At 41.9% G+C, this 288,358-nt stretch overlaps 1 protein-coding gene across 2 annotated transcripts; it reads right to left on the reverse strand.

Annotated features, from left to right (window-relative positions):
* Positions 1–12,154: 12,154 nt before the first annotated feature.
* On the reverse strand, positions 12,155–202,901 carry LOC126354829 (proton-coupled amino acid transporter-like protein CG1139). Of its 2 annotated transcripts, none has more exons than XM_050004773.1 (10): positions 110,990–111,063; positions 101,542–101,627; positions 87,650–87,781; positions 53,913–54,063; positions 39,989–40,110; positions 39,625–39,709; positions 37,002–37,283; positions 36,080–36,258; positions 22,392–22,558; positions 12,155–13,625 (listed from the first exon to the last, which is right to left on the reverse strand). In XM_050004773.1, the coding sequence occupies exons 2-10, from the start codon at positions 101,625–101,627 to the stop codon at positions 13,384–13,386; spliced, it is 1,446 nt and encodes a 481-aa protein (XP_049860730.1). In that variant the 5' UTR covers positions 110,990–111,063; the 3' UTR covers positions 12,155–13,383. The 2 variants fall into 2 exon arrangements, with proteins under 2 accessions (XP_049860730.1, XP_049860729.1); XM_050004772.1 differs by lacking the exon at positions 110,990–111,063 and adding an exon at positions 202,868–202,901 and having other exon boundaries at positions 12,161–13,625.
* Positions 202,902–288,358: the final 85,457 nt, after the last annotated feature.

Genomic DNA, 288,358 nt, shown 5'->3' on the forward strand with positions numbered 1-288,358 from the left:
GGGAGGGAACCTCCATGTTATACAGTCACTGTAAAGAAACTTCTAAAGAAACAGAGACTACCTCATAATAGGAGTAGGGCTATGGGTACGGAGAAGCTGAAGAAATATGTTTGGTTGTCAAGAGAGCAATGCATGATGCCTTCAATGACTACTGTAGCAGAATATTGTCAAATGACATTTCACAAAATTGAAAGAAATTGTGGTCATATGTGGCACCAAAGTTAGTGTCCAGTCCCTAATGAACGAGGTAGGAACTGATGTTGAGGGTAGTAAAACAAAACCTGAAATGTTTAACTTCATTTACAAATGTCCCTTTAAAAAGGAAAACCCAGGAGAGTTGCTCCAGTTTAATACTCGTACCGCTGAAAAGATGAGTGAAATAAGTATTAGTGTCAGTGGTGCTGAGAAACAGTTGAAATCATTAAAATTGAACAAAGCTCCAGGCCCCAATGGAATCACTTTGAGATTCTACATTGAATTTGCAGCTAAGTTAGCCCCTCTTCTCCCTATAATCTATCATAGACCCCTTTAAAAAAATGCCAAGTTCTTAGAAAAGGTCACAGGTCACATCAGTTCACAAGAAAAGTAGTAGAAGTGATCCACAAAATTATCATCTAGTATTCTTGACATCAATTTGTTGTAGAATCTTAGAACATATTCTAATCTCAAACGTAATGAGGTATCTTGAACACAGTGTCAACCAGCATGGTTTTCAAAAACACGTTTCTTGATTTCAGAAAAGCATTTGGTTCAGTACCACACTAAGACTTGCTGTGAAAAGCATGATTGTATGGGGTATCAAATGAAATTTGTAATTGGATTGAGGACTTTTTCATAGGGAGGGCACAGCATGTTATCTTGGATGGAGAGTCATCGTCACATGTAAAAATAACTTCATATGTGCCCCAGGGAATCTTGTTTGGACCTTTGCTGGTCATGTTGTATATTAATGATCTTGCAGACAATATTAATAGTAAAATCAGGCATTTTGCAGATGATCCAGTTATCTATAATGGAGTACTATCTAAGGGAACTGCATAAGTATTCAGTCAGATCTTGACAAGACTTCAGTATGGTGCAGATATTGGTAACTTGCTCCAAATGTTCAGAAACGCAAAATTGTGCACTTCACAAAATGAAAAAAACTTAGTATCCTATGACTATAATATCAATGAGTCGCTGTTGGAATCAGTCAACTCATACAAATACCTGGGTGTGACACTTTGTGTGGATATGAAATGGAACAATCACATAGGTTCATTGCGGGTACAGCAGGTGGTGGACTTTGGTTTATTGGTAGAGTGCTGGGAAGTGAAATCAGTCTACAAAAGACATCACTTACAAATCCATCCTAGAATATTGCTCAAGTGTGTGGGACCTGTACCAGATAGGACTAACAGAGAATATTGAATGTATATGGAGAAGGGCTGCACAAATGGTCACAGGTTTGTTTAATCCTTGGGAGAGTGTCACAAAGATACTGAAGGAACTGCAACTGCAGGCTCTTGAAGGCAGATGTAAACTATAACTTATACCAAGAAAGTCTATTAACAAAGTTTCATTTTGTGAAGTGCACAGATTTAGATTTCTGAACATTTAAAGCAAGTTATCAATTTTTGCACCACTTTGAAATCTTATCAATATCTGACCGAATGTTTGTGCAGCTTCTTTTAACCAGTACTTCATTATAGATAACTGCATCATCTGCAAAATGTCTGACATTACTGTTAGTATTGTCCTCAAGGTCATTAACGTACAATATGACTAGCAAGATTTCCAACACATGTCCCTGGGGCACACCCAAAGTTACTTTGACCTCTGTTGATGACTCTCCATCCATAACTACTTGCTGTGTTCCCCCTACCAAAAAAATCCTCAATCCAGTCACAAATTTCATTTGATACCCCATATGATTGTGCTTGTATAAAAAGCTTAGATGTGGCACTGAGTATTCAGTGTATTATGTGCTTCATCAGAAACCAAGTATTGAATGTTACAAAACTAAAAAGGTTCATCAGAAACCAAGTATTGAATGTTACAAAACTAAAAAGGTTTCAAATAATTCACATCCAAGTGTGGTACTGATCTGTTTATTATGGTAAACAAGTTAGCCCTGGTACTTAACAGGTTGTAGATACTCAGTGTTACCCATGTGAAGCTCTGGCAGGTCGCTGGTTAACCACAAATACCATCAAGGAATATATGTATTGGCAGGTAATTGTAAGCTTCTGCAAGATATTCATTTACAGCTTTAAACAATATTCTTACTGCAAGCTTCTATGGAGTAATAACTTGTTTAACCATAGCTACAGGGATTCATAAAATTATGCCATGGGACTGGGGTGAGTGCAAGTTTGTTCAGTATCTTAGGAATCTCATCCGCTGGTCAACACAGTGGAAAATTTCTAATGTATAACACACAGAACTGAGCTGTTTGGTTAACTTGTCAATGTGCAGATGCCACTTCGTACATTATCTGTCTGGATACCAAGGAACTTCACACATGGAGCTTCATTCAGTGTGAGTCTCTGTAAGATTAAGATTAAAATTGCTTACCGCGAACCAGTTGTAAATCAGCTCCATTATTATTCTGCCTATATCTGATATGAATGTATTCAGACCCCCTATCATTGTACTTGAGTTATCAGTAAAAATCAATGTTTTTAAAGGTCTCTCCGGTGTCCCTGGTAAAACAATAGTGTAGGTAACAAGAGTGAGCAAAACACTAAGTTTTGTGGGGCATTATATTTAATGTTCCCTGAATTTAGTGATTTCCCTGTGGTATCACATATTAATGGTGTATTTGTCTATTTTCAAGATACAGCTCCAGCCATGAAATGAGGATGCTGTCAATACTCTACCATTGTAATTCCTCTAGTAGAATTTTATCATCTTCAAAACTAAAGACTTCATTTAGATTGCAGAAAGTAACCATAGGGTAATTTTTCTTGTTTAGTTCTACTAGAAGTGAGTTTATGAGATCATTTTTTTACTTTCCCTGCAGAGAAGTCTTTCAAGAAGCCAAACTGAGGTGCACTTAAAAAGTTTTTGTTGGAAAGGTGATTCAACATTCTGTTGTAAGCTAGCTTTTCAAATATTTTTGAGAATACATTATAAAGTTACTTTATTTATTTATTTATTTATTGAGCAGCTGTTGTGATGTAATAAGTTGATACATGTTGTATCTTTACATATAAGCATTGTCAGGTCTTATATACTGAAATTGAGAGTACAATAAAATTTCATATATAGTTACAAATTAACATACAGTTAAAAATTAATACTATTATACAGATTAATAATCATACATGTTAAAGTCACACAGGTTTATTACCATGTTAGGCTATAATCATAAGAGTTTATAATCATACATTCATTTATTCATAATTTTGCTTTGATCAAAAAATGCTTGCATTGAGTAAAACGGATTTCATTTTTTAAGTTCATTTATGTTCTCTATTTACATAATGACATTTGGAAGACAGTTATAGAGGCACATTCCTGTGTATGTAATCCCTTTCTCATATTGGCTGGTTCAATGCTGAACTGCTCTTAGTTTCCAGCAATTCCTGGTTTCATATTGGTGTACCTGTTCATTTGTTTTTCTGTTGTGTGTGTTAGAATTCTGCAGATGTAGATATTTACACTATTATGATGTTCACTTTGAATTTTGGTCTTTAAGTGGTATGCCTCTTTTGCCTTGTCACTACGTGGATGGCATTTTTCTGTATAATAAGGATCTTGTTCATATTTAATGCACCCACAAAGCTCTGTCCCATAGGACATAATGGAATAAAATTGTGCATAGCAATATTTTATCAGGGTTTCCATGTTGACAATTTCACTTAACTTCCTGATAACAAAATAAACCGTGTTGAACATATGACATACAGCACTGATGTCATTTTGACATCTATGCAGAGACTTAAAAATTTTGCAATTTTCACTTTCTCAAGGCTGATGTCATTTTTAATTTCAACGCATTTTGTTTGCTCTTGCTTTTTTTTAAAACAGTTATATTGGTTTTCCTGTAACCATACACTAATCTATTATTGCAAAGTCATTTATCAAGATAACAAAGAACACCTTCAGCATTTCACAATATTGGTATCATCAGCATTAAGGATGGTCTGACTTTGGATGCAACTGGGAAGATCACTTACATAAATCAAGAAGAGTAATGGCCAAAGCACACTTCCTTGTGGTACACCATGTATAATTTTCTTTACACTTGAGTAAAATTTATTTCCTTTTCCATCTGATATTTCCACTTTCTGACACCTGTTTGTCAAATATGATCTTGACAAGTCAAGCACAGTACCTCTGAACCCATAGAATTCTAATTTCGCCAGAAGTAATTCATTATTTACTAGGTCAAATGCTTTAGATAAGTCTTAAAATATTCCTGTTCTAGTTTCTTCCTTGTCAAAAGCATCTAGCACATAGTCAGTGAGATCTTGTGCAACAGTAGTGGTGGACTTATTTTTCTGGTAACCATGTTGACTTCTGGATAATATTTTGTGTATTGTGAAAAACCTCATCAACCTGTTGCGCAGAATACATTCAAGGATTTTTGCTATTGTTGGTAAAATACTCACATGTCTGTAATTTTCCGGTTCTCTTGCATCACCATTTTAGAATAAAGGTATTAACCTTGCAATTTTTAGGCTTTCTGGAAACACCCTCTCTGGCATTGACTCTTTGAAGACTTTGGCCAGTGGCTTAGCTATAAAGATAGAAGACAGTGTCATGAGCATAATTGATTTCCCATAAACATCGATGTCTTAGTGTTGTTCAGGTTGCCATAAATGGGAGATTTGTGATTTGATATCTCCTTTGCCTTATCTTTCCAGTCCCCTACCGCCTCCCAAAGTCCTACCGTCTGGCCACAGAGGAGCATTCCACTTGTAACTCACTACCACCAAGAACTGGAGCAATTGAGTTACATTCTTCACCTGGGTTTCAACTACCTCTCATTGTGACCTGAAATGACACTGTCCACTATCCTTCCCACTCCTCCAAAAGTGGTATTCCATTGTCCACCGAACCTACACAATATACTTGTCCATGCTTACACAACCCCTGCTTCCAACTCCTACCTCATGGCTCACATCCCTGTAATAGGCCTAGATGCAAGACCTGTCCCATACATCCTTCCACCACCACCTATTCCAGTCTGGTCACAATCGTCACCTATCCCATCAAAGGCAAAGGGGTACATGTGAAACCAGTCATGTGATCTACAAGCTAGGCTGCGACCACTGTGCTGCATTCTATGTGGGCATGATAATCGATGAGCTGTCTGTCCGCATGAAAGGCCACTGACAAACTGTGGCCAAGAAACAAGCGGACCACCCTGTTGCTGAGCACGATGCCAAACATGACATCCTTCATTTCAGTGACTGCTTCACAGCCTGTGCCATAGGGATCATTCCCACCAACACCAGCTTTTCTGAATTGCACAGGTGGGAACTTTCCCTGCAATACATCCTATTTTCCTGTAACACTCCTGGCCTCAACTTTCGTTAGTCACTGTCCTCAACTATCCAGCCCATTCCCTGTTCCCATTCCAGTACTACACAGCTGTCATTCCATCACACCCAGTCCTTTTACTTCTTACCTTTTCTTCTCCCCCCACCCACTCCCCAATTTTACCCTCCTCGCCGTCTAACCTGCAGCGGTTCTCTGTCCACCACCCCTACCATACTATCCCTTGCTCTCCCCACCCCAGTCTCCTCCTTACTGCCACCCAGTTGCTGCTCCCATCATGCACTTGTGCTGCTGCTCGCAATGTGGTTTCAGTTACCTCAGTCTGCAGTCATGTGTGAGAGTTGTATTTGCATGTGTGTGTGTGTATTGTGAGTACCAACTTTCTTTTTTCATAATTAGTTGCTAAGATTATGGAATTGTTTGTCATATGTTTTCAGATATTTACGACGTAGTTATTGAAGACATTTGCTATTGATTCGGCGCTTTTTATTAAGGTGTTATTTCTTCTAATTTCTTTGGAACAATCCATTTTATTCCTTTTATGACCTCGTTCTTCATTTAACAATTGCCATGCTGCCCTAACCTTGTTTTCTGACTAAGGCTTTTGCTGAAAGGCTGATAGACATCTCAACATTATTTTTCTTAGCACATTTTATGACTTTGTTATATTTTTCCTTATACCTAGTATAATACATCTAGATATTTGATCATTTTGTTCTGCACTCAGCTAAACTATGCAGCTCTTTGAGCCTACCACTGGATGCTACAATGCCCCTACTTATCCAATTATTTTAATTTGTTTTACTACAGACACATTTGTTTTTGGAAGGGAAGCCTCGTTGATGTATTCACAATATTTAGTTATATGGCACTAAAATTTTTACTGTTTTCAAACAACTTATGGGAATTCAGCCAGGTAATATTTGCAGAAACCACCAGTATTTTGGTGGGAGCTCACCCAGCCATTTTCAAGGCACAAACTGCAATGGACAGGCGATGTAAAGGCAAATTTAAAACCTCAGTTCTTGAAGTAATTCAGGAAAGATAACACACACACACACACACACACACACACACACACACACACACACACACACACACACACACACACACACACACTGAGCACTAGTGCCACCAAAGATAACCAAAGTCAGAGGTATTGATAGTGGAAGATTACGAACTAGCAAGTGGGGTAACATTGACTCTGTCCCTTTGTTTTTTTACATGACAGTCCATCCCTGTTTACAAGGTAGCTTGCTAATTTAATCTCAACAGCCTTAATAATAACACTGTCCCAAAAGCTGTTTGTGCACGGAAATATCTCGGTATTGTTATATAACATAGGGTGACCAGTATCCAAACAATTTTCAGCAATAGCAGATCTACTTGGCTGCTGTAATTTTTTGTGCCATTTACGCTCAGTACATCGGTCCCCCACAGTCCTGATAGTCTGGCCAATATATGCCATGCCACACTACAAGGAATGTAATATATACCCACCTTACACAAACCAAAAATCATTCTTAACAGATCCCAAGGCACACTTATTTTAGATGGAGATTGGGAAAAAAATTTCTCATCTTATTTCCATAAATTATGACTGATCTTGTTGGAAGTGCTTCCATGTAAGGGCAAACAGGTGGTAGACTTAGGTGTCGACTCCGTATTATCAATCAGCCAATGCACAGTCGGTCGATAGCACAACGTACATTCAATCTGTCTTTCACTATAACCATTTTGATGAAATATAGCTTCAGGATGGGCCAGCTCAGCTGGCAAAGTCTCAGTGTCAGAATTGACATGTTCCCTATGTACCAAGGTACGAAGTACCCCTTCAAGCTGAGCCAGATGGTGACAACTATCATCCTGTAAATACAAGTCAGTGTGAGTACGTTTCTGGTAAACTGCATCTCCCTATGGTCCATCAACCTTCCTCCTAATCAAAATGTCGAGAAAGGGAAGGCAACCATCCTCTTCCACCTCCGTCGTAAAATGAATGTTTGGGTGGATTGAGTTCAGATGTTCTAAAAAGGCATTGAAATTCTTCCTATCATGAGGCCAAACAACAAAAGTATCATCAACATATATGAAGAAACAGGCAGGTTTCAAAGGCACCAACTCCAATGCACATTCCTTGAAGTCTTCCATAAACAAATTTCCAATCACAGGAGACAACGGACTATCCATCTCAGCTCCATCTGTCTGCTCGCAATACTGTCCATTGAATATAAAGTAAGACGATGTCAACATATGCTGAAAGAGATTAGTTAATTCAACACCAAACCTAACCTCAATTAACTGCAATGGATCAGACAGAGGAACATGAGTGAAGAGAGAGATCACATCAAAACTTACTAAAATGTCATAGTCATTTAATCGCATTCCCTCCAAACAACATAAGAAATCAGCTGAGTTCCTGATATGATGATCACACTGACCAACTTGTGGACTTAACAGAAAAGCAAGGTGCTTGGCTACACAATATGTCGGAGCACCAAAATTGCTCACTATAGGATGGAAAGGAACCACTTCCTTGTGTACCTTAGGAAGGCCATATAACCTATGGGGAACAGCACTATAGGTGTTAAGACTCTTGATAGTATCCTGTGACAAACCACTTTTCTTCAAGAGGCTGTTGGTCTTTCTCTCAACACTTTTCATGGGAGCAGCATGGATTCTGCGATACGCTGAGTCAAATAATAAGCATTGCATCTTTTGTACATAATCCTGTTTGTTTAAAACAACAGTGGCATTGCCTTTGTCTGCAGGTAAAATAACAATATCAGTATTAACTTTGAGAGAGTGTAAAGCAGCCCTCTCTGCTGCTGTTACATTACTCTTGGGTGGACGAGCCCTAGTCGACAAACGGCTTGCATCCCTCCTAACCTCCTCTGCAGTGTCAGGAGGTAGTTTGCAAACTGCCTGTTCAATTGAATTAATAAAATCGCCTACTGGCTAACTCTCAGGTGTGTGTAGAAAAATTTAAACCCTTCCCTAGCACGGATAAGGCTGCACGTTCAAAAGATTGCTCTGTGAGATTTATCACAGAATGTCAAGATATAAAATCAGACTCTGAGTGATGGAAATGTTCAAATTTTGCCAGATGCTGAGCAGTAACAGAATTGTATTCCCAATCAGCTTGAATCCATGGGCACTGTCCAACCAATCCAAAGCGAAATTTCAAAGCAACTATTAAATGGAAACAAAACAATTCTTTGGAAACAGAACCCAAATGCCAATGACTAATATGAATCCTTTCACACACAAGAGCCAAGCCACCACACTGCTTGATGTGATTGGTGGCAGGAGAATTAATATGGTGCACAACCTTGGCAAATGTTGGCAAATTTTTGTGACAGTATAATCAATTGCAGTGACACTGTTTACATAAACTCTAGTAGGGACCGTGATTGTATTGTGCATGTTCAAAAAAGTGAATATTGATTGAAGTTCTTGTTTTTGTTTAGAATTCTTGAGATAATCAATGTTGAAGTGCCCACAGAGAATTAAGTTGCATTTAGATTTAATAGCCTTGTTTAATACTTTATCTAAGCTATTGAGAAATGTTATTAATTTACTGTCAGGTGGTCTATCGACATTAATGATTACATATCATAGACATGTTACTTGGCCTCATTAGCCTTGTGAACATCCATCTTCATCAATATCTTATGCTACCTGATTGGTTGTTTCATAGCAAATAATGAGCTACTATCACAACACAGTCAAATTCATTTGTTTTGTTTCATTGCATTTTTTGCTTTAAACTTAAATTATCAATTTGTATGGAACAATTTTAACTGTTAATATATCACAAGTTTGCACTTCATGTCGTCTATGAGTGGTTTAACAGAATCAATCAATGGAAACTCTAGCTGGAATATCAACAGTATAAGCAAAAGATAGATTGCTAGTAACTGTAAAGATGACACATTAAGTTCCAGACAAGATCAATGGAAATACCCTTACACATCTGCTTTCAGCAAAAGCCTTCAGCAGAAAAGGAAACACACACAGTTGTTCATTCATACAAGCAAGCACACCTAATGCACACATGACCACCATCTACAGTAGCTTGGACCAGTAGTAGGAAGGGGCAGAGAAGGAAAAATAGTAGATGAATGTGAACTGGGGGAAAGGAATGAAAGAGGAAGTCACCTTCTAGAAATTTGCACAAAGCATAATTTGCTAACATTTGGCTTATGAATCATGAAAGAAGGTTATATACATGTAAGAGACCTGGAGACACTGGAAAGTTTCAGACTGATTATATAACAGTAAGACAGAGATTTTGGAACCAGATTTTGAACTGTAAGAGATTTTCAGGAGCAAATGTGGACACTGACCACAATTTATTAACTATGGACCTTAGATTAAGCCTTAAAAAATTGCAAAAAGGTAATAAATTAAGAATACAGGACTTGGATAATTTGAAAGAACCAGAGGTTGTTGACACTTTCAGAGGCAATATTAGACAAAAACTAACTGAAACAAGTGAAAGGAATACTGTAGAAGACAAATGGAGATATGGAACATTGAGAGCAGTAGAGGATCAAATAGGTTAAAAAAGGCAAAGCCTAGTAGAAATCCTTAGATGTCACAGGATATACTTAGTTTGATTGATGAAAGGAGCAAATGAAGCAGGTGAAAATGAACGCAAATGATTAAAAAATGAGATTGACAGGAAACACAAAATGACAAACTGGAATGGCAAGGGGAAAAATGTAAGCATATGGAAATTTATATTACTTGGTGAAAGACAGCTAATCCCTATAGGAAAATTAAGGTGGCATTTAGATGAAAGAGAAGCAGCTGTATGAATACAGGCAACGGCCTTGCCGCAATGGATACACCAGTTCCCATGAGATCACCGAAGTTAAGTGCCGTCAGGCATGGCTGGCACTGGGGTGGGTGACAATCTGGGTCGCCACATGCTGTTGCCATTTTTCGGGATGCACTCAGCCTTATGATACCAATTGAGGAGCTACTCGACTGAATAGGAGCAGCTCTGGTCAAATAAAACCATCACAATGACCTGGAGAGCAGTGTGCTGACCACATACACCTCCTACCCACATCTTCAGCTGAGGATGACATGGCAGTCGGATGGTCCTGATAGGATACTTGTGGCCTGAAGATGGAATGCTTTGTATGAATACAGGTATCAAGAGCTCAGATGAAAAACCAGTACGAAACAAATAAAGGAACACTGAAAGGTGGAGTTGTATGTAGAGGGACCATACAAAAGAAATGAACTTGAAGCAATATTATAGAAAGGGAAGAGGACATAGATGCAGTTGGGATAGGAGATACAATATTGTGAGAAGATTGTGACAGAGCACTGAAAGATGTAAGTTGAAACAAGGCCCCTAGAGTAGGTAACATTCCACCAGAACTGAAATACCCACAGACTTAAGGAAGAACATGATAGTTCAAATTTCAAAGAAAGCAGGTATTAGTGGGTATAAGTATCACTGAACTATCAGTTTAATAAGTCATGGTTTCAAAATACTGACATGAATTATTTACAGAAGAAAGGGCAAAGGGCCAGAAGCCAACATCTCGGAAGATCATTTTGTGTGAGGCATTACTGACCCTCTGATTTATATCAGGAGATAGGTTAAAGAAAGGTAAACCTATGTTCGCATCTTTTGTAGACTCAGAAAAGCTTATGACAATTCTGGCTGGAATGAATTCTTATTCTGAAGGTCATGAATAAAATAAAGGGAGGAACATTTTACAAACAGCTGGTACAGAAACCAGATGGCAGTTATAAGGGGGTGAATGGGAAACAATGGTTGAGAAGGGAGTGAGTCAGTGTTGTAGTCTATTCCCAATGTTATTTAACCAATACACTGAGCAAGCAGTAATGGAACCAAAAGAAAAATTTGGGAAAGGAATGAAAGTTCAGGGAGAAGAAATAAAAGCTTCAAGGTTTTTCAACAACATTTTAATGGTGCCAGAGAAAGCAAAGGTGTCTTGAAAGATGTCTTGAAAGGAGGATATAAGACAACATTAATAAAAACAAAACATGGGCAATGAAATATGCTTAAATGAAATCAGGCGATGCTGAGAGAATTATATTAGGAAATGGGATAGTAATAGTATTAGCTAAATGTTGCTATTTAGGCAGTAAAATAACTGATGACAGTTGAAGTGTAGAGGGTACAAAATGTAGAACGACAATGGCAAGAAAATTACTTGTGAAGAAGAGGGATTTAGTAACACTGAGTATGGAAATAAGTGTTAGGAAGTCTTTTCTAAAATTGTGTGTCTGGAGTGCAGTCATATATGGAAGGGAAACATGAACGATAAACAGTTTAGACACGATGAGAATAGAGGCTTTTAAAATGTGGTGATACAGAAGAATGCTGAAAATGAGATGGGTAGATTCCATAACTAATGAAGAGGTACTGACTAACTAAAAGAAGGGTTGGTTGTTAGGACAAATTCTGAGTCATGAAGAGATCACTAGCTTAGTACTGGAGGGAAGTGAAGGGGGTAACAATTGTAAAGGGAGACCAAGAGATAAATACAGCAAACAGGCTCTAGATTGGAGTAGTTATTCAGATGAATGGGCATACACGGGATGGAGCAGCATGGAGAGCTGCATCAAACCAGTCTTCAGACTGAAGACTACAATAACAGCAACACCAACACACCAATTTTTAAAAGAATGAATGAATTATATTTTTCACAATTACAGAGAATCTCACTGTGAAGCTCATGAAACAAATAAATAACATTTTACTTTACATTATACACATATTACATGATCAAATACATTTTCTGTAAGCTCTTCATTTAAGTTAATGACTGACATGACACATTTCAACAAATAATGTGCATTTTCATCCTTCAGGCAATAATCACGTATAATCACGATCACATTAACAGTAGGTTAAAAGCAAACCACGTTAATTGTGGATGTCTTGCTGTATCAGTTGGTGATACAGTCACTGATAACTTTATGCAGTTTACAAATTTTACAACATATCCTTACAGTATGGAAAAATTTTTACTGGACATGATTCAGCGCTCAACTGTTTCTTTCATGAAAGTGGAAAATATGTCTAGTCAGATATCTGCTACACAAGAACACTCCTCATATTTGCATGAAAGCTACAACTGAATGATAAGAATACAGTAACTAAGAGCAAAATTTTTCTTATGTTATGGTATTATTACATTAACAGAATTTAGCTCTTAGGTAGCAATAGAAGACGAAAACAGCAAGTTTAGTGTTCAATTTCTAATACACAGACAATATTTTTATGTGTACAGTCCATCTCAGTGCTGTTTGATACATGTGAGAAATAAACTGTATATGTTTCTTAAGTATTTTAATCACATATTAGGAACTCCTGGCTTATTCACAATAACTAACACAGTTTTTGTTACTTATGAAATTGTGTCACCAATTATAGCCAACAGAAAGTTGTTCAGGCAGTTGCCATTCTTAACCAGATTTAAGGCTGCAGAGATTTTTATCATATGATCACAATGATGCACAAACTGTGAGAATGTTACAGTTATGCTTGTGCCTCTCACAAATGACATAGCAGTAAACGTTATGATGATAAACATTGCACACTAGTGCATATTTAAGATAAGACGTGACCAACCAATGTTATACTGGCTGGTAGCCGTATTAATGTATTATGTTCCATCCAGCTTTTGTTGGAACTCACTGCCACATAATCATGCATCGAAAATAAATTCATACTACATGTGGGCCATTTTAACATAAGTGTTTTATAGTTGCCACCTTGTGTAACAAAGAATATCTGTATCTGTATTCTTTTTTCTGAGATTACTCTTCCAAAATTTTACAGATATATGCAGAGTGCATGAGCAGACACCCTGAAAACTCTTTTCTCAATGTCTCATTAGTTTATGTTTGTTCAATAATCTCTCTCAAACTTGACCAGGTGCCAGTTGCAAAGCCAAGCACACCAAACATAATAATTAAAATATTTTTCCAGAGGTGCCAGTAACAAGTACCAAGACCAGGTGAATCCCAGAATGTAGCCAGTTCAATAATTGCAGGGAATATGATGCCCATAGTAGACAAACTGACAGCTCCAACTAGTGAGATGAAAGGTCCTATGTTTGGCACTGCAGCTGCCACGCCCACTGCAAACATAGTAAATGTAAAAGATTTTTATTTTATTTTAGTATATTATAGAAATATTTGTTTTAGGTACCATTAATATTAATAATGATTTGAATGTAAATCTCCTTTACTAACATAGGACAAATTATTTTCCCTCATGAAACTCCTGCAAATTTTCTCTAAGAGGATAAATCTTGATTAATGTTCACCCCTACATAAAATAAATCAATCAGGTAAAAAAACCTATAACCAAATAAACATCTACTTATAAGTTGGTGCAGACATATATAGAAAAAAAAATAATAAAAACGTGAACACTTCCTTTCAAAATCTGGAAAAAGGCAATAGCAAATGACAGAAAAGCCAACCAGGATGTTAGACTAGGAGAAAGACAGCAAGACAGGACAATAGGGAAACTATAATCGTCTCCTTTGATCAAATATCCCGAATGACTTTTCTATTTAAATTAAGCAATACACCATTTTTAACTCTTTTTCAGACAAAGTAAGAGCTTTTTCAGGGAGTCACTGGTTCCAACACTGATATGTGGAGAGCCTTTCACTTTACTGCCACCTAGGAAACAGATGTTTTCTTTTTTTTCTAGTTGTAAACTGTTCAAGCACAATATATTTGGCAGTGTGACTTCATATAAATGTGGCAAAATACTTGTTTGCCAAAATAGAAGCTTTTTATTCCCAGTATTGTGTTTAATGGTAGTCAAATACACTGCCAGAAAAAAGAATAGTACACCTTGAAAGATGAACTTGATTTTGATCTGATGATGGCATATGCCACCTGGAAGATAGTAGGCATACAGATAATGGTTTCAGCATTGTCTGCCATCAGACAGAGTAGTGGCATAGCTACCAAAGCACCATCTACCCTTCAATAGGAAATGCTCACAGCCAGAAGACTCAGTGTGATGCTAAAGTGTAAAGCAAGTAGGCAACCATGCCATGGAGATGCACTAATGCTTCCTACAGCCAAATGAGTGAATTTGAAAGGGGCCAAACTGTGGCCTTTTGAGTGGTGGATTGGTACTTTTACAGAATTTTCACACAAGTTGGATGAGCTGTATCAGTCATGCAATCATGCTGGTATTAGTGGTCACATAAACGTTCTCACACTTGTAGGTGAGGTTCTGGGCATTGATGCAGCACAGCTGCCTGCCAGGATTGTTGTTGTCAGGGCAGCAGTGGCAGACTGTACAGCCACACAGCACAGATGAGAGGGCTTGTGAGTCCTGATTTGTCAACATGAACTGTTGTGAACCACTTATTAACAGTGGAACTACAGACACACACACCTCTAGCCTGTCTTCCACTCATGTCACAGCATCGACATTCACAGCTCAGCTTTTGCTGTCAGGGGATTACTTGGAAGAAGGAATGGTGTGCCATGGTTTTCAATGATGAAAGCAAATTCTGCCTGCATGCAAGTGATGATTGTTGCACAATGATGTAGACAGGGTGAGTGTTGTCTTGCAGAGTGTATTTGTCCTTATCGTCTGAGGTGTGACAAACTACAACTCTTATTCACCTCTCATTTTTCTGGAGGGTTCACTAACCAGTGCTTGGTATGTGCAGAATGTTGTCAGATGCATTGTTTTGCCATTCTTGCAACAGCAAGGTGATGTGGTGTTCCAACAGGATAATACGCACTGCTCATGAAAATCAATATGCTCTGCGAGATGTGCAGCAACTTCCCTGGATAATAAAACCTCCAGATTTGTCTCCAATCAAGCACATGTGGGATTCCATAGAGCCTGCATTGCCACCCATGGAGGTCTACACCATGTACCAATATGGATGTTTCAGTGAGGGTTGACACCTTGTACCTCAGCACTGCATGTGCTTTTAATTTGTAAATGTAATCAATCCATGTACTCCACAAAAAACTGTTGCAAGAGTAGATCATGAGTGAATTGGAAACCTCTAAAAGGGTGTTCTAATTTTTTTCTGGCAGTGTATTTGGAATGATTCGTCACAAGAATTCAGTTTTCCTGTAAACATTATTCAATCATTCATCATTAACTGATTAATTCATTCATTAATCCACAAATTGTGTTCCACAAATTTCATAATGAAGGGAAGTCTTGTGGGGTGTAGAATGAGTCAAGCTGGCTTAATACAGTTTGGTTTTTGCAAGTTCCATGGATCAGTACTGCATTCTCTCATTGTTTTGTTTTTCAGTTGTGATTAATTGTTGACAACAGACATCATAAGGGAATAAATACAGTGGGTGGCTGTTCCCAGCAAACCCAACTGCTTGAAGAATTGTTTACGAGAGGTTCTAGTGTGGACACCACATATTATCCTGTGCAACACATAACTATCTTCCTCAGTGATAGACTACCCCAAAATATGAAGCCATAAGACATAGGAAAGGTATGTCAGCTTTAACATTTTCAGTTTCAAAATCTGATATTAAGTATCAGGAAAAAGTTGTGAAGTTTACATGTTTAACAATATTTGTACCACAAGACTTAGGGTCCACTTTCTTATCAATATTGTTGAGCCTGGTAAAAAAACATAAATGAGTATCTGTACTCTTGTTGAACATACTGTGAGACACAATCTTTTGTATGGTCTGTTATATATATGTTTGCCTTTGCTTGTGCCATGCACATAACTATTTGTTGTATATCATTGAAATGTGTGAGGCCCTTCCCACATGGAGTGTTGTAATAAAGTGTTAAATAATATGTTTATTAGTGTTTTCAATGCAACTAAACAGTGGCAGAATCCTCAATATGTGAGAGAACTCTCAACAAATATAAACACCTTATAATTTGGAATATTCTGTTTCATTCATTCATTCATTTACAGTCATGTGGTTCTTACAATGACGAGTGGTCTAGCCATATGTAGTAGAGAAATGGATATATTATGTTTCATCTCAGTTCAGTAAAGCTCAAACATAACAATAACAACACTCTCTCTGGTACACCTGTAGTGATTATTTCCCTATACTGAAGATATTGTTTTGTTGTGCATATGACCTAAGTTCCTTAATACTACACTCTACATCCATTAAGTAATTTGTATAAAATCTAATCATCAGCAAGCTCCCTGATATAATAATATTTCAGCTGCTCTAGGAGAATACCGTTAATTGTGTAATAAAATGCTTTTAAAAATTCACACAGTATTTTGTCACTTAAAATTAATATGATATGATTTACCAATTTCAAAATAGCATATTCTATGACACAATCCTTTTTTAATTAATTTGGTGAATTATTAACTGTGTTTTATTCATCTCATGACATACATTTGCAGTCCATATGGAGACATTTCAAAAATTTGTAATACAGTTACAATCATGTTTACATTAATAAATAATAGCACGACAATAAATAATAACACTATAAGGATATTTTTTGGAATATATAACACATTTTATCCAGTTCAAATATCCAGTTTGTCCTGCATGAATTCATCCATTGAGTAATAACACTTCAATGTCAGTACCTGATACAGCTTTCTTTTAAGTGAACCTAAATCCATCTGCATCAACTTCTTCCCTTTTAACTTATTACAAATTTTCATTCCCATGTATTGAGGTCCCTGGGCATACAGTCTGAGGTGGAGGGTGGCGAACATAAAATTTTCTTTGTTTCTAGTACCATGTAAATGGATAAAAGGTTTCCCTCAAATAATTCACGTCTGTTGTACAAAAATATCATAATCTCATATATGTATAAGGATGGCGGAGTTAATTTAAGTTTTCTAAATGATGGTCGACATGGTTCTTTGTGATATTCAGTGCAATAATTTGAATGATTTTTTTTCTGTATTTTTAGTATCCGCACTATACCTAATAATAGATTCAAAGTAACTTGTATATGCTATTTTTCATATGTCCATGTCAGTTGTAGTTGATAATATTTGCATTGCAAATGCAAAGCTGCTCAGTTTGTTTGGTAGGTATTCAATGTGTGCCTGCCAGCTCAAATTTTTACCCACATTTAAACTGAGGAATTTGATGAGTCAACCTCTTCTATACTTGGTTGTTGTGTACAATCTTAATCTGCTCACATTTTAACTGTTTGGTTTTGAACTGCATCATGTGAATCTTAGATATGTTTAGATTCAACTCATTTGGCTGAAAACAAGTTTCTAAGGTACTGAGGGCTCTGATCACAGATTTGGGAATTGTTTCTGAATTCTGATCTTCAACTAAGACAGAAGTATCATCTGCAAACAGAACTGATGGGGAGCTGATATTTAATGGTAAGTTGTTAACATAGAAGAGAAATAGGACTGGGCCTAATATGGAGCCTTGCAGAACACCCTGAGACCTTCCCCCCCCCCCCCCCCCCCCCCCTCAGGCAGAAAAATAATATGCGCCATTTGAATAGATGCTAACTCTTTACTTTCTGTTCGATAAGTAGGATTTAAGCCATTATAGGGCACTGCTGCTAATGCCATACTTTTCAAATTTGTAAACAAACAATGCATGGTTTACAGAATTTCTCAGTGAAACTGCTTACTGCATCTGTGGTGTTTTTTCCCCTGCTGAAAACCAAATTGATTGTTTAGAATAACAGAATATTTTTCAATGAAGTTTTGGATTTGTGCAACAGCAATTTTTTCAAATTTTAGTTAGGACTGGGAGAGTCGAGATAGGACAAGAATTTCCATGCTCTCTCTTGATCCCTTCTTGAAGAGTGGTTTGACTTCAGAATATTTCAGTACCTCTGGGAAACGGCCCTCTTCAAAACATTGATTTATTATTTGAGCTAGTGGGTTTACAATTCTGTTGTGTACCACTTTACTAACTTTGGTGGGTATTCCATCCCAACATGCAGATTTTTTGTTTCTTAATATTAGCATAGCATTTTGTACATCCTTCACAGAAAATTTTAAGAATTTTGTAAAGTTTTCAGAGTTTTCACCTAGGCCAAAGGGATTTACTTTGTTGTGATAATCTGTTACTTCTATGTCAGACTTTGCTACATTTATAAAGAATTCATTAAAGTACTCTAGTATTTGAGTTGGACTTACAATAGTTCCTTCAATGTCAATTTGACAAAGAAGAAGAAGGAGAGAGAGAGAAAGAGAGAGAGAGAGAGAGAGCAGCTTTACATATTATATGACATCATTTCTATAAACTCTTTGTAAGTTCAAATAGAGTCAAACTAATTATCTCATTTTGATATAGATGTGTTATGGTTCTTATACATTATCTGGTAAAAATAGCCACTGCAGGCTACTTCCACAAAGGGTATTAACAACTAATGTTAATGTATTAATGATGATTATGTGATCTATGTTCACCTATATTGGGAGAAAAATGTTTACTTTGATACAAGCCACTGGTATTTCTCTTCTGCTATTACTCAGCTTATATTTTTATCTAATACTTCAAACAAAGCATCTGTGTAATTTTACACGGCTGTCTACATACTGACAAAGTCATGATCTAGTTAATAAAAACGTTGGAGATATGCAAAATTTATCTGCTTGTGTCAATATATTACAATAAATTCAAGGATCAGCTAAAGAGATATTGTTTTTTAACATCCTGATGTTTTTAATTCCATGCCTAATGTCTGTGTCTAATCTGTTAACTAGTTTGGGTCATGTGTGGCCCATACTCCTTTGACAGTGCTATTGCTGTCTGCCATTTCTTGTGTTCTTGGTAAAGCTTAGTGACTGCTTTCTTGTTAATACCTTCAGCATTTCTGTTTGCTCAATAGTCTTTTTGTTCCCCCTCCTGAGCTCTGTCTTGCATTCCTCAGATAATTTCCTTATATCATTGTGGTTAACTTCTGTAAAGGATGTTAAGAACAGTCTGGTTTCATAGCTAAATGATAGTTACCCCTCATAATTATTATGTCTTGCCTAATATGAAATTCTGGAAGGTTTTTCTCTGTTTGCTTGATCCACAGGGACACAGATGCTTTAACCGTTTTGTCTACTTTGAAGATCTGATAGGACAGCTTATAAGGGTCCATTCTGTACAGTTGGCCATAGAACACTGGTTGTCTTCTTCTGATTGCATTGGTGAAGTTATGTTCTTGATTTAGGCAGAGTTCACAATTAGGTTTGTGTCATTGTCTCCCATCCTCTAGGATCCTTGGTGCCACTAAGTTCCCTTCTAGTAATTTGAGGAATCTTATTGAGGTCTTGTTATTTAGTGATAAACATTCTGCTTGTTAGAGGACTAAAGCTCTGACTACTGTGTTATGATGTCTTAGTTTTATATTGATCAGCAGCTATTTCAAGGTGAACATTTTTCTGCTAGCATAGATGCTCTACGTAGTTTCATTTTCCTTTGTTCAAAGGCTACCATCTCACTGGGATCATCTGAAATCCATTCCTCGAGATGCTTTATGGTTGGATCTCTTGATATACTTATTAGTGTTGCCTCTATTTGTTATCGGGCCATCTTAAATATTGGTAAAGGTTTTGGTCTTTTTCATGTTAATCAACAGGCCTGTCCCCTGTGCTATTAAATGCAGTGCCTGGAGTTGCAAAGAAGACTCTCACATGGCATTTGCCAGCAAGATCAGGTCATCAGCAAAATCCAGGTATGGAATCTTTTGACTGTCTGCTTTGATCCCTGTCCTTGTCCCAGTGTTTGCTGGGAGAGATTTGGTCCATTCCCTGATGACATTTTTTCCATGACATAGTTAAATAATACACACTACCAGGAAAAAACTAGTACACCCTTTTAGAGGTCTCCAGGTTGCACAAAATTTACTGTTGCAGCAGTGTGTGTTGAGTGCATGAGATGATTACATTTACAGATCTATAGCACAAGCAGCTCTCAGGTACCAGTGTTGATCCACCCCGAAACACGCATACTAGTACATGGTGTAGCTTTCATGGGCAGCAATGTGGACACTAGCTCTGGCATCTAGTTGATCATACAGATGGCAAATGCTGTCCTGGAACACATTATGCCACACCTGCTTCATCTGCTCACATTGTTCTGTCAGAGTTGTCGGCTGACGAGTCCCATCATATCCCACATGTGCTCAATTTGAGACATGTCCAGAGACCACGATGGCCAGAGCTGTTGCTGCAGATCTTGCAGAGTAAATTGATTTTCACAGCCACTGTGTGGGTAAGGATTATTCTGTTGGAATTACACATCAGCTTCAAGCATGGCAAGAAAATAGGTCTAACTATATTTTGCACATACCAAGCACTGGTTAGTGTCCCCTCAAGAAACATGAAAGGTGAACAAGAGTTGTAGTTTGTCACACCCCCAACCTTAAGGACTGGGGTGGGGCAGTGTGTCTTAGACAAATACACTCTACAAGACAGCACTCACCCTGTTCAAATGATCATCACTTGCAGGCAGAATCTGCCTCCATCATTAAATGCCATGGTGCACCATTCCATCTTCCTAGTGATCCTCTGACAGCAACAGTTGAGCCATGAACATCAAATTATCTCATGTGAGTGGAGGACGACCTAGAGGTGTGTGTGTTTGTAGTAGTCCCACTGTTAATAACCAGTTCATGACAGTTCATTTTGATTCATCTTGACTCACAAGCCCTCTTATCTATTCTGTGATAGCTGTAAGATCTGCCACTGCCATCCTGACAACACGACAATCCTGATGGGCATCTGAACTGGATGTCCAGAATCTCATCTATGGGTGTGAGAATGTTCACATGACCACTATACCAGAATCATTTCACAACTGATGAATCATATCCAGCTCATGTGGAAATTCTGTGAAGGGACCATACCACTATTCAGAAGGCCACTATTTGGCCCCTTTCAAACTCACTCAGTTGGCTGTAGGAAGCATGAGTGTGTCTGCATAACATGGTCACCTACTTGCTTCACACATTTGCTCCACAATGAGTCTTTTTCCTGTTACCATTCCCTATTACAGGGTGGGTACAGATGGCACCCTGGTAGCTATGCCACTACCCTATCTGTTGATCTGTTAGCAGTTGATGTTGAAACCATTGTCAGTACATCTACTATACCCCAAGTGGCATAAGCCATCATTGCATCAAAATTGAGGTCATCTTTCCAGGTGTACTAATTTTTTTCTGGTAATGTACATGAAATGCTGTCTGATTGCCTTACCCCTATATTGATCATGAAACTCCTTGACAGCTGTCCTCTACACTCTACATTGGATCTGATGTTTTAGAGCATGGTCTCATGTGTCTTTATGGAGTGTCCATAGCTAAACTATGAAAACTGAAGGTTATCAATTTATTAATAATCTAGATGTAATTACTGTAAATATTGGTGTGAACAGAATAACACTAGTAATAATTTTATGTTAGTATACTTTACAGAAGTAGCCTGCATGTTTATTCTGCCTATTAATGTACAGATTGACTCATTTTATATCCCTGTATGTACTCCTTCATTGTGGCATCTGTGAAACACAGTGCATGAATGAATGAATGAATGAATCACTTGTGAGATCATATACGTTTCTGTTACAGAGAACCCTTCCTGAAAGCAAGTCTCTCTAGTAGTTAACAAGCACTTTCAAAAATTTGGTCTGTGTATATTTAATTCTGACAGGAAACACACTTTGAGTCAGTCAATAACCACTAAAATATCTCATCAAGTTATCACAGGATTTAAATAATTTCTACAAACATTTTCAGACCCGTAGGGGTTAAACCCACCCGAAAATGTTCTCTGACTGGACAGTGTATAAATTATACCTGTCATTTGATCAAATACGTCAATATGATGAATATGTTAATTTTCATTCTGGAATAGAACATTGCACAAATGGGTACTTAAATAAGCAACATTATGAAATAGTTAATGAAGTTATAAACCTCTTACCTGTGCATAAAACAAGAACTGTCCTTAAGGCATACTCAGCTAACAATCTGTGCGAGCCAAAATAGTGTTTTGATGCATTCCAGATGACTTCAAAGGGAACATAGAACTGCAGTGCATATGTGAAGAAGATTGCCACTGCAATCTTGATCTTAACTAACTGGGCCAATCTGTAAAAATATACAGTTGTTATGGGTGTGCTTAATTTGGACTGTTCACACTTTTTAAATAAGCTCTCTCTCTCTCTCTCTCTCTCTCTCTCTCTCTCTCTCTCTCTCTCTCTCCTCTCTCTCTCTCTACTACAGAGTGAGGTGGTGGAATCAGCAGGATGATGGTTCAGAATCACCCAGATTTTGACTTTCCATGATTTCTCTAAAATTTTCTTAAATCACTTCAGGCAAATGCCAGTATGGTTCCTTTGAAAGGGCACAACCAGTTTCGGTTCCCATTCTTCCCTAATCCGCACTTGTGCTCCAATTCTAATGACCTCTTTAAACAGTAATCTCCTCCTCCTCCTCCTTCTACTCTACCATCTCCCTCCTCCCCTTCCCCTCCTTCTCCCTTCCCCTCTCTCCAGTGTAACTGATACATGGAATGTTTTCATATCTGTATATCTTTGTTGACAGTTTCAATTTGGAACACATTATTTTGCATTGCCCACTTGTCTTGATGAGCTCCTTTCATCAATTGTGTGGTCACTGCATGTTCTCATACATGTATAGCTGTATTGGTGGGATAGGTGGGAGGAGGCTGCCATTACAACACTTAAGGAGAAGAACAAGGGATGTAAGCGGCACGCACATCTGAAGCAGCCAAGCAAATTATCTGTCAACAATCACCGCACAAAGTACAACCATGGAATGAAATAGAATTATATCTGCCTAATGGTACAGATTACAGGTTTCTGGACTAACATATTAAAGGTATCAGTTGAAATAGAGATTTCATGTAATATATCATACAGTTATAGAGTTGTCAATTTTACCAATACATGAGCTCTGATGTTCAGTTTATTAAGAGTTAACTAGCCACTTCATTTTTAAACTCAAGAAAAATCCTGGGAGACAGCAAATTCTGTAGACTGAAGATGCTAGAAAACACATGTGCATCAAAGAACATAGTTGATACTGGGAATCAAACTCAGGCATAAATAGGTTGTTGTTGTTGTTTCTGGAAGGAGATCAGACAGCGAGGTCATCGGTCTCATCGGATTAGGGAAGGATGGGGAAGGAAGTCGACCATGCCCTTTTAAAGGAACCATCCTGGCATTTGCCTGGAGTGATTCAGGGAAATCACGGAAAACCTAAATCAGGATGGCCGGACGTGGGATTGAACCGTCGTCCTCCCGAATGCATAAATAGGTGCTTGACACTTTAATTCTAGTAGACTCCTATGGGAGCACTGTGTCGACTGCATTATACCCTACCAACAGAGTAGAAAGGTCTACTTTGTACTTTTAAAGATAGTCTAGGTATCCATAAACTAGGCGTGTGCCACATTCAATCCAGTGGGGTTCTGACAGGAAATACAGCTTGAGTCACTTAATGACTGCTAACGAAGCTCATCAAGTTAGCAAAAGACTAAAATGGTTTCTATAAATGCTTTCACATTCAGAGGGATTATGCCTATCTACTACTGTTCTCTGACTGGACAGTATATAAATTATAGCTGTCATTTGATTTAACAGATTAAGATGACAAATGGGTAAATTGGTTTGGTAGGACAGATAAGGAGAAGTGCCAAGAGCATAAGCAGCAGTCCTAACTGAAGCAGCCAAGCAAATGGACAATTGCCACGCATTGCCCTAATTAAAATCATAAAATTAGATGCAACAAACCAGGATTGAGAGAGGAAGACAGTGTTATTAAGAGTGACAGGATACACATTGCAGAGTATGTGAGTACTCACCATCATATATTCAGTGCTGAGGATGAAGATGTGGAGCACAAGTAGATAAATTTCAAACATTTCATTCAATATGCCTTAGACACATATTTTCTGAGCAAGGTCTTAATGGATGGGAAAGTCCCACTGTAGTTTAAAAAGGCATATTATGAAATTGCTGTGTAAACGAAGAGAGTCAAAACCTAGCTGACAGAAGCTGAATGAAGCAAAAATAAATGTAAGAAGATCAATGAGAAAAGTGTTCAATGACTTTGAAAGTAAAATTTTGTCAATTGATCTAAGTAGAAACCATAAGAGGTTTTGATCTCACTTGAAATATGTAAGTGGTTGAAAATGCACTGTTCATTCACTCAGTGACCATACTGGTACTGACACAGTAGATAACAGAGAGAAGGCTGAAATACTGCGTTTCGTTTTCTCAGATTATTTCATCATGGAAGACTGTAATGTGGTCCCTTCATTCAAGCATCATATGAACTATAAAATGGTAGATATTGAGATAACTGATATTGAATAGAACTGTAACTACAGTTGCTAAGTAATGGAAAGGTATCAGGACCAGATGGGATACCTATAAGATTCTACAAACATAATGTGAAAGAAATCACTCCCCTTCTAGATGCAGTTGATCATTCAATATGAATGCTGAAGTAACTAAGGATATCTATCGATTAGAAAAAAGTGCAGGTCATTCTCATTTTGATGAAATATCATTGGAAAGACACACACACACACACACACACACACACACACACACAATATTGACAACATTCTATTGTAGAATTATGGATTATGTTTTATGTCCAAGCCTTAAGACATTCTTGAAGAACAGAAAGGTCCTCAATGAAAATCAACAGGGATTCCACAAATAGAGATCTTGTGAAACTCAACTGACTCTGTTCCTCCATCAGACCCATAGTGCTGTAGGCAAATATCACTCATGTTTGTTGACTTCAGGAAAGCATTTGACAGCGTCTCACACTGGCATTTAGTGAAGAATATATGAGTTTACTGAGTATTATACCATATTTGTGACTGGATTCAAGACTTCCTTGTAAATAGAAGTCAACACATTACTCTCAATGGATCAAAATCAACAGATGTAAAGGTAATTCCTGGAGTACCCCAAACAAGTGTGATAGGACCATTACTGTTCATGTTTATAAATAATATAGTAGAAAGCACTGGAAGCTCCTTAAGACTGTTCACAATGACGTGTCTGTCTATAGCTAAGCACCACGCCAGAATGCAGTATTAATTTGGAGAATGGTCTTCATTCAGGGTATTCCATAGGTTTTGCCATGAAGGAAATTCTTCAGGCATGTGAAATGAGTCAAGGTATACATTAAATAAGTGGAACATAGCTAAATAAGCTGTATTTGGCTCTCAAAAGCATTATAACTGAAGCCTTCAGTGACTACCATATAAAGGCTGTTTGAGGCACCAAAGTTGACATCTAGATGGATGATATAGGAAATCAAATGACTGAAAGCAAGCAAAAGTAGAATGGCTGAATTATGTTTTCAAAGGGGGAACTAGTAGTTCTGCCCAAGTTTAAATCTTGTACCACTGCTCAGATGAATGATATAGATATTAATATCAGTGGAATTGAGAAACAACTGCATTTGCTAATACTGAAAAAGGCCCAATGGAACCTTTATCAGATTCAAGATACACATCAAAAAAGGTTCTAATTACAACATGTACAGAGGCATTTAAGCATTCTTTCTTCTCATGTCCCATATGTGAATGGAATGGAAAGAAATCCTAGAACATAGTAATGTGGAGGCCTCCTCTGTCATTGACATCACAGTGGTTTTCAGTGTGTGTTAGGAGTGTGAATATAACTAATTCTGCACATTGTATAAATGATTAACAATTGTGTAGGAATATTGAAAATGTAGGGAAAGATCGAATGCTACTTACCGTAAAGAAGATATGTCAAATTGCAGACAGGTACAATTAAAAGACACTCACATGTTGCTATTGGGCCAGAGCCTTAATCAGTAAACACACACACACGCACGCATGCACGCACACACACACACACACACACACACACACACACACACACACATACACACACACACACACACACACAGCTCATGCACACATCACCACCAACTACAGCATCTCAGGCCAGAATGCAACATCATGTGGGATGCAAGCAGCAATGTGGATGGGATGGTAAAAGGGAAGGGACAGTAGTGTTGAGAGAGACAAATGCTGTCTAGTGGAGTGTGCAGGGACTAGATTCCAACAGGCATAGTGTCAGGAGATTGTGGTGCAGGGAGGTAGTGAAAAAAGCAAATAAATAAATAAATATATAAGAAGAACAGGAAAGATGGGTGGATGCAATGGCAGACAGCTGCAAATAAAGAGGGTGTGAGGCAAGAATGGGGAGGAGATGACAGGAAATGGAAACTGTTGGTGGATGGTGTGGGAGCAATATGTTACCATAGGTTGAGGCCAGGATATTTATGGGAGTGGAAAATATGTCGTAAGGATGACTCTCATCTGTGCATTTCAGAGAAGATCGTGTTGGAAGGAAGGATCCATATGGCTCGGGTAGTGAAGCAGCCATTGAAGTCAAATGTGTTATGTTCAGCTGCATGTTGTGCCTCAGGGTGGTCTCCTTTGCTCTTGGCCACAGTTTGGCAGTGGCCTTTCATCCTGGTAGACAACTGGTTGGTATTCATACCAATGTAAAAAGCTGTACAATGATTGCAGCAAAGCTGGTAAATGAAATGGCTGCTTTCACAGTTGGCTTGGCCCCTTGTGGGGTAGGATAAACCTGTGACAAGACTGGAATAGGAAGTGCTGGGTGGCTGGACTGGACAGGTTTTGCACTTATGTCTTCCACGTTAGTATGATCCTTGTGGCAAAGAATCAGAAGTGCTGGGTGGCTGGACTGAACAGGTTTTGCACCTAGGTCTTCCATATTAGTGTGATACTTGTGGCGAGGGGTCGGGATTGGGAGTGGCATAGGGATGGACTAGGATGTGAAAGTTGGGTGCCTGATGGAACACCACCTGGAGGGGTGAGAAATATCTCAGGTTGGATGTATATTATGTAGATAGCTTTTTTTTCAGATAATTTTTTGCAGTCAATAAGTGTTTCAAAAATCTGATGACACTAAAATGCATTAACTATTTCATTAATACTATTAGTATCATCAATATCATCCATAATCCATCATCTGGTATGAAAATCACGTAAAAAAACACTTCATTTTTCAAGAATATTTAAACACAAAGCATTGAATATTTTAATCAACATGAAACACAAAAAACTCATTCTTACAAGCACAGCAATCATTCATTTCATATGACATGGCACCACAAAGCAGCGAATATTTTAATCTACATTAAACACATAGTAAAACACTCATTCTTAGCATTTACAAGGACGATTGCTACTTTTGTAAGTGAAGAATGAGTGTTTTGTTAGTGTTTCATATGGATTAAAATATTCAATGCTTTTTCTTTCACTATTCATGACAAATGAAATGTTCCAAGTGATTTTGGTACCAGATGATGGCTTACAGCCAAAGCCAGAAGTACTAATAAAACCCAGTTATTGCAGTTCAGTGTCATAAGTTTTTTGAAACATAATATGTAGAAATTGAATGGCTTGTCATTCCACACACATCCAAGAGAATAGTGAAACATAATTGGTAACAGGTTGACGATAAACACCTTCATACTCAAGTTTACAAAAACTCATACTGTGGTATTCCAAATAAATAATGTATCAGAAGTAGATATCAGTGGGTACACATAAATGAAGGTCTGTGTGTCAAATTTTCTGGTCTGCAGCTGGATAACAAACTGAGTTGACACCACTATAAGAATAAGTTACGCACTATTCTTAGTTGTATATCTTTGAATTTAAAAACTTCAGTCACTGTATTGACCTGCAGAAAAGATTCATAGCATCCTGGGCATATTTTCACACTATACTGTCCTATAAAAAATCTTTCAGACTGGTGTAGTTAGGACCATGAACATACTTGTTCTTCATAAGTGTGCAGTTTGAGTGCTAAGTACTGATTCTGAAAATTTGGAGAAGCTTTGTTCAGGTTCCCAGCAATTCCTACACTCATGCACCATTACATTTACTCCCTAATGGTGTTATGGCTAATTATAAGAATGAAATTAGGATAAACTATAAATAACATGACTAAAGTAGTAAAAGAAAAAATAATTTTGATTTAGAATGTGCAATCCAGTCTACATTTCATAATAACTGAGTTCTGTATTCTGGTGAGAAAGTCTTTAGCAGGTTACTGGCAGACATCAGGCACGAAATTGGAAACCCCAAGATATTCTAAACAAAATCAATAAAACAACATTTCATTGCATGGGGACAAAAGTTTTGGTTAACTTCAATGTTCACAGTAAACATGTTTCAATCTTCCTAGTAGATAAACAGCTTTCAGTATTATCTGAAATCAGTAAATTTATGGAAATGTTTACTATGAAGTAGTTGGTTGAAACAGCAGCTGGGTAAAGCAACAAGAAATTCAGTGGCTTTTTTTTGAAAATAACAGCTTTCTCTACTAATCTAGAAGCAATTCCCATAGCTAACAAGAGTATATTAGTATTAGTTGTAATTGGTTGTTGGTATGCTTCACAGGATTAGCATGTAGAGACTGCTTCTGCATCTTAATGTAGTACTCAACCATTTGCACATCCCTGAAGCCTCTTCTTCATGGTAGCTATTGCCCTTCATGATGTGTGGATGAATGGATGAAATAAACCTCTACATACTATTTACACTAATAGTAAAAAGCTAGAAAGCAGCAGGACAGCAATTATTTTTTTAAAAATGATCCTGCTTCCAAAGTGTTTTAATTTTGGACACAATAAGAAACGTGGTTGTGAGAAACCAACAACATGGCAGTATAACATAGGCAGTCCAATACAGTTTCTAGAATGTACAACAGTGGCTGGCAGAAGCCAGTACATGAAAATATAAAGGGCTTTTGTCCAACAGAAGCCACTGGGTTTCTGCTGCAGGTAATGATGGTGCCGTCCGCAGTTGGCAGCCTCTGGTGGGTTGCCTGGAGCTGCTGAACAGCATGCTGCTCAAACATGATGCTCACCGTGACAGCAGTGGTAGTAGGTGTGGTAACGTGCACGTTAGTAAATGAAGTTACACCAAGTGAATTTGATGATGAAGGTGAGTTTTGTAGGATGACTCTAGATATAAATTACTACAGAGACACAGTGTGTGTTTCTGTATTTAAAATTAACATATTGTTAATTACTTCATCTTCTTCATGAAGAGCTTAGTGAGAATATCACCATGAAGGAGAGCCTTTGGGGATGTAGAATGAGTTAAGTTATGTATTAACAGGAAGAGGCAGACACTGCATGGACCTCTCTAGAGTAAACATGGAACAAGCAATGACTAGTGACAATCTACTCAAACTGATAAAAAATGGGATTTACTTCTAGAGCAACCTGTGTTAAATATGAGCATATATTTTATTAATAAACAGCTACTTTGATGGTGGTGATTTAGGGGAAGGGACCAAACAATGAGGTCATCGGTCACATCAGATTAGCAAAGGATGGGGAAGGAAGCCAGCCATACAATTTAGGGAAATTATGGAAAGATTAAATCAGGATGCCTAGATGTGTGCCACGTTGCTCAGTAGCTACTCAAAAAAGGTAGTTCTTCTCGCTTCACTTCCTAGCTTCTGTCAACACAAAGCATTTATGTGACATAAAACAGAATACTATGAAGTGTCTGTAAAAGCACCAATGGCCTAGGGGTATGTCTTTGACCAGTAATCAAAATGTCACAGGTCCTGCCATTGCTTGCATTTGGAATAAAAATCAGCAATGCTGGCCAAAGACTTCCAGCCTAAGAAGTTACCCTCAACCTTGTCAAAGAGGGCAGAGGAATAGACAGAAGTTCAGAGTACACTCTTGCCCTTGGTGTGAGAACTACCCATAGAAGGTGGAAGAATCAGCATTGATCAACAGTGTGAAAGCAATGGAAACCACTGCATTAAAGACACATGAGGTGTATCCACAAGTAAGGGGACAGCAAGGAGGGAAAAAAGAAAGATAACCAAGAGACAAAGATTGAATAAGCAACAAAAGGATAACATTCTGTGAGTTTGGGTTTCTAATGTCAGAAGTATGAATATGGTGGAGAAACTAGAAAATCTGAAAATGGATATACTAAGGCTCAATCTAGATCTAGTGGGTGTCAGTGAAGTGGAATGGAAAGAAGAGAAGGATTTCTGGGTAGACATGAATAGGGTAATATTAACAGCAGCAGAAAATGATATAATATGAGTAGGATTCATTATGAATAAGAATGTAGGGTAGAGAGGGAGTTACTGTGAACATTTCAGTGACAGTGTTGTTCTCATTAGAATTAACAGCAAACCAACACTGACAACAATAGTTTGGGTATATATGCAGACATTGCAAGCAAATGATGAAGAGACAGAGAAAGAATATGAGGATATTTAAAGCGTAATTCAGTATGTAAAGGGAGATGAAAATCTAAAAGTCATGGAGACTGGAATGTAGTTCTAGGAGAAGGAGTAGAAGAAGGGGCTACAGAAGAAAATGGGATTGGTAGTAGGAATGAGAGAAGGAAGGACTAATTGAGTTTTGCAATAAATTTCAACTAGCAATAATGAACACTGCCCAAGAACCATAAGAGGTGGAGGTATACTATGAAAAGGTGAGGGGATATGGGACAGTTCCAGTTACATTACATCATGGTCAGGCAGAGATTCTGAAATCAGATATTGGTTTGCAAGGTGTACCCAGGAGCAGGTACAGACTCAGATCACAATTTTGCTATGATGAAGTGTATGCTTAAGTTTAAGAGGCTAGTCAGGAAAAATCATTGTGCAGAGGAGTAGGGTACAAAAGTACTAAGAAATGAAGAGTATGCTTGAAGTTCTCTGATGCTAATGGTACTGAAATAATGAATAGCTCTGTAGGTAGTTCAATTGAAGAGGACTCGACATCTCTAAGAAATGCAGTCCCAAAGCTGGAAAGAAAAACATAGGTACAAGGAAGGTAATTGATGGAAACCATGGATAACAGAAATCAACAAAGAAGAGATGAGGGTTCCAATATTAGAGTCAATATTTAAAAGAGCTTTGGATGACTTAAGATCAAATAAGGCAGAAGTGATTGATAACATTTCATCAGAATTTCTAAAACCACTGGGGAAGTGGCAACAAAATAACTATTTCAGTTGGTGTGGAAAATGTATGAGACTTGTGATATACCATCAGAATTCTGGAAAACCTAACCTTCATCCACAGAGTTCCAAAGGTAACAGGAGACAAGAAGTGTGAGAATTAAAGCACAATCAGCTTTACAGATAATGGATCTAAATTGTTGGCAAGAATGATATACAGAAGAATGGAAAAGAAAACTGAGGCTTTGTTACATGATGATCAGTTTGGCTTTAGGAAAGTTAAATGCATGAGACAGGCAGTTCTGATGTTGCAGTTGATTGTGGAAGCAAGACAGAAGAAAAATCACAACAGATTCATAGAATTTGTCAACCTGGAAACAGAGTCTGACAATGTAAATTGGTGCAAGATGTTTAAAATTCTGATAAAAACATGGGTAAGCTAAAGATGGGTAATATACAGTATGAACAAGAACCAAACGGGAATAATAAAACTGCAAGGCCAAGAACAAAATGCTCAGATTATAAAGGGCATAATACTGGGATGTAGTCTTTTGCCTCCACTTTTCAATCTACCCATGGGAGTAGCAACGGCAAAAATACAATAAAAGTTTACGAGTAGACTAAAATTGAAGGTGAAAGGATATCATTGATTTACTGATGACATTGGCATCCTCAGTGAAAGTGCAGAAGAATTACTGGATGTGTTGAATGAAATGAAGAGTCTTATGAACACAAAATATGGCTTGATAGTAAATTGAAGAAATATGAAAGTAATGAGAAGTAGCAGAAATGAAAACAGAAACTTAACATCATAACTGGGAATCACAAAGTAGATGAAATTAAGGAATCCTGGTATTGAGGCAGAAAAATAACCCATGATGGATAGAGCAAGGGGACATAAAAAGCAAACTAGCCCTGACAGAGAGAATTCTTGGCTAAGAGAAGTCTGCTAGTACAAACATGGGCTTCAATTTGAGGAAGAAATTTCTGATACTGTATGTTTGGAGCACAGAATTGCACTGTAATGAAATGTGGGCTGTGGGAAAACCGGAGCAGAAGAGAACTGAAGCATTTGAGATATATTACTACAAAAGAATGTTGAACATTATGTGGTCTTCTAAGGAAACAAATGAGGAGGTTCTCTGCAGAATTGGTGAGGAAAGGAATATATGGAAAACACTGACAAGAAGAAGGGACAGGGTGATAGGACACCTGTTACGATATCAGGAAGTAACTTCAGTGGAACTAGAGGGAGCTATAGAGGCTAAAAACTGTAGATGAAGGCATCCAGGAAATAACTGAGTACATGATAAAATTTTAGAAAGGATGTTTGTGAAAATATGGGGATTTTCAGTTTCCTGCTTGATGTCTACCAACAACATTTATGGACTTTTTCACTGGATTATGAAACTCCTTTCTGAAACATAGGTAGTGATGCATAGTCTTTATGACAATTGTTTTTATTTCTGGCATTGTGATTGTAAATTTCACAGTTCATCCTAAATTCACTCCTTTTATTAATCACAAATGACATTAGGCTGTAAATTAATTGTCATGTAAAAACCTTGAATGCTTGGTGCTCTGCAGCTTTCAGATAGTTATTAAAAGACAACCTCTATACACCATGAGCTGCACTAGAACTATTTTATTTGCTTACACTTGTATTTGGGTTTATAACTCATAATCAATGGTATCTGATACAGAGGAATAAACAATTGTATGTGCATCAATTTTTACAAAATGATAACTTTTACATGTATAGCAGTAACATAAGTCTCCTTACATTAAGCACTTCTGCAGAAATGACATGCTTGTCAGTTAATATTACAGGATCTGAAATAAGTCCTATAAGATACTACACAGTTTGTTATGTATGTTACTGCTGTCAAACTTTAGGCTGTGACAGTGCCTAATAATGTTCAACATAACTGTTATATAGAGTAAACACAGAACTGACAGGTCAAGGAATTTGCATTATCTGTCTTCTGTTATTTCTAAGATCATATTTATATAAGATATCTGAGTGGTGCAAAAACTGACAGTTGACACTAAGTAATGAAAAGTTAAGTTAAACTTTTTTTACAAGATAAATCGCACTAATCTAAAGGCTGTAAATTCAACTGAATATCCATCAAGTACAATTATTAACACTTAAATTGGAAGTTACACATGGAAAATGTTGTTGAGAAGGGCAACCCAAGACTGTGATTTATTGGCAGAACACTTAGAAGATGTAACAAATCTACTAAAGAGACTGCCTACACCATGCTTGTCTGTCCTCTTTTGGAGTACTGCTGCATGGTAAGGGATCCTTATCAGGCAGAATTAAAAGAGTACATTGAGAAAATTCAAAGAAGAGCAGCATGTTTTATATTATCAAAAAACAGGGGACGGAGTGTCATGGACATGATACAGGATTTGGCATGAACACCATTAAAGAAAAAGGTATTTCTCATTGCTGTAAAATGTTCTCGCAAAATTTCAATCACCAACTTTCTCCTCTGACACTAACTTACATGGGGAGAAATGATCATCAGAAGAAAATAATAGAAATCAGACATATGTCTCCACTCCCGGGATTGGAATGACTCCTTACCTTCTCCCTTAAAACCCACATCCTTTCGTCTTTCCCTCTCCTTACCTCTTTCATGATGAAGCAACCGTGGGTTGCGAAAGCTTGGATTTTGTGCATGTGTTTGTGTTTGTTTGTGTCCCTATAAACATACCGACACTTTTGTTTGGTAAGTTACATCATCTTTGTTTTTAGATATATTTTTCTTACGTGGAATGTTTCCCTATATATATATATATATATATATATATATATATATATATATATATATATATATATATATATAAGAGAGGGAAACATATCATCTAAAAACAAAGATGATGTGACTTACCAAACAAAAGCGCTGGCAGGTCATTTGTGTGTCTATCGAACTGCCAGCGGTTTGTTTGGTAAGTCACATCATAGAGGGAAACATTCCACGTAAGAAAAATATATCTAAAAACAAAGATGATGTAACTTACCAAACAGAAGTGTCAGTAAGTTGATAGGGACACAAACAAACACAAACACATGCATATGCGTGTGTGTGTGTGTGTGTGTGTGTGTGTGTGTGTGTGTGTGTGTGTATGTGTGTGTGTGTGTGTGTGTGTGTGAGCGCGAGCATATACCTATACTTTTCCCCCCCTAAGGTAAGTCTTTCCGCTCCCGGGATTGGAATGACTCCTTACCCTCTCCCTTAAAACCCACATCCTTTCATCTTTCCTTTTCCTTCCCTCTTTCCTGAAGAAGCAGCCGCCAGTTGCGAAAGCTCAAATTCTGTGTGTGTGTTTGTTTTTTATTCATTGTGCCTATCTACCGGCGCTTTCCCGCTTGGTAAGTCTTGGAATCTTTGTTTTTAATATATTTTTCCCATGTGGAAGTTTCTTTCTATTTTGACTTACCAAGAGGGAAAGCGCCGGTAGGTAGGCACAATAAATAAAACACACAGACACACACACAGAATTTCTAGCTTTCGCAACCGACGGTTGCTTCTTCAGGAAAGAGGGAAGGAGAGGGAAAGATGAAAGGATGTGGGTTTTAAGGGAGAGGGTAAGGAGTCATTTCAATCCCGGGAGCGGAAAGACCTACCTTAGGGGGAAAAAAGGACAGGTGTACACTCACACACACACACACACACACACATATCCATCCGCACATTTATTTATTGTGCCTGTCTACCGGCGCTTTCCCGCTTGGTAAGTCTTGGAATCTTTGAACACATTCCACGTGGGAAAAATATATCTAAAAACAAAGTTGATGTGATATAAACATTCCACGTGGGAAAAGTATATCTAAAAACAAAGTTGATGTGACTTACCAAACAAAAGCGCTGGCAGGTCGATAGATACACAAACATACACACATAATTCAAGCTTTTGCAACCAATGGTTGCTTCTTCAGGAAAACGGGAATGAGAGGGAAAGACGAAAGGATGTGGGTTTTAAGGGACAGTCAAGGTATTTGTGACAACAGTGAGGATGAGAATGGTATCAGTTTTGGTGCAAATAATTCATTGCCCCTCTTCTCACCTCTCATTAGTTACACAAAAGTATCATCCCATTGGCTATGTGGAGCAGATGCCTTGCCATCCTATTAACAATAAAAAACACTGCTGTGGCTAGTGGTAGCCCAGATCTAAACTTTAGTCAAAGGCAGTGATATTCCAAACAACTGGCTTAGATAACAGGCAAAAAAGGAAGTGAAGATAAAAATTAATGTTAAATATTTCATTTTGTTTCTTTTATTTCTCCCTGTATTATCAGGTTGCATATAATCAATAAATAAGGTACTTTGATAACTTTTTAGGTAGGTACTTTATATCAGTGGAACATTTTGTAAGTATGATTAATCTCAAATATTAAAAATAAAATTATCTCAAGGAGCTTAAAAAAAGGGGATGTCATATTTGAGATCACCTTACACTCAGGTAAATATGTTACACTGAGCAATAAGTAACAAGAATGAAACTGATGAATAGCATATTAAATGAATCAAGAATCATTAAAAATGTTAATACTACAATCACACAATATTCAACCATTTTAATACCTACACTTCTGTTGTTGGTAGGTTCAGTGTAATATTGGCTTCTGTTGTACTACCATACTTTAGGTAACCAAAGAAACCTACACTCACATACAGAGCAACCACAATTGTCATACCAATGTTCAGCACTCCTGGACAACCAACAAAATGTGCTGGTGTCTTCATTTTATTAGCCAATGGCATTACCTACAGAAACAAAATAAAAGTTTACTTAAATTTCCAAGATGTCCCACTAATAAAACTTTTATTATTTATTTATAAAAATTTTTGCACTCAATGCAAGGAAGAAAGTAGTTCATCAATTTCTCTATAATACTAGCAAGAATAAAATTTTTGGTCTTTGTAATGGATACACAAAGTTGATTATATTTAGTTGCTAAAAGTGATCATATCTAATTTAAAATACATAAATGTTTTGCAGATACAGTGATTCCATTTCCTGGTAAAATACAGAGAGAAATGTTGATGGAATTGGGATTTTTCAATCATTATACATGCATACCAGTATCATTGAAGATCCTAAGTAAAAGGAGGCATAAAAGGTTAAGATAAATTCAGAATTACTAACAGCTAAAAATCTGAGAAACTGGATTTTACACGGAATAAAATCAACAAGCCAGAGGTACAGAATTTATTATTTCATAAGTAATGCATGGATGCCAATCCTTTTCTCTAACTCCAAAAGAATGGCATGTTCCAATCATTAGCCTTTAAATATTTGTTACACTAGATCGCGTGTTAGCTGCGTCATCAAAATAATAACACTAATAAGAATAATAATAATAATAATAATAAGAGAAACTGATTTTTGATAACATAAAGCAGTTTTCACAATATTTCAAAGGCTAGTTGTTTCCACAACTTTTTATTTATGAGTGTAAGGTGTGTGGAATAGGAAGTGGGGAAGTCATTTAGCAGATGTAACTTACCACTCCAATGCCTTCTAGTGCAAATATGGCAGTTCCAAAAAACAGTGGTAATTGTTCCCAAGAAGAAAACTGTGGCAAACCACTGTGAATAATGGGTGGCAAATCACTAAAAATGTAGTAGAAGGTGAATCCTAGTCCCACAGTCAACAATATGTTTGCCAGCAGAGAGAAGATAGCAAGATACTTCAGATCTCGGACCCAATTGATTAAGATCAATAAGGGTGCCATGATTAGCAAATAATACTGAAATTGCCAGTCTTTTACTGTGTAAAACTCAACAACCTGAAAATGAAAACAATGGGCATTACTGACAATTTCTAAACACAACAACATAGATTTTGTACTGTGTTATATACTACGTGGCAAAAATGTCCATAGGTGTATAGTGTGTGGCAAAACTACCCTACAGCCTTGGTATACATTTCAAAGAGACAAGTCATGCAACTAATAATATATTAGAACTTTTTAACTGTTATTGCAGTGTTTGGCTAATGCATTTGGCGAACTTTCCTCTCAATTCTGATATATTGCAGACAGAATGTCTTCCATTCTCTGTGAATTATGGTGAATAATTGTTGATGTGATTTTTGAGGAAATTGGCCTCAACCACAGCTAACGCTCTAACACATCAGGTATTGCCAAGCAATTTATCCCTGTTCAGGTGCCAATATAAAATAACTTTTATCTTAATAATTTGAATATTTATATATGTGTTTGGAGAGAGAGAGACTGATTTTTGTTTCAGACTTTACTTTGAGTTGTAACTGGCACCTGAATTTTGGTTGCTGCCTCCTTAAATGATCAGCTTCTGCACCAGTTGGTGACTTATTATAATTTGGAGGAAGTTATAGTTCTTTAAGATTTAAAATACGACTCTGTTGATTACTTGACCGTATTGCGGATAGCTTTGAGCCCAGGTTATGATAGCTTTTCATACCTAAGGGTCCACTGTTGTAAGTAAATAAGACCAAACAGCAATCTGCTTTTTGTGAAAGAAATAGATTGCTTGGCACACAAACTTCCTTCAAACGACACTTCCTGTTGTATCAAAATTGGTCAGTGGAGTTCAGCACTATACTATTATACAATAACATAATCCAATTAAGAAATTGTGAGAGGTTGTTACATATTGAATGAAAATTATAGAGAATGCATTTCCTTTCCTGTATTTTAGTGAACTTTGTACACTTACAATTCTGTCGATTGATGGCCCGCAACGACAATGAAGTTCACCTCCTTTTCCAAAAACAAGATATTTCTATTCTTCGCTTCCAGAAAATTTGTATACTTAAATGTTTGGCAATTATTACACCTACTTTACTCAGTTTTATCACTGAAATAGCAATTTTCATTAAATGTAACAATATGTTCTGAGCGATGACCTAGTAACATGTCTTTTTTTTTTTTTTGTTAAGTCTATACTCAAAGATTTACAACTACTATCATTGCAGGGATTGTGTGCTAAAGAGTTTCTTGCTGTCCAGCTGCACTGTACTACACTTCAAGTACTTTTTTAATCAAATTTACATTTACGGTATTTACATACATTACTGAATTTCTTAGAATAAAATCAGGCACAGATTAGTTTAAAAAAAGGGCAGTGAGGTTCACATAACATTGCAACCTGTAACATTATGAGTAACCAAACAAAAATAAGGAACACCAAGTTATCACACCACACCTATTGAATTGAACAGTATATTCCATTAGTGAGAGCTCTGACAGGTCCACTCATTCTCTAGTGCATTGTGTAGATCTACTCTGACAAAATACTCGATAAACATTACCCACTACTCCATATACCAATAACAGCATGTTTTGCACAGTTGTAAGTGATATTATACATTTATTTTCATAGTAAGTGGCATCTGGACAGTAAAAAACTGCATTCTACCACCTTTTTTTGAATATTTCTGCCACTATTTTGCAGTGCACATCCTCTGCAATAATTCTTAAGGATGTCTAGTAACTGAGTGGTTTAAATTTTGCTTCAGTCTCAGCTTATTTTACCAATATGATGTAGTGCTTCCCTAATGAATACATTACATAACAACAGGGTTAACAGTGAATTCAAGCACATGAGATTAATTTCAAATGCTGTTGATATAATGTGTGAATTCTTGTACCCCTCTTATAGTGTCACATTAGAAAAACAAAATTCAATCCAACACAATTCACATTATAAGGTTCCATCAGATACACAGAGACTTTGACGTGTGTGTATGTGTGGGTGTGTGTGTGTGTGTGTGAGAGAGAGAGAGAGAGAGAGAGAGAGAGAGAGAGAGAGAGAGAGAGAGAGAGAGAAAGAGAGAGAAGAGAGAGAGAGAGAGAGAGAGAGAGAGAGAGAGAGAGAGAGAGAGAGAGAGAGAGAGCAGCAAATTGGGAGTGGGGGTTAAATGCTAGAAATCTGATACCACTATTGTAGTGGATCAAAAAAGATTTGTTTCTATTATGTCTAAATGTCAATAAAAAAGTGATTTAACAATACCAAACTAAAAATGAAAATATTTTAGCTTCTCAGTATGGGATTAATGAAAATCTGCAATTTCTTCTTCTGAATGTTACCCACATTCTTTAATACAATGATTTACATTTAGTGACTTACATTTCAGCTACTGTTTACCTGTTGTATATTTCTTGCAACGAATACATTGTAGACACAGCAGCAGCCCAGTAAGTCAATAACCAACAAAGTATTTATACAGCCTCTGAAAGTGAAGGCACCACTTCCATTATCATAATCAAAATTTTTCATTTATGGTAGTGAATTTATGCTACCTAGTCTGTAGGTGATGTGACCAAATAAAATTAAACAGAATACAGAAAGTCTTATGAAAGAAATTAAGTTTTGATAACCTGTGAGACACAATAGCTCTCTATGGCAAATCTGTTAAATTATTAAATTGTTTAAATGAGGCTAATGATTTCAGCTAGATGTACTCAGCTAAAACCAAATGAGTATTTCATAAGTTTTTATGCATACTTACGCAGCAAATCCAGAAAATTTGTGTAAAATTGATGGGCCCATGAGAAATGCAGTTTTTGCTGTTTCAGAGAAACTCAGTGTCGGGACCTTGGATCTTTTGCAGAGGATATAGGAACACTTCACCTACAAAAATGAATGTTGTTTTAATTATTCTAGAAAATTATAGCAATTACACTAATAAATTTTCTAAAACACTTACATTCTGTACAACAAATGTTGGAAGGGGCTGGGAGGTAATCGTAATTTTAGCTCCTAATAACTGATTGATTTTCAATCGATGTCATCAACATCTTTGAAGAATGCAATCAGGTCATGGCAGCCAATTGTTGTTGTTGTGGTCTTCAGTTCTGACACTGGTTTGATGCAGCTCTCCATGCTACTCTTATCCTGTGCTAGCTTCTTCATCTCCCAGCACCTACTGCAACCTACATCCTTTTGAATCTGCTTAGTGTATTCATCTCTTGGTCTCTCTCTACGATTTTTACCCTCCACGCTGCCCTCCAATGCTAAATTTGTGATCCCTTGATGCCTTAGAATATGTCCTACCAACCGGTCCCTTCTTTTTGTCAAGCTGTGCCACAAACTCGTCTTCTCCCCAATTCTATTCAATACCTCCTCATTAGTTATGTGATCTACCCATCTAATCTTCAGCATTCTTTTGTAGCACCACATTTCAAAAGCTTCTATGCTCTTCTTGTCCAAACTATTTATCGTCCATGTTTCACTTCCATACATAGCTACACTCCATACAAATACTTTCAGAAACGACTTCCTGACACTTAAATCTATACTCAATGTTAACAATTTCTCTTCTTCTGAAACGCTTTCCTTCCCATTGCCAGTCTACATTTCATATCGTCTCTACTTCGACCATCATCAGTTATTTTGCTCCCTAAATAGCAAAATTCCTTTACTACTTTAAGTGTCTCATTTCCTGATCTAATTCCCTTCAGCATCACCCGACTTCATTCGACTACATTCCATTATCCTCGTTTTGCTTTTGTTGATGTTCATCTTATATCCTCTTTTCAAGACACTGTCCATTCTGTTCAACTGCTCTTCCAAGTTCTTTACTGTCTCTGACAGAATTACAGTGTCATCGGCGAACCTCGAAGTTTAAGATAAGTCTTAAAGTTAGTATTGCCTCACGTGTTCCAACATTTCTATGGCATCCAAACTGATCTTCCCCGAGGTCTGCTTCTACCAGTTTCTCCATTCGTCTGTAAATAATTCGCGTTAGTATTTTGCAGCTGTAGCTTATTAACTGATAGTTCGGTAATTTTCACATCTTTCAACACCTGCTTTCTTTGGGACTGGAATTATTATATTCTTCTTGCAGTCTGAGGGTATTTCGCCTGTCTCATACATCTTGCTCACCAGATGGTAGAGTTTTGTCATGACTGGCTGTCCCAAGGCTGGCAGTAGTTCTAATGGAATGTTGTCTACTCCCGGGGCCTTGTTTCGACTCAGGTCTTTCAGTGCTCTGTCAAACTCTTCACGCAGTATCTTATCTCCCATTTCGTCTTCATCTACACCCTCTTCCATTTCCATAATATTGTCCTCAAGTACATCGCCCTCGTATAGACCCTCTATATACTCCTTCCACCTTTCTGCCTTCCCTTCTTTGCATAGAACTGGGTTTCTGTGTGAGCTCTTGATATTCATACAAGTGGTTCTCTTCTCTCCAAAGGCAGCCAATTAATGTTTTGCAATTACATTTACTGTTGTATGTGCCAGATTGCAACATAATATTGTTATGTTTATGCATAATTAAGACACACAAACATGATTTGATTCGATATTATTTACATTCTGTGTACTTTATTCCCCCTCGGCAGTGACATATCATTATGCAAAATGATCAGAGAAGGTTATTTGTTACAGATTTCATAGAATATAATGTGTATATGGAAGGTGGGGGGGAGGGGGAAGTTGAGGGGGGGGGGCAGGTTCATATGCTAATGGAAACATGGTTCAGTCATTAAAAATCATTAATAATCTCAGATTAATGATTAATAATAAGGTATAAAAAATCATTGCTGCCCAATGCAGGCAAAACAATAGTGTTACATTTTTTATATTTAAATACATAATCATCGTCATTAGCTACCAGTATCTGACATCCAGTGCAAAATAAAGATGTTTGTAGGATCTTGTTTTTTATCTCTCCTGGAAATCCCTGGTATGCACGTCTCATTTATTTGCCAAAGGGACTAATTTAGAACCATAATATCATTGTTTTACACTTTTTCATTGAGATTTAGCTCTCTCTTCAACCAGCAAGAGCATTTGCAAATAAATGATACTGGTAAATTATTGTAAACTGGGGAGCAAAATCTATGTATATGTAATATACTGCTCTGCTTAAGACAAGAGAACACCACCAAAAGTGACTAATATGATTTATTATCAAATAAATCACATAAAATAATCACATACAATGGTTTTCACTATAATAATTGACTCATATTACGCCAAAATTTCAAATCTCATATCTGCGATTGTAAATAAAGATGCAACAAAATTAAAAGAGCGCAAACATTCTGCATTCCACGCCAGTGGAACAACACATGCTGAGAAGAAGTATAGTATGAAGTGAAGCATTATGTATGGAGTTTCAGAATACTGGCATTTTTTACACTTAATATACCACTTTCATTTGTTCATCAAGTGCTGAATTCATTGTATAGTGGCAGACAATTGCATCTCATTCTCTTGTAACACCTGTGATACATCAGAATGGATCTTGCTACACAGTTGCCTGGGCAGCAGCCTGATCCAAATTGACACTGACCAGAAGTGAAGGCTAACTTATATAGCCTTGGGACAGGATTCCCTTGTTATGGCATGGCTGCTTTAATACAGCAACATTATTTTAGATATCCCTAGACTGCACAATAAAAATATTCAATAGTTGGTGAGGTTTGAAATATTGGATGATCAAGATGCTACTGCTGTGGTAAGTCCTCTACTTTGTTGCAAACAGAAGAAAAAAAAAAAAAAGGTGGATGAAAAATAGGTGTAAGGAGCATCAAAGATTCATACACAGTTATTTGTTAAGGGAATAGAGGTTATATGAAGCAAACGGCCATCAGAAATTTTGAACATTTTACTTGCTCAACACTTATGTATAACTGAAACAGGTTTGCCTCTATGATCAAAAAACAAAACATTCTCTCTGAGCCTCTAAGTGTTTTAGCTTCTTTCCTCAAGTTTGTTCTTATAGAATTAAATTTTTCAGAGTCTTCTGCATTCTATATTTAGTGAGAAACAAGCAGTAAGAATCATTCTTAACTTTCTGCTTTTATATTTGTCCTAACGTCTCATAATACAGACAATGATTTGTACATTTCAGCACACTAATATGTTTTGAACTCGTTTTTGTATATAATTAGATCAATAAACACAAAGAAGCCTAGAGACTGTACTTCAGTGGAGTTTATGAGCTACTGGGGAGGGCATTGTCAATAATGCCCACAGATGGTAGCTCCATATATGTTTCACAAGTTTTGATATGCTCAGTATTAATACATAACCTCAATCTCACACATTCAATTTTATTACCCAGAAACATTAAGCAATAGTATTGACAATATAGGGATCACTTTTCTAGGTAGGGAGAAGTTTATCCTTTGCTACAGTGGCAAAGTAGTACAAGTGCACCAGCTTCTTCAGAACTATATGTACCATGAGACCAAGAGACTGAACAAGGAAGAGGGCATGGCATCAAAAATAGTATGATAGTTTCCTTATCTGACAACTGTCAGCAGCACTGAAGGTAGCAACGCCAGTGTAGCCATCATGACAGGATATCATTTTCTGATTACAATGGTTATTGTCTTTCGGTTCTCCAGCAAGAAAGTCAGAGGTAAAGCCTTCACATGTTAGTTCATATACATCATCTGTAGAATTTTGCTATGCCTTTTGAATACTGACGAACATCGCCACAGGTGCACAGACAGTGTCAAGATACAACATTATCAAACTACATGAGTATAACTCAAATATGATAGTAATTTAATACCACAAGACATATGTAACTTATAAATTAGATTACAATAATATCACAACAATAAAACAGATACAAGAATAAAATGAAAATAAATATAACGATTGCTGTTGAAGTCATGGCTAGCCCAACCAGAAACAGAATGCTACAGAAACATTGAATATTTAGAAATGGTGAATGTATGGTGTAGAGAAACTACTACCCATGGTGGTGTGGCTGTGTATGTAAATAGTAAACTCAGTGCCAGTAAAATTGACTTCAGTAAATTTTGTGTAGGTCTAGACATTGAATTAGCTGCTTTGGGACTGTCAGATGCCAACTTTATTGTTCTTTCTGTGCACTGTTCCCAGATTTAAATTTTGAAAATTTCCTCAACCAGCTGGAAAGCTGTCTCTGTCACCTAGTGCACTTGGGGACAAAAATTGCTTTATGTGAAGACTTCAACATTCATATTGGAGAAGGTAATGATAAAGAAAGAGCTTTCATGAACTTAGTAAGCAGCTAAGGGCTATTCGTAGGAAACTCTCTACCAACAAGAGGAGCTATTTGTCTTGACACAATTGTGACAACCTTAAATAGTTGGGACTACAAAGTAAGTGTGGTGGACCTTATACTAGCAGATCACCATGCAGTAATCATGAAGTTATGGACAAACTCAGTAAGTACACAACAAATTCCCAGCATTCAAATTATGTATTCAGAAATAGAGTTATTACAAAGGAAAGCTTAGATGATTTCAAAACTACAGTGTCTTCTACAGAATGACACCAAATAACTGATGAATTGCCACCAAATTCTGCATTCTTAAAGTGAAATTTAATGAAAATTTTCCATTAAACCCAAGAGATATTGAAATGCTAAATCCAAATGTAGACAAAAAACTAGCAAAGTAAAGAAGTGATATACTGCTAGCCCAGCCAAAATAAAATGTATTGTCCAAATACTAAATGACAAGGTTGAAGCTGCTAAAGATATAGATATTAAGGATAGACTGTACTCTAGTTATTTACAGACCAAAAGGGTCTACAGAAAGGAAGTAGAAAAAGCAAAGGAGGAAAGCAATGCCAGATTTATTGAAGAAGCTCACGATCCTTGTAAAGCAGCATGGGATCTGGTTAATGAGTACAGGAAAAAGTCCACCTCTTGCTCTAATTTTTGTAGTCCAGATGAGATTAATGACTATTTTATAAAGATAGTGGAAAACTCAGTAGATGAAATTCCTGACTTTCGAATAGATCCTGCAGCTGCTGTGAAATTTGAGAATAAATGCAGCATGATAATGTGGAAGAGAGTGTATCCAAAAGAAATAATAAAAACTGTAAAATGCTGCAAATCTTAAGGGAGCCCTGATATTTATGGCATGTCCTGTACTATGTTAAAAACTATAATCAGTGGAATTGCACAGTCATTAACAGTAGTAACAAAAGAAAGCCTCCGTGCAGGGGAATTTCCAGACTTCCCGAAAGTAGCACACACAGTGCCTGTTTACAAAAAAGGCAGCCGTCATGAAGTGTCTAGCTACAGGCCCATATCTATAATACCAGTACCAGCGAAGGTGATGGAGTTGATAATGAAAGAACAACTATTGAGTTACTTTGAAGGAAATAGTCTCTTTTATGATGCGCAACATGGCTTTCAGAAGGGCAGGTCAACAACAACAGCTGTACTTGACTTAGTTACAAATATAAGTCAGGGTTTTGAAGACAAAGAGACTATAGAACTAGTACTCTGTGACCTTAGTAAGGCATTTGACTGCATCCCTCATAAGGCCCTGCTCAGAAAGCTAAAAACATATGGTATAGGGGGATCTGTACTGCAAACTCTTGAATCCTACCTGAGAAACAGATGACAGATTGTCTCCGTGCAAGGAGAGGATTCAGGTGAGAAGAAGCTACAGCATGGTGTGCCACAGGCATCGGGAATAGGGCCCCTGCTGTTCCTTATCTTTGTAAATGACATAGGCTCTGATGAGCACAGTTTGCAGATGATACAACGTTGTTCTCAAAAGAGAGAATGTTGTACAGGCAGTCCAACAAGCAGAAGTCTTGTTCAATGAAGCTAAGGCCTGGTTTATCATGAACAAAATGAAAGTTAATGAAAAAACTCAGAGGATTATATGCAGCCTAAGCAATACTGGAGCACTGGGTAACGCAGCAGATGTTAAACTTCTGGGCTTTCTCACTGATTCCAAATTAACCTGGCAACAGCACACCAAACATGTATGTTCCAAACTTTCATGGGTCCTGTGCCTCTTGAGGAAACTGAAAAGTATAGAACCAGAACAATACCTGCTAACTGTGTACTAATCAATATTCAACAGCCACATCAGTTTGGGCTGTTGTTTTGGAGCCATTCTGCAGGCTGCAAGAATGGGTTTTTACTGCAAAAGAAAGCAATGAGGATCATTACTTCAAGGGGAAAAAAATAAACCACTGTAAACCAGTATACACCAGGTTAGGAGTTCTGGCTGTTTACAGCCAGTATATATTGAACTGCCTCTTCCACATAAAGAGAAACCGTGATATCTACAGAAAAAGAAAAGAAGTTCACAAATGGTTCTGAGCACTATGGGACTTAACATCTGAGGTCATCAGTCACTTAGAACTACTTAAACCTAACTAACCTAAGGACATCACACACATCCATGCCTCAGGCAGGATTCGAACCTGCGACCGTAGCGGTCGCGTGGTTCCAGACTGAAGCGCCTAGAACCGCTCGGCCACTTCGGCCGGCGAAGTTCACAAATACTGCACTCGCAACAAAGACAGTGTTGCTATGCCAAGGTGTCGATTAGCAAAGACACAAAACAGCTTCCCAATGGTCGTACTAAAATTGTTTAATGCTCTACCTGATGACATTCAGTTTTTAGTGTGGGAGCAGTTTAAAACTACTATTTTGTGGAAACTAAAAGAGCAACCCTTTTACAATATTGATGAATTCTTCTCTAGTAATAGCAAAGCAAATACCTCTGATACTGCTGGCAACCTTTTGCACTTCATGTTAGCAAATTAGTAACAGCTGCCATATTCTTTCAACTAGACAGTAGAGTGGACCCTGAATCTAGACAGTGCAGAGGACAAACACACAGTGAGTAGAAGAATGGAACATAATGGTTACACATTAGCTTGAATGGCTGAACTGAGTAATTTGCTGGGAAAAGGACTGAACTACCAGTACCTGAGGTTTTTGCCAGAGAATACTGAACATAATTTTGTAGAATAGGTGCTATAAAGTGAGTTCATGTTTGACAGGCATCTCCCAGCGTTTGTAAGCTTTAAAAATATACCAAGAATTATTATTCCTTAGTTCAACATGTGCTGACTAAAAATTATGTCTCCAGTTAAGTTATTTGCAAATCACAGAACATTTCCCATCATGCTTCAGTTGTATCATTCCTTACCCAAAAGAATTTTCCTTCTGTGTTTCTAATATCAGGCATTGGAGAAATGATGAGTAGATGTGACATCTTTTCTCTAATTTGATCAAATTATGAAAGTGTATAGGAGTGATAAAATTAAGGCACTGAGAGCAATGTTGATGCCAGAGTTGAGAAATATTTTCAGGAGAGTTAAAGGTAAATGAGTCAGGTCAGTATATAGATTAGAATAGATATGGGGTCTCCCACATCTCATCTGTGGCGAGAGAAAGCCAACCTGTTTCTGACTACCACCAACCTGATTAATGGAAAAAACAAATACAGAGTGAAGAATGCCTTCTAGCTGGAAGATTCATAACAGTTACAAGTGAGGAGGCTAGAAAAGTAATGGAGATCAGTTGTATCAACAATACTGAAACAAGGTAAAGGAAATAATAAGATCGCTAAGCAAGTGGTCCCCAGGTGTCTACATGTGAATGAGGCTGCCTACATCCATCCCAGTCCCAACCTGTTACTCTCAAAGTGTTAAAGAGAGAAACAGCACCCACTATTAATGAGGATGCTGCACCTAAAATGGAAAGTAGGTGTGACAGAAAAATGTGGCCAACCGCATATAACTCCTAATATGCCATTCCACCATGAAAGTAATTGAAAACATTACATCTGAGAATAACAACCACTTTCAATGAGAAAACAGAGAACCTGTTCAGGTGTCTGTCAATAATTCGTCAATATTAGAGGTAAAGAATTCAGATTAGCATGCTTAGACAGAGTGCCAGAAGGAGGGGACACTTCATCAGGACGTGAGCTACTGCCTGTACAGCTTTACATCTTCAATGTGGGGGCGGCTTGTTACATAAAATAAACCAGTTGTTTAATCTGGTATGACTGATGCAGAGATCACACTGGGTGGTGGATTTATTCCAGGAGGAGTGGTAATATGAGTGCAGTGGAGCGGTAGTTTCCTTGATAGCACAGAGTGAATTGGAGGGAGCCACTCCTGCAGATGTAGATACATCTTTGAGCAAAGAGAGGTCTTATGTGTATCAGCAAATCTGTACCTGGGGTTACGAAATCAAATGTTGGGTGTGTATCACTTTTATAGGCAAACAGTCAACCAGTTCATTGGGATACCAACAGGTTGGAAGTAGTATGATGATAGAAATGCATGACTCTTATGTTTGTGAGAGATAATTGGAAGCTATGGGAAAGGGTCCAGCAGAAGCCCTTTGGAAGGCAACTTGGAGCTTGAGTTCAGCCAAGGTTACAAATTGGGAGCTATTTCAAATGTCAACATGTAGGACTGGGGTGACCAGCCACTGGTCTGATGTAGTTGGCTGGTTTGTTGCTTTGGGGGTGGGGACCAAACAGCGAGGTCATTAATTTCATTGGATTAGGGAAGGATGGGGAAGAAAGTCGGCCATGCCCTTTCAAAGGAACCATCCCGGTATTTTCCTGAAACGATTTAGGGAAATCACAGAAAACCTAAATCAGGATGGCCAGACGTGGGTTTGAACCTTTGTCCTCCCAAATGCGAGTCCAGTGTACTAACCACTGCACCATATCGCTCGTTTTTGGCGGGGGTCTAGAGTCCACTGTTGGTGGTGAGGAAGAGTGTAACACTCCGCATGGAGCCCTGCAGGTCGCTGTTCTGTTGGATCACTGGGAAGCTGAGAGATGTACCAACTCCAACCAGAAACGACCCGTGGGATGAAAACTGAAATAAAAATCGATAGGGAGCCTCTGCAGACACAGTAAAATGTGCTGGCGCCAAGCGGTGTTGTATTCCTTACATAAGTTAAGAAAGATTATAATGAGGTATTGGCATTCATAAAATGACTGTCGGATTGCTGTTACAATTTAACAAGACGGCCAGTTGTGAATCATCCCTCCTAAAAACCATACTAGTGTAGGAACAAAAGGTGTCATTATATGAGAACCAAATATAATTGTTGGGAAACAACCCATTCGAAAGCAGTTTGCAGAGCTTGTTCATGAGGCTAATCGGTCGTAGTTGTCGACTGGTGTTAGGGTTTTGCCGGTTTCATGACTGGAACGATGTGAAGGGAAAGCACCTTCTAGCCAAAAATAGCAAATAGTTGAAGACTCTGAGTAGATAGTCTTTGAGATGCATGCAGTTGTTAGATCATCTAACATTAAATCTAATCAGGGCCTGGAGTTGTATCATGTGGCGACTCAAGAGCCTGAAGCATTTTCCATTTGGTGAGAGGTTCATTATATAATTCGGCATGACAAGGGGTTAAGAACAGGGAGGATGTCTTCAACTTTCTTAATATCTAACTGAAAGGTATCGAGGTAAGAAGAGGATGCAGACGCAGACACAAAGTGCATCGCAAGGTATTGAGCAAGAACCAGGACACATTTACAAAGACTACCATCACGAAGGAAGAGATCCAGAACAGTTGTTCACCTTTGGCGGCCAAGAATACTTTGGAGTATGACAAACACCCGGAATGAAGAGGCATACATTCCCAAAGAGGAGACATAGAGCTTCTAGAATTCTTTGTTGTTGCATTTAATTAGATAGTAAAATTTAGTAGCGTGAAGCAGCTGCAAACCGAGGAGGGTGCTCTGTGGAGGATGTTTCTTGAGAGACTGCAGAGCTTTTGACGATCCTGAGTGGCTGTTGCAAAGTCTTTGGTCCACAACAGCACCGGCTGGTCGGGGAAGGGGCCTGTAGAAAGAGGAAAGCAGTTTCAACAGCGCAGTTCCTCTCATCAGAGTCACCTCACACACCCTAGTCAATGCAGTCTGACACGGAGAGGGGGATGACAACAGAAATTTAAAATTGGCACTTGGCTCTTTGAAAAGTCCAACGTGGTAGTCAGACATTCGGGTAGAGATGTGGAAGTGAGAGGATCACCAGAAGGTGGTCATTGCCACAAAGGTCGTTGTGTTTGTGTAGCGACCATTACAGCAAAGACATGAGACTGCGAGAAGAGATCGTAAGATCGATATATAAAAATGTACTGCGGGTGGCACTGCAGAGCATAAGGGTACCTATCATTAAGGAGACACAAATTAAGATCGGAAATATGCTGATCAATCAGGGGGCCCTTACTAGACAAAATGGTACTTTCCCACTGTGCACTGAAATCCAAAAGTAGGAGAAAAGGTGGAGAGGGTTGTTAGATGAAAGTGATCATTTCAAAGTAAAGTGCCTTGTCTGGGGGTAAATCAATGCTACAAATGGCGATTGCTTGGGTTGTTTGCATGCACACTGCTACTGTTTACAAAATGGCGAAGAGGGAAATCTGTGTGAGCCAATGTGCAGACCCTTTTTCAAGGCCCGTACAGTTCTGAAAGAGTGCATGGAGCATAGTCATCACTGAAGTGAGTTTGTTGGAGAGCAACACAGATAGCAGTTCTGGCAGGCGACAGTACTATCCATTGCAGTTCATCAGGTTGACGGTGTCCTGGTTAGACGAGACGAGAACAAGAGGGCAGGTGATGGATCAGGATCAGTGCTTGTCACCAATAACGGTGTACCAGCATCAAAAAATATTTGTTAGGAGTCTGGTGGTGTGGTGGGATCAGGCGCCTCTTTAGTTACCAGAATTGCCTTCTCCCGAGACTTTACTTTCTCCTAATTCGCATCTCTTACCTATCGGGATTCTTGTGAAGGCTTATCCGCTGTGGGTGCACGAATGGGAGTAGAGTGGAAGCCATAGAAGCCACAGTCTGAGGTTCCTAAAGTCACTGGCTGACGTAATATCTCTGATCAGTGGATTTCTGGGGAGAGGGTCCCCGTGAGGGACCCCTGCCACTTTTAGACACCAGAGGAGATCGCTGCTTCTCTGGATGGGTGCAGGGAGTGGTTCCTGGAGATGGTGCTGCAGGTTGTCTATCGCCCTTGTCAGGTTTATTAGCACGACTACCAAATGTGTATATCGAGAGAGTAAATACACAAGATACTGCTGACTACGTGGCCACAGTAGTGCCAAATATCTATAGCAATGAGACTGGGCACAAACGATCATATTTTCCTCTGCTTCAAAACACTAGAGGAGACCTATGACCTTCAGTTTCTGGATTTTGTATTATTTGATTAGGTTAGCACATTTCAAGGATCAAGGAGGTTGGTCATGCCCCCAATTGACATAGACATGCTGTAACACACATTGTGAATTTTCGTGAAGTGTTGGTCACAGTCTCCACAAACTGGTTCATACATACAACAGGAAGTCACACGCTTGACGCTCTAGCACTTAAAATACCACACCGAGTGTGGAAAATATGGCTTCACATCGTAGCCGTAACAAATGATTGTAACCTTTTCTGGAAGCGAACTACCCTCAGAAGTGGAATGAATGCGCCATGGCTTATCTTGATCTCTTCTGAGCGTCGACATACACGATCTTCCATGCCTCTTCCAGTGCACACATAGGTCTTCATCCGCCTGCAGCGCTAAGTCCTTTTGAAAAATTAATCCCTGCACCATGTTGAGGCTCTAATGGGATGGGATGGTAACAGGTTGTTTACAAGAAAGTAATGCTTGGTGCTGGCTAGGATTTCCTATATTAATTAATATGGAAGCAATTCGTAATTTTCAAAGGGAAGAGAGTTTGGTAAATACATTTTCAGTGTTGTCCACAAGAAAAAAGAACATAGGTGTAGTAGAGAGGAAGTCCTTACATCTGTTTGGGAGCAAACCAGGAATAATTGTCTACGAGTCACTTGCTTTTGTTTTTTTATCATACTATGTAATCAAGGAGCGAAAGTCCTTAGGGTTGTAACTCTGTCTGGAGACATTACTGGGCCCTCACGGCCCTTGGCTGATAACTTTGGTCGTTTCATGACGCCAAATATCCACTATGATGCCACCTACTCCGAGCGATGACCCTTCCCTCGAGCACCACCCTGCCAGAGCAAAGGCCACAATACATAATGGACAGTGCCCAGAGTCCCCATTGTGCCCAGGTGGCACGTACTCCTTGGCATGTGAGAGGAAGTTACAGATCGTGCATCAGTAATGTGAGCCCTTTGTGGTCATGGAGCTATCAGGTAACCAATAGGCACATTTTATATGTGTGTCTGGAACTGCGGTAATGCTGTATCGTATAAACACTCATTGCCTTTGTTTTTACGGGTAAATGTATGTTTTCGTTATCTGTCGGAGAGATTCCATGTGGGTGTAACGTGTTGCAACAAAAACGGCTCTCCACAAATAATTAACACCTGTTTCTCATCACTTCTTTAAAACGTCGTTAACTGAGGAGTTACTAGAATTGGGAAAGCAGATATTAACAAACGGAAAATCGGTGTGATATCAACAGGGGTTGGACACACTGCAAAACATGCATGCAGTTGCCAGCGAGGCTTGCGTTGTTGTACCCCACCACGATGGGACCTGTGCAATGTTCTTACTATGTTGCAAGTGTCTTTCGTGATCAGAACAGCATTCTGTGTAGTTGTGAGTGAACTATGTCGGAGTTAAGTGAATTCGAAAGTGGCCAAGCTGTTGGTGCTCGTTTGGTGGGTGATTCCATAACGAAGGGTACCGAAGTGTTTGGTGTTTTAAGAGGCACCATACAAAAAATTTATACCACACAGGAAAGCGAAAACATCATCCACGAAGTCACAACGGAGACAAAAGTGTGTGTTGAGTCGTCGTGATGGACAGTCATTTAAGAGATCCGTGATGGAAAAGAAGAGGACAACAGCTACAATAGTTGCGGCAGAAGTAAATGTTCTACTAGCGAACCCTGTCAGCACAAAGTGAGCTCCATAAGCAGGGAATTGCAGAGCGATCTGGAATTCCGAAACTACACATCAGTGATGAAAATGCCGATAACTCGAAAACGTGGTGTCGAAGACATAAAACCTGGACCATAGAGGAATGAAATAAAGTCGTTGGGTCAGATGAGTCTTGTTTCACACTGGCCGAGTTAAAGTCTCAAGAGTGAAATGTGGCAGGGGATCGGCAATAACTTCGGCAGTCAAATCGTGGTTTTCCAAGGCCCCATGGTTGTCCTGCAAGGTTGTATTAATGGCAAGGATTCTGTGACCATTTTGGCTGGTCAGGGCCATCCAATTGCACAGTTTGTTCCCCAATGGTTATGTTGTGTTCCAAACATCAGCGTCACTATTCACATATAGTCCATGACTGGTTTTGTGACCATAAAGTCTCTCCCCATCCCCCATCCCCTTGGGCACCAGATCACAATAGTACTGAGTCTTTGTGATCTACCTTGGAGATCTCCATCATCGTTATCTCCACTTGTCACTGTTTTGCAGGAATGGTATAAGATACCCTCGAAAGCCACACATGGCCTGTATTTATCAACTCCAAGATGACTGTAAGCTGTTTTGAATACCAATGGTTTTACTACACCGCATCAGGCATGGTATGTTTTTGGTGTGTGGATATTTTTGTCCAACCGCCGTCCATGTGTCCATAGTACTAACTTCCAGTGAACTATTGGCGGATGATGACAGCACAGTCTATCGTCACAGAGCGTCATCCATAATACCAGATCGAGTTTTCATCGAACTTTCTTTACGATGAGATAAACTTACCAATGTCTGCACACAATATGTGCAGATAACGCCAACAACACACGTGGCGATTAGACCACACAGCAAGCCTGCGTTGAGGAAAGCCAGCGGCATGGACAGTATACCGGATCCGAGGCTTCCCTTCATTAAGTGCACCAGTGTTTCAAAGTCTCTGAAAAGAAGCCGCACAATAAATATGTTGATCACAAACACCGATTACTCAAGTCAAATATTAAACACTCGCTTTTGCAGGTAGTGCACAGACAGCTTATTATATAAGCGCAATGAAAATAAGGATCCGCGTTTGTACTGAAACAGAGCTAGACGACCCATTGATTAACACAAGGGACTTACCAATCGGGAGCAGTGACTATCTAATTCCCGTCCGGTTATAGAAATTTAGGTTTTTCCGTTATTTCTCGGAATCGGTCAAGATGAATGGTGGAACTAGTAACGGCTCTTGAGTAGCCCATATACATTTTGGGTTTTAACAGATTTTTACATTCAGATAAACGAAAGTGCGAAATAGCATGTGTTGTATAACATTTATGATTTGAGCAATTTTATACAACCGCAGTCGCTGCCAGTAACAACACTAATAGTAGTATGGTCATAATAATAATGAGCATAACATGTTTAACGCGAGACATAATTGTTTTTGTAGAATATTGTTGTTTTGTATCTTAAGTAAGTACAGTTTAGGACAAGAACGACATAAATTTAAAACTCTCCATTTAGTCAGCCGAATATTAATACTTTAATAATAAAGTATTGACACTCACCAAGTCTCATTTTATGAAGCAGAAAAATACCATAATTTCTTCTAATGAAATTACCTGGCTTTCCATATGATGATGATGAGGTCCCTTAGTCCTTGACAGAGCGTAGGGAACGATGCGGGAGACACGCAACACCGTACTAGGCAAGGTCCTAGCGGAGGTGGTTTGCCATTGCCTTCTTCCGACCGTAATGGGGATGAATGATAACGATGAGGCGGCACAACACCTTGTCATCTCGAGGCAGGTGAAAATCCCTGACCCCGCCGTGAACCGAACACGGGACCCCGTTGTCGGGAAGCGAGAACTCTACCGCGAGACCACGAGCTACGTATTATCATATTACACTTCACTGCAAGTACACTTTAAAACAGAGAACACAACACGGCAGCATGACTGACATTGCCAATTTAAAAAGAAAAGCCTAGCGCCTGTTTTTAAATTGTGCAAATGCCTCGATCACGCTGTGACTGAATCTTTAGTATAATTCACAACCTTATTCTCAGTTGCAAGCACTGTCAGTGCCGAATGCATATTCTCCGTCACTGCGTTTCGAAGAAAGGTTTTTATACTGTTCATTGTTGAGAAACAACGGGACAACTGTGTGTTAAAATTCAAGACTCATATCGAGGGTAGGCAATGAGAACCTTGTAACTACGTTTTCTTTTTTTTTCCAAATTTTGTGGGTGAAGCAAAAACGATTTCTTAAAAAATAATGTAAAGTGATACAGAAAGTTTCTTCATGTGGAATTGTGTATTAGAAGCCCAGTTATTGGCAGATTAGAGAAATCCATGCAGTTTCAAATCTCTCTTTGATTGTGGAGTTACTGGTTACCGGAATTACGAGTTATCGCCGACAAAGGAGTTTACGAGGTTTTCATTGCCTACCACTGATATACTATACCACACTCAGAAACCAGCAAAACAGGTTTTGGTTTTTGTATCAGTGTAACAAATACTCATGACCAATCTATTTGTACTATGTAATGAGTGAATTAGCATATGTGAGGAATGTGCTATTATCTAGTGGGATTTACGCCAAGCGAACAGGGGATAAACGTCTACCGCAGTGCTACCACCAAGTGGCATCGACGTAAACATGTATCGAGTGGTAAGTGGTAGCTGTGCAGCCCATGAATAGTGCACATTATTTATCAGATCCTTATGTATTTGACCCACGAGGCAATTACGTCATGCCATTTGCGCTTGCGCCAAGTCTCCTTAACATGTGCACAATCGAAGATGCGCTGGCGAACCATGATGCCAAGTCTTATGGAGTCTGCAGGATTAGCAATGTAGCCCAGCATGATAGATTTAAGCGCCATATGTTTCAGGTTATCACATCTATCTTACGTTTAACAGCATTCAAAGAAAAATAACCAATAAATCTGCAAGTTGTAGACAGTTAGGGCGTTCACGTGTATTTGTGCTCTTACACAGCATCTGCCACTGGGTAGAATGGTTCCTATGAAAGGGACATCGCTGATTTCCTTCCCCATGCTTGCTAGACCAAGCATGCTGCTTATCTAACGGACCGTTCTCAAAAATATTACTCTATTTTTGCACTTATCTTAATAGAAGAGAGCTGGCTGTTCCTGTTCCTCAGTCTTTAGTTTACAAATAAAAACGAATAAAAAACAAATAGTAAGCTGAAAAGTAATGTTACAGGCTTTGAGGTCGTGCTTCAACAACTTCGCATGCGAGAGCTTTGATAGGTTAGAAATAACAGCTAAATAGTTGCAAAATGCAGGTTTATTAAACATTGACCACAATTTCACCGGTTTTAAAACCGCCTTCTTCAGAGACTTTTTTTACTATCTGTTGAGACCGCCAGGGATCATCATTCATGCTATTATCAGCCAGAAGAAGTGGTGGATTGCTACTGGGACTATTGATATTTTTAAAAATATCTGGAATCCGATAAATCCATATTTAAAAAGTATTATTATCGGCCCTCGACATATCGAAAAAAGTTATGATATACGGATGGAAAAGATTTCGATGTACCGGCCTATAAAAAATAGGCTACACATTGTAGATGTACCACAGGCCTTAGAGCTACACAGTTTAGTATAGATTCGTTAAAAGATATTCTATACATCAACAATCTAGCAGTCTGCTTATTCCCCTTAGAGTAAGAATTGAAAGGAAAACGATGCAAGTTCATGTTTGGCGATAACCACTTTGCTAGAAATGGTGAGTGCATGCAAGTTGCACCATAAATGGTGTCCAATGAGTCCATCGTTCGGTTTAGTTACATATCGGATTTCTCCGGAACACATCATGTCGACTTCACAGGTTTTTCACATCTGCAAACGCCAGCGACCCAGAAACTGTAGTGTCAAAACTGCGGGGTGAAGGTAAACGTTACAGTTTGTTAGAAACGCCGATTACGTTAGTATTTTCCCTCACACGTCACCGCTCACCGTAACGGCCAATCTTGTCATTTAGATTTTTACTCATTATTTTCAGCAACTGTTCTTGAAGAATGCCGATATGAAGAAATAACACAGTTTTTAACGCAACTGGTGTGCTAGTTCTCCACATCGGAAATCTTGTTATTCCATTCACACCGCCATCTCACGCCTCCCTCCACTGCAATTGGACTTCTTTTGTGCCACCTATACTTACTTCACACAGTCAAAGAGAAAGACTGGACACGATGAAAGCTCACAAAATAGTAAGATTCCTTCTCACAATGAAATTAAAATCGTGTTCTACTAACTTTAAAATAAGTGTCAAATATTTACCGAAAATTGTGAAAAAAATATGATATAAGATAAAAATATCGACACCCAATATTGACATATCGATGTCGATATACCGGTGAAAAAAATATACAGCCGATATATAACGATTTTTTTTTTTTGGAAAATGCACAAATTGCTGCTACCATGATCGTGTAATGATTCAAGACTCGGGTGCCCTAGCACGAATGCTTCGTCATATACTGACAGTGTCGATGATCTCAAAGAAATTGGCGCAGCGAAACTGAGTTTGTCCTGGAGTTCTAACCCCTTTTTTCAAAGTGCTTTTCTAACAGTAGATGTGACCTATAATGTTTTTTAAATGTCGCCGCCTTTATTTTTGTTATCATATGTGACGAAACGAAGAGCGTAAGGTCGCTGGTCTTTTTACCTTTCCTGTAATCACTATTTGAGACTTAGAAAATAGACGTTAAGGAACCATTATTAAGACAGTGGATTAAAAACGCAACAATGGAAACGGTGTGAGTAAGAAGTTTAAAAATACATTACTAATTAATTTATCGTATCAAATTTCAATATAACAAAGGATATTGTACTGAAAGGTTGGAAAATATGAAATCACCTTTGATGTAATGGTTGCACTTACTCTGACAATAGCTCGAAGCGTAGTTTAATGTCAGCCACTGTTGTTCCCATGGCACTCTTAATGTCATGGAGATCTGAATTACGTTTTGATATAGTGGCCATTAATGTTGAAAAAGACTGACAACACCAAAACGTGGTAGCAAATGCCAGAAAAGATGCCACTGTTAAAACAAAAGGTGCTAGAAATTCTACCTTAACAACTTGCCCAAAACCGTTCAAGTACACATATCAAAAAAATCTTTGCATCATCTCGGTTCCGAGAGTTCCGGAAACGGTACAGAAAATTGGAATAGAGATTAACGCAAACGCCATTTCCGCCTTTTTTTACTGCTCACGAAAACCACACTTTGCATGTTTTACCACCATAGAGCGAGCCCTGAGGATATGGTGTTCCAGATTGCTGTACACACAGGTACCTCTGATACCCAGTAGCACGTCCTATTGCATAGATGCATGCCTGTATTCGTCGCGACATACTATCCACAAGTTCATCAAGACACTGTTGGTCCAGATTGTCCCACTCCTCAACGGCGATTCGGCGTAGATCCCTCTGAGTAGTTGGTGGGTCACTACGTCGATAGAAAACCCTTTCAATCTCTGCCAGGCATGTTCGATAGAGTTCATGTCTGGAGAACATGCTGGTCACTCTAGTCAAGCGATGTCGTTATCCTGACGGAAGTCATTCACAAGATGTACACGATGGGTGCGCGAATTGTCGTCCATGAAGAGGAATGCCTCGCCAATATGTTGCCGATATGGTTGCTCTATCGGTCGGAGGATGGCATTCACGTATCGTACAGCCATTACGGCATCTTCCGTGACCACCAGCGGCATACGTCGGCCCCACATAACGCCATTCCAAAACAGCAGGGACCTTCACCTTGCTGCACTAGCTGGGCAGTGTGTCTAAGGTCTTCAGCCTGACCGAGTTGCCTCCAAACGCGTCCCCGACGATTGTCTGTTTGAAGGCATATGTGGCACTCATCAGCGAAGAGAACGTGATGCCAATCCTGAACGGTCCATTCGGCATGTTGTTGGTCCCATCTGTACCGCGCTGCATGGTGTCGTCGTTGCAAAGATGGACCTCGCCATGGTCGTCGGGAGTGACGTTGCCCATCATGCTGCCTATCGCGCACAGTTTGAGTCGTAACACGACGTCCTGCAGTTGCACGAAAAGCATTATTCAACATGGTTGCGTTGCTGTCAGGGTTCCTCAGAGCCATAATCCGCAGGTAGCGGTCATCCACTGCAGTAGCAGCCCTTGGGCAGCCTGAGCGAGTCATGTCATCGACAGTTCCTGTCTCTCTGTATCTCCTCCATGTCCGAACAACATCGCTTTGGTTCACTCCGAGACGCCTGGACACTTCCCTTGTTGAGAGCCCTTCCAGGCACAAAGTAACACTGCGGACGCATCGGACCGCGGTATTGACCATCTAGACATGGTTGAACTACAGACAACATGAGCCGTGTACCTCATTCGTTGTGGAAGGACTGGAAGTGATCGGCTGTAGAACCCCCTCCCTCTAATAGGCGCTGCTCATGCACAGGAGTTTACATCTTTGGGCGGGTTTAGTGAAATCTGTGAACAGTCGAGGGGCGGTGTCTGTGATACAATATCCACAGTCAAAGTCTTACCTTCAGGTGTTCTGGGAACCGGGGTGATGCAAAACTTTTTTTGATGTGTATATTTTCTTGAAAATTTAAGTTTTTTGCATGAGTCCCATGACAATTTTTGCAAATTTTTCCTAAGACTTTAACGAGACCTGTTTCACAGGTTACATGACTGTGACAAAAGGAATGCGAATCAAAACCAACTGTCTGTTTTGGGTTCTGGTACAAACCTACTTACTAAAAGTTATTTACCTAACACATCAAATGATCAGTTATGATATGGTTAATCAAACCGGAATGAAACCTATTATCGGCAATAAAATCGCCTATAAATGAATATTTCAAATGAGTTATTCTTCACCTTATGCTTCCAAAAGTTTAACTTCTTCATTAAATCCGATTTTTAAGTTTTCTTGCACAGATATTATAGTTCTTCCACAAGAAAGAAATATTTGGATCATTGAGTTTCTCTGATGTATCTGACAGCATAATTTGGAAAGCAAATTTCCACTGTGGAAGAAATTGACATATTCAGACTTATTTTGAGACAAAAAAGTAACAAAGAACCCCTTCAACGACGGGTTTAGACAGACTTCGCACTTCTGTTTGCAATAAAAATGTGCTGAAATTCAATTCCATTTCATCATATAATTTTATATAAAGGGGTGGCTGCTAGGTGCACGACCTTTAATCAAATTGATAACTTTAATTACATTTTGTATTACAACATTCAGATTTGCAGAAATTTTATAAGTCACTAAAGTCTCTCAAATAATCAAGTAGTGAATAAAACTACTGTGACCATTGTTTGCAGATTTAACTTGAACATTGAATCCAGCTATTGCTCTGTCAATCCCGGGCACCGTCAGTACATGATTCAATACTAATATTTAGATCCAAGCCTATTTACTAGAAATATTCGTTCACTTAAAAATTTGCCGCTAATGCCCCGCTAAATACCGACTAAATTGTAAAGCTTCTGCACACTGTCAGCATAATTATATCTGATATATGGGAAAAGATTATTTGAAATGTTTGTAGTTCTTTCAATTTTTGCAAGAAGTTGCTCACTCTGGTCATCGTTAATTTAAAAAATACATATGCCTACTAATTTGACACAGGATTTGAAAAAGTAGAAATGCAAATTTTTGGCCTAGAAAAATTTCATCCAATGTTTTAGATGATTAAAGAAGAATTAATACTAAATAATGTACAACAATTTGTTTCAGGTAAAACAACCGAAAACATGGCTTCATTCTTCATCATGACCATGCCAGTACATAAAACAAATGATTAATTAACGGGATGAAATATTGAATTAATGTCTCATTGCCCATATTCACCCGTATTTATTGCCTCATTCCCTTATGTCACACAAAAATGCGTGGACAACGATTTTTGTTGCTTCAAGAAGCATCTGAATTCTTCGAAAACTACACTTCTGAACTAGGTACCGAGAGCTTACCCAAGATCTTAGCTGTAGTTGAGTCAGTGTAAGTTGACCCCTGACTGTTGCAGTGGGCTGGGCGTGGCAGTTTCACGGTCGTATCTCAGCCGTAACATAACGCGATTTTGTAAATGGCTCTGTGGCAACGCCGAAGTGTTGTCACAGCTCTGTAGATGACTACTGTTTTCCCTGCAGCCGTTAGCGCCATGTAGTTGGAAGTTGACAACAGCGTTTCGAGTTTTCAGGGATCTTCTTACATCGTCTCAACTACAGCATGGAAGGCAGGATTGGGATGGGCTGGGGGAGGTGGGAGTGGTTGAGGGAGGGGGGGGGGGCGGAGAACTTTTACGACAGGTGACGCTGGGTATACTAACTTGCTACTTATTGCTACTGGGCAGCCTCCATGACATGTTCTGACTTTCTTCAAACTGGTAATGAACTGAAACGTCAGTGTTCCTGATGGGACAAGGATGTGAGTTCAGTTTGCGAAGACTTTTTTTCCCCCTAGGGTGGTGGGGGAGGGACGGTGTGGGGGATAGTGTCCTCCGCTGCCTCTCGCTGAGTACACCCTCTAGTGGAGTTGGCGAAAGAAGAACTATGACAGATGCAGGAGGCTTGGCGTGCCTGCTACGTGCGTCTTTTCAACTAGTCACATAACATAATCTTGTATGCGTCAGCTCCTCAGTTCTGTCGCAGCTCTATAGATGACTTGCCTCCACCTGCAGCCGTTTGAGCTGCAAAACTGTAAGCTGGTAACAACACTGCCAGCTGTTAGGGGTCTTCTTTCGCCCTAATGTAGGTAACCACAAATCAGAGTGTAAGATATGAATCCAGCATGCATACACATACGTATAAATTTTAGAAGCAAATGTTTAGATAAACAAAAATTGTTGATGTCAGGAAACAAATTGTTGTTGACTAAACATTCACATCATGCACATGAAACACCCATATATGAGTAGACAAGCCGAGCGTGTTTCACATAAAGCGTCAGAAAAGGAGGAAAGATTATGGTTTAACGCCTCATCGACGACGATATAGTGATATATCAGAACCTGAACCTATACATGTATGGGGAAGAAAATCAGGCCTTTTCAATGGAGCCATCCATGCATTCGCCTGAATTAATTTATGGTAAGCCCTGAAAGGCTACATGTGGGTTTCTGGAGGTGCATTTGAAGCATATCAAACACGAGCCTGTGGAATAACCACTGCGTCCCTCATCCGTTAAAAGCTTACGCTGATAAAGAGAAACGGACTGTAATAATTGATTCGGTTTTACTTCAAATTTTCAGCAGCTGGCACAGTGAGTATCTATATTTTACAGCTATAGAAAATAAAAGTCTGTTCCCATAATGATGACTGCTCTAAGCAATGAAACCAGAGGCTTGCCCATTGTCTCAGGTCGTACGTACGTTGTATGTAACTACACGATAATAAAAGGAAATTCTTTTTTGTTTGTTTGTGAGTTATGACTGGTACACTGTAGGCTGTACATCTGAATTATATACTGTAGCACTGGAAGGGTAATACGTGAAGGGAATCAAATGTAGGCTATTTTTCATCAAATATGTAATAAAATAAGGGAGAAACTACTTACTTTTACACAACAAGATAAATGACTCAGCAGTATCATAAATATGGTTGTAGATTTGCCTCATATGAGCCTATATTCCAAAAATCTGCAAACTTGCAGTGTGTCATATGGCTAAGCTGAAGGATACATTCCAAGTTCTCCTTGTCAACAGGCAAAGGAGAATAAAATAAAACTTCGAAAGGTGTGTTTTTGTTAAAGACATAATTAAGAATGGAAGGTTAACCTTTATTAAGGAGATAAGAAAAGAGACTGATGGGCAGTATTGGAAAACGGCATTGCTTGCTGATAAGATATTAATCGGAAAGATATTAATCGGAATGGAGATAATAAAAACATATTAGCTTAAGGGTTATCTACATCAGGAGTTGAGGATGATCGGTAGTATGGAACACATAATCTTGTTCGAAATTGTAATATTTATTGAAGGTTTTACTGAAATGTTCTTCATACTAAGTAACACTATGATACGTTTCTTAATAGAATTATAAACTCTGTGTAATAAGAGTATACATTCGTTGACTTGTTTAATATTTTTATACTCTTTGTATTTTAGTCGTTTAAAGTTTTGGCAGACTGTGGCAGTGACCATATCATGCTGTATATGAAAATGAAGATAAAACTAAAAGTGACAAACGAAAAGAGTAATGAAGATTCGTCTGAGAGATAAAACTAGTCTCAAAGAATTTGGAGAAAGAATCAGACGCCTACTCCAAAAATTAACCAAGGAAGGAGTAACTCCCAAAATATGCGACAAAATGAAAGAAAAGATCAGCTCATCTCTCCCTGAACAGGTTACTAAGACCACTCAAGCGAAGAATCCCTGGATTTCGAACAAGACTCTATTACTCATCGAAGAACGGAGCACCCTAAAGAAACGTGGCATACAAACCACTCAAAATGAAGAAGCGTACAAAGAACTTAGCGGCAAAATACAGCGTAGCTGCCGAATTGACAGGACACAGTATCTCACCACTATTTGTGATGGTATAGAACAACATCAAAAACAAAATCGAACGCATGACCTATTCAAGAAAACCACGCGCATGGGTGGTAGAGGATATAGATGGCACTGTTATTAGTGTCAAGAAATTAGTAATAGCTGGGTGGAAACAACACTGTGAAACACTGATTTGCAAAGGAAACAACATCGAAGAAGAGAACATTTGTATGGAATCAAATAAAGAACCTGATATTTTGTACAATGAAATCGATAATGCCATGAAGAATTTGAGAAACAACGAATTCCCAGGTATATGAGGGGCGTTTGAAAAGTCCGTGCAAAAATAAAAACTAGTACGTGTTTGGGGTAAACCTTTTTTATTTTTCGACATAGTCTCCTTTCAGGCTTATACACTTCGTTCCAGGCTGTTCCGATTTGTTGTTCCCTTACGAATAATCGGAATTGTCCAAGTCTGGAAAATAGCTATTAGCTGCTGCAATCATCTCCTCGTTTGAATAAAACCTTTGTACTGCCAGCCATTTCTTCAGATTTGGGAACAAACAATAGTCCGAGGGAGTGAAGTCTGGAGAACAGGGGGGGGGGGGATGAAACGAGTTGGAATCCTATTTCCAATAATTTTGCGACGACAACTATTGAAGTGTGTGCTGGTTCATTGTCGTGATGGAAAATGACTTTTTTGCGGTCTAATCGCCGACGGTTTTCTTGCAGCTCGATTTTCAAAGGGTCCAATAACGATGAACAATATGCACCTGTAATAGTTTTACCCTTTTCCAGATAGTCGATGAGGATTATCCCTTGGGTATCCCAAAAGGCAGTCGCCATAACTTTTCCGGCCGAAGGAATGGTCTTCACCTTTTTTGGTGCAGATTCTCCCTTGGTAACCCATCGTTTAGATTGTTGTTTGGTCTCAGGAGTATAGTAATGTATCCATGTTTCATCCACAGTGACGAAACGACGCTGAAAGTCCAGCGGATTCTTCCAGAACAGCTCCAAACCATCCTTGCAATACTTCACACGATTCTGTTTCTGGTCAAGTGTGAGTAATTGCAGAACCCATCTTGTGGATAGCTTTCTCATGTTTAAATGTTTATGGAAAATATTATGTTCCCGTTCATTCGAGATGCCCACAGCACTAGCAATCTCACGCACCTTAACTCGTCTGTCATCCATCCCCATATCATGGATTTTATCAATGATTTCTGAAGTTGTAACCTCCACAGGGCGTCCTGAACGTTCAGCATTACTTGTGCCCATATGGCCACTACGAAAATTTTGAAACCAGTTATAAACTGTTCTAATCGAAGGTGCAGAGTCATCGTAATGTTTATTAAGCTTCTCTTTAGTCTCCTGAGGCGTTTTGCCTTTCATAAATTAATGTTTAATCACTACACTAAATTCCTTTTCGTTCATTTTTTGACGATCACTCGACTTCGTTGATTCACACGAACGCCAAACACAAAGAAATAGACCAATTTGGCTGAAACTTGGTGTGAGTTCTTTCCAAAGATGCTACTAAGTAAACAAGATCTCGGTATGCGCCGGTGGTGCCATCTCTCGGACTTCGCACGGACTTTTCAAATGCCCCTCGTAGATGGTATTTCCAGAGAAATGCTGACTGCTATGGGAGAGGAAGGCATTCATGATAATATGTAATAAGGGGTGGAAAACGGGTGAATGGCCTAAAGACTGGAATACATCTGTCCTAATTCCTATGCACAAAACAGGATCGGTTAGGGACTGCTCCAACTGTAGGACTATAGCATTAAATATCACATGCTAGTAAAGTGCTCCTGCATATAATAAATCAACGCCTAAAAATTTTTCTGCAGTTTCAGATTTCCTCAGAACAAGCGGGCTTCGTGTCAGGTGAAGATACTCGAGAGGCAGTCTTGAATTTAAGACAGATAATTGAAAAATGTTATGAGTTCTGCGTCCCTGCCTACATCAGTTTCTTAGATTATAAAAAGCTCTTCGATTGTGTCATTTGGGACAAGTTGTGGCATGTGCTCAACGAGTCTGGGGTTCCAAAACACCTGGTATCCTTACTAAAAGGTCTTTATAATAGCCATACCGTAACTATAACAGTATATGGTGAATACCCGGAATTTTTCGATGTGACATATGGCTTCAGACAAGGTTGCATACTGTCATCTCGGCTCTACAATATTTATGCAGAGTGTGCGATCATGTAAGCTCTGGATGGCTGGGACGTTGGGATTTCAAGTGGCGGTAGGAAAATCAACCATTTACGCTTAGCAGATGATACTACACTCAAAGCAGGAAGTGAGGAAGAACTTGGTAATCTGTTCTCAAGAGTGAAAGATATCAGTGTAAACCTTGGCCTAGAGATAAATATGACAAAAACCAAACCAATGCTTAGAAATCGCCTTTTCTCAATAGTGAAAGATATTAGTCTAAACCTTGGCCTAGAGATAAACATGACAAAAACCAAACCAATGGTTATAAATCGCCAAGACATCGATCAAAACCATCTTACAGGATGCTTAAGTAATCTGGAGATAGTGAGTGATTATGTATATCCAGGCTCTCTGATAAATTGCACAAGAAAGTGTGATAAAGAGATAAGATGACGAATCATTCCCTGCCGAGCCGCAATGGTCAAAATAAGATATGGCAGAATCGGGCAACATCCAAGACAACGAAGATGCGCTTGGTAGAGCCACTGGTGTTTCCTGTATTCTTATACGGATGCGAGACCTGGACCGTGAAACGTAGTGATAAGAGCCGCATTGCTGCCTTCGAGATGTGGTGTTGGCGGAGGATGCTACGTGTACCGAGGACACAAAAAAGAACAAATGTTTCAATAATAGAAGAACTTAAAATCATAAGATTGTTATCTTCTCGTGTCAGCCAAAGATACCTTCAGTTCCTTGGGCACATCTTGAGAAGGAAAGGGGATAATTTAGAGAAGATCATTCTGCAGAGAAAAACTGAGATCAGAGGATCACGTGGGAGAGCAGCAATCAGATGGTTGGATTAAGCGAAGAAGATTACCAACCCGCCTCTTCATATCATATTAAGAAAGGCCGGAGATCGCTGTGGATGGAGAAGTCTGTCTGAAGTTTCTATTACGTAAGAAAGAATGAGGTCACGACACTCAGCAATGAGTAAAACGACTAATGAGGTCGAAAGTTTTGGATGGTTGGAACGTACATGGAATTATACTGTATAAAAAAGTCGTTTATATTACAAAACAGTTTTAATTGGATAGTAAATGATCATAAACTTCAATTTTCCATCAGCTAACCCTGTTTGTAAGAGAATCTGTCAACTTGTTCCTTGCTGAAACTTGTGCCCGTTGCATATTCATGGATTCTTCTGCCCTCAGCCGTACGTCTTTGTCTTTTCACAGAATCATAGAAAAAATCTTCAACCGCTTTGTTGTTGAACCGAAGTTTTATTTTCAGTTGTTCTGCTTATTTGTACGCTAGGTTCAATAGATCATCTTTAGCCTACTAAAAAGCATAAACTGGCTATCTACATTTATAACGTGATGATACAATACTGTTTCCTGTTGTGGTAGATCAATATTCCCTTTGTTGCTAGTTGAGCCAGACATTGTCACAGCCCGCATTGTGGAGAATAATAACAGCTGTACTAAAGTTTTACAGCTGTACTAAAGTTTTACTAGGCTTAGTTGCCAACTTTAACTGGAGCCAAAACTGGACAACTTAAAAATGTGTTATTATTATTATTATTATTATTATTATTATTATTATTATTATTCAAAACACATTACAGAATATATAATTATAGCTGTTATAACAGGAAGCATGCATTTATTTAAAACAATATTCATTGTTAAATATTGCTGATACAGTCATTTGTGCGAGCCTCTAGTTTCTTTGCTAGTTATATTTTCAAGCTACATTTCTCACTTTACACCTGCAACAAGTTCTTTCCCATTGTTGGATTTCTCAAATTTAGGAAATTCAACACATCTCATACGGTAGTAAAGTTCCAAAACAGTTCAGCTTTTGCCATTTCCACTTTCAGTCTGTTTCTTCCATTGCTCCAGCTATCTAGCATCACACTGAAAACCTGCTCTACAAACGCAGTGGACGGTGGTATTGGTAGCAAATGTTGACCAACCTTCAGCAGATTCCGTGCTTTGCATCTCTTTAAAAAAATGTCACCCCTTTTTGAAATGTTTGAGTCTGGCAAGCCTTAATGAATGGCAATACGTCATTCAGTGGACATATTTCAGGAAATTGTTCGTCAATCTTTATATTTATATGAAATAACGTATAAATTTCATTTTGTTCTCCATTTTAAGAGGCTCTTCAAGATTTAACTGAGAGCTAATCTTGAAAACTGAATCTTCACTGAAGTCAAACAATGTTTCTGTATATTGCAGAATCCTAATATTGACTTTCTGAGCTTCTCTCACAGATTTTGCTTCTTCATATTGCAGACATTTCTTCAGCTCTCATATCTTGAATTCGAAGAAATTATTTCTTTGTCTCTTAGTAATTTCTGTACACAACTTCAGGAATACAGAATACATTTAAGTTATCTTACATAATTACTTTCCACGTGTTTTAGGGTCGTATGAAATAAATGCATAACATTGTGGACAAAATAAATGTAAATCTCTTGGAGAGTCATCGTCCACTTCACTGTCATTTTCGTGCGCTGTGAATGTCCAAATAAGTTTGGTAGCATTGTCTTCATCCTGCCATAGGAAATAGATCTTCAACAATGGCCAGTTCTGGAGCAATCTACGAGGATCGCTCCAAAAGGTAGGCACACTATTTTTTAAAATCCATTTTTTATTGTACATGTTTGAAAGTTTTACAGTGTGTAGATACATCCTTTAGGAACAATATTTTCATTTCTCCACATAATTTCCATCCCTCTCAACTGCCATCTTGGAACCAGCGCCTGTATACCTACATGGTAAAATTCTGGGCCAACTTGTTGGAGCCACTGTTTGGCAGCGTACACAAGGGAGTCATCATCTTAAAACCTTGTTCCACGAAGAGAGTCTTTCAGTTTCCCAAAAGGATGGTAGTCACATGGAGCCAGATCAGGACTGTAAGGCGGGTATTTCAGTGTTGTCCATCCGAGTTTTGTGATCGCTTCCACGGTTTTCTGACTGACGTGTGGCCTTGCATTGTCGTGTGACAGCAAAACATCCTGCTTTTGCCGATGTGGTCGAACACGACTCAGTCAAGCTTGAAATTTCTTCAGTGTCATTACATATGCATCAGCTTTTATGGTGGTTCCACTTGGCATGATGTCCACAAGCAAGAGTCCTTCGGAATCGAAAAACACTGTAGCCATAACTTTTCCTGCAGAAGGCGTGTTTTTTATTTTTTATTTTTTTTCCCTTGGGTGAATTTGCATGATGCCTCTCCATTGATTGCCTTTTCGTCTCTGGTGAAAAATGATGGAGCCATGTTTCATCACCTGTCACAATTCGTCCAAGAAATTCATCTCCACCATTCTCGAACAGTTCCAAAAGTTTGCTACATACCGTTTTACTTGTTTCTTTGTGAGCCACTGACAACATCCTGGGAACCCACCTGGCGCAAACCTTTTTTAACGCCAACACTTTCAATATTCTGCGAACACTTCCTTACCCTACCCCAACGTAGCGTGACAATTCGTTCACTGTAATGAGTCGGTCAGCAGTCACCAATTCGTTAACTCGCTGCACATTGTCTGGAGTGTGTACAGTAAGAGGCCTGCTAGTGCGAGGACAATCCTCAATATTGCCGTGCCCGCTTTCATCACGTAACCTGCTTGCCCACCAACTAACTGTACTGCGATCGACAGCAGCATCTCCATACACATTTTTCAACCTCTTGTGGATGTTTCCCACTGTCTCTTTTTCACAGTGCAGGAATTCTATGACAGCACGTTGCTTCTGACGAACGTCAGGTTTAGCAGCCATCTTGAAGACATGCTGTGACCGCGCCACTCACGGGAACAGGTTGAACTAAGTAGGCAACCCTGTCGTGCTCATTGTCGCCCACCAATTGTCATCTTCATTTTCTTTTTTTTTTTCCCTCTGGAAGCTGTTGCAACTACGTTCTGTATTGTTGGTACGAAAGGCGTCGCGACTTTCTTAAAACGGGTGAAGTAAATATCTAAGCATGATTCCATCTTCAAGAAAGAATTGCAACAGTGGAGGCGTAAGTGTCTACCTGTCCATCTAAGGAAACACGGACATTTTTACAAAGACGTTTCCTGGCGTTTCCACACCAGAAAAGGGGAGTATACACGATTTGGTGACGAAGTGGCATAATACAGGGTTAGTTGCAAACACAAAAAAAGAATCGATCCCCGTTCGTTCGCACACTTGCTGTGATGGCAGATATTCGAACACAAATGTTCTGGAGTCCAAAGAAGTCAACACGTAAATTGTCGCAACAAGTGAAACTTTCGCGTAGGTCCTGTCAACGTGTTTTACATCATATGGGGATGAAGTCTTACAAAATGACAAGTATCCGAGAACTGAAGGAGGAAGACAAGGTAAAACGTGTGAAGTGCCGCACGTGGCTATGTCAAACAACTGAGAGTGGAATGTTGGATCCGCTGCTGTATTGCATGAGTGACGAAGCGTGCTTTCAGCTGGCAGGACATTTGAACTCTCAGAATGCCAGATATTGGTCTACAAAAAACCCCTAGATGATAAATGGGGAACTTCTTCATGGTGAAAAAGTCGGAGTGTAATTGGCTGTGTCAGTAAGTCGGATAGTGGGTCCATATTTTTTGAAACTATAGTAAACACTAGTGTGTATGTGCGAATCTTTCAGAAATTTTTCGTACAATCACCCATGAATATAATATGCTTTCTTTCAACAGGATAAGACAAACTGTCACACTTCACGCCAGCCAATCTCAGGAATTTATGAAAGATTCACAGAAGAAATGATTGTCAGCATAGGACTGTGGCCGCTGCGTTCGCTGGACCTAGCCACTTGTGACTATTATGTGTGGAGCAGTGTAAAGGGAAAAAAAGTACGCACATAACCCGATAACCTTAGAAGACTTCAAGGATAATATTCGTAATGAAGGGTATCGTAGCCGCCCCCCACCCACCCCTAATCCTTTGAAGGAAAAATTTTAACTGAAATAAATGGTTCTGACTCCGTCATAAGTTGCATTAAGAAGTATCTTCTTTTTATTTCTTGATGGTGACTAGTTTCGGACACCTATGTCTATTTTCACACCATCCTACAAAGAAAATTACAGAGCGCAGTACAGTTTTATACAAACGAGGCATACGTACTTGCAGTACAATAATATTACACTAATATACACGTGAGGTATACAAATTTCAAATGATTATTTAGTTTTATGAATTGCCTTACTATTTATTTACAGCATTGTTAAGTGTGACAACACCGGCTAAAGCCTGTGTATAAAAACTGCTCCTGCAGTGATGGAAGACTCAATAACAGTAAATAGGCCACGTAGGATGGACGTTGGAGAGCTGGTCTGCAGACACACGGTGGTTACCAGCTAAAACCCTAGAGACCACTGGCAGTGGTACGAGTCGAAGATAAAATATTTACTGATTAAACGATATATTCTTTTTCTTTCATTAACTTAATATAGTCTTAAAAACTCCTCCAATGCCAAAAACTTTTTTTGCTAAGACCAGTCATTGGTCTCCAGTGGTTCGAATTACACCAAAGTGCTATGCTTTACGTTACGACATTACGTCACCTCCAGAAGACGCTACAGTCGCATGAGTTACGCTCAGTAGTTACACTGTTATGCGTTTTATAAAATTTACTACAACTCAAAACCAAAACGTGCGACAGCCCCCGCTTCAAAAATAAATTAACCTGTCGATTTGAAAGAGCACAGCCCCTAAGAATATCGTCCCAATAGTAATACTTAAGTTTATATTAAGTCCTCTAAAAGAGAAATGTCTTAATTTCATATAAAACATAGTAAAACAGTTTTACATACCAAAAATTACATTTGATTAAAATAACCTAAAGCCATAATATGCGGCATTACGCACAAAGACTAAAAAGTAGAAACAAGCAACTAGCATGCAGTAAAACCACCCACAGACAAGCAGTTTATGACAGATTCACGTAGTTTTACATACTATGCTCTAAAAAGCAAAAATTACATTTCTGTTTGGTTTTGAGTTGTAGTAAAGAAACGTAATTTCTTAGAGACTGGACATAAATTATGTGTAATGCATAAAAGTATGACTTTTGAGTGTAGCTCATGCAGCTGTACCCTCTTCTGCAGATGACGTCATGTCGTAACGCAAAGCATAGCACTTTATTGTAATTCGAACCACTGGAGACCAATGAGCTGTCTCAGCAAAATAATTTTTTGGCATTGCAGGGGTATAACTCAATATAGAGCTAAATCATTAACTCAATATAGAGCTAAAATGAGAGAAAATGAATGTATCGCTTAGTCAGCAAACCTTTTATCGTCGACGCGTGGCGCTGTCAGCTACCTCTAGAGTTTTACCGGGCAACCACTGGTGTCTCTGCACACCAGTCCTCGAATCTTCTATCTGGTATGTTTACTGTTGCTAAGTCACTGTTGCCACTTTCATCATCACTTTTACTTGTATTGTCACACTTATGATATTATACCCAAGTAATAAGGCAACTCATAAATTTAAATAACTATGATAGATTTGTATATCTTACGTGTATATTTGTTGAATATAATTGTATTGCAAATATGTATGCCTCGTTTGTATAAAACTGTCATGGCAACTGTAATTTTCTTCGCAGGATGGTTTGAAAATGGACATAGGTGTCACAATAATAGATAACTGTAAGTAGAAAATTTACCAGAGACATTTGCCGTGAAATCTCAGAACTATCTCGTCATTTTAACACTTCAGCTCTCACTAACTAATGAGCCAATCTTTTTGAGTATTAATAATGACTTGTAGGATGCATAAAAATATATTGACTCGGGGAAAGTAACACCTCGAGGCATTTATAGTATACGGTATTTAATGCTCGTATTCACAAAATATCGTGAAATCACCAACCCAAAATGCGAAGGTTCTTATAAAAATAAATAAATAAACAAGTTCCGCTATGTTAAAATGCGATTTAATTTTGAGACCAATGCAAACTGCTTCGATATTTAAGATCTACCAAGGACCAAGTAAGTATCTAGCAGGTGTTCGTTCTTTGCGGATGGAGAGTTAGCGCTACGTACAGTCAAAGAGGAGGTCATGAGAGTCGGGCGAACTGCGAAAAGCGAGTGGCGAGCGAGACGGCCTCTATCCAACCACTTCCGCATGGGAATACATTTACTTTCATACCGGCCTTCAGCCTTCATGGTAGGAAACGACATGTTGTCAAGGCATGCAAAGAAACTCCTCTAGACGACATTCAGAGGATGTGTGCTTCAGAGCCACAACGTGTACAAGGACGGTATTCATGCACTTCGGGTAACATCTCATACCGATGCTGATGATCGTAACCAACTCTGAAGAGAATTAAAGTTTATGTTTGATAACTGTTTAGAGATGAGCATCTCAACCAAGTGTGAGAAATATCGCAACGGTATAAATCTCCCATTTCATTCAGTGTACTGCATATCTGGCCATCGCGGTATGGTACTGAGCAAATGCGCCAATATCTTGTTCTTTACGCGCCCTGTGTGCCACTGTCACATCAGTCAACCAATACAAGAGCTATCTTAAGCATCAGTCAGTATGCTCCTACATAAGATTTTGGACTTAAAATTCCACATTTTTTTACTATTTTAATTTTCGGCTGTGTGATAGTGTTATATATTCCACGTAAAATCGTGACCAGAAACTACGGAATTTTGAGCCAGTTCCTGTGAATATTGCTTGGGGAAGTATAATTGGCAACTATTGTGTATGACTTCGACACAGTGGTAAGGAGAGGTGGACTGCAGAATGGTGTGGCAGCGGTCGTCATAGGAAAGTTGGACAGGAGCGGAAATGATTAGTGAACTAGGTACACAGGAGACAAAGATTTACTGAACTTGTATTTCTCCAAATGTACGAAGACTCGTTGTAAACGTTGCAACAAGAAAGAGATGCCAGCTACGACATCAACAACAATGGTGATTGAGTCACAACAAAGTGTCTATGTAGCTTCGTAACACCATAGCTCTAATGCTCTACTGATTTATTTTGCCTTTTGTTTTATTTAATGTTACTTCGTTGAGCTTCTGTAAATGTGTTTGATTGAATCGATAACACAAATTGTATACTCCTTCCTTTGTAAAAAACTTTGATGTCTTTTAGAGTGTAGGAAGTATAATCTCTGTAATATGTACAATATGAGCAAATTATATGTTTTTTCTTTGTCATATATTCTCTTTGGTTATCTTTAAAATTAAATAATTTTATTTAAATAATTTTGTGTAGAACTACCAATATGTGCAAATGTTCTGTTTTATTTAATATGTTTGTTTGCTGTTATGTGAACTGCTGACCTTCACTTAGGGTTCTTAGTTATGTCGCATGTAAAAGTTGTTGTGGTTCCCCTCGGGAAAGGAACTGTGTAGCGCGCGGAACATGTGGTTGGCATGGATAGAAAGGTGGAACAAAGAGTCAGTTGGGGACGAGCTACCAAACTATCAACTGCTCGTTGTGTATTGTGCTGGATCTGAGAGAGGCTTTTCCTGACGCTTTCCAGTGCCTCGGATGTATGGAAAAAGAGCTGGAACTATACTGAAATTGGTATCCATCATCGCCACAAAGAAATGAAAGAGTCCAGTAATTCTACCTGCACATCCACCTACCAACATGCAATCGCCACTAACATTGCGCTATCACTGTAATGGAACACTATAGTAATGTACATGAAGGATCAGCTCATAGGATATTATAGTGTACCAAAATATAAGGTAAAATTTTATTGAACTCTTGTACCTGCCGTGATTTATCCTCAGTCACATATCCGCTTAGGGTCCCTCCCACGTTAAAGTGTTTACCGAGTGTCCTTTATTGAAGGCATATTAAAATTAATATGGCATTAGATTGTGCTAAAATTAATATTATTTGTTAAAAGGATCTTGCAAATATATCATATTTGTGTTTCACTGCAATAAAAGTTCAGAACTGCAACTGTTGAGAGTTATATGTTCATGCTTGCTAAGTACTTGTTTCTCTAGTCTATTGAAAGTGTGTTTAGTTTGCTCTGCTACAGTGGTCAAGATTAAGGGCTTCCCCTCCATTGAAAGCAGTTCAAATGCACAAAGTTACTTAATTACAGAAAGTTTTAATTACTCTTGCTATTCAAGTCAAATTCTGTACAATATTGGGTTCCTCTTGTGTATTGAAAGTGCATAATAACAGTGTAATAGGAGCCACAGTTTATCCTTTATGCTCATGATAAATAACAATTAATAGGAAGATCACTATCTATGAAACAGTAACTTCTTTTATTCAAAATTCAGTGAAAAATTGATTTTTAGTTAAATACATTTAACTTTCATTCTACATAGCAAAGTATTTAGCTGAGAGAGACTTAACCTATGACAAGTTCATAATAAAGCAGTGAACTACACTGACAAGTTTTGTCAGGTAGGAAAATGTTTGAAAAGCAACACTGAACCTATGTCCACTTTATGATTCTACAGTGAATACTGATAGTAACGTTCTAAAGATCATTCAGTTTGAATAAGCCCTGAAAGTAATAGTGTATATGGTTATCTGTTATATTTATGTAAATAGTTTGTTCTGCTCTGTCAGATCCAACCTTACCGTGAACATATGCAGGGGTCAGAGTATTGCAATCTCGAGTGACAAATGTATAGGCTGTGTTTGCCCATTGAAGTTACTTATTTTCAGTTCTTGAATAAGAATTTTACTCATTCTCTTGCCTAATTAGGGAGGCGACCGTTTTCTTTATTCTTTGAACAGTGTAGATAGGTAAAACATTGTTTGTTACTGTTTAAATATTTACGTAATTTCAACTTTCACTTCCGATAAGCGACCTCCTTTAGGTACAACACGGTCAACACAACAGAATTCCTCTCAGAGGGTAACACTGCTCTGCTTCTTTATACTATAATTGCTTGAACAAAAATAATTTCATTATGCAAACTGCCTCCAGCTTTGAGGTTATAGTATAGCAGTAGGCGACGGAAGTGCTATAGCTTCCCGTAGCGAATTAGCTCCGAGCGTGGATGGGCTGATTCACTGGCGCCGTCAGTCTTATATTGTGACAGCAGAGGGCGATCGAACTACAGGGCTGTTGAAGGCGTGGTTCAACGGGCGTGCACGATTGTGTCCGCCAGATCCTACGCCACTGCTATTGGCGTCAGGTGGAAACTTGCAGTTCTGTTACTATGACGCCCGTGGAGTGGTATTACACAGGGTGAGTCATGAACTATTGCCACCAAAAATAATTTCTAAAGTGTGATAGGAGCTGAAAAGTTTATGGGACAAAAGTTGCATGGGACAACGGGGGCCATAATATGATATTCGTTTTTTGTTGCTAGGTGGGGTCGCTTCAGAGATTTGAAGGTCAACTTTTTTTTTAAAGTTTGATGCTAAAGTTTGGCACTTGTTTTCTGATAGCGGCTATCGTGACGAATCCAATGATGTGTAACAATAAGGTCTTTGAACGTCAACGAAGATCAAAAAGGTGGCATGAACGTCCATTTACAGAAGGTGTTCGAAGTGATGACCGTTGGTATCAATGCATTGCTGCAATCTTTTTATCATGGACTTAGTGGTATTCCTTATCACTTCGGAACTTATCGAAGCACATTCTCTAACAAATCTCTCACGTATATCGTGCAAATAGTAAGCATTGGCCGACAACGGAGTATCCATCCAACGTGCCAAGTTCTAGGGAACTGATGACCTGAGAAGTTAAGTCCCATAGTGCTCAGAGCCATTTGAACCATTTTGAAACGGAAACTGGTACTCATGCCACTGTGATTCGAGATCCTTGTGTTAGTTCGCGTCCAATCGCAAGGGAATCTGGCATGAGCCAGAGTAATGTTGTTCGTGTTCTGCATCACTATAAATACGTCACTTGGAACTTAAATAGTGGCAACACTCATGTGGAGACACTATTCAATGGAATCTGCTATTGTCGCTGATAGTACACGTTGTTGACATTCCTACCTTACCTCCGAGCAAATGGACTCGCCCACCCCACGTCACCGGCGTGCGCACAATCGAGGGAAACAGTCACTTGTGACCGAACGGTCTAACGTAACAGTGTCACAACGGAGTTCAATCAGAGTGTGACAGAGGTCGTACAGCGCGACAGTGTCATCAAGGTCTGCAAGAGGCGTGCGAGGAATCGGCATTCCCGTGCTTTGAGAAAGAAGCGGCGACACTTCCTGCGCAACCCACCCATAATTTTGCACGCGGGCGCCTATAGCGCAAGCTGCGGCTGCTCTGTTCGGTCGATGAGACTGGGAAGTGCTGTACCATCCACCATACTCCCCGGACTTAAGTCCTTGTGACTTTGATTTGATTCCGAAGATAAAGGATTCACTTCATTGAATTCGCTTCAGAACTGTTCCAGAATTCGAAAGGCAGTAGACCACTCCATCCGCACCGTCAACAGAACAGGCTCTGCTAACGTTATACTATGCCTTCCACATCGCTGACAACGGGTTCTAAACAACGCTAGTGACTACTGTGAAGGACGGTGCCAACAAGTAACTCTTGTATCATTGTGAATAAATAGTTGTCACTCTTTAAGTTCCAACCCTCGTATCATCCTTAACATATCAGTCTCCACCAAGAGTTAACTGGTGTGAATTGTAAGCTTCGCACTGAATTCCGCCGATGGGCTCAAAGTCAGATTCAGAGGGATGACACATATATTAATTTGATTTTATTTACTGACGAGGCTACTTTCACGAACCATGGAAGTGTTAATTTGCATAACATGCATTATTGGGCAACTAAAAATCCATGTTGACTCCGGCAAGTTGCGCAACAAAATACGTGGTCGGTGAATGAATTGTGTGGGATTCTGGAGAACAGAATTGTAGGCTACTATTTCATCGAAGGAAATCTTAGCGGTAGGAAGTACATCACATTCCTGCAAGAGACATTAGGTCTCTTATTGGAAGAAATACCTTTACGACCAAGGAACAGAATGTGTTGTCAACATGATGGGTGTCCAGCACATTTTTCGCTGATGGCTAGATGAGTTGCAGATACAATTCCCAAGTCGTTGAATTGGACGCGGAGGTGATGTGTCGTGGTCGGCTCGTTCGCCACACTTGACGCCTCTGGATTTTTTCTTGTGGGGATTCGTAAAAGACAATGTTTATAAAGACGTTCCAAGTACACCTGAAGATATGCGCAAGAGAATTGTCAGAGCACGTGCTTAGATAAGTGCCGATGTGATAAGGAGTACCACTCAAGCCATGATAAGAAGAACCACAGTGGCATGAGTACCAGTTTCCGTTTCAAAATGGTTCAAATTGCTCTGAGCACTATGGGTCTTAACTTCTCAGGTCATCAGTCCCCTAGAACTTGGCACGTTGGATGGATACTCCGTTGTCGGCCAATGCTTACTATTTGCACGATATACGAGAGAGATTTGTTAGAGCACGTGCTTCGATAAGTTCCGAAGTGATAAGGAATACCACTAAGTCCATGATAAGAAGATTGCAGCAGTGCATTGATACCAATGGCCATCACTTCGAACACCTTCTGTAACGTTCATGTCACCTTTTTGACCTTTTCTGACCTTAAAAGACCTTACTGTTACACACCATTGGATTCGTCTCAGTAGCCGCTATCAGAAAATAAGTACCAAACCATCGCATCCTATAAGAAAAAAAAAAACAAAGTTGAACTTCATATCTCTGACGCTATACCACCTAGCAACAAAAAACCTACATCAGATTATGGTCCCCGTTGTCCCATGCAACATTTGTCCCACAAACTGTTCAGCTACTGTCATATTTTTAGAGTTATGCTAGGTGGCAATAGTTAGTGACTCACCCTGTATATGATTCCACAGGAAATTATTGATGTACAAGGTGTCGAAAATACAACGATCCCAAAAGGAGTTTCTGGCTTGAGTGGACAACTAATCTTAACAGCACAGAGCAAGTGGTTTAGAGATCTGTAGATATTAGCAATGGAAACTCCCCATCGCAGCACCCTCAAATTTTGTGGTAAGATGGACCAGTTGGTAACCCGTCATAAGCTGAACAAAGATCAAGCATGAAAACATGAAGAAGGTGTATTGAATTGTGAAAACAAAGAAAAATAGGAACAATGAACGGCCGAAGCTCAAAAAGTTCAATATTGAGGAAAAATGCACAGAAGTGGTGTCGTGGTTATGTGATCACGGAGTTTGCCTGTAAAGCGGATGGGCTGTGTTCAGAACTCACTGGAGCTAGTTTTATTTATTTTTTCTCAACGTTATGAATTGTGCGTCCGGCATTTCAAATGTTTGTTCTCTTTCTGCAGTCTTGGCAGTTGTCATACTATTCACTAAGTGATCAAAAGTATCCGGACACGTGGCTGAAAATGACTTACAAGTTCATGGCGCCCTCCCATCGCTAACGCTGGAATTCTATATGGTGTTGGCCCACGTTTAGCCTTGATGACGGTTTCCACTCTCGCAGGCATACGTTCTATCAGGTGCTGGAAGGTTTCTTGGGGAATGGCAGCCCATTCTTCACGGAGTGTTGCAATGAGGTGAGATATATATGTCGGTCGGTGAGGCCTGGCACCAGGTCGGCGTTCCATAGCATCCCAAACGTGTTCTACACGATTCAGGTCAGTACTCTGTGCAGGCCAGTCCATTACAGGGATGTTATTGTCGTGTAACCACTCCGCCAAGGGCCATGCAATATGAACCGATCGTGTTGAAAGATGCAATCGCAATCACCGAACTGTTCTTCAACGGGGGGAAACAAGAAGGAGGTTAAAGCAACAATGCAGGCCTGTGCTGTGGTAGTGCAACGCATGACAACAAGGAGTGCAAGCCCCCTCCATGAAAAACACGGCCACACCATAACACCAATGCCTCAGAATTTTATTGTTGGCACTGCAGACGCTGGCGGATGACGCTCTCGGGGGATTTGCAATACCCACACCCTGCCATCGGTTCGCCACATTGTGTACCGTGATACGTCACTGCACACAACTTTTGCCACTGTTCAATCGTCCATTGTTTACACTCCTTACACCAAGCGATGCATCGTTTGGCATTTACCGGCGTTATGTGTGGCTTAAGAGCAGCCACTAGACCACGAAATCCAAGTTTTCTCACCTCCCGCCTGTCATAGTACTTGCAGTGGATCCTGATGCAGTTTGGAATTCCTGTGTGTTGGTCTGGATAGTTATCTGTCCATTACACATTACGACCCTCTTTTAACTGTCAGCGGTCTCTGTTAGACAACAGACGAGGTCGGCCTGTACGCTTTTGTGCTGTACGTGTCCCTTAACGTTGCCACCTCACTATCACATCGGAAACAGTGGACCTAGGGATGTTTAGGACTGTGGAAATCTCGCGTACAGACGTATGAGACAAGTGACAGCCAATCACATGACCACGTTTGAAGGCCGCGAGTTTCGCGGAGCGCCCCATTCTGCTCTCTCATTAGGTGTAATGACTACTGAGGTCGCTGATATGGGAGTACTTGGCAGTAGGTGGCAGCAGAACGCACCTAATACGACAAGCGTATGTTTTTTGAGGTGTCCGGGCAGTTTTGATCACGTAGTTTTCATTGATTATAGAATGTGGGTCATGTGGTAAGAATATTTTACTGTCGCAAGTAAATGAGATAAATAGTGAGAGGAAGCGAAATGCCACATACACGTCTCACAAAAATGAAAACAGTAAAGAAACGGGTGTGAAGTACGGTACAACAAAGGAATTCAAGAGTCACAACTCCAAAAACAGAAAGCATCTTCAAAAACGTTAAAAACATATGTTTTGACAGAGCGCAGAGAAACCGTGTGGTTGTGAAACTGTTGCCTATCTGACAAACTATGTTTTCGTCATTTCCTTGGGAGTGGTCACATTCTCATTCATACGAACACCTAAATCAGCTAAGGAGGCACATCTCATTCACTTTAGCAGGTGTACAAACTAGGTGCGTTCGTACTGTCACTAATGCCGTGTTGTGACACACAGGATGTGTTTTCAGCTGCAGGTTTCGGATGACTTGTCGCTTTGGCACCAAACGTTTGCGGTTCCGAATCGAAAGCCACTTCCTTTCGGCGGCTAATAGAGTAGTTGTGCAGCATGAGTTGTCATTATGGATCCCTCCCTTATACCTCACTGTTTCAAACGGACGCTACACCGGGACACAGACACAAATTTGAATACGGCGAAAAGCGAAAAATAAAATTTAAAAAAATATTGACGGGAAGTAGGTTTAAACACAGCTCGCGCGCTTGGTAGTTCAACACCATGACCTTTTTTTTTGTTTTTTTAATCTAAGTTTGTTCGTTGTGTCTCGTTGTATTTTTCGTGGCGGACATCCCATGACATCCATTAACTTTCGTCGTTGATCCGTTCACTCAATTTTTTTTTATGACGGAGGGCCTCTAACCCTCGGTCCGAACACAGTGAGCTACCGTGCTGGCACCAATCAACCACGACGCCATTGCTTTCTCTATACTGCACTTCTTCTCCTCGGACCGTTCACTGTTTCTATTTTGCTTTTTTTTTCTCACGGTTCAATACACCCTCTTTCTGTTTTCGTGCTTGACCTGTGTTCAGTTTTTGACGGGATGTCCACTGTACCCTTTTGCAACTAAATCTGAGAGAGGTGCGTAGGGAAGTTGCCATTGTAGGTAAGTTTTTCATGTCTTCATTTGAAGCCATTTTTGGTCTACCTGTAAAATGTATCAGAAAATGCTCGTACTACAGTCTGAAACAGTTTTGACTTTGCCTCCCTGTTTCCATTATTACAGTTTAGCGAATCGTTATAATCATGCAATCAGTAATGAAATACGTTTGACGTTTAAAATGGGCTGTATGGCTATCGTCGCAAACGATTTTGCCGTTTTCAGTAAGACAACGTTGGGGTCCTTCCTTAAACGGGAGAAATTTTTTCATCATGTTGTGCTTAAATAATTAATGGGCGCTAAAAACTGTAGGTTTCTCAGAGAGCAATGTGGATATAGATGTTGGGGATTGTTAGTAGGAGACAAGAAACCAAACAAATAGGTCTAAAAACGAACTCGAGTGGAAAAAGTAGCTAACGAAAGTATTAATTCGGGCCAAAGGAATGACGCCGATGGTACCTGGGGATGTAGTAGTGCCTCATGTGATTTATTTCCTGATCTATATAAATGACCTGGGTGAGCAGTTCTCTTAGACTGTTCGCAGATGATGCTGTAATTTACCATCTAGTAAGGTCATCCGAAGACCAGTATCAGTTGCAAAGCGATTTAGAAAAGATTGCTGTATGGTGTGTCAGGTGGCAGTTGACGCTAAATAACGAAAAGTGTGAGATGATCCATATGAGTTCCAAAAGAAATCCGTTGGAATTCGATTACTCGATAAATAGTACAATTCTCAAGGCTGTCAATTCAACTAAGTACCTGGGTGTTAAAATTACGAACAACTTCAGTTGGAAGGACCACATAGATAATATTGTCGGGAAGGCGAGCCAAAGGTTGCGTTTCATTGGCAGGACACTTAGAAGATGCAACAAGTCCACTAAAGAGACAGCTTACACTACACTCGTTCGTCCTCTGTTAGAATATTGCTGCGCGGTGTGGGATCCTTACCAGGTGGGATTGACGGAGGACATCGAAAGGGTGCAAAAAAGGGCAGCTCGTTTTGTATTATCACGTTATAGGGGAGAGAGTGTGGCAGATATGATACACGAGTTGGGATGGAAGTCATTACAGCAAAGACGTTTTTCGTCGCTGCGAGACCTTTTTACGAAATTTCAGTCACCAACTTTCTCTTCCGAATGCGAAAATATTTTGTTGAGCCCTACCTACATAGGTAGGAATGATCATCAAAATAAAATAAGAGAAATCAGAGCTCGAACAGAAAGGTTTAGGTGTTCGTTTTTCCCGCTCGCTGTTCGGGAGTGGAATAGTAGAGAGATAGTATGATTGTGGTTCGATGAACCCTCTGCCAAGCACTTAAATGTGAATTGCAGAGTAGTCATGTAGATGTAGATGTAGATGTAGATGTACGAACTAATGTCATAAACCAACAGAAGTAGTGCAGCCTGAGGTCTAGGTTAGGTTGGAACGTGACAGTTTGCTCGCTGACTCGCAGCACGCACATTTAACATGAACGGTTCAAAATCGTTCTGGGGCATGTTTAGAATATTACAGTTTTCGGGTTGTTTGTTATGTAGGAGCCTAAGTGTTTATGGAATCCTCCTTTTTGTACGCAGCGTTCTGCACAACTACATTCTACTGACCCGTATTTTCATGTAGTCGACATCACGGTAACATTCATCGAACGCTGTTCCCTCGTGGTTCCGCCATCGTGTCTAATGAGTCAACACCTTTCATTGCCAACTGATTTTCGGTGTACTAAAATATTATTTTCACTACACTGTATGGATTTTTTTAAAATTTATGTATATAGATGTGCTCCTCGCCCACATTTAAGCAACTCACGAACGATTTTAATACGTACTAGTCTCTTTCAGTTGGCTCTGGATTTATTTGTAAGTTTTACCGGATGACACAGTCGTAACTGTAATGAAACACAGATGGGTAGGACCTGTAGCCAAGTGAATGGATGGCTGATGTATCAAGGAAGTTGTTTGCTGGGCCTGAAGAGAAAAGAATACGAAAGTATGTAAAAAGAGCCAAAGAAACTGGTATATCTGCCTAATGTCGCGAGCACGCAGTAGTGCCCCAACACGACGAGGCATAGGCTCGACTATTGTCTGATGTAGAGCTGGGAGAAGTGACACCGTGGATCCTTCAGGGGGGTCCATAAATTCGTTAGAGTATCAGAGGTGGAGATCTCTTCTGAACAGCACGTTCCGAGGCATGCCAGATATGCTCAATAATGTTCATGTCTGGGGAGTTTGGTCGCCAGCGGAAGTGTTCCTGGAGTACCACTGTAGCAATTTTGGACGTGTGGGATGTCGTATTGTCCTACTGGAATTGCCCAGGTACCTCGGAATGCATGGTGGACATGAATGGATGCAGGTGATCAGGTAGGATGCTCACGTAGGTGCCGCCCGTCAGAGTCGTATCTAGATGTATCAGGAATTCCATTATCATTCCAACTACACACGCCCCACGCCATTGTAGAGCCTACAACAGCTTGAAAAATCCCGTGTTGACATGCAGGCCCCATTGATTCAGAAGGTTGTCTCTATACCCGTACACATCCATCCGCTCGACACAATTTTAAACGAAACTCGTCCGACCAGGCAACATGTTTCCAGTCATCAACAGACCAATGTCTCTGCTGACGGGCCCAGGCGAAGTGTAAAGCTTTGTGTCGTGCAGTCATCAAGGGTACACGAGAGGGCCTTCGGCTTCGAAAGCCCATATCGATGATGTTTTGTTGAATGGTTCGCAGGCTGACACTTCTTGGTTGCAGAGCATTGAAATCTGTAGCAATTTGCGTAAGGGTTGCGCTTCTGTCACGTTGAACGATTCTGTTTAGTCGTCGTTGTTCCCGTTCTCGAAGGATCTTTTTCCGGCCGCAACGGTGTCGGAGATTTGATGTTTTACCTGGTTCCTGATATTCACAGTGCACTCGTGAAATGGTCGTGCGGGAAAATCCCACAACTCATCGCTACCTCGGAGATGCTGTGTCCCATCGCCGACTATAACACCACGTTGAAACTCACTTAAATCTTGATAACCTGCCACTGTAGCAGCAGTAACCGATCCAACAACTGTGTCAGACACTTGTTGCCTTACATAGACGCTCCCGACCGTAACGCCGTATTTTACCTGATTACACATGTCTGTGTTTGAATACCCATGCCTATACAAGTTTCTTTGGCGCTTCAGTGTAACATGGATACAGCAAGGTATTTAACATTCATATTACCTATATATAAAACGTCGCAAAACATGTAACTTGTAAATCAGTCAACCATCCCACACGTCGAGGTGCTCATAAACAATATCGGGATACATATCAAATAGGATCATAACGTTAATATGCTTACAGGAGAACAATGTACAATTTAAGTACTCAGTGAAGAACGACCCACTGACAAAACACATTATTTCATGCACCAAGATCAAATTTATTCTAATGGTTTGTCGACACGCAGACGAAAGTACAAAATAGCTGTACGTATAGGAAAGATATTACAGACGGATTTTAGCACACTACAAGTTTCTGTCGAGACTGTATGCCTCACACATGGCATGTAATAAACGTACCTCTTTTTCACAAGGCAGGGAACGGGAATAATTACGTGCTTTATTGTTACACATTTTTGACGATCAGCACCTGTATGAAGTATTATTTCAAATCATTCGCTGAGTGCGAACTTCAAATTACAGGCTGCAATGTGTATAGATGTATTACGCAGTTGTGACATAATAAATGGGTCAGGCTGCGAAGCGAACACAGTTAGCCACAATGATTAAGGCGACTGCTCGCTCCCAATCTGGCACATATTTTTATGTCTCACTTTTATTACATCTATACGTACTGTAGCTGATTCACGAAATTCGCAGTCAGCAAATAATTTGGAACAATATCTCCTACAGCTGCTGATCAGCTAATCATATATAAATTTCATCAGCCATGACGTGGAATACGACAGTAAAAATAGTCTCGTTTCTTTGTGATCTATCATTCTCACTAAGTGGAAATCAAGTAATGTTGCGAGCTAAAATTTGGATGTTTGTGGTAAGTTCCTGTGGGACCAATCTGCTGAGGTCATCGGTCCCTAGGCTTACGCACTACTTAATCTCACTGAAACTAACTTACGTTAAGGACAACACAAACAGCCATGCCCGAGGGAGGATTCGAACCTCCGACGCAGGGAGCCGTACACAACGTGGCAAGACGCCCCAGACCGCGCGGCTCGAGCCGCACATACAGACGATATAATACGGACAGTGACGTATGGAGGTTTGTGTCAGCCGGGAAAAGTCCATGGATAGCTAAAATGGTTAAAGCGGCTGCTCGCTGTAAGTAGGAAATCGAGGTTCAAGTCCTGGTCCAACACAAATTTTCATATGTCAGAACGGGTAATACGCCTATATCCAGTGCAGCCGATATCATGAAATTCACATTCAGCAAATACTTCATAGTACTGTATTTAAGAAAGGAAGTATGTGTTGATCCCACACTATATTATATTGTATTTATGAAACGAAACATGTGATTAATCCTGTTCAATATACCATGAACAATGAACTGTGTTTAATGCATGCAATCTGTCAGGTATAAATTATCTATAAAAACTTGTAGATCATAGTGTAATATAGTGTATCTTAATGGCAGAATAATGCCACTTCCGTTTAGTCCAGAGACTATTATACCATACTGGACTTACGTTTGACTCGATGCGGTAGATGCCATACTGATTATGGAGTATTTAGTTGTTTTGTTTTATAACTTACGTTTTGAAGTAATGGCACACGGAAGATTTATCATAAACAAGGCACTCTAGCAATTAAATGTCAGTTAATGACGCATAACGATGTAAGCTTCAAGAGGTACTATGATAGCTGACACAAAAATGAAAATGACATGTCTTTGGCGTTGTATAGTGGGTAAGGATATACATTATAGAGTCGAACGAAGTAGGCTTGCGTCCTGCTGTAAGCAATTTTTTTGTCTTAGCATTTTTAACACATTCTGGGACATTCAGATGAAAGTAATACAAGTATCTCATTAAATAACAAAGGATGAAATGAATATTTTGATTTTTGTTTCAAAATATATGGCGATTTCCGAGTGCGCAGCTAGACAGGAGCCTTTGAGGACAGTTTCAATTATTGGGAGTAAAACGAATAGCAATAAAATTCATATTTTTCCTTGTCATAAATATTTGACTGTTTATTTCCTGTTCGCATCTCGTGGTCGTGCGGTAGGGTTCTCGCTTCCCACACCCGGGTTCCCGGGTTCGATTCCCGGCGGGGTCAGGGATTTTCTCTGCCTCGTGATGACTGGGTGTTGTGTGACGGCCTTAGGTTAGTTAGGTTTAAGTAGTTCTAAGTTCTCGAGGACTGATGACCATAGATGTTAAGTCCCATGGTGCTCAGAGCCATTTGAACCATTTTTTTTGTTTATTTCCTAACGTACGGAAAGATGATGAAGACACAAATACTTAACATGTTACACCCAATGGCACTTTCGACTGATGTAGTTCTGCTGCTAACGAGTTGTGTGTATCATAGTCTTCGATAGCATATTTGCTAGGTGTTATGACAGCTGTTTCGTACTTCAGTCTGGATGTGGACCATCGGCGAACAAATTTGGTATTGGTGCATGAAATTATGTGGGTTCTGGGTGGGTTGCTTTTTAATGCTTACTTAAGTTGTATATAACGTGGTCCTCCCACAAGAATTTTCCCATTCTTTCCCTATTTGATAAAAGTCACGTAAGTGGTCGCATGGAATCTCCGTATGTGGGCTGCTGGAGTGATTTGCATGACACATGTTTGCAATGTTTTACACACAGATTATCTGAATGTAAGTACTAGGCTGTAGCCATCTTAAAGAAATAATAGTTTTTATATATGTTATATGATGTATTCTGTCTGTTATTTAAATATTTGTAGATTGCTTGATAATGATTAAACAGTCAAATTGATCAATAGCAAAAGAGAAAAAGAACTGACGATTGTAGATTATTTGTACAAGGACGTCGTAGTAGATATATAAATGTTTTGCAGAAATGTGGGACTTAAATCTGAATATGTCTTTCAAATTGTTTCGCGCGAAAGCATTTGGAATCCGATTTGTTGACTATATCAGTACATTTCGAATTCTGCAAAGCAACCGTACTAAAACATTAACTACAACATATTTAATAAACTTAATATATACGGTTTACACGAGATAGCTGTAAAGTCGGAGAGCACTGAAACATAATTACATTTTCACCTTTACGCTCTCTATGAATGGTATCAGTGGAGTACTTACGTGGTGGCATGACGTAGATTGCGATGTTCGAATGGGTCGTACTCCGTGTCGTCGGCGCCGGACTTTGATACGAGTGTTGTTGTGGAGACGGCTACCATGATGAAGGACGCATCATTCTTGTCGTACTTTTGCCTGTCGGACAAAGCGCATGGTTTATCATAGAAAGTATACGAGACAGTCGTATGTGAGGCAACTAGTGTAAATTCGTGAGTCGGTTAATTTCAGAGAAGGACGTTCGATGAACGACAGATCTCGTTTTCATATGGGCTTCATAAATAAAACCAAATCAAACAAGATGTAACAACTGTTAATTTATGCAGTTTTCATTAAAGGATTTGAAACTGTACTGTCACACGCCCTCGCCAGCACACCCGTCGACACTAGGTAACATTGTATAGCGTGTACTAGGCGCGCCTATGACTGTATAGGCCTACTAGGCGCGCCTATGACAAGAGAAGACCAAGACAAACCCCCAGATAAGCGCCGATGAAGCCCCATGGGCAGCATGCATGCAGGCCGCCGTCGCCGACCGAGCTGTCTCAGCCTCAGTACCGCAGTACGTCGCATCGGGACTCAGTGCGCATTGCACCTCGTACGTCGCACTGCGCTCTAGCCTTCCACAGTGACAGTCGTCACCTTTCGCCTTAGCTAGCTGTGAGGGAACGATAGCCATTGTATATAGTAGTGATGTGCACACGGACAAGATTCAAGAATTAGTACATATTATTTGATTGCTGTTAATCACAGAACTTCAGACTGGGCTCAATTGAAGTTAAGTACTCGATTGTTTCCTGCAATAAGGTGCATTTTACCCACGTGTGCATTTTGTGTTTTAGTGAGAGGAGACCGGTCTCATATGCATCATACCACCTTCTCCTCATCCAGCCGGTCGCGGTGGCCGAGCGGTTCTAGGCGCTTCAGTCCGGAACCGCGCTGCTGCAACGGTCGCAGGGCATGGATGTGTGTAATGTCCTTAGGTTAGTTGGGTTTAAGTAGTTCTAAGTCTAGTGGACTGATGACCTCAGATGTTAAGTCCCATAGTGCTCAGAGACATTTGAACCATGTGAACCTCCCCTCATCCAGCCAGGAACCGCAAAACATTACAAGAGGGCACAGCCACAACAGGAACAATATTTATTTAAGTGACGGTAATCATTGATGATGCAGTTTTATAACTTCCTCAGAACATTTTCATAACATTGTAACTTCATAAAACTTCATGGGCTGTCGTCTCAGTAAGAGCTTTCAAATTTGGGCCGATCCTAGAATTTCTTGGGTATGAAACAGCCTTACATGCCGATTATATCCAAGCGAGGACGCAACGTGACCCGGAATCGCTCTTATGATGAGTCAATATGGCGAAATAGAAGGTCTGAAGGTTGTAGTGGGCTTGGCGCTACTGCTCCGCGCGTCCCCCGTAACCAATCACGTAACGCGATTTTCTATTCGCCATGGGAATACATCGAGTTGCCGAAACTCTATAGTCGATTGTTATTTCCGGAGCTCCTTAAAATGTCGCTCAACTTCGTGCAGTGAAAGCTTTTAAATACTGTACAGTAGCGAAACTAGCCACAGCAACAATGCTATCGCTTGAAAGGAAAAAAAGTAAGGATAAGAACTCAACACACCAAACTTTAAAACTGCACACCACGATGTCATTTTGAGGTCATGATTGCAACCCGTATTTTATTTCACTATGTATTGGCGTTTGGTACACATCTAATATTAAAAAAAAAAATGTTGTGTGACACAGAGCACGTAACAGGTGATAACAGACCATAAGAACACTTCATGCCAACAGGCAACAAGTATAAAAAAACCAACGCACAACGAAAGAATTATCTGGATGACACGGAAACTGGTAGATGTGATGTACATGTACAGACATACAAATGATTACAACTTCAGAAAAATTGGATGATTTATTCAAGTGGAACTGCTTCACAAATTGAGAAAATCAGTAACGAAGACAAACAGAAGTGCGGGAGGGCATTATCTTGTTGAAATTTAAGACCAAGGTGGTTTGCCACGAAGGGCAAGAAAATCGGTCGTAGAATATCGTTCATGTACTGCTGTACTGTAAGGGTGCCGCAAATGACAGCCAAAGAAGTTCGCCATGAAAGGAAGTGGCACCACAGACCACCTGGGTGTTCGTCTGTATGGCGGGCAACAGTCAGGTTGGTATCCCACCGCTGTCTGTGGCGTCTTCAGACACGTCCTCTGCCTTGAATCTCATTGGCTGGCGTAGATCTGTCTTCAGTGATGAGTCCTGCTTCGAAATGAGCCCCGATGATCAGCAAAGACATGTCTGGAGACTCCGTAGACAGCGGTGGACTGTCGCACGCCATATGGCCCAACAACCATGAGTGGTGGCCTAGGGTGCCATTTCTTTTCATAGTAGGACCCCTATGGCTGTCATCCGCGTCAGCCTTACTGCACTGCGGTACGTCGACAATATTCAACAACCCGTTTTCTTGCCATCCTGGGTTTGCATTACAGTAAGAAAATGTCCTCCGGCGCACGGCGAAAGTTTCTACTGCTTGTCTTCGTGCTTCCCAGATCGTACCTTAGCCATCAGGACAGCCGGATCTCTCTCCAGTCGAGAACGTTTGGAGCATTATGGGCAGAGTCCTGCAACCAGTCCGCGATTTTGACGATCTAATGCACCAACTGGACAGAATTTGGCAAGATATATCTCAGGAGAACGTCCAGGAACTTTATCAACCAATGCCAAGCTGAATAACTTCTTGCATAAGGGCCACAGGTAGACCAACGCATTATTGACTTGCTCAACTTATGAAGCTTTTTGTCTTGAATAAATCAACCATTCTTTTTTTTAAAAAATTGTAATAATTTCTTTGTTTGCACATATGCATCACTTCTACCGATTTACGTCTTATTCGGACAATTCCTTTATAGTGCGTGTGTTCTTTCTTTCTTTCTTTTTTTTCTTTGTCTTAGGGTGTGTTATTAAGTATACAATGTACAGTATCTAATCAAAAGTATCTAGACACGCGTAAGTAATGGAGGGCTGACCACTTGATCTCAAGAGTGCGGGCTCGATATTATAAAAGGAGACGAGTGAATATTGCATTGTTAGCAGGGTATCAGTAACTGCAGAGTGGTTGGTCAGGAGAGCTCAGTGACTTTGACTGACATCTAGTCATTGGACACAACTATGTAACAAATCCGTTAGGGCTATTTGAATCCTTCTATAGCTGCCGAAGTAGACTGTTGGTAATGTGACTGTTAAGTGGAAACTCGAAGGAAAACCCACAGCTAAACCAAGACCAGGCAGTCCGCCGAGAATTGAGGAGGATGGTTGTAAAAATTCGTATGAAATGAGTGGAAGGAAACACATGAGTTCCAAAGTGCTACCAGCTGTCCAGTTAGCACATCACTGTGCGTAAAGAGTTAAAAAGAATGAGTACAATGGTCGAGCAGCTTATCATAACCCACACATTTCTGTAGTCAATGACTCATGACACTTGAAGTCGTCTAAAGAGCGACGCCACTGGAGAGTGAATGACTAAAAATGAGAGATTTGGAGTGACGAATCACGCTATTCCCTGTGGTAATCCGATGAAAGTGTTTGGAATCAACGAATACCTGAAGAACGCTACCTTCCGTCACGTGGAATGCCAACGGATATGAACACATTTTACAGCATTAACATTTATTAAATGGACTAGTCTTCATAGAATCCCAATCTGAATCCAGTGGAACATTTTTGAGATGAGTTAGAACGTCGCATTCGCTCCAGACCCCAGCGTGCAACATCTGTACCTCGACCTTTGAGGAAGAATGGGCTGTCACTCCTCCACAGACATCCAGACGCCTCATTGAAAGTGTCTTCAGCTGAGTTCAAGCTGCCATAAAGGTGAAGATTGGAACAAACCATATTTATGTCCCTTAATAGTGAACTGGGCACTTCTGATCAGACAGTGTGTGCATTAATTTGTTCTGCAGTGAAACTGCTACATTATTTTCTGGTTATGCGACGGCACTGACGACTGACAGCCAGACCACGGTATGATACAGAAGCTCTCTGTGGGACTGAATACTCAATCGTAAGTGTGCGATACGGTCTCTTAAAACTTTCAAAAGATCAGAAGTTTGGGAAAATAATAACGAGAGAAAAGGATCAACTTCTACGCATGGAAATGAATTACTGGAGACAAGGATTCAAATGGTTCAAATGGCTCTAACCACTGTGGGACTTAACATCTGAGGTCATCAGTCCCCTGGACTTAGAACTACTTAAATCGAACTAACCTAAGGACATCACACGGAACCATGCCCGAGGCAGGATTCGAACCTGCGACCGTAGCAGCAGACCGATTCCGAACTGAAGCGCTTAGAACCACTCGCCCACAGTGGCTGCCGGAGACAATGATTAGACGACATTAGAAATGAAGAAATCAGAAGAATGATCGATGTGCAACGGAACATTATGTAAGATACTAAAAGAAGGGATTACTGTGGTATGACAGATTAGAATGAATGGGTGGTAACAAGTGGCCACTGTTGATATGGAAGGAAAAGGTAAACAAGTTCGACTGCCTAAAGGATTTGTGACAAATATCCAAGAAGCTATCGTATCTAGAAGTCTTCTTGAGACGAATTGGGAAGACTGTAAGTTATGAAAGTTTGGAAGCGATAAACGGTATCTGCTGTAAACAACTCGCAAATGTGTATCGATATTTATCAAAGTGCGGTGAACGGTGTGCTGCGAAATCCTTGAGTGTAAGCCAGCATCGTACTCTGTCGTCAGACTTGCCACAGATCGCTGCCTATCCTACTTTAAAGAGCGGACAATCCTCTGGCTGCTGGTCCTGTGAGGAGGAGTGGATGGTTTCACCATCTTTCAATCATTCTCGATAGATGTGTTTGCTAGTCGCACGTGAACAACTGACCAGCTTCACCGTTTCCGATATGTATGTTCCGAGGCACCAGAGCCGGCCGGGGTGGCCGAGCAGTTCTAGGCGCTTCAGTCCTTAACCACGTGACTGCTACGGTCGCAGGTTCGAATCCTGCCTCGGGAATGGATGTGTGTGGTGTCCTTAGGTTAGTTAGGCTTAAGTAGTTCTAAGTTCTATGGGACTGATGACCTCAGATCTTAAGTCGCATAGTGCTCAAAGCCATTTGAACCATTTGAGGCACCAGACCATACTAATCCGGTTGTTGTCTGAGTCGCTTATGTCAGTAGATTTTCCCATTTCTAGCCTGTATCGTCACTAGAATGATGCCCCATTTGTCTTTTCTCTCCTCTGTTTCCCTTATCACGTCAACTGCCTGCAGCACAATTAGGGGCCATTAAATCTTGTGTTCGGCATTACTCGTAATATTTTGGCTCTTCAGTGTAAGGTCCTGTTTGGGATGCTGCACTAGCACAGATTTGGCAAGAAAGCTTCAATCTGAGAAGCAGGCAACAAATGGAATGGAGACGCAGTATGAACGCCCGACACCTGAACCTTCAGCTCTAAACCTCCAATCACATTCTTCCAGAGGCTATGTCTGGCCTGTCTGATGATCTCTTGAATTCAGAGAAGTGTGATGAAGGCTCTGTAATTACTGCTCTACAGAATCCCGGCAATTTGTGTGAAATAATGAGTAGGAATATTGGAGAAATCTTACATCAAGTTGAAAATGGCACTCGATCGATGTAGTATAACAAGCAGCGACACCGCAAAGCTCTGCTGGCTGCCGGACAGTTATGAGCAGTGCCGCCAACATCTCTGACATCAATGTCGCAAGCAGCAGCACCACCGTTGCCGAGATCTGGACAATCTGGAAGAGGTCTTCGTAGTATTAGTGGTGAGAAAACGGTTGGCTTGTAATGGCCTCTCTGCCACTTCTGAGAGTGAAGATGAGGATGTTCAGGAATGCTGCACAGAATTATTATTTTCAGCCATTTGAAGTGCAATTGGAGACAAGATCTTGTTTACCTGACCTGCATCCGTAACACATACAAAATTGTTAATGCTTTCGTGACCACTTGTTAATAAACTGCCTGTTGGCTTCTGTTTCGGGTTTTTCTGCCGACATTTGTCTCATGATTTGTCCGACGTTTCCTCAGCACGAGTGGCTGACATTGTCAAAGCTTCTCCCTCCATTGCCATCGGTGGACTGGAGTCAAGCTTGCCGCGGCAGATTACATATACTTGATGCGCCAACGTCCAAGGACTTTTCCGTGGTCATTTCCGCTGCGGTTCTCCCCTTGCTACCTACAACGGTTGTTTGATGCGGCACTCACTTTGTGGATTCTTGGTGAAGCGAGTGTGATAGCTCTTTTCTACAGCAAGAATTTCAGTGTCGGCGAATATTAGTATGTGGTCGGTCTCACACAGCGCGTGCTCCGCCACGGCCAATTTCTCCGCCTCCGCCAACCTGCAATGTCGCTTATGTTCTGTGACCCTGGTGTCGATTTCTCGTCCAGTCATTTCAACATAAACTTTTTCGCATGTACATGGTATGCGATATATTCCCGACACTGCGATTGGTTCCTTTTCTCCTTTGCCGATCTGAGACATTCTTTCATCTTTCCCGTCGGTTTATAAATAGTCCTTAGGCCGTGTTTGCGCAATATACGGTTGATCCTGTTCGTCACGCTGGGACTTTATGACAGAAAGGTCGTACCCGACATCTCTTTTGCCGACGTGTCACTTCGTCGAGTGAGTGACTCTGTACATCCTGGTGAAGTACCCGTTGCTTCTCAGAACGCTTTCCACGTGTTGCAGCTCAGCTCGCCTCTGAGGTCTATTTATAGTTTGAATTACCACCTCCCTGACACATGCCCGTTTTAATACACGATTTAAGCGGTAGGATGTTCACTTCACAACTGAACCATTGGCTGATTACAGTTTGCTCAAAGGGCGGGTCAGTGTTCTGCCCAGCACCACCGAGAGATACATTTCGTTTTTTTAGAAGATCACCAAGCAAGTTACACTGCCCACTTTGATTAACTGAGATTCGTGCAGGAACCCCTACACGAACATGAAGTAGCAGCTCTAATTGAGGAAGCAGTTTTTCCATACAATCAGCTGGATTCCAGGGAGAAACCCAACGAAACCACACTGTGTGACATAACCGCATTCTGCAACAAACTTTCAGCGCTGCTATATCAAATGCGAAGTTTGAGCACACAGGGAGTGTATCACAGGAGTTCAACATATATAATTTACTGGACTGTGCAGCACTGTATATGGTTAAAGATGTATGCTTATTTTCAGACATTTTCGAACGAGTGTCTGCCTGGAAACTCAGGATCTGGATCGTGCTTACTACTACACCGTGCCCGGGCTTTCGTGGGATGAAAAAGACACTTGTCAACATTGAACTTGTAACTGATGTTGACACGTTGCTGTTTTTTCCAATGAGGGGTTCGTGATGAACGTTATCAATGTGTCCATTGGCACACAAAGCAACTAACCTCCAAATGTATGAGCAGTTCAGTGCATCTGAAGATTTAAGTTGCATCGTGGACTTGGAGCAAACAATTTGTATGGGAATGCCATGCAGTACCCTCTGCCTATTGAAGGCTGTCTGATAAGGAAATCGACAGACTGAGCATAATATCAAAGGTTTGCAGGCAGATTCTGAAGTGGGGTAGGTTTTAGAGGAATACTTAATGTGTCGTATTACTCTGCATGATGTGGACAGTGATTTGCCGCTATTCCCAATGCGTCAAGTCCCACGAAACGTTTCCCACCACGAGCTGTTGAGAACGCTGAAGGGAAAACAAGGTACATACTATATCAGTGTTTCCCAACCTTTCTAAAGCCATTACCCCTGAGCTCAGTCCCATATTAGCTAGTTTCCCACCCTCAACGTCATCAACATTACTGCATAACTAACTTTCAGAATGAAAAAGAATTTTGTTTGAACTCTTTTATGTTTATAATGACGAAAGGTAGTTTCTGTAGATGTTTTATTATATAATGAACTAATGGCTCTGCTTATTTCTGACAACCTTTTTTGTACAGTGATGAAGCACTTAGCGGAGCATCGCTAGTGCTACCTGTACCTCCTCTTCAGAAAATAAATAACTATCCACGTTGAGGATAGACACTTCTTTCAAAATATACATCCTCCGTACCACTCTTCTCCCTAGCAGCTCTTGCTTCACCCACACTTTACATCCCAATTTAAAAGCAACCGAATGAGCACACGATCTGTTTTGAAATTGATGATGACAGTAGTTTTCTTCTAGAAGACAATAGATTAGAGAAGAGAATAATCATATCGAATGGAAGCAAAGAAAAAGAAAGCTTAAAATAGTCTTCCTTTTTTTTTATGCATAGAACTACAACAGCTGCAGCAAGCAGTAGGCACAAATCTACATTGTCCACGCAAACGTAGTCGGCCTGAGTGACGAAACAAACGTTTTTCCTGTTCTATTTGCCCAGTCCCTAGTAAGAGGACAGACACCTCTGTTCATCTGTTTCGTCTGATTAAACAAGCAGTTAGTTCCTGAGTGGTGTCCAAAAAAGTAAATGTTGATTTAGAGGCAACTGTGATATCGGCCACTTGTCAAGTTTTCCCCTGAAGTAAAATAAGTTATTTCCATATGAAGGAGGGTTTGTGGGAGAAATTTTAAGACCTTGGTCTGACTGAGGAGTAGCATCAGAAAGAACATTTAAGACTTCATGTCAGCATCTGCGCAGAGCACATAATAGCAAAAGTGTAGGAAGGAAGTAATGGATGAGTTGAGATCATGTGCAAACTCCTAATAATGGAAGACGCTATCCATTTTTTGAGATCCCCACTGCAGTATGGAATTACTACGGTAAAAGCAACAGTCTCCGAATGCCTTCGAAGGGTGTCACAACAAAATAAATAATGTAATTTGAAGCTCTCAATCTAGAATCAACAATTACGGAATGCTTGAAGAGGAAAACTGCATGCACATGAAGTTGGAGATGAATCATGAAGGGAAGAAAATGAAGAAGAAATGCTTGAAGCTGGATGACTGGGTAGAGAAGACAGTAAAAAATTATAAAGAGACCGGGAACAGAAGGTGTAGCTTGGAAACCAATGCCCACGTTAAAAAACTGGACCAAGTTTTGTTAACAAGTGATATTCTGTATTAGAAAGCCACCAAGTTCTCACAGATTACTTGGTTAAAATTATTGATTACATTGACGAAAAAAAAAACGCAACACCAACAAAGACTTGGGCGAAATAAACGAAAATTATTAGGCGTGTTTCGACAACTGGAAGATGATGTTTATTCAAATGTCGCTCAAATCGCATAAACCGGTAGCAGTGCGACTATGAGGATGCAAATAAGTATGCTTTAAATACAAGCTGTAACGATAGTGAGCGGTACTCACGTTTGAGATTAGAAGTGGTGAGCTGATGTTAGTCAAGTAGGCCTTTAAGGCGACAAAGACGCCATTATCAAGACCTGAGTTTGAACGAGGTCGTGTAATAGGGCTATGAGACGCTGGATCTTCGTTTTACGATACTGCAGAAAGACTTGGCAGGCGTGTGGCCACTGTACATGATTGCTGGCAGCGGTGGTCATGAGGATGTACGGTTGCAAGAAGACCAGGCTCCAAACGGCCACTTGGAACTGTCGAGAGGGGAGACCACCATGTTCGGCGTATGGCTCTAGCGCATCGTACCGCATCTGCAGCAGCGTCTGAGCAGCAGTTGGCATCACAGTGATACAACTAACTGTTACAAATTGGTTACTTCAAGGACAGCACCGAGCCAGACGTCCTGTAGAGTGAATTCAGATGATCCCAAACCACCGGCATTTCAGTCGAGAGCTCATTGGAGGGCAGGGTGGAGGTTTGTTGTTTTTTCTGATGAAAGCTGCTTCTGCCTCGGTGCCAGAGATGGCCGTGTTTTTCTTAGAAGGAGGCCACTTGCGGGTGGTGCAGCCAACCCGTCTGCAAGCTAGACACATTGGAGCTACAAGTGGAGTTATTGTGACGGGTGCGAGTTCGTATGACAACAGAAATATCCTCCTGGTTGTCCGAAGCACCCAGACTGAAAATCTGTACGTCAGTCTGGTGATTCGATCCGTTGTGCTTCCATTCAAGAACAGCATTTCAGTGGGTGTTTCTTAACAGGATAACGCTCACCCAGATACCGCTGTTGGAACTCAACACGCCATACAGAGGGTCGACAAGTTGCTTTAGCCTGCTCGACCACCAGATCTGTCTCCACACATGGGACATCATCGGATGACAACTGCAGTATCATCCATAAACAGCACGAACCGTCTCTGTACTAACTGACCACGTGCAACAGGCACGGGACTCCATTCCACAAATTGATATCCGGCACCTGTACAACACATAGCATGCACGTTCGTATGCTTGGATTGAACATTCTGGCGGTTATACCGGTTACTAATGTACGAGCATTTCACATTTGGAATGTTTTATCTCGCACTTACATTAAACTGTGATCATGCAATGTTAATCATGTAAATGTGTTAGGTAGACAAATGCATTCATAAAATTTCATTTCTGTACATCAGTAATTGTTTTTGGTTTTGCGACTTTTTTCTGTCAGCGTATTTTGAAAAAGCGTTTAAGCATTAATTGTAAATTGCATTAATAAAGTGTACTGCAGTTCTAGCATAAAAATGATGAAGCCTGTTTAGGCTTAAAAAAGACATCGTAAATAAAGAATTATCATTCTGACAGTCCAAATCCTGTGGAAAGTGTGAAGAGATGCGCATGTAGTAGCTGCAACAATTAGACTTTTTCAAGTCTGAGAACAGTATCACTAAACAGCTTAATGATGAAACTAGATGGTCGTAGCTGCGTTCACTGGCGCTTAACCAGTAAGCTGTGGGACGTGACCTAGTGAGGCTGGCGATGGCAAATTCTTTTTTATTTTGCAAACATTCTTTAAAAATGATCAAATGTGTGTGAAATCGTATGGGACATAACTGGTAAGGCCATCAGTCCCTAAGCTTACACACTACTTAACCTAAATTATGCTAAGGACAATCACACACACCCATGCCCGAGGGAAGACTCGAACCTCCGCCGGGACCAGCCGCACAGTCCATGACTGCAGCGGCCTAGACCGCACGGCTAATGCCGCGCGGCAGACATTCAGGAGCAGCAAAAAGCTTTATTGTTTGTAAACTACAGCAAATGGTCTCGGCAGTGCCAAGTGACCGTCCGGAGCTCGGTCTTCTTGCCACGGTACATGCTCGTGACCACCGTTGGCAGCAATCGTATACAGTGAATACATTCCTGCCAAATATTTCTGCAGTATCGCAGAAGTAACATCCAGCTTCTCATAGCCCTATCACATGATCTCGTTCAAACTCCGTGAGCTGTTGATAATGGCGTCTTTGTTTCCTTAAGGGCGTTTTTGACTAACATCAACTCGCCACATCCAATTTCGATGGTAACTAACGCCCGCGGGCGTCGCAGGGTGTATTTACAGCAAACCTGATTTGCATCATCATAGTGGCGCTAGCAGCGCCTGTATTTTGCGACTGGCGCGAAATGTGTTTTAGATGTAAAAACACGGCTACCAACTTTCGTCTGTGTCACACAACTCCTTCTTGGTGTTAAGATTTTTTATTTCATCAGTATATTCGCAGAGAATTGAGTACACGGAATAAATGGTGCAATATTATAGAAATAAATCGATTCTGATGCTTAGGTGTGCTTCTTTGAAATGGCGTCTATCTTGCGGCTATCGCGATGTTAAGAGTAGCTCTATTGGAATCATGGGAACTCAGACATAAAATGATGACGTTTTGGAGCATTACATTCGAAATTTTACGTAAGCAGATGGAAAACACATGGAATGGCAATCCAATCATATCAAGTATCTGTTCTTCGGTTGTTGAAGTAACCAGTGTCCTTGGAAAGGATTGTTACACACTCGTGTCAGTTCATACAAATCCGCTGCTTAAAGTTCACAGTGGCGTCCACAGGAGCTGGTATGTTCAAATGTTCAAATGTGTGGGAAATCTTGTGGGACTTAACTGCTAAGGTCATCAGTCCCTAAGCTTACACGCTATTTAACCTAAATTATCCTAAGGACAAACAAACACACCTATGCCCGAGGGAGGACTCGAACCTCCGCCGAGATCAGCCACACAGTCCAGTTGCTGATATCAAGGTACTAAATAATTACACTGTTAATTGATTTAACACATTGGAGGAGACAATACTAGCATTCTGGGCATAATATTTTTTTTAGGACTCTACGTCACCATTAAACAAGGTCGTAAAGAACGTTGTTTCACAAGTTCATTCACGTATAATCAAAGTATACGCCGAAGCTGATTTGTCTATTCAGTTTTATACACTCTGATTTCCGTTTGATCCCTAATTTGTATTGGCCCATGGTTTTGCCTTCAGTGTCAATAGGAACTAGCAACACTGAGGTGACAAAAGTCACGCTATAGCGATATACACATTTACAGATGGCTCTATTATCACGTACATAAGGTATAAAAGGGGAGCGCATTGGCGTATGTGTTATTGTACTCAGGTGATTCATGTGAAAAGATGTGTGGCTTGAGTACGCCGCACGACGGAAATTGAACGATTTTGAATGCGGAATGGTAGTTTGAGCTAGACGCAAAGCACATTACATTTCTGAAATCATTAGGGAATTCAATGTCCCGAGATCCACAGTGTCAAGAGTGTGCCTAGAATACCAAATTTCAGGCATTACCTCTCGCAACGGACAACGCAGTGGCCGAAGACTTTCGCTTAACGACAGAGAGCAGCGGCGTTGGTCTACAGTTGTCAGTGTTAACAGACAAGCAATACTGTGTGAAATAACTGCAGAAATCAAGGTTATCGCACGACTTACGTATCCGTTAGGACACTGCGGCGAAATCTGGCGCTAATGTGCTATGGCAGCAAACGAGCGACGCTTGTGCCTTTGCTAACAGCAAGACAAAATCGTTCAAATGGATCTAAGTACTATGGGATTTAACATCTGAGGTCATCAGCCCCCTATACTTAGAACTACTCATACCTAACTAACCTCGGGACATCACACACATCCATGCTCGAGGCAGGTTTCGAACCTGCGACCGTAGCAGCGGCGTCGCCAGCTTGAGCGCCTGTCCTGGGCTCGTGGCCATATCGACTGGACCTATACCGTAGCCTGGGCAAGTGGGTCTCGATTTTAGTTGGTAAGAGCTGATGGTAGAGTTCGAGACTCCGTGAAGCCATGGTCCCAAGTTGTCAACAAGGCACTGTGCAAGCTGGTGGTGGTTACATAATAGTGTGGGCTGTTTTTCCATGGAATTGACTGGATCATCTGATCGGACTAAACTGATCATTGACTGGAAATAGTTATGTTTGGTTATTTGGAGACTGTTTGCAGCGATTCAGGGGCTTTAATTCCCAAACAAAGATGGAATTTTTATGGACGACAATGCGCCATGTCACCGGACCACAATTGCTCGTGAGTGGTTCGAGCGAAAGATTTAGCCACCCAGACATGGGACTTACTGGAAAAAGTCAGTTTGTGCAGAAAAACCAAGAGGCGGCATGGCTCAGTATTTCTGCTAGAGACTTCCGACGACTTGTGGAGTCCACGCCACCTCAATTTTCTCCGCTACACCGGGAAAAGGAGGTCTAATACGATGTTAGGAGGTATCTCATGACTTTTATCACCTCAGGGAAATTGTTAATAAAAATAGTAGAGATGTTTATTTAACATAAAATCTTGAATAGATCTGTTCTTTAAGAATTATATATGCAGAAATGGCATAAAAAATTTAGTAGAGCGTCTGTAGGCATCCTAGGGTGACTTTCATAGACTGCTGAGTACAAGAAGCTAAGGTAACACTCGACAGACGATGTCCTTTCTGAATTACGTGGTGTAAGTAGCTACAAAATTGTCAGTTCATTTTTTTTATTGGAAAAGAAAAGATACTTTACTCGTTATGGTTCTGATCGGCCAGTTCCGCCTCTGTGATGTTTTTCGTAGCGTCGTGCTCGGCAGTTATTGCTCTCATGCTGTCCATCTGCAAATAGAGGAGAAACACAAGAAAGTTACTGCCACAGTTTGATGAAGCATCAGTAAGACAGCAGCACTGTTGACTCCACAGAATCAGTATAAGAACAATCATTTCCTCTCCGAAGGTTTACTGTGTAAATTATGCTATACAGATTTATTACTGTGACAAATGTGAAAAGTTACAAATATTTTGTTCAGATTCCTAAGAACAGAAAAATACAAAAGAAGAAGAGGGAAAGACGAACAAACGCTATTTATAAACTTACTATTCTTACGTATTGTGACAGCAGTAACATTTGCTGCAGCTCTTCCTTACCCTGAATCGGTCAGTACTGTTGCACTTACTGCCATATGCGACAGTTCTGTAGCCCGCCCCTGCTCTTACATGGTGGTCCGGAAGGAATGATTTTTTTTTTGTACAAACAAGCATGTTTCCAAAACAAGCAGATCGGCATGCACATATATTTACGTCTAGCGGGAATTAATAAACTATTCTCACGAAAATCGCGGTTGGTAGTGATCGAAGACAGGAGTGAGGATAGCAGAATTTCACTTAGCTCCTCTATTTTAGTTACCTGTGGTGCTTTTATAATTATGATGAAATAGTACAAAATCCAGGAAACTGAATACATGAGTACTGACTTTATTCGTTTATATCTCCTGCAGCAAATCCATGTCTCTTTTCTTGTCGATAATGTAGTTAAAAGCCTTATTGTTCGGGTCTCATACTACACTCTAGCGCTGTATTGACCACTTCCAGAGATTCTTACATAAAATAGTCTAAGGTGTCCTTCGGGAAGTGCATTCAGAACTCCTGGATCAACAAGCAATGAAGACTACACGGAAGGAGGGAGGTGGTCAATTTGGCTCCTATTTCAATGGGAAGAATCGACGGGTCCCTAAGTCGTTCTCCATCTTCATTTCCTCCTACTTATAACCGATGTTCATGCAGTCTGTCGGATAATATTCACGACTTCTCCACCTCCTAAAAGAAGAATTATTAGGCAGGATATTATAATTCTCTCTAGAACCATAAAATGATTTACCTAGAACCCGAATGAGGAAGTATTGTGAGCGTTAAGGCGCTGTGGTGTTATTGATGTATCCGCACAAAATCTGGAGAATTCGGCCCGTTACTCTCTTCCTATAGCCTACCTGCACTCGCCAGAACACGTGCTGGCTGCCGGAGAAGCGACAAACGTAATTGTAATTTAAAATCAAGCGCCTTGGGACCTTCCCAAGACCGTTAGCGAAGGAAACCTTACGCATAATACCAACAGCGCCGAACTCCATCCGCACGTCACGGAAACGTTGTAGCACGCATGCATACGGCTGCATTATATGGTCAGTGGAAGAAACTGTTGATCCGCACTTCTGCAATATCTACCTCCAAACATCACTCAAATAGGCTTGTTTATCTGTGTATCTCAACTATACACCCGCTGATATCGGCCTGCCAATGTTAAATTTCTCTCGCTCTCACTACATCTACGACAATGCTCTTCTAGGCACGTTAAGGTACATTATGTGATCAAAAGTATCTGGACACCACCAAAAACATACGTTTTTCATATTACGTGCATTGTGCTGCCACCTATTGCCAGGTACGCCATATCAACGACCTCAGTAGTCACAAGACATCATGAGAGAAAGTCCGCCCCTGGTAGCTGAGTAGTCAGCGCGACAGAATGTCGATCCTAAGGGCCCTGTGTCTGACATTTTCACGGCTCAGGGACTGGGTGTTGTGTTGTCCTAATCATTGTCATTTCATCCCCATCGACGCGCCCGTCGCCGAAGTGGCGTCAAATCGAAAGACTTGCACCCGGTGAACGATCTACCAGACGAGAGGCCCTAGTCACACGACATTTTTGTGAGAGAGCAGAATGGGGCGCCCCGCGGAACTCTCGGACTTCGAACGTGGTCACTTTTGTCATACGCCTGTCCCTCGAGATTTCTACATCCCTAACTCCACTGTTTCCGATGAGATAGCGAGGTGGAAACGTGAAGGGACACGTACAGCACAAAAGTGTACAGGCAGACCTTTCTGTTGAATGATAGAGACCGCCGAAAGTTGAAGAGGGTCGGAATGTGTAAGAGGCAGACATCTATTCAGACCATCACACACGAACTCCAAACTGTATCAGGCTCTGAGTACTATGGGACTTAACATCTGTGGTTATCAGTCCCCTAGAACTTAGAACTACTTAAACCTAACTAACCTAAGGACATCACACACATCCATGCCCGGGGCAGGATTCGAATCTGCGACCGTAGCAGTCGCGCGGTTCCGGACTGCGCGCCTAGAACCGCTAGACCACCGCGGCCGGCCTGCATCAGGATCCACTGCAAATACTATGGCAATTAGGCGAGAGGTGTGAAAATTTGGATTTCATGGTCGAGCGGCTGCTCATAAGCCACACATCACGCCGGTAAATGCCAAACGACGCCTCGTTTGGCGTTAGGAGCGTAAACATTGGACGATTGAACAGTGGAGAAAGGTTCTGTAGAGCGACGAATCAAGGTACACAATGTGGCGATCCGATGGCAGGGTGTGGGTATGGCAAATGCCCGGTGAACGTCATCTGCCAGCGTCTGCAGTGCCAACAGTAAAATTCGGATGCGTTGGTGTTATGGTGTGGTCGTGTTTTTCATGAATTGGGCTTGCACCCCTTGTTGTTTTGCGTGGCACTATCACAGCACAGACCTACATTGATGTTCTTGCTTCCCACTGTTGAAGAGCAATTCGGGGATGGCGATTGCACCTTTCAACACGATCGAGAACCTGTTCATAATGCACGACCTGCGGCGGAGTGGTTACACGACAATAACATCCCGTTAATGGACCTGCCTGCACAGAGTCCTCACCTGAGTGCTATAGAACACCTGTGGGATGTTTTTGGAACGCCGACTTGGTACCAGGGCTCACCGACCGACATCTATACCTCTCCTCAGTGTAGCAGTCCGTGAAGAATGGGCTGCCATTCCCCAAGAAACCTTCCAGCACCTGATCGAACGTGTGCATGCAAGAGTGAAAGCTCTCATCAAGCCTAAGGGTGAGTTCAAAATGGTTCAAATGGCTCTGAGCACTATGGAACGTAACATCTGAGGTCATCAGTCCCTTAGAACTTAGAACTACTTAAACCTAACTAACCTAAGGACATCACACACATCTATGCGCGAGGCAGTATTCGAACCTACGACCGTAGCAGTCTCGCGGTTCCGGACTGAAGCGCCTAGAACCGCACCGCCACCGCGGCCGGCCTAAGGGTGGGCCAACACCATATTGAATTCCAGCATTACCAATGGAGGGCGCCACGAACTTGTAGGTCATTTTCAGCCAAATGTCCGGATACTTTTGATCACATAATGTATGTGGCAGAACGTACTTCCGGTACCACTCACAATTTTTCATCCCACCTTTCTCACCTGTGTGGGAAGAACGATTGTCGATAAACCACCGTGTGGGCCCCAATTTCACTGACTTTCGCGCTGTGACCATTTCGCGAGACGCTTGTGGGAGGACACAGAATCTCTCACGACTGCTCTTCCAACGTACACTCTCAGAACTGCTGCATAAAATCTGTCCATGATGTACAATGCCTGTCTTCTAGTTTCTGGCTCAGGACTTCGTTGAGCATCATAACAACGCCCTTGCGCCGACCAAACAAAAGGCAACCGTCTCCATGAAGCTGGGCTACGGTCCCGCACACCGTTAGTCCGTCTTTTGCTCACGCCCCAACATCGTGCAGCCCGCCTCCAGTGGTGTCGCGACAGGCGTGAATGGAGGGACGAATGGAGACGTGTCGTCTTGAGCGATGAGAGTCGCATCTGCCTTGGTGCCAATGATGGTCGTATGCGTGTTTGGCGCCGTGCAGGTGAGCGCCACAATCAGGACTGCATACGACCGAGGCACACAGGGCCAATACCCGGCATCATGGTGTGGGGAGCAATCTCCTACACTGTCCGTACACCTCTGGTGATCGTCGAGGGGACACTGAATAGTGCACGATACATCCAAACCGTCATCGAACCCATCGTTCTACCATTCCTAGACCGGCAAGGGAACTTGCTGTTCCAACAGGACAGTGCACGTCCGCATGTATCCCGTGCCACCCAACGTGCTCTAGAAGGTGTAAGTCAACTACCCTGGCCAGCAAGATCTCCGGATCTGTCCCCCATTGAGCATGTTTGGGACTGGATGAAGCGTCGTCTCACGCGGTCTGCACGTCCAGCACGAACGCTGGTCCATCTGAGGCCCCAGGTGGAAATGGCATGGCAAGCCGTTCCACAGGACTACATCCAGCATCTCTACGATCGTCTCCATGGGAGAATAGCAGCCTGCATTGCTGCGAAAGGTGGATATACACTGTACTAGTGCCGACATTGTGCATGCTCTGTTGCCTGTGACTATGTGCCTGTGGTTCTGTCAGTGTGATCATGAGATGTATCTGACACCAGGAATGAGTCAATAAAGTTTCCCCTTCCTGGGACAATGAATTCACGGTGTTCTTATTTTAATTTCCAGGAGTGTATATTATACTAGAACTGACATGTGATTACATTTTCACGCAATTTGGGTGCATAGATAATGCATAGATAATGCACCCCCCCCATGAACCATGGACCTTGCCGTTGGTGGGGAGGCTTGCGTGCCTCAGCGATACAGATGGCCGTACCGTAGGTGCAACCACAACGGAGGGGTATCTGTTGAGAGGCCAGACAAACGTGTGGTTCCTGAAGAGGGGCAGCAGCCTTTTCAGTAGTTGCAGGGGCAACAGTCTGGATGATTGACTGATCTGGCCTTGCAACATTAACCAAAACGGCCTTGCTGTGCTGGTACTGCGAACGGCTGAAAGCAAGGGGAAACTACAGCCGTAATTTTTCCCGAGGACATGCAGCTTTACTGTATGATTAAATGATGATGGCATCCTCTTGGGTAAAATATTCCGGAGGTAAAATAGTCCCCCATTCGGATCTCCGGGCGGGGACTACTCAGGAGGATGTCGTTATCAGGAGAAAGAAAACTGGCGTTCTACGGATCGGAGCGTGGAATGTCAGATCCCTTAATCGGGCAGGTAGGTTAGAAAATTTAAAAAGGGAAATGGATAGGTTAAAGTTAGATATAGTGGGAATTAGTGAAGTTCGGTGGCAGGAGGAACAAGACTTCTGGTCAGGTGACTACAGGGTTATAAACACAAAATCAAATAGGGGTAATGCAGGAGTAGGTTTAATTATGAATAGGAAAATAGGAATGCGGGTAAGCTACTACAAACAGCAAAGTGAACGCATTATTGTGGCCAAGATAGATACGAAGCAGACACATACTACAGTAGTACCAGTTTATATGCCAACTAGCTCTGCAGATGATGAAGAAATTGAAGAAATGTATGATGAAATAAAAGAAATTATTCAGATAGTGAAGGGAGACGAAAATTTAATAGTAATGGGTGACTGGAATTCGAGTGTAGGAAAAGGGAGAGAAGGAAACATAGTAGGTGAATATGGATTGGGGCTAAGAAATGAAAGAGGAAGCCGCCTAGTAGAATTTTGCACAGAGCACAACTTAATCATAGCTAACACTTGGTTTAAGAATCATGAAAGAAGGTTGTATACGTGGAAGAACCCTGGAGATACTAAAAGGTATCAGATAGATTATATAATGGTAAGACAGAGATTTAGGAACCAGGTTTTAAGTTGTAAGACATTTCCAGGGGCAGATGTGGACTCTGACCACAATCTATTGGTTATGACCTGTAGATTAAAACTGAAGAAACTGCAAAAATGTGAGAAATTAAAGAGATGGGACCTGGATAAACTGAAAGAACCAGAGGTTGTACAGAGTTTCAGAGAGAGCATAAGGGAACAATTGACAGGAATAGGGGAAAGAAATACAGTAGAAGAAGAATGGGTAGCTCTGAGGGATGTAGTAGTGAAGGCAGCAGAGGATAAAGTAGGTACAAAGACGAGGGCTGCTAGAAATCCTTGGGTAACAGAAGAAATATTGAATTTAATTGATGAAAGGAGAAAATATAAAAATGCAGTAAATGAAGCAGGCAAAAAGGAATACAAACGTCTCAAAAATGAGATCGACAGGAAGTGCAAAATGGCTAAACAGGGATGGCTAGAGGACAAATGTAAGGATGTAGAAGCTTATCTCACTAGGGGTAAGATAGATACTGCCTACAGGAAAATTAAAGAGACCTTTGGAGAGAAGAGAACCACGTGTATGAATATCAAGAGCTCAGATGGCAGCCCAGTTCTAAGCAAAGAAGGGAAGGCAGAAAGGTGGAAGGAGTATATAGAAGGTTTATACAAGGGCGATGTACTTGAGGACAATATTATGGAAATAGAAGAGGATGTAGATGAAGACGAAATGGGAGATACAATATTGCGTGAAGAGTTTGACAGAGCACTGAAAGACCTGAGTCGAAACAAGGCCCCCGGAGTAGACAACATCCCATTAGAACTACTGACGGCCTTGGGAGAGCCAGTCATGACAAAACTCTACCAGCTGGTGAGCAAGATGTATGACACAGGCGAAATACCCTCAGACTTCAAGAAGAATATAATAATTCCAATCCCAAAGAAAGCAGGTGCTGACAGATGTGAAAATTACCGAACTATCAGTTTAATAAGCCACGGCTGCAAAATACTAACGCGAATTCTTTACAGACGAATGGAAAAACTGGTAGATGCAGACCTCGGGGAGGATCAGTTTGGATTCCGTCGAAATGTTGGAACACGTGAGGCAATACTGACCTTACGACTTATCTTAGAAGAAAGATTAAGAAAAGGCAAACCTACGTTTCTAGCATTTGTAGACTTAGAGAAAGCTTTTGACAATGTTGACTGGAATACTCTTTTTCAAATTCTAAAGGTGGCAGGGGTAAAATACAGGGAGCGAAAGGCTATTTATAATTTGTACAGAAACCAGATGGCAGTTATAAGAGTCGAGGGGAATGAAAGGGAAGCAGTGGTTGGGAAAGGAGTGAGACAGGGTTGTAGCCTCTCCCCAATGTTATTCAATCTGTATATTGAGCAAGCAGTAAAGGAAACAAAAGAAAAATTTGGAGTAGGTATTAAAATTCATGGAGACGAAGTAAAAACTTTGAGGTTCGCCGATGACATTGTAATTCTGTCAGAGACGGCAAAGGACTTGGAAGAGCAGTTGAACGGAATGGACAGTGTCTTGAAAGGAGGATATAAGATGAACATTAACAAAAGCAAAACGAGGATAATGGAATGTAGTCAAATTAAATCGGGTGATGCTGAGGGAATTAGATTAGGAAATGAGACACTTAAAGTAGTAAAGGAGTTTTGCTATTTAGGAAGTAAAATAACTGATGATGGTCGAAGTAGAGAGGATATAAAATGTAGACTGGCAATGGCAAGGAAAGCGTTTCTGAAGAAGAGAAATTTGTTAACATCAAATATAGATTTATGTATCAGGAAGTCGTTTCTGAAAGTATTTGTTTGGAGTGTAGCCATGTATGGAAGTGAAACATGGACGATAACTAGTTTGGACAAGAAGAGAATAGAAGCTTTTGAAATGTGGTGCTACAGAAGAATACTGAAGATAAGGTGGATAGATCACGTAACTAATGAGGAGGTATTGAATAGGATTGGGGAGAAGAGAAGTTTGTGGCACAACTTGACTAGAAGAAGGGATCAGTTGTTAGGACATGTTTTGAGGCATCAAGGGATCACAAATTTAGCATTGGAGGGCAGCGTGGAGGGTAAAAATCGTAGAGGGAGACCGAGAGATCAGTACACAAAGCAGATTCAGAAGGATGTAGGTTGCAGTAGGTACTGGGAGATGAAGCAGCTTGCACAGGATAGAGTAGCATGGAGAGCTGCATCAAACCAGTCTCAGGACTGAAGACAACAACAACAACAACAGATAATGCGAAATCAGTACCCAAAACAACCACCTCTGGCTGTAATAACGGCCTTGATACGCCTGGGCATTGAGTCAAACAGAGCTTGGGTGGCGTGTACAGGTACTGCTGCCCATGCAGCTTCACAACGATACCACAGTTCATCAAGAGCAGTAGCTGGCGTATTGTGACGTGCCAGTTGCTCGGCCACTATTGACCTGACGTTTTCAATTGGTGAGAGATCTGGAGAATGTGCTGGCCAGGGTCGTACATTATCCTGCTGAAATGTAGGGTTTCGTTGGGATCGAATGAAGGGTAGAGCCACGGGTCGTACCAAGACGCGTAACCTATGGCACTCCATACCATCACGCCGGGTGATACGCCAACATGGCGATGACGAATACACGCTTCCAATGTGCGTTCACTGCGATGTCGCCAAACATGGATGCGACCATCATGATTCTGTAAACAGACCCTGAATTCATCCGAAAAAAATGACATTTTGCCATCATGCACCAAGGTTCGTTGTTGAGTACACCATTGCAGGCGCTCCTGTCTGTGATGCTGCGTCAAGGGTAACCGTAGCCATGCGCTCCGAGCTGATAATACATGCTGTTGGAAACGTCGTTGCACTGTTCGTGCAGATAGTTGTTGTCTTGCAAACGTCCCCATCTGTTCTCTCAGGGATCGAGACGTGGCTACACGATCCGTTACAGCCATGCAGATAAGATCCCTGTCATTTCGACTGCTAGTGATACGAGGCCTTTGGGATCCATCACGGCGTTCTGTATTTCCCTCCTGAACCGACCGATTCCATATTCTACTAAGTCATTGGATTTCAACCAATGCGAGTGGCAATGTCGCGATGCGATGAACCGCAATCGCGATATGCTACAATCCGATCTTTATCAAAGTCGGAAACGTGATGGTACGCATTTCTCCTCCTTACGCGATGCATGAGAACAACGTTTCACCAGGCAACGCCGGTCAACTGTTGTTTGTGTATGAGAAATCGGTTGGAAACTTTCCTCATGTCAGCACGTTGTAGGTGACGCCATCCGCACCAACCTTGTGTGAATGCTCTGAAAAGCTAATCATTTGCATATCACAGCATCATCTTCCTGTGGGTTAAATTTCACGTTTGTTGCACGTCATATTCGTGGTGTAGCAATTTTAATGGCCAGTAGTGTAAGATGTACGATTTTAACAACGTTTGGCTTATTTAGAATCGTCTGTTTTCTCATAGAAAAAAGGAATTACTTTTCAGCATGTCCTCGTATTAGTATTCCTCCACGCATGTTGAAGGCTGGTTTGCAAGTTGCGTTCGGTCTATTTAACTTATGCGAATATATGGATATTCGACCCGCCATTAAGTAGATGAGTTTTCTTGGTCGTCCCAGTTAAGGAAAAATTGAAGTGAAGTGAGGAATTTAAATCTCAAAGCAGAAGGACACCGTCATTCGCTTAGATTTACGCAGAAGGTCTCACTTACCGCTGTGGAGTTAATGAAGCCTCGACTGCAACCACTGGCTTGTGAACCGCTGCAGCCTGTCCGGACCGCACTGAGCGACTGACGATTAGGGCCTAAGCTGCTTCCCACCAGTCACTGGCGCTCCTTCTCAAGTGGCTATCACTCTGCTGCGAATTGTCTCCTACTGATAAGCTGAGATGGACGACCTCTTCAGATTTTATCAAACTTACTGATTTTAGATTACATTCATATCATTTAATTGAGTAATTGGATGCCAGTTGCAAAAGCAATTTCTCCATTTATTTTTTTTTACACATTGGTTGACATTAACCACGGAAATACAACACTCATAAAGGAAGAACCATAAACAAAAAAGAAATTACTGTTCCACACTATCAGATGTTGAGTGTCAAGCGAAGGACCAAAAATCACGGAAGAGATTATTCCATTCTAAGGTATGCCGTGTGCGGCGCACGAATGTTGCGGCTAGATGCGGCGTATGACGCCAGTGCAAAACGCTATACCTGACCAGTCTGTTACAGAGAGGTGTGTACTGAACATGACAGCACGTTGCAGGTTAACCGACCCTGCACGTGAGATGATCACTGGTGCAAGACGCATAGACACAGAATATCGGAGATTACAGCGTTCCAGAGGTCAAAGGTTTCTATCGTGAATCTTCTACTCTGTCTACAAAAGTGAAGCACCCACAAGGGAAGGAGCAAAAGATACGAAACTTCAGTTCAGAGGATTACGTGATCTTATTTCACTGGTTACAAAAATCTAGATTAATTTACAAAATTCTTGGCAGAATTAGTCAATTTATCAGTACGACGTAACATCCCACTGCCCAAGAGTCATGAACTGATATGGTTGCGAAGTACGTCATAAAGCCGTTGTATCCTCTGATGAGCAAGCTGGCGTACAATTGTTGTAAGTGGTCCTTGATATCCTGGATACTGACATTCGGACCGAGCTGACGTCCGAGCTGGTCCCTGATATGTAATATCAGAGATAGATCATGGGTTCTTCCTGGCCACAGGGGTACCTCAGCATCACGAAGTCACTTGGTAGAGTCACTTGCCTCTATGGACGAGCAGTATCCTGTTGCAAAACGGTTCCATCGTTACGTGAGAGACAAGACATAAGGTTGCAGTATGTCCGTGACGTACGCTTGTACCGTCGGAGTTTCCTCCATCAGTATGAGACTTGAACTAAAAAAAAAAAATGGCTCTGAGCACTATGGGACTTAACGTCTCAGGTCATCAGCCGGCTGCGATGGTCTCGTGGTTCTAGGCGCGCAGTCCGGAACCGTGCGACTGCTACGGTCGCAGGTTCGAATCCTGCGTCGGGCATGGATGTGTGTGATGTCCTTAGGTTATTTAGGTTTAAGTAGTTCTAAGTTCTAGGGGACTAATGACCACAGCAATTGAGTCCCATAGTGCTCAGAGCCATTTGAACCATTTTCAGGTCATCAGTCCCCTAGAACTTAGAATTACTTAAACCTATCTAGCCTAAGGACAGCACACACATCCATGCCCGAGGCAGGATTCGAACCTGCGACCGTAGCGGTCGCGCGGTTCCAGACTGAAGCGCCTAGAACCGCTCGACCACCAGCGGCCGGCCCTTGAACTCAGTTCACACCCAGTGGCTCCCCACACTATGACTCCGATAGTAACACCACTGTGCATCTCGAAAATATTGGAAGAATGAGATTTCTCCTGAGGCAGCCATCATGCTGTCAAAAGATTGTCATCCGAGGTAGTGTAGAACCGCTGAACATAACGCGACGCCATTCATCAGCGTACGATTCCCGCTGACGGCGCCACTCCAAATGCTGCCGTATGTGTTTTGATGCTAGTGGCAGCCCGTGCATGCGACGGTAATTCCCTAGTCCGGTCCAATGGCTCGGAATCACACGGCGATTGTGTATTAATAGGTCCAAGTTTCCCGTTGTGCTAAGAATCGGTGATGATGCTTTAATGAGCATATTCAATCTTGTGATGCAAGATAACCCACAGAAGTTCACAGTCAGTGAACGTGACATAAGAAGAGCGATACTGCCGTGCTGGAGGGAGAATCAACCAATTGGCCCCAGTACTTGAGTAATAGGCTTTGAAATCACCCCTTCCGCCCGCTTCTTTCCGAGCTGACGTTCCTGCTTGGACCTTTTTTTATTACCAGGTAGTATTCTTAGATATGCACCCACTCCCCCCAATAAATGGGAAGGAATATGCCAGGAGATAAATTCGCCGCAGTTAATAACGTAATAACCAATTATAGAAGAAATTATAGGTATATATGGGGGAGATGAAAACTAACAATTACTACTAGAGCTAGTGAACTGCAGACTACCTTGGGTAGGACGCGTGTCAGACGCGATCCATGACTGCCTCTTCCGAGTTCTGTCGAAACATCTACTTGTAGAATGAAGGCTTTCACGACCGAGTGACATGGCTGTTGATATACTTTCCGGGCAAGACCCAGCGGAGCAGCGCCTCTGAGGAAGTCCAGCGCAGTCCTGGACGAAACGTAAGGAGCAGAAAAAGTTCTTGGACCACGACCTCACATCCCGGAAAGTATATCAACAGCCACGAAACATCTACTCCTACCAGTCACCGCGAGGACAGCCTTCTTAGAGGGAGCGATTACTACACAGAATATCTCTACCGTCTGGTTAAACAGAGCTCTGATAGCAAGCGAAATGCCTTATCTCAGGCGAGCTTCGCCGTTCTCGTACCCTGTGTAGCGACCCTTTTTTCTATCCCGACTTCCGTATCTTGCATGAAAGTAGGAATCTTAATTTATCTGTAAATTGACTAGTATTGAGGGGTTTTGTTTTACCCCGGCTAGTTCTTAAATTAACCCCAGTGTGTCACTACACGTATTGTCTTCCCAGTTCTGAAGGAAAAAACCGTAAGTAAATTAATACTAGTGTTTTCAATAGATTCTCGTTCACGTGTTTCAGTTACTAGTCTGCAGTTTATTCTTGGTGAAAATCACGTAACTTAATTATTTATGGATCTAAATCGAAGTAAAGTTCAAGAAGAATTTTCAGTTTCAAATTAACACGTTATTTTATTTAACAATAACTATTAATAAATCAGTTCACTCATACGATCACATTCAAAGGGGTTCTTTGAATAAGTATCTAATCTGGAATCCCGTCAATATCAGAGATACTAAACAATGTTCTGTCACTTTCGATAAAGAGATTGTTCCCGTTTAATATCCATAAACTGTCTCGAACTATGATTACTAGTCACGTGAAGTAAAGCTTTTCCACTATCACAATACAAAGTCCGAATCTGTCCAAAAAATCGTTAATTCCGTAAAATATTTAAATCTTCACACGAAGTGACGTTAAAGTCAGAGAGATTATTGATCAACTCCCCGTTCCTCTAATATGACAAAAGCACTAATTCTGATCTGAAATTAATGCTTCCCAAAAAACAATCTCGTCGCGATTTATTCTTGCGCTCTGGTTTAATAAAGCTCCTGTTGTTTCTCCCTAAAGCTGTTCGTCCTAATTGACTTCGAACAAACTAGAGGATAGAGACTGGAGTATCATAATTGCGTTGTATGTCTATTTATACTTAAGTAAACACTATCTTTGGTGTTCAAGACCAACGTTCTGTGACTATAATATTGATTTTCTCATATATAAGAATAACTAATAATTTAATCATTTCTATCTTCCCCCCCCCCCCCCCCCCATGCTTCCAAAATTTATGATTAAAATTCTTTTCTTTTTCTATTATTTCTTTACTATAGATTTCCCTCTATTTGTCTTATTTCTATTTCGTAAATTACTACTTGTGGAGGGGCTTGGGACATTTTCTGAATTTATATTTCGAGGGCATGGGAGCTAATTTGGGAGCTATCTTGGTTTATTGGCACCGAGAGGCGTTGTAGGTGTTACACCTACCAAAGGGAAAGACAAGTGGTGGTAGAGGGTACCTCCGCCATACACTATACGATGCTTTGCGGAGTGTATATGTAAATGTAGATGCTGATGCCGTCGTCATTTATCGCTGTACCTTCTGCATCGTTTCTTGTGATAGCCACCTTTCGTGTCGACGTCACTTGTGCTGCAGTAAACTGGAGTACCTACGCTTACGAACGACTGAGGCAGAGATAAGTACAGTGCTGGACGGAGTTCGTAGTTTGCCACAGCGAATGGAAAATTTCCGCGTGTCACGTGTCTAACATGGCGTCACACCTTGTATTGGCTGTCGGCGTGACTGTCAAACCCAGCGTTAACAAGACGTATGCGACAGCCGCCTGATCGTACGTTTCCGACACTTGAGACGCTGTATCTTCGAGGCCGCACAGGCGCTAGTATTTTCTCGAGCCGCTGTGTCAAGGATACAGCAGTGAGTATTTCGATTCGTGGAAAACTACAGCTGCTGTGGGAAACATGTTTATGTCAGAGATCAGCGTCAACTATCGCTGGCTGTAGATAGATCGGCCAGAATGCGGGAAAAAACTGGCCTTTTAGATGCTTGATGAGACACGGAGTGCAAAAGGATTTCCACTACGAAACGTAGAGGACATGAGTGTTAGGTGAAACGAGGACATTGAGGGCCCGGAGGAAATGTCTGATGACGTGATAAAGAAGAAATTGGAGTTGATATGGAAACCATTGTGTGTCAAGTTTTAGTGTCAGAATTGAACAGACCTTGCAAAAATTTTGTTCAAATAAGGCGGAGGAAGTTAGAACCAAACAATTATTCAGATAGTGATTAATATCTGTGATACTGGAGAGACACCATCGCACTTTCAGGAAAAGAACTCATTCATACAATCGCGACGTTATCAAAGTCAGATGAATAAAAGAATTTCAGCCAGCTTATCATCTTATTCATCCAAATTCCTGACAAGATTAACATAAAAGAAAATGGAAAAGAAAACAGAGAATCTTTTAGTTCACAACTAAAGTTGCTTTAGGAAAGGCAAAGGCGCCGAAGAGGCAATTCTGACGTTACACTTGATAATGGAAGCAAGATTTAAGAACATTCAAGGAACATACATGGGTTTGTCGGTGTAGAAAAATCGTTCGAGAACATAAAATTGTGTGAGATGTTCGAAACTCGCAGAAAAATAGGAACAAGCTATAGGGAAAGATGGGTAATATACAATACGTCCAAGGACGAAGACTATAAGGCCAAGAGATGCCTGTTCGGGTTATAAAGAGCGGAAGACAAGGATGTAGTCTGGCTATCGAAGAAACAATGACTCAAGAAAAATAAAGGTTCAGGAACAGGTTTAAAATTCAAGATGAGTGGATATCACTGCTAAGATTCACTGATGATCTTGCTACACACAGTGCAAATAAAGACGAATTACAGGACCAGTTAAATGGGATGAACAAACGACTAAACACAGGATATAGACTGAGAATAAACCAAAGAAAGACAAAAGTAATGAGGGACAGAGGAAAGGAGATTAGCGAAAAACTTAACATTAACATTGGAGATTACGTACGAAAGGAAATGAAGAAATTGTCCTAAATTGGAAGAAAAATAACATCTGATAGATGGACGAAGCATGGAGGATGTAGAAAGTGAAATAACATGGGCAAAGAGAGAATTCCTCGTTAAAAAATCTGCTGTTTTAAAACATAATCATTATTTTGGGGAATAAGTTTCAGAGAATCTATCTATGGATCACAGCATTGTATAGAATTCTATCATGGACCATGGGACAACTGACAAAAAAAAAAAAAAATCGAAGCTTTTGAGATCACGTAAATTTTGAACATTTACTGGACTAATAAGGTAACGAATTAGGAACAAGGGGGAAGGGAGAGAAATAATTTATGGAAAACATGGCCAGAAGAAATGATAGGACAAGACAGAGATTATAATATTTTTGTCAGCAGTTTTCTTACTAGTTTTATGTGTGTCCCCAATAGTTTTCCTCCTGTGATAATCTCTTTATTGTAAGTAGAGCGGCTATGTATGTCTTGGCACATGTTAATCAATGGGATATATATTCAAATGACTTGTCACACCCCTTCCCGCCGGCCAGTGTGGGCGAGCGGTTCCCGGCGCTTCAGTCTGGAACCGCGCGGCCGCTACGGTCGCTGGTACGAATCCTCCCTCGGGCATGGATGTGTATGTAATTCTTAGGTTAGTTAGGTTTAAGTAGTTCTAAGTTCTAGTGGACTGATGACCTTACATGTTAAGTCCCATAGTGCGCAGAGCCATTTGAACCATTTGAACACCCGTTCCCACTCCTTCCAAGGCGAACATCAACATCAACCCTTCCTACTCCCTCCCCCACCTTCCCCCCACCTTCTCCACACCTGCTACTCCTCCCTTACCCCTTTTCTGCCCGTCCCCAATTCTATAGGCCAAATGTGTGGCATAAAATTGATGGCACTTTACCATGTTGGTTGTGAGATGTCCACCCCAAGTTGCTCTAGGTCTCCTATTGATCAGGAAAGTCACCGCACTCTGTATGCATGCCAAGCGCACTAAGCTTCACTCATGGTTTGTGCACCACAGCGAGAGAAACGACAGGTATAAGCACAGTAGCTGCATATCTTTGCGTGAGGCATCGCTAAGCACACCGGTAAGGCATGGTGATTATTCTGGACCACGTCCGTCTTTTTAGGGATGCGGCAGGTCCCGACTTTCTGTATACGGACAGCCATGCCCGTCCACACAGGACCGTTGAGGTATCGGACACACTGGAAAGTGAATATATTGAAATATGGGATGGCCTGCGTATTCGCTGGGCTTAAATCCTATAGAATATGCATGGGATGCTCTTGGCAGACGAGTTTCTCAACGAATACCCCCTTCCACGAACGCGCAAGAACTAAAAACCTCATTGAGAGAAGATTGTGACAGTACCCCACAAGGACACCTCAACGGTTTGATAAGCAGCGTGAATAACAGCGGCAGAACATGCATTAATGCTCGAGGAGTGCATATTCCTTATGAACGTTATTTAGCTCCTTATCCTACTTTCCTATGTGGTGAAAACTTGCACCATTTTTGTTACAGATATACTGCTCCACCAATGTGTTTCGTGCTGTCCATTATTGCCTGTGATTGTTCCTGTCCAATAATGTCTCTGTTATTTAGCAATTGCCAAGTGTAGAAATGTTATGATATGACTTGCAGTGAGCAGACTGACTGAACAGAGAGACGACTGTTTGCTCTTAAGATCCCTCGGTCTTTGGCAGAAGCGGCTAACGTTTTTAACGGGCAATGAGTACCGTATCGTTTATCCACTTTGACTAGAGTGGTGTTGCAACCACCAGTTGGAATTATTTTGAGCAACTGCTGGGTTGTTAGCCTTTGTTTTGTTTACGTTTAGCTTTCGTGGCGTAACAGATATCTGACGCAAAGCACCGTTTATTATTAGCCCGCCTCTTAAAGCAATGGCTATGCTTATGAATTTCAAGAGCCATTCTGTATGAACGTCCGTGATAATTGCCAGCTTCAACCAAAACTTCCGTGTTATTGAAATGGATAGTGTGATCACTCACACGCAATGCACTGCAGACGGAGATATGCGCCTATCCTTTGCCTTTCGTAAGCCAAGTTCTGTCGTCCCGACTTCCCATTGGGATGTAATTTACAATCACGACTTCATGACAAGGCACAGTTTGCCTACAGTGGATTTCAACTAGTTCGAAATTTTCTTCGCATTTTTCTTGGTAACAGCTACGTCACATTTTCAATAAATGCAGACCATACTGTCTGTTGATTTCCGAAAGGAAGTTCCAATTGTGTCCTTTCCAACGAGGCCAGAGTGCTCATAGATTTATGAATACTAGCCGTACAATGTCCGGTCGGTGTAAAAACTTGACTGAGGTTCCAAGGGCACTTTCGTGCCGCACAAACGACCACCGCAGACCAGATCGATAATATGCGCCTGTGTTGTTTCCCCCGACAAGGAGTTAGCTGGGTTGAATATCGGTGGTGGAAAAAATTTTCATCGCCAATATTTGGCTCCAAGGGTTGTTTGGAGGCGCCGAGTTGCTGATCACCACGCTTTGTCTCTGGATTAAATTATAAATCGGTCCTTGGATGACTCAGACATTGTTGAAGGTCATCCGTCCGCCAGATGGAAAACATTAAGCTCAGGGACACACTGTTCGAGAAAGGTTGACCGTGTGCCGGCGCCTCGTTAACCCTTTCCCTTCCTTCATCCTCGTACAAAACTAACATGGTAAATCACTGTCCATTATATAATCTAAAGTATCCGGACACCTATAGTGGACAATAATATGAGATGCATCCATCCTTCACCTTTACGACGGCGTGAACATTGCCGGGGACAGTTTCAGTCAGATGTCTGAATGTCAGTGAGGAACGACTTCCTCAAGAGCTGAAACCATAGTAGACAGTGATGTTGGACGCTGGGGTCTGGAGTGAAGTCAGTGTTCCAACCCCTCCCAGACGTGTTCCATTGCGTGCAAGTCGGGACTCTGGGCCGGTCACCCATGCTACTGCCCTTTAAATATTGCCTTATAGATGCTTTTTATAGGTACATTATCAAGCTCATACAAACAGTCATCGTCTCCGATCTGTTCCTATGCTGTACAATGCACTTAAACGCCTTGCTGTTTCTCGGCATTTAGCATTTCCTTACGCGCAACACATCCTAACTACGAAAAACTTTAGAAATGAACAAACTAGTATATTTTGCACATTTTCACTCACTAGTAAGTCACGATATCATTTCTGGGGGAAACTTAAGTTATAGGTATATACACCACTGGCCTCTAAACATGCTAAACGAAGACAAAATGCAGATGATAAACGGGTATTCACTGGACAAATATATTATACTAGAACTGACATGTGATAACATTTTCACGCAATTTGGGTGCATTGATCCTGAGAAATCAGTACCCAGAACAACCACCTCTGACCGTAATAACGGCCTTGATACGCCTGGGCATTGAGACAAACAGAGCTTAGATGGCGTGTACAGGTACAGCTGCCCACAGCTCATCAAGTGTAGTGACTGTCGTATTGTGACGAGCCAGTTTCTCGGCCACCATTGACCAGATGTTTTCAATTTGTGAGAGATCTTGAGAATGTGCTGGCCATGGCAGCTGTAGAACATTTTCTGTAGCCAGAAAGGCCCGTACATGACCTGCAACATGCGGTCGTGCATTATCCTGCAGCAATGCAGGGTTTTGCAGGGATCGAATGAAGGGTAGAGCCACGGGTCGTAACACATCTGCAATGTAACGTCCACTGTTCAAAGTGCCGTCAATACGAACAAGAGGTGACCGAGACGTGCAACCAGTGGCACCCCATACCATCACGCCGGGTGATACGCTAACATGGCGATGACGAATACACGCTTCAAATGTGCGTTTACCGTGATGTCGTCAAACACGGATGCGACCATCATGATGTTGTAAACAGAATCTGGATTCATCCGAAAAAATGACGTATTGCCATTCGTGCACCCGGGTTTGTCGTTGATTGCACCACCGCAGGCGCTCCTGTCTGTGATGCAGCGTGAAGGGTAACCGTAGCCATGGTCTCCGAACTGATAATCCATGCTGCTGCAAACGTCGTCGAACTGTTCGTGCAGATAGTTGTTGTCTTGCAAACGTCCCCACCTATTCTCTCAGGGATCGAGACGGGGCTGCACGATCCGTTACAGCCATGCGGATAAGATGCCTGTCATCTCTACTGCTAGTGATACAAGGGGATTCAGCACAGCGTTCCGTATTACCCTCCTGAACTGACCGATTTCACATTCTGCTAACAGACATTAGATCTCGACCAAAGCGAGGAGCAATGTCGCGATACGATAAACCGCATCGCGATAGGCTACAATCCGAACTTTATCAAAGTCTGAAACGTGATGGTACGTATTTCTGCTCCTTACACGAGGCATTGCAACAACGTTTCACCAGACAACGCCGGTCAGCTGCTGTTTGTGTATGAGAAATCGGTTGGAAACTATCCTCATGTCAGCACGTTGTAGGTGTCACCACCGACGCCAGCCTTGTGTGAATGCTCTGAATAGCTAATCATTTGCATATCACAGCATCTTCTTCCTGTCGGTTAAATTTTACGTCTCTAGCACGTCATCTTCGTGGTGTAGCAATTTTAATGGCCAGTAGTGTATTTTCAGAATACAGAAGCGTTTTGTCAGAATTATATCTAGTGTTACTTTTAGAACATCCTACAGGGAACTCTTTAAAAAAAACTTGGCATTTTGACACTGCTTTACTGTCCAACATAAAGTTCTGTAATTCACTTTAAAACTGCTCCACATAATCTACGTTAAATATGCTATGGCAGGAATCTGAATTCATTCATCTGATTTATATCGCCTCTTAAAAGACGACATGCGCCTTTTCTCTGTTGTTTCAGCAGATATTAGATAACTGCAATTTCATTTTGGAATGTGTAGCTAGAGTCAGCCCATACAAATAGAGCTCATCACGTCTTTCGTAGAACGCCCAGTGTCGTCAGAAAGCGTTGAATTGTTTCCTGTTCCAAACAAAATGGTTTTTAAAATGGAATTTTACGTGGCCACTCGATAGAGTGGTCCCAGATTAGTGCGATATTTGTTAATGCTGAAAGTAAATCACGAAGAATGAACAGTACGCCAGCAGCGACTCAGGAGCGCTGCATGCTTGGCGGCAGCAGTCACTGCGGGCCAGGCAAGTGCTGTCAGTGTTGGAGTACTGGTTAGTCTTCATGGTTTACTTTCCGTGTTAACAAATATCGCACTAATCTGGGACCGCTCTATCGAACGTCGACGTAAAATTCCGCATTAAAAATCACTCGGTTTGTAAACGGAAACAAAATGACGCTTTCTGTCGACACTGCATGACACATGAAAGACATGATTAGCACTATTTGTATGGGCTGGCTCCAGCTACACATAGCTGAAACGAAATTGCAAATATCTCCAGGAACACCAGAAAAAAATTCGCCTGACAACATTTCTCAAGAAATAGAGCAAACATCAATATGATACAAGGACCAGAACATTCTGTACATAGAATTAACGAGGGTTAACGTTAGTACAGAAAGCAATCAGATGAATAACTTCAGATTCCTGCCAGAGCATATTATATTTAATGTAGATAATGTGGTGAAGTTTAAAATTAAATTACAGAACTTTCTGTTGGACAGTAAATTGTATTTTCACATAAGCCCTTAAAATTAAAATTTGGGCTTTTTTTATATTTAGTACTGACACTTTATAGAATAGTCTTTCGCAGTGTTAGTACTTCTATTGAACTTAAATAAAATGCACATCTTTTACTTCTTTCTACATTCTATAAACTGCTGTCGGCAGAATCAGTGGAATACAACTAATGTAATTACAACATGTCTGTACTTTTGTAACTTCCTTCACTACATATGTTATTCATTTTACTTAACTTAATTTACATTAACGCAATGATATTTATTTCTTAGACCAACTGCTTCTTGCAGAACTAGATCTGAAGATTGTCCATACGTCAAACTCAGACTGGTTACGAAAACAAATACAGCATCTATCTACCTAGGACAGCCACGACTTTTGTTTCAGTATACCGACGTTCTTCTGAGAGATTTTGAAAACTCTGATAATCCAACCCACAGAGAAAAGACTGAGATTAGAACTCCACTACTCCCAGATATGAATCACCACATCTTGTCGGTAGCGGCATTTACGTCTGCGATATCGCACAGGGCTCGGGTAATATCAAAAAATTGCGACACTGGAACATTAGCAAATCTCAGCTACCTAGTTATCTTCAAATACCTGGAAAATTACACTCCAGGAAACAACTGTACTCAATTGTTAATGAACTATCTTATCATGATGCACAGTTAATTGAAATAACAGTGTGGCACCTTACAACCTGGAGGGAGGTTTATTCTGAGCAGTGAGAATTGTTAACGAGGACAGCATACAGTGTTTCAAGAGGAAGCCAAAAGGGCTGTTACGGGATGAGATTACGTAGAAAGAGATGCTAATGTCAGATTCAATTTATTGCATGTGTAGTTGCGTCAATATTTGAAAGTTGCTTTCCTAAAAAAATATCCAAAAGATCCATAAAAAATAAGTAAAGCGTGGATAGCTAAGGGAATTAAACTCTTGTATGAGGAAAAGGGAATGTATTACTTGCATATTACAAAAAACACTTCAGTATTATAAGGAAATCATTAAAATGTCGAGAAGTATGCATGTCCCAACAAGAATAAATAACGCAAATCATAAGATTAAAACTCTATGAGATATTGTAAAATGAGAGACAAGACAGCCAGTCATTGTACAAGATTCATGACAATTAAACTACATGACAATTTTTGACTGATAATTCACAAGTTGCAACTACTTTCAACAATCATCTTCTAAAATGTCATTCCAGAAAACTTTAAGCATCCTTCACTGAAATTAATACAATTATAAAAACTCTAAAAAACAAAAGTTCTTCTGTGGTTGATGCTATTTCAAATAGAATTCTGCAAAAGTTGTTCCAACTTAATAACTAATGTCCTTAATGATATATGCAATGCATCACTGGCACATGGAATTTTTCCAGACAGGTTAAAATATGCGATAACTAAACCACTTTATAAGAAAAGTGACAAGGCAGACTTAAACAATTGGCATCCAGTTTCCTTAGTGACAGCTTTTTCCAAAACAATCGAAAAAGCAATGCGCTCGAGAGTAGTCTCTCACTTAAGTGGAAACATACACTTAGAATACTACAGTTTGGGCTCCAGACAGATTGCTCATCTGTGAATGCTATTTAAACATTCGCTCATCAAATAGTGCAAGCCTTAGATATTAATGTACCACCTGTTGGTATTTTTTGTGGTCTTTCCAAGGCCTTCGATTGTTTAGATCATGATACTCTCTCAGAAAAAGTAATTTTTTTCTATTTGATGGCTTGACACACGGATGCTTTGAATCATACTTGACAAACAGAATGAAACATTTTATGCTAAATAATTAAGATAACGTCGGGAAGGTGGAAAATTTTAGTGGTTGAGATAAAAATCACAGCCCAAAGGGCTCAGATCTAGGTCCACTTCTATTCCTTATTAATGCGAATGACCTTCCATGTAACATTCAACAAGCAAAATTGGTACTTTTTGCAGACGATACTAGTGATACAATTAATTCTATTAGAGAGAAAGCAACAAAAGAGTTATTAAACGATATTTCCAAAGAAGTATTAAGTGATTATCTGAAAATGGACACTCTTTAATTTTTGAAAAACGTCTTACATTCAGTTCTGTACAATAAAACGAGTCATACCAACAACTTAGAGTAGAGTGCTCCAAATATCTGGGTGTGTGTATTGATGAAAACTAGAACGAGAAGAAGCACACTACTTAGCTGATCAGATAATTAAGTTCAGCTACTTTTGCTCTTCATACAATCGATAATCTTGAAAACAAACGTATCGGCCTCCTGACATATTTTGCATATTTCCGCTCAGTAATGTTGTACGGAATAATTTTCTGGGGAAACTCATCAAAGTATTGACTGCACAAGAGCGAGCAGTAAGAATAATACGTGGTGTTCACCCACGGACGTCGTCTAGGCACCTATTCAAGGAGTTACGCATTTTAACTGCGCCCTCACAATACGTAGTTTCGATAATGAAATTAGTCATAATTAATCCATTGCAGTTTGAGTGATGTACATACCTAAAACACTAGACGGAAAAATGACCTTTATTGCCCATTATTAATGTTGTCGGTGGCTATGAGACGAGTTCAGTATGCAGCAATAAAATTTTTTGATCGTCTGCGAATGACATAAAATGTCTGACAGGTAGCAAAACAAGTTTTAAATCTAATTTAAAATCATTTCTCCTGGACAACTCTTCATATTCCATTGACGAATCTCTACTTGGAGAAAGATAAGCTTGTTTCAAGTGTAATGGCATGAGTAGATATAAAATGATGTGTTCATTAATGTTAACATCAAACATGTATACATATCTTGTAAGCTGACTCGTTGCACATCATTTCCATAGAAGAATCGTTCAGATGACCTATAAAACACATAGCTAATTAGCTAACTAACTAACTATCAACGTCCCTATAGAACAACACATTTCAAGTTACTCGATATTTATAACGTTTAAGGAAGAACTCGAATACATTGGCCCGTAGTCGGCCCTTTTGAATAATAGAACTTGTTTCGATGACCGACTAGAATTCCAATGTTCTGACTAAAACTCTGAGGTTCTCCCTCAAATGAGTCGTAGGATCACTCCTCGCGGTTCCTATCAGAACTTCTATCCAACAGTGACTCTCTTTATCAGCATCAGTTCTGTCACGATGACGCGCGGATGAAGTCTGTGGGAGTCACGATTAACTGCTACATTGGAAGTTCAACTTTTTGTTGGTGTGTTCCACAATCCTTATACTACACATTGTAACGAGAAAGGTGGTGAAACTGCACCCCCGTAGATCAAAGTGCCCATTTCAAATTCCGAAGACCGATACATAATTTACATACCAGAGAAGTTTTTCAACTTTGCTCCTACCACCTTCTTCTTTTTCTCTAACTGTCGTGTCAGAATCCTCAGACGACTTCATAGACTGCTGCTCTAACCTCTGCCAGAACAAAGAGATTTTCAGAGAGAGTCGTTTTCCATTCTCTGATTTCTCCAAACACGATATATGTGAACTGCCATATACTCACTTGTAGTCTATTTGGTCTTCTGGTATTACAAGCAGCAGGTAGTAATTTTTACCCGATACTACATCAGCTAGGTACATTATCGGTATTATTAATTCTCTATACGTACAAACTATATCGGGAACATAATTGCTTTATCTATTCAGGTTCTGTGGCTTTTATCCAAGTAGTGACTGTTGACGAAGACCATAACCAGCCGCAGATACTTCTAAGAAGGCATATTTGCTCGTGATACATGCTTTCGGGCCATTATACCAAGCTCCAGATAACTTTTCTTGCTTTGGTGCCGTGTCAGACTATCTTCTGCCCCTGTCTTTTTCAGTAGTAAAAGATGTTTCGTTCGTTTTTTCGTACAAGATACAATTTTGCAAATGGCTTGGTAGCAAATTAATTTATTCACCCTTACTCTTCTCGATACAGATTCAGCAGAACACAACTGTGACGAGAACAAAACATACATTAAACACCGATGAGCCAAAACGTTTGTGACCACCTGCTTAATAGCTTCTTTGTTCGTCTTTGAAACGAAATACACCACTGATTTTGCGTATCTGGGATCAGACAGTGCGTTGGTAGGTTTTTGGAGGTATGTGGCATTAGATGTCTTCGAATGGATCACGTAATTAAGATAAATAACGGGCCGCTGATACGCGTACGTGGTGATGGCGCCCGATAGCGACCCAGATGTGTTCCATAGGACATGCATCAGACGAAGCTGGTCGCCGAGGCATCAACGTGAATTCACCTCGAACCACTGATGCACGGTTCTGGCTCCGAGATACGGACAGTTTTACTACTGAAATGAGACATCGCCTCCGGGGAAGACATCAAGGGAAGACATGCAAGTGGTTCACAGTGGTCAGCGTGTCTTCGATTATGACCACAGGTCCAGTGCAAGTGCAGGTGAATGTCTAACATATAGAAAATATGGACAATATGTAGGCAATACAGCTCCTACCAGCCTGCGTCCGTGGCGCTCTCCATGTTCTGAGCTGCCGTTCACCCCGATGACGACGGTTTTGGAGATAATCATCGGTCTAGTGTGGTAAAAATATGATTAATCCGAAGAGACGACACGTTCCCAATGATCGACGGTCGCATCCCGACGGTCCTGTGCCCACTGCGATCGTAACTGACGATCTCGTTAGATCAGTATGTGAACGCGTAAGGGTGGTCTGTTGCGGAGCTGCACGTTCAACAATGTACGATGGACGGTGTGTTGCGAACCACTTGTGCGTCCACCAGCTTTGTGCTCTTTCGGCAGAGTTGCCACAGATCAGCATCTATCCTACTTTACAGAGCAGTCTAGCCTCCGAACGCCGCCTTATGTGAAGAGTCGTGGACGTCCTACCATTTACCTGCTATTGGTAGTTTCACTGTCTTTCGACGTCTTTTGTAGATGCTCACGACAGTAGCACTTGAACATACCTCACTATACTCCTCTCCCCCTTCTTCTCTTTCCCCCCTTTCTGATAAATATGGAATAAAGTGCCTATCTTGCAATATTTCTTTGTTGGTCATATATAAAAGATTTTGTAATTTTACTAATATATAACTATTTGTATTTGGACTTTGTCAACCTCTTACTAGCCTTTTTTATTTTGTGCCACATCTGTACTTCTTGACATTGGGTCACGTTGTTGCTTATGGTCTTGAGCTTATGCTATTCTGGATCTGTCTAATTTTATGCACCCTTTTCCTATAACGTTTTACTTTGTCTGTTTAATTATTATTATGACAGTGTACTTATTAACCCATTAGTTTTATTGGCACATAGTGTTACGTTATTTTGGGAATATTATTTTTGGTTGTGCTTGGCATTGGTGCAATTTTCCAGGTACTTCAGTCACACATCTGCATTCAAAATGAAATATGTTTGTTTGCGACTGTATTGACAATGCAGTTTTCCTTTTTGTTCCTATTGTGTAATATGTGTCTAATTCTATTTCGATGTCTGTACTTGTACTGTCTACACTGTCAACATTTAAATGAAGCGAGTTCAACTGTAATATTTTATTACTGTGACATTTTTAATGTAATAAACCTACTTGGCTTCGCTTTAGTTGCGACTTTACGTCTGTCATAATTGTCGGTAGGACGTATAAACAATTTTTGTTTGCGTTTGGCTTTGTAAAATGTCTCATTTCGGCCGGCCGATGTGGCCGAGCGGTTCTAGGCACGTCAATCTGGAACCGCGCGCCGCTACGGTCGCAGGTTCGAATCCTGCTTCGGACATGGATGTTTGTGATGACCTTAGGTTAGTTAGGTCTAAGTAGTTCTAAGTTGTAGGGGACTGATGACCTCAGATGTTAGGTCCCATAGTGCTCAGAGCCATTTGAACCATTGTTTGTCTCATTTCTTTCTTTCTATGGACGTTAATCATATGTCTGTGTACATTTCAACCCTTTGATTTTATTGTCAAATATTACGTATGTTTTTTTGGCTTTATGGTTTTCTGACTGTTCTTGGCATTCATACAATTATCCTACTGCTTTCGTTACAGCTTGACTGTAAACGAAAAAATATGCACTACTGGCCATTAAAATTGCTACAAAACGAAGAGAGACTACGTTGGGTAATGTGCAATCAGTTAATTACACGTCTTCCGAAATTTAAAATGCATACGTGTCAGTCACATAGCGGGAACACATTCCATCCATGACACAGTGTAAGCACAATGTCCTGTCAGTAATATGAAGATGAGAATATATACACTACAGCATCATGATGATCGCAACCGTGTTTGGCGGTGAACGCGTGTATTCGTCATCGCCATACTGGCGTATCACCCGGTGTGATGGTATGGGGTGCCATTGATTACCCGTGGCTCTATCCTTCATCCGATCACTGCGAAACCCTACATTTCAGTAGGATAATGTACGACCGCATTTTGCAGGTCCTGTACGGGCCTTTCTGGATACAGAAAATGTTCGACTGCTGCCCTGGCGAGCACATTCTTCAGATCTCTCACCAATTGAAAACGTCTGCTCAATGGTGGCCCAGCAACTGGCCCGTCACAATACGCCAGTCACTAAGCTTGATGAAGTGTGGTATCGTGTTGAAGCTGCTTGGGCAGCTGTACCTGTACACGCCATGCAAGCTCTGTTTGACTCAATGCCCAGGCGTATCAAGGCCTTATTATGGCCAGAGGTGATTCTTCTGGGTACTGATCTCTCAGGATCTATGCACCCAAATTGCGTGAAAATGTAATCACATGTCAGTTCTAGTATAATATATTTGTCCAATGAATACCAGTTTATCATCTGCATTTCTTCTTGGTGTAGAAATTTTAATGGGCAGTAGTGTAATACACATAGTGTCACATGTATTCGCTGAAGTGAAATGCCATAAGTGTTAAATTCACGTCGTAACCGACATAATCAAGGTTGGAACCGATAGGTCATGCAGCTTTGGGCAGAGCTTCCACTCCCAGAAACTGTTAATAGGTGGTGCTAGTGTACCATTATATCGTTTAATTTACATCAAAAAGTTTTTAATAACTAACATACTCTACAAATAATGAATTAATTGCTGACATTTTTGTGTCCCAAAGAGAAATCAACTGCCATCAACATGGAATCTTAACGATGGTACATTTAATGTCTGATTCGTAGAGTATGTTATATATTAAAAATTTGTTATGTAAGTTAAACGACTTAATGGTACACTAGTGCCATCTGTCGACGGTTTCTGCAAGTGCACGCTCTACCCTGAGCTGCACATCCCTTTACTTTCTACCTTGTTGATGTCGACTTAATGACGATAAACTGACAAACCAAAGTGTCTACATTATATGATGGCTAGAATGTGTTTCCGTTATGTGAGTGATACGTATGCACTTTCAATTACCGAAGGTATGGAAATTATCCCCCCATGAACCATGGACCTTGCCGTTGGTGGGGAGGCTTGCGTGCCTCAGCGATACAGATGGCCGTACCGTAGGTGCAACCACAACGGAGGGGTATCTGTTGAGAGGCCAGACAAACATGTGGTTCCTGAAGTGGGGCAGCAGCCTTTTCAGTAGTTGCAGGGGCAACAGTCTGGATGATTGACTGATCTGGCCTTGCAACATTAACCAAAACGGCCTTGCTGTGCTGGTACTGCGAACGGCTGAAAGCAAGGGGAAACTACAGCCGCAATTTTTCCCGAGGACATGCAGCTTTACTGTATGATTAAATGATGATGGCGTCCTCTTGGGTAAAATATTCCGGAGGTAAAATAGTCCCCCATTCGGATCTCCGGGCGGGGACTACTCAAGAGGACGTCGTTATCAGGAGAAAAAAAAACTGGCGTTCTACGGATCGGAGCGTGGAATGTCAGATCCCTTAATCGGGCAGGTAGGTTAGAAAATTTAAAAAGGGAAATGGATAGGTTAAAGTTAGATATAGTGGGAATTAGTGAAGTTCGATGGCAGGAGGAACAAGACTTCTGGTCAGGTGACTACAGGGTTATAAACACAAAATCAAATAGGGGTAATGCAGGAGTAGGTTTAATAATGAATAGGAAAATAGGAATGCGGGTAAGCTACTACAAACAGCATAGTGAACGCATTATTGTGGCCAAGATAGATACGAAGCCCACACCTACTACAGTAGTACAAGTTTATATGCCAACTAGCTCTGCAGATGACGAAGAAATTGAAGAAATGTACGATGAAATAAAAGAAATTATTCAGATAGTGAAGGGAGACGAAAATTTAATAGTCATGGGTGACTGGAATTCGAGTGTAGGAAAAGGGAGAGAAGGAAACATAGTAGGTGAATATGGATTGGGGCTAAGAAATGAAAGAGGAAGCCGTCTGGTAGAATTTTTCACAGAGCACTACTTAATCATAGCTAACACTTGGTTTAAGAATCATGAAAGAAGGTTGTATACATGGAAGAACCCTGGAGATACTAAAAGGTATCAGATAGATTATATAATGGTAAGACAGGGATTTAGGAACCAGGTTTTAAGTTGTAAGACATTTCCAGGGGCAGATGTGGGCTCTGACCACAATCTATTGGTTATGACCTGTAGATTAAAACTCAAGAAACTGCAAAAATGTGGGAAATTAAGGAGATGGGACCTGGATAAACTGAAAGAACCAGAGGTTGTACAGAGTTTCAGGGAGAGCATAAGGGAACAATTGACAGGAATGGGGGAAAGAAATACAGTAGAAGAAGAATGGGTAGCTCTGAGAGATGAAGTAGTGAAGGCAGCAGAGGATAAAGTAGGTAAAAAGGCGAGGGCTGCTAGAAATCCTTGGGTAACAGAAGAAATATTGAATTTAATTGATGAAAGGAGAAAATATAAAAATGCAGTAAATGAAGCAGGCAAAAAGGAATACAAACGTCTCAAAAATGAGATCGACAGGAAGTGCAAAATGGCTAAACAAGGATGGATAGAGGACAAATGTAAGGATGTAGAGGCTTATCTCACTAGGGGTAAGATAGATACTGCCTACAGGAAAATTAAAGAGACCTTTGGAGAGAAGAGAACTACGTGTATGAATATCAAGAGCTCAGATGGCAACCCAGTTCTAAGCAAAGAAGGGAAGGCAGAAAGGTGGAAGGAGTATATTGAAGGTTTATACAAGGGCGTTGTACTTGAGGACAATATTATGGAAATGGAAAAGGATGTAGATGAAGACGAAATGGGAGATACGATATTGCGTGAAGAGTTTGACAGAGCACTGAAAGACCTGATCGAAACAAGGCCCCCGGAGTAGACAACATTGCATTAGAACTACTGACGGCCTTGGGAGAGCCAGTCATGACAAAACTCTACCAGCTGGTGAGCAAGATGTATGACACAGGCGAAATACCCTCAGACTTCAAGAAGAATATAATAATTCCAATCCCAAAGAAAGCAGGTGCTGACAGATGTGAAAATTACCAAACTATCAGTTTAATAAGTCACAGCTGCAAAATACTAACGCGAATTCTTTACAGACGAATGGAGAAACTGGTAGATGCGGACCTTGGGGAGGATCAGTTTGGATTTCGTAGAAATGTTGGAACACGTGACGCAATACTGACCTTACGACTTATCTTAGAAGAAAGATTAAGAAAAGGCAAACCTACGTTTCTAGCATTTGTAGACTTAGAGAAAGCTTTTGACACTGTTGACTGGAATACTCTTTTTCAGATTCTAAAGGTGGGAGGGGTAAAATACAGGGAGCGAAAGACTATTTACAATTTGTACAGAAACCAGATGGCAGTCATAAGAGTCGAGGGGCATGAAAGGGAAGCAGTGGTTGGGAAAGGAGTGAGACAGGGTTGTAGCCTCTCCCCGATGTTATTAAATCTGTATATTGAGCAAGCTGTAAAGGAAACAAAAGAAAAATTTGGAGTAGGTATTAAAATTCATGGAGAAGAAGTAAAAACTTTGAGGTTCGCCGATGACATTGTAATTCTGTCAGAGACGGCAAAGGACTTGGAAGAGCAGTTGAATGGAATGGACAGTGTCTTGAAAGGAGGATATAAGATGAACATCAACAAAAGCAAAACGAGGGTAATGGAATGTAGTCGAATAAAGTCGGGTGATGCTGAGGGAATTAGATTAGGAAATGAGACACTTAAAGTAGTAAAGGAGTTTTGCTATTTAGGAAGTAAAATAACTGATGATGGTCGAAGTAGAGAGGATATAAAATTTAGACTGGCAATGACAAGGAAAGCGTTTCTGAAGAAGAGAAATTTGTTAACATCGAATATAGATTTATGTATCAGGAAGTCGTTTCTGAAAGTATTTGTTTGGAGTGTAGCCATGTATAGAAGTGAAACATGGACGATAACTAGTTTGGACAAGAAGAGAATAGAAGCTTTCGAAATGTGGTGCTACAGAAGAATACTGAAGATAAGGTGGATAGATCACGTAACTAATGAGGAGGTATTGAATAGGATTGGGGAGAAGAGAAGTTTGTGGCACAACTTGACTAGAAGAATGGATCGGTTGGTAAGACATGTTTTGAGGCATCAAGGGATCACAAATTTAGCATTGGAGGGCAGTGTGGAGGGTAAAAATCGTAGAGGGAGACCGAGAGATGAGTACACTAAGCAATTCAGAACGATGTAGGTTGATGTAGGTACTGGGAGATGAAGCAGCTTGCACAGGATAGAGTAGCATGGAGAGCTGCATCAAACCAGTCTCAGGACTGAAAACAACAACAACAACATGGAAATTATTTATTATAAATTACTCAACGTTGGATAATTGTTGTTTCATGGCATTGTAAAATTCTTCTTTAATGTTTTCGCTCGTTTGTTATGGTTGTTGATCAGATAGCACCAAGCTTCTGTCGAAAGCAGTCAATGTGAAATAAAGAATTATTAACGCTCTGCGCTTCAGAAGAAATTTCTTTCCATTAAATCGACAGATCGCTTCCATCACATAAATATCTGTAATCTAATGTGACAGTTTAAAGAAATGGTTTTGATACAGAATGTGCAATGATTCTGCTGTCTCCGTAGTACTTCCCGCTTTAGGGTCATGCAAATAAGTTAGGGACATGCAATAGTAATATTTCCGTAACATAGTACCTAATTAAGAAAGACCAGAAATAGTAATACTATATATGTATCCATTGGTTACACGTCTCGCAGATGTGTTACGACCCGTGGCTCTATCCTTCTTTCGATCCCTGCGAAACCCTACATTTCAGAGAGTTCCGCAACCAGAAAATTGGAATAGGGATCAAAATAACCATCATTTCCCCCATTTTTATTGCTCATGAAAACCACTTATTGCACGTTGTACCACTATACAGCGAGACCTTCAGAGGTCGTTCTCCAGATTTCTGTACGCACCGGTACCTCTAAAGCCCAGCAGCACATACTCTTGCATTGATGCACCCCTGTATTCGTCGTGGCATACTATCCACAAGTTCATGAAGGTACTGTTGGTCCAGATTGTCCCACTCCTCAATGGCGATTCGGCTTACATCCCTCAGAGTTGTTGGTGGGTGACGCCGTCCATAATCAGCCCTCTTCAATCTATCCCAGGCATGTTAAATATGGTTCATGTGCGTAGAACATGCTGGCCACTCTAGTCGAGCGATGTCGTTATCCTGAAGGAAGTCATTCACAAGACGTGCGCATTGGGGGCGCGTATTGTCGTCCATGAAGACGAATGCCTCGCCAATATGCTGCTGATATGATTGCACTATCGGTCGGAGTATGGCATTGACGTATCATAGAGCTGTTACGTCTCCTTCCATGACCACCAGCGACGTACGTCGGCCCAACATAATGCCATTCCAAAACAGTAGGAAATCTCCACCTGGCTGGACTCGCTGAGCAGTGTGTTAAGGCGTTCAGCCTGACCGGGTTGCCTCCAAACACGTCTCCGACGATTGTCTGGTTGAAGGCATATTCGACACTCATTGGTGAAGAGAACGTGATGCCAATCCTGAGCGGTCCATTCGGTATGTTGTTGGGCCCCTCTGTACCGCGTTGCATGGTGTCGTGGCTGCAATGGTGGACCTCGCCATGGGGGCGGGAGTGAAGCTTGCGCATCATGCAGTCTTTTACGTACAGGTTGAGTCGTAGCACGACGTCCTGTGGCTTCACGAAAAACATAATTCAATATGGTGGCGTTGCTGTCAGGGTTCCTCCGAGCCATAATCTCCTCCATCTCCGAACAACATCGCATTGGTTCACTCCGAGAGACCTGGACACTTCCCTTGCTGAGAGCCCTTCCTGGCACAAAGTACCAATGCGGACGCGATCGAACTGCGGTATTGGTCGTCTAGGCATGGTTGAACTACTGATAACACGAGCCGCGTACCTCCTTCCTGGTGGAGTGACTGGAACAGATCGGCTGTCGAATTCTCCGTCTAATAGGCGCTGCTCATGCATGGTTGTTTACATATTTGGGTGGGTTTAGTGACGTCTCTCAACAGTCAACGGGACTGTGTCTGTGATTCAATATCCACAGTTAACGTCTACCTTCAGGAGTTCTGGGAACTCTTATTTTGATGTATGTGTGTGTGTGTGTGTGTGTGTGTGTGTGTGTGTGTGTAGGTTGTTGTTGTTGTTATTGTGGTCTTCAGTCATCCAGAGACTGGTTTGATGCAGGTCTCTATGCTATTATATCCTGTGCAAGCTTCTTATTTATTACTGTAACGTTGCAATCTACATCCTTCTGAATCTTTTTAGTGTATTCAAGCCTTGGTCTCCCTCTACGATTTTTACCCTCCGCGCTTTCTTCCAATAGTAAATTGATGATCTCTTGGTGCCCTGAAAGTGTCCTACCAACAGATCCTTTCTTCTAGTCACGTTGTGCTACAAGTTCCTCTTCTCCCCTACTTTATACGGTACCTCCTCATTAGTTACGGGGTCAACCCATCCAATATTTCGCATGCTCCTGTAGCACAACATTTCGAAAGCTTCTATTCTCTTCTTGTGTAAACTATTTATCGTCCGTATTCTACTTCCATACATGGCTAATGGTTTGTGATTAGAATACTACTAGAATACTACTATGAAATCTGAATCACCTGGGATATTATAATTCTAGCTATTCATGGACTAAAACTACTACCCTCACAGATCCAGCAGCTGGAGAGGTCCCTCTCATATCGTCCATACAAATGCTACCAGCCATTTTTCCATTCATCGTAAGCGACTTCAACTCCCAATCGAGATTTCTTTTGCAGTAACGACAAACAACGCCCAACGTCAGACAGAGGGTGAAAGAGGAAATGGACAAAGAGGGGGTGGGAGGAAATGGTCACAGAGAGGATGGGCAGAGAGCAAATGGGGGAAGAGGCTATGGACAGAGAGAGAGTAGGAGTAGTATTTGAACAAAGAGACGGGTGAGGAAGAGATGGACAGAGAGAGGAGGTAGAAGAAGATAAGGTTTTCTATTCAGTTCCCAGGCATATTTAGCGACTGCGAAGCATTTCTGAGACCAGTAGTTTTCTACAAATTTCTACTGCCTTTCAGGTAATATTATGTCGTATTGATTGATGTCTGTATGGATAACCGTCAAGCTACAAATTTTATGTAATTCTTCATGCAGGCAACTAAATCAGCCATAGCAGAGCATTGTCTGGAACTTGGTCATTCAATGGATTACAATGACACCAAGATTGTGGCACAGACCTCAAGATTTTGGGACAGTGTCATTAAAGAAGGAATTGAGATTAAGGTCACAAACAATCTAATCAACCGTGACTCGGGATACCAAATCAGCACTGTCTGGAATCCAGCGCTTGAGCATGTGAAAACTCAACGCAGGACACTCCGGGATTCTGCAAGAAATATAAGTGGAGACCGAGAGAACAGCCGTGAGACAAGGTGTTGGACATTAGAGATCAGATCTGACACACCCCAGATCATGAACTCGACTTCAGAAGACGGCCAGGCCGGGCGCGGACGGCGGAGGGAACACCGGCGACCAGAGAGGGACAATGTAGCCGCGTCTAGCGGGCGCGGACCTCAGATGGGACACACGACGCGGCGCGGACCGATTAGGGAGCGCCCAGCATGCAACAGAAGTGGAAACCGTACCTAGGAGTGACCATGGACAAACAACTTACATGGAAGCGCCACATCGACGACGTCCGCGCTAACGTGTCACGAAGGATAGGGACACTTTTCCCCTTCATCAACGAAGGCTCGGACCTATCGATAGCCAACGGACTGTTGATATTCAGGATGTACATTCGCCCCATCTTTGACTATGCCTGTGAGGTATGGGGCAATGCAGCAAAGACACATCTTCAGCGCCTTCAATCGCTCCAGAATAAGATACTTCGCCGTGTTTTCCACGTTCCCCCGCAGTTTCCACACCGATACATTCATGAAGCAGCCGAAGAATTGGAGGTACCGCAGAGACATAAGCAGCTTGCACGACGATTTTATGCCAGGACTGAAACTTCGACCAACCCACTGATACGACACCTTGGAGCACCGCCTCAGCCAAGGGAACGCTATGCGCGACCCATTGCCATGCTTGAAAGGTAAAAATGTAAAAAGAAAACAATCCGAAATACGACGGAATGTGCACCCAAGATGGAAACTGATTCATGCCCGCCCACACCCATGACACACAAACAAATAAAGATGTTCAACACAAACCTACCCCCCTGAGAGATGTAGGAAATGCTTACAAGTAAACCCTGCATCACCAAGCTGAAGCAGATCAGCCAGAAGAAATGCGGAAGTAGTAGTCATGAGATAGAGTACCCAACATCTCAGATCGGGTCTGACACACCCCAAATGACAACCACAACCGTTGAGGACGGCCAAAACGGGCGCCGACGGCAGTCGGAACATCCGCGACTGGAGGGGTCGGTTGCAGCCGAGTCTGGCGGGCGCGGACCACAGATGGAACACTCGACACGGCGCGGACCGATTAGGGAACGCCCAGCTCCTCCCAGACATAAATACTGGACTCGATCGACTCAAGGACCAGTCTCAGGTAGCACCTGAAGAAGACAGCGAGGCACGCTGTTGAAATACCGTGCGAGTACGACGCGAACATCCGGCTTGATTCCCGAATATCCAAGATATAAATTTTATGTTTCAGGTTTTGTTCGCAGGTTCCTTCGAGACTTTTTTTTCTTTTACTATTTCATTCTCTACCACAGAACATCCTATAAGCTTACCGTTTCTGACTAGAGTAACCGACCGAATAGACAGAATACTTCGGAAGAATCGTTTAAGGACTACGTTTTACATTTATCCTAAGATAAGAGCCTTCCTCCGACCTACAACGGACGTTCCAGGCGACCCGCATATGACGGGAATCTGGTCAGATATTTTCCCGCGATAGAGTCAGGACCCTTCTATCCAAATAGCGGTAGTCTTTGCGCAAAATGGGGCCAGCAGCAGTCAAAACTGGGAATAATGTGGGAGCGGGATTTCCGGTTCCGGTATTTGCCTTACAACCAACGGAAGCCCCGGAAGCCTTGGTCAGGACTGGGGAGTGGGATTCATTTTTAATGCAATTCTGGGATAATATGACCAAAAATTTGAAAGCTTAGTGTATTTGTTGGCGTGAGTAACAGAGCAACATCGAAGACTTGCTTGTCTTTAGTAGCGTACCTAAATGGCTGCCAATTGCAGATAGTGTTAGCGACTGTAGCGTTCAATATTGCTTCAAGACTTTTTTATCTGCTTATTTTTTAATGGATATAACATTACTTTGATCTTTGACACTCTATTTGGATTCCTATTAATTTATTGGTTAATTGCCGGCCGTTGTGGCCGAGCGGTTCTAGGCGCTTCAGTCTGGAACTGCGCGACCATTACGGTCGCAGGTTTGAATCCTGCCTCGGGCATGGATGTGTGTCATGTCCTCAGGTTAATTAGGTTTAAGTAGTTCTAAGTTCTAGGGGACTGATGACAGATGTTAAGTCCCATAGTGCTCAGAGTCATTTGAACCATTATTGGTTAATTGACTATCGGGGTAAAATGACAGAAAACGCAGTAAAGAAAATACACACACCAAAATGATAACTCTGCGTAGCAGTATCTCTATGTAGCCAATAGGAAGGGGGTAAAATGAGACTACATAAATTTGTATAATAATATTTGTGCTTCAGTTTGAAATTGTGTGAGTTTTCAGTCCCAAGATATAGCTAAATTGAATACCAGTCGCGCTTTGGTTAAAAGGGGAACATGGGAAACTTGTTACCTTCGGCGGTAGGAGAATGTCTGCACGGATAACGGTCTCTGTCGGAGGTGTGGGACAGGTGCATATTGTGCCGCGTCGCTGAAAAACCGGAAGGCCGGCTTTACTTACGCTCCGGTACAAGTGCCCTGGGAATCCTGGACACAGCAAAGTTAACCTGTTCTTGAACGGAACTACGTCGAGATATGCGGTCAGAGTCACGATGATTAAAATTCTTCTGGGTGTTGTACCGCCCCACTGTATAAAAATCGGCCTTCCTCAAGGCAAGACTCGTTATATTGAGGCAAAGGTGACTCTGTTTATTGTAGACGAACGGTGTCAATACGTCATATTTTTTAAAACTTTCTTGGCCCTTGGATACAATAGGTTGGTCATGACGGAAGGGGCAAGGTAGGAAAGAAGCTGTTGGTGGACTAGCCGGCTTGTTAGTACTTGGCGACAGTCTGCAAATCGATGCTTGTGCTCTGGTGGGCACGCTTTCTTCCTGGTATGCGCGGAAACGGACTGACAGTTCTACTGCAGCCGTTTGTTTAGGCTGCCGCATCCGTGTCCGGTTTTTCTTCTGCCCCGCGACCACTCGGGGCCCATTGGAGTGGGATAGCTGGCAGCCCAGGCGCTGGAAGTTTAAAGCTGTCCTCTTAAATTGCCTTGTCAGGCTGCTTAATAATTGCAGTCGCCCCTTTCACCAGCACACGGGCTTCCTGGAACAAGACAGGCTGTCCACTGGGGCTGTCCACTGTCTCGGTGATGTTCCGCTATCTCCGATTTACAAAGTATTATGCTATGCTAATAGGACATAGCGTTCATGTTTTTCTACTCGTGTGCTAACTGGTCTTCCTTTCTCCCCTATTTTGGCACCTCTGCCATCACAATCTAGTTTGTATACTACTGCAGTATAAAGTTTGTTGACTGCGTCCTTGGTGGAACCTATCGTGTTGTGGATCCTGTGATGCTGCGGAAAGTCAGTTTCAAACTTCGTCGGCGGAGGACCTTGCATAGCATTTAACTGACCCCCTCCACATACTGTGAATCTGCTAACAGAAGATTCTCTTCACTGCACTATTCCCTTGCTTTGCTTGCTTGCTTTGTCGTCTTTCTTGTAGTGTTGTTGTCATAACTATCGGCGCGAAACATATGGCGTAGCTCCCTCAATTCTTCCTTGATGCTGTTAGTGTCATTCACCTCGTAGGCACAGGCAGTCAGCACGTGCAGAAGTGATTACTTCTGAAGTGTGTGATAGTGGCTTTCCGCGTGCAGGTACCGACAAAATACCTCACAAACAAGAGGTAGAGTTGGTCAACAGTCGACAGAGAAAGAACTTTGAGAAGCTGACAGGAAACAAATGCTATACATAACCAATTCTGGACACAGCCCCTGCTGTGGTAAAACATGGCTGCAAAAGGTATCCAAGCAACCGAACATAACCATTTCGAATTAATGATCGGTTTAGTTGTACCAGAGAACACAGTCTATTCCATGTAAACGTAGCCCATATCATTATGGAGCCACAACCAGCCTGCACAGTGCCTTGTTAACAACATGGGTCCATGGCTTCGTGGGGTGTGCGCAACACTCGAACCCTACCATCAGTTCTTACCAATTGAAATGGGGACTCATCTGACCACACCACGATTTTCCAGTCGTCCATCCGAAAAGGCTACGAGCCCAGGAGAGGCGTTATAGGCGACGTCATGCTATTAGCAAAGGCACTCCCGTCATTCGTCTGCCGCCATAGCCCAATAACGCCAAATTTCGCCGCACTGTGCTAACGGATCCATTCGTCGTACATTCCTTATTGATTTCTGCGTTTATTTCACGTAGTGTTGCTTGTCTGTTGGCACTGACAACTCTACGCAAACGCCGCTGCTCTCTGACGATAAGTGAAGGTCGTAGGTCACCGCGCTGTCCTTGGTGAGAGGTAATGCCTGAAATCTGGCTTTCGCGGCACAATATTGACACTGCCGATTTCGGGATACTGAATTCCGAAATAGAATGTCCCGTGCGTCTAGCTACAATCACCATTCCGCATTCAAAGTCTGTTAATTCCCGTCGTGCGACCTTTATATCGCTATCCCATGACTTTGCCACTTAAGTGTATTTCGACATGATTCCTTGTGCTTCGTCATTTCATATGAGAGCGAGTGACAAGACTTAAAGGGTAATAGGCAGAACGCTGATGTTAGTACGTGAAGGACGAATGTAACGTTTTAAAGTAAGCTCCATTACTATCATCCCTTGTAAAACCATGTAAGGGGAGAAGAGTCCATATTTTCTGTGGGATTAAGATCGGGTGATTTAACGTCGCAGTCGAAGTGCGACAAAGTGCCTGACTGTTCGTCTACCCAGAACACATGCATAAAGCTCTGTGAACACGGTGTTGCCATCTTGTAAGGAGATAGTGTCCACAGCATAGGCACCATGAAGATATAGATGGAAGAAGATCACTCTGTCACCGAGAATGTTGAAATATACATCCTGGTTCATGTTAAAGGTAACGTGAATGAGTGGACCCAAATCTTGATATAAGAAGCACTCCTAAAACATCACAGAAAACTGGAACAAAGGAAAAATCTCTTTCCACTACTTACACCTGAAGAAAACATGGACTAATTAGATTTGAGGATTTTAAAGGCATTCGAAAGAAACGGTACCTCAGAAACCAAACTCCCAAATGTCCTGATAGCACTGTCTGCTGCCTCATACAGAGAATTTTGAAACTAATAAATAACTTCAGTTTCAAACGGAAGTTCTTCGAGTCATTTCCAGTATTAATGGTCAAGAGGTTGCACTTCTCCATTATCTAGGTTACACTACACTACACTACACTTCCAGCAGTAGCACTAGTCAATGCCACACCATCCCCAAAATAAAAACATCCACAACCACCTCGAGGACCTTTCATAACTCGGTTTTACACTACTCCTACCTCCACATCTCCCACCTTAGGTCCCATCAACCATTGTATCCGTTTGAACTAAAAATGTACTATCTACTACATCATCCCAATAAACTCAGACTCCTCCACCATTTAAAACTCAGGCTTTGTGTCTCTCAAAACCTCCCTGTCTCCCACTTTACGGCCCACCAACTGTTCCCTCATTTTCTACACTAAGTGAAGCGCCTAATCCACTCTCCAAAGGTGGAAGGAAGTACAAAACGGAAAAATCTAGAGGAGCTGTACACTTCGACAAGACTGTGAAGTACGTAACATTTATCTAATATGTAAAATACCTACAATTCATCTAGTACTATAGACATCAATTGATAATTTATATTGTGCAATGAATTTATTTGTGTATAAAAGGTCTGTTAATATAGGTATTTTGTATGTCTGCGGAATTGTATCGGTAATACTGTTACCTTTAAAACTAGTTCGAGAATTTTTATCCTACACATACTCCAGTGCTATTGTTAAAATTTCTACAGGCTGGATATGATTTCTCATTGTGGTATTTTTGCGCTGAATGGTAAGCAATAAATAATTTAAGGAACATAGCAAAATTAAGTGAACTTGTTGAATGATGACAGTATACTGCCAATAATCGACTGACTCGCCGTGCGTAGACGCTCCAGTTCGGTAATCGACGACGGTCAACTGACCACAGCAGAAAAAATCCGCCATGTGTGCAGCCAGCCTAAATGGCAATCGGTTTCAACCCCGGTTGCTGTTAGTGAATGTAGGCCCACCTGAACCAGTTTCTGAGCGAACATTGCAAAGGAAGGACAAGTGGAGTAGGGTACGTCGGAGAAAGCCATTGCTCACAATGACATACAAAACTGCACTTCAGTAGGCCAAACGGAACAGAAACTGGATATCAGCTGCCTGGGAGAATGTAGTGTGGTGACGATTCTGCCTCTTTTTAAATTATACGGGGCGTCGAGTGAGAAGGTTTCCTTCACGTTCTGTGATCTGAGAATGCTGTTTCCAACGGCCATATGTTTGATCCTTGTTCTCTTCTTCTACGCTGAGACTCTTGTAGTCTCTGTTGTTGCCTATCATTTATTTAAGAAATGAAGTTCTTCGTTAAGTATGCACTTCTTATTTGCTAGATTTTGAGGCACTAGTTTGCTTTCTTTTGCCCTCTTTTCTCTCTTGGAGAAGGCGTCACGCAAATGTGTCCATCGTTTTATCTGTTCCTTAAAAAAAGGAAAAATAATGAAGTACCATCTACGTAAAACTACAAAATAATCGTTTGTTTCTTCTTCAGGAATTAAATTATTTTTTTCGTTATTCAGATATAGGAATCCCAACACCAAGAATGTTAGAGACGTTTGTCAAGCAATGTGGTAGGTTATGTAAAGCGATTGCGTACTTCTCCTTACAAACGAAATGTAACAATCAGCAACAAATGTGTTTGAACGTGCGACAAACTTTCCACATTGCACAGGGCAATACATGGGAAATATGTCCACATCGTATCTCCAATAGAAAGTAGATCTATGAATTTTAATTGTAAAGATTATTACTCAGTTACGTTAATGGACACTGGAGATAGTTAGTACCTTTTTGTTTATGTACATATTGGTAGCTGTGAGAAAGATTGTGAGTCATCGATTTTTAAACAGACTTAACTATAGAAATGAACAGGAATGCAGTTCAAGAAATCTACCTGGTGAGAACTATCAACCAAGTACAGAAAGTCAGAAAGCATCATAAATTTTTGTTGACGATGCAGCATTTCGGCTTCATAAACATGTGCTGAGGCCTTGCGTTGGGAAGCATTTAATACATTTAACAAGTGAATCTTTAACATACCGATTACGCCCAGCAAGAAGATACATAGAATGCGCTCACGATGTCCTCTGCAATATATGGAACTTATTCTGTCGACTAATAAATGTCCAACCACAGACGCTAATTATATTGTTAAACTCAGCGTTATTCTTCGTAACTGTGTTAACGGATTGAGAGGGATACATGGTTGATGATACAGGGACGCTAATTATATTGTTAAACTCAGCGTTATTCTTCGTAACTGTGTTAACGGATTGAGAGGGATACATGGTTGATGATACAGGGTCAGTTATAGGGTTGGAAGGTAGTCACGGAGAGAATACTACAAAAGGAGATCTCAAAGCAAATAATGTGCGAAATATTCTGTATAAATATTTTGTTTCAAGTGTAGGAAACGTTTCCTAGCAGTTGTTCAAGATAAGAGGGCATTTCTAACGGGTTGGCGACAGAAGACAGCTGTAGAACGGCCTGCTTTATTACTTGTGCTTTCCAAGCAACAATTGTGTCGTAAAGACATTTAAAAAACTTGGAACGAAAAGTGTACTTCGCGATGAAATAAATGTACACGAACCTTAGACGTTTCACCGACTGCATATGCTGTCGGTGAAGTAAGTCAGTCCATTAAAAGTTAAATAACCCAACAGTCAAAAATCAAAGTGTATATTTAAAACCCTTTTAATGATAGGTTTCAAGCAAAAATCATTTTATCGGACCACACAATTACACTCACGCGTGTTTTTAAAGGCATCGAACAAATGAGAAAAATATAAATAAATATACTCTTCCCGAAGAGACTCTTCATACTGAACACAAGTATTCCAATACAGAAATTTTTATCTTCTGTTATTGTAACACTAGAAGTAAGAAGGATAATAAAACATTTTAATAAACTTAATATTGTTAATTTTTCCAGTGATGATGTTTATATTCCTAAAAATAACACTTAAAGGAGGAAGTTCACTATTTAAAAGATGCAGCAAATCCACAATTTAACACATTTACTGTTACGTTCCTTGCACTGTTTATATTTAAATGTTTTATGGGATTCAAAAAACTTATTTTCAAAAAAATAATATGTGTCCCTTTTTCTCAGAAACAATTCAAGAGATGTGAATTTATGCTTACCCGGCGTATGCAGCTGGCGAAGAGTTCTCGGGCTTCCAACCGGGTGGCGGTGTCTTCGCCAGAAGATGATGAGTATATCACTCGTCGAAACGTCGCAGTTTGAAGACACCGCCACCCGGCTGGAAGCCAGAGAACTCTTCGCCAATTCAAGAGATTTCTACAAATTTTTCTCTGTTTAATCTTTTTGCCTGTAGTAGGCTTCACTCATAATGTTTTCAACTATAATTCTCTAAATATAATATGAAATTCATGCAAAATTCCAAGTACTTCGCCCCATATCTCAGCTTATACTCAGAATTTCAAAATTTATTCTTGAAACAACATTTATTGAGTTAATGGAAATAAGTGTACAAAACTGCATTATTCTAGATTTCATAGATTCTGAGGAAAAGGTACATAAGCTGTAAGAAACATAATTTTCAGGAAATGAAATTGAAAGTTCAAGGTAACGTTTATTCTTATGTGACCTCTTCAAAAGACCTCAGATTTGTACACAGGATACTCTTTCCCTTCAAGGTTTTTCTTCTGGTTTCTTGTTTTCTGCCTTCTTTACTTTACGAGGACGTTAAGTGATTTTTCAGGGAGGTACTGTAAATCTATTTTTCTTAAGATGTCTTGAGTGAGATGTTCCGTCTTTTAACCCATTCTTTCTAATACCTTCATCCCCTCTATGTTCCCATGATTAAATACAAGAACTATATCATAAGGTGCAGTTAAGACAACTGTAGTAGATGAAAATGTAGTTTTGGGGCATCGTTTCCACATGAGTGAATTAGGAGAATCATTTGGATTCCGGTTTAGCCACAAAAACACTTTTTATAAGTTCATAATCGGCCAGAAACCTGTAAGTGGGCGTGACAACATTCAGGATACAATTTGGAAACCTCTCCTTGCGAATGTAGCGGTTGTCATCCCTCTGAGCCTAAAGATACACACATCAAAATGTGATTGCTGCACAGACCGATACCTCTAATACCCAGTAGAACGTCCTCTTGCATTGATACGTACCTGTATTCGTCGTGGCATACTATCCACAACTTCATCAAGGTACTGTTGTCCACATCGTCGTGCTCCTCAACAAAGATTCGACGTAGATCCCTCACAGTGGTTGATAGGTCACGTCGTTCATAAACAGCCCTATTTAATCTATCCTAGGCATGTTCGGTAGAGCTCATATCAGAACATGCTGACCATTCTAGAAGGAATTCATTCACAAGATGTACACGATGGGGGCGCGAATTGTCGTCCATGAAGACGAATGACTCGCCAATTTGCGGCCGATATGTTTGCACTATCGGTCGGTGGATAGCATTCACTTATCGTATAGCCGTCACTGCACCTTCCATGACCACCAGAGACGTACGTCGGCCCCACACAACGTCCACCCCAAAACAGCACAGAGTCTCCACCTTGCTGCACTCGCTGGACAGTGTGTCTAAGGCGTTCAGCCAGACCAGATTGCCTCCAAACACGTCTCCGACGATTGTCTGGTTGAAGGCATATGCGACACTCATCGGTGAAGAGAACGTGGTGCCAGGGCTGAGCGGTCCATTCGGTATGTTGTTGGGCCCATCTGTACCGCGCTGCGTGGTGTCGTGTTTGCAAAGACGGACCGCGCCATGGACGTCGGGAGTGAAGTTGCGCATCATGTAACCTATTGCTCACAATTTGAGTCGCAACACGACGTCGTGTGGCTGCTCGAAAGACGTTATCCAACATGGTGGCGTTGCTGTCACGGTTCCTCAGAGCCATAATCCGTAGGTAGCGGTCATCCACTGCAGTAGTAGCCCTTGGGTGGCCTGAGCGAGGCATGTCATCGACAGTTCCTGTCTCTTTATATCTCCTCCATGTCGGAATAACATCGCTTTGGTTCACTCCGAGAGACCTGGAGACTTCCCTTGTTGAGAGCCCTTCTTGGCACAAAGTAACAATGCAGACATGATCGAACCGCGGTATTGACCATTTAGGCATGGTTGAACTACAGACAACAAGAGCCATGTATCTCCTCGCTGGGTCGCTGGGTCAATGACTGGAACTGATCGGCTGTCGCCCCCCCCCCCCCCCCCTGCAGTCTAATAGACGCTGCTCATGCATGGTTGTTTACATCTTTGGGTGGGTTTAGTTACATCTCTGAAGAGTCAAAGGGATTGTGTCTGTGATAAAATATCCACAGTCAACGTCTATCTTCGCGAGTTGGGAGCCAGGTTGAAGTGTGCATTTACACCATGTAATGTGGCACAGATGATGAATGGGATAGTCATCTACTGACACCATGTGGAAATATGTAGGGCATAATGTACCTTTCACGTCACCGACACCGGATGGGTTCCGGCATTACTGAATGATGAAGGAATCGACCACTTGCTTAAATCTCCGTCACTAGCACAAGACAAAACAAGAATTGCTTCTTCATAAACAAAGCAGCTGGTTTTTTATTTTTTCTATGACACGGAAGAGAGTCATAGATTATCTATAAAACTTAAGAGTATATATCACAGTCTTCTAGATGTATCACGAGCGAGTTTGCGTGAAAGTAATCCACGGAATCGTTGTTCTCCGAGTTAGTACTGAAGTGTTGCTTCGTAAAGTGGGCGTGGTAGGAAGATCGCTCAAACATATAATTATTTTTCAGGCACTTCTGATGCGATTTCTTCATTGAAACTTTGGGAACTTATTGTCCATAAGTTCTACTAACAAATTAAACATAAACTGAAAATTCGCATTGTTCGTCAGTTTCATGAACGTCCCTCCTTAATAATAGCCCACCGTGGTTGTCACGACAATACTAAAAAAATACAAATAAATAATTTAATCGAGACATGCCACTACAGTATGAGTATTACCACTTCTGGAGTCTTTAAATCGATTTTCTTCTAGTACATACGCGAAAGAAAATGTGTACTCACCAAAATGATTTCTTTCTTTTTCGTCCAGCATATGAAAGTCGCTGCGGACTCCCAGGCAAACTTCACACCAAGAATTTCTGGTACCATCTCGGTCCTTGGAAACGTCGATGGCCTTATCCCAAAAAACAGGCCTTTCTTGAATTAATGACACTGAAATTTCATTTCTGTTTCTCGGTAACTCGTGTTTGGTGTTTGCAATGCAATAAAAACCAGTTAACAACTGTGTACAGGGTCGAAGGCTCAAGTCACACGGAACAAAACAACTCTCGACGTAAGAGTAACCGCTGTGTGTTTAAACGTGCATTTCTCACGTACGCCGCTACTAGTGCGGCGATGGTAAAACCACCGTCTGCGCCAGTGGCAGCTTGCGGTTGCACAACTACTGCAGGCGGCAGATTTACCGCTCGTTTTTTCCTTTTACTGTGCAGGCCCCACTTTACTTCAGCGCATTGTCGTTGGAACGGCGGCTTCTGGCCAATCATCACGGCGATAAAATTCACCGCGTTCGCAACCGACCGTGTGACGCTGGTCTGCTGCCCTCGTCTGTTAGGATCTTTTTTCAGTCACAGCTGTTACGCTGTGATACATGGATGGGAGTGGTATGCCGTTCCTTGTAGACTCTTTTGACAGTCCGTGTTGACATTCGAGCAAATAAACTAAACTAACCTCCTTCCGAACAGGCCTTGGAAGGCCCAACGGTACTGGCCGGCCGCCGTGTCATCCTCAGCCCACAGGCTTCACTCGACGCGGATATGGAGAGGCATGTGGTCAGCACACCGCTCTCCCTGCCGTATGTCAGTTTACGAGATCGGAGCTGCAACTCCTCAATCAAGTAGCTCGTCTGTTTGCCTCACAAGGGCTGAGTGCAGCCAGCTTGCCAACAACGATCGACAGACCGGATGGTCACCCATTCAAGTGCTAGCTCAGCCCGACAGCGCTTAACTTTGGTGATCTGATGGGGACCGGTGTTACCAATGCGGCAAGGCTGTTGGTACTCGAGCAAATGGGACAGTTTTATTCGCAGTGTAGTCATGGGTTCGTCCAAACAAGACAGCTCCTTTGTGCCACTATACCACCATGTCCCATCCTATTGGGCTGATCTAAACAACAGATCGTCACGTACACATCACTCCACAGCCATGAACTACGTCAGAGGCGGAGTCACTTGAGTACCTGGTACGAGTCCTATTCCATCTACGGAGCTGCAAAATGACCAGTGTGTTCTCTTCAACAGCGTGGCTAAAATTTTTCCCGGCGGGCTTGTGACTACTGGTTTAATTTATTTGAATCATTAGACTCAGTTATCACATGTATCAAAGAAGAATAGCGGAAGAATTGCGCACGTTTTATTGATTCTATGTAAAAATATAAGATTACACATATGTGGTTGGTGTTCTGAAGAGAGATGACGCTTTATTAGAAACTATGTTTTGTTATGGTTATATTTGCCGCACATTGGACGAACACAAACTAAAACAAAAGGAATTATCAATGTCTGAACTGTTTATGTACTACTGGATACACAATTATGGCCACTTTGAACGGATGTCAACTGGCAACAAAACACTTATTACATGTTACGGTTATGCTGAAGCAGCATGACGAGAATTCTATCCTCATTTCTGTTAATAGTCTTCAACGTATTCACCTCTCTCTTGAGATTATTCAGTTTCTTTAAACAGTAGGAATTTTTAATATTCCACTCTCGGTATTACAGCACATCTTTACTCAATCTCGCCTTCATACACTCGTAGTTATGAAATATAGTTTGCAACGACTTTGCAGTGTAGGTCGGAGGGTGCCTTTTTGTAGTGTTAACAACTTCCTGGTCTATTTCATTCTCATTTGGAGGGAGAGAAAGTAAGTGTCTGTAACTCTCTTATCATCGGCTGAGATGGCGCAGTAGCTAAGATATTCCAATCGCTCTCGGAAGAAACAGGTTTCGGAACCATGTAGTGTGTTACACATTTATGGTGTCCTTCACGCATTGAAAGGCAAACGCTGGTACGTTCTCACCGAAACGAGTACTACAGTGCGCAACACAAAGGTCGCTTTTATGTAACTCCATAAGTCTCTTGTAATGAGACCCAGAAGTTTTAAATTTGTCTAGAAGGTGCCTCCAGACTGCCGCTAACGGTGCAAAGCGTGGCGCTCTTTGAAGCCACCCTCGAACAAAGCGACGCCCCAGATAGCAGGGTGCCGACACATGCGAATAAAAGGCCAAGGCTCAGAAGTTCGTGTGACCTGTAAGGTGGGTTACTGATGGCACATCGGCACCAAATTTCGTCCTAGTTCTGCTCAACGCCACTGTGGAAGTTTCAGGCGATGAAAAGGTCGTCACACTTCCTCTTTCCCACATTTCACCCCTTCGTTTGACGCATTTGCGATGGAGGTCACCTGTGATGTTTAGCGTTGAAATCGCGCTGGTTTCTCTTGGGTGGCCGAGGAAAACATTTCAAACACACTGCCGCTCGGAAAGGCTTCTGGAGGTGGCATAATGAGCGTCAATGAAACCACCCCTCCCCTGAGGGCGCTCGTTTCCACATACTGCGCTCTCGAAAACGATTTGCAGTAAAATATACGTGAGAAATTTCTCGACAAATTTCGAATCTGTTGACAGTCTCCAGACGAGTCAACGCTTTTCTTTGGATATCGTGGGGCTACAATGCCACTGACAGTGATTTCAGCGCTTTGGAGCGTAGCGCGACCGCAAGATTTTCTTTGGTATACATGGTGGAACCACCAGGGACCGATCAGAATCATTCAACAGAACTTGAACATGATCCGAAGCAGAAATATATGTTTATGTTTTTTCGTCCCTCCTTTATTCGCGCCGTCCTGTGTCATGTGCACTGAGGGATGAGACATTGATATGCAGACAATTAAATGGCAAAAGTTCCTGTAAAACCCCCGCCCCTGTTCGGCAACAGCCTCGGTACGGCTGGCGTTAATGGGCGATAGCAACAGGCGACTGACGCGACTGCCTGTGCTAACAGCACGACGTTGCCTCTCCTGGGCTCATAATTGTGTCGGTTGGACCCTATGCAACTGGAAAGCCATGGTCTGGTGAGATGAGTCCCAGTTTCGGTTGGTAACAGCTGATTGTAGAGTTCAAGTGAGCCGCAGACTCCACGAAGCAATGGACCTAAATTGTCAACTCGGCAGTGTGCAAGCGTTGGTGGCTCCACAGTGGTGTGGGCTGTGCTTATATGGAATGGACTGGGTTCTCCGCTCCAACGGAACCGATCAGTGACTGGAAATGTTTACGTTCGGCCCTTTGGAGACCATTTTCAGCCATTCAGAGTTTCATGTTCCCAAACAACGATGCAATTTTTGTGGATGACGATGCGCCTGACAGCGGGCCACAATTTTTCGCGATAGATTTGTAGAATAGTCTGAACAGTTCGAGCGGATGATTTGGCCACCTAGATTGACTCACGTGAATCCTATCGAAAATTTATGGGACGTAATCGAGAGGTCAGTTTGTGCACGATATCCTACACCGGCAACACTTTTCCAATTATGGACGCCGGCATGGCTCAATGTTTCTGCAGTGGACTTGCAACGCCTTGTTGACTCCTTGCCACATCGAGTTGCTGCACTACCCGGGGAAAAGGAGGTCCGATATGATATCAGGATGTACCCCAGCACTTTTGTCATCTCAGTGTACATGACAGATTAAAATCTTTGTACGGTTATCAATATTTATTTTATAAATTTATGGTTTGTGACAAATGAAAGAATAAATCACAAAGTTTGTTTGCAGGCAGTGTGCATTACGATCGTCATTTTTCCAACCTATATGTTTATACTGGAGTGTTAATTGAGTAGTTGGGTGGATTGATTCCTACAGAATTACTGCATACCAATAATCTATCCGAGTCTCTACAACGTCGCACTACGTTCCTTAAGTATGCTATATGAAGTTTTCGGACTGTAGTTATATGTCCTGTAGGATGATACGCAGGTGGTTTTAGTATTCCGTGCTGTGTCACAGGCAACAACCCAACTAAAGGACCGAAGTCGTTATATCGTTGATCAATGTAAGACATCCTATTACAGCGTGTGTTTAGCATTTATACCAATGGAACGTGGTCGTGCAACGGTATACCTACAGAGAATGTCTTTAGTTTATGGTTGCAGTAATGTGAAAAATCGATGGGATGTTTTCGTACAATGGTGGTTTTGATTAGGTAGATTATGTGCACTTGAATGACATTAGGTGTCAGATACTTACTCTTACAGACGTCTTGTATCAACCACCAGATCGAGGATGGGTCTGAGAGGAAAGAGATCACGGGAGTGGCATTCATAGACCTTTAAGCTGCATATGGTACTGTAAACCATCGGAGGTTCCTTAGCAAAGTATATAATGTGACAAGAGATTACCATTTAACATCACTGATACGTACTTTCCTGCGTAATAGGAGATTTTTCGTCTGTCTCCAGGGTAAGAAGAGCAGGTGGAGAAACCAGAGGAATAGCATACCTCAGGGAAGCGTTCTCGCCCCAGCTCTGTATAATATATATACAAATTACCAACCAGTGCCAAACATCACGCGCCAATTTATGTATGCCATTGAAATCGCAGTTGCAGCCCAAATTAACAATTTTATGGATGTAGAAGAGAAATTAGCCAGTATCTTGGAAGCTCTCTCCCAGTATTATGAGGAAAACCACCAAGGCTGAACCCTTCCAAGGCGCAGGTCTGTGCATTTCATTTAAAGAACAGGGAGGCAAATCTCGAATTAAATTTAATATGGAGAACTGAATGTCTCGAGCATTGTAAAGCGCCCAAATGCCTTGGTATCACGTTGGATCGCACACTGACCTATTATATCATTGTAATGCCACAAGGGAAAAAGTCCCAACTAGAAACAACATCATCAGGAAACTAACCAGCGGATCCTGGGGTGCAAACCCGAAAGTCCTGAGAACTCCAGCTCTTGCGCTCAGTGTGTCAGCCGCGGAATACGCTGCTCCAGTACACGGTTAATGGTCTGCATCAACACACGCAAGAAAAGTTGATGTCGCGCTGAGTGAAATGGCACGGACTGTTACCGGATGCTTGAGGCCAATCCCATTGCAGAAAATGTACTTAATATGGGGACCTCACCGCCCAACATACGACGTGACATCGCTGCCGAAGCAGAAAAAACCAAGCAAGAAAAGAACATGCATCACCCTTTGTATGGACACCAGCCTGCTGACCGACGGCTTTGTTCGAGGAAGAGTTTCCCGTCACGTACCCGAGCCCTGGAAGGGTCCGCTGCAGAGAATCGTTTGAAAAGATGAGAAATCGACCTGATAAACTCCCATAAAGATGTAGAAGAAGAACTGGCACCTGGTGGAGACCTGCCATACACAGTCTGCAAAACCTTAAACCGTATGAGGGTAGAAGTGCCAAAGTGCAAGACAAACCTGCAGCAATGGGGTTTCCTAAAAGAGAATGAGAACACTCTCTGTCTGTGTGGTTCTGTCCAGGATCCTCAACACCTGCTTATCTGTCCATATTTAGACCAGCCCTGCACAATGAATGACTTATGGGACGCAAATGACAAGGCCATATTGGCTGCTGATTTTTGGATGTCTGAAGTCTAGTTCCGGACACGGAAAGTAAGTAAGTACCAGACCATAAACTCTGCAGTAGGTGTTACATAAATCACAACGCAGCTTCAACAGCCATGAAACTGGTTGACATTGAGGATCTACGATTTTAGTGTTAAAAAGGTAGATATTGGCAGGCAATGCCTGCGTTGTTCGGAAGCGGATATTATGGCAAAAATGATCAGGTTTTGTATCATCTGTTAACAAGCACTTCGCGATGTGCATGTAGCGCATCAGAATCATGTAGCACGTTCTGTTATTTGGTGTTTATCTACTTCTTTCGTCGCAGAAGCGCCCCATTGACTTGTACGACAGGACAGACACCACCAGTGGTACAGCGATGGTAAAGAAGTTATATTACGAGAAAGTAGGACTTCAGCCGCTTAAAAGGGTTGAAATAAATCATTGGTGAAGGGTGAACGTTTGTACCGGACCGGGAGTCGAAACCGGATGCTGCGCTTCTCTAGAGTGGGTGCCTTGCCGAGGCACCTGTTTCAGACAAGCAGAGCATCCGGATGTTCTTCCAACTGGATTGTTTGATTTTCAGTTATGATTCTGTAAACTGAAATGACAGACATTCCTTATATATATATATATATATATATATATATATATATATATATATAAAGGGGAAACAATGTTAGCACAAACTTCGGAACTTTCTTGACTGATTTACTTCAAAATTTTTCACAATACTCTAATAAACATTCAGACAGAATTTGACGGATTGCAAGAAAGGAAACACTGTTCTGTGCTGTGAAAATATGCGATTTAGTTTTCTTTCTCACTGGCACTTGTATTTGCCTATGTATAATTTTAAACAAAAATTGTATAAACAACAGTGTGCTGCTTTGTTTTCTTCCTCGCCATTGGATTAACGGACAACTTATAAGTTGTATTTATTGATTATCAGCTTAACATTAGAACACCTCTTTGGAACCAGAATCGTTCGAAACTTCGCGAAATACCGTCAATGAAGCTACTGACCTCACAGATCCAGCACTTGACAGGTCTCTCTCATACCCGTGTACCAATAGCCCCAACCGATTTACCCACTCATTTTAAGCGGCCTCAGTTCCCAATCAAGATTTTGTTTGCAAAAACAATAAAGAAGGCTCAGAGCCAGAGAGAGGGTGGAAGAGGAGGTGGCTTGAATAGTGAGGGAGGAGGAGAGAATGGATATAGAGAGGGAGAAATAGGACGTAAGAAAGGACATGAACAGAGAGAGGTGAGGAAGGAGGAGATGGGGGTAGAGAGAGGGGGGGATGAGGAAGAGATGAACAGACAGAACGATTAGAAGGAGATTAGGACATATATCCAATTCCAACACATATTTAGCAACTGCGAAGCATTGCCGAGTTCGCTAGTTTATGTATATAGAGAAAAAGAACTGTCACATCCATCGTCCTTAGTTGAGCATTACGTCAACGGTATCATTTTCGTATGCACATGCAAGCCCCACAATTCGTTGATCCAGTTAGCCTTCGAAATAATGTTGATGTTCATGAACATTTTCTACTTAACCGCTTCCTGGAAAAGCGTTAGTGTTAGGTTAGCGCCTAAAAGATAATTTGCAGTTGTTATACAACTGAAAAATGAACAGCAGTGACGATGTATTCAGTCAGCCTGCGTGAGAATCTCACACATATGGAGTGTCAGTTAACCGGTCAATAGGATACGCACGAAGTAGAGATAAACATTTTTTCTCCGAGCGGAGATGCCAGAAACAGCACCAACGGCAGCAGCAAGGCCGCGTTTCCGCGTCCGTTGTAACAGTGTTTGGTGGCACAATATTAAAAACGCAGCATATATCTTAAACAATTAGGCCTAATGTCTGAAGTGTGTGCAGTGCGATGCTGTATACTACCCAAGTGACATGGTGTGTCAACTAACTGACAGTGTTAGAAGGGCTCACGACGTTGTGGTTAATATGCAGTGTATTTCCAAAAAAGTTATATACGTATTACAAAGTGTTATGTTGTCAAAACTATCGATCGCTGAGCCACGGCTCGGTTATTGAAGGACCGAATATATAATCTAATTTATATTCATTGCCGCTAGACGTCGGTTGTCTTCTGATTGCTTGGTTACTGTCATATTCTGCAAAATGGTTACTCCGTAGCAAAAATAATTTTGTGTTCTCGAGTTTGCGAAGTGTAATTTCGTGATTAGAGTGTAAAGACGTTTAAGGTTGCGGTACCAAACTGATCCTCCACATAGATGGAACATTGGCAGATGGTATCGACAGTCTGTAGACATGGAATATGTTTGTAAAGGAAAGAGTTCTTGCCGCCCTCGTGTTTCCAACTAAAATGTCGCAGTAATTCAAACCGCTTTCCAACGTACTCCGTCAAAATCAACTCTTTGTGCCAGTCTGGAGTTGCAACTGCCTACAACAAGAATTTGGAATTTCATGAGACGTCAGTTTGGTTATGAAGCCGTACAACTTACAGCTATTACAGGCTCTACGTTATGACGACAAACGCAAAAGCGTGCTTCAGACAGCTGTTGACAATAATATCACTTTCACACACCACCTCATGTTCAATAATGAAGCGACTTTCCACCTTATTGCGAAAGTAAATAAACACAGTGTTCGAACTGAGGCATACACAACCCTGATGCACGCATCAAAAATCAATGTGTTTTGTGCGAGATACCACTCATCTGTTTACGACTCATTTTTCTTTGGTGGAAACACGGTTAATGGTCTGCAGTGTCTTGCTGTGTTACAAAACTGGTTGTTTCCGAGTCTGGACTAGGACAACTTCAGCTTTCAATAAGGCAGGGCACCCATTGACTGGAGTCGCCAAGTGCGTGAAAATCTGAATGAAACTCTGTTGAGCCTTTGTATTGGTCGTCAGACTTAGAATTTCTCGGCTGGTCTCCACAGCCACCGGATTCGACGCCCTGTGACTTCTTTCTGTGGGTTTCATTAAGGAAAACGTTTATGCACCTTCACTACCAAAAACAGCTGAAGAACCGCATCTGTACTGCCATAACATCAATGACGATAAACAGGCTTACCAGAGGATGGAAGGAATACGAGTACTGACGTGATATTGTTCGTTTTGTTGGTGGAGGACATATTGAACATCTCCGATATAAACTTGAGAGATTCGTAAATATGAATCACAAATTTCATGTTGGTATCTCTTACGGTTCAATTAATATACGCATCCGAAATACGTATATTATTTTTGCAACACCCTGTCTAATGTACAATAAAGTTAGTTTCGGTGTGGAGGTAGAATGATGCACTGACGCAGTTAGGGTTTATTGGCAGGACACTTAGAAAATGTAACAGACCTACTAAGGAGACTGCCAACACTATGCTTGTCCGTCCTCTTCTAGAAAACTGCGGCACGGTGTGGGATCCTTACCAGATAGGACTGACGGAGTGCATCGAAAAAGTTCAAAGAAAGGCAGCACGTTTTGTATTATCGCGAAATATGGGAGAGAGTGTCACAGAAATGATACAGGATTTGGGATGGACATAATTAAAAGAAACGTATTTTTCGTTTCGACGGAATCTTCCCACGAAATTCCAATCACCAATTTTCTCCTCCGGATGCGAAAATGTTTTGTTGACATCGACTTACATAGGGAGGAACGATCACCAAGATAAAATAAGGGAAATCAGAGCTCGTACGGAAAGATATAGGTGTTCATTCTTTCCGCGTGCTATACGAGATTGGAATAACAGAGAATTGTGAAGGTGGTTCCATGAACCCTCTGCCAGGCACTTAAATGTCATTTGCAGAGTATCCATGCATATGTAAATGTAGATGAATATTAATACTGTTTGTTTAAAAATATCAGTAATTCTTTATTGTTGTTGTTATTGTTTTCCTCAGTCCGAAGACTGGTTTGATGCAGCTCTCCGTGCTACCCTATCATATGCAAGCCTCTTCGGCTCTGAATAACTACTGCAACCTACATCCTTCTGAAGATGCTTAGTGTATTTATCTCTTACAATATTTACCCCCGACATTTCCCTCCAATACTAAACTGGTGATCGCTTGATGTCTCAGAATGTGTCCTATCAGCCGACCCCTTCTTTTAATCTAGTTATGTCACAAATTTGTCTCCCCAGTTCTATTCACTACCTCCTCATTAATTACGTGATCTACACATTTCATCTTCAGCATTCTTTTGTAGCACCACGTTTCAAAAGCTTCTCTTCTCTTTTTATCTAAACTGTTTATCTTCCGTATTTCCCCTTTCATCCTCTTTTCTTGCCATTGTCGGTCTACATCTTCCTTTCTGCTTCGGTCATCATCAGTTATCTTGCTGTCCAACTAGCAAAACTCATCTACTACTCTGTTTCGTTTCCTAATCTAACTCCCTTAGCATCACCTGATTTAATTCCTCTATATTCCATCATTCTTGTTTTGCTTATTTTGATGTTCATCTTATATCATTCTCTCAGGACATTGTTCAAGTAATTTACTGTCTCTGACAGTATTACAATGTCATTGACAAACCTCAAAGTCTTTATTTGTTCTCCCTGGACCTTATTTCATATTCCAAATTTCTCTTTGGTTTCTTTTACTGCTTGCTCACTGTAAAGACTGAATAACATCAGGGATATGCTACAATCCTGTCTCTCTCCCTAATCAGCCACTGATTCCCTTTCATGCCCCTCTACTGCCGTCTGGTTTCTGTAAAAGTTGTAAATAGCCTTTCGCTCCCTGTATTTTACCCCTGCAACCTTCAGAGTTTTAAAGAGTGTGTTCCGGTCAACGTTGTCAAAAGCTTTCTCTTAGTCTACAAAAGCTATAAACGTAAGTTGGCCCTTCCTTGACCTGTTTTCTGAGATAAGCTGCAGTTCGGTATTGCCTCACGTGTTGCAACATTTCTCCTAAATCCAAACTGATTTTTTCCGACGTCAGATTGTACCAGTTTTTCCATTTGTCTGTAAATAATTCATGTTAGTATTTTACAACCACGACCTATTAAACTGATAGTTCGATAATTTTCACGCCTGTCAGCACCTGATTTCTTGGAATTGGACTTATTATATTCTTCTTGAAGTTTGAGAGAATTTGATCTGTTTCATACATCTTGCACACCAGATGGAAGAGTTTTGTCATAGCTGGCTATCCCAAGGCTGTCAGTAATTCTGACGAAATGTCGTCTACTCACGGGGTCTTGTTTCGACTTAGTCTTTCCATGCTCAGTCAAATTATTCACGAAGTATCATATCTCCTGTCTCGTCTTCATCTACGTCCTCTTCCATTTCCATAATCTTGCCCTCAAGTACATCTCCCTCTCGTAGACTCTCTGTATACTCCTTCCACCTTTCGGCTTTCCCTTTCCTGCTTAGCACTGATTTTCCATCTGAACTCTTGATGTTAATACAGGTACTTCTCTTTCCTCCAATGGTCTCTTTAATTTTCCTGTAGGCAGCATCTATCTTTCCCTTAGTGATATATGCTTCTGTAAGATTTGCCCTATAGCCAATCCTGCTTAGCCATTTTGCATGTCTTGCCAATCTCATTATCAGACGTTTGTATTCCGTTTCGCCTGCTTCCTTTACTGGATTTTTATATATTTTTTCCTTTCATCAATTAAATTCAATATCTTTTGTGTTCCCCAAGGATTTCTACTAGCTCTCGTCTTTTTACCTACTTGATCCTTTGCTCCCTTCACTATTTCATCTCTTAAAGCTATCCATTCGTCTTCTAATTTGTTCCTTTCCCCTGTTCAAGTCAAGGGCTGCCTAATGCTTTCCCTGAAACTCTAAACAGCGTTTTCATCTTGTGCTGGTTCCATCTTCTTTATTTCCTACCTTTCTGCAATTTCTTCAGTTTTAGTCTACAGTTCATAACCAATAAATTGTGGTCAGAGTCCACAAATGCCCCTGGAAACGTCTGACAATTTAAAATCTGGTTCAGAAGTCTCTGTCTTACAATTATATAATAAATAAGGAAGCCTCCGGTGTCTCCAGGTCTCTTCCACGTATACCATCTCCTTCCGTGATTCTTAAAACAAGTGTTAGGGATGGTTAAATTATGCTCTGTGCAAAATTCTACGAGGCTGCCTCCTCTATCACTGCTTTCCCTCAGTCCACATTCACCTAATATTTTTTATTTTTTTTCCTTTTCCTAAAGTCTAATTCCAGTCTCTCACCACAATTAAATTTCGTCTCTCTTAACTATCTGAATAATCTCTTTTATTTCATCATACATTTATTCAGTATCTTCATGATCTGCTTAACTAGTGAGCATATAAATTCGTTAAACTGTGGTAGGTGTGGGCTTCGTGTCTATCTTGGCTATGATAATGCGTTCGCTTGCTGTTCATAGTAGCTTATCCGCTTTCATAATGGCTTTTATATTTTCTATAAAAGTCACTACTGCATTACCCCTCTTTGACTTCGTATTTATAGCTCTGTATTCACCTGACCAGAAGTCCTTTTCCTCTTGCCTCCCTACGACACTAATTACCATTGTATCTAACTTAAACCTATTCGTTTTCTGTTTTAAAATATTTTAGCTAATCTACAAGATTGAGGGTCCTAATCCATTCTCCGATCCGTAAAATGCCAGTTAAGTTATTCATAATGATGACATCCTCGTGGGTAGTTCCCGCCCGGAGACCGAATGGGGGTCTATTTTACCTTTGAAGTTGTATATGAGAACTGCATCATAGTTTAACCGTACAGTAGAGATGCATGCACTCGAAAAAAAATACGGCTGTAGTTTCCCCCTGCTTTCAGCCGTTTCGCAGTACCAGAACAGCAAGGCCGTTTTGGTTGATGTTAGAAGGCCAGATCAGTCAGTCACCCAGACAGTTGCCCCTGCAGCTGCCGAAAAGGCTGTTGCCACTTTTCACGAACCACACGTTTGTCTGACCCCTCAAGATACTCCACCGCTGTGGTTGCACCTTATGTGTGTCTAATGTATCGCTAAGTCACCAAGCCACTCTATCAACCGCAAGGTCCATGGTTCATGAAGTGATTAATTTATCATGATGAAGATGTAATAATCTACAAGTAGATAAAAGTTAAGTTGTAATATGTCTTTATTATTATTATGATTTTCTCTCAGCAAAATAAGAACAGTGTGCTGATGGGTGTCATAGCATCTGCGACTTATGCCCACCCTGAACCGTGCTGGTGGCGCCATCGGGAGTCGTAAAGGGAATGAGTGCTCAGGCAATGCGGAGTCGAGTGGTGGGGGCCGGTGCTGCAGTACAGTGACGTTCCCCGTAACAAAAACACACAAAAAACACAGTTTATATTTCTCTGTTATTAACTGTCGCATTGGACGGTAGTTGAATCAGTTAGCTTCAGATTATGAATCCGTGGATCCTGGGTTCTTGCCTTGAGTCGCTTGTACTGTTGTTCTGCCGTTTAACGATTATTTCGCTAGTTGTAAATTGTTGTAGTTGTGCTGGGAAAGTCCCTGAGCTTCAAGCGCTAATAGAAAGCACAGAAGCTGAAATCGTTATAGGTACAGAAAGCTGGCTAAAGACTGAAATAAGTTCTGCAGAAATTTTTACGAAGTCTCAGACGGTGTTCAGGAAAGATAGATTAGGCAGAATTGGTGGTGTAGTGTTTGTGTCTGTCAGTAGTGAAGTCGAAGTAGATACTCCGTGCGAATTGGTATGGGTGGAGGTTATACTTAACAGCCAAACTAAGTTAATAATTGGCGCTTTCTACCGACCCCCAGACTCCGATGATATAGTTTCTGAACAGTTCAGAGAAAATTTGAGTCTCGTAACAAATAAATACCCCACTCATACAGTTATAGCTGGTGGGGACTTCAACCTTCCCTCGATATGTTGGCAAAAATACTTGTTCAAAACCGGTGGTAGGCAGAAAACATCTTCCGAGATTGTCCTAAATGCTTTCTCCGAAAATTATTTCGAGCAGTTACTCCACGAACCCACGCGAATTTTAAATGGTTGCGAAAACACACTTGACCTCTTAACCACAAAGAATCCAGAGCTAATAGAGAGCATCATGACTGATACAGGGATTAGTGATCACAAGGTCGTTGTAGCTAGGCTCAACACCGTTTCTTCCAGATCCACCAGAAACAAACGCAAAATAATTTTATTTAAAAAAGCGGATAAAGTGTCACTAGAAGCCTTCCTAAGAGACAATCTCCATTCCTTCGGAACTGACTATGCAAATGTAGACGAGAAGTGGCTCAAATTCAAAGATATACTGGCAACAGCAATTGAGAGATTCATACCTCATAAACTGGTAAGAGATGGCACTGATCCCCCGTGGTACACAAAACAGGTCCGAACGTTGTTGCTGAGGCAACGGAAAAAGCATGCGAAGATCAGAAGAACGCGAAATCCCGAAGATTGGTAAAATATACAGACGCGCGAAATTTGGCACGGACTTCAATGCGAGATGCCTTTAATAGGTTCCACAACGAAACATTGTCTCTAAATTTGGTAGAAAATCCTAAGAAATTCTGGTCGTATGTAAAGTACACAAGCGGCAAGATGCAGTCAATACCTTCGCTGCGCAGCGCCGATGGCACTGTTACCGACGACTGTGCCGCTAAAGCGGAGTTATTGAACGCAGTTTTCCGAAATTCCTTCACCAGGGAAGACGAATGGAATATTCCAGAATTTGAAACACGAACAGGTGCTAGCATGAGTTTCTTAGCAGTAGATACCTTAGGGGTTGAGAAACAACTCAAATCGCTTGATACGGGCAAGTCTTCAGGTCCAGATTGTATACCGATTAGGTTGCTTTCATATTACGCTGATACAATAGCTCCCTACTTAACAATCATATACAACCGCTCGCTCACCGATAGAACTGTACCTTCAGATTGCCGGCCGCGGTGGTCTAGCGGTTCTAGGCGCGCAGTCCGTAACCGCGCGGCTGCTACGGTTGCAGGTTCGAATCCTGCCTCGGGCATGGATGTGTGTGATGTCCTTAGGTTGGTTAGGTTTAAGTAGTTCTAAGTTCTAGGGGACTGATGACCAGAGTAGTTAAGTCCCATAGTGCTCAGAGCCATTTGAATCATTTGAACCTTCAGATTGGAAAATTGCGCAGGTTGCACCAGTGTTTAAAAAGGGTAGTAGGAGTAATCCATCGAACTACAGACCTATATCATTGACGTCGGTTTGCAGTAGGGTTTTGGAGCATATACTGTATTCAAACATTATGAATCACCTTGAAGGGAACGATCTGTTGGTACGTAATCAGTGTGGCTTCAGAAAACATCGTTCATGTGCAACGCAGCTAGCTCTTTATTCGCACGAAGTAATGGCCGCTATCGACAGGGGATCTCAAGTTGATTCCGTATTTCTAGATTTCGGAAAGCTTTTGACACCGTTCCTCACAAGCTACTTCTAATCAAGCTGCGGACCTACGGGGTATCGTCTCAGCTGTGCGACTGGATTCGTGATTTCCTGTCAGGAAGGTCGCAGTGCATAGTAATTGACGGCAAATCATCGAGTAAAACTGAAGTGATATCAGGTGTTCCCCAGGGAAACGTCCAGGGACCTCGGCTGTTTCTGATCTATATAAATGACCTGGTTGACAATCTGAGCAGGTCTCTTAGGTTGTTCGCAGATGATGCTGTAATTTACTGTCTAGTAAGGTCATCCGAAGACCAGTATCAGTTGCAAAGTTATTTAGAAAAGATTGCTGTATGGTGTGGCAGGTGGCAGTTGACGCTAAATAACGAAAAGTGTGAGGTGATTCACATGAGTTCCAAAAGAAATTCGTTGGAATTAGATTACTCGACAAATAGTGCAATTCTCAAGGCTGTCAATTCAACTAAGTACCTGGGTGTTAAAATTACGAACAACTTCAGTTGGAAAGACCACATAGATAATATTGTGGGGAAGGCGAGCCAAAGGTTGCGTTTCATTAGCAGGACACTTGGAAGATGCAACAAGTCCACTAAAGAGACAGCTTACACTACACTCGTTCGTCCTCTGTTAGAATATTGTTGCGTGGTGTGGGATCCTTACCAGGAGGGATTGATGGATGACATCAAAAGGGTGCAAAAAAGGGCAGCTCGTTTTGTATTATCACGTAATAAAGGAGAGAGTGTGGCAAATATGATACGCGAGTTGGGATGGAAGTCATTAAACCAAAGACGTTTTCGTCGCGGCGAGATCTATTTACGAAATTTCAGTCACCAAATTTCTCTTCCGAATGCGAAAATATTTTGTTGAGCCCAACCTACATAGGTAGGGCTTCAAAATATCGCAAATATGCCACCCAAAATATTATTACACTAGCAATGTTGGTAAAGGAAGAGAGGTACTCAATTTACAAGGCATCAAAGCACTGTGAAGTGCCATGGTCTACCCTGAAAGACTTTCTTAGCAGGACTGAAGGTGGATGTGTAGGCCTACCTAAATTAGAGAAACCGTTTGCTTTACCGGTACAAATGGAACAAAGAATATGCAAATTACATACTTTCCATGACTGTAATTCAGATTCGAAAACTGGCATATAAGCTTGCTACAGCAGTTGGTAGGAAACATCCCTTAAATGAAGAAGAACAATCAGCAGGGGACTGGCGGTGGAAACATTTTAAACACGTTATGGGCTTAACTTAAGAGTGCCTAAATATATAGCTACTTATAGGTCTTCAGTGGCAAATAGGTCAATAATTACTGACATTTTATCAAAAAGTAGAAACATTAGTCACAGATTTAGGAGTTCAAGATCGTCCAGATCTAGTATGGAATTGCGATGAGACAGGGCTCTCATATGTGGTGAAAGCATCCAAGACCGTTACAGCAATTGGCAAAAAGTATGTATATAGCAGAACGTCTGCTGATCGAGGTGAAAGTCACACATTGCTTGCCTGTGTCAATGCTAGTGGTCACTGGATGCCACCTATGGTGATATTTAAGTGTTTTCGAATGTCAGAAGATACGAAAGACGTAATTCCTGGCACCATTGTGAAACTATCACCAAAAGGGTGGATAAATAGAGAACTTTTTCTAGAATGGTACGGTTATTTCATACAATGTATACCTCCTGCAAGACCTATAATTTTAGTAATGGATTCCCATGGATCCCATATTTCAGAGGAGGTCATTGATCTGGCCAAGAAGAACCAGGTCTTTCTTCTGACATTTCCTTCTCACACTACTCACATTCTGCAACCAATGGATGAAGGGGTATATAGGCAATTTAAAAGATCATGAGGAAAATCTTTAAATAGCTACATGGACAAGAATCCAGGTCTCAGACCCAACATCTGATTTTTGTTGAAACCTGATTACTACAGTTCTTTCAGTCCTGAGACCATGATATCAGCTTTTAGGAATACTGGGATATATCCATTGCATCCTGCCGCTGTGACTTTTGAGGAAATAGCAACAGCAAAGCTACAGACAAACCTGTAGAAGACAATCTCGATCCAGCATTAGATGATTCAGAAAGTCATTCAGAGGTGAATGAACTTCTTACTCTGCCTGTCTTAACAGATGATGGGAACAAATGCAAGCGGAGGAGAAAGACAGATAGTAAGGCAAAATGTCTGACTCCAGTTCAAGAAGCAGCTCCCAAAAGAACCAGAGGTAGGCCTACGCCTTTTTCAAAAATGTTATCTCACGTGCTGCATTAACGGAGTTGACAGCTGTTCCTTTAAGTTGTTGTTTATTTTAGTGAAATTTATTGATTTATAGGTAGGCCACGAAAGGAAGATACCTTAAATCCACAACCCAGCACCTCTGGAGTGACAAAGAAGAGGACGAAGGATGATAACGAATGTGGATCCTGTAGCCATAGTTATTTAGAAGACGCAAGGAAAAAATCAGGGGCGCTACTTATTCAGTGTAGTTTTTGTTTAATGTGGTACCATTCGAAGTGTCAACATACTTTTGAAGAGAGTGAGGGCGTTTTTATGTGTAACAAGTGTTAAAACCTTTGTGATGCCAGTGTCCAAATCAAATTATATGAAGTGAATATTCTCATTTTGTTGTTGTTGCAGTGGTTTCTGAATGTACTAAATCTGCCAAGTGTCTGTGCCAGATATTTTGGAGAGCAACAGTGCTGTATACTGCCAGTGACACATTTCCAGGAAACTACGATTTCGCTTACGTGTACGAGCTGCCAGCATACACAATGTTCATTTCTAATTACTAGCGGACATTCCTATCCTAGTGTGACAACACGCTGACCCTTACACGTCCAGTGAACTTGATCTGTTGTGTTGACGTATGTATAGGGAAATGCTAATGGCCGACGCAGTCCAGGGGAAACACCGGCAGCCCACCGTCCTTCCGCATAGACTACAGCCTCGTTACGGGCAGAGAGAGTCTGTTATCTACAATACACCGAGTATAGGACATTCCTGCCGCGAGCCTGACATCCCACACCGACGCATTCGCCGCTCCTTCTTGTGAAGCATCTCACTGAATACGGTAAACAGGTGTATTTACAATTGACTCCACGTACTACGAAACGTAACCCTTTTGCCGTATCGATAACAATTTTTTATTTATCGACAAGCGGTTTCAATCTGCGCTACAGATCACCTTCAAGTCTGACGCCGCAAAGTGCAGTTTGACAAACACTTCGGGGCGTCAGACCTGAAGATGACCTGTAGCGCACATTGAAACCGGCTGTCGGAAAATAAGAAATTGTGACTCAGACAGTGTTTGTTTACGTAGCTGTATTTATCTCATCTAGAACTTGAACACGATGTACCAATTTACCGAAACACCTTCTACACCGATCCGCAGTGCTGGAAGTATTTTCCGAAGACACTTATTGATAAGGTACAAACAGGAAGACCTAAAAATTGCAGCTGAACCAGTACGGTCTAAGTAGTTTCGATTTGTTGTTTTATGTTTAAAGTGCAGATGGGGTTGCATGTTGCCATATCTTTTAAAATATGCCAGTGCCTTCAGTATACTCGTATAATACGGTATGAATTATTTTCTCTAAGCCCTTGATTACTCTACCCCTTTTATAGTGTTTCTTCACTATTACACACAGAATTTCATGTTTCCAACTCATTTAAGTAAATTAATTTCTCCAATCACATTAAACAAAAGACATGAAACAAGGAAAAGAGTAAATAATGAAAACCAGCTATCACATATCTCATTTGGTGCTGCATTCAACCGTCACAATATAGCAAAATTTTCGTAACTTGGGTGAATAAAGGCGTCTTCTAACTTCCCGTTAATTGCGATCTTGAAATTTACGTTTCCATGTTTCTCGCCTGTCTACTGTAAAATCATCTATCCATCATACATTACATAGACGTCTGCGTCATTTCTTATCTCTTGGGACTAGGACTTTATTTACCCACATTTCATCAATGCGGCTGGCTACCATTCCCGTCCATTACACTCGTGTTTATGTCTTGCACTACGATCTTAGCCTGTTCCGTTTACTTCACTTAATTTCCCTCCTAGTGATTACCACCGTAGTTCGCTCCATTCCTCCATACGTAAACATTTTTGAATCGTTTTAACAGTCAGAGTCCGTATCACACAGCCGTAACTTACATCAGGTAATACGCAGTGGTCTAGACGTACCCTTTCATACGTATTGGTAATCTTCATTTCGAAAACCCAGTTTAGTTCACGAAAAGCTTCCCAGGTCATTCGCACTCTTCTATTTATTTTTTTGGCTGTCCGTCTAGCCTTTGCCTCCATCTGCCCTTAACACAAAACTCATTAACTGGTTCCTTGGTTATTCATTTTTTCCTCTTTCTATGAAGTTATTCCATACGCTGTTGAAGATTATATGCACTTGAGACAAGCAATAGCATTCCTTGCCAGTGTATGTGATTCAAGTTAATTCAGTTATCCCGTTTCATTTTCTCGATTTCTTGTTTAATGATACGTGTAATGCAACACCTTTTTTCCTGAAAGCGGGCTGGTTTTATTCAGTATTCCAATACATTCATATTATTCCTCTCTCTTTTAGCTAGAAAAAGCTGTTTTTCAACATAATCTCCGTTCAATGCGACATCCTTACATCATGTAAGTGGGAGGATGATAACACTCGTCGGAGCAACGTCTAGCTTCATCAATAACCTCCCTGCCATCCACATACTGCTATCCACGGCCCAAACAGATGGAAGTCGGAAGGCGCGAGATCTGGGCTGTAGGGTGAATGAGGAAGAACAGTCCAATGGTTCAAATGGCTCTGAGCACTATGGGACTCAACTTCTGAGGTCATCAGTCCCCTAGAACTTAGAACTACTTAAACCTACCTAACCTAAGGACATCACACACATCCATGCTCGAGACAGGATTCGAACCTGCGACCGTAGCGGTCTCGTGGTTCCAGACTGTAGCGCCTAGAACCACACGGCCACTCCGGCTGGCAACAGTCCAATGAATTTTTGTGAACTCCTTTCGGGTGCGCAGGCTTGTGATTCCTTGACTTATCACGGAGAAGGAGAATTTCGTTTCATTTTTGTGGTTACGAACAGGGTGAAATTGTTTTTTTCAGTTTCCTGAGGGGTGCACAACACACCTCTGGATTGATCGTTGCACCAGATAGACATAACAGACATATTCGAATAAAATAATGCCTTCAGAATCTCAAAAGATCGTTGCCATGACTTTACCGGCTGAGGGCGCAGCTTTGAACTTTTTCTTCGGAAGAAGATGTGGTGCGACGCCGTACCATGGATTGGCGTTTTGTTTCCGTTTGGAAGTGATGAACCCATGTTTCATTGATTGTGACAATGTTCGACAAAAATTGTCATGATCAGCTTCGTAACGCGGAAGCAATTTCGCACGGATGATCCTTCATTGTTCTTTATGCTCTTCTGTTAGGGGGCGAGGAGCCCAGCCCTCACAGACCTATGAGTACATAAGCTGGTGTACGAGTGTCTCAGCACTCCCAACGGAGACGTCCAGTTGTGCAACTATGTGTTTGATTGTGATCTATTGATCGTTTGGAATGAGAGTGTCCGCACGTTCTAGTACTGCAGGAATCAGCTGTGTGCGGCCGTCCGGCACGCGGGAGATAGGACAGGTTTGTGTGATCTTGTCCTCGCCCAACGACTCTCCATGCCTTTGTTCATTGCCAGGTCTCCGTAGACGTTCTACAAGCGCCTATAAATATCTACGATTCGCTGTTTTTCCGCAAAAAAAAAACAGTTCAGTGCAGTCGCAGTGGAAACGACTTGATATTAGATTCCACATTTCTCAACAACGTTGATGGCGTAAAAAAAAAAAATCAGTATTATTTGATTATTTTAGGCACGCTGACACAAAATATAGTTTTTATGTAGTACAAACTGCCGGCATACTGACAGATGCAGATAGTTTCACAGATTTTCGCATCATGTTGCCATGTAATCGTTACTTCTTTAATTTCATTATACAAAACAGATCTTTCACACACATATGTCGATCCGAAGATTCTAGCTGTTTTGCACCATCATTATGCAGACGTCGAAATTCTACCCGAGGAAAGCAATACAGCCGTCCTGGGAAGTTTTAACGTAAAAAGATCCGTCATTAAAGTGGGATACACCTTGTAGGACAATCAATTACATCTGCACATCCACAGGAGCACTTTTAGCTGAAACGGCAAACGATATCGGAAATAGCTTGAAAACAAATGTAAGATTGGCAGTGTCCTCAGAATGTTTAGGAAACTATAATTCTCTCAAGGCCACAATGAATCCTTCAGACCTCTCGTTTTCTTTAACGCCAGTGAGATAAAGGATCTCTGAATGTGTCGTTCCTGAATTCCTTTTTCCTACATGAATTAAATAATAGCGAGTTTTAAATCAAAAATCGCTCTAAGCAAACCCCTAGACTTAACCAACGTACTTTGCAGCAATACCTAATGTCTTCACAGTCTTCTTTTAATGCCATCGAAAACTGTTGTAACAGACAATAGAATAATGTGTACGACTTCAGAAAGTATACTTTCCATATCACCCATCCTTCACGTGCTGCAAGGATGAAAATTTAGCACCAAGTTCTTTTTGATATTTAGAACAATGACTCCCATCTGCCGATCGTTGTAATTTGATGCTATACGACTGTCAACTATATCTTTAAATTTTTTCTGCGTCGCATGCTAATATCGTTTCGTAGCAAACTTCATGAAAGAAGGTTGTATACATGGAAGAACCCTGGAGATACTAAAAGGTATCAGATACATTATATAATGGTAAGACAGAGATTTAGGAACCAGATTTTAAATTGTAAGACATTTACAGGGGCAGATGTGGACTCTGACCACAACCTATTGGTTATGACCTGTAGATTAAAACTGAAGAAACTGCAGAAAGGTGGAAATTTAAGGAGATGGGACCTGGATAAACTGAAAGAACCAGAGGTTGTACAGAGTTTCAGGGAGAGCATAAGGGAAAAATTGACAGGAATGGGGGAGAGAAATACAGTAGAAGAAGAATGGATAGCTTTGAGGGATGAAGTAGTGAAGGCAGCAGAGGAACAAGTAGGTAAAAATACGAGGGCTAGTAGAAATCCTTGGGTAACAGAAGAAATATTGAATTTAATTGATAAAAGGAGAAAATATAAAAATGCAGTAAATGAAGCAGGCAAAAAGGAATACAAACGTCTCAAACATGTGATCGACAGGAAATGCAAAATGGCTAAGCAGGGATGGCTAGAGGATAAATGTAAGGATGTAGAGGCTTATCTCACTAGGGGTAAGATACATACGGCCTACAGGAAAATTAAAGAGACCCTTGGAGAAAAGAGATCCACTTGTATGAATATCAAGAGCTCAGATGGAAACCCAGTTCTAAGCAAAGAAGCGAAAGCAGAAAGGTGGAAGGAGTATATAGAGGGTCTATACAAGGGCGATGTACTTGAGGACAATATTATGGAAATGAAAGAGGATGTAGATGAAGATGAAATGGGAGATACGATACTGCGTGAAGAATTTGACAGAGCACTGAAAGACCTGAGTCGAAACAAGGCCCCTGGAGTAGACAACATTCCTTTGCAACTACTGACGGCCTTGGGAGACCCAGTCCTGACAAAACTCTACCATCTGGTGAGCAAGATGTATGAAACAGGCGAAATACCCACATACTTCAAGAAGAATATAATAATTCCAACCCCAAAGAAAGCAGGTGTTGACAGATGTGAAAATTACCGAACTATCAGTTTAATAAGCCACTGCTGCAAAATACTAACACGAATTCTTTACAGACGAATGGTAAAACTGATAGAAGCCGACCTCGGGGAAGATCAGTTTCGAATCCATAGAAATACTGTAACACGTGAGGCAATAGTGACCTTACGACTTATCTTAGAAGAAAGATTAAGGAAAGGCAAACCTACGTTTCTAGCGTTTGTAGACTTAGAGAAAGCTTTTGACAATGTTGACTGAAATACTCTCTTTCAAATTCTAAAGGTGGCAGGGGTAAAATAAAGGGAGCGAAAGGCTATTTACAATTTGTACAGAAACCAGATGGCAGTTATAAGAGTCGAGGAGCATGAAAGGGAGGCAGTGGTTGGTAAGGGAGTGAGACAGGGTTGTAGCCTATCCCCGACGTTATTCAATCTGTATATTGAGCAAGCAGTAAAGGAAACAAAAGAAAAATTCGGAGTAGTTATTAAAGTCCATGGAGAAGAAATAAAAACTTTGAGGTTCGCCGATGACATTGTAATTCTGTCAGAGACAGCAAAGGACTTGGAAGAGCAGTTGAATGGAATGGACAGTGTCTTGAAAGGAGGATACAAGATGAACATCAACAAAAGCAAAACGAGGATAATGGAATGTAGTCGAATAAAGTCGGGTGATGCTGTGGGAATTAGATTAGGAAATGAGACACTTAAAGTAGTAAAGGGGTTTTGCTATTTGGGGAGCAAAATAACTGATGATGGTCGAAGTAGAGAGGATATAAAATGTAGACTGGCAATGGCAAGGAAAGTGTTTCTGAAGAAGAGAAATTTGTTAACATCGAGTATTGATTTAAGTGTTAGGATGTCATTTCTGAAAGTATTTGTATGGAGTGTAGGCATGTATGGAAGTGAAACATGGACGATAAATAGTTTGGACAAGAGGAGAATAGAAGCTTTCGAAATGTGGTGCTACAGAAGAATGCTGAAGATCAGATGGGTAGATCACATAACTAATGAGAAAGTATTGAATAGGATTGGGGAGAAGAGAAGTTTGTGGCACAACTTGACCAGAAGAAGGGATCGGTTGGTAGGACATGTTCTGAGTCATCAAGGGATCACCAATTTAGTATTGGAGGGCAGCGTGGAGGGTAAAAATCGTAGAGGGAGACCAAGAGATGAATACACTAAGCAGATTCAGAAGGATGTAGGTTGCAGTAGGTACGGGGAGATGAAGAAGCTTGCACAGGATAGAGTAGCATGGAGAGCTGCATCAAACCAGTCTCAGGACTGAAGACCACAACAACAACAGCAAACTTCAATACCCGTCGCTTATGTGACAGAATTTTATAGACTGAAAGCTCTCATTCCTCTGTTCTGTCATTCTCATTCATTATTAAATACTAGTAGTGATAGATTACTAGCTGCCTCTTTTTGTGCGAACAGCCACAGAACTTGTGAACGCCCTTCATACCACACACATATAGCGAAGTGTAAACAGCGCAGCTACTACCGTTCTGCCGAACTGAAGAGAGTTGTGCCGACCGAAATGCCGGCCTGTGTGGCCAAGCGGTTCTAGGCGCTTCAATCTGGAACCGCGCGACCTCTACAGTCGCAGATTCGAATCCTGCCTAGGGCATGGATGTGTGTGACGCCCTTGGGTTAGTTAGGTTTAAGTAGTTCTAAGTTCTAGGGGACTGATGACCTCAGATGTTATGTCCGATAGTGCTCAGTGCCATTTGAGCATTTTTTGTTGTTGAGAAATTTGGTACGCCTTAAGGAAACGCATTGTTTGCTTTGTTAGTGCTCCATGATTTTAACTGATTTAAATATATGCTCCAGTGTTAGTCTTTGGACCGCTGATGTAGAATACGCCACTGTAGTTTTTACGTTTGTTTACACACTTAAGCTAGTTTTTCCTTTGTGTATAAGCGAGATCAGGGGTGTCATATGAATTCGAATAGAAATGCTACGTTCTAAATTTTTCATATATACTAAACATGCATTTCGTAGTTTTGCAGTTATCCTCGACAGTTTGTATAAAAACTTCTGTAACTCGTGCGAAATTCCTACTGCATTGGCGGGTAAAAAACGACACCCTCTGGGACAAGGTCATTTTATTAACATGTGATGTGACATGCACTTGATCATTGCAGGAGTACATGATAACAAATTCAGGCCGAAGTAAACACCCATGTAAATTGCGCCCAAATAGTTGCATCGTTGTACACTTTACCACTCTTCGACTCAACACAGAGATGTATGCCGCATAAAAACATTGACAATGGTGCCGATGGGAATACTGCGATAGACTGTCACAAGCATCTTGCACACTATGTTGTAGTTCGGAAATGCTTCTTGCCGGCTCTAGAGAACGTGTACGTTCCCACTACATCTGTCGCACACCTGCTCCCGCAGGCCAGATAAATTATTATACACCATGATGAGCATGGTGGTCCGCAGCAGCAGTTGGACGTGCACTGTCCTGTTAAAAAAAGCACACCACTTTCCTGCAGGAGAAATGACGGCAGCACAGGGGTAAAAATCGGTGCAAGAAAGTTTTTCATTCCCCTCTCCTAATAGTGGAGAAGGCTGTTCGATATCCAGGCCATTACAGAGTCGTGGTTCTATTCGGTCAGTTTTCAGACAAGCTGATAGTATGACGGATGTGGGATCCCAACTGGGAACAAACCGGAGGGGCTTACCATATCCGTCATTCGTCTTAAAAACAAGGGAAAGATCCCACAAACCTTGGTCGGAACTGAAGGATTGGATCGCATTAATTTATTTCTTGAGCATCGTCCTTCGTTGAGGACGTTTCCGCAGCCAAAAATTAATATGTTCTCTGTATAAAAATGTATATATGTTGTGTGTGATTGTGTGTTTTACCGAATGGTGTGATTCGTAACCGGGTCCTTCAGACCATGAAGCCGAGGATGGAACCTCTGTGTGTGTGTGTGTGTGTTTTGTGTTGTGTTGTGTTGTATTGTGTGCCATGGGCTAAAAGCACTATTCCACGCTCCAGTCGACTCTTCCACGACACCAGAGTAGCCGTGCTTGTCAGTGGTAACCTGAGCAGAGGCACACACGATCTTAGTCCTGCTGCAGGCGGATGGTTCCCAGTGGTCCTCGCTCGCACAGCAGGCACAAGATGGGCGTGAATTTTGTCGCTGGATGATCTTCGATCGACCACCGCTGCTCGCTCAGTGTGGCGATCTCGACACGCGTCTGTAGTAGGTGAACGTTTAACAACTGGTCTACGGGTGTGGGAATGTTCCACAGACACGCCACCGATACATTGTGCCCAACATGTCCAGCAATCCGTCGAAAATCCATCCAGCTTCCCACACGCCCACAAAGCGACCTTGTTTAAATGGCGGAATTTAGTCAACACGAATACGTACTCGTCGGTGGGGCATAATTGTACCCTAGAATGAATGTTACAACCAGTTAATCTCTAAAATCAACAGAGTCGAAACAGGGGGTGCACAAACAGGCCTCTTGAGTATCAGCCTATGGCCGAGACAGGTGAATCACTAACAGGACAACCTCTCAGTAAGCACGTGGGGTGCGACTAAATACAGTGTTTGAGGGTGTTGCTTTATTTACGGCAGTGTGTACTGTCTATAGCAGACTACATTTGTGCTCTCTGCAAATTTTTGCAGTAGCAGCTTTGTCCATCCAATCGTTCCCATAAATGTCATTGCATGTCTTCTTGATGAAAGGTATATTTTCACAAAATTTCAGAAGCTTACGAGCATCGCGCATTTTATAAGAAATCGACGGTTGTGAGCTACAGTTGTGACATTAATATCTTGGACGGTTAATCGCAGGTAAGTGCGCGATTAATGCAATTATCTCCACTGGTTTCCGCCTTGTAAAGGACTGTGTTCTACTCATATTCTAGTGTCACACTGTGTTCCAGTTAGTTTCCCCTTTCAACAGCTGTTTATATTACCTGCCCTGGTCGTAAATTTGCTGCTATTTTTCTAATTTATTAATCGAGTCTGTCGGTGAGCACAACCTGAACAAAACAAAATTTCGAAAGAGATTCAGAAAATGAAAGAATTTCATCTCAAGTTTTATTCTATTACAACACAAACCACTTTCTTCGGCGTTGTAGCTTTAGCACTTAAAGGGGATCAGTAATCCTTCTGATGTAACAGATCATAAAGTTAGAAGAGAAGCTAGAAGGTCAGATTTAAGTTATTTGTTTACTCTTAACAAAACAAATATGGTACTATTCACACTGCTGCCGCACTATGAACGCTGTACTCGGTGACGGGTCGAGTTAGTTCCTGTTCGTAGGTAGCCGAAAGTCGCGCTAACTGTTGCCAAACGATTGGAAACGGTTGCCACTGGGCGAGCTACCGACAGTCACCTACCACAGTTAACAAAGGTACCTAAGTACTATACTCTCCCATGTATGCTGTCTCCTCTACAGAAATGTAAGAAACGCCACTACTCATCGACTTGACTAAGAATGTCGAGTCAGTGGTAGGTGTAGGGAGCTTCGTACAGAGCAGGCAGGGGCTAGGGAGCACTTAAATTACCTCATTCACGCGCTTAGTAACAAGGTGGAAGTCTGTCTCCAACTGAAATACAACTGAGCCATTGCTTCAACTGTTGCGAACCTTGCTGTGTCCTCCGTCAATTGAAAAAAAAAAAAAACCTAAATGATAAGGGTGTGTTAATCACCACCAGTTCAAACGTATGAAAAGTGGCAGCAAAAGATAGGAAGGACAACATTAAGCACTCTGTGTGTATGTGCCTGAAGGCCTCAATGAACATGCTGAATATGCTGTTCTGGTACCCTGAAGGAAAACGATACAACCAGTTGCAGATACCGGACACGCTGGAACACGTGGAGCTGGTCGTCGATATCACTCCAATGATTGGTAGAGAAGGCTGAGAAACCTGGCATCACGGAATGCCTGTGATGTTCGTAATTAGCAACGTTGTGTCCACACGATCGTGTGAAACCCAGCCCACGCTATTCGTCCGCGAGACTCAGAGGGCCATAGACACGGGTTCCCAGGTAGATGTCGTGTTTCTTGACTTCCGCAAGGCGTTTGATACAGTTCCACATAGTCGTTTAATGAACAAAGTAAGAGCATATGGACTATCAGACCAATTGTGTGATTGGATTGAAGAGTTCCTAGATAACAGAACGCAGCATGTCATTCTCAATGGAGAGAAGTCGTCCGAAGTAAGAATGATTTCAGGTGTGCTGCAGGGAAGTGTCGTAGGACCGTTGCTATTCACAATGTATATATATAAATGACTTTACGGATAACATCGAAACTTCACTGAGGCCTTTTGCGGATGATGCTGTAGTATATCGAGAGGTTGTAACAATGGAAATTGTATTGAAATGCAGCAGGATCTGCAACGAATTGACGCATGATGCAGGGAATGGGCATTGAATCTCAGTGTAGACAAGTGTAATGCGCTTCGAATACATAGAAAAATCCTTTATCATTTAGCTACAATATAGCAGGCCAGCAATTGGAAGCATTTAATTTCATAAATTATCTGGGAGTAGGCATTAGGTGTAATTTAAAATGGGATGACCATATAAAATTAATCGTCGGTAAAGCAGATGCCAGAATGAGATTCATTGGAAGAATCCTAAGGAAACGCAATCCGAAAAAAAGGAAGTGGGTTACAGTACACTTGTTCGCCCACTGCTTGAATACTGCTCACCAGTGTGGGATCCGTACCAGATAGGGTTGATAGAAGATATAGAGAAGATCCAACGGAGAGCAGCGCGCTTTGTTACAGGATCATTTAGTAATCGCGAAAGCGCTACGGAGATGATAGATAAACTCCAGTGGAAGACTCTGCAGGAGAGACGCTCAGTAGCTTGTTACGGACATTTGTTGAAGTTTCTAGAACATACCGAGGAGTCAAGCAGTATATTGCTCCCTTCTACGTATACCTCGCGAAGAGTCCATGATGATAAAATCAGAAAGATTAGAGCCCACACAGAGGCACACAGTTGGGAGGAGCACACTACAGAACTGCAGAAACGCCTTAACAAATCTGTATTTGCAATTCGAGTGTTAGCAGCCATAGGCGACATAAAAATGAAAAAGCTTGCATACTTTGCCTACTTTCATTCCATAATGTCATATGGTAGAATATTTTGGGGTAACTCTTCAAGTCAAACAAAAGTTTTCATAGTCCAAAAGCGTGTAATACGTATTATTTGTGTAGTAAATTCACGGAGGTCCTGTAGAAACCCCTTCAGAGAACTGGGTATACTAACTACTGCCTCTCAGTATATTTACTACTTAAAGAAACATTGTCCTAAATAATATATCTCTTTTTCCAACTGACAGCTCAGTTCATACATACAATACCAGGAACAAAAATGATCTGCACAAGGACTTAAAAGCACTTACTTTAGTTCAAAAAGGGGTCCACTACTCAGGAACACTCATCTTCAATAATTTGCCAGCAAACATAAAAAATTTAGTTACAAATAAAGAACAGATTAAAAGGAGCCTGAAAGACTTACTAGTGGCCAACTCCTTCTACTCCATCGACGAATTTTTTAATAGAAACAAATGATGTATATATTCATACTGTTAGTATTGTTATTTCAGCTTTAAAAAAAAATAAAAAAAAAATAAGGGTGACATGTTCCGCATCCACGAGTATCTCGTCAACACGGATCTATGGAACGAAAAGCTAATCTAATCTAATCTAATACCGACGATCCTTCTTTCCACGAACAATACGAGACCAGAATAGAAGGGAGAACCGATAGAGGTACTCAAGGTACCCTCCGCCACACACCGTCATGTGGCTTGCGAAGTATGGATGTAGATGTGGAACTGATCGTGGCCCCCTGGTTCGGAGACGAGTGGGCTTGAACCAGAGACATGCTACGTTGCAACTTCCTAGACTTAGGGCGTAACGCAGCGAACTGTGGGGTTCTCCTAAATGGATCAGTAGTGCAGTACAAATCGGGGGCTGCTACTTGGGCAGATGACTGTTTTTGAATGTTCATCAGTGGGACATTACATAAGATATTGTTTCGTACTCTGCACTATTTCGTGATTGCTATTTTGTGACTGTTGGACCTGTGTTATTCGGAGAAAACTTTTTGCATATTTCGCACTGCGATGCCGCAATGCCAGTGCGGTCTCAGGGTCCTGTTTTCGGCAGAAGACAATCGGTGAATCTCATTACGAGAGGTTCTACCCAGGGAGATGGACAGTTTTCGTGGAACTGAAACTGCTGCCTGCTTCGAGCTATTGCGGACAGACCTGGTGAGCTGGTGTAACTATTGGGTATGACATTAATGACTTTTCTGCATTGACATCAAAGGCTGAGACGCAGCAGCACTGTCTGGCCAGCGTGAGAACCACAGGTGCATTCGCTCCAAACTTTTGGTCATCCGGTCAGATTGAGTTATCCCGCCAACGCGCTTGTTGTGAATGGCCTGACCAATGCGGAAAACACTACTCCAGACTGGTACCAGTCTTCTGTTTGTTATTTTGCGTTTTATCTGCCAAGAGTGGGAAATCACTGCTGCGACCCCCTGGTTTTATACGAACTACAGTAATATTCTCGTTTACCACATTGGCAGCAGCGTTAAGTGACCCTTACCATGTAGAATTTGTAACGAGTGCAGAACCGTGAACTTAGATTTTGGAAATTTTCGTTGAGAAGGAGTTGTCTCTGACGGCTGTCGAGTGTTGTTTGGCGCAAGGTAACTGATTTGGAGAATGTCGCAAATCGTGCTAGCGCGGCACACATTCTGAGCAGCTCGTAACTTGCTTACTTTCCCACGTAACTTGTGTTTCTTAATTTGGTTATAATTTATGTCATCTTGTTGTATTGTAACGTTGATTTCATGAGCGGCCTAGAGGAGCACATCTAGTAGTGCTCTCCCCATGCAGTCTTACAGGTTTCTTGATACCTGCCCTGAGTTACTCATTTTGTAACTGGACCTGAGCTTTAGAGAATTTTGCTTTCTGTTGATTTTACTGTGACTTATGTCAATCTCTAGAGCAAGTAAATAAATGTTAATCTCTGTCTGGACGTAGATTTCGAAATCCCTCACTTCTCCATGGTCTGGCGCCGACGAATAACAAGTATAACCAGTTGCACACCCAATTTGCTGTTCTCACTGTGGCAGTGTTTTCATTGTTGTTTGTGACCAAACTCAATGACCAGTTACACGAAGAATTCAGAGAAAGGAACGGACGTTTCACTCGCTCGTCTTGTATGATCAAACACTTTGCTATAACCAGCATTCCACTTACACTCCTCGACTCATATCTGGGACACCTAGACACAACTTTCATCGGACTTTTCTAGATTAGATAGCAGTCCAACCATTCCGTAAGAAAACTTTACGAGACATTCAAGTGTTAGTGTGAGATCCAAAGAAATTGCTTCGAAGATTATTAAAATCATACCGGTCATTTGCCGAAGAATTCACAACAAAGTCCCAAAGTGTGAAGTACCCTAAAACGCTGTGGATCTTACATACTAATAGGTACAGAAATATGACAACAACCAGAAACTGTATACACAACGTTTTCGGATAAATGTAAGTGCTTATCGAGCGACTGGCTCATAGGTAATGGAAATGGCGTATTCGTCGCAATAGATAAACTCAAATTCCCCAATATAGAAATTGATGCTATTTGCTTCGGACGAGACTCACTTATAAAGGTGCGCATAAACTTATAACTGTGTGCTTCTATCGACCCAGCAGACTCTCCAGAAGATGCAAGAGCATACTTTGGAGAGAATCTCAGTTCGGTAGTATATATAGAACCCGAACATACTGTCGTCGTTGTAGGAGAGTTTCATCAACAGTCGGTAGGGTTAAGGAAACAAAACTAAATGCTATCCCTTGAAAGTACTTATAGCAGATTTCTCGAAGCCCACCCGTGGGAAAAATATATTGGATATAAAGGTAACAAATAGACCTGACCTTTTTGAGGTTGTAAACAATGAAACTGGTATCAGTAACCACGGGCAATTATAGGGAGTTCATTTACCATATTACAAAATAAGCATGTTGTTGTTGTTGTTGTTGTCTTCAGCTCTGAGACTGGTTTGATGCAGCTCTCCATGCTACTCTATCCTGTGCAAGCTCCTTCATCTCCCAGTACTTACTGCAACCTACATCGTTCTGAATCTGCTTAGTGTATTCATCTCTTGGTCTCCCTCTACGATTTTTACCCTCCTTGCTGCCCTCTAATGCTAAATTTGTGATCCATTGATGCCTCAGAACATGTCCTACCAACCGGTCCCTTCTTCTTGTCAAGTTGTGCCACAAACTCCTCTTCTCCCCAATTCTATTTAATACCTCCTCATTAGTTGTGTGATCTACCCATCTAATCTTCAGCATTCTTCTGTAGCACCACATTTCGAAAGCTTCTATTCTCTTCTTGTGCATAGAGGTCTTAATGTTCAGTAAAGCAGCTAAACAAGCAGTAGTGTTACATTTCAAGGACGGACTAGAAACAATACGTACTGCGCAACAGCATGTAGGAAACATGGTTCATGCTTACCAGCATTGTTGAGGAGGCACCAAGTAGAACAGTTCGTGATGAGAGAGACTCTCCATAGTATACATTCTCTGAAGAGAACCGCTGAAGAACCAGCGACTACTGCGCAAGAGGTGTAAAGGTAAGTTTAGGGCTGTAGATGGGGACATTCTGATGGAAACAATTTTGACTGTAAAAAAAGCAATGCACGAAACCTTCAACGACTGATTTAGAAAAATCTTCCCTAAGTTCTTTTACCAAAGCCAAAGAAAATTTGTCATATGTAAAGTCTATTAGTGTCACAAAAGTTAGTTTCCAGATACTCAGGAACGAAACTGGTGGTAGCAAAAGAAATAATGTTCGTTTACAAATGAAGTTCTCGGGTTTCTATCCTAGTTTAATTCTAGCTCTAGACCAAATATGAATAATATATAAGGGGCAGTCAAGGAAAATCGAGGCAAATGGAAAAAAGTAAGTAAACTATTTATTATTTCAAAAGTAGTTGTGACAATAGTTAATAAATTTATCGCACTAGGAGACAAGACCGTCAGTGCCTTCATGGGGGGAAATGCTTGCGGTCGCCTACGGAACCATGATTATACTCAGACGTGCACCTCTTCGTCCCACGCAAATCGACGGATATGAAAGTCTGTCCTCAGGACTGCAAAAATATGGACATTGTACGGGGATTGGTCGAGACTATATTGTGGATTTGTATTGGCTTCCCTGCGAAACTTCTGCAAAGTAAAGTCTTCGCAACACGTGGGTCCTCCCACATCAACCACGCTGCCAAAGTCTCGCTGGGAAGCCCGAACAGATCCTCTGTAGAGTCGCAGTCTTTCCCCAAGCGATTTCTGTATTTTTATGCCCTGGAGAAAGACATTCGTGGCTGTTGATTTGCTTCGGACGAAGAGGTGCACGTCTAGGTAAATCATCAATCCGTAGGTAACATCAAATATTTTTCCAGGAAGGTATCGGCCTTATTGTTTCGCAATGTCAGCATTTTTCAGTTTGTCTCGTTTTCATTTGAATGCCCTCTGTACACTGTCTGATAAAAGTATACGGACACCCCAAAAAAACATACGTTTTTCATATTAGGTGCATTGTGCTACCACCTACCACCAGGTACTCCATATCAGCGACCTCAGTAGTCAGTAGACATTGTGAGAGGAGAATGGGCTGCTCCGCGAAACTCACGGACTTACAATGTGTTTAGCTGATTGGGTGTCACTAGTATCATACGTCTGTGCGCGAAATTTCCAGACTCCTATACATCCTTAGGTCCACTGTTTCCGAAGTGATAGTGATGTGGAAACGTGAAGGGACACTTACAGCACAAAAACGCACAGGCCGCCATGGTCTGTTGACCGACAGAGATGGCCGACAATTGAAGAGGGTCTTAATGTGTAATAGGCAGACATCTATCCAGACCCTCACACAGGAATTCCAAACTGCATAAGGATCCACTGCAAGTACTATGAAAGCTAGGCGGCAGGTGAGAAAACTTGGATTTCATGGTCGAGCGGCTGCTCATAAACCACACATCACGCCTGTAAATGCCAATCGTCTCCTCGCTCGGTGTAAGGAGAGTAAACATTGGATGATTGAACAGTGGAAAAACGTTGTGTGGAGTGACGAATCATGGTACGCATTGTGGCGATCCGATGCCACGGTGTCGGTATGGCGAATGCCCGGTGAACGTCATCTGCCAGCGTGTGTATCGCCAAAAGTAAGATTCGGAGGCGGTGGTGTTATGGTCTGGTCGTGTTTTTCATGGAGGACGCTTACAATCCTTGTCGTTTTGCTTGGCACTATCACAGCACGGGCCTACATTAATGTTTTAAGCACCTTCTTGATTCCCACTGTTGAAGAGCAATTCTGGGATGCGAAGCGCATCTTTTAATATGATGGAACACCTGTTCATATTGCACGGCATCTAGCGGAGTGGTTACACGAAAAAAACATCCATGTAATGGACTGGCCTGCACAAAGTCCTGACCTGAATCCTGTAGAACACCTTAGGGATGTTTTGGAACGCCGACTTCGTGTCAGGCCCCACCGACCGACATCGATACCTCTCCTCAGTGCAGCACTCCTCAAGAATGGGCTGCCATTCCAAAAGAAAGTTCCAGCACCTGCCTGAACGTATGCCTGTGAGAGTGGAAGCTAACGGTGGGCCAACAATATATTGAATTCCAGCATTACCGATGGAGGGCGTCACGAACTTGTAAGTCATTTTCAGCCATGTGTCCGGATACTTTTGATCACATTGTGTATGTATCAGTGTAACCGACTTTGCTAAACAACTGTTATTGCCATAATCGAACAAGGTCTTGTGACCCAATCTAACCCTTGTCAGATTCTGTACAGAATTCTGCAGCTAAGTTATCTCATGTTCTAACTATATTACACCGTAGGTACGTTGAGCAAAAAAACTGTGTCTTTGGTTGGAAGCATGCACAGCTCACACCCATCTACAGGAATGATAGAAGAAGTGACCCATAAAATTACTGTCCAATATCACTGACGTATTTGGCATCCTGAAAGCCATGAATCAAGGCAATTAGGCAGTAGCAGTATTTCTTGATTTCTGGAAGGGATTAGGCTGAGTACCATACCAACCAAAGTACGTCAGAAGTACCGAATGAAATTTATCACTAGATTGAGATTTCATAGGAGGGAGAAAGAAAAATGTTACGTATGGAGGGTCATCGATACATCTAGAAGTAACTTCTAGCGCGCCCCACGGATGGGTATTGGGATCCTTATTTTTCATATTGTGTGTTAGCGACCTGACAGACAATATCAATTGTAACCTTAGACGTGCAAAACCCAAGTATCCTATGACTACAGTACTAATGAGTCTCAAATGGAATCAGTCAGTCGTAGGCAAAACGACAGGGCTTAAGAATACTGGGTGAACGCATTCAGTCTGGAAAGGAGATTGCTAACAAAACACTCGTATGACTAATTCTTGAATGTTCATCAAGTGTCTTCCCACACCACATACGACTAACGGGGGGGAGGGGGGGGGTGTTTAAGCATATACATATGATTGGAAAGGGAAGATACCCTAATATGCGGTGGAGTAGGGAATACCCTATGCCAAGCACTTCACAGTGGTTTACAGACTACGGATATAAATGCATACGAAATACCCTCATTCTGCCAAAGGCCTTGTCAAAGAGAGCGGAGGAGCGAACAGAGGTTCAGGGCACTCTCTTGTCCTTGGGGTGGGAAACTGCCCCGAACAGGCGAAAGAATCAGCAATGATCGACGGAATGAGGATGCATAAGACAATGAAAATCACTGTATTATAGACACATAATGTGTATCCAAAGAACAAGTGGCCTGTAATTGAAAATGTGTCACGATGATCTCTCCATTGGGAAATGATTCCGAATTAGTTTCCTGTTCGGATCTCCGGGTGGGGACTGCCAAAAGGGAGGAGACCATTAGAAACAGATTGAACAACTAACGAAAGGATAACATTCTACGAGTCGGGGCGTGGAACAATAGAAGTTTGACTGGGATTAGCAAGCTAGAAAATCTGAAAGTGGAAATGCTATGGCTCAATTTAGATATAGTGGGTGTCAGTGAAATGAAATGGGAAGAAGACGACAATTTCTGGTCAAATGAGTTTAGGGTAATATCGGCAGCAGCAGAAAATGGTATAACGGGAGTAAGATTCATTATCAGTATGAAGGTAGGCCAGAGAGTGAGTTACTATGAACAGTTCAGTGATGGCGTTGTTCTCATCAGAATCGATTTCAAATTAATACCGACAACAACAAAAAAAATAGTTAAGGTATAAATGCCGACATCGCAACCAGAATATGAACAAATAGAGCAAGTATATGAGGATATTCAAAGGATAATTCGATATGTAAAGGAAGATGAGGATCTAATAGTCATGGGGTTGGAATATGGTTGTAGGAGAAGGGGTAGAAAAAAGTGTCACCGTACGATATGATCTTGGTTCTGGGAATGAAAGAGGAGAAAGACTAATTGAGTTCAGAAGTAAATTTCAGCTCGTAACAGCGAATAGTCTCTCCTAGAATCAGAAGAGAAAGGCCAGGTGGTACCGGAAGATTGCAGTTAAATTACATCACGGTCAGGCAGAGATTCGGAAATCAGATACAAGATTGTAAGGCTTACCATGGAGCACATATAGTCTCCAATTATAATTCAGTAATGATGAAGAATAAGCTGCAGTTTAAGAGACTAGTCACGAAGAATCAATGCGCAAACACGTGAAACACGAAAAAACTAAATAATGGAGCGAAATTCTTGAAGTTCTCTGAGGCTGTAGATACTGCGATAATGCATAGCTCTATAGGCATTTCAGTAGAAGAGGAATGGACATCTCTAAAAAGAGTTTCCACAGAAGCTGGGAAGGAAAACAGAGGTACGAAGAAGGTAACTGTGAAGAAATAAGGGGCAACAGGAGAAAGAAGGAAGTACAAAAATTTTCATGGAAGTTCAGGAATACAGAAATAAAAACCACTTACGAATTAAATGAATAGAAAGTGGAGGTAAGATAAGGCAAAATACCTGCATGACAGATGTGAAAAGATTGAAAACGAAATGATTGTCGGAAGGAATGACTTAGCATATAGGAGAGTCAAAACAACCTTCGGTGTAATTAAAACTAAGAGCCATGACACTAAGAGCACAATGGGAATTCAACTGTTAAATACAGATGAGAGGACTCCGAAGGCCTCTGTGAGGGGGCGACTTGGCTGATGATTTGACAGAAGAAGAAATAGAACTCGACAGGGAAGAGACAGGGGACCCAGTATTACAATCAGAATATAAAAGACTTTGCAAGACTTAAGATCAAATAAGACAGAAGGGAGACATAACATTCCATCGAAATTTCTAAAATCATTGAGGTAAGTGGCAACAAAACGACTCTTGACGTCGGTATGTGGAATGTATGGGGCTGACGATATACCATCAGGCTTCTGGAACATCCACACAATTCCGAAGATTGCATGAGCCGACAAGTGCAAGAATTATCTCACAGTCACCTTAACAGCTCATGCACCCAAGCTGCTTACAAGAGTAATACACGGAGGAATGGAAAAGAAGATTGACGATCTGCTAGATGACGATCAGTTTGGCTTTAGGGAAGGTAAAGGTGGTCCTGACGTTACGGTTTATAATGGAAACAAGACTGAAGAAAAAAGCGAGACATCTTCAAAGGATTAATCGTCAGCGAAAAAGCGTTCGACAATGTAAAATGACGGTGCTCGAAATTCTCAGAAACATAGGGGTAAGCCACAGAAAGAGACGAGAAATATACAATATGTACAAGACCCAAGAGGGAACAAAAAGATTGGGAATCAAGATCGAAGTGTTCGGACAGCGACGTAATCTTTCTCCCTATGGTTCATTCTATACAATGAAGTAGCAATGACGGAAATAAAAGGAAGTTTCAAGGATGGGATTAAAATTCAAACTGAAAGGATATCAATGATAACATTCGCTGCTGGCATGGCTATCGTCATGAAACTGAAGAAGTATTACGGGATCTGTCGAAGGAAATGAACAGTCTAATGGGTGCAAAATATAGACTAAGCGTAGATCGAAGAAAGGGGAATGTAATGAGAAGTAACAGAAATTAGAACAGCGAGGCGCCTAACATCAGAATTGGTAATCTCGAAGTAGAGGAAGTTAAACAGTTGTGCTACCTAGGCAGCCAAACAGCCCATGACAGTCGGAGCAAGGAGTAACGAAAGTAGACTAGCACTGTCAAAAGATACATTCCTGGCTAAAAGAAGTCTGCTAATATCAAACATAGGCCTTAATTTGAGGAAGAAATTTCTGAGAATGTACGTTTGAAGCACAGCGTTGTAGGGTAGTGATATATTTGTCCGCAGGAAAACCGGAATAGAAGAGCATAGAAGCATTTGACATGTGATCATACAGAAGAATGTTGGAAATGAGATGCGCAGATAAAGTAAGGAATGAGGTGGTTCTCCGCAGGATTGGCAATGGAAAGGAATATACGGAAAACACTGAAAAGAAGAAGGAACAGGATGATAGGAGATATGTTAAGATATCTGGAGCTATCTTCCGTGTTACTAGAAGCAGCTACAGAGAATAAAAACAGTAGAGGAAGACAGAGATTGGAGTCCATCGAGCAAATTATTGAGAGCGCAGACTGCAAGTGCTACAATGAAATGAAAAGGTTGGCAAATTAGAGGAATTCGTGGCTGGCGGCCTCAAACCAGTCAGGAGAAAGGTGACTTAAAAAAACAGACAACAAAAATGACCTTCTAGATAAGCATCAATTGTCCCAGAAGTCTCATTTTCCAGGTGATATTTTGTGTGTCGTCGGGTGTTGTGATTTAGATAACGACGACGGCCTCGAGATCGTAACGGTTTTCAGGAAGTCGTTCGGCGTTTCTAGGGCGGTGATGCTGCGCTTCTGAAAGAGCATTACTTTTCGCTCCGAGCTTTAGCTATAGGGGTGAACCGGGACAATAAAGGGCGCGTAATCATTATTCACATACGAAAACACGACAGACAACTTATCTGCTGTGAAGCCAATCAACAACTGTCTCGTGAATCAGTACTGAGAATGTCATGCACCAGCTGTCAAACGTGTGATGTATTGGTATAGAAGTGTTAAGCACGTCGTCCCGAAACATGTCGAGATAAATATGTTACACGTTTGACAACTGGTGTGCAACATTTTCAGTACTGACAATCGACAACATCTGTGTCCCACGGTCTTTCATTTTCCACGTATGAGTCAAATAAATATGTCAACTCTCATCACAACAGGAACTTGGAAAAAGAGAGCACATGACAGGACTTTTTTTTCTTTCCGTAAAACAGAAAAGAAGACAAACGAGAGACCGAGGAGCTTAGAAGTACTTCAAGGAATTAATCGTGTGTCCAACTTCTAGGAGACACGCTTCCGTCCTCTTTAATGGCTATACCTTTAGCCAGTAATTTCAAGTACCTACCGTTTAACCCGTGAATCCTCAACATTAGTGTTGCACTTAATGTAAAAAAAAACTATCTTAATAGCTTTATTGTTGTTAACTAGTCGATCACCAATTGGTGGAAATATAACGTTAATTATTTCGAGATCATGTCTGTAAGTAACTGAATTTCTTTGAGGTTACGTCGGTAAGTAAGTGAACACATACGCTATATTGATAATTTTTACTTATGGACCGTCTGACAGCAACTGAATAAAACACAATGTTAGTGCCATACATTTTCTGCAAGGCATCATCAGTGGCAGGTTGCGTGGACAATTTCTTACATATTACGCTCCAGTTACATTTTTGGTGTTGTTCTTCTTCTTATGAATGCCAATTTGCGGTTTTTTTCCCACATTCCACAGCACTATGAACTGAACGCTTGTTTCAATGCAATGTTTTGCATTGAAACAAGCGTTACTGAGCACAATGGAGTTTTACCGCAAATGAATACTGTAACATCCAAACCTAATAATATACTTACTAAACACAATCAACAGCTTTACTACGTGATAACAGTGGTAATGTATCTCACGACGATGCAGCTAAGGTATAGTTACTAAACACGATTTCCCCAAATTTATTCATTCAAGACTATGCAGTAAACATTCCAGAATTTGAATCAAGAACAACTGTCAACATGAGTAATTCCGAAGCGAAGCAACTTAACCCAATAAAGGTAAGACGTCCATCCAGACTGTATACCACATGGGTTACTTTCAGATGATACTTATGAAAGATCTGCATCAGCGCAATCATATACAACCGCCCTCTCAATGAAAAATCCGTACCTAAGGACTGGAAAGATGCACCGATTCCGCCAATACACAAGAATGGAAATAGAAGTAATCTGCTAATTATAGGCCTATGTCATTGATATCGATTTGCAGTAGGATTTTGCAACATATACAGTGTTATAAGATTATTGAATATCTCGTTGAAAACCATCTATTAACATATAACCAACATAGTTTCAGCAAATATTATTCCTGTGAAATACTGCTGGCTGATCATTCACACACTGTAATGATTTCTGTCGACGCTGTATCTCAGGATGATTCCATATTTCTGGAAGACTTTTGTACTGCTCCGGGTAAGTGGCTTGTAATCGAATTGCGTGCCAGATGTGCAACTGGATTCGTCATATCCTGACAGGAAGATCGTAGTAATTGACGATAAGTCATCTAGTGAAACCAAAGTTATATCTAGGGTTCCACAAGAAAGCGTTATAGTTGCTTCGCTGTTCCTAATATCTTTAAATACTTATCATATGATGCTATCGTTAAGAGTTTAGTAAAGTCTTCGGAAGATCGAAACGGATTACAAAATGATTTAGAAAGAAACCTAAAAATGGCAATAGAATCTGAACAATAAAATATGTTACCTGCTTCACATGAGTTAAATTTCAGTGACACAATATACCACACAAACTTAAAAGCTCTTTATTCAACTAAGTACCAAGGGATTGAAAGTACGAAAAACTTACAATGGAGCTATCAAACAGATATTGTAGGAAATGTGAATCAGAGACTGCATTATATTGGCAGAACACTTAGAAGGTACAACAAATCTACTTAAGAGGCTTCCCACGTAACGATTGTCCAAACTCTTCTGGCGTATTGCTGCATCTTAACAGAAAGGATTAGCGGAGAACATCGACAAAATTCAAAGGACAGTTCGTTTTATACTATCGCGAAGAAGGGGAGAGAGTATCACGTAAATAATACGTGAGTTAGGAGTTTTTCTTTAGTGAGATATTACTTCACGAAGTTACGGTCACCGACGTTTTCCTCCGAATGCTAAAATATTTTGTTATTTACTCTCAGAAAGGGAGAGATGATCATCTTAATAAAATAAAAGATATTAGAGCTCGCACAGGAAGATTTAGGTGCTGTTCGAGACTGGAACAGGAGAGGACTATCAGCTTCTCATGGTTGGAGTTCACTGTCATATAAAAAGCTTAGAGGCCATCGTAGTCACCACTGATGGTAGAAATTAATTATTTACGCTATTGCGATTTCGGCCTTAAGCCTATTATGAAGTGGCGTACAGTACACTCTTTTGCGATATACCACTTGGTGCTCACCTTAGGGTCGAACTTGGAACAGAGAAATTAAATAATTTATACAATTTGCGGGAAGCGTGGGAACTACGGTGGTCTTTAACAGGTAAAGAAATAGCCTGAAACTAATTGTCTGAACCCTCTGCCCAACACTTAAGTACAGATTGGAGACTAATACTGCACATGTAGAACTACTCTGACGGTGTTTTTAAGTAGAGTGCGATTAAAATTGTTTGATAGCTGACGTCTGTAGTGCGGTGTCACATGTACGCATTTTCAGTTTACGGAAGACAACAATATAATATAGTCAGACGGCCTCGTTCTCATTCGTGTTGATACCATCATGTACTGTGTTGTGTAACGGCACGTTATTAAATACTGTTGTAGCTGCTAGATGTACCGCAGAAGTTACACTCGTATGCACTGGTTATCTCGGTTGTCCCGTAGGCGCCTCAAATGAACGTAAAGAGATGTCGTTAGGAGGAACGTTCAGGGAGCATTTCATATGCAAGTATTGTATAAAAGACATCAGCGCATTTAAATTTATTGGAGGCTCTCCTACCTTTATTTTCTAGGGGACTGATGACCATAGATGTTAAGTCCCATAGTGCTCAGAGCCATTTGAACCATTTGCCTTTATTTACGAGCATCCTGATGATCACTTGAAATTTCTTGATGATTCATCATATTGCTGCAGCACATGTGTAAGCGATACATTTGCACACATAGGACTCATTACCTTGAGCAGGCGTGTCAACAACAAAGCACTAGGGAATCTTATCATGAGATATTTCCTACGTGGTAATGAAAAAAGATCAAGCCTGGAAAATATTACACACTCTACATGATTATCATAAAGATCAACTATACCTACAACGCCCCTTAATGTCTGATGAAAGCACTGAAACACCTAATTACGATTGTAAGACTTTAAGAACATCGAATCCACGTTAAAGTCAGATGGTAATCAAAGTACCTGAATGAACTACGCAGCTGAAAAAAAAGGCAGTTTGAAAGCAATTCAGTTTTGCCAATGATTTGAAAATTGAAATGCTGCACAATGTTTATGAACTATACTTTTCATTCTATACTCCACGATGAAAAGCGGGTTGTTTTAGTTCCGACCCATTGAGTGGCGGTTGTTTTCAGCCAAGTACCAGATGAGCTGATAGTAGGGCAAACGGGTTCCCAAGTGAGAATAAAATGGAACAGCATTGGTCAGAGCTGGGGAGTTGGAAATATTGTAAATAATTGCTACGAGAATGTGCTGTTGTCTTTGATTATCCCAGACAAAATTTAAAATTGTGTGTATATGAACTACGTACTTGTGTTATGTGTGTGTGTTTGCTATACGGAGTGATGTGTTGACGTCCGAAGATGAACAATGCGTTTGTTTTGCAATACATTTCTTAAATCAAAAGGAAGTTTCATGAACGCCTATGGAAGAAAATACATTCGTTAAAATCTATCATGAAAATAGGATCATTAGTTTAATATGTGAAGCAGATGCTGCATTCGAATTCCCCATAAATCAAAGAGTTATGGGTCAGTCACATTAAGACACAAGTTGAAGGAGCTTGCAGATCGAGAATGTAACGGGCGAAATTAAGTAAAACTTTCAACGACAAATAAAGATGATATCCAAACTTGTTGCAAGATTTTTAACACCACACCACTATACGAAAAAAGTACGCAGTAGATACTAAAATTCCAAAACCGTCGTTCAAGTATCCTTAAAATTATGGGTTGTGAGAACAAAACGAACGAAACCATTTGTACTCACAGAAAAGGAAGAATTAATAAGAAAGCTGTAATACAAGAAAATTATGCTGCAGCTGGAGACCACGATATACACTTGTAAGGTGCCAGGCAAATCCAACACCTTCCATGAAAACCCTGACATAATAAGCCGCTCAGTCCCGAACCGCGTGACTGCTACGGTCGCAGGTTCGCATCCTGCCTCGGGCATGGATGTGTGTGATGTCCTTAGGTTAGTTAGGTTTAATTAGTTCTAAGTTCTAGGGGACTGATGACCACAGATGTTATGTTTCATAGTGTTCAGAGCCATTTGAACCATTTGAACCATGATAAGCAAATCCAGTAGTATGTCACATAGCTCCGAATAAATCGTGACATTAAATTAACCAAAGTAATACGAGTAACGAGTGAGCAAATGGAATACCGCAGACTAACATAAGAATGCCTAAATGCATGTCATAGCTTCCCACCGTGAGACAGACGCATTTCCGAGGGGAGAAACGAGAACAGAAGCCGAGAGCAGAACCGTGTTAAGCTAGAAGGCCCTACGATAAGTGACGGACTGGACACCCACGTCGCCATCCTACCGCTAAGACCACACCACCCGCACGTTTTAGCTTGAGACTTTTTCGCGTCTCTGTTACATTAGGACCACCCCCCAGCCCATGTTAAAAGATAGAGCCCTCCAGAAGAACAGTATAGATCTTACGATAACGCTAAAGGGACCACACCAGCTGCAGGTTTTAGCGTGAGACTTTATCGCGTCTCTGTTACGTTGCAAACTTTCAAAACATTGCCCCACCACGAAGAGTATAACGTTTCTCATTGGATAGACAGAATTTTTGTAGGTGGAGCTTAAGGTTAACATTGAGACCCTGATTGGCCAGATGAAAACACAGCCAGATAGTTTCTTTTCAAACCAACTTCGGTAAATTGTAGTAAGGAGAAGTTAGGAGAGAGTTAGTTCGGAGACGGCGAGCTGGATGGCTGGTGTGCCGGCCGCTGCCGCCCTGACGCTGCCTAAACCCTGACAAGGTAATGAACGCACGCAATGCCGCATTTTTGAGCGCATAGGGCTTCACTCAGAAGTTCAGAAGTCTCATATGTTACACCCCCTTTTTGCGTAATACCAGTGTCGATCGTAAATTAAAGCTCATGGTGTTCACATTTGCCACTTGAAGTAAAAACCTGAAACGCGATGATTTCTCTGTTATATAGTTATTGAGAATCCACATCAGCCACTGTAATTTACGACAAGTTAGATAAGTAACTAAAGAAAATTGAGGGTCACTGTAGACCATTTTGATAGTTTTCTCTTTTGTGAAACTTAATTTAAACCTAAATTATAGATGTGATATGGCATAGGTCATCCTTCGATCCATTATAGAACTTGGAAACCCATTCAGGGAATATTCGTTCACATTTTTGTTGAACGCATTTGGTTATTACCATCCTGTATTGAAACATTATCTTTTATCAATAGTGCAGTTTATTAACAATATTTTGTGAGTAGAATAAAATTGCCAATGGTAAACTTAACTGCTTTTTCGACGTTATTTTACCAGGTAACTAAAAATAGGAAAGCCTTGTACCCCTTCCACTAAATTTAGTTACTATTAAGATTCTTTTACAGGGAGTGCAGTGGAGCTGATGCTGAGATCATTTAGTATTTGGTTATATGATCGCTAGTCTCACTGAACTCTTCTGAATTCTACATGTCATATGTGGCCTGGCGTCTCGTTGCCAGCAACAGGTCCCAGGTTCAAACTAGTCAATTCCCTAAAAAACACGCTCAGGGCGTTGTTGCGCGAAAGTGGTAGGGAGACACAATATAGAACAAACAGACACCACCATGAATGTTTAGACACTGAAAAGCTAAAGAAACTGGTACACCTGCCAAATATCATGTAAGGCCCCCGCGATAACCCATAAGTGCCGCAGCCTGACGTGGCATGGACTCGACTTAAGTCTGAAGTAGTGCTGGTGGAAAGTGCCACCAAGAACCCTGCACGGCTGTCCATAAATCAGTAAGAGTACGAGGGGATGTTGGTCATTTCTGAACAGCACGTTGCAAGACCTCCCACATATGCATAATGAGGTTCATCTTGGGGGGAATTGGTGGCCACCGAAAGTGTTTGAACTCAGAAGAGTGTTCTTCGAGTCACTCTGTAGCAGTTCTGGATGTATGGGGTGTCGCATTGTCCTGCTGCAATTGCCCAAGTCAGTCAGATTGCAAATGGGACATGAATGGTTGCAGGTGATCAGACAGGATGTTTACGCACTTGTGACCTGTGAGAGTCGTATCTAGGCGTATAAGGGGTCGCAAATCACTCCAACTGCACACTTTCTACGCCATTACAGAGCATCCACCAGCTCGAATAGTCCACTGCTGACACGCAGGGTCCATGTATTCGTTAGTTGTCTCCATCCGTACACGTCCATCCGCTCGATACAATACTGAACGATACTCGTCCGACCAGTTAACATACTTCCAGACATCAGCAGTCCAATGTCGGTGTTGGCGAGCCCAGGCGCGAGGCATAAAACTTTGTGTCGTGCAGTCATCAAGGGTACACGAGTGGGCCTTCGGCTCCGAAAGCCCATATCGATGATGTTTCATTGAATGGTTCGCACGCTGACACTTGTCGATGGCCCTGCACTGAAATCTGCAGCAATTTGCGGAGGGATTGGACTTCTGTCACGTTGAACGATTGTCTTCAGTCGCCGTTGGTCCCCTTTTGCAGGATCAGTTTTCGGCCACAGCGATGTCGGAAATTTGATGTTTTGCCGAATTCCTGATATTCACAGTACGATCATACGGAACAAAACCCAACTTCATTGCTACCTCGGAGATTCTGTGTCACATCGCTCATGCGCCGACTATTACACCACGTTCAAACTCACTTAAATCTTGAATGCGCATGCCTATACTAATATCTTTGGCGCCTCAGTGTAGGTCAGAATGTTATCTCCTGGTCTCCACGGGACCATTCAAACGAGGTGGTCTAGAGGACTCACATTCCACAAGAATCACATTAAAATTTACATCTGGGCATCCTGATTTAAGTTTTCTGTTGTTCCACAAATACCACATTATTTCCTTCGAAACTGACGTGGCGGGTTCAGCTTCCCCGTCCTCCTTCAAATCGAGTTTGTTCTTGGTCCCTAGCAATCTCCACATAGAGGGTAGGAAGAACTTAATTTAGCTGCCTTTTTCTGTGGGCCATATGAAAATGTGCATCCTGTTGCCACTATTATCTTCTAAAGGAGACTGCTACTAATGGAGATTAAAGTGCTGTTATGTTTCTTAAGAGTCACACATCTTACAAAAAGAAAAAAAGAGTTTGATCTTACCCACACATATTTGTTTTAAAAATGTAAGGCGGTATTAGCGGTATGATGTGTGGAAAAATTCGGCGAATTCTATAGGATAAACCATGGATGACACACACTTTCTTGTTGTGTTTAAAAATTCATCTCCAGCCATAGGCAAATATTATTGTGTTCGGGGGAAAATCTGTGCAAGATACTGTGTTTGGTCACCGGTGGTAAGCAACACAAAATTGCTGGAAGATCACCTCAATCCGTAGAACTACGTCGTGCTGTGTGTATCGTCAGATACATATCTGTCAACATATCTGTCAACATATCTGTCAACTATTGTTGAGTCTAGAAACCAGCGGAAATCTATGGGCATCGGTGTGTTATCTTGGTGGTAAGAATCAACAGTACATACCAAAATATTGGAAGAGTTATTTATTGCGGTGGACGGATGAGAAGGGGTATTTACAGTTTTATGGGAAAAATGACAATGTTATACGCACACTTTGGCACCTACCTGCACGTTCATCTATCTGGAAGGACGGCCAAAAGGGCTTGAACTGTTGTGTTTGTGGTTGGTGTCTGTGAGGGTACTTGTTTTGAGATAGCTGTGCTGACTCTCAACCATTTCCATCTGCTTGGCTGTACATTAAACACCTACTAGCCATGTTCCCGTCAGGAATACTAGAACATTCTGCTGCTTAAAGTTCGCTGCGCCAATCGCACAGCCTGAAACGCACACGGAACACATTGCACGTTCTCAGAGGAACTGTCATTCGTCAGCGCCACCTACAGTGGCAACGATGCATTTCCGGACGCATGTCCATACAGCCTTTGTTCCTCCATTTATGGTCAGCAATCCGTCCCTCCAGTTTGTCGTTTCATTAATGCACGCCCTGTGTAGTAGAGCAAGCATTGTTTTGGAAGTTGAAATGTTCGTCTATTTCTACATTTACATCTTTACGCTACTGTCAGTCTTACGGAGTGTAAAAGGGTACGTCTGGTACCACACTTTCCCAGCTTCCTTGTTCGTTTCACGAACAATGCGCTGGAAGAATGGCTGTCGATAAACCTCCTTAAGAGCCGGAACATCTGCATAGTTCTCATCGTGATCATTTCACCGGCGTATCTGCAAGGAACTAATGAGTTTGCAATCTTTAACGCTCCCGCTTTTTCTAAACGATTCCTTGTCGAAACATACCGATCTCCATTGATTCTTATAAATTTATTCTATTAACACATCCTGGTAAGTGTCCGACACTGATGAATTATGCACAGGAATCGATCTGACTAATATTTTGTACTCGCTTCTTTCTTAAGATTCTCCCTGTGAATGTAAGTCTGGTATCTAATAGCCTATTCCGACAATTTGTTTTATGTGGTCATTCCACTGTAGGTCGTTAGGAATGATTACTCCTAGCTATTTTTCGGTAGCATTAAAATTGCTACACCAAGAAGAAATGCAGATGAGAAACTGCTATTCATTGGACAAATATATTATACTAGAACTGACATGTGATTACATTTTCACGCAATTTGGGTGCACAGATCCTGAGAAATCAGTACCCAGAACAACCACTTCTGGCCGTAATAACGGTCTTGATACTTCTGGGCATTGAGTCAAGCAGAGCTTGGGTGGCGTGTACAGGTACAGCTGCCCATGCAGCTTCAACACGATAACACAGTTCATCAAGAGTAGTGACTGGCGTATTGTGACGAGCCAGTTGATCGGCCACCATTGACCAGACGTTTTAGTTGGTGAGAGATCTGGAGAATGTGCTGGCCATGGCAGCAGTCGAACTTTTTCTGTATCCAGAAAGGCCCGTACAGGACGTGCAACATGCGGTCGTGCATTATCCTGCTGAAATGTAGGGTTTCGCAGGGATTGAATGAAGGGTGGAGCCACGGGTCGTAACACACCTGAAATGTAACGTCCACTGTTCAAAGTGCCGTCAATGCGAACAAGAGGTGGCCGAGACGTGTAACCAGTGGCACCCCATACCATCACGCCAGGTGATGCGCCAACATGGCGATGACGAATACACGCTTCCAATGTGCGTACACCGCGATGTCGCAAAACACGGATGCGATCATCATGATACTGTAAACATAACCTGGGTTCATGCGAAAAAAAGACGTTTTGCTATTCGTGTACCCAGGTTCGTCCTTGAGTACACTATCACAGGCGCTCCTGTCTGTGATGCAGCGTCAAGGGTAACCGCAGTCATGGTCTCCGAGCTGATAGTCCATGCTGTTGCAAACGTCGTCGAACTGTTCGTGTAGATGGTTGTTGTCTTGCAAACATCCCCATTTGTTGCCTCAGGGATCGAGACTTGGCTGCACTATCTGATACAGCCATGCGGATATGATGCCTGTCATTTCGACTGCTAGTGATACGAGGCCGTTGGGATCCAGCACGGCGTTCCGTATACCCTCCTGAACCCACCGATTCCATATTCTGCTAACAGTCATTGGATCTCGACCAGCGCGAGGAGCAATGTTGCGATACGATAAACCGCAACAACAACGTTTCACCAGACACCGGCGGTCAACTGCTGTTTGTGTATGAGAAATCGGTTGGAAACTTTCCTCATATCAGCACGTTGTAGTTGTCGCGCAAACCTTGTGTGAATGATCTGAAAAGCTAATCATTTGCTTATGACAGCATCTTCTTCCTGTCAGTTAAATTTCGCGTCTGTAGCACGTCAGCTTCGTGGTGTAGCAATTTTAATGGTCGCTAGTGTATTTCAAGTGATTTCTCGCCAATAATGTAATTTTATAGTAATGCAATTCCGCGCTTTTCTATACTGCATACGTTACATTTATTTACGCTGATGCTCAACCACCACTTCGTACACCGTTCGCCGTGCTCTGCAGGGCTCCCTGTCTGGTGCTCCAGTTGGCATTGCAGCCTTCCTGTAAACAGCTTCGTCAGCTATTCACGGAGACCTCAACGTTATCCATTAGATCAATTATACACTAATGAGCCAAAGAAACTGGAACACCTGCCAAATATCACGTGGGGTCCCCGCGAGCACGCAGAAGTGCCGCAACACGACGTGCCATGGACTCGACTAATGTCTGAAGTAGTGTTGGAGGGAATTGACACCATGAATCCTGCCGGGCTGTCCACATATCCCTAAGGGTACGAGTGGGTAGAGAGCTTTTAAGAGGCTATTGCAAAACGTCATAAGTATAGAAACCACGTTCAGGACACGTAAATAAATGTAAATGTGTGAAGATGAGACGAACATAAATTGTACGTACTCACATAAAAAGAATGTTTAGAGGCATAATTTGCTGGAGAGATGTTACGGGAAAGGACGGCCATTCATATCAGTACATTATCCCATCAACATTAACGTCACGGTCGGCATAGTTTTGATTTTATGCGCCTGAAGTACTGCTTTCCGTCTTGTGACGATGCGGCCCATTAAATTAGAGAAGGATATTAATCGTAACTGTGTGTCGCCAGAGATTGCCTACGGCTGTTCTAAACAGTAAATGTCGTATAAAACTACCTTGGGTTACGCCTGAAATTACCTTTACATCTGTTGTAAAGGTGTGAATGAAGCCGGGTTCCCAAGTAATGGCGGTTAAAAAGTAGGGGAAGGGGTGGTAATGTGAAACAGGGTTGTAATATGAAACACAATAGTATTTGGAGACTTATAATGCCAGCTGGCGACAGCTTCAATTATCGCAATCGTAATGTTCTGTTTCCGCCACTAGAGGCAGCAGAGATCAATATCTCATTGTTTATGGCAGTGAGTAGGCGCTCATTGTTTTCCAACCCCAAAAGTATTTTCAAGGTTAGATTCAAATACTTTTTCTGCCACCTTTATTTACAAGTTAGCATACTTTAAGATTTAGTAATAGAATTAAACCTACGAATGATAATTTTAGTTACTTGAAATTTTTTATCGAAAGTCTAGTTTCATTGGTTAGTCTCGAAAATGGCCTTGGGTGATTATATGAAACATGCTGTTCCATATTAAAATCCCTCTTTTGTTTTGTAGGTATCACCAGGCCAAGAAGCAGGTTATGGCCTGGAAAAAGGGGAATGCGGCAGAATGGCACTCTGATGATATTGTTCAAGCAATGTCTGTTAGGGATAAAACTAAAACTCTAAATGCAACAGCAACATGTTTCAGTATACCTAAAGCTACACTCCATAGAAAGGTGGCGAGAAAGGGTACATACTTTAACACACGAAAAATTATGTAGAAAATATGTTATTCCCCAAGAAATTGAAAAGGACCTCGATGAGTATTGCCTGTTGAGGAAAAAGAAATATTATAGACTCACTCATAATGAGAGGCGAATGGCTAATTAGCTGGCAGTAAGAAATGGGATCAGCAATCCGTTCACTGACGATTTGGCTGGAAGGACATGTTTCGACAACTTCATGAACATACACAAGTATCAGCTTTCAGTACAAAAGCCTGAAGGAACGTTACATGTTTGAGCCACCGACCGCAACGGAAAGAGAGTGTCATGAAATTTTTTGGTCTTCTGGAAGCCGAGTACCTTAAAAACATCGTTATCCTCCTTACTGGATCTTCAATGTTGATGAGTCTGGTCTTAGTGTAGTGCAGACAAAAATATCACATTTAATTGGCATGAAGGGAAGAAAACAGATAGGAGTCCTCACTACATCATATAGGGGAAGTCTGGTGATGATCATCGCGCCATTTGTGCAGGTGGCAATTTACTGTCTCCGATGATGACTTTTCCATGCATCAATTGGACAGATGAGTCCCCAGTCTCGCTCATATTGGATGGACGTTACTTTCACACCACGATTATATAAGTCATAATAAAAGCAAAAGATAATCACGTGACCATTGTCTGCTTGCTGCCTCATACTAGTCACAGACTGCAGCCCCTCGGTAGGACTTTCATTGGCCACTAAAGACATACTGCAGTGAAGACATTAGGCGGACTCTAATAACAGGCAGTATGGGCACCTATCATATAGCAGAGAAGGCATACCTCACAGTCCTAAGTGGTGCCAGTCAATGGATTCAAAAGTGCCGGCATTTATCCACTAAACAGAGGTGTTTTCACAGAAACTGATTTAATTGAACCTGAATGTGAGTCATAACAGGTTGCTAACAGTAGTGAAGCACTTTGTGATGATGAAGATGATGATCTACAAATTTCTGGCAATGACACCGGGGGTGATTCGAAGGAAGGCGATGGATGGCAAAGAGAAGAGTAGACATCAGGTCCATCAACATCTGTAGGCTATGTAAAGCCACAACACACCTCTCCAGTCCCAAGTTAAAAAAAGAAGACTTAGGTAGAGATCGGAAAGCATTTTCGGCTACCATCCTAATCAGGTCGCGCTATAAAAACTCAATGAAGTGTTCCATAGACAAGAAATAAATTGAACTGTATACACAGAAGAAAAGGCATCAATTCAGGTATCTCCCTGTTACAGGCCTAACAAAGGTCACCAAGTTCAACTAGGAACCAGTAAAATGCCACAAAGACCTACCAGAGAGAAGAATGTTGACACTAGAAAAAGAAATGAAGACAAAAGTTCTAGGAAGGAAGAGAAAATAGAATTAGCTTCTGTAGTACAAACATGATGGAATCTGTTGGGTAAGATGTTCAAATGGTTCAAATGGCTCTAAGCACTTGAGGACTTAACGTCTGAGCTCATTAGACCCCTAGGCTTAGAACTACTTATCTAACTAACCTAACCACATCACACACATCCATGCCCGAGAAATGGTTAGAACCTCCGACTGTAGCAGCAGCGCGGTTCCGGACTGAAGGGCCAAAACGGTTGGCGGTAAGATGTTCCTGAAAGCAATGATCCAGATCGTCTGTTTTGTGGTAAGTCATTTAAAAAAATCAAAATCTGAAGAACTTTTGTTCAGTATGCCATGCGTCAGGAATGGGCTCATATGTTGTGCAGTTGATGTGAGACTGAAGTGTTTTTGGAGACTTTTGTTCATGAAGAACTTTAAATTGTGAACCATAATTGTTATTTATAGTCCATAAAAATAATTTTAGTACTCATTTACACTGTAATTTGTGATTTTTTTCCATGTGAGTTTAAAATACAATTTTATGGTTTCATTAATAAAAATGTAAACTGGCAATGTTTATTTTATTATTAATTTTATGTCTGTTTCACATTACCACCCCATTTCAAAATGCTCATAATTTACAGCAAGGTAAAGAATCTACTGGAATTATTTAGCATCAAAATCATTATTGATCCTTTAGATACAGTATATAAATTAACACTAGTTATATTTCTGACGGTACAGCCACGCTTTAAATTCAGTATTTTCCCTTATACAAAAAAGTGTTCCATATTATCATCTCTTCCTTTATTACTTTGAACTCTTTTTGTGAGATTAAAATAAATACTTCTGCTGCTTCTTATATCTCCTATTGTCATTAGAGGATGATACAGCACGCAGTCGTCGGAAGAGAGAATAGTTACGCGCAAATTTTCGAGGGCGAGGCAGGACTGACACTGTCGTTTTGATGCACTTCAGGTTAGACTAGGACCATAGGTCTGGGCAGAGTCTCGCAACTTAGCTTCTATCAGTTAAGTTGGTAAGTGTTCAGAAGTGGGACGTCTGTACAGGATTGCGGAGTAATATTGAGGTGACCCTGCGGCACTGCCAAAAAGTGCCAAAGCTACCAATCTGCATTTTTTTATGCTTACAGTAGCTCATTTTTTTATTTTGTAGATTGGTTTAATGAAAATTAAACGTTACTGCAAATGCTATTTAAACTGCCTATACTGATAAAAAATTATGCATGCACGAATTAAATGTGTCGTTTCTGCAAATAAATAACAAATCCTATAAACTTTCTAAAAAAAAAAACTGAAAAGAAAACAAAATAAAGTCATACTGTTTGGGTGTGGCAGCTATTGTGCATCGGTCTGCACGTGTACGAATGGCATGCACAGAAAAACGATGTGTAGTGAGATTTGAGACAAGAACTACACTGGCCAAAGGTTTGGTAGAGTGATTATCAAATAAATTTATGGCATTTGATGCTTCAGAGTGCGTTAGAGTTTCATCCGCTATAGAATAACAACATACCGAGTACGTAAGTCACGCTTACTTCAAGCAGTCTAAAGACAGCAGATATTAGAACTTTGCAACTACTGACAAGTTTATTTACAAATGGTTTCCATTTAGATTACTGAGTTCTATGTGTACGACGACTAACGACTACGGGGTTTATCACTGAATTATTCATTTATGCTGGAATCCATAAACGTCCCGTGTGCGTCGACTGTCGGATATGCCAATGGAAGACTGCAGCAATCAGTCGCGAATTAGCTGAATTTATTGTAGATCGAGTTTGGCTGTGGAATAGGGGTAGCAAAAACAAGTGAGATACAAATATATGTAACACAGTGAAACGCAGTAAAAATACAAAGGAAAAAAATATGTACCATACATTCTAACATTCATGGTGGTGTCTGATTGTTCTACATCGTGTCTCCCTACCACTTTCGCGCAACGATGCTCTGAGCGTGTTTTTTAGGGAATTGACTAGTTTGAACCTGGGACCTGTTGCTGGTACAGAGACGCCAGACCACACATGAAATGTAGAATTCAGAAGAGTTCAGTGAGACTAGTGATGATATAACCAAATACTAAATGATTTCAGCGTCAACTCCACTGCACTCCCTGTAAAACAATCTTAATACAAACTAAATTTAGTGGAAGGGGTTCAAGGCTTTCCTATTTTTAGTTAACTCGTAAAATAACGTCGAAAGAGCAGTTAGGTTTACCATTGGAAATTTATTCTATTCACAAAACGTCGTTTATAAATTGCTCTATTTATAAAAGGAAATGTTTTAATACAGGATAGTAAAAACCAACTGCGTTCAACAAAAATGTGAACGAATATTCCCTGAATGGGTTTCCAAGTTCTACAATCGATCGAAGGATGACCTATGCCATATCATATCTATAATCTAGCTTTAAATTAAGTTTCACAAAAGAGAAAACTATCAAAATGGTCTACAGTGACCCTCAATTATCTTTAGTTACTTATCTAAATTGTCGTAAGTTACAGTGGCTGATGTGGCTTCTCAATAATTATGTAACAGAGAAATCATTGCGTTTCAGATTTTTACTTCAAGTGGCAAATGTGAACACCATGAGCTTTAATTTACGATCGACACTAGTATTACGCAAAAAGAGGGTGTAACAGATGGGACTTCTGCAGATCTGAGTGAAGCCTGATGCGCTCAAAAATGCGGCATCACGTGCGTTCATTACCTTGTCGGTGTTTAGGCAGCGTCAGGGCGGCAGCGGGCAGCACAGCTCCGCTCACCTCGCCATCTCGGAAGCAACTCCTCTCCTAACTTCTTACTAAAATTTACCTAAGTTGGTTTAAAAAAACTATCTGGCTGTGTTTTCATCTGACCAATCAGGGTCTCAATGTTAACCTTAAGCTCCACCTACAAGAATTCTGTCTATCCAATGAGAAACGTTGTACTTTTCGTGGTGGGGCAATGTTTTTAAAGTTTTCAACGTAACAGAAACGCAAAAAAGTCTCACGCTAAAACTTGCAGCTGCTGTGGTCCTTTTAGCGTTATCGTAAGATCTATACTGTTCTTCTGGAGGGCTCTAGCTTTTAACATGGGCTGGGGGGTGGTCCTTGACGTAACAGAGACGCGAAAAAGTGTCACGCTAAAACGTGCGGGTGTTGTGGTCTTAGCGGTAGGCTGGCGACGTGCGTGTCCAGTCCGTCCCTTATTGTAGGGCCTTCTAGCTTAACACGGTTCTGCTCTCGGCTTCTGTTCTGGTTTATCCCCTCGGAACTGCGTCTGTCTCACAGTGGGGAAGTATGACATGCATTTAGGCATTCTTGTGTTAGTCTGTGGTATTCCATTTGCTTAATCGTTACTCGTATTACTTTGGTTGATTTAATGTCACGGTTTATTCGGAGCTATGTGACATACTGCTGGATTGGCTTATCATGTCAGGGTTTTCATGGAAGGTGTTGGATTTGCCTGACACCTTACAACATCACCGAATGTGGTTACATCAAACTCGTGCTTAAACACATATATTTTCAAATTTGAATATATACTCACATCTGTAAACATATTTAGAAGAAGAAGCATATCTGAAAAAATACGATCATGAGGTGAAGTTGTTGTTTACAGACTGCAGCAGCACCAACGATTTGGCATCCTCGACCAAGAGCGCCCTCTAGTTGGGTAACTAGTCAAGCTCATGTTTGTTTTTGTAAAAATATTGCCATAGGAGCCTGTATTATATCAGAATTGGTACATATGAATAATGGCATGCATGATATTTTTATAAAAATACACTTTTGCTTCACTATTTGTTCACACAGAGGGCGCTCTTGGTGGAGGTGGCCAAACCGTTGGTGCTATTGTAGTCTGCAAGCAAATACTGCAGTTCACGTTCACATTCTGTCAAATACTATAACGCAATTTTAGGCTGCACACCGCGCCACTAGGTAAAGTTAGTCTTTCACGCTAGAGGTATTCCGTCGTCGGCTACATATTCCGGTGTAGTGACGCGCGCACACTCACATTCGGTATCTGGCAGCACCGGCGATCACGCTCCTGCGGCAGCTATTGGCGGACTGCGGGAGGGAACCCCAGAACGTGTTTCCAGGCGTCGCTAGAACAGATCGCTGCCACTAGAGATGGGCAAACTGAAATACGTAACTGTTTCGAAACAAATGAAACAGTACAATGTAATGTTTCGATACGCTGTTTCTAAACAGTGAAACAGTTTGTGTTTTGTAATCTAATAAACCTACACATTTTATCATCTTGAATGTCTACTGTATAAGTATGTCCATATAAACACAAATGAGGTGCGAGAGCGCTAATTATATCGCAGAAAATATGAAACTATCACTTAGGCTTCTTGGCAGTTTCGTATTTCATGCAGCAAATGCGCTGCTTTCGTGTCATGTGACTTTCATACTTTTCAATTGGTTGAGGACAGACATAGCTGAAGACAGAGGAACCACCACGAACGGAACTGGAGGTGGGGGCAAAGGGAATCATTGTGGATAATAGGCACAGTGACTATAGACTCACAAATAATGCCAAATAATTAGAATAAATAACAAAATATAACAGAAAAAAATTTTTGTCTTTCAAGGTGATTCGAACCGTTAGTATAAATTCACCATGCTTCCCAGCCCTTCCCGCTCACCATTACACTATCAGTGATATGTCTAACAGATTGCTTGCAATTATACCTACATCAAATTTATGTATATATCTAATAACTGTCACTCTACGCCTTTTTTGTTCAAAATGTTGTAGGCTTACTTGCGTTTCTTAATATGATTACTGTACATGAACAGAGAAGCGTATGTTATAAAAAAAAGTCTAATTTAACTGAATAATTTTCAAATATTTATTATTTTGAAATTGAATAGTATACGTTATTTTATTGATTGGTTACTGTTTATAAAACAGATGTTACGCCATTTCGGAATAGGACAATCAGCTAGAAACGAAGCTTAGTTTCGGATATCTTAAGCTTCATGCTATTGCTTGTCAAAAAGATTTCGACACTCTTGAAAGTGTTCCACGAAGTGGTATGTTGTGTTTCAGTACCTGTGCCGAGCCCGAATCTCGTCCGACACAGAGCGGAATAAAACATCACTGTTTCGATACAATTGGTCCGTTCCAAGCACAGGTGGACTGAAACAGCCTTATTTTGAAACAACGATACAGTTTATGTGCCTGGCTCGGGATCGAATCTGGTCCGGTTATTCGAGACTGGGGCGGAATGAAACACCAGTGTTTCGAAACAGTGAACCACAGCCGTTCCGAAACACTGAAACAGTTCCACGTATCGATACACTGTATCGAAACATAGAAACAGTGGCCAAGTCTAGCTGCCACAGTTAGCACTGTTGCCGCTGTGGCGTTAGGTACTTTGTAGGAGACAGCTTAACTTCAGCTTATCACTTTTTTTGCAGTAGAAGGGGAGAACGCAGGGATGACGTTTTTTAAGGCTGTGGTACAGCGTTCTCTGGACGTACAGGTGGGTAATAAAAATCTCGTATACAAGGGGCAGCACTAACTTTGGGATCTAGTATACGTGCTGATTTCAGATACACAATTAACTGGCACTTTTCTGATTGAAACTTTCTGGTATATTAAACAGCGTCAGTCCAGGATTCGAACCCCAGTCCTTACGTTTCGTGGATTTCTTGAGAAGGGATGAGGTCCATTTGGTGCCAAAAACGTCAGGTTGGAAAAATATCGTTTTGTTACCTCCTAGGATTGCTCCTTATTGTGTAAAATGTTCTTGCACGTACCTCAACCTGTAATTTTTCAAATTGTGTTTCCCTTCAAATGATGCAGATACAATGTCGTGCATCATATAAAAAGTAAGGTGAGTAAGTTACAATGAAAACTCGCAAGTGGCATTTTATCACCTTCTAATTTTGCCGTACTTATATATACTTTTCTTAGGAACTGAAAGGAATAAGGAGTTGAAATTTTCTGGCCTGATTTATGCAGTCCCGGCACATTTTTTTAAGAAGAATATTACGGCATTCAAAACTGAACGTTCCACTAAAATATTGTTTTTCATTATATACCCGAGACTCAGGTAGCAACTGAAGAAGGCAACGAGTTACGTGGCTGAAATATTGTGCCATAGCGACACAAACATCCGGCAGTAGATCCGATTATTCCACATCTCAAGATCTCACCGGGGAAGCCTGAAGAGTTACAGTTCTTCACATGTTTTGAAATATATGCACTATGTTATTACCCTGAAGAAATCGAAGAAATATCTCCAGTCGTCGATCTGTAATGTGTATCAGTTCAAGGAAGGAATTTTGTTGAAGTGAATTTGTCGGCTCCAGTTTCTCTATATCTCTGCATACTTGTTTGTAAGGACGTCAATAATTGTAAGTAGCTATGCAATATCTCAGGATTATATCTCTAAAATTGCGGACTGCCACTGACCTCACATTATTTGTCGATTCACTTCAAGCTTCAGCTCAAACAAAATAACGTTGCCCCTGCGCAGCGATGCATTCATACGCCTGTTGCAGTGTGCGCTTCGTTCTTTAGAAGCAGCTGTCTCTATTGTTAACCCATTCGTGGTTGATGGGACTTATAAAGGGGCTGGACAGAAACGTGGAAACGCCGTGAGGAGAGCTTTTAAATTGCAGACAGCAAACTGCAACATAACAACTAACAACAATAAATTACAGTGTATGGACGCAGTATGATGATAATACTGGCACAAACGAAAGTTGCTGTACAAGAGAAAGAAAAGGAAACGAGGAAGAAGAAATCAGATTGAACTGAAACGCGTTTAAGACATTTGAAGTAAATCATGGGAGACAGCAGACAGTGATTCGTAGATGCTCACATGGAGCTACAGGGCTCAGTTAACATCTTTTCAAGAGATAACGCAATAATTCGTATTTGAGAGTCCACGAGGATGTAATATCTCCGATGTTACGAGATAGGATTTTCCACAGCCGGCAGAGGAAAATCTAAAACTACGCTGCAGTAAATAAAAGTGTACAATATATTGTTTAACAGGTTCAAAGATTAATTATGAAGTGAAAGTAGTGTTAAGCTTAGTACTAACTTCAGGAATTCTATGCAACTAACAGATGAGAAATTAACTATCAATAGTTCCGAGTGACTGGGAAAGATAACACGTCACTACTGTTCCGAAAAAAAGCAAACTAGCGGATTCTGCTGAATTACACATATATACTGGTGTCGTCCCTCTGCTTCAGAATCCTAAAGCAAATGTTAAGAGCGAACATTCGGTTGTTCCAGGAAGAAGGAAAGGGGTGTTAGTATTTAGCGACGGCACAAGAGACGGGACACAAACTTGGATTGGGGACAGAAATCTGCCGTGTCCCTTCGAAAGCAACCAGTCGTGTATTTGTTTTAAACAACTTAAATAGATGAGAATTTGAACTGCGGGTTTAGTGTCTTACCACTCCATCCGCTCGCTCGACTGTTCAGAAGGAAAAGGAAATTCTGCCAAAGAATCAGCAAAGGTTCAGGAAAAAGCATTCGTGTGAAACATAGATAGCTTCCAAAATTTCTTAGCGCGTATAACAATGAGTACGCCAGCGAACTTTCCTAAAATCACCACCTCCCATCATGTTTAGTGCGTATCCGACGACATCTGCTTAACGGCCATGTTAGTAGGTGCTTGGGCTGAGTGGTTTGTATTGAGCCACATTGCGTCAAATAATATCCGCCTTTTATGAGGGATCGGCAATAGGTAAGTCGATGAGAGAAGGAGCACATTTGACGCTGGTGTGGTGTCCCGTACAAGGCCAGCGAGAGGGAGCTCACTAATGGCATCCCTGGTTACGTAGCTCCGACTCGGGGTGACTGTGAGAACGTACTGTTATCCTACCGAACAAAAACTACCTCGTAAGAGCTTACTGGGGAATATCCCGGTGGTGCACACCCTATGAGGCGATGACTAATAGTCCCTGAACGACAATGTACAACGTGCTACACACATCAAAACAAAATAAGGCTTACTTTAATAGTACTGCTTGCGTCCATTCTTTTTTCATTAATTTTCCGACTGATTTTATGCGACTCTCCAGACTCCCTCTCTTGTGACAACTCCATCTCAGAGCAGCAACATCGATTGTCCTCAATTATTTGTTGGATGTATTCCAGTTGGGGTCTTCCCCTACAGTTTTTGCACTCTGTGACTTCCTCTAGTACCATTAAAGTTAATGTCTGATTCCTGAGCGCGTGTTTGTTATTCTGTTCCTTATTTTGAACTTTTTTTTTCCGCGTACTCCTTTCCTCGCAGATTCTTGGGACAACCTCATCATTTCTTATCTTACTACTTCACTGAATTTTGCCACAGTGCATGACTGACTTCTACACACTGCTGTGTTGCAGACGTACATTCTCATGAGTATCTTCCTCAAACTGAAACGTATTTTTCGTACTAATAGACTACTTTAAGCAAGTAATGCCCTGCTGGTCTACGGTAGTCTGTCTCTTACGTCCTTCTTAGTTCGTCCGTAACGTATTATATTGCTTCCTAGGTAGTAGAACGTCTTCGCTGTGTACTGCTTAGTGTCCAATTTTAATGTTTCTGGTTATCCTCTGTACTTCTGTCTTTCTTTGATTTACTGTCCGCCCATAATCTATATTCACTAGACAGTTCATTCATTTTAGCAGGTCCTGTAATTGTTCCTCAGATTCCTTGTGGATAGCAATGTCATCAATGAATCTTATAATTATTATTTTTTCACTATGAATATTAATCCCACTTCTTTACGTTCCTTTTATTTCCGTCATCCTTACTTTATGCCTTTTTTTGTCCGAATACTTCCATGCGAAAATCTGTCTCTTATTGAGAAAATGTGACCAGCTGCTAAATGATCAAGGGCAACGCTTCACCGACTGCGTCTTTTATTATTTCCTTGTTATAATTTCGTGTACAGAAAGCGCAAAGAGTGCTGTATTACGCAGGTAGTATACCTGGTAGAGCAACGTAATCTTTGGACAAAATTGGAACGTTGATGTTCGGGTTACTAAACGTAGGAGAAAGCCTATAACGCCATCACGTCCTCCTCTTGTCCTCTCTAGTCTTCCCCTCTACCAACCCCTCTGATCCCTCCCTCTTTCCTGAGCCTCGCCCCTTTCTTGGAAGTAGGCCAATCAGAGAGCTTCTAAGCCAGTTATATTACACTCACAGTCACCGCACAGTATTTTACTGACGTAAAAAATGAAACAGCCAGTCAGATCGCTGTCAACTATAGGGATAGTTGGTAGGGGACATCACACCATTCTCGTCCAGTGGTGACCATAGCTGCATAACTATCCACTGTGCATGTCTATATTTCGCTTGTATGCACGTAGCCAATTCCTTACACATGTACCCTTTTACAAAGTAATCCAAAAATGTTATCTATCATCAAATCCCACCCATTCAAAAAAACTTTATTTCCTTTTTCTTCCTCGGATTTTTTCCAGTAGTTACATTAACTTCTTGAAATAAGTGTTGCAAAATTCCTTACCTGAGTCGTTTGCAAATGATATGCAAACCTCTTCATTTATCTGTACAATTTTCTACGTAGATCTGTAATATCAGAAACAGTTTCAGTCCTTAGATCAGCAACTCATGCGCATTTTGAGTATATATCAAAAACTGATAGTAAATGTATGTAATTTGAATTGTATGCAGCCAGGTCAACTAAATCAGCATGATGAAGCCTATCAGTTGCTTTTGTGATAAATACCTTCCTCAGATGAGGTTACTATGCTGGACGATGCAGCTCTTCTACTATTTCAGCTGCATAATGATTAAAATGAGGATTTAGTTAGTGAATTCAGTACCAAGAGCGAGATCTCGATGGAATGAGGCAGGAACAATATTTTTTCTTGTACAATATATAACATGGAAAAAAGCCAAGAAAACAAAAAACTCTAGATATAAAATCGATCCGTATTATAAATGTATGTATGTATGTATGTGGTATGTATATGCATGTATGTAAGTATGTATGTCTGTATATATCTATGTTCCACATCTGCTAAATCACTTGATCGATTTCAATGAAACTTAGTACGCATATCACTTACTGTCTGGAAAAAATTGGTGTGACAGTAAGAATCGAAGGATCGTTGACAAAAGATAGGTGTGGTAGACGATGTGCGAATAACCAGACTTTATTAGTCCCATATTTGAGAATTTTGGCTGTTCACGCAGTAAAAATGCCGCATCAGGCATGACGTTTTAATTTATTACTTCTTTGCTACTAACTCTATTAGCAACACATTCTGCAGACAGTATACACATATGCCGCTGAATACACCTACAAAATGGTATCATTTTACCATCCATTTTTTTCAGGAGATGTGGCTTCATAAACACAGATACGTGAAAAACTGCCACGTCTTGCATGAAGTTTTTATTTATGACGTCAACAGTGGTAATTCTATTTGCAACGCATTTCGTAGACAACATCCAATTAAACCACTGAACGTACAAGTAAAATTATATTATTTTACGACACATTTTTCAGGAGGTATGACATCGTAAACATTGAGATGCGTGGAAACGAAACTGCAGGGCATAATTCGCAAGATATGCAGGTGAAATATATGTACTTAGATAATTAGATTTTGTGATAAGATTTCGTGAATTTCATTGTAATGGCCCAGCTGGATTATTGTAGTTTTCTGACTCTTATCTCACTCACTTATATTCCATATTTTGTAGAGAAATCAGATCAGTATTCTATTTGTATTATTAAGTGCAGTAATTGTATATGGTGCAATGGGCTGCACCTGAAGCTAAATAAAATAAAAATAAATAAATAATGTTATATGAAATATGTTAAATATATGAGCATGTTCATGTGTGTACTCTGGCTAAGCTTTGGGTGAAAAGTTTCTCCTAAACCCCTAGACTGATTTCAACCAAACATGATATTCATGTTACTTACTGTGTAGAAAGAAATACTGTTGGGTTAAGAATCACCAGGCTACTGTTGAGATGAGGCTACAGAAGGTGAACCGAGCGAGGTGGCGCAGTGGTTAGCACATTGGACTCGCATTCGGGAGGACGACGGTTCAATCCCGCGTCCGGCCATCCTGATTCAGGTTTTCCGTGATTTCCCTAAATCGCTTCAGGCAAATGCCGGGATGGTTCCTTAGAAAGGGCACGGCTGATTTCCTTCCCCATCCTTCCCTAATCCGAGCTTGTGCTTCGTCTCTAATGACCTCGTTGTCGACGGGACGTTAAACAGTACTCTCCTCCTCCTTCTACAGAAGGTGAAAAGAAGGTGATGCACAGAGAGGGTTAAGGAGAATATGGAGACTGAGAGGGTGGGAGGAGGAGCTAATGAGAAAGAGAAAGGATGAGGAAATTGACAGAGATTGTTGGAGGAGGGGATGGATAGAGAGAGAGAGAGAGAGGGAGAGGGAGGAAGAGAGAGAGAGGAGGAGGAGATCGACTTAGAGTGGATAAGAGGAGATGGATAAAGAGAGGGCCAGGAGGGGTTGGATAGAGTGGGGGGGGAAATGGGGGTTGAAGAAATGGACAGTGGGGAAGAAGGAGATGGGCTAAACAGGAGACTGGAATAAATACATTCCTTGGCAACCCCCCAGTCCCCAGGTGCTTTATTATAAAAAGTTAAATATGTTGACATATTTTTTATTTTAATCGAGACATATGAGTCTCATCTTTAGCTTATATCATTGTTACTTTTGTTTGTTTGTTCAGCAATTAGATGTATTCTGCTCATTCGTGTCGAAACGAAACTCTCTCAAATGACAATCGTGCCATCACCAACAACTTCTCATTTAACGTGGCAGTCATTGCAGACCACCACCGGCAACTATTAAATTAGTGATATGCCGATAACGCTGACCCTGTGAAAGGACTTTTATTTTGTGATTGTGACTGTGTGCAATGGAGAGTTGTCGGATTTTTTGTTTCTCTAAAGATTTCTATTCGACGGAAGCAGTAGCAAGACAAACGGTGTTCCACCAAGCTTCTATTAGTGATCAGGTCAACTGTAATTACATAAAAGGAAACTGTCGCCAGTCTAATTAGGCCCAGTAGTAGCATGGTCCATAAAGAAAATTAAGTATTAGGGTTGATCTTACTTGATTCTAAACTTCTGTTTTGCTCATAAGATACAAGACGGTAGACAATTTAGTAAGTAATGTACCAGTGATTTTATTTGAACTACACAGGAGGAATATTAATGCGTTTAGGCAACAACTGGTTCTTAATAACACATACTATCTGCAATTACAGTATGAATCTTATAATAATTATAGGTAAGTGATTACTAATGGTGGCGTACTACTGACTTGGACAAGAGGTTCTTTTGTCAGTTTAATTATAGGAAATGACTATAATCAAAATAGTTACGAAGTAATTACATCTTTTGTACTGATTATTATTTGCATTCTCAAAGAATATTCACATCCTTATACTATTTAACTCAAGCGGAAGTTGCGATATCTGAATCTAATATAGTTTGAATAATTGTAGTCAGTTGCTTATTCTTTATTGCTGTAATTGTAATATGATCTTTAAATCCGGCTAACTGTTAGTATGGGGATCCGGAAACTAATCCATCGGTGAACTCAGATCGAGGCTGAACACATCAGCCACAACACAATGTAGAAAACATCGTTAACTACACCACACATGAAATTGTAAACACTTATTTCAGTAAGAAGAATCTTTGAACTGATTACTTTAAATCTCTTCTTAGTATACGGTACTTTTATGAAACTTTAACTGTTCATTAATGAAAACTACGTGGAGTATTTCAAATCTTTTGCTCACTAAATAATAATGCTCCTTATAACTCCATAAAGTTTATTAACTTTGGTTAAAGAAGGTAACTGCTTTTCAGTTCAATACAATAGGATACTTGGATTCGTCGTAGCGCTTTTGATACTATGCTGTCTAAGTAAACGATTAAGGATAAAATACGGTGGCTCAAAACAGCGTTTATAGAACTCAAAATTATTATTGAAAATGAAACCACATAACTGGTCCATGCAGTTATACAGTACTCAATGATACTTTGTTCTGAAGGTGGTGGCAGCCTCGATATTTCGTGCTATTCAAAAAAAGGCGTCAAAACCATCCACGGCTCTTCCTGTGTAACAAGCTCTGAAAATTCTGACCTTAGCGTTTAATTTTCGTAGTACAGAGCTAATCAAAGTATGCTGTAAATAATAAGCCGAATTATTTCGGCATCCGAGGCTATATTATATAATCTTACAGTTCCTCTCGCTTTTTTCAGTTCACAAGATGCGCACGCTTTGCACGCTAGCCACCGATTGACTCATGCCACACTGGAACCTTGCAGTTCATGGGAAGATCCACCTTTTCTATTCCCGCCTAATCAGTTCCATTGCGGAGGGACTTCCCTCCAATCGGAATTACATTACTCCATCCGAATAGCAGGGTTTCAATTTTATTATTCCTTCTTCACCTTGCTCCTCCCTCCACCCCTCTCTCTCCATCAGGTTTTCCACACTCTTTCCATTTACATCTCACACTCTGTCTGTCCATCTCCTTCTCCTCTTCTCTCTGTACATTCCGTCCTCCCCTTCTGCCTGACAATCTCCTCCTTTCCACTCTGTCAGTCTCGTCCTCATACTCTCTCCATGCCCATCTTCTCTTCCGTTTCTCTGACAATTTACCTCTGCCCCTCTCACTGTCCACCCCCTCATCCTTTTTATCTGTGTCCATATCCTCCTTTCTCCCCTCAGTCCGTCTATCTGTTCTCCCCCATTCTCTGTCCACGTTATCACTCGCACTCCAATAACAGGCATCTCGTTTTTACCCCACAGTATGGCTTTTCTGATAGTAAGTAGCATGCATACCAAATTTGCTTGAAATCGCTGCAGGGGTTTGGAATTAGCTTTTTACCTGTGTCCTTCCCCGTGTACTCACATGTCACAAATATTTCACATATATATAATTTATTCTACACGTATTTGTACACGAAGTTCACTGTATCTGTAGCAAATTTTGCCTGAACGCTTACGCTAAATGTGTTACTATTTGAGCTATAAATACAAAACTAGAGAACAGTCATGCTTCATGCAGCCGTTTTACTGCATGAAAAGATGGTTCAAATGGGTCTGAACACTATGCGACTTAACTTCTGAGGTCATCAGTCGCCTAGAACTTAGAACTAATTAAACCTAACTAACCTAAGGACATCACACACATCCATGCCCAAGGAAGGATTCGAACCTGCGACTGCAGCGGTCACGCAGTTCCAGACTGAAGTGCCTAGAAGCGCTACTGCATGAACAACGAAAATGTAGTAAGCTATGAACTTCTTTCCTTTCATCATTTTGTGAGGAGTGTGACCAAGGAAAAGTCCTGTAAACGTTTGAAATTGTGTATAAAGTCAAATTTTGATAGTTTTTGGACAGCAACCAGCCACAAATTTACTTTCAGTTCCTTTATTCAGAGGGTACCGTTACCGGTTTCGAATCGTTACGATTCATCTTCAGACGGTTTACATGCTTTCCTTATAACATGAGGTGCGTTTTTTACAGATTAATTAGCCTAAAATATAAATAATACATAATTATAAGGATGGCGTACACAGATGATTGCGTTACAGGTTTTCATCGGATGTTTGGTTTCATAACATTCGTCCAATAGATGTGAATACATTTGCACTGCATTATAACTGTTGCACACGTAAATTTTACTCACTGAAAACTTTAGATGTGTCACTGAAAAGATTTCTACCACGCACCACATGTTTTGATGTGCTTACAAACATATGAGTATCAAAGATGCTATGATTAATCGTAACATTTGAAGATGTCCTATGTTTGGAAGAAGATCATATATTCATTCATGCAACTGAAACGCCTTTTACACTAGTACAGAGAGACACTGATTTTTTGAGGTTTGGAGCGGATACTGTTACATTAATTATAGGGTTGTTCCATTTTTTAGTACTGTATAGGTAAAACATTACATTGTTTAATTACATTTAGCATCATGAGAATTGTAGTAACATATATATTTGTTATTTCATCTGCACATAGGTGTAGGAATATTATTTACTTTGGAGGTTGGAAAATAAATTTTTGAAATTTGTCACGAAAGGTGTGTTAGCTAACTCTGTTTCTTAATTAAGAATATAGTCTGGGGTGCTGTTTTTGTGTGTGTGTGTGTGTATTTTCATTTCTTGTAATATATTCATAGTGGCTTCTTTTTGTGCTAGATGTAAAATTTTTAAGTTATTCTCAATGTTTCTCATTGAATGGTTTTCTACAGCAATATGGGCTTCAAATACAGATTTGTTCAAGTTTCCAAGCCTTAAAGCATCAATGTGCTCTTTGTATCTAATTTCAAAACTTCTGCCTGTCTGTCCAATGTAGAATTTTGGGCATGTATCGTATTTGAGTTTGTATATTCCTGATTTAAGGTAGGGACTCTTGGAGGTATTTACATAATGGATTACTTTTTGTTGTAATTTATTATTTGTTGAAAAGTTGATTGTGATATCTTTCTTTTTAAATAAGTTTGCTATTTGGTATGATAGTGGGACCATGTATGGGAGTGTAGCATATTTAGGTTTGGCTTCTGTGGCACACTGATTTGGCTTGAACTGAGTGCTGTGAAGTGGATCTGTCGTTTTTGTCTGCAGTTTGTTGAGGAATTTTTTTTATTATTATGGGTTTACATCCATAATACTGATTTCATTTTGTTGGTCTGTGTCACTCATTGGTACTTTTTTGATTCGTGTAGCATCGCTCTGAAATATGCCATTTTTTAGTTAGCGGGGGGAGGGGGGTGGGGGTGGGGGGGGGTGGCAAGATGAGTTGTCAATACTGAGATCTGTGGTGGTAGGTTTTCTGTAAATATTAAATAATGTTTATTATTACTATTGCAAAGCTTCAGATCGAGAAAGTGAATGCTTTTATTAGTTTCATGTTTAACTGTGAATTTGACTGATGACCTTAGACGTTAAGTCCCGTAGTGCTCAGAGCCATTTAACTGTGAATTTAATATTTTTGTGCATTTTTCTTGAATTTGCTACTAATGTATCTATTTCATTGTTTGTACCATCAAAAAGAACGATTGTATCATCAACATATCGTCTGTAGTAGATTATTTTGTTTGAGATGTGCTGGTTGGTTGAGAAGAAATTTTGTTCTATATGATTGATGTAAATATCAGCCAATATCCCAGCTAACCTGCTTCCCATTACCAAACCATCATGTTGTTGGTACAATTTATTGTTGAAGCTAACGTAATTATGCTCTAGAATAAGTGAAAGTATTTCTATGAGTTCACAGATCTCTGCAATACTAATTTTCTAATATTTAAGCAGATTGCTTCTTATAATGTTAATTTTCTCTTTGACAGGGATATTTGTGTATAGGTTGACTATGTCCAGTGATGCTAATTTAGCTGTTGGTGGGATGTGGGTGTCTTCAATGAAGCTTATAAGTTCATGTGTGTTATGTATGGTGTAGTTATTTTAAAATGTATAGTATTTGGTAATGAGGTCTTTTAGTTTACGGCTTATGAAGTATGCAGTGCTGTTTCTTGAGTTAACAATCGGGTGAATGGGACAATTTCCTTTATGAACCTTTGACTGTGCACGCAGTTTTGGTGCTGAGGGATTTATTGCTGTGCAGTAACGTATTTCATATTTGTTCAGTAAAAAGTTACAGTTTTGTACTAGCTTTCGGAGTTTTGTCTGGAATTTTATTTTAGGATATGACAATTTCGGTATTATTGTTGCTATGGAAAAATTACAAGGTTTTTTCTACGTATTCTCTTTCATGCATTACGATTAAAGAATTTCCTTTGTCAGCTTTTACTATGAGTGCTTTACTTTCAGATAGCTTGCTGTTAAAATTTTTCAAATCTTTAAGTTCAGTGTTTTTGCAGGTATTATTTGTTTGTAGTTGTTTCATTATCAGTTTATGTGTCTTGTATGCAAGTGTATGTTTCTCACATGTGTCTAGTTTTACTGTGTCACAATCACGTTTTGTGCAGCGTATGAGATTTTTAACACTGTGATTATTGATTATTGTTCCAAGATTACGTTTCAGACCTTTATTTAATAAAATGAGTTCACTGCTGCTGAATTGGATGTCAGTTGTATTAATAACTTTATCAAAAAATGTGTGTTGTCTTAGCTGTTTGTTTGTATCCCAGTCTGAATTGTTCATAGATTTTAAATCTTCTATTTTCTTTTTGTGTTTGGATAAGATAATCTTTTGTTCTTTATCTACTTTATCGCCTATGTGCTCCAGAATGTGAGAGAACTGTAAGGGTGAGAGGCTGTGTCCTAGCTGCAGATGCAAGTTGTACATGACATTGTTTAAGTTTTCTTTTTTCTTGTATTGCGTTTTTAGCTCAGTTTTTAGCCATGTATTTTCACATTTTTGCTTAGAAAACCTGGCAGCTTTAGTTTTGCAGTTAATTTTGACTTTGACCTATTTTGGAACTATTTTAAATGACATACACTCTTTGCTGAATTTAATGTTAGGAGACGTTTTCTTCACGTTAATTTTATGTTTCTTCAAAGCATGTATATTTCTTATTACCTGGCGAGGTAAGCTCAATGCAATTATGTCATATGATGACATAGCTCGAGACCATGGCTGTTATATGAAGACAAATGTTGATGGTGTTGGGACAGCAACCAGGTGGCTGGTTGCTGTCCCAACACCATCAACTTTTGTCTTCAAATAACAGCCACGATCTCGAACCATGTCATCATAAGACAAAATTACCTATGTATAAAGTATTTTGCAAATCACAAAGTGCTCGCATACTAAAATATTTGATGAATATATTCTGGCTACTTGTTCATAGTGAGCTACGCTTCTGTTTTACCCCCTTGCCCATCCTTTGAGCGATATGTGGTTCTTTCCAGACAGTAAGTGGTATGTGTATCAAGTTTGGTTGAACTCGATTCAGTGGTTTAGGAATGGATGTGGAAGAAACAAACATACACACAACCGTATATCCGCTTCTATAATATGTATGCATTTATCTTGACAAAGAGACTGGTGCATTTGCTTTTCTTAGTAGTGAATACCCTGAGGAGCAGAGCATTCAGCTTCAACTGTAGTTAATATTGCTTCACATTTTCAGGTCAGTGTAACACAAATTTATATAATGCGTGATTCTTAAGCATAGTAGATGACGCTGAGACAAGAATTTAAAGCGAGACAGATGACATACCTCGCCGTAAGAGCAGCGGCTCACTATTGGTCAGTCGCACCAGATCGTCCGTCCCAACCGAATTCAAGAATTCACGTTGGAGTGCCTCCGGGCCTAGGTGCACGACTTTTACTTCTGGGGCACAGATTTCTTGTCTTGCTTCTACAGGTAGTATTTTTTTGTGTTGTTGTAGATAATTACATGTTTATGTCCAGGTAAGGTTTCTTACGTTATCTACCAATCTCACGGTCTCTGCTGATTTATTACAAAGTACAGTGCAGTAAAAGCTTACCGAGTACAAGTTTCCAAATCACGTCGTTACCAGTAAATGATCTGTTTTTTCCTTACTACATAACTTTGGAACTAAAACGAAGTGACAAGAGGGAAAACAACAGAAAATAAGACCAGATTTTCATTGTTTACAGCGAGGGCAATATTTTACAACAGGCCACGTTTATAAAAGGTGTTCAAAATGTGCAACGTTTGCTTGAATGCTAATATTGCATTGCTCCATCATGCCTTCAAGAACACTCTCGAAAATATCATCTGTATTTTAGTTCTCCGCAGGTGCAACGGCTCTTTTGTCTATCAGGTCAATTTCGGACTTTACTGGAATGCTGTAAGCTAGTTCCTTCGAATAACCACAAAAGAAAAAAAATAGTGGGTTTAAGTCCATCCGTTTTGCCCAATTAATTTGTCTGGTAATTTCTTTTTGTTGGGCTCCATCCTGCTCCAGCACTACTGTATACATCGAATACTGCTAGAACAAAAACCGAGCACCCTAGTGGAGCGATGAATAGCACTGCCCCCTATCCGGGAAGGAAGGGTCGAAAAGCCCCACCGCTGTAACGGCGGCGAGGTACGTCATCTCATGGCGTCGCATGTCAACATTTGTCATCCACTTTTGGGGTATTTTCCGACATTTACGTGCTCATGTATCTTACGTTAAACTACTTCTCTCTACGGGGTTTTTTAAACGTGAATAAGAATGTGTGAGGTTCTGAGCGAGTTGTGGCGTCCTGCAATATTATATGTTCGTAATTGGGGCGTTCGCTCAGGATGCTCGTCAAAGACGGGGCCCGGCATCAAACACGTGGTGCAAAACGTTACACGGACTAGAGGGGTAGCCCCAGCGCATGGTCCAGCCCCGTGGCTGGGAATTCCTCTGTGACGAGGACGGTGCTTGGTGTCGATGAAGAAGATGGCTATGACGGGAGTGCCAAAGATGGCGGACTTTGTGAAACCTTAATGGCAGGAGTTTCACAGTTCGTATAGAAATTAATAGTAGCCAGATAAACCATGATACCTCAAAAAAGAAACTAGTGCAGTACCATTATTTGCACGACGATTCTGATGGTGTAATCAGATTTTCAATATCTTTATTAGATTAAGGTTTAGTATCTGACGGTAAACTATACAAGTAACACCCAGCAACGAATTTCCAAAACATAAACGCTCCATCTCACATTGTAGATCGGCGTGTCTTTAGAAAGCCATTAGTGTAAACCTAAATTGGTGACTTAAATGGTAGATGAGTTATTGGAGTTCAAAGTGGCCGATTACTATCGATCGCCTCAGGCCATAAGTACTCCACAGTTACACGAAGAAACGGTAGCAGCACGCTTATAAAGATGTTTATTCATCTATGTCTTTGTTTATATCCAATATTTATACTATTCATGAAGAAATTGGTTAAATATTTACTGTGTTTTAGAAAACACAGAGACATTAGGTTACTGGCCTACATTTTGTTCTGTTACTTTGATATATGTCTATTTTATTTGTTTATGTGTCTAATAATGTGTGTTAGAGCTTGTTTATGATCCAGCCTTAGGAATATTTATTTAATTTCAAGTTATTTAAATGTAAATCCTGTATTTCGAAAGTTTTTATGTTTGTGAGTGTACGTTAGCTTTGAGACGTGGAGGGAGCTCTCTAGCCAATCTCAGCGCTCGTTACTAAGGAAGGCGACTACCGAAGTAAATGGAAGGGAGTTCTGGGGAGTACGGAACAAGACACGGAGAGGCCGGGATGGTACGGCGCGGCGGACGCACAGTCGGTAGAAAGTCTTGGACAGTGGAGCAGTTTGCCGTGGTCGCGGAGAATGGAAATATTTCGGAGTGCCGACCTGTGTTCTTGTCTGATTTCCTTTACTTCTGCAGTGAAGGCGTAGTGTGCGTTTAGAAATGAATATCTCGCGAGCTATGTTGTTGTTCACAACTAATTACGTGCAGTAGTAATCTATTGTTTCCCTGTTGTTGTTGTTCTTCTAGTCTTCAGTCCTGAGACTGGTTTGATGCAGCTCTCCATGCTAATATATCCTGTGCAAGCTCCTTCATCTCCCAGTACCTACTGCAACCTACATCCTTCTGAATCTGCTTAGTGTATTCATCTCTTGGTCTCCCTCTACGATCTTTACCCTCCACGCTGCCCTCCAATACTAAATTGGTGATCCATTGATGCCTCGGAACATGTCCTACCAACCGAACCCTTCTTTTGGTCATGTTGTGCCACAAACTTCTCTTCTCCCCCATCCTATTAAATACTTCCTCATTAGTTATGTGATCTACCCATCTGATCTCCAGCATTCTTCTGTAGCACCACATTTCGAAAGCTTCTATGCTCTTCTTGTCCAAACTATTTATCGTCCATGTTTCACTTCCATATATGGCTACACTCCATACAAATACTTTCAGAAATGACATCCTCACACTTAAATCAATACTCGATGTTAACAAATTTCTCTTCTTCAGAAACGCTTTCCTTGGCATTGCCAGTCTACATTTTATATCCTCTCTACTTCGACCATCATCAGTTATTTTGCTCCCCAAATAGCAAAACTCCTTTACTACTTTAGTGTCTAATTCCCTCAGGATCACCCGACTTAGATTCGACTACATTCCATTATCCTCGTTTTGCTTTTGTTGATGTTCATCTTATATCCTCCTTTCAAGACACTGTCCATTCCGTTCAACTGCTCTTCCAAGTCCTTTGCTGTCTCTGATAGAATTACAATGTCATCGGCGAACCTCAAAGTTTTTATTTCTTCTCCATGGATTTTAATACCCACTCAAAATTTTTCTTTTGTTTCCTTTACTGCTTGCTCAATATACAGATTGAATAACATCGGGGAGATGCTACAACCCTGTCTCACTCACTCCCTTCCCAACCACTGCTTCCCTTTCATGCCCCTCGACTCTTATAACTGCCACCTGATTTCTGTACAAATTGTAAATAGCCTTTCGCTCCCTGTATTTTACCCCTGCCACCTTCAGAATTTGAAAGAGAGTATTCCAGTCAACATTGTCAAAAACATTCTATAAGTCTACAAATGCTAGAAACGTAGGTTTACCTTTCCTTAATGTTCCTTCTAAGATAAGTCGTAAGGTCAGTATTGCACCACATGTTCCAACGTTTCTACGGAATCCAAACTGATCTTCCCCGAGGTCGGCTTCTACCAGTTTTTCCATTCGTCTGTAAATAATTCGCGTTAGTATTTTGCAGCTGTGACTTATTAAACTGATAGTTCGGTAATTTTCACATCTGTCAACACCTACTTTCTTTGGGATTGGAATTAGTATATTCGTCTTGAAGTCTGAAGGTATTTCGACTGTCTCGTACATCTTGCTCACCAGGTGTTTCAGTTTTGCCAGGACTGGTTCTCCCAAGGCCGTCAGTAGTTCTAATGCAATGTTGTCTACTCCCGGGGCCTTGTTTCGACTCAGGCCTTTCAGTGCTCTGTCAAACTCTTCACGCAGTACCGTATCTCCCATTTCATCTTCATCTGCACCCTCTTCCATTTCCATAATATTGTCCTCAAGTACATCGCCCTTGTATAGACCCTCTATATACTCCCTCCACCTTTCTGCTTTCCCCTCTTTGCTTAGAACTGTGTTTCCATCTGAGCTCTTGATATTCATACAAGTGGCTCTCTTTTCTCCAAAGGTCTCTTTAATTTTCCTGTAGGCTGTATGTATACTACCCCTAGTGAGATAAGCCTCTACATCCTTACATTTGTCCTCTAGCCATCCCTGCTTAGCCATTTTGCACTTCTTGTCGATCTCATTTTTGAGACGTTTGTATTCTTTTTTGCCTGCTTCACTTGTTGCATTTTTGTATTTTCTCCTTTCATCAATTAAATTCAATATTTCTTCTGTTACCCAAGGATTTCTACTAGCCCTCGTCTTTTTACCTACTTGATCCTCTGCTGCCTTCATTACTTCATCCCTCAGAGCTACTCATTCGTCTTCTACTGTACTGCTTTCCCCTATTCCTGTCAATTGTTCCATTATGCTCTCTCTGAAACTCTGTACAATCTCTGGTTTAGTCAGTTTATCCAGGTCCCATCTCCTTAAATTCCCACCTTTTTGCAGTTTCTTGAGTTTTAATCTACAGTTCATAACCAATAGATTGTGGTCAGAGTCCACATCTGCCCCTGGAAATGTCCTACAATTAAAAACCTGATTCCTAAATTTCTGTCTCACCATTATACAATCTATCTGATACCTTTTAGTATCTCCAGGATTCTCCCATGTATACAGCCTTCTTTCATGATTCTTGAACCAAGTGTTAACTATGATTAAGTTATGCTCTGTGCAAAATTCTACCAGACGGCTTCCTCTTTCATTTCTTAGCCCCAATCCATATTCATATTCACCTACTCTTTTTCCTTCTCTCCCTTTTCCTACTCTCGAATTCCAGTCACCCATGACTATTAAATTTTCGTCTCCCTTCACTACGTGAATAATTTCTTTTATCTCATCATACATTTCTTCAATTTCTTCGTCATCTGCAGAGCTAGTTGGCATGTAAACTTGTACTACTGTAGTAGGCATGGGCTTCGTGTCTATCTTGGCCACTAAAATACGTTCACTATGCTGTTTGTATTAGCGTACCCGCACTCCTATTTTCTTATTCATTATTAAATCTACTCCTGCATTACCCCTATTTGATTTTGTATTTATAACCCTGTATTCACCTGACCAGAAGTCTTGTTCCTCCTGCCACCGAACTTCACTAATTCCCACTATATCTAACTTTAACCTATCCATTTCCCTTTTTAAATTTTCTAACCTATCTGCCTGATTAAGGGATCTGACATTCCACGCTCCGATCCGTAGAGCGCCAATTTTCTTTCTCCTGATAATGACGTCCTCCTGAGTAGTCCCCGCTCGGAGATCCGAATGGGGGACTATTTTACCTCCGGAATATTTTACCCAAGAGGACGCCATCATGATTTAACCATACAGTAAAGCTGCATGCCCTCGGGAAAAATTACGGCTGTAGTTTCCCCTAGCTTTCAGCCGCTCCCAGTACCACAACAGCAAGGCCGTTTTGGTTAGCGTTACAAGGCCAGATCAGTCAGTCATCCAGACTGTTTCCCCTGCAACTACTGAAAAGGCTGCTGCCCCTCTTCGGGAACCACACGTTTGTCTGGCCTCTCAACAGATACCCCTCCGTTGTGGTTGCACCTACGGAACGTCTATCTGTATCGTTGAGGCACGCAAGCCTCCCCACAAACGGCAAGGTCCATGGTTCATGGGGGGGGGGGGGGGGGGGGGGGGGTTCCCTGTTATGCAACTTATATTTTATTTAATTGCTGGATCATCGACACCAATAAGTGTTTTGCAAAAATATACAGCGCTCTCAAAAGTACTTCTGCTATCGTACTCATCATTTAAAGTCGTTAAGACAGTACCTGCAGATTTTATTTAATTGTAATCTTTCACTTATGAATTTGTATGTTACTTTCATAATTCGCAATTGCCGTGTGATAGAAACCTTAGACCATTCGATTCTTATCGTATACTGTAGACTCAGCAGTATTTGGCCTGTAATGCGGCAACTACGTATCCCCAGCCCCTGTACAGCCAAAACTTATAATATTGCAACGTTGAGTCGGAGGGTACGTAGTTGAGGGGAACACCACCATTTCACGATATTTTGAAAGCCCGCAGAATCAACTTGAATGTGTGCACACTTTCCAGTTTTCTCAGATGCCTTATAATTTTGTCTTATTGCTGCTTGAATTGTGTCTAAGAACTGTGTGTTGAAACTTATTGTGCTCTCTTGTGATATTCGACTTGCTGTAAGCTTTTTTACTGTGTGTATTACTCTACGGGAAAGTTCAGATTTCCGTTGGATTCAGTGAAGAAATTCGGAAGCTGTTAGTGTAATTCAGAGTCCGAAATTATTACATGTTTTTCATTGTAATGAAAGTACTATATGCTTACTTCAATAAAACTCTGAGTGTTGAAAAGAAATCTGGGTTGCGTAAGGTAATTTTTCTTTCTGAACAAGAGTGGTGTAAAGTGAGGAACTTCCATGTGTGGAACAGTTAATAATACTGTTTGTGCTATATTGGAGCTTTTTACCTGTCTTATTATTTTTTGTACTGGAATTTTATTTTGTAACAAGGTTTGCACTAGTGAGAGACAATTCTTTTAGTTTGAAAAACATACTCCAATGTACAGAGTTTGCATTCATTCGTCCTAATTCTGTCACTTTGCACTAGCTGATGCTAAGTTTTCTTTTGCTGTGTTATTCATTCATTACAAACTCACTTCTTGGCACATAAGTATATTTTTGCCTATACTACCTGTGTTAATATATAAGAATGATTTCATGAAACCAGATTTGTGAATACGATTACTACAGTGATTACAGAACACTGAAACATTCTTTTTGCTTCCTCCTCATAGAGTGATAAATATTTGTTTGTTGTACTTTAAAGGGAACATCAAATTGCATTGAGCGCTTGAATATGGCCTGGAGACGCTGAAGTTCTTGCTGAGATATTTCTTTTTTTTATGAGGTTGAAAATGCTCGTAATGAATGTTTAGCAAGAGTAATATTTTGGAACAGTAAATAATTTTAGGTCTTTGTTAGGATTTACTATGACGCTGATGTGTAGACAGGTGTATGGAACAATGATGATTTTTGTGACGGTGGTTTTCTTTCTGTGAGATACTGTTTTTAACTGCATATTTTCTAATCAGGTGGGATTAATACTATCTTATTGTGCGGTGGAATAGCGTTTCTTTTCTTTGATGTTTTCAGAAGCACAGGAAAAAAAACGTGCTTTGTTCACATTTTCATATTATCCAGGAGACCAATTTTAAAGCCGGCTGCGGTGGTCTCGCGGTTCTAGGCGCCCAGTCCGGAACCGTGCGACTGCTACGGTCGCAGGTTCGAATCCTGCCTCGGGCATTGATGTGTGTGTGATGTCCTTAGGTTAGTTAGGTTTAAGTAGTTCTAAGTTCTAGGGGACTAATGACCACAGCAGTTGAGTCCCATAGTGCTCAGAGCCATTTGAACCATTTGAACCAATTTTAAAGAGTGAAGCCCAATTTCATGTGTACTAATGGATAAGATTAATGACTTCTAAAGCTACTTGAGTCTCTTGCGACTGACTTGTAAATATGGTTCTCGGGCGAGATGTCGGATATCGTTGTGAAAATTCCACAGTGTTTCGTCGCCGTAACTGACAGACATCTTCAGGTGCGGCCAACACATTGATGAGGCTGAACAGGGAATCTTTAAACTGTCCGAGAACGATACCGAGGAAGTCAGATGGGAGACTTGCTGTGCTTTGACATGGGCGCCAGAGCCGAAGCGTACTATCTCGGTTGCAGATGTCTGCGCTTCGATCTGTTCATGAGGATTATAATATTGTATGTGACCGGAGGAGAAAGGCAGCCCAACTGTTATCGTCTACAAACAGATGTACTTAAGCAAGATGAAGCAGTTGTTTTACGACTCTGCATATCGCCTTCTAGACAAGGATCGTACGACCAGAATACAACGGAGAACTTTAGACCTTCTCACGAACCGTCAGATGGTTCAAATGGCTCTGAACACTAGGGGACTTAACATCTGAGGTCGTCAGTCCACTATAACTTAGAACTACTTAAACCTAACTAACCTAAGGACATCACACACATCCATGCCCGATTCGGCTTTCCAACCTCCGACCGTAGCGGTCGCGCGGTTCCAGACTGAAGCGCCTAGAACCGCTCGGCCACACCTGCCAGCCTCAAGAAAACTCTCTGATGTTGTGGCCAGGAGACTTCGTACAGAGACACCTGTCCCTTTCAGAGTATACCGATTGCCTAAGATTCACAAGAAAACCGTGCCTCTTGGACCTAAGCAATACTGGGACGCTAACATACAATCTGGCTAAACGTCCAGCAGCGCAGTTGAGCCCTTTAGTGGGAAAACTCAGAAGATTTCATTCGTCGGCTCAAGAACTTGTGACTTGCACCGTCAGATGTTCTCCTTAGTTTTCATGTGGTCTCACTTTTCACTCGAGTGCCATTGGGAGAATCAGCACTGCTCATTGGGTAGAAGCTGGGAGGGGAACTTGGCGATTTCAAATGGTTGAAATGGCTCTGAGAACTATGGGACTTGACATCTGAGGCCATCAGTCCCCTAGAACTTAGAACATCTTAAACCTAACTAACCTAAGGACGTCACACACGTCCATGCCCGAGGCAGGATTCGAAACTGCGACCGTAGCGGTCGCGCGGTTCCGGACTGAAGCGCCTCGAACCGCTCGGCCACAGCGGCCGGCACTTTTCGATTTGTTTAAGAACTTTGTCGACTTACTATTTGTTCCGTGACTAGTATTTTGGACAGACAGACCGTGTCGCAACGGGTAGTCCCTTGTCACCCATTGTGGCTTAGCTCTTTATGGAAAATTTCGAGGAGAGAGCGTGCCAGTCGGCGGAGTCGAAACCTATGTGCTGTTGGCGATGTGTGGATGACCCTTTCTCATCTAGCCCCACTTCACAACATCTCTGAATTCATTTTTGTAACACCTACATTCTCTTCGTTGAAACATCAAGTTTACGATGAAGATGGAGTCTCGCTGTGTACTGCAAACCTACACACCTACATTTGCAGCCCATCAGCTGTCACCATCCTGCACAACGAAGTGGCGTGCTTAGGGCGTTGGTCCACAGGGCACGGGCCACATCTGAATCAGACATCTGACCTGCTGACCTACGCCATCGGCGTACCGTATTTTGAGAGAATGGATATTCTGAAGGAGAGATTTGCAGTGGTTTACATGTGGCACGTCGTGTTGCCATACGTCGCGTCGGCGGCCTTTCTTCGAAAATAGGAAGATTATTGGAGAAACATAAATGAGCTTACGTCCGCTAACGAAACTCAGAACTCTTTTAGGCTCATTGAAAGATGATCGTATTTTAAGAAGACCTGATGTCTATAACATTCCCTGTAGCTGCAGGATGTCATACATTAGACAAACTTGTTGCACTGTGGGAGAGAGATGTGTCGAACACCGACGACACACGTCTGGACTAGCCAGAGAAATCTACTGTGCCCGAACATTGTCTCAGTACAGGACACAACATGGAATACGAACACACCAAAATTCTGTCGTCGACGTCTTCATATTAGGACAGTGTTACAGAAGCAGTGGAAATTCGCAGCTCGACTAAGTTGCTTCATAGGGGCACAGGATACCAACTCAGCGCAGCATGGGATCCAGCGCCGCCCATATTAAAATCACAGCAACTGCACAGAAGAACTGTAGGTCGTACAAGGGATGACGCTTTGGTGGCGAAATGGATTTTCGGTTGACAACGGCGAGGACCGGCGCACGTCGGCGTGGAGACGTATTTCGGCAGGCGTCTCCCGGCACAGGGCGCTGGGACGACAGACGGCGGCGCACAGCACGATGGATAGCTTTTGTGCGTGCCTTCATTTACAGGGAGGTGGGGTAGGTGTCTGTCTCGCGACCGATCTGCATCCCTTGCGGTATTGGTTACCGAGACTTGGCGTGTTCACGCCAGCGCATTTTTCTTCTCCGACTGTCGTAAATAGGAGACTTCGGTCACAGCCTCAGCAGTGGGATAGTCGCACTTCAAAGGTGTCGATCAGTTGCGCCGGCAAAATATTGTGGAATTTTCACGACGACATCCGACGTCTCGCCCGATAACCATATTTACAATACTAAAGTCACTTAGGACGACGTATTATATACATTAAATTTAATTTAAATTGATACTTTAAATATTTAAAGTAACTTCATGCGATACGAAAGGGAAGGCGTGCTAGTTGTATATGCCGATTCCAGATGGTGATACAAGTAAATCAGTATTTTTGTTACACGTTATGTGTCTGATTGTTTTGTAATGAAAAATAATACATGAAATAATGAAGATACTTCTTGTTAAACAATTTATCTTTGCTTTTTTAACTTCCTATGATTAAGTGGTAATAAGAATAAAATACGATACTTCTCAGCCTAGTGTAAAGCGTTTGTGTAAAACCTTCTATTCTCTTGTCCATAATACTCCTTCAAAACATGGAGACCCTGATACTTTTCTTCCGATGTTGCCAGAAGACCTGTAAAGACAACTTATTATTCTTATTCTTAGCATTAGCATTACATAAAATTGTTCTAGAATGACGATATTTTTATATTCATCCTCGATAAGTAAGAGATGAGTGTTCTCCAGACTGCTGCTCTTGAAGTTGCTGTGAATCTCTCACCACCGATGAAATCGAAGCTCATTTATAGGTTTCTCCATGCTGGACGAGGTGGGGGTGCTTTTTTTATGATAGCTTCCTCTCTCATGGGCCTTGTTAGGAATGGACATTATCTCAAATATTTCTTCTCCAGAAATGACTCCCAACTTTTTATCATATCTTGACGTCACCATTACCTCAAAAGGCTTAGGTTTACATCGAGTTCCAACCATGTTCCACACCCAGTCCACTGGAACTTCTCCCACTGCTTTTGTGTTAATCAGCCCCATATTGTTATCTCTCTCCGCAGAGTGCCCTCTAATGGGGAAGGTCAAAGACTTTCATATCACTCACAAGATAATTGAGATACCTCAGCACAGTGTAATTCTTTGTCTGGCTTGAAGCACAAAAAACTTAAGATGTTGGACTTTCTAGTCCAATAATTGTGTCTGAAGCGATTTAAAAATGGAACAACTTTATTGTCCCCTTTTTGTTTCACTTTTTTAGAGTTAGAGCAAAACACTAAAGTTGCATTTGAGAGCTGATGTATATTGAAAGACTGAACAGGCACGTGCCTTTTGGAATAGACATCATTAGCACTTAGGTTCGGTAAACATTTTTGGTAGTGCATGCTGATTGCTTCTGTTTCATGAAACTTTTGGCTGTTAACAGAAAACTTTTCTTTCTGGAATAAAAAATTTCAGCTGACGTTGTGTACCTTGTGGTCAATGGTGGTCTTATTAATTTCCTTAAAGTCTTGTTTCTTCATGTCATCATCTAAATTTTCAGGTAATCTTACATTTACCATTTTCATCTCAGCAGTGTACTTAACACAGGTTGAGCACATTGAGCTGTATTGAATTTGGTATTTAACACTGTTCTATACGTTTCATAGGAAATGTCAAAATTCAGGTAATTTTCCTGGGATATTTCGTGCATTGTTATAGTGAAATTTCCACTGCAAGAAAAATTTCTTCGCCTTCTCATTACTCTACTGACTTGATCTATCCTTAAACGAATGATTGTGATCATAAGCTGCTTTTCCTTCTTCCTTAGTTTTCTTTGGCTTATTCCCATACTTATCCCTCCCTCGCCATGAAGGCTTTTCTCATATAAGAATTTCATGTACGATGGTGTCACGTTTCACTCGCACTCTGTAGTTGAAATTACACTCTCGAAGCTGTGCTTCATCTTCATTTTTGTTTTAACGCCTTCTGCGAACTACAAGTATGATAATGAAACCTGTCAGATGCAATGACTTCTCATTCCAATATTCCATATTAAATTTTCTGGTAGTATGTGATCTTTATTCTGCATTTAATCCCTGAAAAAACTTTAATTTACAATTGCAGATTTCTCCTAGTTCGTGTGACTGAACCCTTCACTTCTTCATGTCTGTACTCATTCTCCCTCGTAGTTACCTTTTCCTTATACTGTTACGCTTTGAAGGTCTCTGTCTTTCATCCTTAGATGAAGTACTCACTCAGCATAAAGTATTAACACTGAAATGAATCGCTTACAAGAGCTGCATTACTAAACAGAATATCTCAGACCAAAGCAAGGTTTTCACTAGTACCAAAAATGCAAAATGAAGGAAAATTCTGTTTCTTGCTGTAACATATTTTTCCAACCCACAAGAAATCTAACACTTATTATACAATATTGGACAAAGAATATTTATTCCCTGTAGCGAGAGAATTAACACGTTATTTCCGTGCATGCCTAATCTAAATTGGGTTATGGAATGTGGGCTAGTATTTACATTATTAAACTGGGCGATTAGCAATATTAAATTACACGAAATCCTATAACACAAAGCATACATAATTTATTTTTGGACATAGGGCTTTCTTCGTTTCTAAATGAGAATTCAATATATTGTTGGAATATGATCTGTAGTGATCTATACAGGAATCCCAAATTGAAGCTTTCGTTACTCCAACTGGAGTGTCAAACATTACTGCGAATGAAATCCACGTAATTGTCTGAAATTTAATATAAGAAGGGTTACTACTGGTTGATTCGGGTTGTGCTGTGCCGTAGAATACGCATTTGGATGCGCAGTTTATTTTTTACCAGTTATTAATACTAGAGTCTTTAATGAGACTCATTAAAGGGATGATTTGAACTTGAAGCACGAAGTAATTTCGTTATGATGGGATATTTTGAGTTACTTTGCTTCATAATTCAGTGGTTGTAATCAGTTGCGGTAACAGCTGGTGTCTTGGGAGAGTGGCGAGTGAGCTTCCTTTCAGTGTCCTTCCCCCTTTCTATGGTGATCTTTTTTGTGGTTTGGGAGTAGTTGAGAGTAGAATCACTTTCACATATCTAAAGGTAGCAAACGCATTGCAACACACGGTATTATTCTTTTGATAAATTTACTTGATCAGTGGAAGTCCATATTGAACTTTTAAGGTACAAGGAAAGACTATGGTTGACCATTCACTGTCGACATTTTAATCGTTTCATTCTACTGGTGTTTTGTCTAATGATTGTGATTAGTATTGGGTCCTTGTGTATTGACTATCTATTCTTCATATGCGCTTGAAGAGAACTTCCGATATTCCTTTGTTCCATATATGTCATCTTTCATTCTTAGCTCTTGAACAGACTACTGGTTCTTGGCGAAAGATATTGAGTAGTCTTGTTTTAGGTTGCGGTGCTGTATAGAGGTTCTAGTTGGCACAGTGGAACATTGCTTTCTTTTTTTCAGCTACTTGAATTGTGCTTGTTGTATTTTTGTGATTTAGCGTAAATTTCTGAGTGAGACTGATTATTATCTCGAGTCTTTTAAAAATTCATTATAAATTGTAGAAAACTATTGCAGATCAGAGGCAGACAATGGGGGGTGAATTGGAAATAAGTGAGGATAGAAGTGTAGATCGGTAATGCAGTCTGCTTCTGGTGACGCCGTGCTCAGTTTTCACGTATTACTCAAGTTGATAAACATGTGATTTCTGGTGATTCTACTAAGATCTTGGATAGCCAAGGGAAGAGTACTGGGGTTAGTAGTCCTGGTGTTGCGACTCGGGAGGCTAGTTGTGCTGATGTGAGGGAAGAGTACATGATTCTGAGATGACTTTACTCTTAACATCCACTGGCTGTTGTTGAAGTTTGACCAAATAGTTCTGCAGCTCCTGCTGTCTGGAATGTTCAGCTTGAACAGCAAAATACCCTTTCACCATCATCAACTGTTTGTGACAGGAATGTGAGTAGTTTATTATTTGAATTACTGAGAAAGGTTAAGGAACAAAAGGGTAATTCAAAAGAACAAAATCAGAAGTTACGAGAATGAATAGGCTAGTGCCAACAAAAGAAGGTTGAGTGGAAAAGTGAAGTCTGATTAAAAAGAACGGCAAGCTAGTGTGAATGCATTAAATGCAAAATCTGGGATACGAATCCATTCAGGAAGATATTTCAAGCAGGTTTAATGTATTCATAACTCACAAGGAGACTACATACCAGTGGTATTTTTGTAATTTTTATAGTTAGTAAAGTTAAGAAATCAAACTCATCCAAACAGAGCATTTCGATGCAATTCTCAAAAATTCTCGAGAAAATCGTTTTTGAAGTTTCTTGAGCGTTTTCAGTACCCTGATGCAAAGCGTATTTTTCGACATGCAGCGTGGCGGTGTAGTAGAATTCTTGTATACCATGTGGAGGGCGTGAATTCGACTACTGGCTGACACAAAATATCTAATCAAAGGTGCACCTTCTATGAGCATTTTTATGAAGCGTAAAATATGTAAAGATGAAAGAAACTTAATTTGTATTTTTTTTAAATTTTACCCTCTGTGTTAACAATCTTTTATAAATGGTTGATTATTAAGAATTTATATTTGCAATGAAAACCGGATATTTGCTTGCAGCTTTGATTTGGAAATGAGAAGACGTACATTTTTATAAAAATTAGAAGTACACTGCACAAGAGAATTAAGTTTTTACTTTTTCGAAGCCACCTAATTCGCACCCATTGCAGCGCTTCAATTTGAATTTTGACCCAACGGTGCGTACTAACTTCCTCAGTAATGGTACGAAAGCGTTGCGCCCCGTGACATCACCTTCTGGCTCGACGATGCGTCAAGCAGCAAGGTGTCGATACATGCGAAAAAAAAATGGCTACAACTCAGAATATCATGTGACGTGGAAGGTGGGCTAATGATGTAACATTGGCCCCAAATTTCATCACAATTCTGCCCAATTCCGCCGTGGACGTGACATACGATCGGAAGATCGCCACACTCCCTCTTAACTACATTTCACCCCTTCTTTTGACACTTCTGGGATGGTGGTGAGAACCACCTCACCAAGAATCGAAATCACATGGTTTTCTTATGAATGGCCGAGGAAAACATTCCACTCGCGCCGCTCTCAGAATCGGCACGAGAAGACTGCAGGTAGTGGCATAAAGGACGTCAATGAAACAATCACTTTCACTTCGGCGTTGATTCCCCCACATTTAGCTGTCGGAAATCACTGTTTGCAGTGTGACGAGTAACAGGAAAACGTCCCTCGGAACCTTTGACACTGCTAATATCCTCAGACTTTTCAACCCTTCTTGAAGGGCATTGTGATGCTGCATCCCCATCGAAACAGATCGCATGTGTTTGGAGAGTAGCACTGCCACAATTTTTGCTCTCGTGGAACCATTATGGACGGGTCAAAACCATTATACCATGTTTGAACGTGATCCGAAGCAGCAAAGGGCGCTTACGCTGTATCAGAGGTAATATTTTTTGTCTTCCTGAGGCATGATCATAGGTAACATGCAACACTGACACATGCATGGATAAAATGGCAAAGTGTCCCTGTCATACCCCCAGTTCGGCAAAAGCCGCCGTGGCACCCGACCACATTTGTTGATAATTTTTAAAGTATATCTGTACAGCCAAAACCTGTGTCGGAGTCCTAGATGCCTGCAGACGAGTGTCCCCTTCGACACTCTCCAATTCTGGATGGCCTGCTATCAGGTGCAAGAGGAGTAGTGTAGCAACGAAAGAACGACAGCACAGCCTGCCTGAAGGCGGCTGGTACTCCCGAGTAGGGTTCCGTGTGTGTAAATAAGCTTTCAAGGTCCTGAACAAAGTATTGGAAGGACGCTTTGCTGTTTTCTTCAAGCATGTGTCGATCTCGCATCCCTCCCCCCTCCCTCCTCTTTGATCACGTCATAGGAGGACGTGAAATATGACGGATGAAAAAGTATAAGCACCATTTGCTGCTTCGAATCACGTTCAAATTAGATCCTGTGGAAATGAACGGTCCCTAGTGGTCCCAACCTGCACGCGAGGCAAACAATACGGTATCGCTGCACTCCAAAAACGAGCGATCACGTTCGATGGGGATGCAGCCCCACAGTGCCATTAGAGAAGGGTTGAAAGTCTTGGAGAAGGGTTGAAACGTCCGAGGTGTTAGCAGTGTCAAACGTTGCGAAGAACGTCTTCCTGTTCCTCATCAGCCTGCAAAATGTGGTTTTCGACCGCGAAATGAGTGGGAATTAGCGCCCCAGTGAAAGGGCTGGTTTCCTTGACGACCTTTATTCACTCTCATTGTACCAATTCTGAGAGGCGGTATGCCCGGAATGTTTATCTCAGTCGCGCATAAGAAAACCAAGAGATTTCAACCTTTGATGTCTGACCTCCACCACAGACGCATCAAAAGAAGTGGGTAAGAGGGAGTGTGACGATGTTCCGATCGCGTGTCACGTGCACGGTGGCATTGGGCAGAATTTGGGTAAAGTTTGGTGCCAATGCCATATCATTATCCCATCTTACACGTCGCATGAACCTCTGAGTGCGGACTTTGTGTCGCACGTGCCGAAACTTTTCTGTTTGAGTTGTCTGGCACCAGTGTAATGTCACAGGGAGTCAAGCTTTTGCACGATTACAGAAGAAGGTGGAACACATCTTTGAGCCAAATTTCAAACTTAAGCTTCACAATCGGTGGGAATAACGGCGTTTAAATAAAACATGAGTTAATTCTGTTGCGCAGTATATACACTCCTGGAAATTGAAATAAGAACACCGTGAATTCATTGTCCCAGGAAGGGGAAACTTTATTGACACATTCCTGGGGTCAGATACATCACATGATCACACTGACAGAACCACAGGCACATAGACACAGGCAGGGTAGTTGACTTACACCTTCTAGAGCACGTTGGGTGGCACGGGATACATGCGGACGTGCATTGTCCTGCTGGAACAGCAAGTTCCCTTGCCGGTCTAGGAATGGTAGAACGATGGGTTCGACGACGGTTTGGAGGTACCGTGCACTATTCAGTGTCCCCTCGACGATCACCAGAGGTGTAAGGCCAGTGTAGGAGATCGCTCCCCACACCATGATGCCGGGTGTTGGCCCTGTGTGCCTCGGTCGTATGCACTCCTGATTGTGGCGCTCACCTGCACGGCGCCAAACACGCATACGACCATCATTGGCACCAAGGCAGAAGCGACTCTCATCGCTGAAGACGACACGTCTCCATTCGTCCCTCCATTCACGCCGGTCGCGACACCACTGGAGGCGGGCTGCACGATGTTGGGGCGTGAGCGGAAGACGGCCTAACGGTGTGCGGGACCGTAGCCCAGCTTCATGGAGACGGTTGCGAATGGTCCTCGCCGATACCTCAGGAGCAACAGTGTCCCTAATTTGCTGGGAAGTGGCGGTGCGGTCCCCTACGGCACTGCGTAGGATCCTACGGTCTTGGCGTGCATCCGTGCGTCGCTGCGGTCCGGTCCCAGGTCGACGGGCACGTGCACCTTCCGCCGACCACTGGCGACAACATCGATGTACTGTGGAGACCTCACGCCCCACGTGTTGAGTAATTCGGCGGTACGTCCACCCGGCCTCCCGCATGCCCACTATACGCCCTCGCTCAAAGTCCGTCAACTGCACATACGGTTCACGTCCACGCTGTCGCGGCATGCTACCAGTGTTAAAGACTGCGATGGAGCTCCGTATGCCACGGCAAACTGGCTGACACTGACGGCGGCGGTGCACAAATGCTGCGCAGCTAGCGTCATTCGACGGCCAACACTGCGGTTCCTGGTGTGTCCGCTGTGCCGTGCGTGTTTTCATTGCTTGTACAGCCCTCTCGCAGTGTCCGAAGCAAGTATGGTGGGTCTGACACACCGGTGTCAATGTGTTCTTTTTTTCCATTTCCAGGAGTGTATGTGCTAATTAGCATCTGTTCGATGAATTTTCTATTTAAATGACGCATGCGCAATGGAAATGAATAGGAGAGAGAGACAACAGGGACCTGAATTACAAGACAAATTTTCTAACGTCGAGAAAAAGAAAGGTGACGGACGACCAGTCCAGATATTACTATGGTAGAAGCCAGGCTGATGAAGAAGTTGATTCGACTCACGAAGGCGAGCAAGAACACAAACTTCAATACAAGAGGAGATAATCCGCTCAGAGACAACAACAAATTAGTCCCAAAGGCGATGAAGGGATGCTAGAATTCGATTAAACCATTTCTTGTCCGTTTGTGAATTAAAACTGGTTTCGGAACATGTCAAACAGCATTAACGTCATGCGTAGTTAGAGTAATTTAGCCGGCCGCGGTGGTCTCGCGGTTCTAGGCGCGCAGTCTGGAACCGTGCGACTGCTACGGTCGCAGGTTCGAATCCTGCCTTGGGCATGGATGTGTGTGATGTCCCTAGGTTAGTTAGGTTTAAGTAGTTCTAAGTTCTAGGGGACTAATGACCACAGCAGTTGAGTCCCATAGTGCTCAGAGCCATTTGAACCATTAGAGTAATTTATTTTTGACGTCCTTCCACTTGCCCAGCTGGTCGGAAGATCGAGTTTGTTTCTCGTTATTTGGAAAGTGAACCTGCAGTGCATACGCGTATAGTAGCTGTGATCGTACAAAACATCTCGTTATTTGTTCATGTCAGAGTACTGGTTTGAAGTAGCTAAAGACATAGTAAAACATGGAATATTGATGATACAAAATTTTTATCACTCGAAATTCATAAATTTTGCTCAATTCTTTGAGAGCATGCTTTTAAAAAAATCATTTATTATACATTGCATACAGCCCTGTGGGATTAATTCAAATATGTTTAATGAAATTCGCAGCATAATTACAAGCAAATCATGCTTAGGAACATTCTAAAGAAAGGTTTCAGAGTGTACTTGAGGAATTAGAGTACGGCAGTGGGGAAGAAAGCAGTCGTAGTACAGAGGCTAATCAATTTGCTTATCCTGATCCCAGGCCACAAAGAAGCAGATATTTTGTTTGGGGGTGGCTTTACTCACAAAGGGAGAGGTATAACAATGACAGATTGAAGCATTTTGAGCATTTTCTGAACAGAAATGAAAGCAGTTACTTGAGGAGAGGCCAAGGTTGTTAGAATTACAGGAGATTTGCACCCAACCACACCAACGAGGGTAATGGTAACAACAGTAGATTGCAGAGTAGAGACTCTGGTCTGTAAATCATTTAAGTGCAATCAGATGTTCCACGGAATAGCATACAACTGGAGAATCTGCTGCCACAGGAATGATAATTGTTGTCAGCACCTGACGCACGAACTGCTGAAAGGGTAGAAAAAACAGATGAACAGTCGAAAATGCGAAATTTTGAAGATGGGGAGACGCTGTTTAATAAAAAACAAGAAAGAGTAAAGTCGTTAATGAGTCCAGTACTGAGAGAAGATGTGAACGAAGTTACTTTGTCATGTGTTCTGGGTACCGTGAGTCAGATGTCACTATTCACCAAGTCAACTTTCCAAAGGTGTGAAGAGGTACCTTGTGACCTACTGTTTCTTCATGGTGAACGTAAGTGAAAGGGCAGTTCTTGGAAAAGTGTCGAGGTAGACAGACAAGTGGATGCTGAATTCCTACATCAAGGTTATGAGCATTGTGCGTATTTTGTGGTTGTGCCTTGTTTGGTGATTGATGCAGTTTTGGCGGTGGATTTTTCATTGATGCTCCAAGCAGTGATGGGCTTTACTGAAGGTGCAATGGTTTGGGGAATAACGGATCTACGATGAAGTTACTGTGATAAATATGCAGCTACAGAAAATAGTTCAAACCACTGTCTTAAGTTTCTCATCTGGTCTGAGGTGACTTTTTATGAAAGACTGTTGAGATTGAGAATAGGGTTCATAAAATTCTACTGTTAGATTGCCAAACAGATGTTTGCACTTTCTAAGAGATATGAAATCGGATCACCCTGTTGAGGACAAAAATTAAGTAATAAAAGGGGATTTGTGGGATTTGCTGCAACGTAATTAATTGGTATTTTCGAAGCTTCCGGAGGTTCTTCTAGGAGTTGAAAATCAAAGAGCGTAGAGAGTTTTTGTCGAGCCCTATCTTATACAATTGGTTTGAAAAAAGAGAGTAGAAGAAAAGATAGAGATGTTACAACGGGGTGTCATTGAAACTGCTGATAGTTTATACAATAATACACTGTTGGCTCTTCCAGAAAAGGATATGATACTCGTATTAGGCTGGTGTCTTATTCATGCCAGAAGAATACAATTATTGTACGTGAGACTCTTACACCACTGATGTTTGATGAGATCCTACAGAAATTACGTGGAGTCAGATTTCTGTTGACCTTTGATTTAAGTACGAGCTATTGGAATATTGAGTAGCATCCTTCATGTTGAAAATATGCGAAATTTTTGTGTTATGGCTTTTATTATCGAATGTGCTAGTTGCGTTTCAGATCCGATGTGAGTTCAACTGATTTCATCAGCGGTTTTAACAGTATTCTGCCTGCTGACATGAGAAAGAGAATAACCATATATGTTTAAGTAGTTTTGGTCACTGAGGTTAGTTTGAAGGAGCATAATGAAATGGTAGATGGGTTTTACATGTTTAAAGAATTACTTGGTCTCATTGCGACTGCATCACAATTTGACTGATCCACGTAGAGTTGAAACGATTCGTGAGTTCCTTGTTCCTTCAACAAACAAATAGATTCATTCATTTCTTGGATGGCCAAAGTTTTCGAAACGATTAACGAGTTTGAATATATTAGCTATACTATGTTTTTATGCATGAATGGTTAAAAATACCGAATGGGATTGGAATACAAGGTACAAACTAAATTTGAAGGTGTAGAACAGGCTCTTCTTGGGGCTGCTTTTTTTTGTCTTGGGGCAGTTTTAAAACTGGTCTTAAAGAAAGCTTTTTGAGAAATTTGAAATAGATGGTGTTATGAGTCTTGAACCATTGATTCTGAGAGCTGGATGCCTACAAAATACTAACTAACTATTACTTTATTGAGCTGGAACCTTTGTTTGTCATTTAAGATTTTGTCAAGTTTCACCATTATTTGTTTGGGTGAGTGGCTAAAGTCTACATGGCCAACTGAGCTTTACAATTTTTAATGAGTGCTAGAACTGAGTCAGAGAGACCTATGCAGACTGGTGCTACATGTACAAGAATTTAATATTTTCTTGTTTCTATTCCTGGTAAAGAAATTATCACTGCACACACTCTTTAGAGATCACCTCTATGACTGAATAATGGGAGTGAAGAGTATTATAAAGAAAATAATTTCAGTGTGTTGTATTTGAAAGGTGATGCATTTGAGAATTTCTTCGTGTTCCCTTGAAGATGTTGACAAGGAACGGGAAAAGGTTTCTTGCCGGCAAAAAGTAAAATGGATGGGGAAGGACCACTCTAAAGCTGCAATTAGGAACAATTGTGTAGTTAAAATGGTATTTTGTTTATGAGAAAGGATGATGGCAATTCATATTGGGTTGTTTATACCAAAGAAGTGGTTTGGCATATTCATTTGAGTTACTAACACTTCAGACCAAAGAAATGTTATCATAAGCTTTGTGATGCATGCTACTTCAGTAACATGGAGAAGAGGAACTGCGAAATGTTAGGATCATACAAACTTTGTCAGAAGGTGAAGCTGCCAACAGTGTCTCATCACGTTCCATTGTTTCCTATCTTTTCTTAAAAGTAAAGGAACAAGGAACTTTCTGTCGTCGATTTACTCAGTCCACGCCCGAGAATCACTAATGGTTTCTGATATATCTTCGTAGCAGTTGAACCGATGTCAAAATATGTGTCACTCACCGCTCAAGAGACCCATTTACTAGGTTGTCACTGCTGGTCATGGTGATAAGCTCATTTCGGACAAAGCTTGACGATTTCAGTTGCAACTCACGAAACAGATGTCGCAAAGAAGAAAACTCAAAACAGTTTTCGTCGGTCATACCACTCTGCTTCAAACGTACCAAAACGGTTTATGAAAGTACTAGGGAAATTATGTCATCTCTATTGTGATCATTATGACCTATCTTGGAACTCATACGTCCATCAGCTTGAGCAGTTTATAAATGAATCACCTAATTACTCTACCTTGCCATTGCCTTTACTGGTATTGAAAAATTAACTTCCACCGGACAAAATTCAGGAGATTGTTCCACTACCTGTATTTTCAAGATTGCGCCAAAGTGACGTGATGAACTTTGCCTTCCTAAAACTCTGTACGTTTCTGAGATGTGCCAGAGATGTGGTAAGTTTAAGAGCGCAATGAGATCGTTCACCATGAGACAGAAGGGGCTACAGAAATCTCACAGACTGTTGAGCAAAAGGCGTTTGCTGACTCATAAGTTCTTCCTGCTATATGCAGTATAGTTCTAGGTAAAGCCAGTGGTGTATCAAAATATGTAGCGAATGTTTGGTTGGTTGGTTTGTTTAAAGGCGGGAGAAGGGAACAAACTACGAGGTCATCGGTCCCTTGTTCCTAACGAAACAATGCCACAAGGGTGAGATTAAAACGGACGAAACATATAACACAAAACGGAAAGAAAGAAAAAGCCACAAGAATTAAGGGGAAGGCAACGAATACTAAAAGGAACAAAAGAGGACAAGAAAACAATAGAGAGACACTAGAAACAGAAGGGAGTAAAACATGAAAGCAGATTACAGTGGTTGGCCAACCATGAGAATAAAAAGGGAAAGCCAGCCACTCTGCAACACATTAACACCTCCACCCTAAAAGCAGTAGGGTGGAGGACACGGAGGGACAAAGGACATGCGCTAAAACCTAGACAGAAGTATAAAACCGACTCTCACGGATAAAATGTAAAACTAAAGCTGCTGTGGAGCCATTTTCACCCAACACCGAAGGCAGGGTGCTGGAAAAGTTAAAAGTCTGCCGGCTAAAAGTTGGCAGTCCAGCAAGAGGTGGACGAATGTCATTTGGGAGCCACAGCGATACTGAGTTGGGTTCTCAGAACGGAGCAGGTTACCATGCGTTAGCCACGTATGGCCAATGCTGAGCCAGCAGAGGACAACTGATTCTCTGCGAGAGGCCTGCATGGAAGACTTCCACACATTCATAGTTTCCTTAATGACACGCAGTTTGTTGTGCGTACTGTTATGCCATTCCGTCTTCCTAAGCTGGAAAACCCTGGGCTGTACGACAGAACGCAGGTCAGCTTCGGAGATGCCTATCTGCAGAAGCGGTTTCCACGTCGCCTGTCGGGCCAGCCTGTCGACAAGTTCGTTGACGGGGATTCCGACGTGTCCTGCGGTCCACACAAACACCACGGAACGGCGGGATTGTTCCAGGGCATAGATGGGCTCCTGAATGGACGCTACCAGAGGGTGGCGAGGGTAGTACTGGTCGATAGCATGTAGGCTGCTCAATGAGTCAGTATACAGGAGAAATGTCTTTCTAGGGCATGAACGGATGTACTCAGGAGCACGAGATATGGTCGCCAGCTCTGCAGTGCAAACACTGCAGCCAACTGGCAAGAAGTGCTGCTCAACATGTCCTCCATGAATATATGCGAAGCCGATGTGGCCATCAGCCATTGAGCCGTCGGTGTAAACCACTTCAGAGCCCCAGAACACGTCAAGGATCAAGAGGAAGTGACAGCGGAGTGCGGCGGTGTTAATGGAGTCCTTAGGGCCATGCAAAAGGTCCAGACGAAGCTGCGGCTGAGACGTACACTATGGAGGCGTACGTAAACGGACTGCAAATAGAAGTGGTAAAGGGAAGGACTCCAGTTCGGAGAGAAGGGACCGCACTCGAACCGCCATCGTTAGCTCCGATCTGGGCCGCCGATGCGGGAGATGGACTGCCGCGGTCGGGAAAAGGAGACGGTAATTCGGATGCCCAGGGGAACTATGAATGTTCGCTGCGTAACTGGCGAGCAGCTGCGCACGTCTGATCTGCAGTGGAAGGACACCAGCCTCCACCAGTATGCTGGTCACCGGACTTGTCCTAAAAGATCCTGTTGCTAATCGTACCCCACAGTGGTGCACAGGGTCGAGTAAATGCAATACTGAAGGCGCTGCCGAACCATAAACCACACTCCCATAGTCAATTCGGGACTGGACAAGGGCTCTGTAGAGCTGCAGCATCGTAGAGCGATTTGCACCCCAATTGGTGGCAACAGAGGGGATTGAGGCGCTGCCAGCACTTCTGATTAAGCTGACGAAGATGAGGGAGCCAAGTCAATCGAGCGTCGAAAACCAGTCCTAGGATTTGATATGTCTCAACTACAGTGAGGTAAAGTGCCGGTTCCACATGAACGGTACAACGCCGACAGGAGACACACGGCTCTGCAGCTGAAAACTGGAAGCCGTGGGCTAGAGCCCATGACTGCGCCTTGTGGATGGCTCCCTGGAGGCGCCGCTGAGCAACAACAGTACTGGAGCAGCAGTACGAAATTCAAAAGTCATCTGCAGACAGAGAAGGTGAGACGGAGGGCTCTACAGCTGCTACTAGACCGTTAATGGCCACTAAAAATAAGAGACACTAAATACAGAGCCCTGCGGGCCTCCATTCTCCTGGATATTGATGGAACTGTGGGAGTCACCAACTTGGACACGGAAAGTACGGAGCGACAGGAAGTTTTGGATAAAAATCGGGAGTGGTCCCTGGAGCACCCACTCATACAATGTGACAAGGATATGACGTCGCCAAGTCGTGTCTTATGCTTTACGTAAGTCAAAAAAGACAGCAAGCAATCAGGTGTTGCCGTCTGGGAAAGGTTGTTCGGATGGCAGAGTCAATGGGCATAAGATTATCAGTGGTAGAGCGACCCTGGCGGAAGCCGCCCTGACATGGAGCCAGCAAGCCACAAGACTCTCGTTCCAGCAGCTTACAAAGAACGTTGGTGAGGCTGACGGGCCAGTAACTATCCACATCAAGCGGGTTTTTACCGGGTTTGAGCACCGGAATGATGGTGCTCTCCCGCCACTGCGATGGAAAGATGCCATCGCACCAGATCCGGTTGAAGATGACGAGAAGATGTCGCTTTTAGTCAGATGAGAGATGTTTAATCATCTGGCTGTGGATGCGATCAGACCCAGGAGCTGTGTTGGGGCAATGTGCAAGGGCACTGAGGAGCTCCCACTCTGTAAATGGGGTGTTATAGGATTTACTGCCGAGTGTAGTGAATAAGAGGACTTTCCTTCCAGCCGCTGTTTGAGTGTGCGAAGACTGGGGGGTAATTCTCCGACGCAGAGGCTCGAGCAAAGTGCTCGGCAATCGCTTTTGCGTCGGTACATAACTCGTCATTTATGGCAACACCAGCGACAGCTGTTGGGGCCTGGTACCCGAAAAGAAAGGTTTAGGTAGTTGACCAATCCGTGCAGCTAATACATTCAAGGTACTGCACCATCTGCAGGAAGATATAAATTGCAGACAGTTATTTCCTGCATCGTCCATATTCTGACAGCCACAGCTTCAAGAAGGGTTTGAAGGGACACATTTTCACTACAGACCGAGTTTAGGAACATAAACGCGAACTCCACCTGACACTCGATTATAGTCGCTACAGTTCCTGTAATAGCTGCAGAGGGTAGGGGTCCGCATTGGTGGGAACCAGGTTTCCTGAAGGGCAATGTAGATAGCAGGTGTAAAGGTTAACAGTTGCCGTAGCTCAGCCAGGCGCAATTCCACTGGAGGATGACATCGTGAGACTGGGAAGGCATGGAACATTCAAAGAGGCAGTTTACGCCTCAAAGTCACCTGATGCCACCGATTTATTCCCTGAGCAGTCTGTATCCATTGTGTCTGAGGGTCTGGCGAGATCTAGGTCCTCAGCGGATGCCAAAATCTCCACTCCATCCTCAGTCGCAGAGCTTGTCGGTAGTGGTGGTGTGGGTGCCACCACAATTTCCTTGGTCTTGGGTGTTTTCTTTTTGGATTTCTCTCGCTGCTCCTTGGGTTTCCCTAGCTGGAAGGACTTCACTGGCTCAGTCCCTGGGACTAAGGATGAGTGTGAAGCCATACGACCAGCTGATTTTGGGCTCTTAAGCCACTGGCAGGTGTCATATTTCCCACTAGAAGAAACCTGGGAAAGGAGTGACCCAAGGAACCCCTTCCTAGCGAGAGAAACCGAATAAGACTTACGCTTCTCCAGCTTATAATTGGGGACAGATGTCCCTGATGGTTGGGTGGGGGGGAGGGGGGGAAAGAGGTGTTGCTCCCGAAGTAGATGGTGCAGGGGCAACAGTGAGGGAAATAGGGAAATGCCCCCCACCATCAAGGGAGCAGGTGTAGTTTTCAGGCTCTGAGAGGTGACCTGGCTTGGCGGAGCTGATGGTGGCGGCGTAAGACGATGTCATACGCACAGGATGCAAGCATTCAAATTTTCTCTTAGCTCAGTGTAGGTCAGTCTATCCAGGGTCTTGTACTCCTTTCTTTCTGGAGAATCCTGCAGTCAGGTGAGCACGGCGAATGGTGCTCTCCACATCTGACATAGACAGGAGGCGGGGCACTTGGAGTACTGGGATGTGATGGGCGTCCGCAATCTCGGCATGTGATGCTGGAAATACAGCGGAAAGACTTATGGCTGGACTTCCAACACTTAAAGCACCGCATTGGTGGAGGGACATAGGGCTTGACATCACACCGGTAGACCATCACCTAGACCTTCTCGGGTAATGTATCATCCTCAAAGGCAAAGATGAAGTCACCGGTGGCAACGTTATTATCCTTCGGACCCCAGTGGACACGTCAGACGTAATGTACACCTCGCCGCTCTAAATAGGCGCGCAGCTCATCGTCGGACTGCAAAGGAAGGTATATGTGAAATATGATACCATGGACCATGTTTAAGCTCTTATGAGGCGTGATGGTTACAGACACATCCCCAAGCTTGTTGCAAATGAGCAACTCCAGTGACTGGGCAGAGGATGCTGTTTTGATCAAGACTGACCCAGATCTCATTTTGGACAAGCCCTTTACCTCCCTAAACTTGTCCTCTAAATGCTCAACAAAAAACTGAGGTTTCATTGTCATGAAAGATTCCCAATCAGCTCTCGAGCATACAACGTACGGGGGCGAATAAGATCCGCTGACATCCTTCCCTGACGTTCCTCCCATGGTGTGGCCAGGGAGGGGAATGATTTGGGGTCGTACTTCTGTGCGTTGAATTGAGCTCATGATTGCTTAGAGACTGCTGGTGTTTCACCACCAGCAACAGATGATGAACTCCATCGCGTGTCATGCACCCTGATGCCACCCACTCCGACCAGGGACCCTCCCCCCTGGCGCCACCCAGCAGCAGCAAAGGCCACCTGGCAGGATGGCCATTGCTGGGAGTCTCGATGCCCCAGGGGGATGGGCATCTATCCCTTGGCATACGTGAGGAGTTGACGGCGCAGGTATCAGCAGAGCGATTCCTGTGTGGTCAGGGGGCTACAACCAACAGGGCACATGGCGGCCCCACCACAATGGACTGGCTACCGTGCTGGATATCAGGTGGAAAGAAGTCCACGGTCATCGTCGACAGACACAGAAATCGACACTGCGTAGTGCACGGTGGAAAACGCACCCAGGAAGGTGTCCTAGCGCCAGAGATGGAGAATGAACAGGACTGCAATGCGACTATGAGAAAGTGGGATAAAGATCTCAATGCACGATGGACACGATGCACCTTATAAGGCGCCCTTCCCCAATTGGCTCGCTTTTCGGGAAAATTTTGAAGAATGGAGGTCAAACCCTACAGGGGACCGTCACATAAAGGCCGAAACTTGTGAAACTCCTTTTAGTTGCCTCGTACGACAGGCAGGAATACCTCGGGCCTATTCTAACCCCAGACCCGCAGGGGGGGTGCAAATGTTCGAGTGATTTCTGAGTGCAGAAAGGAACCTGCAACAGGAGAATCAGTATGATAGCACAGAAACAATTTGTTAATAAGAGTGGTTGTAGAATATTTTGAGGTGAATACGAATCAAAAAGAACATGGTAACAGGTATTGAAAGTGTCAGGCCTTAGTAAAGTCTCAATCATTGATGGCATATGAAGGCGAATGAAGTGTCTAGTATGAGTAACTAATGTTTTCCCCTCTAGTTGAGTATTAATTTGACAGTATGACGTGTCAAATGTACAATAATCTCATTTTTCTTGCCAAGGCAGCATGGAAGGAATAATGCTTGGTGGAGATGTGCAAATAACAGAATCACAATGTTTCTTATTTTTCAGGTGATATGCAGGAGTATTTATCACGAAAAAAGTTGTTATACAGTGTCTCATATGCCGATTTGCATACGTCATTTACCGTGCTCAGTCGTCTGAAATATATTTATTACCTTATATGAAACTCTTACAGTAACGTTCATGTCCTTCGTGAGGCAATTGAGAATCGTTCTCATTTTTAAAAGAAAGATACACCAATTACGATATAATGATTAACATTATCCTTTTGATATTACTTCATTAACTCAGTACTAATTGCCCTCGTATGTTTTCATACTGGAATGTGAGAGGATGTTCGCGACAGTGCTGACATGAGGATGCATAAGAGAGTGAGCCTTATTCTCATATGAAAAAGCATCCAAACTAGATGATGGACATTCTTCTGAAGAAGCATTTATTACATGCCACAACTGGGCAGAACTGTCCTCGCCACGGGCAGGCATTGGAGGCTTTTCCACCCAGGGTAAGGCAAAAGAGGTTTAGCAGACTGCAAAAATAGGAGTAGCTTAAATAGATCGATCATTCAAATAGCGTCATGAAAGGCATATTTTGTTCTGCTAACCCGGCGAGGAAACCTCATTCGAGGAAACGCGTGTCACGAACTACAGCAGCCATCTAAAAAGCTCAGGCGCTGATTTCGGAAGACCCGGGGCAAGCGCTGAGAAAATTGGCCTCAGTAGTGAATTTCGGCGAGCGAACAATGCGTCGTATGGCAGAGGAGGACCTCATACGAGCCATTTTGTCCAAAACTGGCTCTCGGATAACGTTGACATGTTCTGGAGAAAGGAGTTTGGCCCTCGGATTTGAACCCTCCACTCCCCCCACCTCCCACCCCCCACCCCCCAGAGTAATATGTTCGGAGCGTAGTCGAAAAGTTACCAATAAGATGAAGCACCCTAATGTCGCGTCTCTACGCACCGCTATCGAATCAGTATTTGCGAATATGAAGAGGGCTGTTTTAGAGTGTGTGTGCATCGATTCAGAACTAGATTGGAGGCGGTCATTGCGTCTGAAGGGGGTTACGTCGAGTAATGTTACTCTTGAAAGATAGTACTACTTACATGTAAAAGGATTTTCATTATCATTTGTATTTTGTTTTAATAAACTTGTTTTTAAAAAGAGTTTCATTTGCCGGATTTTAGCGACGGAACCTATATACGGCCCAGCGACCAAGCATCCATAGTAAACTAACAAGGGGAAGCCACGGCGTTCGGATCATGGATTTACTTCAAACTTTGTACGATTTTAACAGTCCATTAGAACAATGCAATGTTCAAGTAGTGAGGCGTACTACTGAGCCAATTTAGAAAAAAAATCTCACGAGAAGTTTTACGCGTCAGTGCTGCACCGGTGTGTTGTAAACCTGAGCACGAGCGGGCGCCGGTCACGTGGTTAGCGTTCAAGCTCCGTAATCGGTGGATCGCTGGATCAATCCTCCCTTTTATTTTTTTAATTTATATTTTTTTCAACACTAGTCATATTATTTTGTACATATTACATTTGAAAGGTAACATGATGAAAGGAAACGGGTATTTGCATTATATTTTATTAAATTTACAATGTTATTTGGTTGTTTATTAATTTTATAATTGCAAGCGACTTATATTTCTACAGGCAACTTAAAAACTTTATCAAGTGTCTTCAGACTTATTCACACTTAATTAACAAGAAACGAAAACCTGCTTTTCATGAAGATGCTTTCAAAATACATTAGATCGTACATCGCCAATTTTTGACACCGATGTATACGTAATTGTTACGAGATTGTTGAGCATTTGCATCCAAATTGTCAGAATAAAGATAAGTTTTTCAAAACGTCTACGAGTTGTGGTTTCCCTTAGAAACTCTGAATGTTCCTTGTCCATTCGGGAAAATAGCATTCATACGATCTAGTAAATGATGTCTTCCTTTATGTTTTCCGTGTCTGTATAAAAACTACCGTCTTAAAATTTTTAATTTTGAAAGCACATCCAACAATTATTTCATATTGTGGTATATTGTAAGTAAGTATATTGAATAAAGTTATTTACCCCTTTATTTGTCGGTGTTTGACTTGGGCTTTCCAAGCCCGTACCTCGTTCTTGAAACCTGTGTCTGCCGATCGAAGCGTCCAGGTGCAAAGCCGTTATCCGACCTTGCCCGATTGTGGGTATAAGACACTTCGGAAATCACGACAGGTATACATTTTCAGGAAAACTTCATACGTTTAGTTCTTTGCTTGTCGATAACTGCAGATATATTTATTGTGATAATAACAATTAGCTAACAGCCAAATAACATTGTAAAGTCAATAAAAGTTCATCCAATTACACATCCCTTTTCATCGCATTATCTTTCAAATGTACGAAATAGTATGACTAGTGTTGAAATAAATATAAATTTAAAAAAAAAGAAACGTTAACGGGACTTGATCCAGCGACCCACCGGTTATCGAGATAACCACATAACCACCGCCACGTTGTGTTCAGGGTTGCAGCGCAATGGTACACCAATGACGCGTAAAATTTCTCTCGAGGTTTTCTAGGTATACGTAAGCAATACGCTCTAGTACTTGCACAGTATTTTGTCCTAATGGATTACTAATAGTGTACAGAGTCTGATGAAAATGCGTGGTCCAAAAGTCGTGGTCTTCCCTTGTGAGTTTAATTTACAGGATGTCCTCAGGCATAACCGATTGTTATCTTGTGAGAAGTCAACAACGGCAGTAGCACCTCGAAACTACCCACAGACTGCGAGAGGCCCACTTACCACAATCAAATAAACAGCTGGCAAATGATTAACGGTTGCCACAACTAAATGTTTACATATTGTACAAGATTCTCATAAATCTGTTCACCAGCTAAATTTGGGCTACAAAATTGCACTTATAAAAGCCAGCAACAGGAAAAGAAACCGGAGAGCACTGGACGGTGAAGGTTATCTCCTGGTGGCTATGCAGTCCACACACTAGGTCAGTGCTGCACAAGACACAGCACTAAAATAGCAACGGCCACTAATGCCAGTCTCAAGTACTCAGCTGGCTAGCTCGACTACCAGATCAGATTGCTACAAGGGAAAGTGTCACCAGTTTAGTTTGACATATCACGGGGCTACTTAAGGGATACAGTGAGGCCTCTCATAATAACGATTTAGTAATCGAATACATGCCTCGCAAAAACAAACAAGAAATTTAACTGTATGGTAGTCAAAGCCATTGCGTTAGGTAAGTTTAACAACCACTGAGAGAGCACGGTGAAACTAGATTATACGACACTGCTTCCATAAGACGCAGAGCACTTGATAACCTGTAGAACAGTCAAACAGAAGTAATCTTAACAGTAGGTGCCTCAAAGAAAAGAAGAAGTAATCTACTAAAGTACGTAACGAGAAACTTTGTAGACGCACCATAAGGCAACCTCACGATAGCCCACAGTACATGCAGGCACCAGGGTCCAAAGCAGGCTCGCTTCCTTCAACGGTGAGGTAGAACAGATTGTACACTCCTGGAAATGGAAAAAAAGAACACATTGACACCGGTGTGTCAGACCCACCATACTTGCTCCGGACACTGCGAGAGGGCTGTACAAGCAATGAAAACACGCACGGCACAGCGGACACACCAGGAACCGCAGTGTTGGCCGTCGAATGACGCTAGCTGAGCAGCATTTGTGCACCGAAGCCGTCAGTGTCAGCCAGTTTGCCGTGGCATACGGAGCTCCATCGCAGTCTTTAACACTGGTAGCATGCCGCGACAGCGTGGACGTGAACCGTATGTGCAGTTGACGGACTTTGAGCGAGGGCGTATAGTGGGCATGCGGGAGGCCGGGTGGACATACCGCCGAATTACTCAACACGTGGGGCGTGAGGTCTCCACAGTACATCGATGTTGTCGCCAGTGGTCTGCGGAAGGTGCACGTGCCAGTCGACCTGGGACCGGACCGCAGCGACGCACGGATGCACGCCAAGACCGTAGGATCCTACGCAGTGCCGTAGGGGACCGCACCGCCACTTCCCAGCAAATTAGGGACACTGTTGCTCCTGGGGTATCGGCGAGGACCATTCGCAACCATCTCCATGAAGCTGGGCTACGGTCCCGCACACCGTTAGGCCGTCTTCCGCTCACGCCCCAACATCGTGCAGCCCGCCTCCAGTGGTGTCGCGACAGGCGTGAATGGAGGGACGAATGGAGACGTGTTGTATTCAGAGATGAGAGTCGCTTCTGCCTTGGTGCCAATGATGGTCGTTGCGTGTTTGGCGCCGTGCAGGTGAGCGCCACAATCAGGACTGCATACGACCGAGGCACACAGGGCCAACACCCGGCATCATGGTGTGGGGAGCGATCTCCTACACTGGCCGTACACCTCTGGTGATCGTCGAGGGGACACTGAATAGTGCACGGTACATCCAAACCGTCATAGAACCCATCGTTCTACCATTCCTAGACCGGCAAGGGAACTTGCTTTTCCAACAGGACAATGCACGTCCGCATGTATCCCGTGCCACCCAACGTGCTCTAGAAGGTGTAAGTCAACTACCCTGGCCAGCAAGATCTCCGGATCTGTCCCCCATTGAGCAAGTTTGGGACTGGATGAATCGTCGTCTCACGCGGTCCGCACGTCCAGCACGAACGCTGGTCCAACTGAGGTGCCAGGTTGAAATGGCATGGCAAGCCGTTCCACAGGACTACATCCAGCATCTCTACGATCGTCTCCATGGGAGAATAGCAGCCTGCATTGCTGCGAAAGGTGGATATACACTGTACTAGTGCCGACATTGTGCATGCTCTGTTGCCTGTGTCTATGTGCCTGTGGTTCTGTCAGTGTGATCATGTGATGTATCTGACCCCAGGAATGTGTCAACAAAGTTTCCCCTTCCTGGGACAATGAATTCACGGTGTTCTTATTTCAATTTCCAGGAGTGTATTTCTCGACCATTGTGATGTCGCTGACAACTCTTCATAAACGAGGCCGCTGTCTTCCTACAATGTTCGGCCATCGTGCAAGCTCGTACGTCCTCCATCAAAGCTGACCGCCAGCTGCCACTGCCACGAGCGAATACTCACCGCCAGTGACGCGCGGGAACGCAACCTGTTCGCGGCCGCTGATGCGCTCTTTCCACTGGGGCAACGTCTACCCTGTCTCCCAGGACAGCCAGAGAGAAGGCTAGCCCGACTGGAATCGATACCAGCAAAGATATCGTGTGCGCACGACACACTAACTTCCCTTGCAAGACAATAGCAAATCTTTAAACACTGGGAGATGGCAGTACGGCCGTCAGGTAGAAGGAAGAGGGAAGTCATTTTGAGATTAGGGCTTCATACAAGTGGAGAGCCGTTGTGTTAATGGAACGTATATTGGACTGACGAAAAAAGAAATGGATCGACATCCTTCTCAATGATTACAGGCAAACTATACAGTTTCCTGGTGAATTCATCACTGTCGGTGGCAAGTTCCTATGGGACCAAACTGCTGAGGTCATCGGTCCCTAGGCTTACACACTACTTAAACTAACTTAAACTAAATTACGCCAAGGACAACACACAAACACACACCGATGCCCAAGAGAGGCCTCGAACCTGTCATGGGGGAGCCGCGCGAACCGTGGCAAGGTTCCCTTGACCACGCGGCTACCCCGCGCAGCCATTCATCACTGTTCATGCGTGTAGTCCCAATGAAGGAATAAAACAGAAAAATGACTTGAAGTTCAAAGCTGTGTTAGCATGCACGAAGTACTAATGTGTGTCACTCAGTACAGACAGTGAACAGTATTGGGAAGGAAAGTGTTGTAGGTAGTCCAGCTGCAACTACACGTCATACCAAAGTGTTACACGACCTGCTAGTACCGCCACGCCTGCAAAATGGATAGCAGCGAGAGCTGTGGCACTGTCTGCTCTTGTTCTTATACTCCTGAGCTTAAAACAGGGCAGGCGCTATCTTGTAACGTTAATTTCTGTCGCCAAAACCACACTTTTACGTAGACTACAAGATTCTCGTGAACCTGTTCCCCACGGGTATTTGGACTAAAAAGAAAAATAAGATACTTTATGACGGCGAGGAACAGGAAGAGAAACTGATCACTGGGCGGCGAAGGTTGTCTCCTGGCCCCTATGCAACCCACACACAAGGTCAGTGCTGCACAAGGCAGAGCAGTCCTCATGCTCGGCTGAGTGGTAACGTATTTGCGCACCTTGAAGCGGGCCCGGGTTTGGTTCCCGGGCGGGCTGGAGATTTTCTCCGCTCGTGGACTGGGTGTTGCGATGTCCTCATCATCCTCTCATCGTCACCGACACGCAAGTCACCCAGCGTGGCGTCAGCTGAAATAAGATTTGCAACCCGGCCATCGGTGCCACACGATCTATTCTTTTTTTAAATTCTTTATTTGGGACGTAATAGTTTTTCCGGTTATGCATGGATTTTATTGTCGTTTGCAATAGACGCACACTTGCAATAGTGAAGCACGTCATTCTATCTTAAGTAGAGTGAGTGGCCAAATGTTAGGAAAAGGTTTGACCCATATGAAGATGTTCCGTGTTTGACATCGCACTGTCGGAAGTGCAGACACGTCATCTGGACAGTCCGTTACATGCAGGTGCGTAGCGAGCACGTCACCACGTCGTAAGTGAGATGTGTCACAACACAGGAAAGATTACACAAGGATTCAGATTTCCCGGGTCAGTAGTGTCTCGATTGGAAATTCATTAACGCAGAGGCAATGTTTCCACACCGTAAACCGCCCCACAAGTGTCTGACGACGGACGTTATATCGCCTATGCAGGGCCAAAACGGGAGATCCACTGTCTGCTGCTACACAAATCGCCACAGTTTTGAAATTGGAGAAGGGGGGGGGGCAGGAAACCATTTCTACCAGCTATGGTCGGACGCTAATGCACCATATAGGCTACAGCAACCAACGAATGGCATCACATGCAGTGTCTTCCCCTGACTTTTGACCAGTCAGTCTATAGGATGAATGAGTCCTACGATGGCTGATGGAGTCGCTCTTCTAGTGAACAGAATGGCACCCAGCTCTCCATCCACGGTATGGCTGCAACAAGGCAGTGAGTAGGAACCAGTAGGAAGTCCAACATCCTCTCATAAAAACCATAATTGTGAGGTGTATCCGTTTTGTAACACATTCGATATTTTTTTCTCTGGACTGAAAACAGAAAAATGCGATTTGTTTTAAGACACGCGTGCACTCGGTGGGAATGCGTAATAGAGACGGTAGGACTCTACGCACCCAGAACTCTACCGGCAGCGGTGAGAGTGAGAACTATTATGATGCTCAAAGTGACGACGTTTTCATTACAATAATAACGTGTAGTCCTTCGTTTTCTCCATTTGTGTGGTCTGATACCGATTGAAATTCATTGCCTGTCGAGTGAGAGATGTGGTGATGGTGTTACGGATGTGTCTGATGTACGTTCATGGGTACAACAGTTGAAAGGAGGCGCAATGTCATCTGACAACAAACCAAGACGATCGCGGGCTCGCACCAACCGGTCTGATAAACATGAACGAAAGAGTGGAGAAAGTTCTTTAGGAGAAATGTCGAACGAGTGTGGAATATATCGCCTCTAAACTAGGCACTCCTGTGGGTTCAAATGGCTCTGAGCACTATGGGACTTAACATCTGAGGTTATCAGTCCCCTAGAACTTAGAACTACTTAAGTCTAACTAAACTAAGGACATCACACACATCCATGTCCGAGGCAGGATTCGAACCTGCGACCGTAGCGGTCGCGCGGTTCCAGAGTAAAGCGCCTAGAACCGCTCGGCCACTCCCGTGGGATCTGAGCATACAATCTTGTGCGAAGGCCAGAAAATTCGAAAATAGCCCCGCAAGTAAGTACCACGAATGCTGATGGACAACCACAAGTTGGCGCGCCTAGGATGTTGCCAGGCAATGTTGACACGTGGTGGTGGTGGGAATGAGACTTCCGTTTCATCGATTTCCACGCTGGTTGATACACCGAGCCGTGTTTCAACCCTGAAAGGAAGCGCCAGTCAGATCAATGAAAGAAACATGCTCGCTGCCACCAAACAAAAATAACGTTGGTAAGCTTTCCAGAGACAGGTGCATCCTTCGAAGATGATCGGAAGAACAAGCTTCTTCCCGTATCCCGTGAAAAACGATCGGGAGGGGCTGCACTTGGTCCCTCCCACGAGGACAAAACACCAGGGCATCGGGAGAACACGATGATGCAGTACCAAAAAAAATGGTTCAAATGGCTCTGAACACTAGGGGACTTAACATCTGAGGCCATCAGTCCCCTAGAACTTTTTAAGTAGTTCTAAGTTCTAAGTAGTTCTAACCTATGGACATCACACACATCCATGCCCGAGGCAGGATTCGAACCTGCGACCGTAACGGTCACGCGGTTCCAGACTGACGCGCCTAGAACCGCTGGGCCACAACGTCCGGCGCTGCAGTACCTTCTGGACAACTACTTTTAACTGATTTCTTACGGTTCCTACTTAGTTTACCTGGCTCCTACCGACTTTCAGACTTCTAAAGAAAGGTTTGCCTCGTTCAGGGGATCATGGCGTCGACGTTGTGAAAAATGTGTGCAGCTGCAGGGAGATTAAGTCGAGAAGGGACAAAAGTTTCCAACTTTTTATGTAATTCTTTTGTGAGAGAAGAAAGTAGATGTTTTCTACATTGAACGCTTCCCGTCTACAGATACGTTTATTCCGAGCGAAATATGCAATAATTTCAGTGTTGCCAGGCTGTGGCTAGTTGGCTTCTGTCGGCGAAGTGTGCTTAAATCAGCCAGAGGCCTCTGTCACAGCCAGCGTGAGGCGCCACCTCACCCAGGAGGTGGCGGGGTTAAGTAGTCACTTCTCCAATGGCGTAGCACCGCATCAGCTACCAGAAAGTCGTTCGCCTTAGCTGCGCGGATGCACGACTCAGTGCAGGATGCGCTAAGGTGAGCAGAGTCGAGTCATGGATTCAAGTGCAGGCGGTAGCGTCAGTGCCGAGGAGTGTGTCTGCACAGGAGAACTAGTTAAGTTCAGGCAAGGGACAGAGACCCCCAGGTTCGGGACGCGCCGCTACTGGAATTCAAAACGACAGTTGACTCTCCAGCTGGAAGGCATCAAGTCAGCAGGATTCGGACTTAGGAGTGACTGGTCGAATTACAGGTAGCGAAGCACCTAGCGGCTACAGCTTGATGATTCATTTGGAACGTTGACTGCAGTGATGTGCTCTTGTAGCTAGCTCTGGGCGGTGACTGATACTGCTTGTCTGAAACGGGAAGTACTTACGTGAGTTCGTTCCGATACTGTTCATGGAATTGCAGCATTTCCCTCCCCTACGTCACAGCAGAACTCGCGCGCGAGACGAGGTTCTTGGGCAGTCATGACATCACAGCGGCAGTGTCCTAACCCTTCCACTGCGCCAGTAGTATCATATTCTGGGTTTTTGCGTGATGCTGTAGCAACTTCACTTTTCAGGAGAGCTGGTGACGACTTCCAAAATATCAGTCTGAATACAGCTTCTTGTGGGAGCCAACATGCTGACCTCCTCCCTGAGGTCTCTTGCGACACCCTGCCGTGACGTTTTCCTGCTAAGTCGGTCACGGAACTCTTCCACTAGACTAAGCACAGCTGTGGCGCATCACCCTGCCAGATTAGCTTTCGTTCATGAGAGTTTGGCTGTGAGGATGACTCAGTTGCTAAGAGCGTTAGCAAAGGCACTGGTCTGTATTCGAGTCCTGATCAGCGCTCAGTTTGAATGTGTCATTAATTTTCATTACAGCATATGCACCATAAGTCATAACAAAGTGAAAGGCTGAATTACTGAACTAGCAAGATGCTTCTCGGTGCTATCCTTGATTCAAGCAAGATACACTGGCGAGATTTTGTGGCACTGTTTAGAAAGAAAATGAGAGGTACTGGCAGAATGGAAACTGTAAGAGCCATTCCAAGTCTGGCTTGGATACGTTAGTCAGTGAGAACAAGGTACACGAAAGGCTACGTCCAGTATCGATTATTAGATTGGCACACACTTCAAATCCTTTACGAACTTTCAAAACAGTGAACACATCACTGATGGGTGAGAAGATGCTGTCTAGAATAACCGAATGAAATCAACGAAATTAATTAATTTGCTTAATAATAGAGGTAGTTTTTCTTGACGTCTTCTGGTTTGATGCGCCTCTCCATGCTTCTCTATCCTGTGCAAGGCTCTTCATCTCCGTATAACTACTGCAACATACGTCCTCCTGAATCGGCTGTCCATAGTCATCTCATTGTCTCCCTCTTAGGATTTTTACTCCCAACAGGTCCCTTCAGTAGTGAAGTGGTGATCCCTTGGTGTCTCAGAATGTGTCCTATTAACCGATCCCTTCTTCTAGTCACGTTGTGCCACAACTTCCTTTTCTCCCCAGTTCTATTCAATACCTCCTCATTAGATGAATAGATCGTGTAACTAATCTTCAGGTTTCTTCTGTAACACCATGTTTCGAAAGCTTGTATTCTCTTCTTGTCTAAACCGTTTACTGTCCACGTTTCACTTCCATACATGGTTACACTGCATACAAATATCTTCAGAAAAGACTTCTTAACACTTAAATCTATATTTCACGTTAACAAATCTCGCTTCTTTAGTAAAGCTTTTCTTGTCATTGTCATTTCACGTTTTATATCCCCTCCTATTCGGCAATCATCCGTTATTTTGCAACTCTAATAGCAAAACTCAACTACTTCTTGAAGCGTCTCGTTTCCCGATCTAATATCTTCAGTATCACTTTATTTAATTGTACTACATTCCAGTATTCTTGTTTTGATATTGTTAATGTTCATCTTATATTCTCCTTTCATCTTATATTCGTCTTTCAAGGCACTGTCCTTTCTGCTCTGCTGCTCTTCCGAGTAGGGCATCCTGCCAGAAGGTCCACAATAAAATGGCGCAGCTTGTTGATAGAATGAAGTATCATGCTTAAAGATGACGAGCCTTTCGCACACCACCTTTCAGCCCTTCTTAATTACGTAGTCCCTGGCATTGCAGCCATCATAGCTACGTAACGTGCAATCAGGACTAGTAACAATGTTTGTTTGCCGCTAGCTGTAATACACTACTGGCCATTAAAATTGTTACACCACGAAGATGACGAGCTACAGACGCGAAATTTAACCGACAGGAAGAAGATGCTGTGATATGCAAATGATTAGCTTGTCAGAGCATTCACACAACGTGCTGACATGAGGAAAGTTTCTAACCGATTTCTCATACACAAACAGCAGTTGACAGAAGTTGCCTGGTGAAACGTTGTTGTGACGCCTCGTGTAAAGAGGAGAAATGCATACCACCACGTTTCCGAGTTTGATAAAGGTCGGATTGTAGGCTATGGCGATTGCGGTTTATCGTATCGCGACATTGCTCCTCGCGTTGGTCGAGATCCAATGACTGTTAGCAGAATATGGAATCGGTGGGTTCAGGAAAGTAATATTGAACGCCGTGCTGGATCCCAACGGACTTCGTATCACTAGCAGTCGAGATGAGAGGCGTCTTATTCGCATGGATGTGAAGGATCGTGCAGCCACGCCTCGATCCCTGAGTCTACAGATAGGGACGTTTGCAAGACGATAACCATCTGCACGAACAGTTCGACGACGTTTGCAGCATCATGTACTATCAGCTCGTGGACCATGGCTGCGGTTACCCTCGACGCTGCATCACAGACAGGGGGGCCTGCGATGGTGTACTCAACGACGAACCTGGGTGCACGAACGGCAAAACGTCATTTTTTCGGATGAATCTAGGTTCTGTTTACAGCATCATGATGGTCGCATCCGTGGTTGGCGACAGCGCGGTGAACGCACATTGGAAGCGTCTATTCCTCATCGCCACACTGGCGTATCACGCAGCGTGATGGTATGGGTGCCATTGGTTACACGTCTCGGTCACGTCTTGTTCGCATTGACGGTACTTTGAACAGTGGACGTTACATTTCAGATGTGTTACGACCCGTGGCTCTACCCTCCATTCGATGCCTGTGAAACCCTACATTTCAGCAGGATAATGCACGACTTCATGCTGCCCCTGTACCGCCCTTTCTGGATACCGAAAATGTTCGACTGTTGCCTGGCCAGCGCGTTCTCCAGATATCTCAATTGAAAACGCCTGGTGAATGGTGGCCGAGCCACTGGCTCGTCACAATACGCCATTCACTACTATTGATGAACTGTGGTATCGTGTTGAAGCTGCATAGGCAGCTGTACCTGTACACCCTATACAAGCTCTGTCTGGCTCAATGCCCCTGCGTATAAAGGCCGTTATTACGGCCATAGGTGGTTGTTCTGGGTACTGGTTTCTCAGTATCTATGCACCCAAATTGCGTGAAAATGTAATCACATGTCAGTTCTAATATAATATATTTGTCCAATGAATACCCGTTTATCATCTGCGTTTCTTCTTGGTGTAGCAATTTTAATGGCCAGTAGTGTAGCTGAGGCACTAGATTTTTTTCTGTCCTAGTGAGAACGGCTAGGAGACGCGACCATGGCGGCAGAGGTGAAAGAAACAGCCTTAGGCTCTTTCGGGAAAGCATCCAGACTTCTACAAACGCTTGACCGCTTTGATTATCAGGGCAGGCGGTGGCATCTCGCCATAAAGTCGGCCCACGGCGGCGACCCGGTCTTCATCAGGACAATGGCTAGCGGCCTACGTTCCTGATGCGTACTTTGCATCTCGGGTTTGCGATCGAGAGAGTTTTATGGTTTGCTCTGGGGCTGAGAGCAATGTCCAGCGCAGGTACGGAATGCATCCACGTTTCCCTGGTGCCAAGGTCAGTGGCTGAGAGCACAAATTTTGGTGGCAGATTTTCTCAATGGAGGAATACCGCTGTGCCATGTCGAAGCAGGAGATCTGGCGCGATATTATACACTGAAGAGCCAAAGAAACTGGTACACCTGCGTATTAACGTGTAGGGCCCCAGCGAGCACGTAGAAGTGCCGCAACACGACTTGGCATGAACTCGACTAATGTCTGAAGCAGTGCTGGAGGGAATGGACACCATGAATCCTGTCCGTAAATCCGTAAGAGTAGAATGGTTAGAGATCTCTTGTGAACAGCACGATGCAAGGCATCCCAGATATGCTCAATAACGTTCATGTCTGGTGAGTTTAGTGGCCAGCGGAAATGTTTAAAATCAGAAGCAATTCCGAACTTGTAGGTGTCACATTGTCCTGCTTGAATTGCCCAAGTCCTTCGTAATGCACAATGGGCATGAATGGATGCAGGTAATCAGACAGGATGCTTACGTTCGTGTTATCAGTATCGTATCTAGACTTACCAGGGGTCTCATAACACTCCAACTGCTGTCATGCAGGGCCCATAGATCCATAAGGTTGTCTCCATACCCATACACGTACACCCGCTGGATACAATTTGAAACGAGACTCGGTCCGACCAGGCAACATGTATCCAGTCATCAACAGACCAAAGTCGGCGTTGACGGGCCCAGGCGAGGCTTAAAGCTTCGTATCGTGCAGTTATCAAGGGTACACGATTGGGTCTTCGGCCCCGGAAGCCCATACCGATGATGTTTCGTTGAATGGTTTGCACTCTGACACTTGCTGATGGCGCAGCATTGAATTCCGCAACAATTTACGGAACGATTGAACTTCTGTCATGTTGAACGATTCTCTTCAGGCGTCGTTAGTCCTGTTCTTACAGAATCTTTTACTGGCTGCATCGATGTCGGAGATTTGATGTTTTACGGGTTTCCTGATATTCACGGTACACTAGTGAAAAGGTCGTACGGGAAAATCCCCATTTAATCGCTACCTCGGAAATGCTGCGTCCCATCGCTCGTGAACTGACTATACCACCACGTTCAAAATCACTTAAATCTTGATAACCTGCCATTGTGGCAGCAGGAACCGATGTAAGACTTGCGCCAGACTCTTATTGTGTTATACAGGCGTTGCCGACCGCAGCGCCGTGTTCTGCCTGTTTCCTGTTTAGTTTATATATCTGTGTAGTTGAATATGCATGGCTTTTTTTTTGCGCTTCACTGTAAGTACGCCATTGGCTCTATTTGCGCAGGCAGCTTGTCGATTGAAGTGGACAATTTTTTGCGATTCCACTAGGATTTGATATTGAGGAGGGAGGAGAGGAGAGGTTTTCGAGGCATGTGGTGGACGTCCACCGTAGACCTTAAGAACGGTCTGGGTAGTTCGGCCGAGGTACTTTGTAAGTTTGGAAAATAGGCGGAGAATCGCCACTGAGGACACCAGAAACTGCAACATACGACTGAAATACAGCCCAGTATCTGAACACACAGCACTGCTCACACTAGGAATTGCAGGCTGTTGATTTGACTGCTACACTAATTCCCCTCAGCATATAAAATGAATTCCTTCGACAAGCAAGCTACACGTGCTCCACACAACAAACTCTTTCAACCATACAATGGACTGAGGTCATGCAGTGACGCGCAGCTAAACATTTGTTACCAATTGTGGAAACCGAAAATTCTTAGAGGGACGAAATTAGGAATGGGGACGATACTTACCTTCTCACTCTTCCCGTTATGAGCAAGGAAAACTCTCCAGTACGCGACGTGCAACGAACACGTTTACTGTTACTGTCATTACGCAGTTTGAAAAATTTATATTCCTGTTGTATGTTAACATAACACGCACAAATTTTCTTTATCCCATTGCTTAATGCTGCGACAAATGCGAATGTAGATAAAATAACCAAAACATGCAGACGACTTACTTCACTCAGGAAAACAACATGAACACGTTGCCCCAGTTGTTGTCAAATGAGTAAGTGAAAAGCCGTGACGGGACCGTTAGGCGCGCCTTCCCACTGACGTCAGAGCTTGCAAGGTCGTCTGACACAAGCACGGCCGAAAGAGAATTTAATTAAAAACCTAAAAACAAGATATCGAACGTGCAGGCCTAAGACTTTTAAAAAAAAAGACTCGTCCCAGTCACAGAATTCTCAAACTCAGGACATTGTTGCAACCTTGGACAGTGCAAGACAAGAATACCGCCCCCCCCCCCCTTTTCCTCCCGCCCTCACTTGTACTAAACGTATAGAAACGTCTGAGTTTAGCCAATGAGTCCGCAGAGGATAACATAAGAGCCGTGCAATCTGACTGTCCGTGATTTCCCATCCGAGTTTTGCGGAGATTAAGACAATCCGTCGTTGGATGCTCCCACTGAGTCGTCTTGTAGGCTTCCTTCTACCTTCTTTCGCCGGGAAGCTCTCGAAGTTTGTGTCCCTCATCAGCGCTGTTGGATTCTCTGTAAAGCGCAAGTCTACTTCCTGTGTTTGCACGTGCTTAAGTGGGAACCTACATTATCTGGAATAACATTCAGAAGGGTGCCATTATGATGTAGTTATTTGCTAAACGCCCTAAACATATAATATTGACACAATTAATGATAATTGACTGAAAATAAATAATTTCCTGGGAGCATCGTCTTACGACAGAACTAAATCGGAAGGCATCCTATTAGCGGCTGACTACTATGCGGCCCAGCCTGTATCTCAGTCTCAATGGAGAGAACTTTCCGAAGTAAGAGTGATTTCAGGCCTGCCGCAGGGGAGTGTCATAGGACCGTTGCTATTCACAATATATATAAATGATCTTGTGGATAACATCGGAAGTTCACTGAGGCTTTTTGCTGATGATGCAGTATATCGAGAGGTTGTAACAATGGAAAATTGTACTGAAATGCAACGAATTGACGCATAGTGCATGGAATGGCAATTGAATCTCAATGGAGACAAGTGTAATGTGCTGCGAATACATAGAAAGAAAGATCCCTTATCATTTAGCTACAAAATAGCAGGTCAGCAACTGGAAGCAGTTAATTCCATAACTTATCTGGGAGTAGGCATTAGGAGTGATTTAAAATAGAATGACCATATAAAATTAATCGTCGGTAAAGCAGATGCCAGACTGAGATTCATTGGAAGAATCCTAAGGAAATGCAGTCCGAAAAGAATGGAAGTACGTTACAGTGCACTTGTTCGCCCACTGTTGAATACTGCTCAGCAGTGTCGGATCCGTACCACATAGGCTTGATAGAAGAGCTAGAGAAGGTCCAACGGAGAGCAGCGCGCTTTGTTACAGGATCATTTAGCAATCGCGAAAGCGTTACGGAGACGATAAATAAACTCCAATGGAAGACTCTGTATGACAGACGCTCAGTAGCTCGGTACGGGCTTTAGTTGAAGTTTCGAGAACATACCTTCACCGATGAGTCAAGCAGTATATTGCTCCCTCCTACGTATATCTCGCGGAGAGACCATGAGGATAAAATCAGAGAAATTAGAGCCCACACAGAGGCATACCGACAATCTTGCTTTCCACGAACAATACGAGACTGGAATAGAAGGGAGAACCGTTAGAGGTACTAAAGGTACCCTCCGCCACACACCATCAGATGACTTGCGTAGTATGGATGTAGATGTAGATGAAGATTCACTAGCCGTTACTATATTTTCTCTAACTTAAAAGCTGTTCATTTATTTACTAAGATTCCTGGCGTTGTAATATTGTTGTAAGAAAGTACCTATGACCTGTAGGCTTCTCTTATTATCTGTATCGGGAACGTGATTTTTATTACAAAATATTTATTAAGCAACATTATTTGCTTCGCGTCAGAATAACTGTGTCTTCCCGACGTATCTCACTGCTGACGTAACGACCATTCTCGTGTCCAGCCATCAGGGCCTCACACCACCGTCCACTGACAACGCCCTATGGTCCACTCGCAGCTTCAGCCAGCGTGCGACCTGGAATCTTACTCCCGACTGTGTGCGTTCTGCAGTACCGCTTTCCTCAGACGCAATTCAAAATTGTAAAACTGGAAAATAAGGAAATAAAATGTGGCTTGCTCGGAATGGGTACCGTACAACAGCACTAAAAAACCAAGAATAATGACCTAGCACAGTAGACTCGCTTTCGGCAGGACGGACGGTTCAATCTCGCGTCCGGCCATCCTGATTTAGGTTTTCCGTGATTTCCCTAAATCGCTCCAGGCAGATGCCGGGATGGTTCCTTTGAAAGGGCACAGCCGACTTGCTTCCCAGTCCTTCCCTAATCCAATGAGAGTGATGACTTCACTGTCTGGTCTCCTCCCCCAAACAACCCAATCCCCAAGAATGACCAGGATAATCCCAGACGCACGGTAAGCTCAGACACAGACCAGTTCTGGGTTTATCGCTATAACTCCGGGACAAATTACCAAAACAAACAGTGGCAATGTGTGGATTCACCACCGCTGAAAAGGGGAAAAAGACCCAACCATAATCGGGCAAGATGGTACTGTTCCAGAATGCCAAAGTGCAGTTTTTAAAAATTATGCTCGTAACGGGTAGAAGGACACAGGAGCATATTATCCAAATCCCCTGAAGAAGTCGCGGGTGGCTGCCAAAACAAAGCCTCGTGTGAAGCTGTCGAACGAGGTTTTTTTTCTGCAGGTGAAATCTCCAACGCACTCTGTACGGAACAAATGCATAAGCTGCTTCTCTGTCAAATTAATTTTTCACTCACCCTTCGCCCTTGTTTCCTCCTGACATCCATGACTTGTTCCTTTTTCCTCGGATGGAGAAACCATTACATGGCAAGCATGAGAAACCATTGAATGGAAAGAATTTCCAGTAGAAATGCATGCCACGCAGTGGGAAGTCAAACTTCCTGGCATATTAAAACTGGGTGCCGGACCGGGACTCCAACCCTGGACCTTAGCACTTTGCCTCTACCCACTGAGCTATTAAATCACTACTCATGACTCCTTCTTATAGATTTACTTTCGTACATGCTTTATCTCCTAAACTGCAAACATACAGTTCTGCTGCGGAACTCCCTGAATTAGTGCTCCTCGAAGAAATGATATTGCGGAGACACGGCTTAGCCACAGGATTTGGGCTTCCTTCCATAATTAATTTTCACTTAAGATCTGAGTGTACACTGATATGAACGTTTCTTAACGGCCATAATGCTGACTTCGACAACAAAACATCAGTCATTGTAGCACTGAAGGGTGAAAATGTCGAGGACAAACACCATAACAATAGTTTCATCTGCACAGCTAGAATTTCTCGAGGTGATAATTAAAGTTTTATGACTACCTTTCCTGCTTTTGACATCTCAATTTCTGTGGTATTATGTTTCATTCTTAGCCTTTTAGGGGTAGTTTCTCACTTCGTGAGAAACTTATTTTGAAACGACCGTCGGTGGGATGTGAGCTACTCTTTCTACTTCAAGTTGTCGGGTGCCACAGCGTGCAGCTTTAATTTAGACTCTTTTGATTATCTGCGGATGAATCTATAATTTAGCAGTAAAGTATGACTGTCATTCAGCCATACATAGTTTAATGTGTATCTAATAATAGAGCGTTAAATCCTATTTTATTATTTTGTTTTCGGATGACAGTCCTGGTTTGCTTGATTATGTTCTACAGCCATATCTAGTTCAATGTTGCGGCATAAGAAGGCTCGTACTACAGAGGCGCAAGAGTTGTCATTTATGCGACCAGACTAGTTTGATGTGGCTGTCGATCATAGCCAAAACCGGTAAGAGTAAAGCAGTGACTGTCGTCCAGCAGGCATAAGGCTAAAAATGTTTATCTTTAAGCATGGCACTCTCAGAAACGGAAATTATCTTTCACGAAGGCTTTAATTTAATTCACCACGATGTAATGTGAAACCCAGATACATGTGACTACAACTTTATACTGGATTTACTGTTCTGTATAATTTCAATACTTGGTTTCACCTTCTCCTTCCCACACCCAATGATTTGCTCACATTTTTCTCAAGTACATTAATCACTGCATGTGACGTGTATATCGAAGAACCATTAAAGTTCATTCGCCACGGTGTAATATGCACTCCAGAAACATCTTACTGTAAGTTTCTACTGGATTTCCTGTTCTATGTAATCTCTGTACTTGGTTTCAGGAAAAAAAGAAAACTACTTAAACGAACTTATGCTAAGAAAAGTACACACTCACATGCCCGAGGGAGGTCTCGAAACTCCGACCGGAGGGGCCGCGCAATCCGTGACGTGGCATTTCAAACCGCACGGTAGTTTCAGCCCTCTCCCACCCATTCATGTAGGTCTGTCTCTAATTTCTGTAAGCAGATAAACCACTGGATGTGACATATATAGCTGTGTTTTCGATGATCCGAGAGGGATGCACACATTCCGATACTGCAGTCGTTCGTTGAATCACTCTGCACCCAACCACCTGTTTACCTGTTAGACAACGTGAGGCAGCTACATGCCAAATGCATGTTCTATATTTCAACACGGACATGAGGTTAATAGTAACTGTTATAGAATAACAGTTGCATCCATGGGATCTTATACTATTACTAAAAATTCAATAAGAGAAGAAAGAGGGGCTAGTAAGCCCATTAAAATGTGCCAACAGATATCAGACGGATTATGTTAATCAGGCACATATATTTATCACAGTTCCTGTAAATATTTTCAAACATGTGATGTGTAGGCACAACAGCCATGTAAAAGGAGACACCATCGTCGACTCATGTGCCACAACACCAATGTTAATAGTTAACTAGATCTTTCCTGTCTGTTTATTTTCCCCTGTGTGTCCAGGGCAAATGAATCATTGTAATATAAAAGTATCAGTACATATCTGTTGCCCAATAACATGTAATTTATAGTGAACAAAATCTGACAAGACGGGAAACGACTGGAGAACCAGTAGAACAGGCCGACCGGTAGAAGGTGTCACGGCGAGCCGCTTGAGAGTACTCAGGTGGACGATAACAAAAACAACAGCAACAACAATAACTAGAGAAAGACGAACAACGGAGAAGGCTCGACAGAATAACAAGTCCAGCAAGTAAGACAAGACTGAAAAAGATATAGTGAATTCGGAACCAAGACAACGAATTGTAGTGAGATCAGTGCAGTTGCACAGAGAAATTACGATTGACTGGAGTGTTGCTGCGCCACTGGCTTTAGGGAGCGCGATGGATTCTGATAGGTCGGCAAGGCGGGCGTGTCTCTGTAGGCAACGCTGCAGAGGCGACAGCAGCCGTCGCAGATTGCATTAGTGCTGTCTAGCTGCCGTCATCGAGGTAAACCCCTTCCGACGAGCTTTCAAAGTCGCGAGGCCTGGATACCAGACCACCACCCCCTCAAATTGGCACGTAGGGCCTGAAGCGCCCAAGCTGATGTTCAGGAAGTCAAACTGGTGACACGGAGGAGACCCAGCACTGAAGACTCCCGGCTGGAGGGAAGAACGCTGGGCATCTGGAAGAGCACTGGGGAGTGATCGCGGGGCGAAGGCGGCTGCAGAAATGGAAGCTGCAGTGAGGACGTCTCCTTCATGTTCGGGTCTACGGAAGCCGCTCCTGGTGCCCTGGACGACAAGTTGTATCTTTATGGGTGGGGGAACAACAAGGGTGAGGGGTTCTAGGTACGATGGAAAGACCGACAGTAGAGTAGTCAGTAGGTATGGAGTTAGTTGATGGCTACGACGGTGCTCCCAGCCCTTTGGAGCATCAACCATCTTACCCATGGGTGGCAACCATTCCAACAGTATGATTTCGCTCTGTATGAGCGTGCTTATACACCTGATCCCAGCAGGTAGCGCCCAGCATGCCGAGTACTTCCCTTTTTGAGCTGTGAGCCAGGAGGTGGAGGAGAATGGAGGGCTCCCATCCATGGAAGAGCTCCACTGAGCCATGTTTGTGGACGAGGGTGGTCACAGAAACACTGTGAATGCCTTAGTGGTGGTGGTGGTGGTAATGGTGGGAGTGCCAACCTCCTGCAACATTTCTTGCTTAAACATTGCATCATATGCTCCACTTGCCTATTGGAAGACGTATGAAATAGTGGTTTAAACAGGGGCTTCATGCCACTGGAGTGCAGAACTATTCAAAACCCATCGCCAAGAATAGGGGCCCATTGTCTGACATGGTAGTGGCTAGAATGTGGACGAGGGTATTGATTATAGCGTCGGTGATGGTGGTTGCCATGTTGACCACATATGAGCAGTTAGAATAAGCATCCAGGTCAGTGAGCGACATGAACCCCAGAAACAGGCCAGTAAAGTCCACGTGAATGTGATTCCATGGGCAATGGGGTTGACCACAGGCTGAAAGACTGGTGAAGAGAGGTCTGATTCAAGGCCCAAGCAGTACTGTTGTGTACAGTGGTCTCCACATCTTTGTTGAATCCTGGCCAGTAGGCAACTTCCCTTTGCGACAACCCCAATGCCCACAATGGAGGAATTCCGAGATCTAAGGGCATAGGATAGATAGGATAACGACCCAATGTGTATCCATGGCTACAAAAAGCATGAGAACATCAAATGACCGACAAAAGATGGGGGCGGTGAGCCCAGACCTGAAGTTCCAGATCAGCAAACTTACAAAAATGAGTGGTCCACACAAGGAGTACATAGAGAATTATGTACCATGAGACAGGGTAACAGAGCATGTCTTCACTGATGTGAGTGGTTGTAATGGGAAACCAATTCAAGGAATGCTGATGTTCCATATCGATGTGGAAAAAGGAGACTGTCTTTCAGTCAAATGCTGGGTTGAGCCCTGATAAGAAACTACAGAGAGCATCCGAAATGATATGTTGTCCCGTGGGTTGTATTCAATGGTGTTACTGTCATCATTCCTGTGCAACAGCAATGGACCAGCGGCATAGGGAGAGGCTTCAGAGGCCAAAATCAGTGGACATGAAGGAGAAAAGAGCGCAAGGCAGCGTGTTGAGCACAGCAGACACTTCAGCTGTGTGAAAGCATGACCACCGTCAGTTGTCCACCTGAACTGAATGCCCTCCTTTCGCAAGTTGTTTAGGGGATTCATAACATGCGCTGCTTGTGGAAGAAACTTTTCTAACTCGCATTTCCCAAAAAACTATGCAATTCCTACGTTTTATTGGGGAGGGGTGGGGGCGGGGGGAAGAGCGGTAGAAAGTCAATGTCAAAAACGTTGCAGTTAGTGGGTGCGATCCCGTCTTTGTTGAGAAAGTGGCCAAGGCATTCCACTTACTTCTGAAAATACTGGCATTTGTGTAAGCAGCACGTGAGCCTTGAATCATACGACATGGTGAAGAGGATTCAAACTTCGTGCAAGTGGTCGTGATGGGTAGTACCCTGTGATAGTTAAGACATCGAGATAGTTAGTAAAAACATGGATGGACATGATTAACTGTTCCAGATATCTCTGGAGAAATGCCGAGCCAGAAATATCGGCAAGCTCTTCTGTTAGTATAAACCAAAACAGAGGGGTGATGACATTAATATGTCGCAATTTCTCATCCAGTAGGATCTCCAAATATGTGTCAGTGAGGTCTATCATAGAAAAATATTGACCCCAACAAGCTTCGTGAGGGGGTCTCTGTAGGTGGTATGGAGTAGGTTTCCACTTGTGCCTGAGCATTGATTGCCTTCATAAAATCTCCATTCAGCCAGAGGAAGCCATTGGTTTTGTCGATCACAGCCTGGGGTGTGGCTCAAGCACTGGTTTTAACAGGTTCAGTTACCCAAGATTCCTGCAGGTGATAGAGTTCTTGCTTAATGGCCACATGTAATTTTAACAGGATTCGGACTTTGAACTATGATAGTGGGAAACTTTACCTTCACGCGACTAGTGATCATAATTAATGCCAGTTTGCCGATATTAAATAGAAAATAACTTATTTACCGAAAGTGACAGTATATTATCTAACATCTCTGATGCTAGCGGGTATCCTACTTCGACATCTAATTAAAGAACTTCTTTGAATGAGATCGTATGAGTGAACCTATTTATTAATAATTCTTGTCAAATACTGACATTGCTAATTTGAAACATAATACAAGTCTTGAACATTAATTTAACTTAGATTAGTAAACGTTAAGCTTACGTGATCTATGCCAAGAACAAAATAGCGTCGTCTGTAAACATAGTAGTAAAGCTACTAAAGATGTTTTTCTATCAGAGTTGGGAAGACTATACGTGTAGTGACCTACGTTTAACATTGGGTTTTAAAAGTAATCAAACTCAGCCGGGACAATAATAAATAAAAGTAAAACACTTCAATGACAGTCAATGTGTAAGAAATAAAATCAAACTTTCACCTATGAGACCAAAAATCGAAAACAGTGAAAGGGCTGCTACAACGTGCTACTTCAGTTGTGTGACGATGCTGGTACCGGTGCTCACGTGAACATTCTCACACCCGTAGATGATGTTCTGGACGTCCATACTGCACAAATGCTCGCCAGAATCGTCATATTGTACGGGCAGCTGTGAGAGATCGGTCAGCTACCACACCACAGATAAGAGAACTTGTGAGCCCAAGGGATCAACAATTTTTACGAACCGGTAATTGGCAGTGGCGCTATGCGCACGAACACCTCTAGCCCGTCAGTATGGACGTGCAGAGCTCGACAGGTGCCGCCAAAGGATCACTTGGGAGATGAAAAGGTGCGCCCTTGTCTTCAGCGATGAAAGCAGATTATGCTTGCGCGCCATTTTTATGTTACGTCGTAGGCCTGGTGAGCGCTGCCTCGTAAAATGCATTCGTCCAAGACACACTGGCCCCATCCCCTTTCTTATAGTCTTAAGTGCGGAAAGCTGACCAGCACTCGGTATCTGCAGGATGTTATTAGACTCATTCTTTTGCCATTCTTGCAACAGGACAGTGACGTGTTGTTCCAACATGATAATGGTCTCCCACACACTGCTCGTTAACTCAACGTGCTGTGTAAGACGTGCAGCAACTTCCCTGGCCAGCACGACCTCAGGACTTGTCTTCAATCGAGCACGCGTGGGATTTGATGGGATAAGAAGTGATTCATGCAACCCGTCGGGCAATAACTCTTACATAACTAAGTGAACAGGTCGAGCAGGTTCGGCATAACGTTTCCAAGGACAGTAATCGCCAACTGTACGATCGACTGGATGTCAGAGTCAGCGGCTGCATTGCCGACAATGAAGGCTACACCGATTGTTTCGGCATGGCCCGAAACCTGGTCCCTCAGAACCTGTTGTGCTATTGATCTGAAAATGTAATCATTTCATGTACTCCAGGTGCACTGTCGCAACAATAAATATTGAGCGAATTTGAAACGTCTAAAACGATGTATTGCGAATTGCAGCCCTGACATTAAGTGGAGATAGCATCATAGCGCCTAAGTCGGGAGGAATTAAATTATTCTATGATAAAACCATGATTTTCCACAAAAGTACATATTAACGGCTTTCGTAAATCACCCACCCAGCTACATGAGAGTAAGTCATCGGAAATAATGCAGTTTAAAACCTGAACAAGAGTACCTTAAACGTGTCGTGAGTTCCATCCAACTGTTCTATTCGAAAACCCGCGATGGTGAAGGTGAAGTAATATTATTCGTAGATGAATGGAATCATCTATGTAGTGTCTCAATGCAGATTGGTACTTTATTAGCTCATGTCTCAATCAGCAGAAGAAGACTGAAAGTAAGGGTTAGTATTATTGCACTGTTCTGCGAGTCCCTACTACCACCCATTCATCAGATCGAGGGTTCACTAGACTATCCGAAAAACAGTTAAGGTATGGTATGTCGCAACTGAAATTCTGAGGAACACACACACACACACACACACACACACACATATTCATGAAACAAAACATAACGTCTGTGGCGTGAGTGTCACATATTGTCAATGTGAGGTAGAAAACTGTTGAAGCAACGTAATTATATTTCCATAACAGAGCAGTTGTGAAGGCACAGAAGCCACAATCATCAACCAGTACTTATTTTGCAACAAATGAAACAAGAAATCACCAAGTCTGTGAGAGACCAGGGAATCACCAGCCGCTATACCACGTTGTTCCCTAGTCCTGTGATATATTATTCGTACGAAAAGGACGGTCTATAACATACGTAAATACACCAACGGATGATGTATATTCAAACACGTTGGCGATATAATTACAGGCGTGTCTCCGAAATGTAGACCGAGACCAGATGTTCAGTAATTGCAGCCTTAGCGCATTGAATATATCATGCACATTCATAAAAACGAAGCTAAGAAACGAATAATAATTTTTTCCTTACAACCAATAACATCTACGTTTAGAACATCAAACCCTATTTGAGTTCATATTTTAGTCAAATCATAGAAACCATTGGCAGACCTAGATATTATGCGCCCGTTTAACAAGAACAAAACGCACTAAAAAAATCACGAAGCGATCCTCCTATAGTTATAACCGACACAACTTAGAAAACCAGGCGCAACAGTCTGGAACCGCGCGACCGCAGGTTCGAATCCTGGTCTCGTGCATGGATGTGTGTGATGTCCTTAGGTTAGTTAGTTTTAAGTAGTTCTAAGTTCTAGGGGACTGATGACCTCAGAAGTTAAGTCCCATAGTGTTCAGAGCCATTTGAACGATTTTGAACCTTAGAAAACCATAAATCTGTAGAATCAACAGAAGGAAGCGCGAAGCTTTTATAAAAGAAAATTAATCCTGTGGGTCTGATTTCTAGAAGAAGGTTGTATCTACTGACGAGAGTTGAGTTGAACTGTTAAAGGGCGTTTAACAACATGAAGGAAGTGAAGAGATAACTACTGGATCCAGATGAGATATTGATGGCAGCGATGAGTACCTTACAGCGCAGTCATGACGACCTTGGTTAGGATATACACACGCCAATAACAACTGATCTACGCAGTAAGCAGCCATCCTATCTTCATATTGCGGCAATGCAGCGAGACAGAGAAAAAAAAAAATCATTCGAAGTACACTGATGAGCCAAAACATTATGACCACCTGCTTAATAGTGAGTATGGCCTGTCTTTAGGAAGAAGTACATCACTGATTCTGCGTGTCAGGAATCCGATAGCTGTTGGGAGGTTTGTGGAGATGTGTGGCATAAAATGTCTATACACGCGTCGTGTAATTCGCGTAAATAACGTGCCGCTGTTTTGCGTACGAGGTGATGGCGCCCGATAGCGACCCGGATGGGTTCCATAGTATTTATTTTATCGCCGAGAGATGTAATGCTCTTTAAACCTCTGTAGCACGGTTCTGGCTCCGAAACGCGGACAATCATACTGCTGAAAGATGTTATCGCCATCGCGGAATAGATCAAGCAGGAAGAGATGCGGGTAGTTCGCAGCTGTCAGCTACCACAGGTCCACTGCAAGCGCAGGAGAATATCTTACATAACATAATACTTGTCTCACGAGCCTGCGTCCGTGACTCCCTGCACGTTTTGAACCGCCGTTGACCTCGATGGCGGCGTTTGAGAAGATGACCATTGACCTAGTGTAGCAAAAATACACTACTAGCCATTAAAATTGCTACACAAAGATGAAATGTAGATGATAAACGGGTATTCATTGGACAAATATATTATAGTAGAACTGACATCTGATTACTTTTTCACGCAATTTGGGTGCATACATCCTGAGAAATCAGTACCCAGAACAACCACCTATGGCCATAATAACGGCCTTGATACGCCTGGGCATTGAGTCAAACAGAGCTTGGATGGCGTGTACAGGTACAGCTGCCCATGCAGCTTCAACACGATACCATAGTTCATCAAGAGTAGAGAATGGCGTATTGCTTGGCCACCATTGACCAGACGTTTTCAGTTGGTGAGAGATGTGGAGAATGTGCTGGCCAGGGCAGCAGTCGACATTTTCTGTATCCAGAAAGGCCCGTACAGGACCTGCAACATGCGGTCTTGCATTGTCCTGCTGAAATGTAGGGTTTCGCAGGGATGGAATGATGGGTACAGCCACGGGTCGTAACACATCTGAAATGTAACGTCCACTGTTCAAAGTGCCGTCAATGCGAACAAGAGGTGACCGAGACGTGCAACCAATGGCATCCCATAACATCACGCCGGGTGATACGCCAGTATGGCGATGACGAATACACGCTTCCAATGTGCGTTCACCGCGATGTCGCCAAACACGGACGCGCCCATCATGATGCTGTAAACAGAACCTGGATTCATCCGAAATAAATGACGTTTTGCCATTCGTGCACCCAGGTTCGTCGTTGAGTACAGCATCGCAGGCGTACCTGTCTGTGATGCAGCGTCAAGAGTAACCACAGCCATTGTCTCCGAGCTGATAGTCCATGCTGCTGCAAACGCCGTCGAACTGTTCGTGCAGATGGTTGTTGTCTTGCAAACGTCCCCATCTGTTGATTCAGGGATCGAGACGTGGCTGCACGATCCGTTAAAACCATTAGGATAAGATGCCTGTCATCTCGACTGCTAGTGATACGAGGGCGTTGGGATCCAGCACGGCGTTCCGTATTACCCTCTTGAACCCACCGATTCCATATTCTGCTAACAGTCATTTGATCTCGACCAACGCGAGCAGCAATGTCGCGATAGGATAAACCGCTATAGCGATATGCTTCAATGCGAACTTTATCAAAGCCGGAAGCGTGATGGTACGCATTTCTCCTCCTTACACGAGGCATCGCAACAACGTTTCACCAGGCAACGCCGGTTAACTGCTGTTTGTGTATGAGAAATCGGTTGGAAGCTTTCGTCGTGTCAACACGTTGTGGTCTGCTGCAGAGCTCCATGTTCAACAATGTATTTGATGAACGATGTGTTCGAAAACACTTGTGCGTCCACCAGTATTGTGCTCTTTTGGCAGAGATACCACAGGTCACCATATGTCCTAAGTTACAAAGCAGAGAAGCCTCCGAACCCCACTTTATGCGGAGAGTCTTGGACGCCCTACTGTTTGGCGCCTAGTCGTAGCATCACTGTCTTTCTACCTTATTCGTAGGTACTCACGACAGTCGCACGTGAACATTCGGCCACTTTCGCCGTCTTCTACATACTCGTTCACAGGCTCTGCCCAATAATACGTAATCTGCCTTTTCTCAAAGACGCTGAATGGATTGCATCCCATATCTTCGATAGGGTGGTCCCCCGTCCGTGTCTGCTCCGCTTGTGTACATCTGTTACCACATCACGTGGCCGCAACGCCACCAGGTGGCACCCAACGTCACGATGGGCAGTGGTCATAATGATTTGGCTTACCGTGTAAACTGCAAAAGTGTTCGAGTTCTTTGATACAAATAACGCACTGCAGTAGGATAGCGTCGTAATGTCTTTTTTTGTTAAGTAGTAATACGTTGTCGTAATTGTTCATCAGACATTCGCACAACGCGTGTGTGTTATCTGTGAAGCGACACATGCGAGGCGCGCATCGGAGCGATACGATACTGAACTTGTGCGATGGAACAGGGGAGATGGCGCAGACGCTGATCTGCGTAAATGAGGGACGTGTCGTGACCCGAACTCGTGGCTGTGATTTACTCGCCTTCCTCTAGGTTTAGTGTTGTGACGGACAAATAAACTATCCAAGAACACGATTAAATAACGCATCATTGTAATTCACACTGAAAAACAAATTATACTAACGAACATTAAAAATTAGTAGGTGCAACGCATAGATTTAGTATATGCTGGTTTACAAGACAGGAGGTGAAGCATTGCCTTCTTGCAGATGTCAGCACTACAATCCTTAAATGTGCTGTATCACAGGCAATAACGCCCTTCCCTGTTTATTGACAATAGTTTCTTGTTCTTTTTTCTTTACACGATTTAAGGTTGCGATTATAACTTTTTATACTAAAAAAGAGGGATTTGTAAATACAACAGTGAAGATAATTCCATCATTTATTCGCTTACTCTACGCACATCCAGATATAATGTGCTGCATTATTTCGAGTAGGGAGGACTTTAACAAGTGTATTTCCTGCAAGCAACCATCAGAAGGCCGTATTCGCAACTGCTTCCATCAAGACTGGAAAGACAGATAATCAGATAATCGTAGAGTGAATCGCAGTTTATTTCGATTACCCAGCAATCGGGAGACGTATAAGCAGGAATATTTTTAAGAGAATAATTGCAATGCAATAGATTAATTAGCTTGTTGGGCTTCCCGAGACACAGAGCTGTATTTTCAGGGACTTCACACTATTTCTGGAATCACCACCGAGTCTTCCTCTCGCGCCATGCAAGAAGTAGAGCTGAACACGTCCAGAATGGACAGTCATGATGATTATGATAGTCGATTCGGCTTTCACAACAAATCAAGGGATGTATGTGGTGTAGGGCACGCAGCTCTGATAGTGCAGTGACACCATCACCGCTTTTTTCCAAAGATTACTACGCTCACTGTATGGTTTTACTGAAGTGTTACTAAAATAATATTTACTATAGTCATACAAAATTGTCTTATTCCACTCAACTCCATCCTGTAGACAATAGCTCTACATCTACAGCTACATCTTTATGGATCCTCATCAAATCACATTTAAGTACCTGGCAGAGGTTACAAAGAACCACCTTCACAGTTCTCTATTATTCCAGTCTCGTCCAGCGCGCGGGAAGAACGAGCACCTGCATCTTTCCGTGCGAGCTCTGATTTCGGTTATTTTATCATGCCGTTCGTTTGTCCCTATGTAGGTCCGTGTCAACAAAATATTTTGGCATTTGGAGAAGAAAGTTGGTGACTGGAATTTCGTGATAAGATTCCGCCTTAACGAAAAACGCCTTTGGTTTAATGATGTCCACCCCAAATCGTGTATCATTTCGGTGAAACTCTCTCCACTATTTTGCGATAATACAAAATGTGCTGTCCTTCTTTGAACTTTTTTGGTGTACTCCGTCAATCCTATCTGGTAAAGATCCCACGCCGCGTAGCAGTATTCTAAAAGAGGACGGACAAGCGTAGTGAACGCAGTCTCTTTACTTTTTCTACGTGTCCTGCCGATAAAACGCAGTCTTTAGTTAGCCTTACCCACAACATTTTCTGTGTGTTCCTTCCAATTTCAGGTTTTCGCCATTATGATTCCTAGGTATTTAGTTGAATTTACGCCCTTTAGATTTGACTAATTTATCGTGTGACGAAAGTTTAATCTATTCCTTGTAACACTGATGTGTTTGACCTCACACTTTCCATTATTTAGGGTCTATTGCCAATTCTGGCTCCATTCAGATATCTTTTATAAATCGTTTTGCAATTTGTTTTGACCTTCTGATGACTTTATTAGTCGATAAACTACGGCGTTATCTGCAAACAATCTAAGAACGGCTCCTCAGATTGTCTCCCAAATCGTTTATATAGATAAGGAGCAGCAAAGGCCCTGTAACACTATCTTGGGGAACGCCAGAAATCACTTCTGTTGTACTCTATGACTTTCTGTCAGTTACTACTACTAACTGTGATCTTTTTGACAGTACATCACGAATCCAGTCACATAACCGAGACGATAGTCCATAAGCACGCAATTTCACTACAAGCCGCTTGTGTAGTACTGTCAAAAGAATTCCAGAAATCCAGAAATACGGCATCAGTCAAATCCCTTGTCACTAGTGCTCAACACCTCATGCGAGTAAAGAGCTATCTGTGTTTCACAAGAACGATGTTTCCTAACTCCATGTTGACTGTGTGTCAATAGACCGTTTCCTCCGAGGTAATTCATAACGTTCGAACACAATATACGTTCCAAAATCCAGCTGAATATTGACGATAATGGGCCTGTGATTTAGAGGATTACTCCTACTACCTTTCCTGAATATTGGTGTGACCTGTGCAACGGAACTTTCATCGAGCGAACTGTTGTATACGGTTGTTAAGTATGGAGATATTGCATCACCATTCTGTGAAAGGTTTTATGTGCATCAATCACATAAGTCTGGAGCGGAACAGAAGTTCAGAGTAATTTGCTGCAATACCGTCTCTAAAATATTCACTCCTGTCTCTATTATTATGTGTTCTGCCCACAGCCAAACATGAGAAAATATTTTCGATCCCTAATATCCTGCCCTTGTGACAATGTAATAAATTCAAAAACAGGTGGTGTACCAGTTCTCTAACGGCGTGTTGACCCTTAAGATACGCACCAGTTTCTGGTGCGACGGAAAAAAATCAGCCAGCGTCTATCAAACATATAATTTGGGTCGGTGGAGGGTCATACAAAACTGTAATAATAATCCGGAATCATGTCTCATACTATTTTTTTTTCTTTAGATTATATACTGATAAACATTCATGGAGAAGGAGCCGCCGATCGCGGTGGTCTCGTGGTTCTAGGCGCTCAGCCCGGAGCCGCGCGACTGCTACGGTCGCAGGTTCGAATCCTGCCTCGGGAATGGATGTGTGTGATGTCCTTAGGTTAGTTAGGTTTCAGTAGTTCTAAGTTTTAGGGGTCTGATGACCACAGATGTTAAGTCCCATAGTGCTCAGCGCCATTTTTTTTTTTTTTTGAGAAGGAGCCCACTTAAATACACATAAAACGACGGAATGTTTTATTTGATTGACTGCGTACCATGTATCATTAATGTATTTATTATCATTGTATTTCCGTGGGAAAGGATGCGGGCTTCCTCACAGTGCAGATAGCAAAAATAATGAAACCTGCAGAAAGCCCTTACTGTAGCTCAATCAGGTCTCTGGTCCACAATTAACACAACTAACGGTTTGCTTATATAGGATGAACATTACTCCCACTTCTTCATGGAAACAGATATTGCATAGGTGAGCAGTGCTGGAAGCTCTCGCAGTCACATGGCGCTCTGATGCTGCTTTCAGAAGAAAAGTTGCAGGTTTAGTATTAGCCACATGCCTTCCAGTAATTTTCTCATCTCTGTTCTGACAAATATTATCCACAAAATCCTTACCCTTTACACCAGTTAAGAATCGGCACTAGGTAAACCAAACGACATGTTCGATCAACGGATCTTGCGTTTCGTTCTAGCATCTGACACTCTTCCATAGTGAAAGTAAGCAGTTTGATCCCCATCACCGATACAGAAGAATCCAGTCTCACTTACGAACGGATAGTCCAGTCCGACTGCTCGAGACCTAACCTGAAATACACTCCTGGAAATTGAAATAAGAACACCGTGAATTCATTGTCCCAGGAAGGGGAAACTTTATTGACACATTCCTGGGGTCAGATACATCACATGATCACACTGACAGAACCACAGGCACATAGACACAGGCAACAGAGCATGCACAATGTCGGCACTAGTACAGTGTATATCCACCTTTCGCAGCAATGCAGCCTGCTATTCTCCCATGGAGACGATCGTAGAGATGCTGGATGTAGTCCTGTGGAACGGCTTGCCATGCCATTTCCACCTGGCGCCTCAGTTGGACCAGCGTTCGTGCTGGACGTGCAGACCGCGTGAGACGACGCTTCATCCAGTCCCAAACATGCTCAGTGGGGGACAGATCCGGAGATCTTGCTGGCCAGAGTATTTGTCTTACACCTTCTAGAGCACGTTGGGTGGCACGGGATACATGCGGACGTGCATTGTCCTGTTGGAACAGCAAGTTCCCTTGCCGGTCTAGGAATGGTAGAACGATGGGTTCGATGACGGTTTGTATGTACCGTGCACTATTCAGTGTCCCCTCGACGATCACCAGAGGTGTACGGCCAGTGTAGGAGATCGCTCCCCACACCATGATGCCGGGTGTTGGCCCTGTGTGCCTCGGTCGTATACAGTCCTGATTGTGGCGCTCACCTGCACGGCGCCAAACACGCATACGACCATCATTGGCACCAAGGCAGAAGCGACTCTCATCGCTGAAGACGACACGTCTCCATTCGTTCCTCCATTCACGCCTGTCGCGACACCACTGGAGGCGGGCTGCACGATGTTGGGGCGTGAGCGGAAGACGGCCTAACAGTGTGCGGGACCGTAGCCCAGCTTCATGGAGACGGTTGCGAATGGTCCTCGCCGATACCTCAGGAGCAACAGTGTCCCTAATTTGCTGGGAAGTGGCGGTGCGGTCCCCTACGGCACTGCGTAGGATCCTAGGGTCTTGGCGTGAATCCGTGCGTCGCTGCGGTCCGGTCCCAGGTCGACGGGCACGTGCACCTTCCGCCGACCACTGGCGACAACATCGATGTACTGTGGAGACCTCACGCCCCACGTGTTGAGCAATTCGTCGGTACGTCCACCCGGCCTCCCGCATGCCCACTATACGCCCTCGCTCAATGTCCGTCAACTGCACATACGGTTCACGTCCACGCTGTCGCGGCATGCTACCAGTGTTAAAGACTGCGATGGAGCTCCGTATGCCACGGCAAACTGGCTGACACCAATGCTGCGCAGCTAGCGCCATTCGACGGCCACGGCCAACACCGCGGTTCCTGGTATGTCCGCTGTGCCGTGCGTGTGATCATTGCTTGTACAGCCCTCTCGCAGTGTCCGGAGCAAGTATGGTGGGTCTGACACACCGGTGTCAATGTGTTCTTTTTTCCATTTCCAGGAGTGTATTTCACACTGGGAGAATACACCGAAAGAAATGCATTGTCAGAATTTTAGCTGATAAGGCGTATTTAAAAACTGTGTTTTTGAAATGGTACAGTCATTTGTATTTGCCACAAGAAGAGATGCTTATAACAATGGCTTGTACAAACCTTCCTGCCGAGAGCGCTAATCGGCCTATAAGCAGAGACAGCCGTCGCAAGAGAACGTAGCGCCGCATGACGCGAGGTCCAAAGTGCTCACACGCGAATTTTAGCCACTCAAACAACATTAATAATTCCTCAAATCATAGATTCTTTTTCAGTAGCTTGCCGTTCATGTCGATACCGTAACTGTTGCAGATGTAATCTGTACGCAAGTGACTAGTAGAGGAAAGAAAATCAAGGAAATATATGATGTTACATTACAGAGACTTCGATCAATCGGGACTTTAATTTGTTGACATTAAATATTTTATAACAATTCCTGGGGCACAGTTCTTATACATTATTCACAGATAATATTTTACTAACAATGAAACAGTTTCTTGTTTATTCCCTGTTATCGTAACAAAAATGCGACGTGTCTCTTGGATGACGAAAACAAACATTTTCCTTACGCCATCTACAACTAATAAAAGAAAAGTTAATGCATTCAGGTACTTCGCAATGATTACTAGTTTTATTTAGAAAAAACTGGGTCGTGGACTTCGTTCTGCATATGTGTTGCTTACCAGGCACACTTGATTAAATTTGTAAAACGTGGTGACGCAAACTATCACAACACAAATGTGTGAAGTTTAACAATACCGATCTACTGATAAACCTGCAATAACAAAGAACTATCGGTAATTATACTGTCCGACACTTTTCTGAAAAATGCTTTACCCGTTTCTTTATCGAAACGCTGAATCACACTGTTAGTTCTGGAGGGGGGGGGGGGGGGGAGGGTCTAAATTATACCAACAGTTTTTTCGTCGTCCTCTTAAAGAAGTAGGTGTTATGTCAGACCAAGAGTTCAACAGAAGCAATGTATTATTTTCTGCGACTCGCAGGAAGGTGTATGGGTTGAAATATTGAAAGCATATTCTCCCCCTTCATTGCAGAATTTTATGTGTCGACTACAATATTTGTGCCAAAAAAATCATTTCTTTAAAATTATTGTGCCTAATTTGCCCTGAGGTTCCAGCAGAAAGACATAAAGCCGCGGAAAAGTGACCCACTGATACTTACCACTGGCGTTGCTTTAAATTAATGTATCATAGCATTCATCGACTACAAAGCGACTGAGTATTTTTTCACTCGAAATGATAAAGTGCACGTTACACGGAGTTATTGCACGAAACGTAAGTGATCGGCTGTATAAACATTACTTTATGGGGTAAAAAAGAAGCTTCGTCTTCATGTCGGCTACAAATTTCGCTTTAATATTATCTATTAATGATGTCTCTGCTACACTTACTTCAGGTAAACTTAGTAATTTTACAAATTCCTTTTCTGTGTGGTTTCCTGAATGTGTCTAATAAGGTCGATAAAACCTGGAAATCAGTAAGGTGCATTGACTCTCACGAACAATTCTAAATTTTTCAAATAGTTTTTCTTTCACTATTTTGCGAGTTCATTTTGCTGCATGTTTCGTACTTCTAGTAAATCTTTTTTCCATTTATACTATTCATGTCCATATTTTACGAAACGAAACTGTCGTTGTACACTCCTTATGTCGAGGCGTTCTCTTCCTCCTTCGTTTAGCAAAAATTTTATGGTCTACTGTTTCGCAATGAAAGCTATTACTCTACATGTTTTCTTTGGCTATGGAAGGCGCTCTGTTTTTGTTCTAGACTTAAATTAACAGAACAAACATCGTTCAAACCACAATTCACGTAACCGAGCAAGTTATTTCCTGGTCCTCCAATGTTTCCGCAATTTCTAACGAAACGTCGACATTATTCGAATAAATGTCCAAGAAATTAAGTAATAAATGAGGCACGTGTAGGTCTTCATGAGAAGCTGGTGATTTCGATTGCATACCACGTTCTTCATATTTCATACCTGCAAGGCTGCAAACATTAGCTGGATTTCACACTACAATGAAAATCTCGAACCAATACAAAGAAATATGCTGTTGGCAAGCATATACGTAGAAATAGCAAAGAAAATTAATTCTGTTTTATCTCCATTGTTAATACTTAGCTATACGACAAAAGCAATTGATAATTATATTTGACATTAAGCGAGTTGCAAATTCGGACTATTTGCATCTGAGAATAACTGAGTCAGAGAAACTGTCGACGGAAATTGAATTTAGCTTTGCAAATTAGAATTGTGTTGTGTAGTATTTCCTGTTTACCGATGTGCCATCAACGAAAGGTATGTGCGCGCTGTGTTGCGGGTATGCTGTCTGCTACGGCTACGGTAGGGAATATACACTGAAGAGCCAAAGAAACTGATACACCTGCCTAATATCCTATAGCGCCCCCGCGAGCACACAAAAGTGTCGCAACACGACGTGGCATGGACTCCATTAATGTCTGAAGTAGTGCTGGAGGGAATTCATGAATCCTGCAGGGCTGTCCATAAATCCGTAAGAGTACGAGGGTGTGGAGGTCTCTTCTGAACAACACGTTGCAAGGCATCCCATATATGCTCAATAACGTTCATGTCTGGGGCGTTTTGTGGACAGCGTAAGTGTTTAAACTCAGAAGAGTGTCCTTGGAGGCAATCTGTAGCAATTCTGGAGGTGGGGGCACGTCGCATTGTCCTATTGGAATTGCCCACGTCCGTCGGGAGGCACATGCACATGAATGAATGCAGGTGATCAGACGGAATTCTTACTTACTTGTCACATGTCAGAGTCGTGTCTATACGTATCAGGGGTTCCATATCACTTCAACTGCACACGCCGCACACCATTACAGAACCTCCACCAGCTTGAACAGTCCCCTGCAATGTCCACGGATTCATGAGGTTGTCTCCATACCCGTACACTCCATCCGCTCGATAAAATATGAAACGAGACTCGTCCGACCAGGCAACAAGTTTCCAGACATCAACAGTCCAATGTCGGTGTTGACGGGCCCAGGCGAGGCGTGAAGCTTTGTGTCGTGCTACCATCAAGGAAACACGAGGGGCCTTTGGCTTCGAAAGCCCATATCGATCATGTTTCGTTGAATGGTTCGCACACTGACAGTTTTTGATGGGCCATCACTGAAATGTGCAGCAAACTGCGGAAGGGTTTGCCCTCCTGTCGCGTTGAACGATTCTCTTCAGTAGTCATTGGTCCTGTTCTTGCAGGATATTTATCCGGCTTCAGGGATGTCTCAGATTTGATGTTTCACCGTAATCCTGATATTCACGGTACACTCATAACATGGTCTTACGGGAAAATCCCCACTTCATCGTTACCTCGGAGATGCTGTGTCCCATCGGTCGTACGCGAATTATAAGACCACGTTTAAACTCACTTAAATGTTGAGAACATGCCATTGTAGTAGCAGTAACCGATCTAACTACACCGCCAGACACTTGTCGGCGTTGCCGACTGCAGCGCCGTGTTTTACCTGTTTACATATATCTGTATTTGTATACGCATGCCTATACCATTTTCTTTGACGCTTGTGTACGTGCATTCCTTAAGAGCATTTCTACAGCCACGTGGCGTGCTACTAATTTAGCAAATTGTAGTTCCCTTGTTAGTTTGTCAGGATTCTGCTGAACAGCTAACGGCCAACCCTGAAAGGAAGCCAGCCTCACATCATATTTACGGTGGGCTACAGCAAAGCCTCGCTCTTCGCATACTGAACTACTGTTCAGCACAGGTTCAGGTTTGAATGTGGACGTATGTCCATTCTAGATGCACTCTCTCTAGAGGGACAATTGAGCGACGATAGATCTGTAAAATAAATAGTACAACTACCTCTATAACCAAAGTTTCGTTGTACCTTGCTCTGCCACTTCCAAGCCAACAGCCTCGCTTTAGTGGTAATACCGGTTCCAGTCACATCTCGAAATTAATCGCTGACGGGCTTGGCCAGGACTGAAATGGATGATCTTCCGGGTGGGGGGACTCAGCCCTTGTGAGGCCAATTGAGGAGCTGCTTGATTGAGAAGTAGCGGCTTAGCGACTCCAGTCACGAAAACTGACAACGGCCGGGAGAGCGGTGAGCTGACGACGCGCCCCTCCACATCCGCATTCAGTGACGCTTATCGGCTGACGATGAGACGGCGGTCGGTCTATAACGTTGGTTCTTCAGAGGCCTATTCGGACGGACTTCATATCACTTCTAGAGCTATCTGTCTCGAAAAGTAAGTGGTGAGTACTGTACGCTCTTTCCCCAGTTACCGGATGAACCAAAAAAATTATATAAAGAGAGATAGAAACATTCTCAAGATTACAAACACTCTACATGACTTAAAGAACCACTACATAACGTTAAGCTTATCAGTTACCCTTCTCATTTGAACAGATTCTTTTTTAAAGCTATAATTCACCTCTAAAATTTATGTTAAATATTTTGCCTACTTGTTGTCTCCAAAAAATCTGCAATTTCAGTCCATATATTCGAAATTATATGCCGATTATGAAATTTTTGCATCCTCAGGATGTCATAAACCCCTTTATTGGACCAAACGTATTAGCTACTCATAGTCCATGTTTCGTGTGTGAGAACGTAGATAGATTTCACTGAAGAAAACAAACTGAATTGAATTCTTCTGAAGCTTGTACATTCAGGCGACGAGATCACCTGTATTATGATTGCGCACATAGCCATGTGCACAACCGCCATCGATCTATGTCGGAATCTTCCGATATCAGCACAACTGAATAGTTCTACTCTTTCATAATGCCACTTACAAGCTTCAGTTAAGTATTTAACAGATATTCCCTATGATACCTATGAAGAATAGGAGTAATAATTTTAGAGATGTGTATCCGATGTCGGAAGGGAATGCGTTCGATGGCTACTTGCAGCCAGTGACCCATTTGAGTCTGGCTACATACTGAAAAATTCCTGTCATTCACTGTGTGAACTGATGTGTACCCATCAATCGGAAATGAACATTCCTTGTTCTCCTTCATATTCCGTCGCTTGTAGTTGTCAATAAATGATATTGCGTATTTTTTCATCCGGATTGTGGACGTCCACTGCTTCGGTGAGCGCTCAATGCAGTGAGTGACAAAACTCATGGAATACCTTATAGTATCGTGTCGGACCTCCTTTTGCCCGAAGTAGAGCAGCAACTACACGGGGGATGGACTCGACAAGTCATTACATGGCCCCTGCAGAAATACTGAGCCACGCTGTCTTTATAGCCGTCGATAATTGCGGAAATGTTGCTGGTCCAGGATTTTGTACAGGAAATGGCCTCTTTATTATGTTCCACAAATGCTCGACAGAATTCACTTCGGACGATTTAGATGGCGAAACAATTCGCTTGAACTGTCCAGAAGATCTTCAAACCAACCGCGAACAATTGTGGTCCGATGGCATGGTGCATTGGAGCACGTACAAATTCCGTTTTTGTCTGGAAACATGAAGTACACGAATGGCTGCAAATGGTCTCTAAGTAGCAGAACATAACCATTTCCAGTCAATGACGGGTTAATTTGTGCAAGAAGACCCAGTACGTTTCACATAAACACAGCCTACACCAATATGGAGCCACCACCAGTTTGCACATTGCCTTGTTGACAACTTGGGTGCATGGCTTCATGGGACCTGTGCAGCACTGGGACCCTAGCATCAACTCTTACCAATTGAAATCGGGATTTGTCTGACGAGACCAATGTTTTGTAGCCGTCTAGGGTCCAACCGATATGGTAACGAGTAAAGGAAAGGCGCTGCAGGCGATGTCGTGCTGTTAGCGAAGGTACTCGCGTTGGCCGCCGATCGTCATAACAACAGTTATTTCAAGCAGTACTGGTTGTCTGTTAGCACTGACCACTCTACGCAAACGTCGCTTCTGTCGATCGTAAAGTGAAGGCCATGTAGTGTCCCATGGGTCTAGCTCCAAGTACCTTTGCGCGTTCAAAGTCTGTTAATTCCCGGCGCGAGGCCATAATCAGGTCGGATACTCTTTCACGCAAATCACTTGATTACAAATGACGGCTCCACCATTGCACTGCCCTTTAAGACCTTGTTACGCGATACTATCGCCATCTGTATATGTGCATATCGCTATTACATGAGTTTTGTCACTTCAGTGCATGATACACGTCAGCTAAGCAATGGGTCTGAAGTTCAAAGGCCTGCCACGCGATAAAACGTCTGCAGTGTAAGTGCAGCGTGTCGGTGTTGTAAAAATGTCACAGTCGCTATAAGCCACCTGATTATAAAATATAATCCATACCTCTACGACTGGCAAAGCTTCAATAAGATTTGTAACAACTATCGCAGAATACTATTTGTGACCTGGTAACTGATGCAATTGCGACATTCAGTATCCGAAGCCTATTGTATGAATAAAAACCACACATTACTGCCTATTGTATGAATAAATACCACACATTACTGCGACCATAAATTAATGATATTCTCTGTCGATACGCGTTAGACCACCTGCGACACTTAACGTTAATTGACAGACTTGTTGGTTGTCCCCCTGACGAATATCGTGCCAAATTGTGTCCAACTGGCGCGTTAGATCGTCAAAATCACTAGATCGTTGGTGGGCCCTGCCCATAATATTCCGAACGTTCTCAGTTGGGAAGAGGTCCGGCAACATTGCTGGCCAATGCAGGGTTTGGCAAACACGAAAACAAGTAGTAGAAATCTTGATGTGTGCGGGCAGGCCTTGTCTTGCTGAACCGTAAGCCTACGGTGGCTTGCGATGAAGAGCAACAAAACTGGGAGTAGAATATCGACGACGTACCACTGTGTTGTAAGGGTACCGCACATGTCAAACAAAGGGGTCCTGTTTTGAAAAGAAATGGCACCCCAGACCATCACTTATGGTTGTCGGGCTGTATGGCGAGCGGCAGTGAGGTTGGGATCACACCACTGTCCAGGGCGTCTCCAGACACGTCTTCGGCTTGGAATGTCAGTGACTGGAGTAGAATTGTTTTAGTGATGAATCACGCTTTCAACGAAGCCCCGATGACCAACGAAAACGTACCTAGAGACTCCCTGGACAGTAGTGGGATACCAGTCTGACAATTGTCCGCCATACGTCCCGACAAGTGGTGGTCTGGAGTGCCATTTCTTTCAATAGCAAGAGCCCTTTGTTATCCACGGCACCCTTACAGCACAACGGTACATCGATGATATTCTACACCCCTTTTTGTCGCCCTTCATGGCAAGTCATCCTGGGCTTACATTTCAGCAAGATAATGCCCACCCGCATACAGCAAGACTTTCTGCTGCTTGTCTCCGTGTTCGCCAAATACCACCTTGGCCAGCAGGATTGCGGATGGCTCCCCAATTGAAGACATTTGGAGCATTAAGGACAGGGCCCTCCATCCATCTCGAGATCTTGACGACGTAACGGCCCAATTGGACAGAAGTTAGCACGATATCCTTCAGGAGGACATCAGAGTCCATAAATTAATTGCCAAGCCGCATAACTGCTTGCATAAGAGTCAGAGATGGACCAATGCGCTGTTAAATTGCTCAGTTTTTTGAATCCCTTTCTCTTGAATAAATCATTGATTTTTTGCTGAAAGTGCAATCACTAGTTTATGGGTACATGTACATCGCATTTAGCGATTTTCTTGCCAATCCGTTAATTCCTTCGTGGTGCGTTTTTTTGTGTCTTAGAGTCTCGGCGGACTATGCGTTTTATGCCTTTAATGAGATAATTGGGTATTATGGAAAGCTCTAGAACAAAAAAAGGAGGAAGCAATAGGCTTTGCAATGAGATTGGACCGTGCTCCAGAAGGAATTATAAAGGTTACGTTGAGTGGATCGAGTAACTGATGAGGGGTTTATGAATCGAACTGGAGAAAGAGACAGAAAATTGACGGAGTAGCTGAGCTAAAAGAAGAGATCACAATTTTATTATTGGATGGTAAAAGAAGTTAGGACAGAATACGGTAAGTGCGTTACAAATAGAGACCTGCTGAGTATGGAGTAGAGCGGAGAATGTGTTCGGAGTGAGACCACCACAATTTAGATACATTTCGGGAACATCTGATCAGATTCCTTCAATGTTACACGACACTGAGTTTTGGAAAAGTATATGAATTTTATAGTTAAGCTGTTGGTAGGTTCGGCCTTACAGGAAAAGGGTACTGATGTCGAAATGTCACTAGCGTACCAACCAATGAACGATTTTCGTGTTGGAATACTCATATCGTGCAAAGGATACCAATGACAAGATTCGCTGATGAATATCAATTGAAAGTAGATCGGAAGCATTGAGGGAACTTCTATGAACGTTCGGTTAGAGTACTGCATTGCACGATGAAATAATTGAACTTACCTACTAGTAGCTCTCCAGCGTTGATTGTTGCAGGCTTATCACCCGACATGACTATGCGATGCAGCACACAGCTTCGTGCCGTCACTGTACGAAGTGACTGCAGCTCCTCGGCGTCACTGTCGGAATTCATCTGAGGTGTATTCGCCATCACAGTATCGGTAAAACTTCCGACGACGATGATCGCTGAAACGCGGTCTGCCGCTTGGTTGCCTTGCGGTTGGAAGGACTGGGCAAACGGGGCTTGTACAGCATTTGAGACACAAATAAACTTAAATACACTTTATTACAATCAGCAAGTTCCTTGACAGTGAAAAGATCAACAGTGCAATGTCAGCTGAAGTTCAAAGAACACGTTTCAACTCCGGAGCCACCAGTTAATTGGGGCGCTTAACATGCTAGACTGATCAAGAAACTCAGCCACCATCTCACTTTATACCACAGACGTAGAACAAAAAGAACAGATAAAATTAATACTTGACACATCAAACAAACTGAACATGCTTCATTGCAATCAGCTCCCCCCTCCCGCCCCCCCCCCCCCCTCCCAGAGCGTTCGGACAGCGAGCAAGCAACCACATCGTAACGAATTTTCAGTCATTTAGAAGGCAACTTAAATGTGCCCTAAATTTGCAACGGTCTCCAAATTTGGGGTACGCACATGTGCTGAAATAACAATTTTAACCAATGGTTTGTATTAAATAATGATCAAGTTCTTTAACAAGGTTAGCTAAACCCCGAAGAACTTACATGGCTAGACAGGAAACAGGAGGACCCACCCTCTTCGTCGTATTTTGAATGCATGAATGCTACGGTACCTTAATTTACAGAGTCAAGGAAGGATGACAGCTCCGTCAACAGGGCCAGAAAGGGAGCAAAATTTATTCGCCCTGAGTCAGAAGTTATCCACATTAAATAGTTTATATAGACGAATCACAGGGGTCAGTGCATTACGGAATTCTTTTATAAACACAAATCTTAAAAGGGAAATGCTCTTAAAAAAACATAATTAAAGAAACCAGAAATACACTTTATGGGAGGCTGAGCTACACCTCATACAAATTTAACAGTCTACACCTCATACAAATTTAACAGTCTAAAACATGCTTGTCAGGCCACAGGAAACGAAATTTAAATTAGTCAGTGTACGAGAGCAGAAAACACAGTATCGTCAGTTAAAGCCACTCAAAGATTGAAATAATTGGTCGCACAGCAAACTGTCTTGCCCCAAGGCCACAACTTGCTTCACAACAAATGTAACTACAGAGACATACGTAATAAGTGTCCGACAATCTGCTAGAGAACACAGGTTGCCGCCGGTATAACAGCCGCTTTCCCCCAGCTACAGAACTCCTTCGCTCTTAGCTGCAGCCCTCAAGAGCGCTGTTACCGTGATAAACACGGGGTGGCTTGCTCCGCTCAGCCGACCCCACTCTGATCCGTCCAAGTAACCACGGCCAACTAGCCAGAGAAGTGAGTAACTACAGAGTTGGTATATAACATGATATACACAGCATAGGCATTAGACATTACTTTAATCTAATATAAACTTCACGAAACACTTGGTACACCCACACAGTCAATACAGTTCGTATACCAGAACTTCTTACATTGCAATCTTTGTGTCTGACTGAAACGGTTTGTATGCTGGTAGCAAAAAATGGGCAATACTGACATTGTACGTTGTGGTCAGCTGTCGAAACAGGTCCGTCACAGATGTAGGTTCGAGAATACTTGCCCTCGATGAAAGCCTTAAGAAATTTGCGGCGTTGTCTGTCACAG

The sequence above is a fragment of the Schistocerca gregaria genome, chromosome 3, assembly GCF_023897955.1.
Source record: "Schistocerca gregaria isolate iqSchGreg1 chromosome 3, iqSchGreg1.2, whole genome shotgun sequence".
NCBI classification, from domain to species: domain Eukaryota; kingdom Metazoa; phylum Arthropoda; class Insecta; order Orthoptera; family Acrididae; genus Schistocerca; species Schistocerca gregaria.

Excerpts from the sequence above, each read along its gene's own strand:
- LOC126354829 (XM_050004773.1), bottom strand. The coding sequence starts at position 101,627 with ATGGACAGCATGAGAGCAATAACTGCCGAGCACGACGCTACGAAAAAC. Across the intron at positions 87,782-101,541 it reads GCCGATCAGAACCATAACGA|GCAAAAGTACGACAAGAATG; the intron begins GTAAAGTATCTT and ends TTTGTCCGACAG. Across the intron at positions 36,259-37,001 it reads CACTAGAAGGCATTGGAGTG|GTAATGCCATTGGCTAATAA; the intron begins GTAAGTTACATC and ends TTGTTTCTGTAG.